A 288,358-nucleotide genomic window follows, 5' to 3' on the forward strand; every position below is an offset into this window, starting at 1 on the left:
CTGAAAGCAACAATAAAGCTAACTTATTTTGAGCTGCTACAGCCAATCATTATTACACTGCTACAATGAATCCTGTTGAAGAGGACTGAGAAAAGAAAGGGAGTGCCAGTTTTTTGCCTTGAGACCTGTGGGCATTTCCAGGAGGCCAGGACAAGATCTCAGCTACTGCTAACAGCAGACCTTGGCAGCGCAGCACACCCTGACCGCTCTCCGCTCTCACTGAAGCTTCCCAGAGCGAACCCTGGAGAAAGCCCTGAATGCACACTGCTTGAAGGCCAGCAGACAGATGTGTAAACAACTGGGCAGATTTTTGAGGCATCTCTTACTGTCATCTTAGAAAACAGCATTTGCGCAAGGACAGGCTACTCGTTACTCAGAAAAAACTAAACTCTGAAAGTAAGAAAAATAGTAGATGAATTAACCTAGATCAATGAAAAACCCAAGAAGCTCTCACTTCCGTTGTCTCGAACTAAAATAGATCAAGTACTTCCTGTTTTATAACATGCTTTCTGTAAAGGATGTTTACTTAAAGACAATGTTGGTGAGAGGACAAGGCTGTTTTAACATACACCGCTAAACCACCTGCAGCTCAAATATAGCTGTATGGCATAAATATGCAATGAAACAAAATTTGTAAAATTTAGTGCTGTGGGTCAGACCTAGTGACAAGCCTAAAGGACAAGCCATTGATGTCACACTTCACAAGCTGAGCTGTAGTACAAGGGGAAATGGGATGCTTCTGAAGGATTGCTGCAGTTCCTGCTCCCAATCCCTCTCTCCTTTAAATTATCTTCTGAAGAAAAAAAAAAAAAAGTGCGTGTCAGTATGGATATGTGCTTCTGTTTTTCATTTGTCATTTCTTTGGCTACTTGGGTTGGTGACAAGTTTTTGTGAATGTCTCTTCTTGGAGCTAATTAGTGTGAAAAGTACTACAAATTTATCACTGTTTTCCTTACCAAAAACTAAACAAGGCGATAAGAGTTCCACAAAACCATTATTAACTTTCCCTTTACAAACAAAAAAGGATGCATTTTTAAAATGTTTTTATTGCCTTCATACTACATGTTACAAAAAATGTCTTCCACAGCAGAACACACTAAGAACAGAGGTGAGTGCTAACCAAACAAATCAGAAAGTAAATTATCTATGAAACCACTTATTTCAATGCAACAGGGAACAGTAATACAAGTTTTGAAACAGCTTTTCCTCCTCTGGAGAATGCAGGACTTTTTTTCTCTATTGGACCTCCTGACACAGGTGAAAGTATTGCACTACACTGAGATTTCAATGCTTTTCCACCCAGAGAGACCTAAACATTGTCTCCCAACAACACGTTGATTTTGTTGGAACAGAAGGAAAACCTAGTCCTGAGAAAGACTGCAACCTACTCTGTCTTGCCAAGGCAATAGCTGTGCAATGTGCTCTCTTCAGATGCTGGACAGAAAGATATGGAGAACTTGGAACATTAAAATGCGGATTCCACACCATGACTGTTTCTCAGATCTCTATTCCAATCAGTTTGTACTGACTTCCAAAAGCGTAACTTCTCCAGGAACACAGGTAACATGAGCACTTTACTCAGATGCTTCAACAAAACTCCACAAATCTTATGTTCTGTCAGGCTTTCTTCTCTTAGCGCCTCTACAGAAAGGGATTCTGAAGCGAAGGGATGAGCAATACCTTTAACTTTTGGTCCACACTGACATGTTAAACAATACCTTCCTGTACCTCTGATGCCAAATGAAACCAAAGTGCAGCTAAATTTACCCAGATTCCTGGATGTGCAGCCATCTCTTTGGCACCACAGTTCATCTGATGTCAGCACTTGTTTTCTTCTGGTTAAGTCATAAATCGTGCATTGTTTTCTCTGAAGTGTTTATAGGCTGGCAAATTCTCATTGTGAGGACCTGTTTACAGGCTAGTGTAGCTTACAAAGTGAAAATAATCCTTTTTCTTCCCTGTGCAGTATTGGTTTTAATGTTATGAGATAATTGACATTTCTTCCCTCTCTCTGCTTTCATTTATGAAGGTGATAATGCTTCTGAAGTATTTCATAAATTCCATCCGAACATCTTCCGGATCATCTTCTAAGTTGGAATGTATTAGTTTTAGCTTGTTCAGCGGGTAAGCTTTGAAGGCAAATAAACAATAATTAGGTATATTCCTTTTATAAAAGAAACATTCACAATCAAGGTCATGGACAGCTCATGCTGAAGTCAGTTGGAATTCAGTAGTATGCAATGTTTGATACCCCACATAACATATAACACATGAAGAAGAAATGCCTCATAGCTCACTAGCATTACAAACAAGTACAACTCACTGCTAGATTTAATTATTCAAACACTATTATTAAGGCTTAAAGTATTTGGTTTAGTCTAACATTCAGTTAGGCAGAATCAAACAATTCAGCACTGAATTGAAATTTTACTATTGAAGTGATAAGACATTCTTTGATTACTTCAAAATTATGGTATAATATTGTTATGTTAAATACATTAAAACATTAATGCTTATAATAAATATGTATTTTTTTAACACTGGAACAGGTTGCCCAGAGGGGTGTTGTGTTCTCATTTGGATAAACAGCCACAAATAATTTTGCAGTATGTAAGGTACCTATTACTAATTTGAAGATTGCTAGCCTTTTATTTCAAAGGGCTCCTATTCTTTTGATCAATAAAATGCAGGCTTAAATGGCCTCAAAGGTGTCAGTTAACAAAAGATAAAATTGAACATAAGAAACAAACTACTAGTGATGATGACATATGGCTACAGAAGTCAGGAGTTCTAATTCCTGTCTAAGCTACATACTCACTGTGTGACCTTAAAGAAGTCACTCAAACTTTTCTTGCCTTTACTTTCTCTTTTCTGAAATAGAAATATTGTTCACCTTCTAGATGACCTTTGAAAGTCATTATTTCTGTTTTTGCAAACCATTCTAGTATTCTTTGGCAGATTTAAATGAAAAATGCAAGCCATAAGGTATGAACAATTTTAAAGATAAATAAATCAATAAAAAACTCTTGAGTTAGAGATTGAGTTTTCCATCTTCTTACCTAAGGACAGATTTTCTGTGTCACTCGCACTGCCTGGCTTGTGATGTGCAACTAGGAGACACTGACTATCAAGCAGTGGCTGCTGTTGCACAAAGCAGGAATACCACATTTCAATTTCTTTCAGGTGACTGGGCAGCTCAGGATTGAAGATTATTATTACGCCATGAGAGTCCTTCATGAGAGCTGGCCAGCATGTTTCAAACCTTGAAAAACAGGTGCATAGAAAATGGTAAGATTGATAGCTGGAAAAAAGAAACACACTCAAACTTCCTCAAGTTTTCTTTTTCCCTCCCCAAGAACACATTTCAGTACTTCTTCTTTATTATAACATCAGTAATCTTGACAGTGATCTATCATATTCCAAATATTTTGACTTACCTATTATATTATTTGGTTCCATGATTTGCTGACAGTGTAGTATTTGGTCAAATGCTTATTTAAACTTTTTCCTAAAAATGGATCTCTCCAGTTCTCAATTGTATCTTTTGGAATTAAGGCCTAAATCATATATATACATTGTTTGAAGTCCACTCACATAATAACTTCAAGGAGATAAAGGCAATTACAGACTGGGCCTCTGTCTCCTGTACCTGTAACTTAATTCTAGGAGCTAGGGACTTTACTGTTATACTTAGTCCTTATCCAAAACAAAGTTCACTGTCAGCTGGGATCATGGCAGAGAGTACCTAGTATCAGATGCTTTATAGCAGAAACTATAAAAAAAAAATATAATGGGGTAAAAACGTGGGAATATTCCTTATCTCAAAAAGATCATTGGTTTTAGGTCTGAAGTAAGAATGTTTTGTCAAACAGAACTATTATGACTTAAGTACCCTGGAGGAGGTAACAACGATGCCGGCTTACTTTTGATCACCACTGCAATCCCACAACTCAAATCGACACCCAGCTCCCTTGCTGCTACCATTCAAGTTTGGCTTCTCATACTCCAGGATCCTGTAAAAATGAGCGGGCATATGATGTGCTATCAGTCTACACACCACCACAACCAGAAAGCAGGACTTTCTGAGGGGCAGACGATTGTCAGAGGGTTGGTTCAGTCAGCACGCCAGGAGGCTTTGCTCACCTTACACCTTGCGTCGGGCTGTAGCTGCCAATCCCTTCTATGCTTTCCGAAACAAAGTTTGCCAACACCGATTTTCCAGACTGGCAGAAAGCGGGAGTGAAAGACACCCATAGGGATTTAATGTGTCGAAGCCACAACGAAGAGCACGGCGTTTACCCAAGCACCCTGCTCTCCCTCCAGCTAAAGCCCCTGTGCATGCAGGCCTGCCCCCTCCTCCCTCCCGCCCCCAGAGATCCCCACAGACAGCCGCATCCTCCGCACGGCGATGCGGCAGGCCGCAGGGACGGCGGCCCTCAGGGGGCAGGCGCGGCCCTTGGGGAGGGCGGTCAAGGGACCGGGGCGGAGGTAAATACGGCCCAGGCGACGGCCGGCGGCGGGCGAGCGGGTCCGACCGGGGGCGGCTCACCTCGCGGGGCCCCACCAGCAGCACCTTCACTTTCAACATGGCGTGAGGAGGCCGCTCCTCTCACCCGCCCGTTGCCCAGCAACGCAGCGGCACTGCCCGCGCGGGCAGGATCGGGGGTGGGGCGGGGCGACGAGGGAAAGGTGCGCTGCGATTGGCCTTGCCGCCGTCACGTGCTGCGGGGCGGTACGCGCGCGGGCCGGGCCGTCCTGAGGCGGCGTCCCGCCTCTCCTCACACACCGCGGGGCGATGGTGGCCGGTAGGGTACCCGGGCGGCGGGTTTTGCCCTGACAGTGTGGCAGCGGTGGGCTCGGGCCCTGTGCGCACCCAGGGCTCCCGTAGGCTCCTCGCAGTGGGGTTTGCAGCACCTGTGTGGCTGTAAACCAGTGTGCCCTGAGGAGACCCCCTGGCTGTTGTGGCTGCAGGTCTTCCCGCCCGCGCTGTTTTTGGGGGGAGGTGTCCCCCTTGGCCTTACTGTCCTCTGGAAAACAAGAGTCAGGCTAACAGGTAATAAACACACTTAAAAAATCACACACTGCTCATGCACTGCTCTGGTGTCCCTCACTGGTTTGAGAAGTGCTGTCCTTGCTTGAAGTTTCATTGCGATTTTAACTGCAGATTCTCCTTGAATGAACGATGAAGCAAGCTCTTGAAGTTTCTTATTAAGGCTTGTTAGGGGAAGCAAGAGGCGTTTTTAAATCGCAGCTTCTAAAAAAAGAAAAAACATCTGGCAGACAGATGTGCTGCTTCAGAGCTGTTTAGTGCCCAGGTACAATAGCAGTTTTAGACAAGCTTTCAAATAGGGCCTCTAGGCACTACAATAATTTAAATGTTTATTACTAGTACTACTAATAAATGTGAACCAGAATTGCTCTGCTCTCATTGAGGAGGTAGAGTCTTTTCTATCACACTGTAGACTTATTTGATGTTTCACTCCTTATATAGGGATAGTTGAGGGTGGTGCAATGTGGCAGAGGCATCACACCACTCACACAGTATTTTAAACCTCGGAAAACCCTTTGTTTTCAGGTTGATGGGATGAAGGCAAAGAAAAAATCAGCAGTTCCACCATCCTGGTTTAATTCTGCTGCAGCAGACTGGATGTGTGTTTTCTGCTTGTGAAGATCCACGTGTGATTCAGGACCAAATTCACAATGAACTAGGACAACTCATAGTTAATCCTTTCTGCAGCTATGTTGTTTTCCACATTTCAGACCTACTAACTTCCAAACAAAAGACAGAAAGGGTTACCCAAGGAAAAGAAATTAGGACAGCCTCTCTTATTAGCTGGCGCATGTTATGAGCTACCACTAGCACATGAAGAGAAATGTGCTATAAAGGGTCCTATTGTGGACAGCAGCACAGAGGAGGGGGAAAAAAAAGAATAAGAGGTAACTGAAACTGGGTAAATCTGGCTGTTTGTGCAGCTGCCCAGAAAGCAATTAGGATTAATTTTTAGATGAAGTGTCAGATAGGGTCTTTGTGTGTTTATATTAGCCACTGAAAAGTAAGGAGAGCACAGCTGACTAAGGCTGCAATTTTTTGATTTATCCACATGATTTAGGGTTTGAAGTCACTTTAGAAAGTGGGAATTAAGCTTCCAAGGCACTTAGGGTGACGTTTTCAAAGGCATCTAAGTCAAGTACATTTGATGTTATCAGCACCTGCCTTAGGCGTGTAGGTACAGTTATGTCAGTTACTGGTATATTGTTTGCTGAGAGTACACGTGTACAAATCAGTAAGGCCATTTTGTTTCACTTATTTAAAACTCTTTGTTAGACTGCAGCAGAGAGAAAACTCCAGCAGTAAGTGAACTGCTTCCAGACAATACTGGTAATGGTCTGTGAGTCTTGCATTTATTAGATGGCCGTTTTTCCACCATAATGTTTTGGTAGCAAGCAACAATGATCATCTCCAGATGATTCTCTGTGGGCAGATCCTCCTTCTTCCTTCAAAAGCCAAAAGGAATTGCAGGTTATCAATAATATTTCAATAAAACTGTTCTTCACTCTAGAAATGTCTATGAGAACTCAAACTATGAGACACGTTGATTGCTGTATGAAGGCATGTGATGCTTGTTGCCTGAATTGGAGATAAGAGGACTTTGCCTCCAAGTTAGAGGCCCACAGGTTTTACTGGAAGCAGCAGTAAAATGTAGTGCCAGTCACCTTTCAGATAATACTTTAGCACTTGCAAATCATTCAGTCTTTTGGGGAACAGTACTTTAAGTTTGCATTACATTTCATTTAATGTGGCATATAAAAATTTTCCTATGAAGACAACTCAAAAAATCTTTCATAAGATTTTGTGGCTCAGTACTGGTACTTTTTTTAATGCACTGTAACAATGTTTCCAAACTTTGGAAAACATACCCTAGAACACTCAAATCAAGTTGTGTGTGAAAATAATGCCTTGGTTTGAAGTACAACCACATGGCAAGGCTTACCATGAGAATGAATGCTCTGCCTGTTTGTTGTGCGTTGCATGACATTTATTGTGTGTGTGCAGAAACAGCTTTCTAGTGGGCACAGGCAGAGACCTGCATTATATCCTCTGTTTATTTATACCAGTTCATTTGGGGCCAAGGCATAAAATACAAGAATTGAAAGGAAGAAACACCTATTTTTGTGCACTGAAGCCTGTTATTAAAAATTAAGGAGAAAATCAATATTGTTGTAAACGTGAAGCTTCTTGCTTAAGAAGCTTGGGGAAGGGATATGTCTCTGAGGTTCAAAGCCTAGTTGATTAAGTAAATGATGAAGGTTTGGATGAAGTGTGGCTGTCCTCTGGATAAAGTTTTGGTAGAGCTATGAAAAAGAACCGAACAGAACCAGGATATTAAGCTGCATTGATAGAGGTGCAGTGGAGCACTGCTTTTTATCATGACTCTGTTTCACTTAAAAGAGGCTGCTAAGGATGGGTAAGCACTCAGTTCAGTCTTTCTCTCTCAGAAAACCTATTCTGGAATCAATATGAAAAGCTCATGCAAAACCTGCTGCTTGGTTCATGCCAACATATTGTCAAGGACTACAGCTCTGATTTATCTGTGGTCTCAAAGTCCTTCCCAGAGGAGATGAGGATCTTTATTTCTATTTTACAGATGGAGAAACAAAAGCAGAGAAAGGTTTAAATGACTTGCCTGAGGAACCTGGCTGACAGCAGATCTTGGATTAATTAAAATGCTTCTAAGTGTCAGTGCAGGCTGTGGCCAGTCACAGAGAAGGCAGGGAGGCAGACAACTCGGCAGCCAATGTATTCTCCTGACCAGTGGACATGAACTCAGTGACACCTTAAGCAGCCCAATTCTCTCTATGTACCTTCATCAAAGTCAGTGGAAGTTCCCAAGGCATGAATTTGACTTGCTCCGCTTAATGCAGTGATGTATAAACAAAACACAAGGAGCAGCAGTCTACCTCCACGAGTCCCCCCAAGAAACCACACCAAAGTGCTCTAACTTTTGAGTCTTAATACGTGAATCCAGAAGTAGGATTTAGTTTCTACATTTTAAAACTTAAGGTGTAGCTGCAGATGATATCTCTGATAGATGTTGTTTTGCTTATTCTAAAGTGGTTGCTCTGATCACATTCTGTGGAGCAATAGTAACACCTAGTGGCTAAACATGCCGGTCCATTGCCTCCTTTCTTTCCTTCCCTTCAAGAGTTGGAGGGGGCATGGTGTGATTGACAGTTTTGACTTGCAAGGCCAACAGTTAGGATCTCCAGGGATTTGCCATTTTCCTTTCAACCCCCCACCATGTTCTGTTTTCTATTAAAAGTGGTAGATGAAATATGAAACTCTTCCTCCCACCTCCCAACCCCCTTTACTTTTCTGGCTCATGGAGGAGGTTGTTCCAGTCCATCTTGATCTGTAGGTGGGTGGGCTGTGAGTGGCCGAGCCTACTGCTTCCAGCTTGGAGCACTCAGATTTCTGTAAGGAATCCAAGCTTTTTTCTTTTTCTTTTTTTTTGTCTGAAAAGGATCAAGCAGATCATCTGATGGAGGTTGGTGACCTCAGTGCATTTGATAATGTGGTGTTAACTTGCTGCGTTAAGGCAGACCAAACCAATCTGTTCCAAGAAGTACCATTTCTTAAGATGTGGTATGCAGGATTGTTTGCCATCATCTACTGGGACTGCTAATTCATCAGAGAGGAACCCCCTAGAAAAATAGCAGTTGAGAGGAAAAAACCCACAGATGTTTATTGTGTTAGCAGGAGAGCCCTTCAGAGGGTCTTCTTTCCCCCTCACAGGGGAAAGTTTCAATTTTTCCATGGAAAAAAACATTAAGCAAAAGTATTTCTGCTAAAGCTCAGATCATTTGCATTTGTAAATAGAGCCTCAGCTCTTTGTGGGAATTACAGTACTGAGACATTACAGTCTCGTCATATTCATGTTGTCTAATTTTAGGCTTCTGTTTTAGGTATGCTGAATTACCTGTTGGAAGCGCCTATTTAGTAGAGTCTTCACTGCCTGTTGACAGAGCCTGAACTCTTAATTTATGCTGTGGATGCATGTTCTTTTACATATGACATAAACTTGTATCACCACCCACTCAAAGAAGTAGTATTGCTTCCATCCACGTCCCCAGCTCTCCATCTAGCTTCCTTCCAATTACCAGCTTAGATGGAATCGATTCAATTGAAAATTAGTCTGAACCTGTTCACTGCATAACTGTGCAAAAACCTGGTGCCAAATGTAATGAGGACCAGTGGGGACATTGCCAAGTGGGACAAGGATGGGACCATTTATCTCGGCTACTGTAGAGATGTACACTGAATTAAAACATGCATATAGTCATACGATTAGTCAGACCTCTTAAATTTGGTGTTCTCAATACCTGTTTGTGAGAGCAGTCAAAGAGAAATACAGCCTGATGGTGAGAAATGAGAAATACTGTGCTGGGATGCATTGGGCACACTTTACTCTTAGAAAAGAACATGGCAGCCTTTTTGGGCTGGGTGAAAAACCTTTCTTTACATTTGGTAAAAACAGTTTCATAGGTAGTAGACTAGAAGGTAATCAAACAAAACAATCAAAGGATACTTGTCTTTTGTGATTCACAAGGGCTCTTGGAACCTTTTCTATTAGACCCGTATGCTTTTTGTTTTGAATATAAAATTTCAAAGTAAGTTTTGTTTCTTACTGACAGCTGTGGTGTCTGCCGCCCCTGTTGGTCTGGAAAGAGCCTGCATTTATTAACATTGTCTGATCTACTTATTCACTCAAGGCCAGACTCTCAATGACTTCATAGAAAGCAAGCAAAAAAGCGTGTATTGTCTTTAGAGGGACTGCCATGTGGTCCTATAGGAGAGGAGATCCTACTAACAGGAAGATTTTGTTTTCTCTCATTTTCATCCTCTGATTTGACTTATGTGTTACTTTGGAGTTTGTGGCCAAACATGGAAGTTCCTTAACCCTGTGGTCCTTCCAGGCATTATGTTTCTGCTAACATCCTGGGCCAAATCATCTGTCTTTTCAGATGTCTCACATTCATTTTCATTTAAGGCTCAATTACCTCTTGGCAGTATGCCATTAGAGACAACAGATTTATACCAGTAATTAGTACATTTTGAGGAGTCTGGAGCAAGATCTCACATCCTTGCTCCTTTCTTTGGATACCTGCATACCGTGATGAATGCTTAAACCTGGGAAAAGTAGTACATTAGTTTCCAATGCTCGACTCACTTGCAGACTCCTCATTTGAAAGATCCTCCTTAATATCTTATGGCTACAAATACATGTATGTGTGACTGGCACTTTGATTGAGAGTGGCCTGCCACTGCGGAAAAGTGGACTTGCTGCAATTGAAGATCCTTGCATTTCTGCAGGTAGGGGTAGAGTTAGAAGCAGCATGTTGTAGTATGTCACCACGAGGAACATCTTGGAAATATAAAAAGCAAAGTAGACTGACTACTATAAAAGAGTTCATATTTAGTACAGATTGTTGTTGATCATGTAGTATTAAGCAGTTTGTCATTTTATTGTTCTTCAATAATTTGAAAACTTAAATCTTCTACTTTTGGCTTGGCTAGTGATGTTATCTTGAGCTGAGTTATAAAAATGCTATGCTTCACCTAAGCACAGATTGTTATAGTTTTCATCTTAATTAGCAGGCTCCAGATTTAGATGGATTAATACAATCACTCTTTCTTTCTTTTTGCCGTAGAAGTTCAGAAGTATAATCTGTTACTTGTGAGAACATAAAGAATTGGACTGGAAGCATTCCAAACTCTTTACTGTAAGTGTTCAAAGATTTAATGGAGTCCTCAGTCATAAAATCTTTAATTTGAACTAGACCTTTATATTCTCCATTCTTAAATTCACTATTTTTACATGCAGGGGATTTCCTGTTATCCAAGTATGTATGGAGGCCCTTTATTTCCCTCTGTGTGTGTTTTTTAATTCAAATCAAATGTAAATGTCAGTGGTTGATTGTACTTAACCTCCTTAGGTTCATATTTCTTATTTAATTGCATTACTTTTTAAGATTTAAGGCTATATATTTACTGCTGTTAATAGCACACCATATTTTAATGAAGCTGTTATCTTCTGCAAATATATACAGAACAATGGAGATTGATTATACAGGATCTTTCGAAGAAACTGTATCTCAAAGCCATTTAAAATGAATAAACACAGTGGGGAGTTTCAGTTAATGTAGTTCTTTACCTAACACCACTTCAAAACTAAGGAAATGAATGGTTGGGTTATCAAGACTGTTTGCTCTCCTGTTCCCCAGCCAGAGAGTGCACCTCAGTAGGTCACTAGCCATAACTGCAGTGTGCCAGGGCATATGTTACAAGCTATGGTTGTTCTCAGAGATGCTCCAGAATTGCAGCACTGCTTTTTCCAAAGTCCACTCACCTCCTCTGTCAGCTGGCCAGACTCCCTCTCTGCCCAACCTACAGCTCAGCTCTGTAAATCTATTGTCAGTCAGTTCAGGGAAGACTCAGAACATGGAAAATAATTATCTAATTTTCTTGAAACATCAAAAAGAGGCAAGTATTACCCAGAGATCATGTACAGAAAATCTGGGACAAATCTACTGTGCTCCTCTAGAAAGTCAGCCAGTTGAACACCTGTTTTCAATGCAAAATAGCGCATCGCCCTACAGTTGGGGCACTGCACTGGGTTTTTCACAACAATCTTAGAGTTAAATACTCAAGATGTGAATTGAGCCAAAAAATGCTTTGCTGTGAGCCACTTCTTTCCAGGCACACAGCGAGGCTAATAGTCTTGTCCTACCATTCCATCACATACCAAAAATCTCCTTAGTCTGGTCAAAAGCTTTTATTTCTTTTTTTAGGCAACAATCAGTTTAAACATTTCATAGTATCTTGCAGACTTTATCATTTCCTTTCTGCCAAAAAAAGAACAATTTATCTCTCTCTTTAGATTATGTCTCATCTTGCTTTTATTTTTTTCTTCTCTTCTTTCATTATTTTTGCTATTTATACCATATAATTTTTATTCTGTTTCTATTATCCTTATAATAGCCATGATATATAACAAAGCAGTAAACCCTTTGTTATGAAGGGAGGCACTGAGAGATTGCCTGATGGCTCTGGTAGGTCAGGGATTTCAACGAGATTCTTTCTGGGTGTAGACTGACAGCCCATGTATCCTTCCTGCCTGAGACCCAGTGGCATACGGGGTTGTGAGCCAGTAGATAATTTGGGGATTGGTTTTGCATCTGTAGAGAGATTGATCTCTCTTAGACAGAAGAGAAAAGAGAGAAAGAGCATTTCTTGTGGGAGGGGAAGATCTGCATTCTATGCGAGGAGCTGGATATTTGCAAAGTACAATTTAGTAGTTCCAGTTTAGGTCATTTAGAAATGGAAGCAAGGAGGGGAAGGAAATCTGCATGCAACTAGTTCAAGAGGGTGCTCAGACTAAACTTGTTTGACAAAACCAGCCAGAGGCCCTGGAAGAGAGGTGGATTTTGAATACCAAGGCCATTAGGTGTGGTATCCATTGGTGAAAATAGAGTATACAGTGGACACCTAAGCTACCATTAGTGTACATGTGCATAGCCAAGAAATACTTGGATCCAGTTGCCTTGCAGTGATTGACTTTAGCCTGTAATGCCTACAATGATTCTTTCATATTTAGCACCTTAGTTGCCTTTTTATTGCTTCGATGGAGGAATTTGTAAGATTCAAGAGAGGAGATTAGGCAGAGAGCCAGCTAAAGAGCAAGACAGTGCCACTGAACAGTGTTGGGGTTTACTTACATGATTGCTCCCCTTAGAATGAACAGAGCAAAATGTTCATAAAGGTAAATTGATAAATCTGGAGAATATTCTCTTTAAATAATCCCCAGAGGTCTCAGCTAACACACAGCTGTAGAAAAAAGACCCCAACAACTGAACGGGATGTTGGGTTGCATTACGGTAAGAACAGAGTATATATCAAAAAAGTGTTACTGTTATTACATGAAACACTGGTGAGTTCTTGTTCAGAGTGCTCTTTTCAGCACTGCTCATTCTACCTAAGAAGGTTATGATTAAGGGGATAAAGCAGGGAAAATGAGAATAATACTGTGCCTTTCAGCTCTGAGTTATAAAGCAAGACTGAAGAGCTTTGGTATTATCTTGTTTAAAAAGAGATCTTGCTGTGATTCAGTCAATGATTTTAAAATAATGAAGGGGATTAATCACATTGAAACAGACAAAGACTATGAAAACAAGGAGACTTAATTTGAAAAATAGGATCTTGGGAAAGGAATGATGACAGAGAAGGGAGAGGCTCATGTGAATGCTTCAAGAAATATGTAATGTCAGTTATCAGTGGGGTCCCGTGAAACTAGCTGTTCAGTGCTTTAGAGCAGAATAAGGTGAAGATAGAACTGTAAAGAAAATACGGGTATGACAGTTGGATTGTGGCTGTAACACAAAGAGATAGTGAAAGCCATATCAGAGCAGGCTCTGGGAAACACCTGCAGCAAGGAGGAAACAGAAGGTCTCACAGCAGCCTGTGTGGTAAGGTCCAACACAGGCAAAGATGGTGCAGGAAGGCACTGACTGGCAAGAAGTTTGCCGTGCGAAGACAGATGACTGGCAGGTAAGGATTTTGTGGAACAAAGTAGAGGAGAGAAGAGGGAGAAAGCATGTGGCTGCTATTAATCCACCTTAACTGCAGACACCTAAGGTGAAAATACTGGAGGCAATTTCAGATCTTAGCTGGGCAGAATCATGCTGCAGAGGTGGTGGTCCCTGTACAATGGCTATAGTGCAGTGATTTTCAGTGTGCAGCCCACAAAGTTTTGAAGGACCATAGCCAACTTCTAGGGGGCCTGTGAAAACCAGCTAAGAAAAGCAGACTATTGTGGTTAGGCCTCATTGTCATGGCCCACAGGGAAAGTTCCTAGGAGATTTGAAAAAAATCAATAAAAGCTGGAAAAATATGGATGGAACATACAAATTTGCTGTGTGGAGGAAAGGGGACTCCAGTCTCCCCACTCGCATCCCCCACAGCTCTTCTGTTCCTTAGCTCCACAGGGTGGGTGGCACAACCTCTGGGGTGTGCAGGAGCTGGGAAGAGGGTGTTTATTTCCATAAATCCTTTCTTATCTGTTTTGTGTGCCTTCACTTGTGTATTTTATCAAGATGGGGGTGAACCCACTTCCTTCTATGCGACTTGCACAATACAGAAAGGGAACTCAGACTGCCATTCATGTTGGGATGCTCAAGTCAGGCAAGCTGTGTCCATGGGGAAATTGAGAGACATAGGAGGATTTCAGGACCAGAGTCCAAGACTGAGACATTCTTTGGTCATGGAAGTCCTTGCTTCTCTGAGATTCAAAGGGAGTCCACGACTCAGGGAATTTTCAAATGAGCTAAGCATTTGAATACCACTGAATCTGGATATCCTATAGTGAGTGACTCCATTGAAAATTACAGCCTGATGTCTGGTAGCTCCTTCCACTGCATATTATAAAGTACTTTGTTTTGTTGTAGAAGTTCAAGACCGTCTGTGGTTTAGAGAGTTTATAAGTTCAGTGTTTATGTCCTGTGCAGCACCAAGCAAGCAGGCAGCCCTCAGTGACTGAATAATGTTTAATGAACAGTTAATGAACAGGAACATAGTTTGAGGATACAGACATGGAGACAGACCTCCCAATGTTTTCTTTAGTGACCTCAGTGATGGAAGCAGTGGGAGCATGCTTATTAAATCTGTAGATGAGGCAAAGCTGGAACTGAATGCAAGAACACTGGAAGGCAGGATTAAAATTTCAAGTGATCTTGACAAATTGGTGATATGATCTGAATAAAATAAGATGAAACTCATTAAGGACAACTGCAGGGCAGTATGCTTTGGCAGGAATAATTTTAACTAGCAAATACAGGATGGGGGAAGGTCAGGCTAGCAGTTCCGCAGAAAAGGTAGAGAATCCCAAACTAAGCATGGATTAACAATGATGTACAGATGTCAAAAAGGCAAATCCTTAGCAGGGCAGAGGTATTGCACAAAAGTATAGGTTGTGGGTACCATACTATGAGACAGATGCAGACTAGCTGAGAATCCAGAGGAGAATACCAAAAACGATCACAACTATGTAACATATGGCCTACAGGCAAAGTCTGATGAAGTTGGGATTGTTTTGCTTCTAGAAGGCAAGCAGAAGTGTTAAAACATTTTTAAAAGTACTTTGAGGGATTAAACGTCTGTTCAAAGAGAGGAGGAATAGTTTTCTACATCCATAATAGAGAAAGTAAGACATTTACATCTTAAATAACAACAAATCAGTCTGAGGTTGGATGTTAAAAAAACCTCCCAGTACAGAGTGCAAAGCATTGGAATACATTTTCAGAAGAGCATGGGGAGTTTGTGTCTTGAGGTCTTTCAGAAGAAGGCAGACATTTTTTTTCCAACAATAATCTATGCATATAGATTCTGCCTTCTAGCAGGGAGAAGCGAGAGGGATTAAATAAGTCTTGCAGTCCTTCCCGGCTACTTCTGAATGCGTTTCAACTCTGGCGGGTTTGGGTGCAATAGACCTGGTGCTATTTGTGCCTTGCCTTTATCACAGCTGTGTGAACCCCTGCTTTATTGCATTCTTGTTGGGTCTGATGGATCAAGGTGTACCCACAAACTCTCTCTGCTTATGCAGATCTGTGCTTCAGTGCATGTTCAGTTGCGAAAATTTTTGCCTGACATCAAAGGTGACATAAATTATTCTTCCCAGGACACAATAGTGCTCAGAGTATGTGTAATTCCACCGGACGTAGTCATTGTCTCGCTGATCTTTTGAAGTCATCACATTTTCCATCTGCTGAACTATGTTTCAGTCTGAGTTATTTTATCCAGTATATTACTTTATAATTCCCACTTAAGTGCTTCACTCAGACAAAGTTCTCATCTAAGGTCAATGAATTTTGCCAAAGTCATGACTTTTGGATCATTTCTTGTGCGTCATCCAGTATCACTGTCTATCATGTTTACTGTATGCTAAACTGCTTGTGTAAGTGTGACCCTTTTTCAAGTTCTTTTCCCTTTTGAGTTTAGCTGCGATTGATTTATTCCAGGTCAAATTCAGGAAATTTTCACACACTAGCTACCTCCTAGCTTAAAAGAAAAACCACCACAGTCCCCTAATATCTTCAGTTTGGCTCAGGTTTGGTTTGACTCCCCAGTAATAGATGTGTTACAATAACCTTAGTAATATTATAATTTAATTTTAATAGAGATCTTGAACTCTTAATGTTACTAAGCTCTTATCCATCTCTTCTAATTTTCCAGGGTTCCTTGACTGCTTTTTTATATCACAATGAAATAATCTAGGCATTTTAGGAAGCTAGAAGGGATTTATCCAAATTATTTTTGGTTTTAGATGGTCTTACCAATGACTTCTTTCTAATTTCAAAAGGTCACTATTCTTTCTAATTTCAAAAGGTCAATAATTTTAAAGCCCCACAGGCTTTAATTAGAGCAAAGCGCAAAGCTGCTTTTCCTTTGGTCTCTTCTTAGTACCCACATGAAAAGTGCACTCACAAAATCCAAGGGATGGGCCTTTCAAAATTTGTTTGCCATGATTCTAACAACGCTGTGACTCTCTTTTTCAGCTAACTGCTGACTTTTGTAATACTGTAAGTGGCACTGAACAGTTGAGATGGCATTGCAGTTCTGGGGCTGGACTCGCTTACAGGTATGACAGTGCTTTTCTACCTTTTTGAGCCACCTTTCAAACTGAAAACATTGTAGGAAAATAAACTCCTCTTTTTCTGTATCATTCCACTGTTTTTTCCTTTGCAACTCAACAAAAATCAGCCAAAACTTTGAATGTTCCTTTTATTGTCTGTATTTGTCCCCACTTCATTTATTGGCTGGCTTGCATGCAGTGTATATGTTTAAAGAAATTATAGATGTTTTCACAGAACAGTTTCTGATGTCTTATATCCCAGGTATGCCCAATGAACTAGGAAGCTGAAAAACACTCCAGACCATGTGAAACTCCTTGTGTCCACACATGTCCAATGGATTAGTCTTTTGACATGACAGTGTAAGGCTGTTACTTGCATGGAAAGTGAGCAGTGTGTGGGAGGAAGGCCCTCCAGGGATAGCTTTTTCATGATAGCAAAGCCAATAGGGTCAGTAAACTGAAAACCTGGCCTTTGCCTCTTTACTGTTTCCCCCTGTGTTTCCATGTGTTGTGGTCTTCCAGTATGCACCCTGCCTCTTCCACCTTGAACTGAGTTAGTTAAACACATCCAAATAATTTATTTAGCTCTGATTGCCTGGGCAAATCTTTAATTAACATGCTTATGCACAAGCATAGAAAGTGTAGCTTTATACTTTGAAATATAGTATGTCTGGTTCATAAGAATAGGCCTGTTCAGATTTCAAGGGTTCTCTTCTCAAAGCCAGTTGATAAATTGAATGAATTATGTTTTTGTTGGCCGTCTTTGTTACCTCCATCACTGTGTTTTCAATTTATCAACATAGTTTTGTGAAATTGTTAGAATATGTTGCACTCGTAAGCACCGTGGGGAGAAAAAATATTCATTTATTACTGCTATCGTGTTTGATTGTATTATGCATATCCAAAAGACTAAAATGAAATGTCATCTTTAATTCTCCCCTTACAGTAGACAATATCACCCTTTCTTCTCTCTTTCCAAAAACAGCTTGGAAGTTAATTCTTCATTTTCATTTTAAATTAGCCATACATAGTAGAAGCAAGTGTGCATTAGGGAGAGGGCAGAAGTAATGGAAGCCTGGAGATCTGAGCTCTATTTCTGGCTCTGTCTTTAGCTCTTCGCAGTCTTGAGCAAAGCCATTTGACCTCTGGTCTCCAGTCTCTCAGTTCATGAAATAGGAAGAATATTAGCTTCCTACAGATGTCTCTAATAATTTGCCAGAATCTTGTCTTGTCTAATCACCTGTGTTTAATATGTCCTAGGGTCTTGCAAAGTCAGTGAAGGCTGAAGCAGCAAATTTTGCATGCAACCAAAAATAAAATGCTCTTGGACAGTTAAGACTTGAAGACTGCAAAGAGCTTCCGAAGGGGCTAACCCAACCCAGGAGAATGGGTCAGAAAGCCACCGAGTGCCATTTAGTGCTGTTAAACACTGATAAATGATCTATCCCAGCTTGTCAAGAGAGGGAACTTAGTGTGTTTGGGACAAGAGGCTGAACCAGGCCCTCAGCACACAGCCTGGAGCTGCCATAAACTGCCAGGGGTGGGGATCCAGCTGCACCCAGTTTGGCTGTGCACACACAGCTGAGGATGATCACTCAGATTAAAGGGCAGGGGAGTTTCAGAGAACTGCACAGTGTTTTGGATGTGTTGCAGTTTCTGGCTGCTTTCTCAGGAGGAGGGTGGATTTGAGGCACTCTGTAGCCCTACCTAGAGGGGACACCAGACAGTAACCCTCTTTTTTTTTGTTGTTGGGTTTTAGGTTTTTTTGTTACCCTGTCAGGCTGAGCAGAGATTTGCTGAGGACTGACTCTGAACAAAGTGACTGAACATCCTAGGGTGAGTTGCTGGGAGCTGTGTGTATTCTTGGGGGTGGGAGATGGGAAGGGAAGAAATTCCTCTTGCTGAAGGTGAGGGGACACTGAAGGGAAAGGTGCTCAGGCTGACCTGAGATAAGGCTAGAGACAGAGGGCCCTGTTATGTCCTAGCTCCAGGCATTGAGGTCTTTTTGTAAATAAATAGTGGCTGTTTCTGAGCAGGCTTAGCAGCTCAGTGCTGCTGGACCAGACTTTCTGAGCTCCTTTTGAGCCCAGAGAGTGCTGATCCATTGCTTGCTCCAGCCATGGGTCCAGGACACCCAGAGGGCAGCTGTGGGGCAACCCCAGGGAGGCTTTGGTGCAGACTGCACCCCTGCCTCCTTGTGTGATTTGCTCCAGTGATTAATGACAGAGGCTGTTTAAAAACCTGGTGCCTCATTTGCAGTCTAAACTTGTCTGGTTACAGGCTCCAGCCAGGGGCTATTTATCTCTGTGTGCAAGCTCTGGAGGTGGGCACTGTGGGGGAAGGGGTAGGTGCTCACCAGAGGGTGGGGGATGAACCCAAAGATACAATTTTCCCAGTATCTTGTAGGATTTGTTTTCCAGCTGCAGAATCTCACAGGCATCATGTCGCCCCTGGGGGGAAGAAGTCTCTGCCCTTGCAGAGCCCCGCAGGGAAACCCCAGGCTCCAAGGGTACCCCAGCAACGTTTGCTTTTGGGGGTAAATGAGGGCTGCCTTTGGATGGCTGCACAAACAGCTAAGTTGCAGAGGGGGTACTGTGAGCTTGCAGGATCTGATGGTAAAAGCTTAGAAATGCAGTTGTGTCATCTTAAAAATTAAATCCCTCCCTGTGGTGTTTGGTTCAGTTGCTTGCCCAGTCAGTGAGCTGCATCAGCCCAGGCTCCTCCAGAGCTGTGAAGGGGACACTGGAGGTCCAGCAAATGGAGTCTGTGGCACTGTCACCAAATGGGGGATGTACAAGGGTTTTAAATTCAAATTCAGCTGCTGTAAAGAGAGGGAGCCTTGCTGCTGGCTTCCTTCTTGGGGTACTGCCTTTGCAAAACACCCACATCGTTCCATGACTGCAAAAAATGTTCCTCTTGTCTATGGCTGGGGTTGATTGTGCAATTCTCCAAGCTCAGGGCCATCCTGGGTGTTTAACATGTGATGCTAAAATGAGCAGGATGCACATACCGAAGTAGGGGTTACTCTTTTCACTGGTTACCTTGTGAATGAAGCATCTTAAAAATTATTTATTTCCTACTCTGTGTAACTTCTACAGTGCAAACACAGCGGCAGGCAGCAGCTTTTTGGGTGTTTGGGGCACGCTGCTGAAGAGCAGTGGGTTCCCCTCGAACTGGCTCTTGGTTAATCGGGCAGACGCGGGGCCTGGTGATCTGTCAGTGGTGTTTCGGGCTCCCCGGGTGTGCTCCCTGCCTGCACCCAGAGCTGCCCCCGGACGGGTTAGCCGAAGCCCAAGCTGCTGCTGAGCCGGGGCTGTCCGCGGTGATGCTGCCAGCTCTGCCTGGCTCTCAGCGTGCTGCTCCGGTGGGTTTCGTGCCCGTGTGGGGCCGCCGCTCACCTCCCCCGGCTCGGCCCTGGGCCCCGGGGTGCCCGGCCGCCTTCACCGACGGGGAGCCCCTTCGCAGCGGGGTCTGCTGAGAGGCCTGGCAAGGGTTAACGCCGAAACCCCACGCCCCCTTTGACGGAGTCGGACCAACCTCGCCAAATTTGAAAAGGCATCCGGGGCTGAGTGTGCGCCCTGGGCGCAAAGAGCCGCGCTGGCCCCGGACCCCCTGCGCGGGCAGCAGCCGCCGCCGCTGGGGCTCGGCTTGCCGGGGGACGGGGCTTCCCTCTGGGAGCCGGAGCAGCGCTCCCTGTGTCCCGGGCACCCCTGTCCCGTGGTCCCCGGTCCCTGGGGCACCTCCGCGCCGTGGGATCCCGCCGTGACCCGGGCCGGGGGAGGCACGGTGGGGCCCCGCGCCTGCCGTGCTGTGTGAGAGGAAAAGGGGGAGGCGGGAGGAAAACCCTGTCCTTGCGAAAATGCAGTTCGCTCTTTTCTTGTCCTGGTGCTGCTGCCTGCATGGATGTGCGCTAGGGACTGGCTTCCTCTATCAATTCCCAGCATCAACCCTCCAGCACAACTACCCAGAGCAGAGCTCGGGCTCGCCGGGCAGCGGCTTCGCCAGTCGCCGGTGAGTAAGACCGGGTCCGCCTCCCCGGCGAGGAGGCTGGGCCCCCGCCGGTGGCTCCCGGGGGAGCAAGGGGCACGGCAAAACCGCGGGCAGCGATTCCCGCGGAGGCTACCCCTCGGGGAGCCGGGCTGGGCTGCCCCCATCGTAAACGGGGTGGGCGAGGCTCCCTACCTGCCCGCAGCAGTGTCCCTCTCTGGGGCAGGGAGCAACTAGAGAATGAAGGAGCTGAGCTTTGGCAAATGAAACCCGCAAACTCACCCCTTCTTGCCTCCCCAGCCCGTCGGGGAGGGGAAGGTGGCTTTGCCGGGTCCGCGGAGCAGCGTGTCCCCGGGCAGCCAGAGCGGTAAAACCTCCTGAACCTGGACACGGGTGATGCCGGCAGAGGGAACTGTTATAGCCCTCGGCTGCGAGGAAAAACTTGTTCAGCTCAACAAAGGAAAGACCTTAATTACAGATGTCTATTCGAGAGCTGCAGCTTTCAAATAGCTCTTTAAAACCAAAGCTCCCACTCTTCTCCCCCTTGCCCCCCAACCAATTTCTTATAAACTTAATGTAAATCAGTTTTGATTTACTGTATCTCGCTACTTTAGTAGAGCAAACAATTTAGGTTTCTCCCCCTCCCCTCTGTTTTCTCTGGGTATTTCTCTAGAGGTGAAACAGCTGTTCAGATGAATGAGCGCAACTGTATAAAGCAAGAGAGTGGCTTAACCTGATTCCAGTTGTTCTTGAATTTCACTATTTTTTTTTTTTTTTCTGCAATTCCCTATAATGGGGACTTTGGAATTAATATTCAGGGCTCGTCCATCCTGTCTCTACCTTCCTTTTCCTCCTCCTCTTGCTAATACATAGTATGCATGAGTTACACTGCTGTGGAGGAGGGCTTAGGTTAGCACCACTTATTTAGGCTAGGAATTGAGATAAGGCATCTACACAGCAGATTTACATCGGCGTGTCACAAGTACAAGAGTGGGCGCTAGCCTTGTGCCTTGCATGGTTCTCACATATGGTGCATATTTTCATCTCCAAGTGGGGTGGTTTTGTTTGCTGGCCTGTCAAACAGGCCTCAGTCTGTAGGGGGTGTGATGTTAAACTACAGTAACTGTCAAAGGGTTTGAAATGGCAGAAAATTATAGGAGAGTAATGGGATAAACCTATCCCAGCTGGATCTGTTCCAAGGTACCCCTTCCCAAAGCATGAGCTGCAATGAGAACCACATGTCATTTGTCTTACATATCTATTAGCCTGCAGATCTTTGTTCAGAGCTACCACACTTACATGAGTGCAGACTGTATCTCTGCTCACCAAAGACCTTCCCCAATTCACACTCTTGCATGATTTTCCCATGCCTCGTTGTTTGGATAGCTGATGCTTTGTCAGGGGAACGTGTCCCTCTCCAAGTCTATAAAGTGTTGTATAAAACCATCTAAAGCTGATTTAAACAATGATGTTGGGAAAGCTGGTAGATTTTTTTTTTTTTATGGAACTTTGCCATGTGAGAATCTCCCATTCTTGTTTAAAGCAGAGGGGGAAATAAAAAAATGAAGGGAAGGAAAAATCACTGGTGGATGTTTTGAAATAAAAATTCAAGTGCTTAGTCAAATATCACACATTGAAGCAATCTTTGTACATTTTAATTTCCTCTTGAGTGGTGGAGTTTTGTTGTTGGCAAATGTCTAACAGCTTCACTTTCTGATGGGAAAATCTGTGTGGGAAAACTTTAACCAGCCACAATGTTGGACCTTTGGGGGGAGCCTCCTGCAGGGTGCAGCTTCAGGTTGGGATAGCTGTGCTTTTCTGGATTTAACATGGGGCTGAGTAAGAATGAGGCTTTTTGCTCTAAAGTCTGAGATTTATCTATATGGGTGTGAAGCTTTTTTTCAAGGGACTAAATCAGACTGGTATAAGCTCTTGTTTATGTTGTTCAGTGTCCCTTTTGCAATCTAAACAGGGGAATCTTAGTAGCACCTGAGTTATGTGAAGCAATTGCAGCTCTGTCGCAGCAAAGCTCGGTGGCCTCTGCCCTGAAGAGGCTGTGGAGGACACAAGATGGTGGGTAGGTGATTACCATTAATGACAATACATGGCCGTTCTCGCTTTCTCTTATGCAACCTTTGCCACAAGTGCTTTATCCAGTGACTTCTGGCACTTTTCCTGGGTATCACCAGCCAAGTGTAAGCAGGCCAGACCCTTGAAAGGTCTGCTGCAGCTCCAGGTTTTGGCACGTTGTAGCACGTGCTGATGCGATGCTCTACAGCCGTTACGTTTCCTTGATACAAGACACACCATATTCCTGCAGTTGTCTTTTTCTGTCCTTCTTCAGCAAGTGAAGACATGATCAAGCTGTTTGGGAATCTGCTATTAATTTTTTTAAATTAGCTTGTCATAAAAGTTGTATTTTTCCAAGAGGGAAAAAAAAAAAAGTTGCTGAAATCTTTTGTCTTCCACCTAGAAAACCATTCAAAACTCAATAGCTGATATAGTCCTCGGTATCTAGGTTGCAGGCTGTCTCTGAGATGGACTTCCGAATGTTTTGGTGTTTTTTTTTTTTTTTTTTCTGCCATAAAATTAAGGCCCTGGGCAGTGTAAAAAGCTTGGGGGTGGGTGGTGGATGGCAATTTGGAGGAAAAAAAAAATTATTCACATCCTCCAAAATGAAATTGTGGAATACTTGTTCTGATGGAATGTTGTTTGCTTTGTTTCCCTCTTTAAAATGTAAATTTGAGCTTCTGGTTGGCTTCAGTTGACAGATCTTGGTTATTAGACCACAGACACTTGCAGTCTATCTTCGCGTGTGCTTGAATTGCTTTGAACTTCTGTAAGATATGTGCAAGTGATATTGACTGAAATCCAAGCAGCAGTGTTTGTTGGCATTGTATGGATTGTAGCAGCCTCGCTATTTTGTTTGAAATTCACATTCAGTGCATGCATTTCTAACTTACTACTATGTCAAGGCAATAAGAATGGGAAGTGGGTCTTACCCAAAGCATAAGAATGGAGGGGGTGTCTGCCTAGCAGAAACTGTTGTCCTCCAGACTTGGACATGAGAAGCTTTGCTAACTGAGTTAAGGGAAGCTTATTCCTATACTGGAAGTAGCTTGGTTCTCAAAGAACGCCTGCATCTGTGTTGGTTGTCTTTGGAATTGGTGTTCTCCCAGCTTAACTCCTCGCCCTATTTTCCTGTAGTTTCAAATTAGTCATGCATCAAGTCCTTGTGAACTCAAGTGTGTGAGTTAAAAACTTCTGAGACTAGATGCAGTGCTTAGACTGGAAACCTCTTTGGATGTGAGGTGGAAATAGTTGAAAGAAAAACCCCCAAACATGAACTGGAAAGCAATGTAGGATGGTAACTCTTTCTTACAGCTATCTTTACAGTACCATCACAAAAGTCAGCTGGGGTGGATGCAAAGTCCAACTGTGATAGATAGACTTTCAAGCCACTTACACTGAAGCCTAAAAACTTCCTGTTTGTGAACGAACATTAGAAACACGATGTTACAAATAACAGGACTGTCCAAGTAGGCTTTCTTACCCAGACTATATTGGTAATTACAAATGAGTTTGGTCACGTAGTAACTCCTAGTGCTTGCTACAGCAGTGATGTTTCTTGAGGATGGATATGGAGTGGAAAGGAATATCAATCAATTGAAATCTGTAAGTGCAGATGTTGATTGCTAGAGGCAGAGGTTTTGATATGGAAGGTCAGGTGGCTTCATCCATTTCATGTTGCCACAAACACGTATGTGCCTCAGAGCACAGCCCAATAGCGAGACCTGTGTTCCAGTTGTGCCTCTACCAATGTTTTACTCTGTGTTGGGGCGCAAATTGCTTTGCCATGGATTCAGTGGAACAGCTAAACATGCTCTGTGTGCTGCTTTGACGTGGGAAAGGTATTTAAACTAGCAGTCTCCTCATAGGTCACTTGAATGGCTGGCTTTCAAGATCGAGGTGTCGGGGTGGACCTGTTATAGATAGATACATTGTTTTCAAGATAGCTGTCTGCATTGTGCCTGGTCCTACAGCTACACAATTGCTAGGATGGAATTTTCCCTCCTCAGCCTCATTTGAAGGACTGTGCACAACTGCACTGTAATGTAAGAACCTCCAGGCTCTTAGGTGAGGTTTTAGTACTTTTAAGTAAGTGTGGGTCTCTTTATGTGATAGAAGCCTGTTCTTGATATTAAAAGGTGATCTATAAATTGGTATTCTGATTTATGTAGCCTGTCAGAGTACTTTCAGAACATATATCTGGAGTTCTCCTGACAGTTGCCTCTTAATTCTCTCTTTATCAGCCAACGATGATTTGAACCTGTTTTCAGTCCCAAATTCTGTACTCTTGTGGTTTTTAAGTGGGTGTGGAGTATAAAACTATACATATTGGAGAAATGTGGTGGTTCTTCCTTTTACTGACAGGATCTTGCCTTCTGAGTCATTCCCTCCATCGCCTAATAGCCTGAGGTCTCTGGTTTTCTATGGTTTGCTAAGGACTGCGTGAGGATGTCAAGCAAACAAACTGGGATTTGTGTCACGCTGAGTCCTCTGCGCTAATTCTCCTTTGAAGTGCCCTACCCAGGTAACCAAGAGGTCAGAAGGTCTTTAAGCTCATCACCAAACCCTTGAACTATCCGGTATTTGTTTCCTGGATTCTGTGGCCATATGATCTTCATCTGACTTGTGGGATTCAGTGCTGTAACTTTGCAATGCAATTAAAACAGTGAAGCTAATGGTAGTGTAAGGACCTAGCAACACTGGAATGGCTTTGAAATACCAGACGTGGCTGTAGTTACTGCAGTAAATTGTATTCGTTTAGGAAATCTCCTACTGTCTTGCCTTTCCCAGTGCTTGTGTGAATAATTTCCTCTCACGTAGGTTTCATTTACCAGCTCTAGGAAGGAAAAGGGAGCAGAGAGGCAAAGCAATGGGTGGCAGTGAACTTGTGCTCCCCTTGGATAAATTAACGAATGTGTCTCTTTCAATAACCCTTATTTGTTCATTTTCTCAAAGCTGAGCTTGTTAGTGTGCTAAAATCCTAGTTGAAACATGTCAGGTTAAAAACTTCACGGCTTTTGCTTGGGGGGAGTGGTTCTGTGACACTTGGATCATAGAATGTTTACTCACATCTTTGTTTTATTGGGCTGTGTATTGATAAAGGGGGGAAAATGAAGAATGACTTTGAGGTAATAATGAAAGACTGAAAGCACAGAGTGCTTTAGGTCTGCTGGATTAGAATAATGGAGCAGCTATTCATGCTCTTCCCTGCATTAGACCTCCATCATGTCTGGAAACATTATTGGTTTGTAAAGCATAGGCTACTACTCCTGTAGGGCAATACTAAAATTTATCCACCCTCACTTCTGCAATATGCTCAAAGCTCTCAACTCGCTTTTAATTAGAGAGATGTAGACAGTGCTTAAATTTACTTTCGCTGAGGCATAATGTTTATTTCAAGGCTTTGAGCATAAAGCTAGCCTGTGCCAGGTTAGCTATCACAAAGAGTCTATTAAGGATCATAGCTGCAAAAGTAAAATAAAAAGCGTAATGGGGCATAACTAATTGGGTTACTGTCCTGCCATTTTCCAACTTTTTATATTGTTGAACAAAACTAAAGCTCCTGCTTAGGGTATTTATGCACAATGTGGCACTGATCTAAATTAGAGTCCTTAATACTACTACAGAAAAGAACAAGGGTAGGAACTGTGACACTGTTCCTTATTGTTTTTGTTGCTTATCTCCTTTTTAGGAAGAAACAGTTGTTTGTTGACTTGCAATTTACTGCATGGAATAACATGGTTTAGATGTTTTGGCAAGTTTAACTTTTTTCCTCCTCTTGGAAATGAACACGTGTGCAAGTGAAGAGCGTGCTTGGGTGGAAGTGTTGCCTGTAATGTTTAGGCCTGGCTATTTGAAAGCAGTTGAATCTTTGAGAGGACCAACAAAAAGGAAACTATTTCAGTTTGAGGCTCCTTTTCAGCTTCCAAAGCAGGGAAATCATAGCTCTGGCAAAGAAAAAAATTATCTGTTTAGAAATGGCTTTCACCCAGAGGCCCACACAATAGATGCCACTGAAAGCAGCTTCATAATGTTTCATGTTTAGGACACATCAGTTTCCTCTTCCATATCTATGTGGTTTATATGGAAAAGAGAATCTGTCACTTAAAATCATAGTAGTTGATTTTGAAACCTCTTTGAAGCTGAGAAGGTATCTGTGAGCTTCTCTTATGTAGGACTCTTTCTTTTACTTCTCTGTGGTCTGCTGTGTGTCTCCTGTCTGTCCTGTGAGAGCCGAGTAAGGCTGTTGTTATCCAGCCACCTTCCTTTGTGCTGAGCAAACAAACCATCTGTCAAAACTTTAAAGCTAATGTGAGGTACCACTACTTAGAAATGCATCTAGTCATGTCCAATCTTGACATCAGGTTATGTAGTCAGATGTCTTTTTAATTGGTTCCAACTTTTTCTGCCTCTAGGAACTGGGTGGAAGTGATATTCTTTGCGATATTTGCACTAGATACAGGCATTTGTTTGCTCAGAGCATCTCAGAAAGGCCAGCGCAATGAAATCATGAAGCAGGGGAACATCCCCCTGGACATGGTAGTGTAACCAAGCTATACTGAGTCCAGTCCTGTTTCTTCTGGGTGTCATCCACCCCTTTTTTTTTTTATGTGGGTGTATGCTCTCTACAGGGGAGTTGTTTTTGACTTTGCAGATGGACAAGGCTCTTGATTGCTGCTTCCCATTTCTCAATGGAATGAAAAGACCAAGTATGTGTGTTGGGAAGAGAGTGTAAAAGGCAGTGTAGACAAAGATGTTTTATGAAAGATACCTGTTTCACGTGAGGACAGTTTTGGGGGTGCACCCTGCAGAAGTGAGGAAGGGGGTGCAGCAAATGCAATTGCAGGACCTGAGTACCGGTACTGACCAGTGCTGAGTACTGATGTTCAGTTCTGTGTGAGAAACTGGAATAGGATGGTCCTGACCCTGTGCGTGCTGGATGTTAGAGCTGTTTAGGCCTAAGAAAAGGCAGCAGTGTAGGTGCTAAATGAGCTAAATATTCCTTTTTGCCCTGTTGTGATGACCTTGTGAGATGGAGTTGCTCAGTTAAGGCACTGCACGAAAACTTCCCTTCTGTCCTTGGCTTGTTTTATGCCCGGGGTCAGTCAACATCTGCTTTTTCCCCACAGGACTTTGCTTATTTAGCCATTCAAAAGTGTGGTGCTGGGAGCTCTCAGCTTGGTTTGAAATGCTTCTTCTCATAGCAAAAAGGCTTGGGGCAGATGGGCTGCTGTGGCTGTTGGGATGACATAACGTCTCTGCGCTGAGTCTCCCATTGGCCTGGTGCTGCGGTGCTTGGTGGGGTGTGGTAGCCCTGAACGGAAGGGCAGACATTTCTTTTTTGCTGTGTGCTGCGTAGCCCTTATTAAACTCAGATGTTTCTAACCCCTTCCTCCAGGCTCTCATTATTGCTGTAAACACAGCAGAGCACAGGGAGCTTTTTCAAATCTTCATTTGAGGCAGCAATGGGTGACAGCTCTACCAACAGCTCTCTAGTGTGCTTATGCGTGAAGGGGGGTTGACATGAATTTAACACTCTAACCCAAGGGAGATTCTGCTTGTGTTTTCCCTAAAGAAAAAGACTTTTTTTTTTTTTCCTTAATCTGATGCTACTTTTCTTCCTCCTGCCTCAGGTTGCTTGGCTTCCTGGCTTTTTTTTTTTTGACCAATTCCCTCTTCTGTTTCTGCAGAACTGGTCTGTTTTCTGCCACTCTGCTCAATGTGGGCTGTCTGGCTGCTTGTCTCATCGCTGTATCTTGTGCAAATTTTAAGTTGTTTGCATGTTCAGGTGGCAGTGAAAGTGATACCAGCTAAAAGAAGGTTTCTGTTGCTGTGCTAGGGTGACTAAAAAAGGCTCTCCTAGAAGAAAACACCTAGATCTGGCTGTCGGCAGCTCCGTATATCAGTTGTACCTGTTCCAGATTTACTGTGTGGCTCTGACAAAAGTTATTTTTCAGCTTTCTGTGAAGGGAGAAGAGAGGAGAGACTGCCATGGTAACAGGATCTTGGATGTTTCTTACCTATGAGCTGCACTTCACACAGTGCAAGCTACCATACCCTCTCCAGCGGAATTTACGAATCCTTGGTATCTCTAAATATAAGCCATTAACTTTGAGGTGTAACCAGGCTATTTATAACCTTCTTGCACACAGTTCTCCAAGGACTATATCCTTTGCAAATCTAATTATGATTCTCAAATATCTGTCCTTTTAATACAATTATTTTTTGAGCTGAAAAATTCTTGGCCCAGCGAAGTATCAGAGCTGCTTTGTGCATGGCATCTGACTTGGTAAAAGCTGTGTTCCAGCAAGATCTCTGTAAGATCATCTGTATGACTTGTTCTCGTGATATTTTTGCATCTGTCTCTAGTCTTGTGTGCTTTGTTGTAAACTGAGCTAAAAATTCTGGTTCTGAACTGTCAGGAGCTGAGTCAGATATTAGGAAGATCATTGCCATTTTGATGCTGTATTTAGTCACTGGATGCTAGATTTCCTTTTGGAAATCGAGGCTATCCTAAGTCATTTGAAGATAAGCTACCCTGTTGCAAGTCTCTCAAAATCTGGTCCCTTGAGTCTCTGGCTTGGTTTAAATTGCCCCTCAAGAGTTTCTGGCACGTGGGAGGTAGAGAGCGCTTTTCTTATTTGGTACTCTACATCCCCAAGAAAACACTGATTTAATTTAATTAATGATCATTGCACCTTTGAGGTGAACTTTTTATGCTACTTTTAATGAACTTAAAGCTAAAATGTCAGTGATCCTGAGAACTGAGTTGTCAGCTTGTGTCTGTCACTGGCACTAGCAGTACAGGACAGAGAAAATCTGATACGCTTAAGCTTCAGTATTTCAACATGGCAAACCCCACTAACCTAAACACTGAGGGGGGAGCTGCATTCTTTGCTATGCCTAATCTCTGTATTTTGTTAAACATGCATTCCTGCCAGAACTTTATTGGACAGAACAATAGTGACCAGCTGGGCAAGTGACCCTGGCTTTTCTGGTCGGCAGAGGAATTCAGCATCTGAGGAGTTCAGATTCTCATGTGCAGCTTAAAGTGATCTGGATTTAGTTGCTCTTAATTATCAGCTAGCTGATTCATAAGGCTTTGTTTTCCACCCTCTTTCCCAAGAAAAAAAGACCATTCCCTTAAATGCTCAGTATATATTCTATAGACCAGCACAGAGTCTGGGAACTGAGACTTGCAAGTTCTCTCTCTCTCTTTTCTTTCCCCTAAATAAAATGGGAATAGTAATACTTCCCTTCATGTAAGCGAAGGCTCTGGGGAGTATTTTGTGAGGGTGTGGTTAGATCTTGGAGGGAAAGCTGTAAAATCCAAAGTATCGTATATGAATATATGAAGAAGTTTATAATAAATCTATGAATGATAATACTTGGCACTTGTAGAAACTTCCACTCTTACAGAATAGAGATCGTTGTGCTCCCTGTTTAATGCACCACTCTGAGCCTGGATGACTGACATTAGTTTTGGGGAGTTAGTCTTTGCCTGACCTTTGCAGAGAAGGATTTAGTTTGGAGGGCAAGCTGAGAGGTGGGAGAGAGAAGTGCTGAGCAGGGCAGGCTGGATTAAACAGCAGCAGAGAGTTGGATAATGGCACAGGCTTTGGTGTTTTCCTTTTCCCAACTGCAGTGAAAGGTTTGTGGGAGGCTGAATGTGTAACATACCAATAGAAGCAGCACTGACCGACGGGGTCAGTGTAAAAATGCCGGCAACAATGGGTGCTACCAAACAGTACCAGCCTTTGAGGAAAGGCAGGTCTGGGCTGTGATGCTGCAAACTTTCTTCATTCCCATGCAGCATCTGATGTATAGCAGAGAGCAAAAAGGCAAATTGGCTCTGTAGGATGTTACAGCACTTGGCTTAATGCTGTTGTAAATCAGCGTAACCTGCAGCAAAATATACAGTCTCCCTGTAGTGTATTTCAGGATACAGCACTGAGCCAAATGGTTTAAACTATCGCACTGTAAAATGCTGTCTCTTGGGCCACTGTTACTGGAAGTCACTAATGTATATCACAAATGATACAAAAATTTTGGACTACAAAGTTGTAGGAATTCTTAGGCTGTAGGCCTGTGGATAAGCTTTGAATGAATGTGCATTGCAAGCAGAAATAATAGGATCTTATTTTGCCAAGCACGAGAAAAATACTTGTGTCCTGATAGTATAATTAAAAGTCTGCTAAAATCCTTTCAGGACCTCTGCAACCAACCCCATTGGAAATGCATTGCAAGGACCACAGCAACATATTCATTTTCTTGGGTAATATCCTTTGAAACAATCAGGCTTTCTAACCACTTGGCAGGGCCTGACAGACATAATTACTGGCTTCTGAACTAGAAGATTTTCAAAGCAGCTTCTACAAATAACTAATAAATTTTTGCTGAAAGTAAACTTTTAGCTCCCAGGTACCTTTTGGAGGAGTTGCTGCATAAGGTTTGGGGAAGGTAAGGGTGAAGCTGTATCTGTCTGCACTGGGTGGGGAGAGGGGGGAGAAGTGGAAATGATAGGAATCATCACAACTTGTCTCTTGAGCTGAATGCAACTAGAAACTAGATTGGTTTGTATCAGGCACTTCAGCTGGTGTCCTGGCTGAGCCTGGAAGTCGCCTTGTCCTACCCATGTCTGGGTTATTGATTTGTTTCTGAGCATCTCTGTGGCCTATGGAGGCAAGGCTCACTTTGCAGGGCACCCCCATGAGCTCTGATGTGTGTGGTTGTGATTTTGTTGGTTTTTTTTTGTTGTTGCAACCCAAACCACAACCAACCAAAAAAAAACCCAACCCACAAAACACATCATCAAACCTCACATAAGCATTTGACTGGAATTGCACACTCCCCACATGGCTTATGGCTCAGATATTGCCAGTAATAATTGAATAAGTGAATATGCTGTTCATATGGACATATTGACAATGAGGGGAAACAGTTCACTAGTTGTTCTGTCACTCCATGCTCTGAGTTCAACCAACCTTTTAGACTTGTGTATGTGAGAGTGGTTTCAACTGAAACTCATACCAAGTTTTCTCTGCTGCAAGAAGTACATGACATGAGTCTGGCACAGCCATTTAATTTGATATTCAGCACGGATGTGTTCAGTGCCTTGGCTGGTGTATGGCATCACGGAATTGGAAGGGACCTCTAGAGATCATCTAGTCCAACTCCCCTGCTAAAGCAGGATTGCCCAGAGCACATTACTCAGGACTGCATCCAGGTGGGTCTTGAAAACCTCCAGAGGACAGGACTCCACAACCTCCCTGTGCCAGTGCTCTGTCACCCTCACCGTAAAGAAGTTTTTCCGTGTATTTGAACGGAACTTCCTATGTTCCAACTTGTGCCGGTTGCCCTTTGTCCTGTCAGGGACTTATAAGAAAGCATGTTGGAATGCTTTCTTATAAGTGGGTCAAGTGAGTGCTGTTGTGATGGTAGCTGCTGTCTTTACTTGCAGGGTTGTATTTGGTGTTATCCTTTGAGATGCTGCATGTAAAAATTTCTCCAAGCTGCACTGAAAGGTATAAAGGAAAACTCTCATGTATGTGTGTATGAGGGAGAAAAAGCACAAGCGAGTTTTAGCTGTGGTGTGTGAAGGCTGTTTGCATACATACTTAGTGTAATAATAAACTGTAGACTGTTGCTGAGCAGCCATGTGCCATTCACAGGCTTACTGGTTTGCCCACAGTAAGTAAAGCAACAATATGCTGTTCTTCCCAAACTACAAAAAAGGTAGCAGAAATACAGAATGTCACCCATCAATAAAATTCAGGTCACAACTGTTTGTTTTAATCAACTTTTATCTTCCACCCTCTTCTTGATATTGCTCTTGGTCCTCTGAATGTTCTGGTTTTGAAGAAATCTGTGTAAATAGGAGAGGGGAAGAAAAAGGTTATCCGTCTTAATGGTTTTGCCTTGAATTTGCCACAAGCCTTTTGCAAGTAGTATGTGTCTAAAATGGGATGTGGGTGTATCTAGTGTCAGTTGCTGCCTCTTTGCACGCATAGACTGAGACTCTTTCACCAATAACTAGACATTCCCATTCCCAGCAGAGCAGTGAGGCATGCCTGTGAAGCCTTTGCTTTAGGAGGCTGGATTATTTGCGTGCATCAGTTTGCACCCTTACCAAATTTGTGGTTAAAATGCTGTTGTGGAGTTTTCCACTCTGCCTTGGTTGAGACAGCTAGGTTGCCCTGCCCTTTTGCATTGGCACGTAATTTTAAACTTCAACAAGACCCCCAAAAACCCTACAAACCCCCATTTAATGGATTTTGCCATACTTATAATTCACCACAGAACAGGGCAGGAATTTTTCTGGCCAAATGTCTGTATATCTCCTTCGGACCTCCTGCTGTCCCCTCTTTCTTGCTCAGTGCTGCTTTCTCCCCATCCGGTTTCCCACGTGTGTACTAAGGAATGTTTCAAGGCAGTGTTATCATTCTGAAGGAATCTACTGTGCGTGCACAGGCTACGGAGGGTTTTTTTGGGCTATTATTACTTGGCCAACTCAAACCCATTTTCCACCTGGATACCGAAATGTAGATCTCCTCCCTTAAGACCATCTCCCTTCCAAATAGAGGCTTCCAAAGCACTGAGGCACTAAAGCGGTTTCTTAGATTGCTCAAGAATTTTTTAATAATAGAGAAAGGTGTTAGTGTTTCTGCTCACAAGAGAAAGGCTTTCTTTTTTTAAGTTTGTTTTTTTTTTTTTCTAATGAGCAAGCTGGATTGCAGCGAAGTTTAAAAGGAGAATAAAAATAATTGTTCTTGGCTACAAATGAGGTATGGAGGCTGTTTCCAAAACCAGTGGAAGCTTAGCAAAATGAGTTAAAAGCAGAAGAACCTTTTAAAATTGAAAATAGGTAGGTAGAACACTTTGTTTCTAGATGTTTTTGTACAGCTTATGTATAGATGGGTATCAGTGCAGGGGGTTCTGTGATTGAAACGTATGCCATCTGCTTAACGGTGAGTTTAAAACTTGATGAGGCAATACAGAGTGTTCACTAGCAGGGGTTTGGGACTACTGTGTGCAGAAGAGCTGATCTACAGCAAATGCTATGTAGTTACTTTTTATGGCATTGGACGGATGCAGTCGTCGGAGTGTAAGAGTGGGAGTCTGGAGAAAGGTGAAGAGGAGGTTGTTGGTACAGCAGATTACTGTGTGCCTGTAACTACCACATCCGAGCTGTGTTATATTCAAGTGGAGCTTTCCCTGACTTTGTGCAGGGAAAGCACTTTGAAAGGGCTTGTGACCGGCAACTGGGAAGTGTTTTAGGGCAATTCATTACTGCATTTAGCTGGGCACTGGGAATGACTGGCTTGAGAAGGAGGCAAGGAAGGGAAAGATGGGATCACCTACCACCCATGGGTGTGGATGTGTGTTTGTAAAGGGTATTTTTAGTTTACTACACGAAAGATGACTTTTGAGAGTTTTAGGCTGTGCAAGTAGGAATTTATTAACCTTAAAGCTATTGAGACATCCTCCTGCCTTAGCTCACCATCTCTGATCTCCCTCCCAACATGCACTTGAATTAGAACTGCCTGTTGTAAAGGGCAAACTCAGTGCTCTGATCCCACAACAGATCTCAGTTTTGATGTTCCTACTTCCCTACACATGAAACTCCCATGGGTGTGACTGGAACAATAGGATTATTTTCCAAATTATTTTTTATTGTAGTAACGCCCAGGACAGCCTTCTGCCAGACATGGCAGACATGGAATAAAAACTTTTCAATTTAAATAGCAAATTAACACACGGGCTTTGGGGTTTGTTTTTCAGAATGATTAACACTTTGAATACCCAGGCAGAGAGGTTTTGCAAGGCTTTGTTTTTGCTGAACTGGGGCCTCGCGTGGCTCATCTTGGGGATCTCTGAGCTGGCCAAGCAAAAGATAGCTTGCTTTATCTACTCTGTGCAAGACAGCCCGGTATTCAGAATGACCTGGCATATCAGTAGAGCAGTTACTAGAGAAAACTGCTTTGCTCTTGGAGTACAGGCATGTTGTTAGGGTACAGCTCTCCTCAAAAAAATCTTCCTGGAGCACCAGCAGTAGTCTTGTCTCAGGCCTAATGCAGTTGCCCCACTGAACGCCAAGTGGCTAAGCTGACAAATCAAAAAGGAAAAAGAGGAATTGTTGCTATCTAAGCAATATAAATAGATGGATTTGTCTAGACTGGCTTATTATTTCTAATCACCTCCTCCAGCATGGAAATACTAGAAAGATGTAGGGTTTTCTTGCATTTGAGGAAAGGCTGTTTCTTTTGCAGTTTCAATAAGGATGTCGTCATGTCTGGCTCTTTGTATAGTAGTCACCTGAAACAGAAGTGATGTGGAATAAAGCTAGGCCTGCACACTTATGACAACTTCACTGTCAAAGGAGCTGCCCTTGGCTCATGAAATCTAGTTCCCTTGGCTCATGAAATCTAGTTCCCAACAACAATGGGCAACCACAAGATAAATAACTATTCTAGAAAGATCTGCTGCATAGTCCCTTGTATGTGTCCACAAACTCCTTTACAAGTTGCTGAACAAATTGAAGAGCTAGGCTGAATGAAAAGATTATAATGTGACACAGGAAAGGAGAAGGAGGGTGGGCAGGTGGAAGAAGTGTTGCTAGAAGAGTTCTGGGTTCTGTTTACCTGACACAGCTGTCTCCAGGTATTTCCAGTTGCATCCTAGCACTTGTGAATCTGAAGCTGATGCTCTCATCTGCTTTTCAGTGTATTTCGGGCCCACAGGACACTGCTCTGAGTGTTGAAATAGCTCAGGAAAACAAATCTTTATTCCCTTAAAGAGAAAAAGCAATGTATTGTCTGTGGGACAATACACTCAATAAATTTTTTTTCTTTTTAGCTATCAAAAGGCTGTACCTGTCTCCAATGACAGTAAAATCTCTACTGTTCAGCTCCAGGAAAAACCTGGAACATGTACGTTACGTGGACAGATTAACATCATACAATTAATAAGAAGCAATGACTTGATCGTGCCATCCTAATTTTTTTCTTTGATATGCTCAGTGCTCTCCTTTTGACACTGCCTTTTGTTCTTGTTGTAATTTGTGGGTTTTGGTGCCAGTATAATGCTAATGAAAAACACTACTTCATTTAGGCAAAGTCCCTGTGTTCCTGTCATGCATGTGGCTTTCATTGCTGCTGGTAAGTGTTTTGAGTTTGGCAACAGAGGGCTGAATGTGAGGCACAAAGATGCACTGTTGTCTGTACAGAGCTCTATAAGCAAAACAATAATTTCAGGAGCGGACCCCGTTCAATCCTTGCAGACTAGCTGTTGATGCATGCAGCTACAGGCCCTGTAGGGCTAAGTACGTGATTTGAAGGAGATGCTGAAAACCAGCAGGAGCCTAATTTGTCTTTTTTGGAGGACTCAAATTGTGCAAAGTCTTGTTTTGTTATGACATAATGTAGCAAGGGAATTAAAGACAGCTATGGGTACCCACTTTATGGATGATGGAGGAGACTCTGTAGGCACAACAGGAGCACTGGTAAAACACAGGATGCTGTTACAGGGTTGCTGACTCCTTATGCCAGTTTTCTTAATGTTTTTCTCTCCGCAGAGGTTCTGCGTACAAGCAGGCATATGTCAGTGTCCTATTTTTCCACTTAAAATTCCCTCGCCACCTCCTGCTAATTCAAAGTTAGAATTTAATTGTGAATGAATTTATATTGGAGTAAATTTAGAGGTACAGGCTTTTATCAAAGTTAGTCTTGCACTTTAATGAAGATCAGGGCCACTGTTCTTAACAAAATGCAGTTCTAGATGAGATCATTGGAGGAGGACGCATAGTCAAGTGCCAAATGTCATCTTTGAACAGAGGGGTATGTTTCAGGCAACTAGTCGGTGTTCCAAATCCCAGCTCTACACTTTCACTTAAGGTCTTAAGGATTATTTTTTTTTTCCCCTGACCTTCCCCCTCCCTTCAAGGTCAGGCTTTTTAGGAATGAACAAACCAGTACTATGGATGTATTGGCAATATGAAGGTAGGAGACCTATCTACAACCAGGTTATCGAGCTGTGCAAAGATGTTTAGACTCAGGTTCTTCTTTTGAAAAGCTCTAATTCAAGGAGCTTTATGTTGCAAAAATGACATACTTGGTTGTAATTGTGCATGATTTCCATGCTGCATGGGTGTCGAATGCCAAATTCTATCAACTCAGTCTAATTTAACAAAGAGATTCCATGGGTATTTTTGTATGTTTCCTCTTTCCTCCCTCTGTGAACACTGGTAACTACTGTCTTCTCATTGATTGTGATAAGCTTGGGGGAGGGAGCAGCAAAACAGTTCAGTGCCTAGAAGAATGCCTGTAAAAGCAAAGCACTTCAAAGGAGTCAAACCCCCCTTTTATTTCCGAGCACTCAGTCATGGGCTAACTTCTTTCATTTTCATGATGAAGGTAATTATGGTTCAGGTCAACCATATTTATTGATTCAGTTGGAACATGCCACTGGCAAACTGAGAGCAGCTGGGTAGTGGGTATAAATCAGAGGGATTTTATCCTAGAGAAATACTCCTTGTGCCTTCTCACCTCTTTCCCCTTATGCATGCATAAATGGATACATAGGCACAGAGATGTATGTACTGAATGTGATTAATTTATTTCTGATACTACCTGCCTTCTCAACCTTTTTTTTAAGTCCTCATCTGCTTCTGTTATATTCTGCATTTGTATTAGTGCTGATGTACAGGGTGGATCTACTGTACAAATGAATCAAGTGTGTGTAATAGATGAGTACTATCATCTTCAGAGCCCCTCCTTCATTAGTTACAGCAGTTGGAAGGTGCCTTGTGAATGAGGTGGGGGATTGGAAGAGAAGAGGAATGGTCTCATGGCTGAAAAAGCTGAATGTTGCTCTAGGGAGCTTGATTCCCTCTTTGTCCCTGAAAAAGAGTTGCACCCGTGGCTCCATACTACTTGGCTATTCTGCTTCTAGGCTGCTTGTAGGTTTTTAATAATTCCAGTAGGGACAGTTTTTTTCCCTTAACCCCTGTAACATCAATGGCTGCAGAAAGATGAGGCAAAACTTTGTGCAGTTTCTTATGAATTGAAGCGAGTTCAGCCCTCGAGGTTATGCTGTTTGGAAGGTCAACCATGCACACAACAAAGCAAGGAAAGCACAGTTAAATGTGCTTGGCTGCAAAACTTGCTGAAGATTCAAGCTGTTGTGCAGACTGAACTGCATTTTCCTCCTAAGGTAAAGATTCCTCTAGGACTAAACTCCCTCCAGCAGTCTCTGATAATCCACTTTGTGTGGGAAAACTTAAGACTGTTATTGGCAACTGAGTATTTGAAGTGTGCTAAGCACAGAACGTATTGCCCCCTGGGGAAGGGTTATGCTATTGGGAGGTACCTAGATAAATTGTCCCATCTTATTCTGCTAGCCAGAGCTTATTTTTATGGCCACTTGTTTCAAACTCTTATGGGGGGGGTGTGTGTGTGTGCAGAAAGATTGGGGTTCCTTCCAATCTTTGTCTGACCAACATAACGGAGTGGGAGACCTGGAACTTGGCTTATTCCTGTTCGTGCCTCTGGCTCTCTGCTGCTTCAAATGGCTGCTGCTGTCTGGCTTCAGAAACACCAACAGTCTTCCAGTTTTATTCGTTTCCCAAAATGAATGGGCTGTTACAAAGATTTTTTTCCCTTTTTCACAGGAGTCAGGGTAACCTCTATTAGTGACTATGAAGTACTCAGTGGGAGTAAGGCATGCGTAAAATATCAATATTGACAGCAAGATTACTGTGGCTTGTCATGTCTTCTGACTTGCAGACCTCTTAAAACTTTGTGATGGAAGAGTAGACTCTGCTTTGAACTGAACCTTGCCGTCATAAGCTTGTATACAGCCACCCCCTCGCCCCTGCCAGGTGGTCTTTCATGGATTCCTTAGCAACGGTCCATCAATCTACAGACCTGAATCAATCCATTAGCTCTGGACATTCTAATATTATGGAGACTGGTGCTCACAACTCAGTTTTGTAGCAGGCTCTTTGCTGGACAAGAAACTGAGTGTCAACCTTGGATCTTAAAACCTAGTTATCTGCAGAGAGCACAAGTATGGTCAAGAACAGGAGAAACTTAAGCCTAGCTTGTTTTTTATCTGACCTTTCCATGTGGTGGGACTGTTTCCTTTTCAGCTCGGTCACAGCAGTAAAGAGTAGTCTGGTCACAGCCAACTGAATTAGCCGGTAAACTTGATCCTGATAAGAGTCAAAGCACGTTCAGGAAGGTGTGTATTTGTGAGTAAGAAGGGAATAATGTAGATATGTAGAACTGGACGGTTCACGAAGAGATACCCCAGAGAGCCTGGCAGCCTTTGAATCTGGATTTCTTGGCATGTAGAGGGCAACTTCTGCTTTTGGCCTCAGTGGAGTATATAAATAACTAACCACTCCTAACGATGGGCTCCAGCACACAACGTATGGATTGCTGTTCTGGCAAAGCAAGTGGGATGCTGTACTATTTATACAGAGAAAAGGGTACAGTTTGCTTTCATTGAGTCAGGATGGCAACTTTTTCCCAGTGAAAGTTAGCGACCTTCTGATTTTATTGAAATTCCTCTCTAGGATTGCAGGGAAACTGATAGCTCCAGTGAAAAATGTTATGAGGAAACTTGGGGAAATCTATCTAGCTATCAAAACACTCCTACTGCTTTCTGTGCCCTAAATGTTGATCTCTGCTAAGTATAATACACAGTGTATTATCCTTATGGAAACAAAAAGATAATTCAGTGCAGTTGTTTACACAGCACAAAGCTTTAGGGCAAATTACAAGCATCAGAAATGCCAACCTTATTGAGAGACTTCTGTAAAATTTATCGGGAGTGGGGAGGGTTAATTCATGCCCAAACACATGCAACAGGTGCTGATGAAAGAATCCTGTATATAAAGTCTTCCCCTGCCTCCCATCAAGCAAAGCAAGACTTTGCTTGCTTCTGTCTTGGCCAGTTAAGTCTGGCAATTTGAGCTTTTCTGTTGTACTGCGTGGCACGTGCTTTCATCAGAATTGCTAAAATCACACTAAATCTCCATTTTACTTAGCTCTACAACAGCATAAATGGTTTTGTTCAGAGTCTAACGGGTAGGATTGTTTCCACTGAAAGCACAGAATTTCATACTGGTAGGAGCATGGTGTGCTATAAGGCTATGGATATTGGGAGTTGTAAACACGTCCTTCACTCCTGCAAACGCATCAGCCGGAAGGTCCTGTGTGTGGTAGGTATTGCCTGCTGTAGGTCTGTCCTTAACAGGGCACAGCAGCAAGTCAGTTTTGTGTGTGGATCTGAACTGTCCTCCTACTGAAAGAAGTGATTAGGCAAGAATGTAGCCGCTTTCATTTTCAAGTTGCATGCTCCTGATTAAACAGTCTACTTGCAGAGTCCTGATCAGTTCAGCCCAGTGGTTTCAGTTTGTCCAGTGAAATGAAGCCTACTAACAACCTGTTGGCTTTTCTCTTGCAACCCCCCTAGAAGGTCCTCCAGGGATCCCCAGGAGTCTAAGAAGCTTGGATACAAGCCAGCAGTTTGGACTAGGAAAGAAGCAAACATTGCTTTTGGGGATGGCTCTGTAAGTTTGATGTGGTGTGAGTCTTTCTAAACATTCACAGTGAGCGAATGGGTGGAGGGATTCCTTACATACCCTTTGAGCAGTGGGCCTAGGAAACAGTACGGTGCAAATCCAAACGGTGAGAAGTGGGGAAGAGGAAGCTTGCTGTCTGTCAATGTCTTCCTGTCTGTGAAATGATTGCTCTAAGCTAATTTGGTCATGGTCGCCAGGCATTAAGCTTTGATATGTGAGTATATGTCTCTTCTGGAACTTAAAGTATTTTGGTTTGAGTATTTGTTACCTTACATTTCTCCACCCTCTGCAGTCCCTTTTCTCTCTCGCTGTAAGATTATAGGCTGTACATACATTCAGAATCTCCAGGGGATGAACTGTGCAACCAAATAAGGCTTCTGATGAGGGGTGCAGCAGGTGCAGAAAGCTGATGGGGTGCAGAATATGGCTTTCTCCCTGGCATCTGCCTACAGAAGCAAAATGCAGCTGAAGCTCTGTGTGTGAGTCCAGCTGCCCTTTGAGGTCCTCTCGGCCTGCTCCATGCATTCCCTGGAAAGACAGGTTTTCTTGCTTCCTCCTGTGTCCAGGTGCCTGAAGCCATGCATCACTGCTATTGCTGAGTCAGCAGAGAGTGGGCAACGCTGTCCAACATCTGCTGAGGGAAGGGTCTGTTTAAGCCTGGAATAGTAGTTTCCGGAGTATCTGCAACGGAAGCAAACTTGAATTTGTTGCTCGAGTTATCCTGAAAGGTCTGCAGTAACCTACACAGGATACCTGCTGGCATCAACACTCGTATTCCCTCTGGAACAACATGTCAGCTATGACATATCAAGACGTGAGATCTTGGTCTGTAGCCCCTGAAACTGTCTGAATCAGTAGCTTGCAGGCCGTAGTCTGCAGATCCTCAGTTTTCCATGAAAGTCTTCCAAGAATTAAATAGGGCGTGAGAGGAGGGTGTCTCTTTGGAAATGGCTGGGGAAAATGGATCAAGTGAGACTTGCCTCTCTAAGCAAAGCAGTGGAAGACCAATTCCATGAGATGCTGCAGGCCATAATGCTAAATATGCTGGTGATGAGCATGCATGACATCTGACAGACCCAGCCCTAAAGGAGCTGCTATTTGGATCATTTTGTTTGCTTGGTTGGAATATTCTTCTTTTGAATAAGCAGCAATATATTCTCTGCCATCCTGGATGCATGCCAGTAAAAGTCCTAAACCTTTCTTGATAGCATCTGTATATAATATAAAGGGTCATTTATAATCTCTGTAAGCCATAATGGGGCCTTTCGTCACGTTGTCTGAAGCCTGCTTGCATTCTGGAGACCGTTCTTGATGACTTTTGGCTTGCAAAGACAAATGTTTGGGGTGGTTTTTTCTGTCTTCTTTCTGTCATGGTCACTGTGCTGTTATATTTACAGTGAGTTCCAAGCTATATATCCTGATGCATTTTATGATCAGCTATGTCCTGTCTTTGTCTCACCTGCTTCTATGCCACAGTATAAAAGAAACACCTAAAAGCTGCATTTGTAAGCAAATCATGCTATTTATGGGAAGCCAAGAGTGTGATGTTTTGCAAATCAGAATGTACCTTTCACTCCTGGGTGGGTACTTTTAACCAAACTCTTCCTTCTGTTGGTACAGAGAGAAGTTAGAAAAATCTGTGTTCATGATGGATTATCTGAGTATCTTTGGGGTCTAACCACTTTTCTTTTTTCTTTTTTTCTTTTTTTAGCCCTCATGATCCACACTATGGTGGTTCTGCTTTGGAGAAGACTCTGAGAGTGCTGAGGTGACAAGTGTCGTGGTACTTTATCACTGTCACTGCACTCTCTGTCCTCCTGCTGCGGAAGGTGGAAGGCTTGTCCTTAGATTTGAGCGAAGGACCTGTTATTTTGCCATGGGCTATCGGTCCTGTTCAGCTTGTCAAATCCAGGGGATGGCTTCAGGCAAGGAAAGCAATGAATGGAAAGCCTCAGGGAAGCTTCTCGCTTCCTGTAATGATTGCTTCTTTTTATAACAGGTCCCTGAGCAGGTCATCTGAAGAAGTGAACTTGGGATAGTGATGGGTTTCTCCCCTACTAATGTGCAGGATTCTGTCCTGTGCGCTGTAGTGTGGGAGCAGCCTTTACCTCCAACCAGCCTCCTAAGGCTCAGTCACTAGATTGTATTGAGGTCTGTCCAGCATGTCTCGCTTCCAAGAAAGGCTTTTCCAAGGCAGAAATGACAACTTGACCTCCAAATTCCTTGGACTTGTGAGGGGATACATGTACCTGAATAGCTGCTTCCTAGGACCAGGTAGAGCAAAGGTGCAAGACACTTACTCAGCAACACCAGTTTTGGACTCGTTTGGAAACAAAATCTCTGTGTGTGTCGGCAGCACCCACTGAACAAAAAGCCCTGGCAAAACCAGCTTTGTAGATAGCTTAAAATAATCAACCTTTCTTGCAGTTTTTGACATAGGTGGCCTACTCAGTGCTACCTGTTTAACTCCAGATCCACAAAAGTAGTGCTAGACTCCCAAGCTGGTTGAAAATAATCCTTGAAGGAGCAAGATGACTTTGCATCTGGGTCTATGTAAGGGAAAGCTAAAGACAGTAATGGTTAGTTTCCAGTTTCTCCTTAGGAGTTATACTTTGGAGCTGCTGTTATACATTAACCAGAGCAGATAGGCTGCCAAATTGCCTCTGGCAATTGCAGAGTCTGCCTCCAACGCCTGCCTTTCTCTTCTGCATTGTGCTGGAGTGTGCGGTGGTGTTCATCTTTGTTCACCTTCCCACCTCATTTGCCTTCAGGAATACGAAGCTCTCTAGTTTCAGCATCAGATATGGAGAGTTTTGCTCAGAGTGTAGTTGAATTCTTTTTGTCTGACACCGAAGTGCTTTGTGTATACCCAAGAAGGCAGGACAGGTTGTCTCAGAAGCTGACCAAAATCAGTATTAGAGTGAAATAATCAGCGTAGGATTATCCAGCTCCACACTGCGGAAACAGTACTTCTTCCCAGATGACTCTGATGAGAGAAGACCAGAGGGACACACATACAAGGACTGTTATGTAGCAGTTCAAGCATAGTATGTGTAAATAAATACTTGATTTATTCGGATTTCATTGACAAGACAGAAAAATGGTCTTAACATGAGGGGAGGCATTCGAGTCCCTGACAACTATGCTCTGGTTTAAAATGTTCAGTAACTTTATTCTGAATTTGTTAGTATTCATGTCCCTTCATGCTCTGTTACATGTTTCTAGCGTGTGTACTACTGCTTTGTTCCTCTCCTGTGGTGGGACCAATTCCTTTCCTCATTGCATGTTAATAAGAAGTTTTGTTTTTCATAATTTTAGGACATATGCTTCTGTCAGGTTCTGTAGATGTGCAGTTTGTTTTGCCTGACATTAAATGCTTTTGCCCTGAGGCTTGTGCAGAAGTACTGTCCTTCTGATGGCTATAAGTAATGTGCTAAAAACATGCTCAACGTAAATCATAGAGCTGTGGCTTCCCCAACCGCTCTCCTACTTGCCCTTTTTCCCGACTGCTTTTCTTTCTATGCTCATACTATGGGAACAGCCAGTTGAGGAGATCTTATCCAGCAATACCCATCCAAACAAACCCTATGACTAAGACTTGTAGGGATGAAATGGCCGACTGCACCATGTGTGCATGTGAAATTAAAAAGAAAACTTTATTTTGAATTATCATGCTTCCAGTCTTTAGCTCCTGTCTTTGTTTCTTCCGGTTTTGCTCCCTAAACTTTGTGCAGAAGTTGTGTTGAGCCTGTTAAAGGATCTGCTGTCATCATGTGATCTGAAGCTTCATTGATCTGATCTTCCCCCCTGTTTTGCCTTTTGGTTCTGTGATGTAGATTTTAGTAGATATTTGGGTAATAGGGTGTCTGATGCCTATATATACACTGCAGATCCTCGATAAATCTGAGAAGTGGTTCTCTCAGACCTCCCCTCCAGCTTGGGGTCACCCGAGATGTGGCTGTGTGAGTGTAGTCCATGCTTCCCGATGAAGAATCGCAAGAGGGTTTACAGTGAGCAGGAGCAGTGTCTGCATAGAAAGCTGCATGGCTCTGCATTGATGCAGCTGATGGGCTCGATGGCGCTGAGTAGAAAGCCACCCTTTCTCTGGGTCCCCCAGCTTAACCATTGTGCTGTAGCCGAAGGTTCGGTGAGCAGCCTGCTGGCCCTCGCCTGCCCATTGTGGTCTGCAGCGCTCAGCTCAGTCGCTGGCATGCGTACCTCCTATTCATGGAGATGAGAGTTATCCAGAGAGCAGGGAGCCTCCTGCGGAGATAGGAGGGGAATCCAAAAAGGAAACAAAATACAACAAATGCTGTAAATGGCAAATACTGGAAAAATTAAACTGCCATGGGGAAGGTGGATTAGGGAAGGAGGCGGGGATGTAGAGGTGCCTGTTCCCACTGGCAAGCAGTTTGATTTTTGGTGTGCAAGGCTGGGGACCCACTGTGGTACTTGAAGAAGAAGGGACCAGCTGCACTGGGGGCTCTTGCTTTAAGATGGATGAGGTGCTAGGACTCTTCTGCGTGTGCAGGAAATGCTTACACAAGTAATTCGTGTGTTTTGGAGCATAAGCTGGTGTCGCCACTTCTCACTAGCAGCCCCAGTTCTGACCCCCAATCAGTAGGAAAGCAGCTCTCAAACCTGTTTACTGTGCTGAGGTACAAAGGCAAAAATATGAGCCAGTGTTTGGCAAATATGAATGATGCTCGCAAGGGGAAAATGAAAGTATCCTTTTTTCCCCTGCCTTCAAGCATGACACTGGAACCTAAAAACATATTTTTCAGAGAAGGCTTTATTGGTCCCAAGTCACAGAGCTGACACTGCTGTTCCTGCCTTCTCATACACCTTACAGTGAGAAGGTCTCTCTTGCTCTTGTTTTCTTATAATACACTAGTCCATCCGTCGCCTGCATTTTCTCTTGTCCGTTTTTAGACTGTAACCTCGCCAGGACAGCAATATGACTTGTTTGGCACCCCGCTTGTTTGAGGTCTGCTGCCAATGAGCTCCACCACACCAAAAAGCAGAATTTTCCAACTTGAACGTTGTTCAGAATGGCAGGAGGCTAAGGAATGATACCATAATGAGCAGGATGAAATTAAGACCAGTACAATGGGAACTGACTATCAGGAGTTTTGAACACTTTTTTTTTTTTTTCTTTCTTTTTTTTTTCCCTAAAGTCCTATTGTTTATGATAACTAACAAAACTAAATTATGTACTATAAAACTCTGGCCTCTGAGGACCAAGCAAGAGGCGTTACTGGATCTCTTGTGGTTCAGGTTGGCAGAAGCAGGGAATCTTTCTGCAGTTATTGGGAGGAGAGGGTGGGGTGAGAAATGAAGACTGCAAGTTAGGCTAGCTCTGGCTGGCAGAAGAAACAACCCCACCCCCAGATACTTGGTCTGTTTTTACTGCAGTCTGATATATGTTGGTTCAGCTTGCTGTCTTACTGGGCCTAACAGTGTCCTTTCTCTCTGCAGGCATTGGTGTCACTATACGGTTACGCGGACAGTTTCCTGCCAAGTGCAGAATGGGTCAGAAACGGTGATCCAGCGAGTTTATCAGAGCTGCCGGTGGCCAGGACCTTGTGCCAACTTAGTGAGGTAAAAATCTTCTTGTCTCATATTGCCCAAATTTTCCCGCATTTCTTATTAAATTTGTTAGCTTTTAAGTATTTCATAGTGGGTTGAGATCAATGGGTCAAATGTGATATCCTGCTTTATGGTGATGTAACTAAAGAATGCCACTGGTGTTAGCTGCACAGTAATTACACATGAAGGTAAGTGTAGTATGAGGAACAAGCTACATGAAACGGTTTAGATTGGGTTGTAATGCCAGTTTGTGCTTTTTCATACAGGAGGCTGCTGCCAGTCAGGCATGAAGCTAAATAAACATAAAGTCCAATGTTGTGCAGTGTGACTGAACAGGGTTAGCAGGGATGCTGGGCCAGTGGCTCTATGTGGCTTGTTGGTATCAAGGCCTCATACTTTATATTGATCACATACACTGGAAAGCTTTGATCAAATTCCTTGCAGCTAGTGATGGATAAAGGTAATATGCCTTGTACCTTTGAGTGGAATTTCCTTACAGCACCTCTTACTCCTTCATCTCAATATCCTTTAGAGACACGCATGAAAGCACAATGTCCCCTCCCCCCAGATGAGAAATGAAACTTAGACAAAGTGACTTGTCAAAAACTTGCCCTGAGCCTGCTTTGCCTTTCAATCATTTACAGTCTTGATCCACCTACATTTAAGAAAAAAAACAAACAAGCGTGTGAAATAGCTATCTCCAGCTACCACCTTCCAGTATGCAAAGTGTCTTTGTATTGTTGCGCTTTGCCTTTTCTGAAAGACATACTCGGAGCAGAATAGTGTTCCCCACCCATCTGGGAATTGGTGCAAAAAAGCCATTGTGCTCTAAATTTACACCTAGCTTCTATAACAATTTCCCATGTAGACAAGCCTATAATTTAGCTCACAAAGCTTAGTCATTTTATTGTTATTGTTAACAATTCACCCGTAGGGCACTGATTGAGATCCTCTTGTACTTGATAACCTAGCCACAATGTGGTGGAACTACCCAGAGATCCACCTTCCCAATCTGTTCTTGCAGCTCTTCATCTGGAATTCGCATTTTCCGTGTGGCAGTTACCACAGTTGGTTCTCTAGTTTCTACTTGGCCACTGGTCAGTCTAAGTTTTTTCACTTGTAATATATCTGCTTTGGTGTCTCTTTGGTCTTGTTTTATGCAAGGCTGTGGTTGAAACACTTAATATTTTACACTGTCGTGGCCAAACTTCTGTTGAAGCTTTTTAATTTCCCAGACTTTTTACGCACATAACTGTCATTAGAAACTTGTGAGCTTTCACCTTGTCTCCTAACCTTGCCAAAAATCTTGCTTATTTTTCCTTGTTAACATAATTGTAGTTTCCTAAGTACCAAACAATTGATCGTGTTACTAGTAAAAATCCTTTTTGTGGGCTCCTGCAGTTACTCATATACATTGATTCTTACATTGTTAACCCAGAGACTTTAGGATTAGTGGGTGCTGTAGTGACATTGTTATTCGTGGAACATTTTCAGTTTCAAATGTAGTTTGGTTCATTTGCCTGACGAGTCCAATTGTTTGGAGACAATGCAGAATAGCAGCAGACTTCTCATTTTTTCTTTCTATATGAAAATATCATGGAAAGAAGCTGGGGTTATTGATATTTAAGATCTCAGCTGGTGAAAGCTTAGCTGACAGGAGCTGTGTTTCTGGAAGATGATCACCATGAAGAAACCTACCAGAAGAGACAGGAGGACACTAATGCTCTGTTCCCTTTGCGAGCGGGAGGAAACGCAAGTGAAAAAAATAGCACCATTCCAAGGAAATGACTATACTGTCTGTCCTCTAATCATGTATTGCATGATATTCTTGCATGAAGTAGAGAAAGACCCTGGACCTCCCTTTCCCAAGGACCTCCAGAAAGCTGCTGATAAATGCTGGAGCCCACCCAGTTATCAACAAAGGTAAAGCAGGAGCAGCATGTGCTGGTTAATGATTGTTTCCTGTACTGCCACTGTAGGAAAGGGAGAGCCCCAAGAACCAGTAGGGATGAAGTTGAAGTCACTGAGGTCCTGAGAGTTGAGTGGGTTGTTGGATAAGTTATCTCCACCCCAGACATCTTTTATAAGTGATTGCTTGTTTTCGGCAGTGCGTCTGACTTCTGATAACAGAATGAAAAACAGCCACTGAAAATGATGGATCTTGTGACATGTTGTCTACAGTAGTTACATTTGGTAACCCTGAGTCATGTTGTATAGTTGAGGTCTTATTTCCTGGGCCTACGCGGCAACCTATCAATGTTACGTTGCCAGCACCTAGGGATGTGTGAATAATTGCCCTTCTCTTGTCTCGGAGTCAAGCTGAGGCTTTAAATTTTTTTTTAACGATGTTTTTCCCCCTCTTTCATCAAAATGAATATTGTCTCTTTAGGAAACACCAGTCTCTCTCCTAATCCAGGTGAATCCCATCTTCTGTTTTAAGATGAAAACTCCCAAGGATAGCAATGAGAAAGACAGTCCCCAAAGTCATAAGGCAGTTGAGTCCCTCTCTATTCAGCACCTCTCTTGCTAGTGCAGTTCCTTGCAAGTTATACTTGTTTTCCTTATTTTTCTACTAAGAAACTGGCTTTGAGGGGGCATGTAAGCTTATACCAGCCACCATGCTGCAAAACATCCTTTGACAGGTTTCTGAAAATTCTTACAGAAGATGAACAGAGCAGAAAACTCAGGTGCTCTACTCTCTCCCCCCTCTCCCCCCTTTCCCCTAACTAGTGGTTTGAGAGTGATTCCGTACCTACTTTTTTTTCAAAAGAAAACAAAAAACCCTCAACCCTCCAAGCTATCTTAGCATGTCTGAAAGCTTTGGGTGACGCTGCTGTTTGCCTGGGAGTCATCCTGGTTTTCTTGGGAATCTGTTTTTTCTTGTGAGGAGCATACTGTCTGTGGTGCAAGGTGAAGACAACCACTCTGTGGTTAGGGTAAATGTTACCTCTTTTGTGTTTCAAACTAACTTCTCCCAAGAGAGAACGATGGATGTGGAATGGCAGAACTTGAGCCCATGGGATTGCCACCGTAGCTATCGCTAACAGCAAAGGATACCTCTACCCATGTTTCATCTAATCCTGCTACTGCAGGACTGAAGTCCAGAAATGCTGCGAGCCCTGATACCTTGTAAGGTCAAGGGATTAATCGCTCAGAGGGACATCTTAAGTAAGGAGATCTTCAGTAGATACCTTCAACAAGGAAAAGCAGTGTGAGTAGTATCAAATCTGATAGTGTCCTGTCCCAGCGCTTTGCAAAACACAGGAGAGGGTTTACACTAGCTTCATGGAAGTGGAAGTAAAGAATCCCTTGTGTCCTTAAATGCATTCTCTAGGTCACCAGTCCTTGAGCATATTCCTATAATATGAGGGAGTTTCTCTGTTTTTGACTATGGTCCTTAATGATTGCCTGCTGGACTGTATCTGCTCTACATGACGGGTCCAGCAAGAATGCTTCACAGGGCCAATGCATCATTCCCATCAAACATTGTTTCTGTTTCCTCCTTACCTTCTCTGTACCAGCACCTCTGTCTTTTCATGTTTTCTGGAACTCTAGCTTCTGGTGATGTCAGGCTTACTCCAGGTCTGGTAGCGGCTAGAAATGATTGCGCGCTCTGTATCACTGTGGTTGTTCAGGTAATATAAATATATTTGCTTTCCTTTTGCCAAAAAGACAAACTTGATGATCTTCTTACCTCCTCTTGTTCTTCTCTTATGAGACTTCTGGTGCCTGAGCTTGAAGGGGGTGTACAGCCAGATTCATATGGTGTAACACTTGACTGTAAGCAAAGCAAAATGTTTGTAAGCCATTGGCGTTATTTTGGCTTTATAGTATTTCTCCCAGCTTAACTCAAAACAAACTGTTTTCATCTCCTTGTTTACAGGGAGTGAACCATATCTGGGAGAGCTTTCATTCTGCCAGCACCCGTTATCAGGCTGCTCACTAGCAAAAGGGATGCTAGCCAAAAAAAAAAAGGCATCTCTCAACCTCGTGGTGACAGCTGAGAGGGGCTCTCTGTTACAGAGACTCTGCGTACAAGCAGACATCAGTGTGGCCAGACAAGGATTTAATCCGTTTCCTGTCTCCCATTAATTCGTGTTATGTTTCTTTTCCTTATTGCACAAACTGCAGCTCAGGGTCAAGCCTTTGACAGAGGAGTATCTGTGAGATCCCCAGCCTCACAGCTTCAGTTGTGCGATGTCCTTCCTGTCTGTTCACTTGCTCTTGGGAAGCTGGCAGCTGTACTTCTTTTGCAGGAGTGTCGTCATCTTGGCTGGGATGGGATGAGCTGCTCTGTTCTTGCCCTCCACCCCAGACTCTTTATTTAGCTTGGGTGCTGAGTTGCTTTGGAGTAGTCTTGGCTGGAGACTTTCCCTCAGCAGATCTATTCTTGAACTCTCTCCATTTGTGTAGTGAAGGCTTCAGCTTCTGCGCGCCATAGGATATGCCTTTGCTTTGTCACGCTACGAAGTGAACGGGCAACTTTCCAGCAGTCTGGCTGAAGCTCTTAGTGTACTTATAAAAATCACATGCCGTTTATCTGTCTGAAAGAAGGGATAAAGCCTGTAGCTTGGTGTTTCAATGGCAACTGAATTGCTGGGTCTCTGCTGCCTGGATGGTTGCACCCAGCTCCCAGTAAACCCAGGCAGCTGAATTGTAACCCTTCTCCTGAACAATCATTTTGCAGCTACAGCCTAATGCACAATCCTGTTATGCTTAGGACGCTAAGCTTCTTGATGCTCAGGGAGAAGGGTGGTCTCATAGGCCAGGCAAGTATTTAAGACATGCATTCCATTGCTGGAGCTTTCATGACTTCCTGTGCCTTTGGTCAAGCGATGCCACTTCACCTATAAGATAAGAACAGTACTACTTTTGTCTTGCTGTGTTTCATGACTTTGAGAGTAAGACACTAATTGGCACAAATCAGTGTAATTTTGATTATGTTATTTGTATATGACTGTTGCGATCAGTAAATCAGTATCTTGGGAGGTAAATGAATGTGGTGAACAGCCTGGCAGACCATGCACTGTTACGGTTTTCAGAAGACAAACATTTTCTGCTTCAAACTGTTGTTGCTGTGAAAATCCCTATGTCAGCTCTGGAACCATGCTGCTTCAGATTGTGTCGGGATAGTCTGATTCCTCTCCTACTTGTTTCATCCTAGAAAAATGAATGTTCCCAGCAAGGTTGCTTGAGTTTTTATCCTGCTGTTTTTTGCTGTACTCAGTGGTCACTTAACTGTTTCACTCTAGCCTTTGAGTATCCTGCCTCTGCAGCACTTTCTGGCTTCAGAGAATCTGGAAATTCTCCTGGAAACCCATACCTGGCTTGTACAGGCACGGGCTTACCTGGCCTCCATACTCTAGCAAGAGCCATTGAAAGTCCAAACATGAAGTTACTCATCTCACTTCAAACATCGCTCAAAGGTGAGAGAGATGGAAGGGGAGAGCATTCTTGCAACACAGCAAATCTGGGCTGTGACGCCCTTTCCAACTGCTGGTCACTGCATCATTTTTTCCTTTCAGTATTCTAGCTGGTTTGGCTTATCACAAACACGTTGTCCTTTCGATGACATTTTTAACATAAGTGGGCTACAGATCTTGCATGGATTATTCTTGCTGTTTGTTGTGTTTGAATATTGTGTTTTATTTTTTGTTGTTTGCATTTAAACTGAGCACATTTCTGCTCCCGGAGGGATTTTACAAGCTAGTTTGCAGAATAACAAAGAAGGAATTCTGTGGGCTCATCCATTTTGGTCTTCTCTGCTTTTGAAGACTCTATTGCTACAGGGTCAGTAAGAGAAGTTGGGGATCTGTCACCCAAGAGATTGGCCTGTAGCTGATGTTTCTCCTCAGTTGCAGAAGCAGTAATGCCACAGGGAAATCCTTCTCTCTTTCTTTCTGTCTTTCAATTGAATAATAAATCCCAGAGCTTATTCCAGTGCATTAGGATTGCTATTTGAAGTTCTGTTACACACAAACTCTTTTATGTGTTTAACTTCCTTATTTCTCTCCAAGATGTAGAGTCACATGCTTGGAAAAAGATGCCTGCTCTCCCATGCATATATGGAATATAAATGTAGGATGAACAGTGACCCTGCAAACAGGATAGAGGCTCTGGGTGTGTAAGGGGATTAGACCTGTAGCACAAGGGTGTGTTCTTAGGTTTGGGAATAATGTGGATGGCTGTGCTTTCAGAAGGGGACCTGTGTGCTGCTGGCTGGGCACGGGTGGAGGGCCATCTGCTTTGTGGATTGTGCACAGGTGCAGGTGTCCTCAGGCTTCTAATTGAAGGCCTTTTGATCTTGCCTGGACATGCTGTCTGGGCACTCTTCCTCCTTGCTCGTAGGGAAGTGCAGCGCCGCTCTGCGGTAACACTGAGATCTAATTGCTAATAAAGACAGGAGCTGATGATTACTCTGGTGGCATTGAAACATCTGTCTGTGTCCTTTGTCTTTATTTTTTCTTAGGACTGAGAGATTGTAAAGTATTGCTCTGTACAGCTTGGGATGGGAGGTGTAAAAGTTTGTTTTCTGGGTTTTAGGCTGTGATAAGTTGTGCAAACCAGACATGCTCAGAGTTAAGCAGAGTCCTCTTTCTCCCCTTTGGCAAAGGCAGGACACACACAATGACCTCCAATACTCCTGCAGCTGCAGTTTGCAGCTATGACAGTAGTAGGTAGAAGAAAGCTTGGATTCCTTGGTTTCCAGATTCTTTGCCAGTCAAAAAGGCAAGTTCATTCCTCTTGTTGTCCTGAAACCCACTAGTAAGTGATGTTGACACTTTTCAACCTGGAACTTGAATAAAAATGAGTAGAAGCCTCTGAAGGTCACCAAGGTCTCCTCAGGCACCAATTGCAATGGCTGAATGAATCACACTAACAAAACCGTCTCTTGTGACATGGAAATGAGTTTCACGCCTTCCCTCTCATGTGGCTTCATGTACAAACAACTTTGTAAGTGTCAAAGGGCAGGGAAATCCATAAAGGGGAGAGAAGGTATTTCCTGTTTGTGACAGGCTGTCCTGCCTGGGTCATGGCGGAGATCACGCCTTTCTCTTTGACCTGACTTTTGAGGCTCTGATCCAAGAATGTGACACTCTTTCCATTTCTTGTGTCATGTCTGGCTGCTGTGTTCAGTGACACTTCCTTGAGAGCAAGGGGAATATACCCTTGTTGGCTGGGGTGTGACACTTGTTGGCTGCCTCCCCTCAATGCGTCCTGACCTCCCTCCAGTATTTCTAGCTTCGTATACCCACGTGAGTTAATCAGTCATCTCGTGCTCCCTCCCCAAATTACTACTTTCTGGGCAGTCGCTTAGAGACACAAGCAAGAGACTCTCTTTCCCAAATGATGATTGCATGTGCATGAGCTCCTGTAGTTTGTCTGACACCGATTAGGCAGTCTCCAAGGTGAGATGGGTGTTTGAGCTGATCTAGTAACAGCAGTGGCCACTAGTTGAGTTTTTTTCTGGGTTCTTCCCTCAGTGTTGCTCCACTCCCTAGGACCTTGCTGTGAGCCTTGGCAAATGTGTTGGTAAAGGATGCTCGTCTCTTGCAGTAGAGTGGCAGGTCCTGGTAGTTTGCTTCTCTGTGAAGTGCTTGGAAGCCTTCTGCTGAAGGGAGCTCTGTACGCTGAGCACATCCTTTGGCTGTCTGGGAAATAAAGAGGTGCAGGTTGTAGCTCATCCTAACCTCTTCTCTTACTGTGGTTTTGCAGATATCTGTGACAGTGTTTGTGGCCTGGGTGACATCCAAGGGAAAGCTTTCCTATTCTGCTACCAAGCCCTTTTTCTGCCTGTTGTGTTTTCCACACGTTTTCTTTCTGAGTCTTCTGATCATTAACAGGTATCTTCTCTTCCTCTCCTTTTCCCATGTTTTTTCCTCTCCTTAAATTGCAGTGCTTCAGGTATTGGGCAGTGGTGATGCTTTGCTAAAGGAGTTCTCTTTGTTCCCCTGCTGGAATAGCAGTCAGAAATCTGCATGATGTGACGTGATGATACATGTGACAACAGACCTTGGTGCCATGTCATATGATTTAGGGAAAAGATAATATGAAGAACAGAGCAAATTTGAGCTAGCAAGTTGGGACCGCTTTGCATGCCTGACTGCACAATGCTGAACAGAGCTGCAAACGTCGGGACTCTTCCAGGAAATTCAGGGTGGGTGGTAGGCTGTGGCAGCTGAGCTCCACGTTTGTCATGCCCTGAGAAGTCCTCGCTTGTTTGAGGATTAAACTATAGCTACTTCCCCGACACAGAACTGCTGCCAAGATTCCAGTCTGGCTCAAGCCGCTCTCCACACTTCATAATGAAGTTTGAGAGAGCTTTAACATCTTGGTGTTGGCAGAAACATGGTTTTAAAATCACGGTGTGGTTGGAGACTAGCTGGCTCCGGACACTGGTAACAGGGCTGGAGACTTTCATTTCAAGGTCAAATCCAGCTGTGGTGTTAGTGACAAAGTCATGAACTTCTGACTGATGGTTTGGGGCTTACGTGTGGAAAGATGTCTCGAGTCCAACGCCAGGACTGGGAGTAGGGAGACTTGGGTTCAGTTCCTGAACTTTGCCAGAGCTGTTCCAAGAGACCCTCAGCAAGACACTGAAAGTCTTCATGCCATAGGTCTCTCTGTGAAAAAGCACTGAAGGTCTACCTACATCAGTGTGGTGCCAAGTCCTCAAACTCACTTGTAACTGTGAACACCTGAATACCACTGGAAACAGAAGTGCAAAGAACTAGGTGGGATGAGCTGGCTCTGTCCAGCCCGTATTAGACAAGTGGCTGGATTGCAGTTGTCAGTATTAGCAGTAACTGGTGTGCTTTTTGGCAACTCGGAGGGTGAGGACGTAATGTTCTCAGGAGACAGCGCTGCTCTCCCATTGCTGCGTGATGCCGTTCCAAGTGCAGGCAGCCATGTGCTCAGGAGGAAGCTTGTGCGGTCCTCCTCTGCAGTGGCTATAGGAGAAGTTGGTTTCTGTGTTTGGCAGCTGGCATAAATAATCAGCAACAGTTTACTGAGAAATTAGTTTCTCAAGACTGCATTAACAACGCCTGAGCTGCTGCTGCCTTTCCAAGTCATACATGGGCAGCCTCTCCTGGCAAGGTTTTGTTACTGCTCCTCAGAGTAACCGAACCAATGTCACTGCAGTGCCGGTCTGGATGTACACCTGTGCGTGCTGCCCCTTGGAGGGGTTTTGGATGAGATTCATGCAATTTTTAGCTCCCTTTTGGCCTTGTGCCCAGCCGAACCCGGGGCAGTGCTGCAAGTGGAGCAGGCTGGGGCAGCGCTCCGTCTCCTGGCGGCTCTCGGCACTGCGGGAGGAGTCTCTTCGGAGGAGACCCGGGTGCTCCCGGCTGGTGTCTGACTGGCCTTGCGAGAGAAGCATAAAGCTGTAGCCTGTAACACGGTAATCCCAAAGCTTCAGCCTCTCCCTGTGCGTGCCAAATTCCTTTGGCTGTTAAAAAGGGTAGGAATTTTGAGGGGAGCTTATAGAATATGACTTCTGTGTTTGCTTTTGGCTTCATGAATAGCAGCAGTGACTTGTCTGGCTGTATACTGGGAAAACTCTGATTTGCCAGCTTTGAAGAGCTGCTGTTTTAAAGGAAAAACTGGCATTTATGCAACTGTTTTGCGTTGACTTCAGAATTGCTGCTGCCTTGCACAGGTCTGCTTGTGTCTGCAGGTAGCCCTCTAGTTTCCAATAGGGTATGGCAGTACTTGTGCTTGAGTCGGAACCCTGAGGGTGCTGCGTGCTGTACACAAAGCTAATGAATGTGCCCTGTAGAACCTCAGCTGTGGTGAGGAAGAGTGTAACCCTAATTCAGATGGAGAACACTGAGGCACAGGTCAGCTAGCTGGAAAAAGTGTTCATGCAGATCACTGGTGTAAGTGTTGTGTCGTGATGATCTTTGTCACGCTGATGTGTTGATACACCTCAGGTCTGAGTGGTGGGGGTGGGAGAAGGGCAGACGCCCAAGAGATTTATGCAGTTTTTGTGAGAGTAATGTTTTGGAAACACTATTAGTACTGAGTGAGGAAAGGCTAATGCCAGCCTTTTTGATGTCAGAGAAATCCACACAGAGGTAGAGTGAGGGGAGCCAGAGTCATCATCTCTGCTACTTGCAAAGACTTGGTAGCAATCAGACCTCCACAAAGGATACTGGTATTATTTGGGGGAGAGGTGTGGGGAAGACCCAGAAGAGTATGAGGGCTTAAATTGGATCAATGCTGTGGTAAACCCTTGCTCTGTTACTTTGTGTGTCTCCTTTTTTGCAGCCAGGGGTGGCTGGGTGCTCTGGGGATATATCCCAGGCAGAAAGAAGTGCTATGAATTAGTAGCAGTACCGCTCTTAAGTAGGTAAGTGCATTCTGCTGACTTCTTGTTTGTGTTAGTTACAGGACTCTCATCAGGCCCACATACAAAATGTCCTACCGAACTGTGACCACGCTGGAGTGGAGGTGCTGTCCTGGCTTCACAGGGAGCAACTGTGAAGAGGGTAAGTTATCCAGCAATACACCTGTCCTTACAGAGCAGCAAGGGGATGTGTGGATGGAGTGGCTGGGTTGAGTTGCGTTTTGTTCCTCAATTTGCTCTACACCTCTCAAACACAGGAACAAATCACCTGTTCTCTTCGCTCCCTGTCATTGTCTGAATACTCACACACAAGCTCCAAAAGGTGGTCTTGGAAAATAGACTAGACTACCTGCAAAGAAGCCTGAACAAGGAGGGGGAAAGAAATGAGGAAATGGTTACTCAGGGATGACCTCTTTATAGATGTACTCGTGTTTGGCATCCTCATTGCACAGTCCTTCAGAAAATGCGCTTTCTCCATGTCACTGTGTTATCTTCTTCACATCCCACTGTCATCACCATCAGTTGCTGTAGCTGATGAAAGCTGATCCCTGAATGGCTGCTTGTAAGAGTAATGCCTGTAAGGTCTGGATACAAATAATATCTGTTTTCCTGAGAGCTTTGAATTAAACTGAGCACCTTTTGGTTTCCTTTCCCACATACCCCCTGACTTATTGGTGCAACATTCAGGTTGCACAGTGCATGTGAAAACATAGTTCTGGGTTTGGCATCTGATCTTTCACCGGGGAAAACACGGGGCACTTTCTAGAGCTGGAAGAAAGTAAAGTCTTTTCCCTTTCTCATCATGATGGACAAAAAAGGCATGTTTTGCATTTTCCTTCCTGATGTTTTCTGCTTCAACTGTTGCTTCTGGGGCTTTGAAACTAGTCTTGCTTCTCCATCGAATTTCAGGTTTAGGCACTAAGGCATCTGCTGAATCTCTGCCGTGAGTGTTCAAGGCTTATGAATGGGAGAGAAACTAAGCATTGTGTTTTCTGTCCATTTGCATCAGGTCAACACAGTCTGCCTCTGCTGGCTGGGGAAGGGTCATTGCGCGTGCCTAACATCTCTAAGACTCTCTTGTTTCTAGCTATACCTTGTTTTCTTTGTGCTGTGATATCTTGGTGCTAATCACACAATTTGGGGAAAATCTCTACCTAGGAAGTTGTCTCATTACAGTCAGAGTGATGGTTGCAGACAGCAGCTCACTTCAGGCTGCTGAGGAAACAATAGCTTCCCAGAAGCTCAAGAAAGTCTTAAAAAGTGGCAAAGTTATCTTAAATTGCATTCTGCAGGAAGGAGCTTTGCATTTTAGCATGCTGCTAAAAGAAGTGAACCTGGGAAAGAGAAGCTGCTGTGTGCAGCTTGGATTTTTACCTGTCACTGCAGGGGAGAGGGATGCTAAGGATTGGGGCAGAACTGTTATTTCTAAAGTAGCTGCAGCTCCGCCTGGCTGAGGATCTGACTGGGGACCCTAGAAGCCCGTGTGTGCAGCCTGTTCGTGCCTGTAGGTTTGGACAGGTGTGAGTAATTACAGCTTAGTGGTGCTGCTGGTGTAAAAGAGAGAATCCAGCTCCCTCCCGCAGTGCCAGATCTGTCTCAGCAGAGTTCAGTGGAAATAAAAAGCCAACATAAGCTTGTTTGAGAAAGTCAGCAGCGATCTCACAGGAGCAGGTCTGTGGAACGAGGTGACAATTTTATGCAGTCAGTTTTCAAGGTGGAACTGTTCTTTGGGGCTTGGATATGGTCTGTGGAGTGTGAGCAGAAAGCCGGTAGCAAGCCGTCACTTTCATGTGTGAGATTCTTTTTACCTTTTTTTTTTTTCTCCCTCCTCAAAACTGGCACTACTGACACTCCCATATTCTTGAACGAAAGAGGAAAACAACAACAACAAAAAGACCCCTTTCTAGTAGAGCAGTGTTGTGCCACTTCATTTCTAGCAGTGGTATTGACACTAATGGTATGCACAGCACCTCAAGCTGTCCAGAGGGATTCATTTTAAAATTGAAGTATTTACCTGCTCATTATGTTAGTCTTTAATGTTAGTGTCACTTGGAAGTAAAAGAGGCTGAAAAGAGTTTTTTTAGGACTTTTTGGCAGTCTGATATACAGCCTTTCGTACCCTTTCTTTTCTGCACTCTCTCCTACAAATTCAGTTCCTCTGAGAGGGTAGGATGCTTACATCTGTGTAGGTCCTTTCTGGAAACAGCAGACAAGAAAACAGAAAACTAAACTGAAACAAAACAAAAACAGTGCAATTATGAGGCCACAGCAAATTAGCAGGGTAGAACCTCAAAATGCTTTCATCTTTTTTTTTTTTATTAGTTAGATTTCACCTCAATATTTCATTTCACTTGTATGTGCAGCTGGTGCTTTTGAAGTTGACGTGAGGTAGGTATGATTGAAGGCAGATTGACCTGCACTATTTTTAACTTGCTTCCTTGCTGTGCTGCAAGTTAAATACTAATTCTCTGACGGTCACTATTCTCCACTGACAGCAGAATGACAACTGCAGCGGCGCTGACTCTAAGATGTCTCCTGTTTCCAGAGACTGAAGGAAAAAGTTTTCTTTCCCACTGGGCCTTGGAATAATAAGGTTGCATTTTCATGAGTAGGACAGACTAAGCCAGGAGATAATGAATTGATCAAGCACCTAGAGCACTTCTGAGAGGTGTGTGCATTGTTGCAGGGTCCCTTCTTCAGACCAATGATGTTTTTTGCATCTTCAGGCTTGAGAAGTCCTATCTATTGATTGCTTCTTTAATCCCCAGTGACCAGGGTTGATACTTGTTCTTTTTTTGTGCTGTTCTGGAACAATGTCTTTGGGGATCCACTGTAGCCTATCTGGAGGATGGATTATTTTTACTAGCTGTCCTTTTATGAGGCCTTCCTTGCCCTTTTTCAATTTGTTTTATTTCTTTTAGCATTTTATGGGGGAAGATAAGATGGTGGGAGGATGAACCAAGGAAACCAAGTCAAAGAACTTGCAATCAGTCAAAGGCTGCAATACAGCTATTTCCAAAATACATACTTTTGTGTTGTCTCCCAAATGCCAGGTCAACTTTTCTTATGTAAAGGAAACAGTCCAGCATGGATCTCTAGCCCCAAAATATGGCAGAGTCCTGATTAGACTGGCTTGCTGTAACACACCCTCGGTGAGAAAACTCCCTTCTTGCAGTAACATACTGTGCAAGATAGAGCAAGCTGTTAAATGCAATTCGATTATTACAAAATGTCTTGACCCTTAGCTAATAAGTATAGCTTGAGAAAGTAACCACTTAACTGTCACCAGCTGGCAGGCACCTACATTAGTGCTGAAGGCTGCACATTGTTTAGATTTAAATGATCTTGGGAACTTAACTCTTGCATTGTAGCTGATAAAGAGCAGCATCGTTTGGAGGAAGCCCAGCTTTAAAAGTGGGTGGAGATTTTGCTACTCAGTGGGCTATTAATTTACTGAGGTAGGGATGGCTGCTTCCAATCTGTTTCCTTTTTTAAGCTGACACTGGTTGGGGCTCTCCCCTCTTCCCTTCATTGCTTTCCCCTCACTCGGAGGTATGTCAACATTTGAAAGGTCTCTAATTCCTTTATTATTTTTTTTTTTGGTGTGTGTGTAGAACTGTGATCAGCTAGTTGACTAGATAGTTAAAAATCACCAGTTGTACCAGGGCTTCCTGAGGGGTTTCTTCCAACTTTCTTGGATGGAGAAGGAGACTTGATGCAAACAAGTCTGGTGAATTTAACTGTCAGTAGATGCTAATTTTTATTTTTCAGTTTCAGGATTTTTTTTGTTTTGTTTAAACTGGAGCCCAAGCCTAGGACAGGAAATGAATCCACTGAGCCACCCAGTCTGCTGACTGCTGATATAAAGAACATATGGATGAGGGCAGTGCAGAGGTGAAGTGGTTTAGCTATTGCAATCATGCATCAAGCTGATTGATTTGAATCCAAGATGATGCTGACATTTCAACTCAGCCTTTTTTCTATATGGCTGAAAGTTCAAAGGCAAGTGCAATCTCTTGGGAGAGGAAAAGTGTCCCTAGCAAGTTCAGGGGCTCAGCATTGCGCTAGATCTCTCTAGCTAGGCAAAGTCTTATTTCACTTTACGAATCTAACATAGATTTCTTTCTTGTTTGTTTTGTGTTGCTTAAATTGGGACAGCAGCCAATATCGTATTTGCCCCAGAAGCAGATTGATGCTAGACAGCCTAGCTGTTTGGGCAAGAAGCAGCTCCAAGAGTAACTTCGGCACCTCTAAAGTGATACCATTGTGATTCCAAGCTTACCTTTCTTTTTTTTTTTTCTTTCTTTCCATAAGAATGCAAGTAGGATGGGAAATTTGAGCAGCCTTGTTCAAGCAATGGCTGAATTTGAGAACTTCTCCTCCACCCCACCCCCCAGTTCTTGGAATGTTTTTATCAACTTCTAATAACTATTGCTTGCATCTTGTCATCCTGGTATTTTTCAAACCTTTTAGATTCCCATCTGTTTACAGTTTTCAAAGTAGCATAAGAAAATAAGGACTTTCCTTGGTATGCAAGTGCAAAACCCCTCTCCTTCTTTACTGTTGATTCACGGTTTCTTGGTCTCAGGAGGAGAGATGCAGGACAACACTGCCAGGAAAGTCTTAAACTAGCAAATGCAATCATGATATGATATTTGATGAGGCCATGAGAATGAACATCAAAACTAGAGACCTGAAAGTTTGAAAGCCAATTAAAAGTGCTCTACAAGAAAGGGTATTCAAAGTGCTGTTGATGGGACCGCACTTCTCCAGGTTTGCTCCCCTGTGAACATAGAACTGTCAATCTATGGGAAAATACAATGCTAAGATTATGGAGTAACATTTCCCATAATATCACAGCAGTTCTTTTCAGGAATTGAGCTTGTGTGAGTTTTCTTCCTTTTGTCAGGTACTTCAGTTCCTTCTTGTTTCTTACTCTTTCTTGTAGCCTTTGGAAGCAAGGGAGTTAAGTCTGTGTATCACATACATAAAGTAGCAGAGCTCTCTGCTGCCACTGAGCATTCTTCATCTTGCCCTTAGAAACCGAGAAAATGTAAGAGAAGGCAGTGGGGTCCAAGAGAGGCATTGCACTATCTGTTCCTATTGCTGTTAAATCCTGGTACAGTGATGTTTTCCCGCTTCAGCAGTCTGACTCCTACCATAATCAAAGCAAAAGCATCCATTTGAACAGTGAAATTCTCCCAGAGCTGTTTCTCTCGGTGCTCTCTGGTTAGCCGGGCAGTTCTACACTGTGAATGTGTTGCAGACTGAGGTACCTTCCTTTTTAGGTTTGGATCTAGCACAGATCCTTGCATGTATCTAGTTCTCTTCTAAAGACTGGCTCAGTAATTCCTTTAGTGAAAGGTGAGTTTGCTCTCATATTGAGACCTTTGAATCAAAAGTCCAACACTTGGTTCCACATAGCAAACTTCTAAAAAAAATCTTCTCATTCCAAAATTTAATGTTTATTAGATGTAAGTGAATTATGTGAACACATGTTCTAGACTATTAAGGACAACCTGAATTTCCTAATAATTATTTAGTTAGTAAAGCAATTAGTAGGTAGTAAAATGTGGAAACTAACTCTGTAAACCTACCTTCAAAAATTTTTCATGAAAAAACATCAAAGCATGTTGATAACCCTTGATGGAGCTGCTGATGCATGAAAGTGGCTTTCAGAGTAACGATGTTTGTGTACCAATAGTACATAGGTGTTGCACAGTATCTACTCTGATACTTTCTTCCATAGCATATGCCTCTTGCTCCTCCACTCCATGTGTTATACCACCTTGTGTTTCTGGTGGCCTCTTCAATATAAGGCAGAAGGTCCACCAGAAGTTTCCCAAACAAGACTATGATGTGTCACCCAATTCCTTTCCACTCCCATCACCATCCTGACCATTCAGCAACCTCTGACTTCAGGCATAGCATGTGTGTAACCCTTGATCAAATTTTCTGAGGAGTTCCTGGAGTGTGTGGTCACTGTTGGAAGAATATGCAGCCTGCTGAGAGCGCTTTCTGGCATCGGTGCTGTGTGACTACTTGAACAATTTCTAAATGTTCATCTTCTCTTTCGATACACAGTCAAAAAAAAAAAAGTCCCTGTCAGATTTCCAAAGACTTTGACACTGTATTCCAGTATCTGAGTAGTTTCACTTTTTTTGGATGTTTTTAATCTGAACAGGATTTTTCTGAATTTTATTCAGCACCTAATGTCAAAATATTTGGAGTGCTAAATATCTGCAGATGTTATCTTAACATAATTAGAAAAGCTGTACGCTGTACTGTTACATTGTCCCAATTTTTTTAGCTCCCATCAAATTACTGTTGTATGTAGAGAATCTTTTTCTATTTTGATAAGCTGTTTGTTTGCTTTCCCAAATGTAGTGGATGCTTTCTGTTTCTCTTAGCTGTGTATTTCTTAATTCACAAGTGACAGACCCACCTGTTTATAGTGAATGGCTTTCCTATTAATTTGTTTTATTTCTAATCAGGGGTGAATATAACCTTACTGTGGGTAGGGCTAACACAGGACCAGGCTGTGAGGCTCTGCGTGCATCTACTCTGCCTGGATAGTTCTTACCAGGCTGGCAGGATTCTGCCAATTGCTGTCAAAAGAGACAAGCATGTGAGGCTTCTTTAACAACTTCTGCCTGTCCGTAGGTGCTGGTATAACTAATTGATAGGCATGTTTTCTGGGAAGTGGTGCGGTGCAGCAGGAGAAGGTTAGAGTTGAGAAGGAAGTCCTTGGTAGTTGACTTGAACTTCTGAGCTCCTCCTGCTGTAGTAAAGCAGGTTCTGCCATTACAAAGAATGGATGCCAGTGGCAAGGTATGGCTCTTCCACATGTCTGCCAGTGTTGCTGCTTCCTAAAGAAGTTTTACTTTCATATTCCATGGGACTGTCTTTAATGTATGAAAACAAGTAGAGTAGCAATTGTGATCCTGGAGTTGCTGGAAAGACCAAAAATGGTGAATTACTAGAATAGATGGTCTATGAAATTGGGCAGGGTCTTCACTTTTGCCTGTTAGAGATGGTATGGGATGGTTCTGCCTTGAAGCTGGGAGTCTCTTGAGGTTCTTCCTTGCTTCAGTGACAGAGCAGGTAAGTGCTGACAAGCTGGGCTACACTAGAGGCAACTGTTGTCAAAAATCTTGTCAGTTGGTGACTGGACCTGCTATTGGCTACGCTGGTTTCATTGAATCCTGCTCTGAGTACTTGTGATCCTGTAAAGAACATAAAGGGTAGTAATCTTGAAGCACTCAGCAAAGCAGATAAACAACTAGGAAGAGGTCTACAGAAAGAAATTGCTTTCATTAGGGAGTTATAATGTGTTGATCACAGGAATAGATGAGTGACATTTTCAGGATGCTGCTGGTATGGAAGTCAGCCAAGGGGATACAGTGCTCTCTCTGAACTCTGCTGTGACCCTGTAAAGAGAGTTTGAGAAAGAGTGGAAAAGATAGACCTTTGACATCAGTAGTTGGTTATGGAATGCCAAATGCTGCCAATTCTTATTCATCTGTGGTGCCAGTGTGTTTTTAGCAGGTTAGGATTTCCTAAAGGGATCAGTTTGATCAGCCAGGAGAATGGAAGCACAGAAATTTTGGGCACTGCATATCTCTCTCTTGACCAAAGATTCAGTGATGGTGGACCTGAGAGCCTTTAAGAAGTATTTTCTATTAGATTTCTACAAGCCCTCTTAGACACATCTCTGGTGGTTGATTAGTTAGATATTGAAACTTTTGCACCCAGATGAGCTCTTGAATTACTTGGAAATAGAACTTGAGAGGCATGGGTTCTGAAGAGCCCATACAACATCTTGACAATGTCTTCTTTCATAATCCTTACAGCCTCCTTCAACCCTATGCTTTTAACTTGCTACTTTCTCATGTAGATGTTCCCTTTAGAGACCCTGTCTTCCCCCAAAATTATCACTTATTTCCCATTCATCCTCACAATGATGAACCTTTTATTTGCTTGAGGCCATTAGAAGGGAGTTGTGTTTTCCCATTATTACAGCACCTGGGATAATAAATCTACATTGTGGACTTCTAAATCTGCTTAGGAATGGGAGGGGATTTCAGAAGACAGTTGACTTCTCTAGTCTTCCTCCCCCTCATGCCTCCCCCCCCCCCCCCTTTTCGTGTTTTTTTTTTGTTTTTTTTTTTTAAACTCCTTGGGGGCCATATTCTTCAATAGGTTTGGAGTTAATGTTTGGTTTGGGGTTTTTTTTTGTTGTTTTGCAGTGGTTAGTGGCTGTGTGTTTTTAAAATATATTTGGTCTTATCAAACTTCACAATCTGTGAAGAAATCTTGCAACAGAACGATCGCTTAAGAAATACAGAGATCACTTTGTTTTCATCAGCATTAGAAATGCTTCTGACATAGAAACAATTCTGCTTCTACTGCAGGGAGTTGGAATAATTGTCATTAATCTACACTAAACTCTAATCCTGAGGTGGACAATTGTCAGCCCAGAGGGCAGTGAATCAACAAGATGGACATGACACTTTTTTTCTTTTAAATATCTATTTTGGTAAGCCATAGGTTGCAGGATGATCTCCCTGACAATCAGTTCACAGAAGCTGTCCTAATATGCGTTGTGCAAAACACACTCTGCCCTTTTGGAGAAGTCTGAGAAGTGTATAAAGATGAGATAGCTGGGTGTTCATGACTTGGAGGTGTCCCATGAGGCATATTTGCTTCTTTCACAGGTGGTTGGGCTCTGTGAGAAGGTGGGTTCCTTTGATTTCCAGTATCCAAATCTGGAGACATCTTCTGATGGCTGGTATTTTTTCCCACCTGCCTTCCTAACCTTTGTGGGATGAGTAGATGTTGCTGGTCTGTTAAGGCTAGAGGAGGGATGACCTTGAGGAAGCAATTTTGTGTAAACAGATCAGAATGTTGGTATTGTTAAGATGTGAAAACAGCCAGAAGGTTGGAGGACTTCACTAAGTCATCAGTTCTGTCCAGGATAAGGACTTTGGACTGAATGCAGAGCATGCTAAAAAGTTCATGCAGCTGCTGCCAGTGTTGTGTCCTCTTCTGTTAAAAGGAGGATGTGACACCTTGTGCTGCGAGTCCTGCAAATGTAGTTAGTACCAAAACAATGAAAAACATTCTCCTGAAAACTCCACCTTATTTCTCTTTTCTACAGATTCCTGTCAGAGGTGGTAGAGGAAGGGTGGGGTTGTGTTTATAACAGAAGTCAGCAAGTTTTGGAGTGCACACCACACCACCAGTTGCATATGGAAGTGCTAAATGAGAGAAATGGTTTCTAATTGGTGTCCACTGTTTGTTTTGCCTATCAAGTGAATTACAGATAACAATGGAAGAAGAATTAAAACCACCTGCTTGCTGCTGCAATAACTTATTTGATTTTTTAAAATCAGGAATAGGAAATGAGGCTTAGGCCTTTAATACGAAATGCCTACAGTTGGAAGGGGTGGCAATAAAGAGGAGTATCTTCTTTCCTTCACTGAATTTGCAAGGCTATTGCCAATTTAACAAGGTGGTTTGTGTTTAATTTTTGAGCATAACGCTTCTGAAATTACAACTCCCTCCCCCTCACTTTTCAAGGGCTTAGTTATGAAATGTTTGGACTTAATGTTGCTGTCAAACAGTGTTGAATGGGATGGTTCCTTGAGGAAGAACTTGTTGAATTTCTTCCAGCAGAATACTTGAGTGGCCAAGTAATGCCTGGTATGCAGAGTGCCATCTCTTTTCTTATGATTGTAGTAATTTATTTACTTTTAATTACCCTGCATATCTGGCTCTAGCAGCAGTGGAGACTTGTGCGATGTGAATGTTGGTGAGGATAAAGGAAAGATGAGGGGAAAATTCCTGGTTTGCATCCCTAGATAAAACCTTCACCTCTCGGTGTGACTCTGGGTTCAGAGTCCTGCTGCCATCTCTTATTTCTGTCTTGTCACACACTGGAAGAGAGATGAGAACATACTTTGTACCACATGAGTTCTAAGATTCCTCTGTCTGTACAGGATCCTGCTGTTCTGATAATGATTTGTCACTTTGTGTGACTGATGGAGGAGTATCTCGTACTGTTGAGGTTTAAAGACATGAAAGTAAAGGAAATTCCTTAAGATGGGAGACTTCATTGCCAGCTTTCCACAGACGGCAGATGGACAGGCCAATGTATTCTTTTTGCAAAGAGTTTTCTAATAATTTTAAACAAAGCTGTTGACAGTGCAAGCTGTTCGCATGTGTAAGTGGCAAGAATGGTATAAGGTGTTGCGAGACAAGCGGGAAAGGCTGAAGAAGGCTGTAGAGTATACAGGGAGCGGTGCAGTTGGTAGCAAGCTGAACTGGAGCCAAGCTTTGGGATGAGGCAGATGGAGATCTTTCTGTTCCTACCTTAGGAACTCTTGCTTTTTGTTTTGTTTTTCAATGTAGGTTTTTCATTAGATGAGTTAATGCAATTGGTACAACACCACTTGTATTTTCTGTGATAACTAATTCCTGTTGTGGGCTGCTCAAAAACATCAACATAATGGAGAGTTCATGCATGTGCACGATGCAGGCTAAGCCTCATCCCCACAAAAGCTTTCTTCAGGCAGAAGAGATTTACTGGGGACCCAAGTCCCCAGTACAACTGTTACAACTATTCTGGGATGTTTTGCCATGTGGTAATGGGATTGCAAGGGATTGGGATGCAGGTGGAATTGGGATTGCAAACCCTGGAGTAGGAACAGAGATGGATTTGCCAGATAAGTTTGAGACTGGTTTCATGTTTTGTAGAAGACTTCAAGGTGAAATCAAGAGTTAGATGTCAAATTTGCATGTTGCTGAATCCTAGACTTATTTGTGCCCAATTCCTTGTTATTAAAAGGGGAACCAAAAGTGTTCCTCCAAATAATAGTTTCTAGGGGAGCTGAATTTTAGTTTAACATGGAGAAGTGCTAGACAAAAGCACATTCAATGCATTTTCTTCCAACATGGTGTCTTCTCTCTGTGAGCTAGTTAGCAGGATAAAGGCAGCAAAGTTAGTACAGCTCCATTTGGAAAGCTACAGGAATATGCGTTATACAGAGCAAGTTGGAAAAACACAGTTCACTCAAAAGAAACCCTCTCTGTCCAGTAGGGCTTTATGTTTCATTTTAAAGTTGGTGTCAGGAATGGTGAGAGCCCTCTAATCAGGGGCATGTGTGTTAGAGGCTGAGCAGTACTGGGAATACATGGTAGACTAGGATTAAAATGCAGTGAAATCTTGATTAAATCGTAGAGTTGGGCAGAAATCCATCAAGTGAGATTTAGTCAAGGTCATTCACCGAGGCAGGAATAATCAAATACACAAATTTTGAATGGAAGGAGACTCTGAAGGTAGCAGGATCCTGGGGTGAGGAATGGAATTTGTGGAAGACACTAGAATGAAGCTCTGCTCTAAACTCAGGAGAACATGTGCCATCCTGGAGTCTGGTGCTACAAACACTCTAAGCAGGTGTAATGTTTACTACTAATGCATCCATGAGACTGCCTGACACAAAACACAATCTTATGTATGTTTATGGATATGGGTGCCTGCATGTGTATGTGTCAGTGTTTCTCAGGTCAAGTTGCAGCCCTTACTGTAACTTCAGCATTGTTACTACTTAATTCATGTGAAATCTAGTCCTAATTGGTGTTGCACATCTGAGCACCAAGATCTTGAATATTGTAAGGGGTGTGTTGCGTCTGTGAAGGAAAGTGTTTGGCTGGGAAAGGAATATGCCTTTTGTAGTTGATGGGATTTGAATATGCTGTACTGTTAGATAATTTAGATTGGTTAAACTTGATTACTAGCTAGCCTAGTTAGTAGGTCCAAATTATATATGCAACTGGAAATAGCCTCAGCACAAACGAGCTTTTCTAAAAAAATAACATAATTAGTATTCATTAAGGGCTAATTCATTTTTTAAAAACTGGACAAGAAGTAGGTATAGACTCATTCTAATGACTACATGCATGTGATTACAAAGAGTAGGAAACATTTAATCAGTTCCTTAAACCAGCGCAGCATTGCAAGAGATCCTGGTTGTCACTGCAGTGTAAAGAACACTTGTTGGATAGGTCTTTAGCAACTTTACATTTCCTAAATAGTTGAAGGCTGGGAAAAACTTGCTGGTGAACTTTCTGAAGAAATCAGCTATGATTCTATGTACTATGAGCTAGATTTTGAATAACATTTAATGAAGGACTTCAAAACATGTGAGAGAGTGAAGCATCACCGTTTAAACAGGTTTCACTAGGTCCCTCAACCACCAAAGCAGGAAAGATGTTACAGAATGGCTCTGTGAAAATCCCTTATCATGAAGTTCGTTAAAGACTGATAAATTTTATTCTGGACTCATAACATATGCTTCTTGCTCAGGCTCCTGATTTGTCTCCTCCTTGGATAATGCATCCAAATCCACAAGTAACATGCAAGTTTGCATTTCATTTTGAGCCCAGCAGGCATACGGCAATGAGGTTACAAGGCCTTTCCAAGTGAGCCTGGAGGGACTTGTTGGCTAGAGTTTGGATTTCTGGCAAGCAGCTTACTCCAGATCTTTTCTGTAATAAACTCAGGGTTCAGTCCCCGGCCTCTTATAGATACTGAGCACTGTTGCGTGTCTCTGGATAATCAGTCACTAAAAGGCACAGATGTTTCAAGATGCATAGCAATGGGTGCAGCATATAAGAAAGGCAACATCAGGGTCATACTACAGATGCAACCACATCTTACGTGTGTTCTTTCTTCACAGGAAAACTCTTGTAACATTTGCAGTTTTCTGGTTGCTAAAACCATCAAATGAATAACGCAAAACCCAATAATGCTTGCAACTTTCATTTGCTGTTCATTAAGCTTTGCAACGCCAGGGAGGGCTGATGCCTCTACTGCAGGCAGATCCAATAGAAGAACGTTGTAGTAATGAACAGAGTGGGGTACAGGATTGCCCAAGGCGGTGGTTTAAATTAATTTGGGCAGCAATTCTATCAAAGTCAGAAGGATTATAGAAATATGGGACTAGAAGATGCTCTAGTCCTTACCTGGTTGTGGAGATTGTAAGAGATGGTTGAAGAAATTCTTGTATTTTTTTTTCTTTTTTTTTTTTTTTGTTGTACAGGAAATACAAAAAATAAGAGAAGAATAAGGCCCAGTGAGGAGTCAGAATCTGATGTTTAATTTGTTTGTAAATGATGACTTTAGCAGTGATACTAAAAAAGTCTTAGGTGTGTATCCACCATGGAAAATGCAGGGGTTTATGTTGATTGCGATGTGGTCCTTCATTTTAAAAACCTTGAGGAACATTCATGGCAGACGGACTTTAGTTAGACTACTTCCTGCTGCCAGGGACTATGTCAAATGTGAGTCCACAGATCAAGTGCTAGAGGCTTCTGTTGAAGGTGTCAGGTGTTTTTGTGATTGAAAGAGAGTGTTTTCTACAGCACAAGCTGTAGAAATTGCTGTGGTACCATTGAGACACTAACAGAAACTGTGAGGTATCTTGGTTAATTAGTTCTTCTCCAATGGCCAATTTAGGCGACAGATGCAAAACTACTGCTGTTGGCAGCCAGTGTTTTTTAACTTCGATGGTAGAGGGCTGTGCTTAAGTAACAAAGGTTCTGGTTTTCTCTTTACTGGTGGTGAGAGTTGTTAAATCCATATGGCTCATAGTACTTGCGTAGTGATTGCTCCAAATGCTGCAGCTAGTAGTAGTGCTGCAGGGCTTTGCACTGTAAAATATTATAGCCCATTAAATTAGGGGAACAAGCTACTCCTAAACTTGTCTTATTTGATCTTTTCAAACTTACCCTCAAGTGATTAAGCAAACAGTGGCTTTTCAAGCATTGTCCAGTTGTATTATCTGCTAAACACATCTCCCAGTGTGATCTGCCAAGGATGTCTTGAACACTGTCCTTCTGCTGTGTACTTGCTAGTCCTTGTAGAAACATAAATAAGCAGTTATTTCTGTTACATCTAGGCTGTCTGGGAGGGATGCAGAGGATGGGTGTTGGTTTATGTTTAATGTAACATAAACTTGAAGATTCTTGCATTTGTCTTAACATTAGCACTCACAGCAAGACAGGAACTTTTAGTTGGCTACACAGGAAAAAAACCCCATTCTCTGTGCTATGTGAGTAGTTCAAGTTCATTTATAGTATGTGTCTGTACAAAGGTATCATTCTTGCCCTGTCCATGTCTTAGAGAAGCAGAATGACTACTAGAAGTGCTAGTTAGGATGCTAACCATAAAACTGTAAGCTCTTTACAGAAGAATGTAAGTAACAAGATCCTTCCTACACTTGATGGGGAAGGTGAATGAGCATTTAGATGACTCTGTTAATACATAGTGGAGACTTTTTTCCTAGAATGAGTGTCCTTTGACACTCAGCACTGGTATCCTAGACCTGGGCAATTGTGAATACTATAAACTCTGGAGTATAAACCTTGACCCTGGAATCTGTTTTTGCTACAAGTTCGGCTGTAAAGTTTTAGTCTTTCTTGACTCAAGCAGGAAAGACAGAGTAAAAGTAAGTTTAACTCTTCAAACTCATTAAAAGCTGGCAGGAGAGAGGACTGTTTTCCTGAAGTATATCAAAAGCTAATTAGTTATCAGTCCTTTGTCCTTGGAGTTGTGGTGATTCCAAAGCGAGTATCCTTTTTCCAATTCACATGGTTTTGTACCTCGTCAAATCAGCGGAAACTCTGATCTTCACCTGGCTTTTTATGGCCGATTGTAGAACTGTAAATGTGAGTATGCTCTGACAGCAAACCTTAAATCAGCCTTTGGTCACTGCAAGCTGGAATGATTTGAAAACCTGTGTAACCTTTTGACCAAACCTGGGCCGATGTTCAACGTTTTTAACAAGAACTGAAGCCAGAACAGCCCTGATGACTTCAGATTTTCATTATAAGCCAGCTGTAGACCCTAATGTACATTCAGGTTGGGACAGAGGATATAATGGGTCAGCTGCACCATTTGGGCAAGAATGTGCTGGTTCCCTTGGGATCCTGTAAGCAATGGTGTTCTCACTGCTGCTTTTTGCTTATCTGGCACTGAAAAGCAGTGGCTGCTTACTCCTCCTTTTCACCACCACTCATGAGCATCAGCTATCTTAGGGCAGTCTTTGACAGCATCTGTTATGGTTTTCCTTTGCTCTTCAGCTCTCACAATGGTGCTGAATGACGTGACACTGGGCTGCTCCCTGTGAATAATCAGTGTAGTTCTGCACAAACCCCGCATTATAATGGTGTGCTGGGTTTGCTGGTCCAGGTTTGAGTCCCTGGTGTGCAAGTGATTTGAAATGTTGTATGTTAAATCCCTTGTTCTGGCACAGATCCCTGTGTGACTTGATGTTACATCAATGTGGATTGATCCAGGCATGGATGCAATAGCTCTGTGTCTGCCTTAACCAGGTGAATAGAATCTAGCTTCAATTTGGGTGCAATAATCAGCCTCTTATCTAGCCCTATTAGTGCAGTAGTATGGGCTGTCTCCCATTTGCTATTAGCTGAAATGGTTCCCTGTTTCTGAGTGATTGTTGGAAGAGTCAAGAAGTAATCATCATGTTTTTTCTGACTAATACAGGTGACAGAGGGAAGAGTTGGACCACTTAACGTTTATATGTGTAGGAAAGGTAGTATAACAAAACTCTGTGGGACCTGTATGGAAAGGAAAGGGGATTTTATTTTAAAATGCATAAATACGTTGATTCTGCCCACTCGCATTGTTGTAACTGTGAGCACTTGCGTGGTCTGCATCAGATCACTTGTGTGACATGGAGAAAAAGGGACAGCGTTGTCAAGTCCAGTGTCTTTTGAGTCTTTCCTGGCTGGTGATGACAGCTGGATTTTGGACAGTCTCTTATGCCTTTTAGATGTCAACAATAGTTATGATGTATTCTTTTGACTTAGAATTTTGCTTACTTCATCCTCTAACTCTTATCCAGGGCTGCTGCCCATTGTCTTTGACCTTATTTGGGATATCTTTGGGGCTATCATTTGTCTTCCCATTGAGATAACGGGAAGAGGCACGGTGTGTGCTGTGTGGCATAACCTTCACGTGCATTTCATTCTTACCAATGTTAATGTTTCTGTCAAAAAAAAAAAAAAAAAAAGTTGGCAGTTGGACTAGATAATTGCTGTAGGTCCCTTCCAACTGGGTCTACTCTATTCTAAAAAAAAAAAAAAACTTCCCTAGGTGTGACGTAACTGTGCCTTTTGAGATGCATGTTATGGACTATGAGTTCCACCCAATGTACCTGTAGATCCAGGTTTCTCTTTAGGATCTTTGGGTTGTTGGGTTGGAACTAGATGATCTTTAAGGTCCCTTCCAACCTAAACCATTCTATGATTCTCTGTGCTTACTGCCATAAAGACAGTTTTGATGTGTACTGCAGCATCCTCCTGTGTGCTCTGATCCTAGCTCCTGCTCCTCCTTGGCATCCAGCATGCCCACACTTACAATGCCAGTAAAAAACCAACCAACCAACCAAAACCAACACCAAAACCAAAACGTCATTTAGTGTTCAGGTTGCAGTTTTTTGTTCCCCCATTCCAATGTCTAAATTCCACTTTGTTGACGCAATAGGATGCTTCAGGCCACGCTCTCCAGGGCAGTGATTGCAACTTCTTATGTGATTAAAGTCACTTGGCCAGCAGCCCTTATCACCACGGGGTTCATTCCTCTAGTAAGAGTGGCTGGTGCATGTTAACCACACTGTGGTTCCAGCTTTTGTAGCCTCAGGATTTACGTCTCAATAGTAAGAATATGCTGGTATTTGTTGTTATCCCACTGGAGACCCACAGGCTTATTTTACTGTATTTGGATAACTGGTTTATCGTGGGGGCATACAGCAGGGTCTAGTGTGTCTGTAGCTGTCAATCTCTGTAGGCATACAGTAGATGGTTTTTATTGCCTTTGCTTATCTGGCTGTCCCTCACTGTTTTAATATGAACCATACCAAATAAAGCTGCCTGAGAAATGAAGATTATCTATGGTATTCGTCACTTTTAGGAAGGGGAGTTGGTTTAATGTTGGCTTTTAGCATTTGCTAGGCCTTGTCTCCTTGACAGAAAACAACAGACTAAAACGATTACCAAGAACAGCTGCTTAGAAGGGGCTTTGGGTATTTTTTCCGCTTTTGCTGACCTGAACCACAGCAATTATAAGTTCTGGTTATTGTAAACTCACCACAGAACACAAGGCATACCTTAAAATGATGTCATGTCTAGACACACAATTCAGGTATAAATTATGGAGAGAAAGTAGCTTGTTCAGTGGTTAAACTGTAAAAATTTAACAAGATATTTCTGTGTCTCTAGCCTTCACTCTTGCATACGTATTTCTTTACCTCTTACCAGGAGAATTCTGTGACTGCCTCTTAATTTTTTTGTGTTGGGAGATGGAATTTCCTCCCTGTTCTCCATTTCATTTCCTACTTCTGCCTCTCTGGGTCTCGAGGGAAGCAGTGTAGCCATCTACTTAAAGCCTAGAACTAGAGAGGAAGACTCCTGGGTCCAGTCATGACTCAGGCAAGGTCACACACAGGGTGATACACAGCAACCTTTTCAAAAACTGGCGTGCTATTTTGGGTTACTTTGTTTTATGGGGTGGTACGGGAAAGAGGAGAACTCCATTGTGGTGCCCAGATACTTGATTTTCAGAGGTATTCACAATTTACAGTCTCAGCAACATCCCCGGAGTCCCTAGTGGGGTTGCATGGGCCTTACACTTAAGGGAAGGTTGGGCCCTATTTACAGCAGGCTTGTCCATTTGATTATGCTCGTTGAATTTCTGTCCAGAGCCTCTGCTGCCGCTCTGTGTGTGATTGGTGGAGTGTAGCTACGATGTTAGGGGCAATCTCATACCTGGGGACTTAAACCTTGTAAGCTCAGAGGACAGTTCTCGCAGCTGCTGCACAGAACAGGTCACGCAGACATCACTTGCGTCCTGTCCACCATCAGTTATTTGGACATAACTCCACTGCTTCATAGGGGAGTGTTCCTCTGCTAATGAGGGCCTAGTTAGTCTACTGACTTGTATTAAAATACACACTTCTCCACAGTTGGCCTAGGCTTAATTTCATGATGAGATTGGAATTGTTGGCTTACCACCTGGTGTAATCTATACCCTTCAGGTATCTGCTATGAAACACAGCCTTTGGAGATGGAAGAGGCCTGCTGGGTTAACAAGCCGGTGCAGGACTATTCTCTATAGCATATTCTGTTGTGCTTTTCCTGGCCTAATTGCACAGTCCTCAAGTGAAGGAATTTGGCAAGAATATTCTTCTGTTTTAACTGGTATTTGTTCTCAAGTTCCCTTAGCTTTTTCAGCCATCTCCATTATAGCATGCTGCTATCTAAGATTTCTTTTTTCTGTCTCTGTAGGTACCTATTGCAGACTCTTCTTCCAGGTCGAGATATGGTGCCTCTTCTCACCTGAAGAGCACCTTGCTCTCCCCAGATACCTGCTCTGCCATCTGTGTGTCCTCTTGAGGGCAATGCTTCCGCTTCAGGCCAATAACTGTCTGGATCTAACTCTTATCGTATCTGGGCCTCTCATGATATTTTTTAACCCATAATCACATTAGTCTGTTTCCTGGAAGCTGTCTACACTGCAGGTCACTAGAGACACCTTTTAATGCTTGGCAAGCAGAGATGGCAGTTGATGGTATAGAAGTTGTTCTGCTCTTGTTGCTGTAGAGACAATTTTGAAATATGCTGAAGAACTATTTCACTCTGATTTCAGTGCATGCAGCAATGCTCTTGTTTCCAAAGGGGCCCATGTGTCTGCAGTCTCATTAGCTTGAAGTGTCCACAATGGCAGTTAGTGTGCTGGGAAGAGAAGACTTTTTTCTGGTACCCGCAAACTCAGGTGGACAAGCCCTAAGCCTTGATTTACTCCTACGTACCTGGCTTTTTGACAATACAGCAATCAAGTCAACTTTCCTGTATGCCATATAGGCGTCAGATCTGTTCTGGAACTGTGACTTTCCTGTCCTGACCTGATGTTTGTGATCAGAAAGTCCCACTTTGCCAAGGCCCTTGTTGCTGTCCTGTTTCTCAGGATCATAGCAAGACTATGTTTTCATTTGGATGCATTTGTATCAATTGTTTCTCCTGGCCCCTTTGTCCCTGTCAGCAGGGAATGACCTTTATGCTGCATTGTTTTTCTGCATTTGCACCCTGCTACACTGCTGTTTGCAAAGCGTTACATGGAAGGTGAATATAGTGTGTAACTTTGCCAGGTGGCCTGTGTCCTTAGAGTGGTTAATGCACTGCGCAGGCTGTGGTGAGGTGACAAGCCTTGTGATACTTATGCATGAACTGCACCACAAATTGTTTTAACACCTTCAGAGATCAATAAACAAAATGATTGAGTGCAGCAAGGCCATGAAGCAGATGCTTCCACTGGAATACTTTGTTGTATTAAGAGTACTCGAGCAATTAAAACTCCCACTGCACCCTTCCAATCCATTGCACAAGCTGAGGTGGCCTTAGGGCCCATTTTCAACTTTTGATTGAGTGATTGTTTTTGTACACAGATGTCTGTCTCTTTCTTTTTTTTAATGGCTATTCAACATAGGAGGAGAGTGTTATTACAGCTCTAAATGCTTTGTCAGCCAAAGTTTGCCCTCCCTCCTGCTTCTAGGATATCCACTTGCAGTGTCCCAGTTTTCCCCTGTTCGTGGCTTTTTAGAGGTACTTTTTCTTTCATGAGACTCTTGACCAGTTCAAGTACAAACAGATGGAGAGCAGCAGAGATCCAGCTCCATAGCAGCACCCTGGCCAGGGTCTTAACTCATCTGAAGTGTTTGGTGCTCAGGGACACAGGCTACAGTCAGGAATTGTGTAGCCCGGGGCAGGATGCTGTAGATTCCTTCATGTGTTGTCCCTCACTATCCCTATGTCTTTTCTTCTCACCCCACCTCCCCTTTCATCCCATCTGTCCAAGTCTGCAGCCTGGTTTCATGTTCTTATTTGCCCAGGTGGAGCTTGCTTCCTTTCCTGCAATACAGAGATGTCCCTCTCCTGGGCTGGTTCAATAGCAGGAAGCTACAGGCTCAGCTGGCACTTGTCCCCTCCCTGGGCTGACCGGGACAGGGAGTGGAGGCTGGTGGGGTGTGGGAGCTGGAAGAGAGTTATGGAGGAAGGGTTGGTGCTTCAGGCAAGAGTATTCTTGGCACCCTGTTCTGTTTTATGGCTTTTAGGAAATGCTCTGCAGCGGAGGAGCAGTTTCTTTGGATATTGGATTCTGGTCCTGCTGTTGAGTGTGTGTTGTAAAAGCCATCTTCTGTTATTCCTGGAGTCTCTACTTCAAATGCTCACAAGACAAAAGCAAACCTTTTGAGCCCTAATTAGCATAGGACACAGCCCATTATCGACGAACCTGCCTACTGGGGCTGGTTTTGAGCCCATGGGTCAATCCATTGACTCAGGAGTAAGGCTGCCAGCAGAGACTTGCCCTTGTCCTGACTATGTACCAACAAGGAGAATTCTCCAATGATACCACTGTGTGTGTTTTTCATGTAGAATTAGCACAAAACTTTGTCTGGGTCAATGCAAGCCTCCTTCAAACAACTGTCATATGGAAGTTTGCAAATCCCATTGTCCCAGGGAAAACAAACTTGCTCCAAAGTGCTGAAGTGATGCAGGAAGCAAAACTTCAGACTGTTCTGGAATATTGAACTGCGTGGAAGTTGGAGAGTTCCCACTTCTACTCCAGGTGGAGTAACTTAGCTTTTTCAGCACCTTAAGGGCATTGACATATATCCAGGGAAGGGAAAAGAGGAGAAATGCAAGAAACAAGAATGTGAACCAGAGCTGCTCAGGCAGAGACCACAGCCTGGATATGAGATTCCCTTTTTGCTTCAGGTTTTATAGGATTTTTATGGGAAAGGGAAGGGATATGATCTCTGGGGAGAACACCTATTCTGCAGCTTTCTACTCGGAGATGGCCTTTACTAAGTGTGTGTGTGTAGATAAAATAAAATTCTTAAACTTCTTAAAATAAGAAGTTTTGCTTCACATGAAGTTCTTAGCTGCATCTCTTTAAGCATCATCGCTAGGAGTTCTGCAGTGAGGGTTTTGTTTAATTTTAGTAGAAATAGTCTCTCTGGAAAGTTTAAAAAAATAAAAGTCTGGGTAGCTATGGGACTAGCTGCTTCTCATACATTGTAGTTGGGCCCATGCTGAGTCGTGAACTACACATGCATGGTGGAAGTAAAGCAGTGGATGGAGTGTAGTGTAAAACCTCTCATGATGCTGATCTTTAATAGATGGTTGTGTTGCCTAACACACTGACAATTTCTCTTGATACAAGGTTGTAAATACACATGGAGAAATATATGTGGCATCTGTGGATACGCTTCTTTTTGTTGCACCTTTGCTGGCAGATTTTCACGTTCCATGTTTGTGCGATGACTGACAACCCACTTTGGCATTTTGTGTCATGTAATTGCATGACTTTATAGGGCTATCCTACTGTTTTTCAGTAGTGCTCTTAGCCATACCAATAAGACAGGCTATGAACATTGTGAAGACAGACCATATCGCGGTGGGTTTTTTTTGGTTTTTTTTTTAATCTCTGCTAGTTCCTGAACTGGAGCTTTGAGTGACTGGTGACAGATCTGCACTAAGTTTGGAAGCAAATGCAAATTATTTCAGAGAAAATCTTTTTCACAGAGCAAGCCTCTGCAGGCTGGGGAGGATCAGATAATCAGATATATTCACCTAGGTTTTCTCATTTAGCCAACTTCACATTCCTTTGTTTCCCCCCTCTCTTATGCTTCTGTTTCTTTTCTTTGTGGTGTGTGTTTTTTTTTTTTTTTTTTTTTTTTTTATTCCACTAAGACTCATTGTTCCTGTTCTTTTACGGTGGTTAAGGCACAGCATGGGTCAGGAACAGGCAAAGCATACGGTTTTGGGGTGGTGGGCTGATGTGGTCTCCTGATTCCCAGCCTTGGCTGCTGTTCTATGCCCAGTCTTTGGTGGCTCACAGCAGCTCCCACCAGTGCCATCATTCACAACTGCTTCTGGGTCCCAGTAAGATGTCCTTGTCCCATGGGGTCAGGTATTCCAAGCTCCTCTGCTGGTACTCTACACTTGTTTGCCCCCTTCTTCTGCATTGTTAACAGGGAATAATCATATTGCATCACATCCTAGGCTTCTCTAGGAACTGGGAGAAGGAATGGGATGTAATTGTTTCCTCTCCTCTCGGGCACGTGACACCACAAACCTCAGATGTTGTGGACAGACTCTTGTTCTGTTGGTGCTATAGGAGAGCAGCAATACCTGGAAAAGGCTGGTACTAAACTGAATTTCACCTATTCTGCCAAGATGGTTGGCAAAGGATTGTCTCCACCTTGTCTGCCACCTTCCTCCAGGTTTCCTAAATTGCAAAGGCTGCTCTCCCTGTGCTTGCTCTTTCGGTTTGAAGGAAGGTGAGTGAACTGTCATAGCTATCAAACTGGGACTGCACAGTGGTCTGGAGGCTCTGCCTCTAACTATTCTCCAGCTGCTCCTCATGGAAAGGAACTAGAGGGTAAATCCAGCAGTATCTTCTCTCCTATCCCTCAACCACCTGAGGAAGGCATCTTTTGTGCATGCTTTCTGCAGCTGCCTTCCCTGGAGGGCTTTATGTAAATGCAGGAGGCCTGTTGGCTTGTGAGAAGGAAAGTGATACTTTGAAAATTGCTAGGCTCCAGGATTTAACCCTTTAACTTCTGGAGTTCAAAAGCACTGACTGCTTCAACATGCTGAGTAGTCCAGACTTCTCAAGTGTTCCGCAACTGAGCTGCGGGCTTATGAGCTTGTGCAAGGCAGCCCCTTTCCTTCCCTGGGTCCTTAGGATCCCAGCTGTGCAGATGAGAAATCAGCAAGGAACAACCTAGCAAGAAAAGGAGGTGAGAGCAAGGGCCCAAACACTGAAAAGGGAAACTCTGGGAGTGGCTCATGGCCCTCTCCACCTTTTCTAAACCTCAGCAGCACTCATGGAGCTGGAATGGGGGCTGCATTTATCAAATTCTTGTCTGCAACAGCAATGCAGTTGTTTTAGATTAGTGTACAAATAGACATTAGTGTAATACATCTGTTGTTAATCCACATCTTGGTAGAAAAAGATGCCAACACATCATTTATTAGCCATGTCGATCCTATAATGTCCTTTCTTTTGTCTTTTGAGTATGTAATAGGTTCCAGGATGTCTTTTATTTCATTGTATACCACATTTCCTCTTGTCTAACATAGCAGGACGTAACGTGTTCCAGGATGTAATTTATGCCATTTTGGAACTGGACACCATACAATGTATCCTGAACTTTTCTGAAAATCTTCAGTGTTAGTTGTGCTCTGCTCACAGGTTAGTCTTTGCAGAATTGATGGGTAGAAAGAGCAGGAAAACTAGTACAAAGAAAAGCAATTTATTCTTAGTCCAAGGAAAGAAAAACAATTTATTCTTAGTCCAGAGTGAGCTAAAGGATCATCAGCAACTCTGGAAGCTGGTATGGCTGACTAACTCTTACACCCTTGGTTTGTTTAGGAAGTCAGACAGGGAAGTGGTAGTCCACCTTAAGAGCCTGTCCTTGACTGCTCTTATATATATGAGCACCCTGATAATCTCAGAGGAAGTCCACTTTGAAAGGGAAACAGATGTGATGGATAAATCTCTCAATTTTTGTGGAAATTGAGGGCTGCTGCTGGAGTCTGTTTATCTGATTGTATCAAAACTCTGTGCCAGGCCTAGGTGAAAGAATGAAACCCCCCTAACTGGCTTTTTCCCTGTTTAGTGATGTTAATGAGTTTTGAGGAGCAGATGACATTCACAGGTGATGAGGGAAGAAGGGACACAAGGCATGCTGCAAGGGGGAGGCTGGCAGTAACTTGCTTGTGGTATGATCATGTGGGGAAGAATTGGCAGTGGCCACTTGTGTGATAGCTTCCGCAGGAGTCCATTCCTTTTGCTTTTCTTTGTCTTAATCGTGAATTAAAATCCCACCCAGAATAATGGAAGCCCAGTCCCACATACCCTCACCACTGCATTATCCACATGTCAGCTTTGGCCTGTGCCAGTGGAGTTCACAATGTGGTGGAGTAGGATACTGGAGCAATAGACTGGTCCAGGGGGACAGCGCAGGGCTCCAAATTAGCTTCTTGAGGGAGGAAGAAACACCATGAGCCAGGACCTTTGAGCTTTAGGTTAGACCAACAGTTGTTCTAAACCATGGAAAGGTTTTGAAGAAAAAATGTTTTGGCAAAATAAAATGTTTTCCTTTTTTTTGTTGTTGTTGTGTTTTTTGTTGTTGTTTTTTTTGTTGTTCTTTTCTTTCTTTCATCATAGGATCTCACAGGAGAGGATTTACCTTGCACTGTCCCAGCTTCCCTGCTTTGTACCCCATTCTGTCTGGTATGTGTCTGGCTTCTGATGCATCAGTCTTGAGGACTGTAGGGGAATAACGACAATATTAACTGCAGCCCTGAGTTCTTGCTTTATCAGAATTTTTTCTTTAGTATGTGCTGGTTTTAAGCACATGAACAGTACAGGGAGTTTGTGAATAGGTTGCTAGGGGTAACCAAGACATAAGACCGGAGGGAATAATGTTAATAAAATAAATTGCTGACTCGGAGCAGCCTGATAACTCAGATGGGTGAGTTCTTAGCCTTGACATCATGTTTTTCTCCTTTACTCTCTCTCTGCCCCACATCAGCTGCCTCTCACTTGCAGGCACTTTCATTCATAGAGCCATACTTTAGTTCAAATCCAATACGGTGTCATGCCATTAGCACACAAGTCTCCTGTGCCAGGATCTCTTGTTTCTGGGTCTCTAGAGAACTGAATGTTAAAACTTTTTAAAAGCCAAACTGTTGTAGAAATGACAAGCTCTTATCCCTCTCCAAACAGCTCAGCAGCATTCGTCTGTAAGAGGAGATAGGGCAGAATATGAAATGGCAAACAGCACAGACGCCAGTCAAGCAATTAATTTTCTTGTCAAGACATAGGAATACTGGAGGATAGGAAGGAGGGGAGAATGCAGAGTTATTTGTGTTGCGAATAACTGCCTTTGGTCTGTATTGTGCTATAAATACAGAGCAGAGTCCCCAACCCAAAGACCTTACTGTCTGCTTTAAGTAAAAGATCACAAAATTAAGGCAGCTGTGAGATTATGTTTTTGCATATGAACAATCACAGGATCTCAGTGTCACAAGACATGAACACAGCCAAAATTTCTGTGTGGTTCTAAAGATGTTCAGAACGTTTTACTACTATTGAGGCCAGCTCTGGTTGTGTCAGAGCAGGTAAACCTACCAGAGCTTAGCCCAGCAGATAGATCGTGGAGCTTGAAAATAACCTTGTTTAAGAATAAGCTTTTTTGTTAACTGTCTGATGTATGGAGGTTTACACTTTCCTTTTGAAGCATCTGATCCCAGCCCTTTTCAAAAACTCATTCTTCCTGGTGCTTCCTTTGGCAGTTATCTTGTCGGCTGGTACCCGAGGCTGGTAGTTGCTGTTGAGGGCCTAGATGGCCACACTTTGTCCTTCTACCGTAAAATTTGAGATCTTTAAGAGGAATGGCGTATGCCTGTATACAGAGGAGGTAGGAGAAGCATGATTTGGACGCTGTACAGGTTGGGATGCTGAGGGGGATACCATGCCTCAAGTGACTTCCTTGTGGTTAACAGGTGATCTGTAGAAGATACTGGTGCTTTTCAGCTCTGTGCTTTAATCCAGTTTGTATTTTCTTTCCCCAGAACAAAAGGGGCAAATATCTGAGTGATGGAAGCTGCTTTGTTTACTTAAAATTATCCCCCTGTCCTTCTCCTAGACCAAGATAACTTTGTGTCGTACTGCTGGTAGTCCAGTGAAATACACCTGGCCTGGACTGGCATGCCCCTGAGCACTACCTGTTGGGACACGTGTTGCCCCAAACACTTGGCCTCTGAGCTAATTGGCTTTCCTGGGGTCCAGGTAAAAATGGCTTATGGTTCACATCCAGTCCTTGGTCCACCAGTTGGCCGTCCTTGCTCTAAAATCATCTTTAGAGAAGCATGCTCTGCAGTGACTTTTAACAGCCAAGAGGGCCACTTCCTAGGCTGTGTGTGCTCCTGTCTGGTCCCTGCAGCCAGAAGGTTGCAATTATTTCCTTGCCCTTTCAGAGAGTTCATTATGTAGTTGCACATGCCTTCATATGGTAAAGGACGCTGTAGTTCTAACAAGCTTGGCTGGAATAATCATTCCTTCTTGGCAAATACTTCCCCTGACTTGAAGCTGTGCAGCGAGACCAAGGAGTCATCTTTGTCTTTTGCTGTGGGGTGGCAGCAGTGGGTGCAGGTCACTCAGCTCTCTTCCTCTGTGGCACCGCTGAAGCAGGTGTCCATGCACATGTGAAGAAAAGGGAAGAGAGGAAAATACTTTTATTTTTGCTATGCAGCCAGTGTCCCCTGTTCAACAAACGCTAGGAACATGCTGTTCCCATGGTGATTTCTGGGCTGGTCAGTGCCCATGTGGCTGGTGACATGACTTCCAAGACCACTTTAGTACTGGGTAATGGGTTAAGAAGGGTGTGTGTAATTAAGCATAGCAAGCATCAGTTGGTACAGAGTTGTATAGGCGAATGCAGCATCCAATGTGTCTGTGGGGAAGTGCAGGCAAAGCAGTCAAGACTGGAGACTCTTAAAATGCCTTAAAGGTTGATTTTCTTCTTGTACTTTCTCAGATCAAGCCAATGCATTTTCAGGTACTCTTTTACTTGTACATCCCATGGTCCAGCGAGTTAAATTTGGTTCAGTTCCTTCCTACCCATGAAGCCCCTGGAACTACTCTGAATTTACACCAGCAGAGCTGAGGTCAGGCTTAAAGTAGATATAAAACTTGGCGAGCTGTGCACGCAGGAATTGGCTTTGTGGAGGCCGGGCGCGACTGCAGATCAGTGTGCTTCTGCTGTTCTGTGTATCTAGTCAGAGAGGAGGCTTAAAGAGGGGTTAGGGGAAAAAAAAAAAAAAGAAGTCATGGTGTGATGCATTGTTTTGGCACCACTGAGTTATTTTGCTTAATAGTTTGGAGATTATTTAATCTCTGAGATAATTAAATTGAAGGTGTCATTTCAAAAGATAACAATGTCTGTATGAGCTCTGTTAGGTTTGGCATAAGCTTCAGCTTGTTTTGTAGGGATTGAGGGATTTTCTTGTATGGAATATGGGGGAGGAAAGGCAGGGCTTGTTTGAGGGTATTTATTTCCACCCTTTCTTGCTATAACATAAAGTGACATAATGCAGAGCAAGAAAGCAGCCCCTGTGACCTCAAGGGGGTGAGAGTAAAATACTCCCCTGGATTCTAATGTAGCTTCTGACAACGAAACCTCTTAGATGAAGTCCCATCTTCATGTGTCTACTCCTGTGACCTGCTAAAGGAGAGAAACTGGTCTGTGAAACAGCCCAGGGGGTCAGCAGGAGGCACAGAGTATTGCAAGATCTTCAGGAACAGTTCTTGTGAGTGTGCGGTCCCAGTGTCCAGCACCACTCTGCAGGAGCTGCTGGGCTCCCAGAAGGGTGCTCTCGTCTCACTACCACTTATTTCAGCTGGAAAGTCTTTATACCTGTAGCTGACATCGTTTGTGACTTGCCCTGTGCCTCTCCTAAAAGGAGAACCAGCTGTGTCTCACTGGCATCTCTGCTAACCCCAAAAGAGAAAGCTCCCTGCCCGGTGTTGGATAGAACTCAGTTTGTCTTCCCTGCAGGGATATGTTAATTCTTGTGCTTTGGGTACCCCTCCCGCCCCCAGAGCTACGTGGGATGTGGTGGATTTATCCAGCCAAAGCTTAACATTTAGCCTTCTGGTATGTGACCTACAGGTGGCTGGAACGTGTATTCGGAAATTAGGTACCAGCCTGCTCCTATAGACCCTGTTGCATGGTGAGAGGGAGCCAGCCTGCAGTTTTCTTGGCCAAAACCTCTGTGAGTTGGCAGGGAGCCCTCAGTTACACGCATCGGTGCTCTGCTCCATCCCTGCTGTGCCCCAAAACCTCCCTGTTACAGGAGGTGGAGTGGGGAGGAGCTGGGCTGGCAGGGAGTGGACACCTGCTGGCAGAGCGCCTGCCTTAGTCAGCATCTTCCCCAACTGTCCTTAAAGATGCTCCCTCAGCCCGTGCTCCGCTCAGCAGTGCGCTCGCTCGTGCAGTCATAGCTTGGTAGCAGATTTCCTGCTCTTTGAACATTCTATTGTTAGTAATATTTTACCTGGATGCTGCATTAAGTTCTCTTGATCTTGATGCTCTGCTACCATCAGTTTATCACCAGCTGTGTGACCCTCAAAGAAGAAAGGCTATTTTACTTTAGCTCTGATGTGAAAAGCAAAGTCATGTCTGGGCATTTGAGTGGTGTGGCTTGTGATATACACCAGTTTATGTAGAAGTTGGCACTGAATTTTTTTTCCTTACTAGCAGGAGAAGCAAGGGGACTTGGGACCCCCTTCTGGTGAATTACTTAGACAAACAGCCAACATTTAAAATTACAGGTCTGGAATTGAACTATAAATTCCAGTGAAGTAAAAGATCCATGAATAATATGTCTTTAGGCTGAAATATAATTTGTTTGTATGTTTTAAGCAGTAGAAAGGAAACAGGATATAATTCCTATTAGTAAGGTATATATTTTCCCCAAGCAAGGAACCAGCTGTCTAATGGAAAGTTTGTGTTTGCTCCATAAACGTTTTTAACTGTTTGGTTGTTTTGGGTTCTTCTTCCAATGCTACATAGAGCTTCAATCTCCCTTTGTTCAGCTGATTTGATATGTTGCTTTCAGTTTGGGATTGTGTATGCTTTGCAGTGTAGCTCATCTTTTCAGTGTGAGCACGTCATCAGTTGCAACAGATTTAACACCAGATCCAGAAATCAAGTGCAAATTTGTCTATTTGCTCTGATTGGCATCTTGAGAATGATCAAATCAGACTTAAAAAAGCTTCTCCTGTCTTTGCTAACAGCTCATATCTGACCAAACTGTTCTGTGATTTGGAAAAGTCTAACAAAACATGAGGAGCTATTTTTACAAGGGCCTTTTTGCATTTCTCACACTGTGTTGGACTCAGTGTAATTGTGTTGTGTTTGTTTTGTTTTTGCAGGGGGTGCACGTGATTTTGTTCATGCCAATAGAATTCTGGGTGACCTGGATTGAAGTTGGGTTTGCTTCTGTTTGAGACAGAAATTGCTACAGATCCCTTCCACAGAGAGGTTTAAGACACTTGTGGTGCCCTTTGCTGTTTGCCCTTACAGCAAGCAGGGGTGGACACCAGCTGAGGCATTTGGAGATTATCCGATTTTTATCATAGTCTGTCTCCTCACTGAGATGATGATGACATTGTGGCTGTACCTGCGTATCTCACAGCAGGTAACTGTGGAAGGCAAAGGATTGCAGAAAACCATTTTCTTTAGAATTACACCAGTATAACATGTGTGGGGTTATCTTTTGTGTTTAAAGTCACTTTGTGTCTGGTTTTGGGGCTAAATGTATGTGACTTGATATCAAAGAAGTTATGCTGGCTCCGAACTGGTGCATCTCACAGCTGAATCAGGGCTTGCTTGCTTACAAAGAGTTCTTGTGGAAACAGGTCCTGAAAGAGCCTGAGCTTCCTGCAAATCTTAATGACCTCGCTAAGGACTTGGTTGCTCGCTCTGAATTCAGCCTTAGAGAGATTCAGAGCTTAGTCTGAATGAAAAAGATGAGAGCTAGGGACTGGCAGTGGTCACACAAAGAAAAGCACCTTTTCAAGCACTGCTAATTTTTTTTTTTTTTTTTTTTTTTTAGGTATGTGTCCAAAAGCTGAAGTGAAGCCTTGCATAGATCTTGCAGAAAGAGAAGTTAGAAAGCAATTTGTTTTCCCTAATACAGATAAGCAACGCCAATTTTAGATGCCCTGGTGTATCTGAGACAGATGTTGAGGGGTGGTGGATATGATCCTATGGCTGATTGATATAATCGAGGGTCCTCATGCCTTTCTGGAGCAGGTGGAGGCCAGGTAGGGTGCTCAATGGTATATAAAGTGGCATGAGATGCCTGTGTTTAGGTGGCTCGATGGCACCCTTGGGTGTGTGTTTTGTGATTGGATATAAATGCTGAAATGACAGTGAATTTGTGAACAGTATTGGTAATATAAGCTGAGTTGGCTTGGTGGAGGGTGATACTTTCCAGGTGTCTGTGTCCCACTCAGCAGACCCCATGTGCTGCATCTGGTGATGGAGGACAGGGTTCCTTTTGGGGACTGTGACCTCCAGCTCCATGCCTCAGAAACACTGAGGTTAGACAATGCGGAGAGGGCACAGTGCTGCAAATTGGTGAGGGTTGGCAGTGAGCTGGAGATCATGGTGCGATACCAAATGGTCAGGAGGAGAGGTATGATGAAGCTGCCAGGCACCTCCGCTAAGCTTCTAGAAATGCCTGCTGGTGGACGGAAGCCCTAAGGACAATGATTTAGCAGTGTTGTTTTGGGAGTAGGACAGGGAGAGGATTGAAAGGAAATTTCAAACCATGCTAACAATTTTTGGGGTGGGGAAGAAAGCTCACTTCTTTTATTGCAAGCCATTTTCACCAAAGAAAGTGGTATCTGGTTTAAAACCTCAATATAGACAGTTTTTAATTTTAACTCAGATTTCATGTTTAATACCTTCATGCGTGTACAAGAGTTGAGGATTGTTACACATCTTTGGGCCACTGATAGTCTTTTGGTTTAGCCTGAAATCTTTTGGGTTAATGTGATTTCACACCCCACTCCTAGGACTAAAAAAACCCAATACTGATGTATTTGAAATTTGGACTGTTGAATCTTGTATGAAGCCTTGTCTAGATAATATGTGTTAATTAAAGGTGTTAATTTGAAGAGAATCAATTAAACTGCATTAGGTCATCATATGAACACTCTTATTCAGAATTGAATCGACCTTAATTTGATATTGTTTGGAAATGACTAAAACTGAATGATGGCCACTTACAATGAAAAGAAAGCCTGCATAGGGTTCAGTGTGGCTGACCAAATTCCTTTTTTAAGGTCAGACTTCATAGATCGCCTATCTGAGTTTCTCAGGGTTGGATGAGCCCTTTTCTTTTAAATATAGCGTTAATTTATTTCTTCTGAGTAGGATCAAGTTGTTCAAACATGCCCTGTATTGATACCTGGCACTGCATAAAAAATGAAAGTACAGTGTCTGTCCAACAAACGCGTGTACAGTAAATATAGGAATGTCCTGGTATGTTCTCACTGCTCTGAATCAGAAGCAACTTGGCCAAAGGCAGTGGGAGACCATCAGTGTAAAGCTGTGATAAATAGGAATGTGGAGGGGACCCGTAGCAACCCTGTGAATCCTGGGCTAAGGCAGAAAGAGTTAAAGAGCTCCTGTCCAGCGGAGTAAGCGCGGGAGCTGCCATTTGGTGCTGACAGACAGGGAGTCGCTGCCTGCAGCTTCTATCAATTTCCACTCTGTTGTCAGCAGGTTGTAAATAAAATAGCTGCTGTGCTGCTCTTTCCGCTGGCGCTGGGACTGCGGCTATCTCTGAATGAGCGTACAGGTCTGATTGATAACGAGGAGGCCTGATTGCGCCTCCAGCTCTATCGGTCAGGGCAAGGGAGATGTCCGGCTCTCGCCCAGTGGTGGCCTGAATGGCTTTGAGAGGTGGGAGAAGGCAGAGGGTAGAAAGTGTTTTGATTGGGTTGCTGGTTCACCCCAAGGGAATAAACTGATGTGAACGGGGTTTGATTTTTTTTTTTTTTGGCAGCTCCAAGAGAAATAGGATTAAAAATAAATGGAGGAATTCATCTTTTAGAAAAAGAAAAAAAAAGGGGGGGGGGGGAAGAAGAGGGCAAGGGTCCAGCTAGGCATTAAAACTTGAACTCAAGCTTCGAATTGCTGCCTGCTCTCAGAGTTCCTCAGAAGACATCTGAAGAGCCAGCTTACATATTTTTGAATATACCGTGGCCCAGAACTGCTAGCAAGCTATGAGTTCTGCTTTGTGGCTCTGCAACCAGCTCCTGGGTGTGATGTGGACCAATTTACTCGGGCCAGCTCTTCAAAAGCATTCAGTAACACTTGGGATGTCTGGTTTGGAAGTTGCCAAATCCAAGCAGCTTCTACTGGCTTCTGTTGGTGTTTTGGGGTAGGGAGAGCCATAAACAACCACCCACCCACCACCCCCCTGCTGCCACTGCTGCTCAGACATCCTCAGTGAGGACACCCCAAGTGTGCAGTTCCTGAGTTCATTTTCCACACTACAAGACGTTGATGTTCATATTTGTCTGTCTGTTTCTTCATCTGTAAAATAGCAGTGTTGCAAACAATTGCTTATCCCTGATAGCTGATGTAAGGATAAATGATGTTTGCAAAGTTAGTTTCCTCAAAGGAAACTTAGCTGTGAAGCAGACTTTATAACTGGCGCCAGGACTTTAATGATGGCCCTTTCTCAATGGGAGGCAAAGATGCCACGTAACTATCTGTTTTGAACTTATTTAGAGCATTTCTTGTCAGGCTCCTGTGAGTCTTGTCCTCTCTGAACATGGGTGTTCCCATTCTCCAGTTTGTTTTTCACATCCGTGCAGTCATCTGGAACAGCCCTGTTCCCCGGGGCAGGCTGTATAGGGAGTATTGAATTTGAGCAGTATGGTGTTCATCCTGAGGAAATGGTAATTCGAGGTTACTCCAAAGCAATAACCCCAGGAGGATGTTGGCAAAGCTACAGCAGGGACTACGGGTTTGAATGGCAACCGTGAACCCAAGTCCCTGAAGCAAGGCAGAAACCTTTAGTTTATGTTGAATGGGCATTTTTATTTGCATTTGCTGCAGTGATAAATGCACGGGCTGTTCTTGTCTCCTCCTGCCTGGAGGACAGAGTATTTGGTTCTGTAACTTTAGCTGTTCAGCGTCTGGTTTGTTACACCCCTGCTTGAGAAGGGAGCTCAGCAGTAAACTTTCCAGGTCTGTCTGCAGTTGATCTGCTTCAGTCCTACTGGCATTTTTGATGGGAATTTTATGACTTCTTTCTTGTAAGTTTGGTACACATTTTGTTTTCTTTGGAGCCAGTATTGGCTCCTCTTGCCTTTCTTTTGGAAGCTCCTGTGATCAATGCCTTCGGTTGTGGGAACTCTTGCAGAGAAGAGAGTTCTGTCATCATTTATGGGGGTACAGGAAAAACAGATGAAGCAGTGTAATATATGCCAAATATTATCCTCAGAACTGCTCTTATCTGATATCTACAGCTGTACTTGCTTAATGTTAATATTATTTTGCTTAGCTTGACCTTTCTTTAGAGAAAAGTTTTTAAAAAAGTGGTGTCGTCTGCAATCAGGCATCTTTGTTCAGCAAACAGAATTATCGGTGTTGATATCTGTATGTATGATTCACTTTTATTGCATCAGGATCGGGTCTTTAATACTCATTGTCTGTATTTTCCAAAGTCACCTTCTGCTAAAAGCTGTCAGATGGGAAAGAGCTGTTATGGTTTTGGAAGTTAATTGGATGCTCTTTGCTGGTCAGCTTTATAAGATACAACACCTTTATTTTTAATCTGGCACCGCTCTGCCATCTAGACTGGCAGCTTAGGTAGGCTCTTGAAAAAGATGGTAATTCCTGGATAGCATGAGCCAGAGGGACAGACTCTTCATTTGTGTAATTGTCACACCTTTCATGACGTTTGTGCTGCCTCAAGCTAGGTGACCATCTGCTCTTGAGCCTGTTAAGTCATCTGAGCAATTAGTCCAAGGCTGATTCATCAACCATTGAATATCTATGCTTACTTTTGGATCTCTTTCATAATAGTGCCTGGACCTCATGAAGGGAGTGCAATATAAATGCCAAGGCAGGTAAATGAAATAATCAACAGTAAAAGTTTTTATATCCCCCCCCCAGTAACTTCTGTAATCAAATAAGTTTATTTTGGAGACAGTGTATGTGCACTTAGCCTTTTAAGGGAATCGATTGTTCTGTCTGGTAATGCAGACTAACACTTCATCTTTAATTTCTACTGCAGCACTGTTATGACCCAAGGCAAGACAGCCATCCCTCTTGCAAAAGCACTGTAATCCAAGCCCTGACCATTCGCGATAGTGATGATAATACCGGAGCTAATAAAGAGCTTACTGCATGAAGCCAACAGTTGCAAGAAAGTTTTTAATAGGTGTAAAGTGCCTTGTTATATTACCTGCCCGCACAAATAAGTTTAAATTGGAGTAAGGAGTAGGGTCTTTTAAACATACCAGCCTAAGATTCAAAAAAACATTTTTTTTAAGTGAAAAGCCTAAATAATTTCCCCAGAAAGCCAGTTTGTAACATAAGTCTTCCCAGGGAATGATCCAATGTGCAGTCTAATCATTTTATGTGACTATTTAATCTACTGTTTAACAAACAAAAATACTTGCAGTACCATAGCAACTACTGCACAGTTTGATGCCCTTGGGACAGAGATCAGCTGCTTGATCCAAAGCAAACCTGCCTACTCTTTACTTTAAGATAATACTTTAAGGCAACCTTGTGGAATCATACAGAAGACTTTTCAAATTCAGGCAAAAATGGACTCTTTTTTTGGATGTGGATGTTTCATTCACTGGCCCAGATATGCTTAAATATGTTTCTTGCTTTGGGATAAATAGGCGTTCATAATTCTGCGAGACTTCGAGGACATGAAGGGTTCTAGTCTCTTTCCTGGCTGCAGGTGTATTATAGATAGAAATCACTTTATTATTTGTGTATAAAATGTGCGTATCGAGTTTCAGAGAAATGCCCAGCTATTGATTCCATATTTAAGGTGTTAAAGTGCGTTGTCAGCAGGGAAATCTCTAGTAGGCTTCCCTTTCTATGCTGTAAAAAGATCTTGGTGTAGAGCATAGTGTCTTTCGGTGTTGAAACAGGAACTTCTCGTACTCTGATTATGGCTGAAAAGCTTTAAGAAACTCTGCAGAAATACTCTTCATAAAAGGTTCTGTCCTGGGTCTAAATACCAATGCTCCTGATTTCCCTTTTCTCTTCTGGATGTTTATTCTCTGCAGCTGAGAGTTTTCTGTCCCAACCTATCATACACTTTGCTTTGATGCTAGTGAATCTGCAGCATGGGAGGAAACTGTCCTGACCCACGGCACAACTCAAAAATGCAACTTAATCATGGCCACATTTCATTTTGTTGCATTTGTGCTGCCTGATGAATGTGTCTTGGATCTATGGCTGTCATGGTGGATAGCATCTGGCCTTTTTTCTGGAGAGTATAGTTTTACCCTTAAGCTAGAAATACTTCTGAGCCTTCCGTAAGTTGTCTTGCATCTAGAGCGGGTCAGGATTTTCCCAACAGAACTGTTTTCTGTAAGAAAATGCTGACTCCGTGGGATCTCCTTTTTGTTGTTGTTGTGGGAGACCTGTCAAAACTGCTGACAGGAACCAGACAGGCGAGAGTGATGTTGGTGACCAGCCTCCCGGGCTGCCTGATCTCCTGGTGGGCTCTGTGGCTGCCCGGCTGATGGGTGGTACGCGATCAAACCAGGGGCGCGCTGGGCAGCTGGTCGCCTGGATGCCCAATTCATCAGCTGCCTGGGGAGCTGTGGGGCAGGCAAGGCCAGGCAGGCTGGAGGCATCCCTCTGGATGCATCCATGTCACTGTAAACACCACAATATTGGTGTTTGCCTTTCTCCTGTGGCACAACCAACCAAATATTGGTAATTTGGTGTTGGTTTTGAAACCCAAATCCTTCTCTGGCCTTGTTAGCAAGGGAGGTCTAAGTACGGTGAATGGGCTAATTACTGCCACTACTTGCTATTTACTGCACGGGACTGTTCTTGTGATGTGTTTCTTGTTCTCTGGTTGGGCGCCTGAATCCTTTTATGGCATTACAGCATGGTTTGTGGGCAGGAAAGAAGGGAGACACTTTGGGATTTGTTAATGTTCTCATGGATGTTAATGTTCTCATGGGTGTACGTTGCCATAAAAGTTTTTAGGTAGTGACGATGTGATCTTCTACATGGTAAATATTTTTCTTTTCCCTCTTTTGCCCCTCTTTTCTGCTTTTCTGTTCTCCTCCTGTTATTATGTGAACTTCTGTTTCCACAGTTTCCTCTTCTGGGTTCACAGCACCAAAAAAGCTGTTAGTAAGCTTGCCTAAGAGAAGTGCATTTCTCAGATACGTATGTGTAAAGTTTGAGAACCTCTCTGGTTCAAAAACGTAAGTAAAATGTTAAGTTACCACAGTCCTAAAACAATATACTGTACTTCATCTAAAAAGAATCTGTTCCACATTGCAAGATCTCTGGGCACTCTATGTAAAATGATACCCTACTAAGAAATATAACTTATTAATGGAAGTTTTGACAGAAAAGATTTCATTTTGAAAATAATGTTCCCCAATGCTTTTATAATAATTAGGTTTGAAACAAGGCCGTGCAGACACAATAATTTCTAGGCTGGGTGATCAGATATGCCTCTCTTCTATCTATTTTCTTTTTTATTCTTTCCCCTCAAAAGCCCCCCTCACAATTGGGCGTGCCATAGGTTTTTATATTGGAAAGTCCCAATATGGTATAACAGGCAAAAAAGGAAGGAAAAAGCAGGGGAAAGCTCCCTCCAAGCTTCCTTTGACTTCTCAAAGTCAAGTTGCACCAGGGGAAGTTTAGGTTAGACATTAGGAAAAACTCCTACACTGGAAGGGTTATCAAAGACTGGAACAGGCTGCCCAGGGAAGGGGTTGAATCGCCATCCTTGGATGTATTTAAAAACCATCAAGATATGGTGCTCAGGGACATGGTTTAGAAGTGGGCCTGGTAGAGTTCAATAATGGTTGGACTTGATGATCTTAAAGTTCTTTTCCAGCCATAACAATTCAATGATTCTTCTCAAATTATCCTTGTATGTAAAACAACTTAAAATCAAAACGGTACTCTCCTTTTCAACCTGAATAAATTGAGAGGCGAGCCCTTTCTCTGTGCAGCTCTGGCTTACCCTTCTGTCTAATCAGTGCCTTTATACTGCACATAGCTAGTTAACAATGCTACCTGATGAACGTGCCCTGGATCCAGGGCAGTCCCAGTGGATAGCATCTGGCCTCTTTTTCTGGAGAGTATAGTTTTATCCTTAAGCTAGAAAAACTTTTGAGCCTTCTGTAATTTGTCTGTAAAAAAAAAAAAAAAAATCTTTCATTGCATAGTTCTGGCCTGCATTTGTCTTGTACTTAGTTTTCTTCATTGGATTAATTACTTTGACCGAGCTGAGAGTTGATGTTTTCCCTTTTATCCCTTAGGACGTGGTGGGAAAGGTTGCTTTTAGTGATATGCTGTGGCATTTCAGTGGACTGGCCTCTTCTGCTATAGAAGGTCCCCATCCATCTCCCTTCCTGCTACAGCAAAGCTGCTGGTGAAGCTTGCAAGGCAGCTGTTAAAACTAATGGGGGGTCAACAAAATGAAACCTTAAACCAGTAGAGACCTGGGTGAGATCCTCTGGCCTTTGATTTGAGATTGTGTGTTGACTTTTAGTGTGACAGAAGAGTGGTGTATCTAGGTGTATACCAGTTTAAGATCACTGGAAGAGTTTGCAGACTTCCCCCCCCCCCCCCTTCCCCCCTTATGCGTTGGTCAGAGACAACAGTTCTTCCCTTGCTTACACTGCTTTGGGGGATGTGGCTGTTGAAACCACTTAAAGAGATTCTATAAGAAATACTCTGAGAAATCTAATAATTGGTACAGGTAACTTTGCAAGTTTTGCTGCTTGGGCAAATCGGCTTACGTTGATAAAAAGCATCATTCTGGCAGGGGGAAGGAGCTGCCTGACCCCTCACAGATTTAGATATTATCCACTTGCAGATATTGAACTTGAAATGGCTTTGATTGTCTCTTCATTTATCGAGTGTAAATCCTATGTAGACATGCTTAATTTGGGTTACATTAAGAGAATGGATGGGTATCTGTTATTCTCAGTACAGCTTAATGAGTCATCAGGTTAGCAGGCTAGGTGACTTTTTGTACCATCTCTGCATATTGTGAACACAAAGTACAATCTGTTGATAAAACAGTTGATAAAAGAGTGATGACAAACGGTTAGCCTGACTTCAGGTGCTGAGTAAGCAATTTATTAAATTGCAGTGAATTAATCTTTTGCCACTTCCCATCCAGACCGCCAGTGAATTACTGGCCTAAACTGCGATGGGGGCATCCACACAGTTTCCATACCCGCTTTAAATTTTGGCGAGTGCTAGCTTTTTTGGAAGATAACACTAACACTGACATAGCTTGATGCTGTCCTGCTGGAAAGGTGGGTTTGTGCCCATGGGATTTGGCAGTGACATCCTGAAAAAGGATGAATGTTTTTCCATTGCAGTACCATGAAGTGAAAACTCTGCATGGGTGTGTTGTAGTTAATATACTTATGTGCTTTCTGCATGAATTAGTTGTAGATATACTGAAGGCCATCTCATTTTTAAAATGGTTTGTTGGCATAATGCTTTCTCTTCAGGCCTTTGACATTAGGATTTATCCCGTGCTTTGATATGGAGTAGCATTATCTTAATTGTTCTTGGCACAGTCCAAGATAGATGCAGCATTTCAGGCTTTGGGTGGGAGGAGTGAGAGCCTCTGTGGAGAACAGGGGTGTTTTTCTGTTGTCTGGCTAGTTGATTTAATTGCCTGGAGTTCAGCTGCTTGAGCGGCTGAGTTTTATTGCGTGATTTGTGTTTTGAGGTTTGTCAAGAGGCCTAGATCCTTGAAATCGGCATGCTTTCTTTTCTTTTCTTCTTTTTGTTTTTAATTTTGAAAAAAAAAAATCAAGCTAAATTTTATATTGAAAATTTCTGGTATTTTATCGGTCTCAAAGCTTCTCCAAATATTAAGCCTGCTAACATCCCAGACAGCTAGGTAAAAAACGTGACTTTCAATCTGTCTGTCTTTTCAATGAGTAAGACAGATAAATAAAGAGACTTTTTTATGGTCTGCCAAAGATATTGGTCGCAGAGTTGGCAATAGAAACTGAGACCTTTGCTGTAGTCATCAGACCACCCTTCCAACCATATGCTTATGTTTCAGTGCTCGGCCTCCTTGCAAACACTCACAATTAGTGATCTGCACTGTGCTGTTCATGCTATCAGAGACATCTCCATTTAATTTATTATCCTGCAAAAGATCTAAGCTTTTACATAGTTATACCCTGGCTGTGTTCCTCTGTGAATTATTTACGGTAGTATTTTTGGTCTTCAGTCATCCAGTTTTGGCTAAAACTGTTCTTCCTCCAGTTTCCTGCCATTTATCCTTCATGTACTAAGCCAAACTTCTAGATTGTCCGATTACCACATTTCAGACATTGTCATTAACCTCTACCTTGGAAGGAGCACCTTTGTCAAGCAGACATTACTGAAGCTGTAGGTTTGCATATAGGTAGCAGATGAGAATTTTTTGCCTTTTTTAAAGGGATGGTGTGAGAAGCTATGTATTAAAAAAGAAAAAAAATAATATCTGCTTTTAATAATCCAAGGTTATTTTGTAACACAGGGAGGAGACTTGTTTTTTAAACAATTGCATTTTTTGCTATTGATTTTGCTTGCTGCCACTTGAGTTTGTCAGTTGGACAATGAAAAATAATTCTGTTTTAGCCAGATCTTACAGTAAGCACTGCTTTTCATTTCCATCAAGAAAAGTTATGTGTGGGAAGGCTGCAAGGGATCAGATATTTTCTTTATTTACGTTGTTTCCTTTTCAATTCTCATGCTCCAGGACAGTCCTATGATCTTTGAATTGGCAAGCAAATATTGCTGATTTCATAAAACCCAGTGGAACATTTCAGCAAGAGTTACAGCTTCTGAACTTCAGAGTAACAGTAAAAGCTTACCTGTGGAAAACTCATGTTTGAAGACGAACTGTGCTATCTTCCCTCTAATTATAGTGGTGACTGAAGAGCTGCTGGAGACATAAAAGACTAATGCATTGCCTGTAGTTGCTGTATAACCAATGCAGCTATAGAAAATAACCTGGTTTCTTACTGAAGGCGAAGAGGCAGAGAATTGACTCTTCTGATACCTGAGAGATGCTTTGTGAGTGCAAAAGATAGAGTCCTTGCTAAAAGGGATTTTATGAGTGTTTTTGACTCTGAATGCAGATATGATTATATAGGCAGGATATGAGTGAGTGGATGATAAGATTTCAGTAAGAGAAAAAGGAATTAGACTCTGAAGGGTTTGTTTTATGGCAAAAGGGCACCAGAGGGGGAGAGTAAGGAAAAATCTGTGTATATATATGTGTGCCTGTGTCTGCCTTCACTTTTGCCCAATACCATACAAATTAAACTGCTTTAACCTTCCTTGCAGCATTTTACAGGCTGTGCGTGGGTTCACATATTACCTCTAGTTTGTCTTTGGCATAATAGCATTACAGATGATGGACTGTCATGCATGTCTTCGTTCATTTTAATGGAGAATGCAAACCTTCTTCCTGCAGGTTAGTTCTCATTTCTCTCTCTGCTTTCTCCATTGCGAAGGAAGAGGTTGTCTGTTTGACAACTAGATCTTTGTTTCATGCGAGTTTATCTGCTCCTGCTGTTTATTCTGCACCTGGAGTCAACATATGTGATTTGTGACATTGTGTAACTCCATTCACAACAACCCACTGGGACAACAGTGTGGTGGAGCTCCAGGCGGGAAGGACACAGAACAGGGAGGATCTTGGAAAAACAGGAGAATCCTCTCCTGTAAATACCCTGCAAAACAGAGAAATGTGAGGACGGCCCCATGGCATCAGTCCTGTGGGTTTGGCTCCTAAGACTTTCATAAGCAGTGCCTATAATAATAGTGAAGAACGTGTTTTGAGAAAATGTTTGACTACCTCTAAATGCCCAGGGTTGTCTAGAGTTTCTCTTTGTAGTATGGTTTTACCTTGAACTATCCTTTTGGGAATAGCTCTTCCTCCCCTTCCCATGCATTTAGCTTCTTATCTCTTTCATGCAAAACTGTAGGGCTTGGTTGCATTAAAGTAACAGTGGAGATTATGAAGAAGCCTGAACAAAAAAGACTCTTAGTGAAGTGGCTATGGCTCCTTGATTACTTCCATTCTATTTTGTCTTTGGGCTGTTTATTTTTGCTTTCTTGGGTTAGATGTTTTGTGGATGTTAGTATAAATTTTCATCTTAGAGACTTGAATATTTCGGTACCAAATAGTGCTAAACTTCCATTAACATCAAAAGAAATTTTGCTCATCTAATAACCAAGGAAATCTGGCTCAGTTGCCTTTTGTAATATCTGCAGGTCACTCTGCAGTTCACTTTGTCTTTCTCAGTTTTTATTGCCCTGGGTGTCCTCTGCAAACTTGTTTGTAGTTGAGTTTATACCAATGATACACCCAAAGAAGGAAGAGGCTATTTAAAACTTGATGCGCAATAATCCAACTAACCAGATGTGTGGAGAGAAGCTCAACCCTTAAAACGAGACACTTGAAACTCTCAAGGTCAGTGGAATAAAACCTATTGTTTAAATTGTGCATTCTTCGCTGCTTTAGCAGAAACAGCTCTGTGGACCTCTAGTGGTCTAAGGATCAGACTTTTAACCACTGCTTTTATGTAGGGTATAGCCTTAAAAAATTTCAGAAGTTGTTATAAATTTGTAAGCCTGGTCACTACATGTAGAACTGCTTTACTGAGGAATTGCCGGATTCTGCTTTGGCATTTAAATGTCAAAAGCTGAGCAACATTTGAAAAGCCAACTAAAAAAGTGCTACCCAGCAAAATGGGAAAAATAGTCCACCCAGTCAAAATAAAATGCAGACATGAAGGAACAATCTAAGGTCAGATTTCACCCCAAAGTTAGGACCCGTGTTCTCAAAAAAACATCACGCAACATTTCTCGCAGACTTGGATTTAATAGAACGTTTTTTTTTTCTCTGAAAAATGTTCTACCAAGAGAAATGTTTTTCCTCAACCAAGACGTGTGTGTGTGTAATACAAAACATGGTATCCTTTATGTCCTGAGCGCTCCCACATTTTGCTAGTACATTAAGAACCAGTTCAGTGAAACAGGCTGGGAGCTGTCAAGTAGAACAAGCCACCTTTCAGAGGGAAGCAAAATCTGAAACCATACAGTGTAGGAAAAAAAAAGTGGGAAAAGAAACGCTTTCTCAAATTTAATAATAGGAGTGGATCTAAATTATTGCTTGAAGTATTACTTTTTTGCTGTCAAAATGATGTTATCTATGTTACGAGACAGTTAGTGAGTCCAGCCAGGTTGTGGGGGGGAGTGTGGAGGCTGCGCACCATGCAGGTTGCACCTGGCCCCCGTTCTCTGCTTTAATACAGACACGATGCTATGAAGACGCTAGGGAAAAGGGGAGCCAATCCTAGTCGATGGTACACTGTCCCAAGCAGTTCATAAAACAGTGTAGTTTTTTTTTAAAATTGCAAGTTAGTCTTCACAAAAGAGCATTGTATGACCACTTAGTGTATGTATTGTCTCCTGCATTTGGTTGTCTGCTTGTCTAAAACCAGATTTTATTGCAATGGTAACTACGGAATACCCAGAGCATCAGAAATTAGATACCTGAAAGAGACAGATTTTTATTTTTTAATATGCGATTAGGCTGTGATGATCCCCACAACAAACCAGAAGGGCGAAAATCTGGGTCATCCTGTGCTTACCCACCTGCAGCAGATACAGACAGCAGATAGAGAAAATGTAGCAGAAACACACACTGGCCGCGCCATTCCTAATGTGGAGTCATGGCACAGGAGAGGACTGTGGAATTGGCCCAAGACCATTGTTTCATTTGGGAATGTGTTCATAGTAGTTACTGTAATTTTTCATAGACCTGATCGTGAATTTTCCAGCAGTTCTTTAAAATGAAGCTGCTGTTGGAAATAAAGGTGCAAGTTGTTCAATGTCAAGTCATGCTTCAGAGGATTTGGAAGCAGCACTTGTATTCAGGTTGCCAGTGTTATTTCTTACAGGTACCAGTTGTTCCATAGAAAATCTTATTAAAATAGGATAGGAAGGGTGAAGGCACTGAACTCGGCGTCAGGATCTCTTTCAAATTTTTAACATTGTCCAAGTGTTTGTGTGTTTTTTGGTTGTTTTTTTTTTTTTTTCTTTCTAATTTCAAGTTTTCTGATGGATTTGATTATTTTTGAAATCACTTGGAATTGATGGGAGGTGTTTGAAATAAAGATGGTCGATCAGCCTTGCTGATGTCCATGGGCATGGCTGTCTTTGCAGTTCTTACCTTTCAGTGTTTTTTGGGCTCAGCTCTTGGGACAGGGGGAATGAAGCAAAGCAGTGCTGCTTGAGGGTCATTTCAATGTGAATCTCTAGATCACTGCTTGTACAAAGAGCCCCAGACACCAGATTTTTCTAACAATCATATGTCATTCTGGCTAGGGCTGCTGCTGGCCTTTGAAGCCAGCTGTGATGGTTGTCTTGCTCTTGCATTTTGCCTTGCAATTCGAAGAGTTCACCCTCACCTTTACAGGCAGCGGCTTGATTCTTTCCATCCTGAAGTGCCTGACTTTCCTGTGTAGCTGTGACCGTGGCTTTTGGACATGGAATTTGGATCTTGGCCCATTTCTAGCTGACTAATTCGGTGTTTGTGATGCGAGGAGGCCACAGTTAGTAGGCGAGAGATTGGCATGAAGAAGATGAGAGATGGAAGCTGAATGATAGGATGCCGCTCTGCAATGTCTAAAATGGCAGACAGAGACCTAGTGTGCGAGCTGCAGTCTTTTCCAACAGGAAAATGGGCCTTTGTCTTATGGGACAATGTTACGGCAGAAAGCCATTCTATATGCTTTGAGCAGGGAGCTTAACAAATGATCTCATTTCTACTGAAACTCTAGTACTCTGAGCATATTACTACTATGGATTAATGTAATTTATTTTTGTCACTGACTGATTCATAGGGTGTTCTCCTGCAATTTGCAAAAGCACCTCGTGAATCATTTAAGCAGGAATTATAAAATTAAATGCTTCTTTCCTTTTCTGACGCTAGCCCTTGGAGCCAGGCTATCTGGGGGAGGTGCAAGAGAAGGGTGTGTGACTGTGCACAAAGAGTCGTGTCAGCAGTTTCTCCTCTGTGCTTATTTCAGATCAGAGCTTGGGGGACATTAGGATGTCAAGGAACCCACTAGTTCAGCTTAGTACACTCATGTTGCAGAGAGGGTTGACTTTGAGTTGGTTATAGTGGATACCGCGCTACATCCATTTTATGGGGCCGTCTCTGTTTTGTGTTTATGATCCATTGCTACTCGTTGGGTTACAGTGCTCTCCTGCCAAACTGAAGACAGCTTGCGGCCAAATTTCCCAAACAGGTTAGGTGATGTGCTGAGTATCCCCGGCTACTGCTTGACAGACACACATGGGGTTGTCCCAACCCCGAAAAGTCCTTGTTCTACCATCCATGTTTTGAAAGGTAGATATTTTGTTGAATTAAGAGAGACCCAAAAGGATGGATACCTTCTAGCAAATGGGCAGATGAACATTGTGAACTTAGAAGAGAGCCAGAAGCCTTCAACAATATGATGTCAAAAATACAGTCTGAGAGAACTTGATTCACCGGCCAGAAACAGTGAATCTGTTTTACCTTTAGTGTACCTTTTCCAAAGGGGCTTAGGAATGTGAAAACATCAGCTGTTGTTTAATTAGAACATTCCTCTATTTACAGGATTTTCTTTCTTTTTTTTTTTTAAATGACTATACTGTAGCTTTAAAACCCCAGAATATTATAAACATATTGCAAGCATATGCTCTCTATGCAGAAAACCACAAAACAATAAACCTAATGTTGAAAACCACATTAAAACAAGGAAAAATCACTTCGCTAATGTTTTGTTTCATACAATTTTTTAAGACTTGGAATGGAGTCGAGTCCGTTGTCTTGGCTGCTAATCAAAGAGCTGGCATGCTTCACATAGGAAAAATGTAAACTTTGGAGAGCCAAGGTTTTTACTTTCAATGCCCCTTTCAGACAGTGGGTTTTTATGGGTTAATAAATGTTAGCCAATACTTCTCTGACAGGGACAATCAGTACATGGGTATCTGAGAGTAGCTGACTCCCCTTTGGGGGACCTGGAATCATTTAGGTCTTGTTAGCTCAGTGATTAGGGTTGTTGAGTTTTCAGTGTGTCACCATTTTTGTAACCTGTAAAGGAAATAAACAATATTTACAAAGGGAAATAAATGAATGTGGATTCCTCAGTTAATTGCATTCATGTCTTCCTAAATCGAGATGCTTTATTTGGATTTGCTGGAGGGCTACAATTCTTGTCAAAGGCTGATTGATTTGGACTTTTCTGTGCCTTCATCTGGGTCTGATTCCCTCTTGGAAAGTCGACTAACAACAAAAACATCTGATAAAAGGGCTTTTCACTTGGAGCCCTTTACAACTGTAATTGCAAATTATCAGCCTGAATTAAGATAGGGAAAAATTATTAGTAAAAAGGTACTTGGCTGAACGAGCTCCATACATGGTGATTTTTATCTAAGAATCTCCTGACTGCTTTCACATTACATCCTCTGGTAGTTCAGAAGCATACCAGTTGGTCTCACACTCAATTAGATGATCCCCTTTGTTCATGTGATCATCTCTGGTTTTAGCGTGTATAAAAACCTTTTGAAGGTTTATAGAACTTCAAGAGGCCCGGGTGCAGTGCTGATCACACGTGCTATGCACTGGGCTCTCTTTTCCCCACTGCAGATAACCCAGTCAGTGAACTTGTTTGAGTGCACAAGGGGCGAGGAAAGGCCACGGGTGAGTTACCTGCACAGTTAATGCAAGACAATGGTATCACAAATGCTGTATTGGAACAAACCAGTGGTCCCTTTGGCACTTCTCAGTGCCTGATGAAGAATCACCCGCATACCCAGAAATGTAAGAATATGAAGCAGGGATTCATAGTGTTGTACACAGTTGCTGATGAAGAAGCCACTGGCTTCTTGCCTGGGAATAGAATAAGAAAACAAAAGCAAGTCGGAAAGACTCATGCTGCTGAAGGTGCTACCAAAGAGTGCTCTGATGCCATGAGGATATATGCAGTGTGAGAACAGAGGTTGTTTTAGCTCTTCAGTTTCTTGTGTTAAGAGTTTTCCCGGGGGCTGGGCACCTGATGATAGCTGCATTGCTGGATTTCTGTACCAAGGATCCTTCTTTGAAGGCGTCAAGTCATTTGCTTCATGTGAGATGTGATCCAGAGACTGTGAGAACCTTGAACCGAGCAGTCAGTAGATGTCAGTAGAAACTGAGCCATTTCTCACCCTGTGGGACTGGGCTCTTCCTGGGAATTCACCAGAGCTGGTAGTGTATTTGCCAGCACTGGATGTTTCACGTATTTTTGTAACTACTTGGTGATTCTTCTCCCAGTCAATATCTTTTCTTGTGTGTGCACTCCTAAGCAAACTGTATAAGCATAGTCTTCAGTTTCCTGGGCACTAAACTTCTGTCTAGCTCTGCAGCTGAGCTCTGACCCTTTTGTTGACTGGCTTTTCTCCACAGGGTCTGCTGCAGCAAGACCTGAAGTACAAGCCGTTCAGTGTTCTGGGCTATAGCCTTTGTTCTCAGGTATTGCTGTCCTTCTCTTAGATCTCTCATTTGCTCCTATGGTGAGCCTGGATGTAGATACCCTTAATAAGGTGAATATGTGTAATCTTTATAAACACGTACTATTCCTCTGCAGCCGTGCTGGTCTGGTGGAATTCTGCCTTCCTGTTTTGATTCCTAAACCTGCCTGGGTTGCAGTTTTTGTCATTCTAGCTGTTCCTTAAGTATTTCCACTCTTCTGTGGTTAATTTCCAAGACATGCTATGATATCCTCATTGATACTCTCTAAGGCTGTAAAGGGGGGAAAAAAATCTGTACGCCCCTTTCTCAAGTGCGTCTCCTCAAGAGCTCCTCAGATCTACTGATAAGATCAGAATGCTCCTAAACATCTGATGTATGTAGCTATGCCTAGCGTGATTTTGAAGATTAGGAACACCACAGTACTTGCTCATGTTGACTGTTCAGCAAGTCACACTAGGGAGTTCCTCTTCTCCTGACACATGTTCACCCCTGCCTTGCCGTGCCATTAGTGTCATCTCAACCAGTGACTGAGTAATTGGAATTTTGGAACGATCAGACTCCTGGCTTCCACTTCTGGGTTGGTTTTAGTTGTGTTTTTTAAACTTTTTAAATTTTGTTTAAAATGTGTAGCAACATCCCTAATCCACAGCCCAAATTTAGTATTCTGAATCTCTGCCCAGAAATTTGTCAGATGAAAAGTCTTTAAGCCGTTTCCTTTCCTCTGTGGGTTCTGTTCTCCCATCTGTGTCTCCAGCAATAGCCATGTGCTGTCCCTCCTTCAGGGAGCGGAGCCTCTGCAGTTGTAAAGTGGGACTGCAGGAGGAGATGACGTGTTGTTGCCACCTTCTTAGAGGATGGAGCCAGGCCCCTGGCATGCTGGTGCCTCTCATCTGCTATCTCACACTGAAAGCATTTGCTTTTTGTCAAAAATTCCAGAAAATGTTTAGTTGCTTTGCTTGAAGATACTGTCAAACAGTGTAACCAAGGCAGAAGAATCTAGTTGCTTCTTCAGGGAACTGTGAGCAGGTGCTTGGGTGGGAGGACAGGCTGAACTGTGTCGCTGAGCACAGTCCAGGGAAGTTGTCTAACCACAAACAAACCACTGCAGACTGGGAGGGTTTCCAGTGCAAGTATTGCTACGTGTTTCTCCTCTTATACACTTTGAGAGGCGGCAGCTATTGGCTGCTGTTGAAATTGGGATCCTAGGAAAGCTCTGACATGGGTCTGACCATATTCTTACAGTGATATTTTGTATATTAAGTTCCTTGTGCGGAAGAGAGGTAATTCTGTTATTTATTGTGACTGGCATCTCATTTAGCACATGGCAATTTGAGCTATTGCTTATTCCCTCCTTATTTCCTCCCTTATTCCACTCGGTCAATCTAAGCAGCCTTAGCACAATTCCCAGGGTTTGTTTGAACCCCTCTTTCTTTCTTCACAAGGTAAACCAAACCAAGGGATTGCTGGCACTCAGTTATCCCTTCCCGAGTATGTTATTTTAATAACTTTTCAGGCAGGACTGCAGGACTTCTTTGTGGGTGATACTTTGACAATGATTGCCTCCTTTTCTGCATTTAAACTCTTTCTCTTCACTGTGAACCAGTTTCTTTACTTAACCCCATTATAACAAGATTGTCATATTCTTATGCAGCAGGATAATTTGTGTAACCTCAGGTAACTCAACATCCTAAATTTTGGGCCTTACCAGTATTGCTCATATACTTCTGTTCAAAATAGTGCTGGTTTAAGTGTTGTGTGATGAAAGACAGAAATTGTGGGTTGGAGGAGCGGTTGAGTGGCAGCTGCCTGATGAAAATGTCATGATTCCTGAATGTACTGGTTGTGATTTGAGGTAGACCCAGATCAAATTTACCAAGCCAACTCAAGTACCTTGAACTACGAGGATATTCAAAGCTTAATCCAGAAGATGTAGTTCAGGTTTGTCTCAAAGTGTATCTTGTGCACCAGATATATAGTGTGGTGGATTTTTTTCCTGTACAGTAAATTTTCCCTACTATCGCAGTTTTGGATTGGATCTGTGGTTTGTTTTTTTTTTTTTGTTTTGTTTTGGGTTTTTTTTTTTTTGGGAGGGGTGGGGGGGTGGTTTTTTGGAGCACCTTTCTTTCCAAACTGTCTTTGACCTGTATCCAAATGTACATCCCACAGTCCAGATGTCTAAAACAAATACAGCCTATGTGCAAATTGGGCAGGAGGACTGTGTTCTGCCAGTTCTCCCTTCTGCTTCCCCAAGGACAAGGAAGTCCCTTGTGCGAGTCTGGACAGTATATTGCTCCTTTTTCTTATTCCACATTGACTCAGCAGGTTTCAGAGGAAGCCTAGATTTTCATCTGGCATGGAAGGAAAAAGAGTTACCTTCTCATCACAGTTCTTTGTAGAAAGGATCTAAATTACCATCACAGCTGTGTATAATGTCCACAGAAGAACAGGATACATCCTGCCACTGTGCCAGCTCCCCTGCTGGCTGCCCTCAATTCCCATGCAGATGAATAGGAAGTGAGTAAGTAAGTGACAGCCTGTTGCATGCCATCACAGATGCTGGAAGCAGCTGTAAGTGCAATATACCATGTAACGGGATTGCATGGGAGAACAGCCATCACTTCTTCCCTTTTGTATAGTCTACTTGGGTCACTGTTTGATGTGCAGTACCTCTTTCATCTGAGACTTGGCAGTCTGTGGTTTCCTGGTTCACTTAGCTCTTTTTCTGAGATAGAGACAAAGATTTTTTTTTTTTTTAATTTTTTTTTTCTTTAAGGGGGCGTGGAAGAGAAGTCATTTGCAATCCATAATTTGGTTCTCAACTGAGAACAGCAACACTTTCTAGGAAAGGATGAGTCTCCCTTTGCCATGAAAATCAGTGGATTTCATTGTTTCTGGTTTGTTGCTGACTTTTCAGAGATTGCTGACTGTATGCATCTCTTAGCAAATTCACTGGGATACAGAAAGACTGAGAACTCCTGAAAATCACACCTTTCTTGTCTAACTTAAGCTTATTTTACTGGATCACTGGAGGAACTAAACTTTGATAAGTGGCAGATCTATGTCACCCTTAAAGTGACTTGTACCTCACACTGCACTTCCTTTTGATTAATACCAGACAGTGATTTAATCAACGCTTTCAGTAAAAGCACACTTCATTCCTGGCTGGAAGTTGTAAATCAGAAACCTCTATGAAAGGATGCAAATAGAAACCTACAGAATTAATTTGTCAGCCAAGAGGTTCTAGTTTGTCACAACTGTTACTCAACCATGAGAACGTGTTTTTACAATTAGAAAGAAATTCTTACTCCAAATGGTGTATTACATTAAATAGAAAAAATATGCTGTCAGATTGGAACTCAACCTGGGGTTATGGTGAAAGTAACTAAATAAACCAATGAAGGAGAAACCAAAAAAGGATTTTTCTGTGTAAATCGATTTAATGAGAGAGTTACCTAAAATATACTGCATGTGTAAGTGAATATAAAACAAATACAAGGTAAACCAAATAAAATAAAAACAACCATAATCAAGGTGGTAAGGAATAATATTAAAGTAAATTGCCAAATATATTGAGAATTTGGGGGGAAAAAAAAACCAAAACAAAAAAAACCAGCTGATAAAAAGTGCTTTCTAGGGGGTGCCTACAACTTCTGACATGGTGAGTCTGGCAGCGCTTCCTGTAACTTCATTTTTTTGTGTTGGTTTTAATTATGTGCTCTTTTTTTAGACCAAATGTGTGAAAGAGAGCAAATTATAAGCTTGAAATAAAATTGATTAAATTTAATTAAAGAAGAGACTGACAGAAAGGAAGAGTTTGAGTTAGACAGAAACAGTAGCTAATAAATAATTTGGAGAAAAATGGCCAAAAATGGATACTAGTATAACCCTCTTTAAAAACAAAAGAGAGCTTATAGCAGCTCAGAGTTGAGGAGGAAGGGCTCAGGGTCCAGCGGAGTTCTCCAAGGCTCACTGGAGATGGGAGCAGTGGGGCTGCAGCCCTGCTGCTGCTGGGCGAGCCGGCACGGGGACCTGCAGAGCCACAGGGACTAAACTAAAGTGATCAAAAGAACGAATGATAAGAAACAGAGTAGGTCGCTGCCTTGTCAGTGACTTGATTCAGTTAAGTGATAACTTGATAACTGGAAATAGTGGAAAAGTAACTGATGAACTGCACGGATAAAGTAATGGCACTTTTTTAAGGATCTGGTTAAACAGATGTATGAATCCCAGTGTAAAGCAAGCAGATGAAATCTTTGCAAGATCCCAGCTCAAACTGCAGAGTATAATTTATGTTCCCAGTGTGGTAAAAATGTGAGCATTTATTTCGAATGAGCTAAAACCTTGGGGAAAAGTTGGGATCCCACCAAATTTTGTGGTCCACAGTGCAGTAGGCTCATCAGCTGAGAGGAAATTGCTGTATAATTGTAGCTTTGAGTGATTAAACCCCTGAATAGTTTGTAATCATGAACTTACACAGGTTTATTGAAAGCACGTTTATCTGCCTGGTCTGCAAACTTCTTGGGGTCCTTTAGCTCAGTTCGTTGGTTTGCAACAGTGGGTGCAAACGTGTGTGCATTCCTTGGGGGTGCTGAGAACTGTGGCTAGGAGCACAGCAGCGTAGGTGGTGGGCATTTACGTACATGTGCTCTCCAAACTTTCAACATTTGTATGCATGTTTTAAACATTTTTATTGGACCTAAGTGAGCAAAATTAAATGTAGCATTCAATTTGAGATGAGCCGCTGATTTATATAAAACACACACAGATTGCCTGAAGTGGTTGTGAAGCCTCCAGTGTTGGAAATCTTTAAGAACCACTTAGGCAAACATGTCAGGAATGATAAGAGCTGAGCTGATCCTGCTTTGGGACGAGAGGCTGGGCAGATGGCCTCCGGAGGTCCTGGCCCCGTGGCTGGAGGTCAGGGAGGCGTTTCAGAATGAAATAAAAAAAAAATATAAAAAAAAATCAGACCTCTGCAGATCAGTTATGGCCAAGAAACACGCCCATTATTAGCAAGTACAAAAGAGGAATTTGAGCCACTTGCATTTCATGAGCCTTAAAAAAAAAAAAAAAAAAAAATGTCCTGAAACAGCATCCAATTGTTTAAGTGACTCAGATTTTTGCTTTGACAGTGTGCTTGGTAAGCTACATCGTTTTGAATGATTTGCTGCTCAGTTCTGTGACATTTATTGCTTTTTGGATGAAAAGGAGAAAACTCCCCTAGGTCTGTTTAGAATTTGTTCATCTGTAATTTCCACGTTGTTTCCTTATTTAGTGGTTGGAGTTGGAAATGTGTGTTGGCATTCCCTCCCTTCAAATTTATTGAGTTACACTCAGAAGAGCCTCTATTCCTCTCTGTTGGGCAATGTGTACAAAAAGGCTTATTCAGCAGTTGCTAAATAGGTGATAGGTATGTGTGGTTTCCTTCCCTTTAGCTCTGTCTTGTCCCCAGCCTTGCTTACAGTTGCATTTCGGATTCACCTCACTGCACGTTGGGAATGAAGAACTTGCTTGGACAAGTTGCCCCAGAAGGACTGTGCCTGATGCCAAGGTGCAGCCTGCTCGTGCCATTCGAGCCTCATGTGGCACAAACCCTGTGGAAGTGGCTGGTGGAGCCATGGGACTGGCAATGGGGTGTGCTGGGGAGGGAGCTGCTGGCGAGCCTGAGCTCCCAGCTGCGGGGAACAGAGCCAGCAGGGGCTGGAGAAGTTGATGTCATTGGGTTGACCTGGGAACCACCCACACACATGCCCAGCCCCACCATGGACATGTGGGAGATGACTGTCATCTCCCACTTGTGCACCATTCCTGGAGCACCACCTCCCTTTTGCTCTCGGAGGTATTGTGGCCCGTGACTTGCTGCTTTCAGCTGTGGGAAGGATTTGGGATGAGGCTCATAGGTTCAGGAAGGTCAGCATCTTCTGGTATAATGATCCCACTCTTGTTGCTGTTTTTCCTTAGTATTTTGTTGTCCAGACAATCCTCTTCTCTCTGATGCGTTTGTGTTAATATTGAGGGGCTGTTTGTGTCTCGTGGCACCCGCGATGGAGGTAGGGCAAGTGGCACACCTGGGTTGGTTCCTGGGGGTGTCGGGGGTGACGCCGCCTTTGCAGCAAGGCTTTTTACTGCAGGTATTTTTCAGTCAATTTTGATTTCTAGCTCTGGCTGTTAGTGGGCTGCATCACTCACACCACAAAAGTAAAGCTACCTGTGGCTTCGCAGACACACAGTTTGAGACCCTTTTTTTGCTCGGTTTTGGTTGTTTGGTTGTTTTTTTTCCCCCTTAGTTAAAGGTTCTTATAAAGGAAGAGTTCGGAAGTAAGATCAATGTCAGCACAGGAGGGATGTTGATTAGATCAGCTATTAGCGTTCACTCTAAGTGCTTTGTCCCATTGATAAGAAGTGAGAGCAGCTGAAACTATGCTGATCCCTGTAACAAGACTTTCTCTTGCAGAGAGAGAAACATAGGTAAATAATTCAACGGTAAGGTGCAGTCGGTTCAGATTAAGAGTGTGGGCGTACGTGCCCACCTTCCAGCTGGCTTGCTGGTTGAGGAAACATCAAAGACCACATAAGCAATAAGTTCCAGATAGAGCCCATGGGCTCCAGAAACCTCTACCAGAATCGTGAGCAGAGGTATAAAAGTGCCAACATTCAAGTAATTCTTTCCAAAATGCTGCCAGAAATGATTTAATAATGTTCCACTCCTAGCAGTTCTTCCTCATAGCTGTTCATTTCTGGAGAAAGTCCTAGTGGTGTTTTCCGGACTATACACACATCGATTAAGATCAGGCTTGAATTTCATCTCTTGCCTTGTGTGTTATTCCAGTCCATTGCGAATCCTCATTCCCCACCCTCTGCAGACTAGTGAAAATTTCCATTCTGACCATAGCGGCGTTAGCAACTTGGGTGTTGGTAACTCATTTAAGGTCTTGTAATTTCCTCTGACCACTGTCTGTCAGAGCAAAAAGCTGCAGCGGGAGGCTGTGGCCCTTTTTCCATGGAATTTGGCAGTGTGTTTTTTCTCCTAGGTGAGGCCACTGCATGGGTCAGCCAGGAGGATCTGGTACTGCTGGAGGTTGCATGAGATTTTAAGCTACTTTGTGTCTATGTTTGTAGGTAGGTCACTTCTGACTCTCTACAGAGGTTATTTGAACAAATCCACTGTATAGCTTAACCTTTTTGGTTGAGCTGCGATGTGGTGACTCAGAAGAGCCAGTGTTTAATCTCAGGCTTTGCTGCTTGCTTCCGAAATGACCCTCTGTGACACTCTCTGGTCTGTGACAATGAATATTGGAGACATCCCCCGTCTCGTGTAAAAACTTATCTGCTCTGTTTAGACACCTAGTTCCTGGGTCCGACTTTATTTAGCCATTGCACATGGCAAGGTTAGAGCCAGCTGGTCAGTGAGCGGTAGGTGCTCATTATAAATGAACAGAAAAATGCATAAGTAAGAATATGTAGTCGATGTATGAAAGTACAGCTTCTCTGCAATAGTTTGAAGACGCTGTAATTCGGTCATTCTCAAGATCCTACCTGAATTATGGTAGGATACCTGCAAAGTTTTGAAATTGAAGCTTAAAGAGTTTAGTCAGTTGGCCCCAATGTGTGTGGACAATCTCATTGCACCCACACAAGCTTAGGTTCCTCCCTTTTCTTTTAGTGTAGCTCATAAAATTACAGTAATAGTGTTTTTAGCTTACAGGAATTCAAAAATCCTACTACAAACAAGAAAAATGCTTTGATTTCCCTGCATGAAGTGTACTGGACACTGTAGGAGTGCAGATCCAGGAAGGATCCTTGTCTGCATGTTCCCAGCAGGGATCCTTGTTTTCAGGAGTGTGTTGTTCTTAGGATCAAGGAGCTCAAAGCTCTCAACTGTCTCAATTGTGCTGAACCTCAGAAATTATGGACGCTTGTTCTGAATGAGCATTAGCATTGCCTGTGCTGATGGCTGTGATTGCCAACTTCGTGCTCTTCTTTTTGACACTGGCGCTTTGGGGTCCTCAAATCAAAGACTGGACAAAACCATCAGCAGATGTAACGCTTGTGGACAAATACTGACCTTGTGGAAGTGTGTGGGCTGTATGCCCCAGCCTTTCATCCTCTGGGCAGGAGGGACTCATGGCCCCTCTCTTCAGGAGCATCAGCAGGTTTTGTGAGCACCGAGACTTGTCTAGAAAGACTACCTTTCTAATCAGAGCAGGAGTAAAGGTTTCCCCAAGAGTCTGTTCAGAACAGGAGCTGATAAAGATCCAGAAGGTGATTTCACTTGTCTGTCCATTGATCACAGGCAACCTAGGGAGACCAGACCAAACACAGACATGTAGGCTGTGTCCCAAGGTTATGTGATACAAATACTCTTGCTTAGAAGGAGGTGGATTTTTTAAACTCCTTGATTATGTGGTCAGTGTGTTTAATTCCTTTCTCTGATGCATTATGAAGTGGGATAGAATCTCAGGCTGCCTTGCTTTCAAGGGTATTTCCTGCGTATCCCTTCCTCCCAAATGCCCCATTTCTTCTTGCCTTATGGTTTGAATATGTTGGAATAGGACTGGGGTGGTGTGTGAAACCACTAATACGCAGCAGCGTTTAGGAGGATCAGGGATCTGTGGTCCAGAATGCAAATATATGCTTTAAAAATGTTCCACGGAGTAGGAAAGGAGAGAGGATTAAAGCTTCACTTCCTTTTTATTTTTATGAGCTGAAGTTATTTGTCAGTTGGAAACATGATAAATTAGACAAACATTATTCTTTCCCTCCTCCAGGTTGGATGTTCTGCTTTGCATTTTACAGTGCAATGAATAACTAAGCTTCATTATCACCAAGCTGTCAGCACTGGAAAGCTATTGCAAAGCTTTTTGCCTGGTTAATTGAATTGAGTGTGCTGTGCGCCTAATTCATCGTTCTGTGCATTTGTCATTCACTGTGTGAATAGCAACAAAAGATGACTTTGGTTGGAACATTGCTGTTGCCCGGTGTTCACAGTTCTCTTTTCAAAGCTTTACCAGCATTGGGTATCTGCGTTGTACAGTCTTGACAATGGTATCATGAAATAAGTACACCGGGGACCATTTCATCATCTCAATTACGTGATTGAAAGATGCGGGGAGATGCAAAGCCACTGAGGTTAAGAATGCCATGATGTATAAATAGCCTTGGATAAGTGTAAGCATCAAATTGAATGCAGATGGGTTTGTGGACTTTGCAAGCGGCTTGCTTAAGAACGTCTACGCCATACACCCAATCACGCATCTGTCATGGTAAAACTTCAGTGTTTGTCAGCAGGTCTGAATTATAATAAAAATACCTAATTCGTACTTAATCTTTTGCATGAATCACTGATGTGCTTTACTGCAAAGGATGGCATTGTTATTCCTGTCTTAAATCTAGAAAAACTGTGGCACCAAAAGCCCTGGTTGTAAAGCAGGTCAGATGGGAGCTGGAGAGAAAACCTGCTTTTGAGGCAGCTCTCTTCCCATGCCTGGGCAAGGATGAAGGTGCTCGATTTTTCTAAGGAGCGTTGTGGCTGGAGCTTCATTTATGGAGCTTCTCCCTACAGTAGCTGGTATAGAACATAAGCCTTTGGACAGAGGCAGTGAGATCTGCTCAGGGACTTTCCTTGCCTTGGGAATTGGTGCAGGGTCCTTCCCCACAGCCTGCCCCTCTGAAGTCGGGTGTGGAAGCCCTCCCTGGCATTTCTGCGTGCTTGGAGACTCCCTGGAACTGCTGCTTCATGCTCTCTGCATTAGCCATTACCGGGATCACTGAGTTATGGGTGTGCAAGCGAAGGCTGGGGGGTGTAAAGGCACAGCAATGCCGGGCTCTCCGCCTGGCACAAGCAGCATTCCCAGCCTGGCGACAGGGTAACGTTCCTGTCAGCCGCACCAGGGAGAAATGGGCTGGGGTGGAGACAACTTTTGGTTGAAGTCTGGATCTGGACTTGTGCTGTGCTGAGGTCTTATTTCTCACCTCAAGATTAAATCTGAGATTGAATCTTTATTTTTGCAGTGATTTAGTCTTCCCAGTGCTTTTGGCAAAATGGTTAGCTTTGATGTTGGTCTTAGCCAGACGCTCTCATGACATGAAATGCTGCCCATCCCAAACTTCCCCTGTGGTTCCATTTAGCAAAGGAATTTTTGAGTAGGGTCTTTGAGCTGCCACTTTAAAGTGGTGAGTGTAACCCTGAATTTATAAAACCTCTAAGTCACCATCAGTCACGCGTTCTTTTAGTACATGACCGCCTTTTCTCAGACTGGAGAAGCAAAACAGGGGAGGATGGAGTCAGCCTTTGAAATCTTTATAAATGGGCCATGGCCATCTCCAACTTAGATTTGGGATGAGAGTCACAGCTGTAGAGGGACAGGTTTGGACTAGACTTTACCAGGAGATGCTGCTTCGAGACTGAAGACTGCAAAGATGCCGTCTTGTTTTCAAAGACATTGGGGCAACGCAGCAAGAGGAAGGTCTTTTCACAGGGCTCCAATCCATCTGAATAGCAGCAAAATTGCTCTTGTTGGTGTTTTAATTTGGCTTATGAAGAAAGGGATGTGCTCCAGTAGCTGAGGTTGAATATAGAAACATGAAATTTTGAGTTACAGCTCTGAAGGTTTAGGGTAATAGCTCTGATGCTTCTCTAAAATGTGTTATTTTTAAGGGTCCGTAGCAAGACATGATATGAGCAAAAGGAGCTTGTTGATATGTAGGCAGTATAGACTGCATAGATACACAACAGGAGGAGAAGGGCCAAAAAAAAAGTGTAAAAGGAAATGATAGGAAACCAGTAGAGTAGCACTTGGTGAGTGGTTGTTCAGTAATTTAGGGAAAGTTATACCTGTTCTAACTCAGCATTAAAATAAAAATCATTGGGTAAGTTCTGAGTTGTAACGTTTTCCTGTGGTTAGCAGCAAAGTTTATTCCAACAAGCTAATGTTTTGGATTATTACTTTTTTTTTTTTTTAAAAGATACCTATCTTTGGTCTCCAAAGTCAAACTCGAGGCTGGTCTAAAGTTTTATAGCTGTCTGAGGTACCAATTTTCATTTTCAGTATATTTCCATACTGTGTAATTTTTATGGCTACACTAGAATTACTGATGTTTGTGCATACTTACCGAGTTATTTAAATATCCTGGTGACTCTTAGCCCAAATCACACACACGCTCTCCTGGGAAGTGCCTGCTACTCACACACAGTTGACTCATGTGGTATATATTGCAGAAGAGATTTGAAGTACAAGCTGAGAACAGAGGCCCTATGCTGAGTGACTAAGATAAATTATGAAAGTTATGTTATTTCTTAGCCTACATACAGGAAATTCTGAAGTCAGTGAACCTTAGGAAAAGATCAACAAATGCAAGATGCTCTTTGTAATTTTCTTTGTGTGTTGTTTTCAGTGTTTTGTTTCCTTATTTCTTCAGGGTTTGGTTTTTTGCTTTATGTCCTCACTCCGTGTTATAGCCTCAGGACCTCCACCAAGCTACCTTGGTGAAAGGCAGTGGGAGAAGATAAAAGCTGGGGACACTTCCTTCATCTTTGTCTTACTGTGCTCTGTTGGGATGTAGAAGAGTCTCCTCTAAACTCAGGAAACAGCCACCTATGACGAGAGGAATAATGAAGCATTCAGCTGGGGCAAGGACAACATCATAGTGGGAGGCCTAATGAAAAGCTTTTGCTTTCAGAAAGGAGCCTGCAGAAGTGGGAGGGGGGTGCCCCCTCAGAGCCCGGTGTGCTGCAAGCCCCGCTCCGCAGCCCAGCTCTCAAACTGAGAATTGGGACGGGGACAATTTCTTCTGCAGAGAGAGGCCTCCTGTGATGATTGCTGAGCTCCCGGTCTGGTAGAAAATCCCATATAAAGGATTCTGGTCCGCTCTGCCTTCTGTGGTTATGAGAGAGCCTGCATGTCAAGTCCTCAAAGCGCGGCTGCCTGCTCTGCTTTCCTCTGATCAGGCAAGGGATTCCTCCTAGAGCGGTGCCTTTGGAGAAAGGCCCCTTTAAATGGCTTTTCTTTTTCTTTCAAGGTCCACATTTAGAAAAAGTAAAAGGAAATGCTTGAATGTGTTGTGTTTTTAAAGTTTAATTTAAAATAAATGACCACTAGTTCTTTTGTGTAATTGGTGAACTTGACATCTCTTGTATGACTTAGGTAGGTATTTACTAATATTGGAGTGTTTCTGTCAAATAGGTCGTAACAGTGAATGTGGCAGGGGAATCCTTGTTCCTTTATTTAATCATCATATTTAAAAAAAAACAAACTCCAAATTAGTCTGTCTAGCAATGCTAATTAAAAAGCAGGATGAATTTTCATGCTCATTTTCATGAAAAAGTTCATTTCCTGGACAAATTTCTAAATCTGGACCTTTCCAAAGAAATAGTTATGAATATCTCAATGAAAGCAATGAGCTGGTGTCTAAGTAATGACTTCAATGCGTCAGAGAACATAGTTCATTATTTTTAATTTTATATGATGTCAGCAACCTCTTATGGGGGCAGGCAGTGACCGATACCTGCCACATATTGTGGGTGCGCCCGGAACACATCAGAGACCAGCTAGGATTTTCAAAAGAGCTGTAAGAGTTTTGACTCCTGGGTACTAAGGAAAAAAATGTGCTTTATGAATTAAGCCCATCCACAGTGGTGGTTTCCCAGGCTGCCTCGTTTGTTCAATAATTTGAGACAGTCTTGGATTAAATTTCCAAGCCCTGTCTGCTGAAGCTACTCGCCAGCACTGTCATTTATCAAAGCGCTGCATGCTGTCCTCGTTTTGATTGCTGCTTCTCTGGAAACCACTGGGGGGGGGGGGGGGGGGGGCGGGAGAAAAAAAAAAGGAAGGAATCCCGTCATTTCTTGGAGGCAAGGGAGTCTCTGTATAATCTGCTGAGCCTTTCAGTCCCCCAAAGCCGACCCATAACCCGGACTCCTGTCAAAAATGAGTTCTTTCCTAATGAAATGCTGAGGGAGGAGTAAATTTACAGCTTGCTCAGGGAAAACAAGAAGCCTTTCTGTGATCGCCTATGCTGGATCTGCGCTCTCTTTCTGATTTTTTTTTTTTTTTGTTTTGGATGCATCTCCAAACAATAATTTAAGATAAACAACATGAGCAGAAGAGCTTAGCCAAGTGGCTGAAATTACTGAACCTTTGAAGACTAAACACATGCAGGATCAATCTCCCCTGTAGCTGCAGCCTTTCCTACTGAAACTGGATTGTTTCTTGCTGCTACAGTAAAATTTTCTGGAAATCCCACAAGGCCTCCCTGAAAGACTGGTAATCCCTTACCTGCAGCAGACTGTAATGTGTTTTCCCTCAAACAAACTTTCAAGCCTTCCTTGTTGGACTGCATTTCTTTTTCTTACCAGTTTAGGAAGGGGTATGGATTAACCTAATAACTCATGGGGTAATTCAGAAGTTGTTAAAGCTACTGATGTCTTTGAAAGCCTTGTTGTCTAAAGCAGCCACAGTTTGTGTGCGACTTGGCTGGTAGATGGCTCCCCTGTTACTACCCGTAACTTTAGTAACCGCACAAGGAATCTTCCTTTAGTGACCTTCATCTGCACTTGCCCAGATAATTTTCAGATTCCTAAGGAGACTCCTTTTAGCCAGGTCACATACATACATTTGCCAGCCCCTGCGCACCTGGTTTGGGAAGTTTTGCTGCTGTGGCACGTGTGTATTATGGTAATGGCATGGGAAGAGCTGAGCATTTATTTCCAGCATCGGCTTTGTACAGAGGATTCACCGCCACGCTCCACAGTGGCTCCTGCAATACTGTGCAGTGGTGCTTGTAAATCAGCGTGTCACTAATGACTGAAACTGAGTTGAACTGGATGCTGCTACTGCCTGGTGAGCCGAGGTCTAGCAGGGAAAACAGGTGCAGGAAGTAGAAACACAGGGGGTTCTCACCCGGCACAGGCGCCGGCGTGTGGCTGTGAGCGACCTGCTTCAGATCCTTCTGCTCCACTTCCCTCTTAGGGGGAGGGTGCCACCAATGTCCAAAGTAGTTGTGATTGCGACTTCAGTCAGCAAAGTCCTTGGCTGTGTCTTACTGGGGATGCTGCGATTCCACTGTTGCTGCCTGCAGTTTCCTTTTCTGAGACAATGTGAGAAGGGGCAAGGCTCCACAACAGTGCTGCATTCCAGCCCAGAAACTAGAATCAGAGGTTTGTTAGTGGTGTCTTCCTCTAAATGCCACACATTCAAACTCATATTAAAAAGCATATTTATGTTAGGTGAACCTACATGTGTTTGTCCATCCTGATTCTGCAGTTGGTGATGCATCCCTGCTGTATTAGGAGTTGTTGCAGCACGAGTGTGCTTTTTACCATCCACAAACTGTTTTATTCAGCTGAACTGCAGTTTTCTTACTCTCAGCATTATTCAGCATTACTGTGCCTGAGATTGACTTTCTGCAGCAGCTAAAAGATTTCAGCCAGCCATGCTTCACCTTTACTGGTCAGACAGGTGTTGGTCTGACCCTTCTCCCTGCAGTTGCTCTCCCTTTGTTCAGGAGATACTGTCCTTATTCACCGAGGGCACTCTCTGCCCCTTGAGGCACTGTTCTTCCTCCAGTAACTTGTCTGGGGTGTTTTCACATTTCCTTCCTGAGCAGGTTCTTCCCTCAGCCTTACAGCAAGTGTTTTTTTTTTGCTGGATGCTAAATCCTGTGTGTCTCCCCCTCAGTCTGAATTGCTGCAGAACATATGTATAAATTTTGAGATTTGGTCACTTTAGACAGTGCTTTCTAGACAGAAGATGATGCCTGGAACAGACCTCTCTTTGCCTATGCATAAACAGATCAAAGGAAGCATTGCAATGTTAAGACTTGGCCACAGCCCCAATCCATTATGGTCTTCAAGCCCATCCTCCTGGAGCAGCTGCTTGTGGAGCTTCCACCAGGTGTCTACTACGAGGATTTGACACGATGCCACTTGGCACTCAGCCCCCAGTGTTAGGGGCTAGAGAAAGCAGCAGAGGCTTACTCCTGCTAGAGCAGACACTTTCCAGGTACTCCTTCCTTGATCCCTCTGTCTGTCTTCTTTATCCCAAAGAGCAGGAAAATCATGATAGAATTAAAATGGGATTTGCTTGCTGCAAAATCCTCAGCAGCTGTCTCCTCGAAAGCTGCGTGTTTTAGCAACCCTCCTATCAGGGTCCAAGAGGTCGGTGGTGAGGTACAATGGTTGCTTTTTGACAAGATAAGGACTCGTCGTATCACCCTCTCCTTTTTCTTTATGCTGGCAACTTCCATGTTCTGATTTCTGTAAGAGAATCCAAGGTGGGTTAAACAAGAACCACATCAAGTATTTCTGTTTTTCATAAGTTTGTGATAAAGAACATAAATTTCTTATCAGTTATCCTTATCTTGGAAGGATAGCAGATGGGGAATGAAGACACGGGGATCGTATTGGTCACATTGGATCAGATGAAATATCCATCTAGCCCCAGTTCTTGTCTCTGACAGTGGCCGGGAGCTGATGCCTATGGAAAAGTGTGAGTAAAAAGGCAAGTGTGTAGTAATAATTCTGACTACTCTGCCAGCCTGCATCCGGCAAACTGTCTCAGGCATGTCCTTAGCTGTGAGCTGATTTCTTTCCATTTTGTTGCCTTCAATGGATTTTTCTGTGACTTGGTCAAGCCCTTTTTGAATCTGTGAAAAATTTGATCAAGTACCAAACCCTTGGCACAGCGTTGCAGTGCAACATCTGTACACGCTGTACAAAAGAGCAGTTCTCTGCCACTGACTCTGTGATCTTGGTCAAGGCATTTTGTTTCCCTGTATATAAAATGGGGCTTACATGTTTCTGTTTCACAGGGAATTGGGAGGATAATATTTATAGGTTGTTCAGATACTAGGGCTGCAAGATTCATAGAAACATGCATAATAAATTAAGCGATTTGTTCTTAATCTGGTTCCTTTCTGGCTTCCAATAGACTAAGCCATAAAACCATGGTGCCTTTCTTTTATTTCTTCCTAATCAAGTTTTTCTTTATCATAAGAAAAGAAAAAAGCCTAGGTGGATCTTTTGTCTTTATTGTATCTAACGTTTGTGCTGGACTGTCTCTTAGCGTGGGTTTTCCAGTGTCTGACTCTCAGATACAGGATGCTATTGTATCTTTCATGGGATATCATTAATAAAAACTGCAGTGGAATAGGAAATGTCAGCTTTGTGAGCAGGGTGCTTGACAGCTGCTAACTAACCCAGCAGATGATACTTCTGCTTGAAGAGTTCATCTTCATGTAATGTGAACTTTTAGCTCTGAGTCAAAGAGCACTTGAGACTCTAATAAAAAGCACGGGCCACCTGAGAGTTCCCAGGTTCAGCAAGAATACACAGTCCTTGTCACATTCAAACACAAGACTCCTCCATAACAGAGTTTTAAAAAGGTCTGGTGTTTCACTGATTAAAGAGTCTGAATGTCTCTCCTTCCCGTGGCCAGCTCAGCCTGTAATGCTTATCTCCAGAAAGAAGAAAAGAAAGAGGAGGAGAAAAATGAATGCCTTCTTGGTGTTGAGTCTGTCCTGGTAGATGGAACATTCTTCAGGGTGGGTGACACTTGGTGAACCGTTTTCAAAATGATTGAGTGCGTTTCTGTGTTTCAGTGGGTTTTTTAATTAATGTTAAAAAAAGCTACAAGTATTTGTGCTATGAAGTGTGAAGCTGTTGCCCTTGCCTGATGTGTTCATGCAGGGCAGAAACTCTGAAAGGGCTGATTTATCCATTTCTTCAGTTTTGTCTAAAAAGGAGAGGGCATTCCTGCACCTCTTCATTTGTAACTTTATGGCACTCCGTGTTTTGGGGAGAAATTAGATCATCTAATTGATTTATAGTCAATCAGTGACTGTAAATCCTTTGCATTCCTCATGAGCAATTTATAGAGGTCTGAGATTTAACCCCCTGAGCTGCGGTGTAGGCTTCAGCCTGGCCCAGAGACTCATTGGCTACAAAGTGGTATTAAAACTGGTTAAAACCACTGCACTTGCTATCCTCTAGTGTTTCAGATCGCAGGAGGGTGTGTGTTAGCTCTTTAGTGGAAATGGGTGGCTGATGAGAGCAGTTTCCAAACAGAAACGAATGCCTGCAGGTTGTGAAATCTGAAATGGAGAGCTCCGATATTGCAGGTGATGGACCAGTTCTGGTCAGGGCTGCGAGCTGGATCGATGGGAGGCATCAGTCTACAAGTGATAGTAACACTTCATTTTAGCGCTGCGTTTATTTAGCCAAATCTATAATGATAACAGGAGGTGGAGGTTTCACCCTGGCTCCTCTTGTTCCTGTTTGAGATGATGATTGAGAACGTGGATATAAAGGTGATATGAATTGTTTGTTTGTCTGTTGCTATTAGTGCATATAATTACATTATTTGAAGCCCTTGTTATCTTTTCAGTTTTGATCACTCAAACAACTAACAATTCGGTTAGGATTAGGTATAGTCTCTGCTTCTTCCCAGGTCTGCTGTTGGAAAATATCCTAAGAAGCAAATTACACCCCCAACGAACTTCAAACTCATTTCTTTCTGGAAAAAGAAACACATATGCACTGGTGTACCAGCGAGCATCAGTTTTGGATCCAGCCACACAGATGGGTTTGGTTGCTTCATGTTCATTCCCCATTACCAGTTATATCTTGTGAATTTCCAAGTGAAGCCCAGTTATCATCATCCACACACAAAACCCCATAACCCTTAGTTATTAATTCCCTCTTCCCACTGACCTGGCTCTCCATAAATCTTAGGCCTGGAATCTTTCTTCCTTTCTTCTCCCCCTGCTCCCACCTCTTTCCCTCTTTTTCTCTTTTAAATTAAACACATTCCAGGGAGAGGCCAGGAGCTGTCAGGAAGCTCTGCATTGATGGGGCTTCCTTTGGGACGTGCAGGCTGATGAGACGCCTGCCCATGCTTCTCCACCCTGCAGCAGCGAGTCAGTGGAGACATCAACCTACAGCATCTAGCACTCTCCGCTCCAGAACCACTTTTGCATTCCCAGTTCACTAGCAGAAAGGCAGTAAGTAGTTGAGAGTCCATGCAGAGAACAGGCAAGAATAGGGTTGCTGGAGGTCTAAAGGACAAATATATCAGTAGGTTTCAGGGTAAGGTACACAACGCTGCCGGGGTCCCTGGGCTGTGATCGGACAACTTGCCATTACCGTGTTTGCTGTTGCTGCAGTGGCATCTCTCTAGACAGATGCTAAATTGAATTATTTTCTGGTTCACACAAAACTAAAGGGGATTGATTTTACATGGAATGAAATATCTGAAGCTGTGTGTAGCTGAGGCTTTATCTGTGCCGAGGACAGCAGAGCACTTGTTTCTGTTGTCTGTGTGCCCATCATCCAGCTCCATGGGAGGCTTGCCATGGTCGCCACAGTGTGGTTTCAGAGTCTAAATTTTAACTCGTCATCCTCTATAACGTAAGGACCTTTTCTTCAGAACAAGTGCTTATCCAGGCACTCTTCATCCTGTGAAGATACAATTGCTCTAACTTGTGATTCTTGCTCATTTTGAAAGTCACTCTCTTCATTCAGGCAACTTCTCCGATTTAAAAATCTGCATTTTTGTCTCAGATTATGCTATGGATTTTTCTTACCGTATTGTTTTGTTCAATACAAACATTGATGTTTGCTCATTGCCATGTTATTAATTATTCTATAAGTTTTCCATTTTTAATTAGAGCTTGTTCTTCATTTTCACTGTTCCTAAAACACAGAGCAGAACCTGAACTGAGGTGGAGCCCTCTGGAGCCTCATTCAGTTCATCCTTTCCCTTTGACAGGGAAACTTTGGTAGCTGCTGCATGATTCTGGGATCAGTTTGCCAGCGTCCCCTGTAGCAGACTTGTGCAGACTCTGCATCCTTAGTTGCCTTTTGAAAATATCACGAAAAGCTAGGACTAAAGCCATACCAAAATCAAGATACGTGCAAACTATTATTTTGACTCTGTCCTCAAGGGGCCTGGTGTTTCATCAGAGAAAGAAATTAGATTAGGTTGACATGATTTGTTCTCGACAGGTGTATGTTGGCTGTTAAGTGATTTGATTGTTATCTTCCAGGTGCTTATAAACAGTCTGATTACTTGCTGCTGCATTTTCCTGGGTATTGGTATAAAAGTGGCTGGCTTCTGTTTTCCCCCTTTAAAGATAAGCATCATACTTCCCCTCTGCCCAGACTCCTGGTCTCGTGTTGTCCTCCAAAACTTCTTGACCATGTTCACCAGTAGCTCACCAGAAGACTCTCTAAGGGCTCTCAAAATAATGTGGCTCAGGTAATCAGAAACTTAGAAATCACCTTGGTAAGTGAATAATTAACAAGATTTTGTCCTTTGGTATGTTTGTGAGCGACACATCATAAAATCTCTCAGAAAATAGGGAAACCTTTTCATTTTTTAACTTACAGCACTACCTTGATCATCTCCAGAAACTCAACCTGCCAGCTGGGGGAGTCTGTACCACTGTGGATTCCCCCCCACCCCCCCGAAGGAAAGTATAAAAGAACCTGGGAAACTGGAAAAAAGATCTTAAGGACACTGGTTGAAGTCAACCCAAGTATGGCAAGAGAAGGCTCCGGGGTTGTATGTACTGGAGGCTCAGCTAAGAAATCACGTAGTGAATCAGCGGATGTCCTCCCTATTAATTTTGCACTTTGTGTTTGGGTTTACTGGATTCTTTTTACTGTAGTGCTTTAACACAATAACTGGTGTAAAACATTTTAACTTTTTCTCAAAGGAGTCCAAATACTTTTAACAGATGACTTGATCTTTCGTGCCAATTTCACTGCAATTTCCCTTTGAAAGGGTGCCCAGTCCTGCATGATAACAGCTGAAGGCACCAAGTAATTTGATCAAAATTTTCAGACATCTTGAAGGTTTGTCCCACCAAGAAGAACCCTGTTCACCTTTCCCTCACTTCTGCCTCTTAAAAATCTGTAAGGAAGAAGAAAAAAAAATCCCCAACCCTTAATTTATATTTAGAAGCTGACTTTTCTCTTTGAATCCCTTTCTGGCTCAGCCAAACTCGGAGCCCAGGCTGACAGCTGTGAGGTTGTACCATCGATTTCCATGTAAATGTTCCTCAGATAATTACCTGAGGGACCACGTTTCAAACCGCAACGTGTGGCCCGCAGCCAAGGCGATAGAGATCTGGCATTGTGTGGGAAGAAGGGTCAGTGCAAATCAAACACCAGCCCCGTTCCCACATGAAAAGGAAATAAAGCCTCCACGTGCAGCCATGTGGCGAAGCTTCGCGTTAGTCCCTTAACTAAACATAACCAAGCAGGAAAAATAATGCTGGCAAGAAAATGCAACTGTGTTTATTAGCTGTTTGGTGCCCAGCAGGTCTCAAACACTTCCGCACTGTGTTTTTCATGACTGCCGCCTTGGAAACCCTAGCTGCCTGCTCGTTTTAAGAGCTGAAAATCTTTTATATGCTGGAGGCACGAATAAAAAAGTTGGTAGCAAGGAACATAAAAAGCAAAGGTTAACGTATATCATGTATGGCTGTGAGCTCCAAAAGCTGGAGTTACGCTATGCTCCCCACACAGTCGACGCAGGAAAATAAGTTCCCTCAGACTGTATGAGCTAGCCCGGAGGTCTGTCTCGGAGTCACCCAAGTCACCCTCTCTTTGCCTTTCGGTGTGAAGAGAGGCTGGGGTGACTAGCTGGGACTTAAACATCTAACTTTCAGGTGCCTAAATTAGGGCAGGGAAATCCTACCCTTGCAATGAAGGCAGGCGCTGATGTCTTGCAGATGGCAGTGCTTTAGAGGAAACGTGTCTGTCTGGGGGGAATAGGATGGCAGTATATGCCATTGTGTCCTCCCAAGTGGGTAAAATCAAAACTGTCAGGAACACTTTTGTGCCCGGGGGGCTGGGCATGTTCTCTCTGTCCAGGACATAAATGCCATTGCCTGTTTCTTTTCCACCAACGAGAACAAAGGGGGAAACCGAGTTTTCATAGCCAAATTGTTTCAGTAGTGTGTTCAACAAGTGAATCCTGTGGTCTCAGCTGTAACCTTCCTCAGTGTCACTCTGTCAAGAAATTGTTGAATTTTGGTGTGTGTGGACTGGCTTGTCACCATGACGGGACCTGCAGGTGTGTGCTTAGAGGTGTGCTTGTGTTCCATGGGCTGCGGCAGGCAAAAAAAAAAAGCTCCAGGAGCACAGCGTTACTTGGCCTGACTCTCAGGTTTACTCACCATACGGTGTCGCATGTTCCACCCAGGAAAGTCACAGACCCCAAACTTGGTGAAACGTCCTGTGAGTTGGCTGCGAATCCGCTCGGGGCTCGGGAGGCAGGAATTCTTCCCATATAAAAAATTTAGGCAATGTAATCTAAATGGCTGTACTTAAGCATTTAAACCACAACTAACTGAGTGCCCCCAGTGTAACAGAGCAAAAGGAGTGCGAGGAAGTAGCAAAGTATTTGTCCCGCATAAAGACTAAATATGTTATCAGCGATCTCTTTGGCCTGCTTCCTCTGTTGTTTCTTTCCCTCTGGAGATTTGGCAATTGGATTGATTTGCTGCCTGACTCACTGTCTTAGATTGAGATACTGAGAATTGCTGACAGTATTAATAAAATTAGCATTAGGGAGGATGTTTGAATGTTTGCCTTTGACGTTTTTAAGGGAGAGAGCTGACATTTAGTCTAAATTAAAAAGTTACTGAATTGCTCCCCCCGACCAAAGTCTTTTAATCTGAAAACTTAGTCTGGAATTAAGAATTTTGAATTGCAAGTTTCGGTTGGTCTTTTTGCTGAGAACCTCTGGTTAGTTAAGAAAGCACTAGATATTGAACAGAGTTCTTGGGAGAAGTATTTTCACAAAACTGTAAGATAAATGTAATGCAAGTGTCTGTAGCAGTATTGTTTTATGATGGTGAGGATTTTTTTTTCTATCTTAGGTGACATAGAGGTCAAACTGAAATAATGGTCTTAATGTCAAAATCTAAGGACAGGCAAAGATCTATTCTTTATTTTTCAAGAATGGTTTGCATCATTACTTTTAAATGCAGTTGCCTGGTCTTTAGGTTATGTGATTAACTTTTACTCCCCGTGGGAAATGACTGAATTCAGGAGACATTTGTTTCATGTCATAACTGCTCTTTGTCTATACATGCTGCACTCCGTTTTATTGTGGTAGGGTTTATCCCCAGGTAAAAGCAGCAAGCTTAACTTTGGGTTTGCTCTGGTCTGCAAGAAGATAGCTTTCCAATTGTCATATTAGAAGCCATTTTCAGTAGCCCTTAAAATTTTCGTTCAGGTGTTTGTGGCTTTGAGATGTTTACCTAACAAGCATAGCTGCCTAATGTTGCTGCAAGCCTTCCTTAACGTTCCCTTTCCGTAACCCTTGCCGCAAGCCTTGGAGCCACAGCTACCGGTCAGTAAAATGTGAAAGCATTTGAAAGATGTTCCAGGCATTAATGCTTGTTTGAAAGTTGCATCCTTTCAAAGGAGAGGGGAAACAACTGCAGTTTAAAAAAGTCCAGCTCTACTGCGGAGCAAGTGCACTTGGCTGGTGGGAATATAAGCTTTTGGGGTTGGAGCTGGCATTGCTTTGTGCATGTATTGGTTTGAGACCATATAGGCAGGCTGTGCGCTGTTATTAGCAGAACTAGTTACTCTTCAGTGGATTTTTATGTAGGGGAATCGCTGGTTGTGCTCAAACAGAAAGCGTGCACCAGTCATAGCTGTATGTGTACGCGGTTGAATTCCTGCTACCTTTGATGAAGGGTGAGCGCAAGAATCTAAAGAACTTTTCCTGCTCACCTATAAGACAGTATTGCTTGTTCTATCCGACAAAAGGTTGATATTCTTTTATGCATTTTTTCCCTTTCTCTTTCTCTGACTGCAAAAAGTATAAATTATTTTAGTGCAGAATTTTTGGAAGGTTTTCTCCCCCTCCCCCATTTCCTGAAAAGCTTGCATACAGAGTGAGACACTCATAAGCTTTTCCGAGATAAGAATTTAATTTATTTACACTTGATTGTTTTAGGCATGGCTACAGACTGGTTTGGAAATTTGCTGTTCCAACTTTAACAGGTCACTGCATGGAAAGGAGCAGCTGGCTTTTCCTCCAGAGCAGCCGTCAGCTGTTGGAAATCTCTTGATACTTCCCTGGCTTCTCCAGATTCAGCATTACCTTCTCCTTCCTGTAACAGGAATTATGCTACGTGCTGTAGACTCTTTAGCTAGCAAAAGGAGTAAAGCATAGGAAAGGCATACGGCATTGATAGCAGTTTCTGGTGGGGCTGGCAGAGGCCACGCCATTGCTCTGATTCCCTTTCACCTTCTTAAGGATGAAGGGTAAGAGAAAAACACTCTCCAACTCCAGTATGTCAGTCGCAATGTTTCTGAAGTAACTTCTGTGGCTCGAGCAAGCATGACTTCAAAGTCAGGAAACACAAACTCTTCTGCATGCTATTACACTGCTTTTCCTTCTCACCTCTTCCCCTCTTAAAAAGAGCCTCTTCCATTACGTAGTCCAATGTTCCAGTCAGATAGCTGAGGTATGAAGGCAGCAGCCCCATTTCTCATCTCACACTGACTAAATGGCAATTTATTTAATTCTGCTGGCTTTGATGAAGTTAGTCCCGATTTACGCAGTTAGAATGACCCATATGTTAAATCTGCATGATGACATCTGTAGGATGTGTAATATAGCCAAGTAATTTTACCATGAGAACAGTATTTCAGTGTTGCTTGACTTTCTTTAGAATACAATGGTGAAAACATCATCTTGCATTAAGTAGTACTTAATTAACATAAGCCACCGAGAGAGAGAAATTCAAGCAACTTGCTCCTTTGATCTGCATGTTTTACTGAGGACTAAGTCAGAGTGGCATAACTGGGGACTTTTTTGAGAAGTTGAGCTGTTGGTTGCCTCTCTTCTAGACTCGATGGTGCTTCCTGAGATTTGTCCTTCAACACCAGCTAAAGAAATTTGAAAACAGGTTTTCTGCTTGATCTTTCACATTATTTTTACCAGAGCCCTCATCAGAGTGCTTCTTGCTTTGAACTTTGCACTGTAACTTGTCGGTCTAGAATGTCTCGGAAGGCTGTGGGCAGAGCTGTGATACGGAAACTGCAACATGCGAGCAGTGCTGTAGGCTACTGTCGGCTTATGGTTTTTAAACTTCGCAGGGATTTGATTGATTGACATTTTGCATATAGTCACAATCAATATAATTTTTTTTCATATAACTAAAACTTGTTAAGGGAAGAGAATAAAGTGAGAATGGGAAAGAAAAGGGAAAAAACCCATACGGTTACCACTGCTGGTTAGCAGAACTTGTAATTTATGACCTGTGAAAAACATGGGAAATAACTGAAAGTCAGGAGGGAAGAGTTACTAGCCATGACATCATTAACGCAGTTAATATAAAGCTTTATATTTATATGCTGACAATGGGAGACTTGTCTGTTGAGCTGAGGGTAAAAAGGGGTGGATCCTGCCTTGGTGGAAACTGGTATGGTTCTGCCTTGGACATGTCAAAATATTTGCTGGCCTTTTGTGCGGTTTTGTCTGGGCCAGGAGATCCTCGGTTCGGCGTGGTAAGAGTGACCTTTCCTCTTAGCCTTTCAGGTTAAGACGTGAGAGAGAGGATGTAAAATCTGTTGTTAGCCAGATAGGTTGCAAGTAGCTTGAAGAAACTCAAGATGAAGTTTCCAGACTCTTTTGATGCATTGTTGACTGTTTTCAGGCACTTTTGTCTCTTTCCTATACTCTGAACTCTGAGCTGCTCATTAAAAGGGAAGAAAAGAGAAGTAGTTTCCTCTAGTTAAGGCACTTAATCATATTTCTAAGACCCACAGATGCAACCCCCCGAATGGCCGGTTGAATTTGAGACTCTCAGCTCTCCCGGGAGGATATTAGGGGATCATCGTTCACACATCTAGCTTCTGTAATGATGAATGGGATTATTAGAGAAAATCCCCTTGTGCATCGGTGAATCTAAATTCATGTGGTTCTTTTGCCTATGCATTTAGACTCCAATTCACAAAATAAAACAGCTGGACTAGCATAGGCAAGGCCAAGTTGTCTGGGGGAGGGGTACATTATATTTTGCTAGCAAAGCGGTGATAGCTCGGGCAACGTTTTGTGGTTTGTCCGAATCTGATGTTGTCTTGGTTTATGGGGGGGAAGGTCGTCATTAAAAATGTTCTGAATAATAATTGTTTTCAAAGTTCGTGTCAATGTTCTCATATGAGGTGTGACTTTGTGGTACAACTTTCCTGCAGCAATTGTTCACTGTGTGCTCAGAACACCCTATGTCCGTGTCCTGGCCAATGCTAAACATAATCGCTTGTTAATTGAAAAATGATGAGGGAAATTAGTAGCCCTCTATAGAATAAAATATTCCATGGACATCTGGTGTTAGATGCATGCATCCAAGGGGTGTGAAATAAGAAAGCAATTGTCTGTGTCCCCAGGGAACTGTAACCCTGTCAGTAATGCTTTTTGTTCAGGGGGCAGAGCAGGGAAGGGTGACTTCGCTTCTGAAAAGTATGGACAGTGTTAGTATTGAGGTAGAGGATTCTCACACGCTGTGGTGAGCCAGAGTTGAGGACACATTGTCTTATGCAAAGGCAGATGTAAATGGAGCAATCTCTCCCGTCCAAATGTAAACAGGAGGTGGCTGGGCAGATATTTCAGCCACTGACTAGCTGTAATATCAGCCGACCTTCAGAGATTAAAAAAAATGTAATTTACCCTCCTATAAGCAGAATGAGAATTCCATATGCATTCCCATCCCATGATTTCGAGTTAATCTTCCACTGGCTTGTGATTTCTGAGGAGCTATAGATTGAATCCAGGCACACTAGCTAGCTAAGTCTCATTTCCGAGTGGGGGGTATTTTTTGTTTGGTGTTTTTTTTTTTAATATTTTTTTTCCTTTCAAATTCCTTCAATACCAAAGGACAAATAGATTCTTGGGCACTAATTTTAAAATACTAGTACTAATAATAACAAGCTAACATGTGTGCTATTTGCCAAAAGTTGAGAATCAGCAATGATGAAAGATGAAACTGCCCCAAGTTTCTTGGCAAATGTGATGTAGGCAAATATTTCAAAGGTCATTTCAATTTTGAAATTTGCTTCCTTGGAGATTGTGCTGTGGTAATGTTTGCCTTCTAGATGTTATCAGAGAAGCACTGGAATCTCATAGTAACTGAAATTAAAGAATTTTAGGATGTAGAGTCTGGCTGTTAAAGATATCCCCTGTCCTGCTGTTCTCATCAGCCTTGCTGGTCTTACAAGCATTTGCTGGTCAGTCCAGTTCTAGCGTTTCTCAGTCAACGTGTTGTGTTGCAAGCTCAAAATGATTTGGTTGTCCCCGTTGACTGATAGCACACACTTGATGCTTGTCCTATTAGTTATCTGTTGGCCCTTCAATAAGCTTTTGTGTTTTAAATGAAAAAAAAAAAAAAAAAAAGGCAAACATAAACCCACCTTTGCTTGTGTACTAATTGCCTTTGCAAGTTAAATAGTGCTCTGTTATTTAACAGCAATGCTTCAGGAGCACCGAGAGACCACTTGGAGCATGGCCCTGTGTAAGCGTTGAGCAAACAGATACAGCAGGACCTGCCAGATGGCAGCTTCTGCAGCCCAAAACATTCCCCTTTCTGCACGGGAATAGTGGACACCTTGAAGAAGTGCTGCATTGATAGATTTGGCGAAATGTGTCTTATGTAAGCAACAGTTACTAACAGTTGAAAACTTTTCTCTGCCAGCCTTATTTCTTCTCTCTGTAGCAGGGTGACCCAACTGGTGTTTTCTGAGATGAGCTGAGTATTTACCTTGAGGTCTGCTTATTTTTACCATGCTCCATTGGGTACGCTTCCTGCCAAATGCGCTTCCCCCGGCACCGTGTGCCACTGTCACTGACAGCATCGCAGCTGCTGTCCCAAAAGACTGGAAAAGTGGGCTGCAATATTGGAATGAGGGATTTGTGATGTGAGCAGAGCTGGTGTGGCTGTTCCAGACTGTGATTGCCCTGTTCTGGTTGGGACTGGAAAGGACTTGCTTGTTTGACTGCAGCGCTGGGTTCTAGAGAGCTTTCTTAATAGGAGGTTGTACACTGCCTGATTGCTTCCCCAGGTTCTGTGCAATGTGTTTCTTTTTCATGACGGAAGCAGCTTGTAAAGCCTTTGAGTCTGCTATAGCTCAAGGGTAGCAATGTAGGAAAACAAGTATCTTCTTCTAAGTTTTCTGTGCATCTTTTGATGCTACCCTAATTTTAGCGTTGCGTGATACTAGGTGCAAAGCGTAAAACTCCTGTTGCTTTTGGTTATTAGATGAGTTCAGCAATTCCAACTTTATCCACTGTTTCTAGTCTTGCATTCTGTCCTGTAGCTTACTGGGTGAGCAGGAAGGCTGTGACCCAAGCACTAGTAGGAAATTTATTTGTGCTTTTTCACATGTAGCTACCGTGAATCTCACTTCCACTCTTGGGAGCAGCATCACGAGGGCGACTCTTGGTGTGTTGTGCTCTTGCAGTTGGCTGCCTCTCCTTGGGATATCTTGTACCTCAGTGAGGGGAAAGTGAAATCTCTTTTCACTGGGAAAAGAGGGCTTGTGTGAAAGCTTTAACTTGGAGAATGGCCTTTTGTTAGAGGCCATGAAAGGAGATGGCTGCAAGTTGACCTGTTCTCCTAGAAGTCATCACGTGGCTACTCTGATCTCCGAATCAGAAATGGAGTGCCTCTTTCTCTGAGCAGATGACAATACCCCAGGGTATGGTCAGATTTCTAAGAAGTTTCAACACCTGCTTACCGTGTTTCTTTCCTTATCTCCCTCCAGCAATCAGAGGTCATGTGGAACACCTTTTTTCATGGAGTCAAGCTGCAGATTGAAAAACCCACTGCAGTAGATTGTGAGCAGGTTTCTGTTTTGACTTTTCAATTTATATCACTGAAGACAAATTTTATTAGTAAAAACTTGGGCAACTCAGCAGTGGATTTTTAGGCTCTGACTGGGTGCCTGGAGCTGTATTTCTTTGAACTGTCTTTTAGAGGAACTGCAGCTGTATAAATGGATGAAGACTGTGGAAAGAAACTATAAATATGACTTTATTAAGGTGGGTTTTTAAATCAAAGTGACTTTTTGAAATATTTTAATGAACCTTAAAAACTATTTTCCAGTTCTTTCCAACAGCTATGTTACTTTTCAGCAATGGGGAGAGAGAGAGGGATGTTATCAAGGGAACTGTGGCCATATGGCAGTGGATGGGGCAGTGCCTTTTCCATGAGCCTCTTTAACCTTGACTGGACAGACAACTTAAAATGAGGGCTAGCATGCCTCTTCTGCTACTAATTTTCATGCCGCAAAATGTAGCTAGGTTTTACAGGGCTAGACAGATACTGTTGGGGTGGTGTTGGGGGTTGAGGAGTGAGGAATTTGTGGGCATTTGCAGACGTTTCCTGTTGCCCTGCAGCTTTTTTCAATGGGCAGCGATGGATTGTGCCTTACCAGGAATGTGACAGACTCACTCAATATATGTTTTCTTGCTAGAAGTTAATTGAAAACAATGATTTAGCACATAAAAAATGTGCTAGCATAGCTAGATGATGGTTTAGTGACTTATATTCCCCTTATGTTCTTGTCACAGATGGTTTAGACTCTTTTTGCGTAAGTACGTGTGGCAGGTATCTGAAGTCCACAAGCCAACTGGTACTTGGAGTTGGCTGTCCTGGGAGTTAAACGTGGGTTCAGTAAGCACTGCTGAACTCTTGTTTCCTTAGCAGCTGGGAGCTAATGAAACTGTAGAAGAAGCTAGGGCTGTGCATCACAAAAGATACATCCATTCCAGCTTAAACACAGCGCTATCTCTCTGTGTCTCGATGACTCCAAAGTTGGCTTTGGTGAAAACCAGAGAGACTTAGACTGAAACAGGGCAGCCGAGCAAGTGGAGCTGGGGATAGGTGGAGGGATATGGGTGGTCATCGGAAAGTCAGGGCTAAACCACTCGCAGTTCTGTTTTGCCTATTCTCTGCAGTAAGGGCATGCCTTTGAGGAGAACACTGGACAAGATTCTTCACTGAAGCCCAAGGCCATAGCATGAAAGAAATCGTTCAGAAAGCTTCTCAGTAGTAGTCCAAAGAGAGTAAAAATAGCTGTAATGGAAGCAGTTTTCCTCTCGGCACAGACACAAGGGTATGTGCACGTGTATAATCATCTGTGTAAATGAATGTGTAAAAGAAAAGGCACTGGAGTACATCATCCAGAGGTGGTCTGAGCTAGGATTTCCATTCAGCAGAGCCTGACATGAAGAGGCTTTGTAGCAACCACAGTGTTCTGTTTCAGGAGGCAGAGGTGTTCCAGATACACTGTACCATCATGGTAAAAATGCCTTTGTTTTTGGCACAAATGTAACTACCCCCTTTTTTATTCAAGTGTCACATTTTACCCGCCTGCAGTTTCCTGCTTGTATGTTTTGGCTTTTCACCAGGGCCTCGGGCTATGTGTGCTCATCTGGTTTTGATAAAACATTGAACTTAGACAATACATCTTCTTGGACATTTCTTCCTGTTAGATTCAAGTGTGATGCAAAGCAACCAGTACTTGATCAGTAGCAGACACTGTTTTTATCAAGCATTGTTGGATGTTCATTAGCTATGAAAGGATCATAGAGTAAACTTGCCACAGCACAGACCAGTACAGGTAGGTGCTTCCTCTTCTGAGCCGTTCTTTTAGCCACTTTCGCAAAGCGCTAAGCTGTAAAGTATGGTGCCCTTTTGAAGTCCATATTCATGTACTAGGCTGTAACATCTTAGTTTCTTGGCTGGCATTTATCTTGCTTCTTTTACAGTCCTGTTAGTCTGCTAAGAGAGATAAGATTCTTGTGAGATGTTGAACAGTGGCAGATGAATGGGAGTAGCAGCCTCATTAAAACCCTTCTCTTACCAACATTTAGGTAGCATTTAATGAACACAAGAATTTGCAATGCAGTAATATATTGGGTAAAAAAAATGAGTAAAAGTAGCATTTTTCATGGTCTGCCCAATGAGCATATGTGAACTCGGTTGCTATAGTACGTCTGTCAGCCTCCATAATAGACTTGATATCCCTAATATATGCAAGGAAAAGATGTACCACATCCACAGTGATCTAAAACATGAAGAAAGGTATTCATTTCACTAAAGTTCATCTGTCCGCCTGTGCATCTACAGCTCATTTACGCCAGTCATCTTGGCTTCCCCTCAGAGGAGAGGAAGGTGGAGTAGGAAGAGAAACAGGGATATCACCAGAGGGTTGCCCATCCCTGCCTGATTTGCATGTCTGGCTTGGGCTACGGTGTGTTTCCACCGTCACTGCACGGTGCAGCACTCTGTTAGCGATGCTGAGTGAGCTTGAGATGGCTGTTGTGTTTGTGCGTTAGCACCATCCCACAATTGCTTTAAATCTGGTACCGGTGTAGTTCTGCCTGCCAGCACAGCAGTGTCCGTAGCCTCGTCTGCTGATGTGGGCACAACGAACTGCTGGTGGGATTGCCTGCCTCTTATCTCAGGACAGCAGCCTGCCCGTAGCCGTTCCTAGCATGCTGTATTTTCACTGCTGTCATACTGGTAGGCATATGGTGTCCAGCCCGCGGAACTCTTATACCAGGAGTGGTTTGTATGTGGGAGCACGCGAGTGAAATGGGTGATGGGTGAAAGTCCGTGGAAGCTATCCAATTAAGTTGTTTCTTGTGCTATTGGAAAGGCTGTGTTGCACAGGAAGATAAAAGATACTCAGACTTACAGACCGCCATTGTCGGAGGTTGTAGCCTGACCTCAGGATCTGACAGACATGTTTATCCAGCATGAGAGAGGCTGGGAGGCACTGCGCAGACCTCTTTGTTCTCAGCTTTTTTATCTCTTCGTGTCTCATCTCTCTTCCTTCATCTGGTGGACTGAGATGAAAGTTGTGTGCACCCCTCTGCAAGCTTCCTGATAGATCCAATTAAAATACCTCGTTCTTGTAGCATATGTGAGGGTTGAGCCATTGAACCTATTCAGCTGGAGGGCTACAATCCTGCAGCTTTTTTTCTGTCCTGGTTCTGGGTTTATGGGTATTCAAAACTGAGATTGAACACTTAAATTCTATCAGCCTTTCCCATAAAAGTTTAACATGCTGTTTGGTTTTCAGCAAATTTTTGCTCAACGTGGAATTGAATCTTACAATCTTAAATACTACACTCCAGCAAATAAACGTGGTAGTAGAATCCCATTTAATTTGTATGAGTTGCACCCCCTAAAATCCTCTAGGCTATTTGAGCACATTACAAGCCAAAAAACCAGAGCTTTTTTCCTAGTTTTCCAGCTGTGCAAATCCATCCTTGGATATTAAAAGACCAAGAGTTGTTATACGCTTTCTGTCTCCTGTATCTTGACCAATTGCTAGAATTATCAAAGATCTGTTTTTCAGAGTGTTGTAACTAACAAGAGGTTTTTTTCATCATATCTTAATCCTCAAAGGCAAGAGATAACTCTCAAAGTAGGAGTTGACTACAGTTTTCTCAGTGACACTGAAACATTTGATCCGTCTCTAGGTCCTGAGATTAGGAGGCAGCTGACAATGTTCATTAATGATACATAGGATGAGGGGGCAATCCCGCTTATACTCCCGTATTGATTCTTCCACTGATTATAATGAGATTTTATTTTTGCTGGTACCATATGCATACGGAACAAGAAGAAATACACAATAGAGGTTCCATTTTTTTGAAGCGTCACTCACTTAAGCCATCTCTGATTTAAAAAATGAAGTTGCTTTTACAGAAACCATATAAAACCGTTGTCAAGACTTATATGAAATACTGTTGTGTCCTAATAATAACTTCTTGCTGAAAAATCTTGGCATCCTGCAGTTTAGGAAAGGGTTTTAAAATTCACCTTCAGTTTTTGGGCAACAGGCAAAACATGTGGCTCTGTTTAGGAGCTATTTTCGTTAAAGCTTGACAATACAGGATGATAAAATACAGCTGCATTGTTTAAACTTTCAATTTAATTTCTGGTTTGTGTCCAAGTTGTTTCATCAATATGGCGCCATTCATTTCAAAACAAAGCTCTTGGAAGGGTCTCCATTACCCCACCATTGATCAAGAGGGTGTTAAAATGTAGAGCCTAATTATGTTCCTGGCCTGTTTGGAATTCCAAAATTGGATTTTTATAACTGTCAAATTTGCAATCAGGGTAACTTTCCATGACAATTAGTCAGAATTATTAGAGGTTTTGTTGCCAGGGAGTTATAACTAATGGTGGTGGTTCACTTTTCAAGGCTCTGTAAGTGTCAAAAGCAACATATATCTTATAGAATAGCCATTTGACTACAACATTGTCTCTACTTAACTGCACCCAAATGTCTACTACTGTTACAGTCATTTTTATCCATCCTCCAGGGCTGAGTTGTTGCCACAAGCTCTACTGCATGCTCTGCAGATCCAGTTAACTACCGGGGTCTGCCTTGTTGCAAAATGGGACTTGTGAAATTGTGACATGAGAAAGTTCACCCTTAGAAGGTTTCACTCAAGCTTAGCTGGCAAGGGCCGGTGCTGAAAAGGCTATTAATGCTGCTGGTCTTGGTCAATTATTGCTTTGAATCTTTAAAATGAGCTAAACATAAATATCTATACACCCTGTCTGGATGAACGCTACCTCTTCTCAGTCTGACTGATACCTTACTCGCAGTTCAAGCACCTGCCTGTGTGTGTAATGTTGAGTGTGTGCTGAACTTGAGACGTTTGCCCAGTCAGGACTTTCTTCTTGAGACAGCTCTAAAAAAAGTAAACAAATAAAATAAAATTAAAGGAGGAAAAGAAAAAAGAAAAGAAAACAGTTACAACAACAAACAAAAACAAAGACATATGAAAGCTGAGATAGCTACTCTGTGCTGTCTTTTTCACTGTAGACCAGGATTTTGCAGACACGTGGTGCTTTAGCCTGGATGCTGATGCATCAGCATATGTGCTCACAGAAGAGCACACACTTACAGAAAAGCTTCCCTTGCCTGGTGTGCAACATCTATTCTGTAGGCATCTGTTCAAGATGTAGATGACCTTTTCTCAGCCTGTTGATGTCAACAGATTGTTGTCATCAACTTCAGGCTTTAGATCAAGCACTGAGTGCTGTCTGATACTGGCAGGCAATGACCCTGTGTTCATCTTTGCATTTAGCTAAATGAACGGCTTTCCAGTGGCAGTTAAAATTTGCCCTCTTGGCCTTGCCTGCTGTTCCTCCCACCCCTGCACTGCCCCTTCTGTCCCACTGACTCAGGTGTCTCGGCAGCCACAGAGTTTAAGCAATTGATCTCCCTGAAAAATAATAAAGTAGGTTTTTTTTCAGATTGGGTTACTTTTCAGCTCTCTCTTTCCTATCTGGTATACTGTCCATCTGGGAGGTGCAGACGCACTCATTCTAAAAACAAAAGCAGCAACTTCTTAAACCAGTTAAGCTTAAGTGGTCGTGCTACCTGTCAAACTGTCACCTCTGTTTTCAACCAGAAAGCCAGAGCCTGCCTTTTGTTTTTTAACGCCTACCTAGAACATCTGTGTCCGCTGACACATATTTACCTGAATTGTCATGTGATTGTTTTTGTCAAAAAAAGATCTGGTATATAGCTTTATTGATACAGGGCCCAAGTTTTTCAAACTCCTAGTCCTGCAGAAAGTTTGCCCTCGAAGAAAGAAGAGGAATTGTAATCAATTTTGTTTAATTAAATCAACCTAAACTAATTGTCAGCTAATAAAATAGTGTTGGTCAGCTCATAAAACAGAAATGAAGATTAAAAGAGTAGTTGCCATGAACAGGTGGTAACTCTGTTTCCAAGTTAGACCACATTACTCTCTGGCACAGGATCTCTGAGAATACCTCATATTCTAGTTTTTTTAAAAAAAAACGTTTATGAAACTTATAAAATATAGGGCTCATTTTATAACCAATTTTCTATCTCACCTGCCAAGAGCAGTGGGGGTTGAGCCAGCACAAGGCGGATGCAGAGTTTCAGGCAGCTGTCCAGAAATGGATTCCCTGCGCGGGGCTGTGGAATACATTTCTACCTTTGACTGGCCTTTCTTTTGCAATGTTTGTGATTTAGTTTTTTCTTTCTTGTTGCTGTTATGGAAAAGACCTTGTAAACATTTTTTTGATGTCATTGATCTCGACCTGGCACTGATGTGCAAAGGGAGAAACTTCCTATGCCGCTCTGTGGATGCTGTTTAACTCTGGAGGATCTTGAGCTAGTAACAGGGTCCCTCTGGATTTGGCCTTCGGTATTTCTGTTGACTCTGCAGTTCTTGCAGAAGGCATAAAACATTTATCTAATTTTAACTGGAAAGGACTAAACTGGAATCTTTATCTGCTCCTCAAAGTAGAAGCAGAACTTGGTGGTTTGTAGTTGCTGTTAATGGTGGAATAATTCATTTGGTGGAAAATTCATTTCATAGTGGTTATTACATTGTTTGGTTCATAGTGCAAAACTATGTGGTTCTGAGAATTTTGTTATGGCTTGCAGTTAGTTTGAACGCTCTATAGTGATGCGAGGCTTTTGGAACCAAAGTGACATGTTGCACTGTCTGTGACATATCCGTTTTCTGTGACCACCCATACCCAGAAATCACATATAAAATGCTCTTGGTTGCTCTTATGTTAAGTCCTCAAACCTGGTAAGACACTGGAAGACTAGATGAATTCTCTTCCACATCAGTCCACCTCTTCCAGAGAGTACAGTCACAAAACAGTGTGCTGCGTTGATACAGCTCTTTGGGATTCTGGTCGAAATGACAATCTCAGTTAGAAGGGGATGCTTTAGGAGAACGACCCGTCTGAGTGTTGCTGTTGCAAGTGCACAAGACATACCTTGTATGGCCTTGTAGCCTCCAGCATCTTGTCTGGGGGCTTGACCTGGCTTTAATTTTCTGTCACATATTGCTTTGGGACCTCAGGTTGGCTAGACTTGGCATAAGGGTTTTAAAAAGTGAAGATCAGCTCTTGCTTCTCAGCACTCCTCTTACATCTGGTGTGTCCAACCCTGACATGGAGGGTGGCTGCTGGGGTCCAAGGTAACTCATTGCTAGGCTCTTTGAGTCTTCCCTGGGATTCTTTCTTTGGGTGGTAGCTGATCTGGGTAACTGAGCTTCACCCTGCTTCCTCTCGGGGGGCGAAGGATAGGAGTTCCCCTAGCTGGATGTCTCAGGGAGGTGAAGAAGGTGCTGGAGCTGCATCCCAGTCCTCACTTGCAATTGTGTCTGCTGTAACAAAGACAGGGAGCAGAGTGTTTTTGACCTCCTTCTGTGAATCAGGGCACTACTGTGGCTTAAGACAAGCCTACAGTAAGAGATATGAGAGTTAGAAACCCATCACGTTTGAAAGGGTCAGGAGCTGGAGTGTCTGGAGAGAGGTTTCTGTGGGAGGCCGGGACTCACCTGTGTGGCTCCTGCTGAGTTTATCTGGGAGGTTGCAGCTGCTGCTCACATAGAAGCAAAACTGGTCCTGGCCACACAACAGGAAAGTCTCACTTAATAAGTACCGTGTTTTCTGTCTTTGCACTTACACAGTAACACTTTGATCCAGCCAGGTTGCTGCCCTGGCTTAGGATGTGTCCCACATCCCTGCTTGCCTGCTCTCTTCTCTGCAGCCAGAGATGAGGTTGCAGGACGTGCTGACATGGCTTGGAGCTGATAACGCAGCTGATAACAGGTAACGCTTGTAGGAAAGGCTGCAGCATGGCCATCGCCTTCTCCGTATGGGATTTCCTAACGGCAGGCGTTGTCGCCCAGCTCCCACTGCTGGAGTTGGTAAGGCTAGAAGCAGTGTGAGTGGTGCAGCACATGCTGTGGTTGCTCATCTAAACAAAGCCATAGTGGGACTTTATGGGAACATCCCCTTGGGTCCCTGATCTGATTTACCATGTCCTTGCCGAATGAGCATCACTTGAACCCCAAATCTTGGATTAAACCAGCTGAAAAGATTCCTCACATTGACAATCCTGTGAGAGACTTGGGGGCAGGTTCCTCTGAGACAGAATTTCTTTAAGAAAAAGGGGTAAGACAGGGTTGGCGTCCATTCATGGCAGGATTCTATTCATCCACATGTCCCACGCTTGCCCAACGCTACGGAAACAGCTGCTGGGCGTCACACCAGCAGCCAAGTCTCTATTTACTTCCCTCAAAGGATGGCTTTAGGAGGAATGTAACACTGACTGCGGGACTGGACTTGGCCCATTATCACTGCTTGTGCGCTTTAAAGCTTGAGGTGACACAGAAGAACTGGAGGAGTATTAAAGCATCAGTCCTCCAAATAAATCTGTGTGGGTTTTAGTGAGTGTTTGAGGATCTTAAGGGACTCCAGGCTTCGTCCAGATTTGCATTGGTGTAGTTGCACCAACATCTCACGTTCCTCCCAGTGAAGATGAGTAGGAGGACAATAAGCAAGCCTGCTGCTCAGCTTTCTAGGCATGTGTGCAAAACCATCTAGGACCCCAAACTAACAAAAACCATATTCAAAGCAATTATCTGATCTTGTTTGTTTGTTTTTAATGTGATGTTTCTAGACACTGGTACAACAAACACACTCTTGTAAAATCTTGTAACAGTTGTTTGTAGTTAGTATCTTCAAAATGGTTTTATGTGTGCTGATCATGACTAATATACATCACTTCAGTGTGACCGTCATCCTCCAGTGCTGTGGGAATTTTTTGGTACTAAGACAATTATTTCCTCAGCTTGCTTAGCATTTTTCTTTTTCCTTTTTTACCCTTCTGTGCAAGAAAACACAGACACTGATTTTCTCATATATTGTGCTTCCCAGATGAAAGTGCTTTGTGGTTCAGAGACCTAAATAATTAGGTTTTTACAGACCTCAGACTGGTTTACAAAGGCAGTTGGAGTCATCATCTCTGGTTTTACACTTGGAGATAGAAAAAACTCTAGAAGTGGGGTAACTGGCCCAGCTCACAAGGTAGCCCCGGCAGAGCTGGGGGCAGACATCCCCTCTATAGTGTACTCTGATTTCCTAAATGTTAGGAGATGCTGATGTGCCCATACTGCTAAAGGCCTTCCCACCCGTCTTGATTCCTTCTCTTCTTGTTGTCACAAACTTGTTTTTTGGCATACACACCAGTCACTGGGAACATGCCTGGTTCTTCTTCCCATGGCTCAGCCAGAATGACAGCAGCTGCCTTCCCTCTTTGAACCCAGGACCATTTTTCCCCCATAGCGTGCAATTGAGGCAGCGGCTGCCATTATCCAAAAAAAAAACCCAAACCAAAAAAACCCCAAACCAACCCCAAGTCCCTTTTACGTTCAACCAGAGTGGATTGCTGCAGCCTGTTTCATTCAGTAGGTTTTTCTGTGGTTGTATTTCTTGGAAGCATCATCTCCAATAGAGGCACGGGGCTCTTTTACAGGCTTATTTCAGCACTTTGAGAGCACGAGCGTGTGCGTCTGTGCATGCATGTCTTGCTGTGGGTGGGAAGGGGGGAAGTGCTGGCAAGAGCGCAAACGAGCTGAGCGGGGAGAGCGAAGGCTCTTTCATTCCTTACCAAGTTTTGCTCCGCAAGCTGAGTAAACTTTTTCTCTGCTGAACCAATGCTGTGCAGGGCGAGGGTTTGACACGTTCCCAGTGATAATTGCCTTGTCTCCCCCCCGCAGGTTCATCTGGCCGCCAGTATGGTTACTTTTCCAACCAGGACCGTAAGTGGGCAACACGAACATCACGGAAAAGCAGAGCCTAAGAGCGAAGTGGGGTGCACTCCTGGGTGGGGGCTGTGGCAGCTAGGGATGCCCTTTGCTTGGCGGGGGAAGCATATGGGAGGGGGTCTGCAAGTCTTTGCCTGCTTTTTGCCTCAGTTTCCCTTAGGTATCTGGAGGGCAAGGAAAAGGGGAGCTGGAAATGCCCTGCTCCTCTCAGATTCAGGGAATTGCCCAGGCAGCACCTGAGGAGCAGCTGGGGGGCTGTCCTGCTTGTGCTTTTCCTTGGGTCAGTGTCTGAGAGGGGATACCGGGTTCCACAGACCCTGTGGCTGTCCCAGGGTGCCTGTTGTGCTCTCTTCTTTGCAATTAAAACTCATCCCCCTGTTTTCCCTAACTTGTTCGTGCTCCTCATCAATCTTTGCGGGTGGTATGTGGAGAAGAGCCAGAAGGGGGGTCGGCTCAATGAGGTGTGTGCTGCAGAGCACTCAAAGGGAAGGTGGCTGTGACCTTGGTGACAATTGCAGGCTCTCCCGTGAGGAGAGAGGTTTGTCAGCCATTGGCATCCAGCAGCCTGGTGTCTCCTCGTGCCCGAGTGTTTCTGTGACACTTGTGTTGGAGTCTCTGAACAGCCTCCCCTGAGAAAAATGAAATGGTTCTAAAAGTTGAAAATGAATGAGAGCTTATTTGCTGCTTGCCAGTGCATGAACTGTGTGTCTCCAAACTGGTGGTAAAAATGGCTAGAAAGTGCTCTGGTGCATGTGCAGAAGCCCAACCAAGGTTTTAAATTTGATCCTGTATCCCTAATGATTGTTAATCAATAAGAAGCAGGAATTTACATGGGAGCCTTTGTACCTGACGGCCATGTGCAGGTTTTGTGGAAGATGAAAATCATAGGACCTTTGAAGCAGCACATATGCTAAGCAGACGAGTTACTCCAAAAGGCCAGTTTTGTGAAAGCAGCGGTATGCAAGGGCATGAAGAGCTCACGCTGACCTGCCTCTGCTGTCCTTGCTGAACACACACTCGGCAGGAAAATAAGCATCCCATAACCCAAAAGCTCCTAGGAAGCCTTAAATTAGGACGGGCATCTGTCTTTCTGCCCCTACCTCAGTTGGAGATGTGCTTCATGCTCTAGCTGCAGTTCCTCTCTCTTTGTGTGCTCTGCCCATGGATGTTACAGAACATGCCTCTGATTCCTCATTAGCCACGGTTGTTCAGCGTAGAATTGGTCGTTCATCCCAGGCACGGCTGGAGCGGGCAGTAGCCAAGCAGGGCAGAGATGGCAACCTGGGAAGGATCTGCCTCAAATGTGCAGCACTGCATTTCTTGGGTGGGACCCTGAAACTGAAGATGCCCAACACCTATTCCCAGTGCTTACTGTGGAGACCAGAGGGCATTTGGAGTGCCTAATGACTTCAGGTCCTTCCTTGAAGTTCTTAGTTCTCATTGTATCAGGAAAAAAATCAGTGTCCGAATAGAGAAGTCAGTCCTAGCTCTTCTAGGGGAGAAGGATCCTTCAGTTTCCATCCTTGTTCTCTTTCATGTCCTCTTCCATGCTTGGGAATGCTATTGCTTACTGCTTCTCTGTTACCTGAGCATGTCCTGGCACACGAATGTGCTTATCCCATTGACCCTCGTATTGGAACTGCCATGCAGAGGAACTAAGTGACATGTCCAGGGACACGTGGGAAAGTATTGTAACAGCAGGAATTACATTTAAATCTTCTGCAACCTTTATTATCGGTCCTGCCACAGGCCAGTCTTGTTTCTGGATTGTCATCTTAAAGTGGCAATTTGTTTCCTTGGTGTCTCTCCACTTTGTGCTTCAGGTTCTCCCTTGATGCCTGTGCCCTTTTCAACATCTTTCCTGTTCTGTGTTCGTAGAAGTCAAGAATAGTCCTGTCCTCTGCACATTATGGCCCTCTGAGGAGACCAGATATTAAATTGTTTTAAACTGTGGCTTACTCCATTGCGCACTTCCGTGCATCCTCAAGGTTTCATCCAGGCAAAATCTAACTGATGCTCTTATTGTTCTGCTAATCTGCCAGTGGGGGTTAGAGGATATTGGCTGGGTTTTTATAGGGTCTTTTTTTGACTGTGCAAGGAATCCTCCTTATCAGGAATTTGGCCTGGGATTCCTCTAGTTGTCCTGTGTTTGAAGATGTTTCCTTCTATGGTTTGCTCTTAGTCATTTAGCTTCCAAATAATACACTGAAATTTAGGATGTAGGTGAAACTCTTTGGAAGTATGGGGCCAGACAGCAGGGCAGAGATGTGTTGCCCCTAGTGTGGTCGGGCCTTGCGCTCTGTGGTCTGGGGAGGGGAGATGACTATTCTGAAATGAACAATGAAACGTGCAGGAGGGATTCCACAACTTCCCTGGAGACTAGATAACAAAATCTTTGCAGTGTAAGGTGTACGTGGCACCATATGACACGAGGATTTACTCTTCTCCATTTTAGAGGGAAACATGCCAGATAAGTAGAGAATGAGTAGACCAAGGGAAGGACGACTGTAAAATCAGCTCCTTCCAACTGCAGAGTTCATTAACTTTGATATAGGCAGGACTAAGAGGGAATAATGGAGAGCTAAGAATTCGGTCTGTTTTACATTGCAATAGAAATCTGGCTGCAGATGCTTTTCTATCTTTTCAAGCTAAAAAAGTTGAAAATTTTCTAATATAAGTGCCTGGATTGCTTGAATTTTGTCATGGGCTTTTTCTACCCCTTGGGGATCTGGATCCCAATACCTTGGGAGTGTCGCTCCTGGCATCTGTCTTGGGCAAGGTGGGCAGGTAGTACAGTGTTACGCTTACATACTGGAGGTGCTTCAGGAGTGGGAGTTGCCGCTGTATTTCTTGAAGGTATAGAAAGGGCTGTCTGTTTTTGGTAAGACACTAATGTTCCTCGTAGGCTCATAAGCACTACACTGTGGAGAGATGTGCAGATGCTTCTGGCCGCACTCAGCCACTTTCAACCCTACCCAAGGTGGGTGTCTCTGCCTGGTTTTTCCTATTGGCTGTTTCTGAGTATTCAGCCCATCAGAAACTTTAGTTTCAGGGACTAAAGTGGAATTTAAACTATCTGAATATAGTCCTTTGTGTCAAATCAAATGATTTGTTAAAGCGAGGCCAGATTTGCGGGGAGAATCAATCTTTTTTATTGGATCAACTGATGTGGAAAAAGCAGACAAACTTTCAGGCATATTAACCCTTCTTCTGGTCTGCGTTTGTATTGCAGGAATGGAGGGACCTGTCTATGCGGGGAGGCTCTGCTTTAGGGTACGCGTTCACACTGACTGTTCCTCAATGGTCTTGGTCTGAACGCAGACGTGGGTGGCATTTTTGGGCATGCGTGTACATTTTAGGGGGGGAAAGACTTGTCTCCCTCTGTGTTTGGACACTAGATGTTACTACACAACAAATAATGGTCTCTGCTCTGCAGCTGACGCATTGTGCAAGTCTGGGGCTAATTACTGAATCCCTCCGTGCCTCAATTTCCATCTGTAAAATGTCACAGATGCCCACCATTCATAAATCGCTTTCAGATTTCCAGACGAGGTGCTGTGTAAGTGTAGAATAGCGTTAGTTTATACATATTGTGCTAGAATATAATACAAAACACATGCAGCAGAAGAGCCTCACAGATGTGTCTCTTTCAACTGCAAAAGGCAAGGCCTGGGCTGATGATTTAGCACAGCACTAATTGGGCTAAAATAGGAGATTGCTTTTGTACTGATGCAATTGTCACCATTAAAGTCCTCATTTACCAACAGTTTTTGGAGATAGCCCAGTTATTTCCTATTGAGGAAAACCGTAGCGTCTTGGGTCTTGAAGCACAGCAATTTATAGCAAATGTCGACGTTTTTATAGCGTCCCCCACGCTGGCTGTCCTCACACTTCTGGAAGGGGACTGTTCCATTGTTTATTTTGAATGTGCATCTTGCTCGGCCTGTAGCTGCACTTAGCGCTTTTATGCTGCCTGCAACCTTTTGAGCATATCCTAATCTTGAAGCAGAGGCATTTGACTGAGTCGTTTCCATTGCCATTACTGGGTGTTGCATACACAGGAATCCCCGTTTATCGATAAGAAAGCTCTTCCTGTGGCTGCAAGCGAACGAGTGCCTGGCAGCTGTTCAACATTAAGTCAGTTCTCAAAGTTTAAAGGATTTGTGGGCTGTGAGGGTTTGGGTTCGGGCAATTAACTTTGGTGAAGTGCTTGAGAGTGTCTTCCAGACACATTTCATGGAGAAGGGTGAACTTAAACAGTTAAGAGATTTGATTTCTTTAAGTGCCCTCAGGTTTCCTGATGGTGCGGTTTGGGCTAAACTCTGTGTGTATGAAACCTGGGAGCTCCTTTGCAGGAGAATGATGATTGTTCCTTCCAGTTGCAATCTGACGCTGTGCTTGTTTGAAAGTGCCAACCTCATCCCTGTTGCCAGCGGCATCATGTGGCAGCAGGCACCGGTGACTGAGCATTGAGCCTCTGGAGCTATCCTCTAGCTGTTTAATTTTAAAGCCCTGGACTGGGTTTATTTGCCAGTGTATTGTTGCCTGGTGCTCAGAGGTGCTTATTGATGCTGAGCTGTCGTGAGAAGAAGGTGTGGGGTTGGGAGGAATGAAGGTGTCTCTGGAGATATTTGGTTCCTTCTTGGTGCATTGCAGACAAATTGCGCCATTCTGCATTTGTCCATTTTGGACTCACTGCCTGTTCTCCCCGTTTGTTCCTCATCAGTGCTCACAGGGAGGGTCAAAATTCATTGTCAAATCCTCCACAGCTGTAAGAGTAACATAATATTGGGACTGAGTGCGTGGGGTGACAGGCGTGGGAGAGAAGATTGGCTGACGCCCAGCCTTACCCAATGCTTGCCACGTTCCAGGAGAAATCTCGCCAGATGCTGGGCTTTCAGTCGTGGCTCTAAACTTGCCATTTAAGGCATTTTTTAGGAGAGTTTCAAGGTGGAGGCAGCTAGAACCAAAAAATGGAGCTCCTCAAACTACCAACAGCATGATGTCTCTTAGGAGACACTTACACTATGGTGCTCATTGTTGTGTAGATATCATAAATCAGAGAAAGCACAAATAAGCAAACTGTGAAGAAGGAGGGCTCGGTCCCACCGGAAGGTAAAGGGATCCCCAGATCCCTTTGAGTTCTGGGTTAAAGTAACAGGATGCAGGAATTCTGGAAAACATTTTGATTATGGCTATCCTCTGATTTTTCATTCTAAAACGAGTTAGAGAAGTAGTCTGGTGTAGCTATTTTGAAGAGTTAAAAATCTAAAACTGAAAATGAAACGTCCCTGGCTAACCCCAAGTGGATATTTCTTCTACTCATTTTTCTTCATCCAGAAGTTAATAAGGGAATCACAAAAAAGAACAAACAAAAAGAAGTCATTTGCACAGCCTTGTCCTAGCCACTAATCTGATGCAAGGGTTACCTTGTTCTTCACATTATGGGGACCACATAGATGAGACGAGGGATGCGCTGGGTCTCCTGACTCGCCGGTGTCCCTTGTGTCTCAGAGAACAAAATTGAAGCTGCAGAGAAATGTGGAAGGGATTCCTCTTTCTGCTGCTCAGATCTCTCTGAGCCATTGCAAGGCTCAGAGGGATTTAGATAAAAGGCCAACAAAGGGTAATTAGCAGAATTAGGTGGAGTAATGATTCTCAAGAGACTATCTTGCAGCCTTGAACCATTTTGCTCCAGCTCTCAAGTGCTGGGTGACAGTCATTAGCCTTGTGTAGAGCAGTGGTGTGTTGAACGAGGGCTGTGGGGTGCCCCGGGGAGGAGTGAAGTGTGGGAGAACAGACAAACCACGGTGGGTTGAACCTGAAGCTGAAATATTGACCTGAGAAATCAAAGCTTTGCAAAAGTGCCCCTGGCACTAATAATACTAATACATAGTATTTTGATGTTAAGGGAGGCAAATTCTTTCTGAATTCAGACCATCCTTTTCAGTTGGTTAAACTATTGTTTTCAATATTGGTCTTTCAGCTAATTTTTTTGTCTTGGCTAAAGGAAGCCAGTGCTAAATGTTCTGGATGAGGAACCACTAGTGCTTGACTGAACATCTGAAATGTAACATGTTTATGGGTTATAGGGACTTTGTGGGGAGAGAAGGCATCTAACCCTAGAAGGCGTCTTTAGTCCTTGCAGACTGAAGTGTAATAAAACTCAAAGCAGGGGTAGAATTTAATGTCAGAAATCCAAACTGGAAACAAGATGCATATTTTTTTATACAATGGCTAACTTTGGATGCAGTTCACTAAAGCAACCTAGGTTGTCTGGCTCTAGAGTGTCTTTCTGAAAGACATACTCCAGTTAAGCACACGTTGTTTGGCTCGAGACTGTGAGAGATTCTCTGACCTGTGATACACAGGTGCAGAACCAGTATTATAAGAGTCCCTCCAGACTTTATGGTAAGCCTTGATTCAAATGTTTCCTTTTGTCCTGTCTGCTTCCTTATTTCATGTTACATTACGCCATATTTTGACTGCATTTTTCCCCTGATTGCTTCTCCCAGCACGGAAAAGCAGTCTCTTCTATAAGGGATGTGAGACTACCTCAATTGGAGATGAACTTTCAAGTGTAGTGGGGTTCCCGTGCGTGCTTGGACTGGGGTCAGAAGAGTTAGCCAGGTCCCACTGAGTATCACTTCACATCATAGATCAGGGACTGATAGAGAAATGAGTCTGCTTCAATGGTGGTGGGTATCAGATGCTGGATTTTGGCATAGTGAGGACTTGACCAGCTATGGGAGGAGGTGGTTTTGCCCTGGGAAGGAGCCCCAGTCCCGGTGGGGGCTTGGGGGAAGGAAGGCACGTGGGCTCCCTCCTTTTAGTCTAGAGACTCTTAATCTAGCTTGCACGTAGCCCTGTCTTGCTGTGAAAGGTTTGTGGATACATATTGTTCATACTACCTGTGTGTCTTTATTTTCTGGCTTTTTATTTGCTTCGGTGCGCTTTACAGCCATGCTGTGGTACAGTGGCGAAGCAGGGGAGTAAAGGGCTCACGGGAGGGTTGTTTTGTACAATATCAGATGTACTGAGCACCCACAGTACCACCGGCATTGCTTGGGCGCACCATGTTCAGCAGCTCCATACACAGCAGAGCTTTAACAGACTCATGCTGGATAGGTAAAACCTTCCTTATCAGGGTCATTTCAGTCTTCAGGCAACTATGCTGGGCTACGTCCTCGGTAAAACGTCCTCGGTGTTTCTAAAAATAATAGGTAATACATTTCTAGCAAAACCCGTTGCATCAAAATCCAGCCATTCCCTGCTAAATCTTACTCTGACAGATGAAGATGGATTGAACATGGATCTCGCAACTCGCGGTTGCCTGTGAATAAATGATCATGATCTAATTCCATATGCTAACAGAGCACAGGCCTAACCAGCAAATAGATCTCTGGCGCTGTGAAAGAGCCCAAATCCCCAGGCTGAGAGCAATTATGTATAAAATTAGTTAGTGGTGTGGGAGTGTGCATGTGTGAAATTTTAAATAAAACAATGTGAGTGATGTGAGCTGTTTAAGAATAGACCTGGGTGAAGAATGGAGGGGGCTTTTGGGTCCATTTGCCAAACCAAAAAATTGGAAAGAAAAATTATTTGGGAGAAACTGAAATGGAAATTTGTAGGGTTTTGACACAACTTAATGACTAAAATATGGGTTTGGGTCAACCCAAATTATTTCAATTGACCCGAAGCGAATGTTTCACTTAAGGCTATTTAATTAGTTCATTTCATTTTTAATTTAGGTGAGTTTTGAAATAAATGCTATTTCAAAACTTAAGACTGAAACACATCATTAAGAAACTATGAAAATTATTTTAAAAAACATCTGGAGAAAATATTGCAAAAATTTTAAAAATTCCACCCATTTTTTTCACTTGAAACTACATACCAAATTCTATGTGGGTTCTCGAATAGTAGTTGTTACTCCAAAAGTGCATTGTGTGGTAAACTTTTTCACTCAGTTTTCCTCATGTTTTTTTACAGACACTTCAAAATCACAGAATATCTTGATAATGAAAAAATATTTATTGCCTATTCAGGGGAAAAAAACCCTTTTCCTGTTAAAGAAGGTAGAAGAAAGTAGATGTGAAAATGAAGTATGAATATTTTACAAGCAGAAAAAGATCAGATGGCAGTTCTCGTAAGAAAGGAAATTTGAGCTGCTTCTTAAAGATAGCCAGCAAAGTTAAGGGTGAGGGTTATTGTAATAGAGATATAAGAGAGAGAGATTACAAATGGAGAAATTTTGGCCGTGATACTCTGTAGGTGTTCTGTTTCCTGTTGATAGGCAGCCTAATAACTCACAATTTACAGGTGAAAATAAAACATTCCATCCTGCAAAATCCTGATGTGAAAACTGTGGGAGAGAACAAACCATCTTTGGTCAATGAGACCATCTTTAAATTTCTTTGAGCCACCAGTTCCTTATCTGTGAGATACTTTACGCTAACGGTCACGCTGAGCGGAAATGTTGTGGGGCTTTGTCAGTGCTGGTTTTGACCTTGGGGTTAGAGGAACTGTGTGTTGAAAGCGAGTAGCCTACGGTTTTTGGTAGTTATTGGACCCAGAAAAGGGGCAAAAAGAAAGATGCTTTACCTCCTTCCTCTCTCTTTCCTTCCACGTTTGCTCGTGGGCGAGACCCAGCCTCGCTCAGCCCTCTCTGTACTGCCGAAACAGAAGGGCCGCTGTAGGGTGGTGTGTTCTGTGCGCATCCAGTCCTCATGCCCTTAGGTTAGAGCATGCTGTGTTTGCAATTCAGCGAGGGTACAGATTTCCCCTGCAGCTGAACGTGCTGATGTGTTGGGGAGAAGAGGGACCTAACGAGCTCTTCTTTTTTCGGTCACGTGCCTTGGGCTGTCTATCCCCGCATCAGTGCTGGGAGAGACCACGGCCGTCTGGGGCTCTTCCCTCGCCACTGTCTTTGCCAAAAGGTGAAAATTTGGAATGCACACGACAAGTAAATATCATGGTAGTAAACTGAGAGGCTCTTGCAGCTGAGTCTTAATGATCCTATACTAAACAAAACTCGGAGAGCTTCCCCTACGGAGAAACAGTTCTTACTCCAGCTGACTGGGTCCTGAGCTGTGGCCAGGGCGTGCGATATGCCAGTAGGAGTCCTTCCCTCCCACGGCTCTCCAGACCTTTGATTCCCGTTTGCTCTTCAGACCAGAGGCTACCGGGCGACACACGTGTTCCTCCTCTCCATGGTTGCTGTCAGCCCGTTGCCTTTCACATGCTCAAACCCCGTTACAGAGCTACAGACATGACTGATTCTAAACAAGTACAATTAATAAAGTCTATCTAGCCAACATCTGACTCTCATTAGAGGAAACGTGTTGAAAAAACAGATCCCAGGTTGGCTGTGATTTATGGCTCGGGCCTGCTATCCTTCACAAGCACTGGCGAAAGCTTTTGCAAAGGGCCAGAACATAAACTACTTAGGGAAACTCAGTATCCATGTAAAAAGGCTGGAAGGGTCAAATCAGACAAATTAAAGAGGGGTGGAGATGCAAGCCCAGGCTGGCTGTCCCCTGCTGAGGGCCACCTAGGTAGGCACAGGAGATCTGTGTTCGTATTTCTACTGTGGAGTTTGTCTTGAAATTTCTCCTGTGCTGGAGTCTGAAAGCATCACTGGTTTTTGGTTTGGTTTTGTTTGTTTTGTTTTTTTTTCTGGCTACCCTGCATGTATGTGTGTGGCAACAAGTGGATGGAGGGGTTAGTGGTCGGTGGTTTCTCTTGCTAGTGGCCAAATATAACATCTCTGGTGCATAACATCTCAGGTGCTCCCCGAGTTGACAGTGGAAGTTAGCTGTGCTTCCTACTTCCCTCAGGAGTTTTAAGCTTCATCCTTTTCTCCTTACAAAGAAACGTGGTTGCCTGGACTAATTTAGCTGACTTGACTTATGCTTTTCCAGATTTGTTCAGACTACTCTGAACGTGTCCTGGAGAAAGGTGTCAACTAACTGAGAAAAGCGGGTCTCCTGCTTCCTTTGAAAGACAAAATTTTCTTCAGACTGGACCTACTCAAGTTGTATATTACTGCTTTGTAAGACAGTGCACTCTGAACCGTGACAGTGTGGTGCGTGGAGACCTGCTCTGAGTAGTCCTGATTGCGCAGCCGCTGGTGTGGAGTGAAAGCTGTTGTGTTCCCCGTGCTGTAAACGTGGGCTGTTGGCATGGCCTTGACGCGGCTCTGCTTCCCTCCCCCTGCCTTAGGGATAACTGAGTTTGTCCTCTCTGTGCACGTCCATCTCTGAAAGGTGCAATGGAAGCGGTGGACTTTATTAGATGGAAAGAAGAGCTGCCAGGCAGGTTTTATCACAGAAATAAATATACTCATTTATTTCTCTGTGTGTACGTAACATTTGGTCATTTTTCATCCTCTGACCTCGGGTCCTTTACAGAAGAAACATTACGCTAAAAATGGATGAAAGGAAAGCAAGACTTGGAGGAGGAAAGTGCATTGTTTAGAGTCCCGAGCAGGTTGAAGCATGAGCTGCAAATGCAATTCTTATGTCCCGAAACCTGACTGGGTGCTACGCCCCATTGCATTGCATGGTTGAAATTTCTTGTAATGGCAAAATACAATCTTCAAAAAAACGGCTGCAAAGATTGTATTTATTTAAACAAAGGCTTTGTGATTCCAGAATTCTCTCCCCTTTCATATGCTATAAACCACCTCCTTCGCCGCCCCTCTGAAATATGAATTTTGGAGTAATCCATCAAGAAAAAGAGAGACAGAGCCTTGATCCCTTGACTTCAGTTGAGCTGTGCAATTTATATCTACAGAGCATCTGGCTGTAGGGAAACCAAAAGCCCTTTTAATATTCTGCAGAGACTCTGGGTATACAAACGAGCGTGGGCTGTCAGAGCTGAGAAATGGGGCAGAGATGCCAAGAGGTTTCTTTGCCGTTTTGCACAAAACTCTGACCTGCGACCCCATGGTGAAAGTTGGCCTGTTTTTTTTAACTCCCCTCAGTGCCACGGTGATAATTGTGCTGAAATCATTAGAGCCCCATTGGTATAAAGCCGTTATCATGCCTTTCTTGTTTAGAGTAAGCAGTTTGCAGACTTGTGGGGCTTTCAGCCTTGAGCAATTGAATTGTACAACTATTTAATCATGAAATTATGCAAACGCTGCTCAAGCCCTGCGAAGCAGGAATGCCAAGTTAGCAAGGCACCCACAGTCAGTCATTCGCCACTATGAGTTGTTTTTTGTAGGAGTGTAGCCAGAGTGGAAGCCAGAGGCTGACAGCCCATAGCCCCTTTGCAGCGCTGCAGCGCTGGAGGCACCACCTCAGCCTTTAATTGAAAATCAATCAAATATACCAACCTTTGGATCAGGCTTAAGTGGGTCGCTGCTGGCGCAGGGTACGTGACTTGTTATTTTCCAGCATGCCGAGTCTACTGCATCTCTGATATGTTACACTTCTCTTTTCCTCCAGTTGCATTGCTTTACCCATGCAGCCGGAGAGGGGGAATGGGAGGATGGGAAGGGAGAGGTGTGCTAGGACAGTAACAGCGAGACATTATGGAGACAGACTGGGTGTCATGCGATATGCTGGTACAGTATCATGTTCATTATCTCAATTATTTATTCTCCCTGCTGGAATATTTCTAAAACAAATCCTACCATGTGTTTTGAGGTTGGGCTTCACAGAGTGAAATCACAACTCCTTTCTTGGAGTTTAGTTGGAAAAATACAAATCTGCCAAATAAGAATATGAGGGAAATAAACTGTGGTTCTGTGTAGCAACAAGTGATGGATTTCTGCAGATATGGAAAGCGTCTGCTCTGGAGTTCCAGGTCAGAGAGTATGTGTATTTGCCCCAATGTTATATTTGTTGCATGTGAAATAATGATGTGAGATTCTCGAGCTCATTTTAATAAAGCAGATTGCTTTTACCCTGATCAAAAAATTCAACTTTACAGTCCCAGGCCTTGAAACCACCAGCCATCAGGATTAGACACCAAATACTTCAGTGCATAGTCGTCAGTGAAGATACTTATTGGCTTGATTTGTCACCATCGTCCTTGGGCTTTCTGCAAGGACAGATAATGACCCCAGACCTTGGAGCAGCCTGGTCCCCGGTGTGTTGGGAGCAAGCTTTGAACGAAGTTTCTGTAACTGCAGTACCGAGCATCCATCTTACTTTGTGTTTGAAAGCATAGTCCGTCTGTTGGTTAGCTAGAGAAATGTCACACAGACTTGTTGGTTGGACAACTTGCCTTAGTAAGAAGATCTTTTGCATTATTAGGACGTGCGCTTTCTGGATTAGTTAAATGTCTTTTGGGTCCAGGCTAAGTACCTTGGGTGTGGATCTGGGTTTCCAGGCGTTTCACGAAGGGAAGGATCAGAGTTCAAATCTGACCTGGGTTTAAGTAGTTCCCTTGCTGACCTGGGCTGTGTGTTCCATATGTTTCATCAGGCATCACTGACGCAAAGGTGATATTAGTACAAACCTCACCATGCCGTGGCACTGCTGCTTCCTCTCTCCTTCTGTCATTTTGTTAATGTAAATCTAACTTTTGTGTGCTACAAATGCACCTGAGAGGGCTCTTTGAACCAGTCTTCCAGAGCAGAGAGGGCTGCTGGACTGGTGCCGTTTGTACGCTCTGTCTGGCAGAGACGATCAGAATATCCTTCCCCCTGGATGCTGGTTGACTCACCCCTGTGCAGAGGGGTAGTACAAGCCCTTTTTTATGAGTGGAGCTCTCTAAAGAGACCTTAAATGATCAATCCATCTCAAATTTTGCACAGAGATGGTTTTCAGACAGTTCAAGCCAGTCTCTCTGAAACCTATGGGAGTTATTAATATGTGCAAGCCAGCAGAAGGGAGAATAGGACTCCATATTTTATTTGTTCTGTAACACATCTGGTACGCCTTTTGGCTCTTGGGACCGCTGGATTTATTCAGTTTTATCTTTCTGTGGGGATGAGCAAGATCAAAAGCATGAAGCCAGTTACATGCAGAACATAATTCCCTGGTTTACACACCACAGGCAGATCCAGACCAAACAAACCTCACCCGTTTTCATCCCTGTGGGACAATCCACTTATGGCGCTTGTGTATTCACGGGCCACTTCAAGCCAAAAAATGTTGCCCAAGATCTATTGCAGAGAATAAAAATAAACAAATGTTATTTCCTGTTGGGTAAAAGAAAGTCCATGCCAGTATTGACCTGTTAGGAAATCCCTCAATCTAAGTGTTCCTGAACCATCAGATGCTTTGTTTGCAAAACGTTGGGTATGGTGAGGTGGAAGCTCTATGTATGTCTAGCTCCTTTAGGAAGCTATACAGCTCCTCATAGAGGGTCATTGAGAGAATTTCTTTGGAAGGTTTATGCAATGGGTGATTGGTTGCCATTAGCACTCAAGCAATCTTCTTAGACTGTAAATCACTAACGTGGAACAGCCAAGCTTCCTGGCCCTCCAAGCCATGCGCTAAAGTCTTTGCATGGCTGAGAGCCATCAGTGCATACCATGTGCTTCATAAAACTGGAAAGTGTTTGTGCGTGAAGATTGGAGAGATTCCATGGGGCTCCTTATGCAAAAGGGGACAAAGCTTGTTAGGGGGGGACAACTGAGTCCTGGGGGCTAGGGTGATGTTTAGTCAGGCCAAAACCTACGTTCACGCATTCCTTGGCATAGCTAGGCACTGGGTTTACTCAACATCCGTTGCATTAGTACAACCTCAGCCTGAGCTGCACCTGAATAGTCTGTTAAGGGGCTCAAGAATTACAGCCCCAGCCCTATGGAAATACCAGGACTAAATGCTTCTTCCGTGGCCAGTGAATGAAAACTGGCTCTGGCCCTTAAGGAGCCCAGAAACGGACAGAGATGTATTTCTCCTCTGTGGGACATGAGATGGCAGTGATTCATCACCTGAATATGGATAGTTTATTCTCTGAAATACTTCATGCTGCAAGTCATTTTCCCTTTCTAAAAACTGCTGCGCTCCAGAAGTCACGATAGGTGAGCGGTCCAGTCTGGAAAGCTTCTCTGAGAGCTGGGAACGGGCAGTTCAACACTGCTGCAAAGCGCTGGGAAAGCTCCTTGTTGATTAAATCTCCGTTCAGGGCTTTATCCTCCTTCACTCACTTTAAAATTGTTGAAATGAAAACAGAGGCAAAGCAGCAGGCCTTCTGTTTAGATAAGCGATGTCCTTTGTATCAAGCAATCATTTTAAACTGCACTCAGAGCCCATTATGTTAACGTTTGTTCTTGCTAAGGCATCCCGTCAAGGCCCCTTTGGTGGTTGCTGCCTATCTGGTGCTTCTATGCAGCAAAGTGAGATGGAAACCACTTCGCGCTGCAGCTCCGGTCTGCATCAGCCCTGAGGTCCGCCTTGGATTTCCTTGCTGTCACTGAGACAGATAATTTGTTGTGGGAGCGGTAGCAGGGCCTGGGAGCCCAGGCATGGAGCAGGACTCCACAGAGATGGGCATTTTGTATATTCCTTGATTTTCTCGGTATTTGACTAGGACATATTGCGGGAGAAGGTACAGCACAGACTAAATGGAGGTAGTGGCTGCACAGCCTGATGTCCTGTGAGATGGCAGCATGTGACACCCCACCTTGCACCAGTGGCAGATCAAGTGTCTCTGCTGGTGGCAACAGGTTGTGCTGGTTGACACCATGAAAAGTCTTACAACTAATTTTTTTTTCACCTGCCTTCTACCTATAGGGAACTTGGTTTCACACTCTGCTCTCCTAAACATCCCCAAACAAGGTCCACCTAATGTGGCTGTGGCTGTTTACCTGTGCAATGGATTTGAATACTTATTTTCCCCCCGTAACTGAACTTGTATCGCTTTTCTGTGTGCCTTGGATCAAAAAAGGACCAGGGTCTACAGACTGAAAACTGTGGATTAAAATGCTAAGTATGTAGAATTTTTACATCATTTTGTTTTGTTCTTTCTAGAATGCATGAACTGCACAAGACTAGCGGATATGACCGAGAGGCTAAACACGCTTGAGGCCAAGGTAAGGACCTGTCTTTATTCTCCTGTTTGGCAAAAATTTCCAAGAGTTGCTGCTGAAAAAAGCGTTGAGTTGGCAGCCCTGGGGAGATCAGGTGCCTGTCCTTCTGTCCACAGCGAGGAGCACGCTGGGGTGGTGGTCCTGCCCCAGGGAACGAGAGCAGTGCTGCTGTGCACATGGGCATCGCTCACCTCTGGCATCCTCTTCGGCTTCACTCTGCTATGCAGCTGCATCTCTGTCTCCCTTCTTCCATGCTGTCACAAACGTGCAGCTGCTAATAAATAATAAATAGCTCGTTGCTCTCAACTGGAACACGTTGGCTCCGGTTTTGGCCCAGAAAAAGAGGGCAGACGGAGCTGTGTGAAAAATCTCTTGCCTTCAGCTGGTTGATAATGTGGGGATGTAAAGCAGTGATTCCCCTGGCTCAGGAAAGAAGTGGAATCTGATTCTGGTCTCTCTCACTAAAAATGCCTTGTTAGAAATCTTACCAACGCAGAGTGCAAAACAGAGGAGTAGCAGCAGCATGTAGATTTTTCTAAGAACAGTTGTTTATCAGCCTTCTCTTCAAGTGCGATCCAGTCCTGCTTTTTTTTATTCCTTTTCTGAAAGATGGGAGACTTTCATGCAGGGTTTAGTGGAAACAAATGTTAAGGGGAGACCTTCATGTTGTGGTTTTTTTTTTCTGCGAATTGTTTTAATTTCTACCTACTGGGATTCGGATCCAGTCTAGCAACAAAGCAGCTGAATCAGTTGGTCCTCTTTGATCTGTGGTGCCTCCTGTGACAGCCCAAGCCTGGCTGTTAGATATAGTGCTTTGGTTCCTTTAAGGCATTGTGCTGCTGTTATTATTCATCAACTGATGGTTATCAATGACATAAAAGAATTTGCGGAGGAACCTTTGTGGAGGGGGTTGGTGGATATGCGGTGTTTTTGAGGCCAGTGGATGATATTATGGTAATTTGGGAATTGTCTGTGCTGAAAAGGAGTGAGCAATGTTGTCTGGAACTTCCTCAAAGCCTTCGCAGTTTTATTTCACTACAGGAAAATGAAAGGGTGGAGGGAATCAAATTCTGGGGAGCAGAATTGTTCGAGTGAAAACAACTGTTGTAGTGCAAAGGTACAAAGATGAGCTGGATCATTTTTCCAAGCAGCGGGACCTGGCAGGTGGGTGTTCTTTGGCAGCGAGGAGCTGGAGGCGTCTGGAGACGAGAGAGGGGCTGGTGACTGACCTCTGCGTGTGCAGTCCCGAATCCAAGTAAGACACGGGACCAGCCTCAGAGAGACGTAAATCAGCCTGTAGCCTGTACCTTCCTTCGCTTTCCAGGAGTTTCTATATTTGGCTCACTGGAAAATGATAGCCTGACATCAGAGCGTCCGTGCTCTGCTGGCTGCTCAGCACTTGTGTCGAGTAACAAAGCGTAAGAGGCTAATTGCAAGCTCAGCTGGGGCCTTGGCAGGACTTCATGGAGGAGGAAAGAGGTCCTACCTAGCCAAATCCCCTTGAGAACTCTTAGCCCAAGAGTGAAACTGCAATCCAGGTCAGGGGGTGTTGTCTTACAGATATGAAGCTGGTTTCAATCGGATGACGTTTGCATCACCTGAAAGCAATCTGCTTTCTGGTTTTGGCACCAGATGCCACCTGCCCGTGGTATTTGGTGCCTGTCTGCCTTCTGCATGGGAGCTCTACAGAAGGCAGGAGCATGTTATCTCCTACTCTAACCTAGGACACTTGTGCAGCAACTGGCATTTGTCTTCTGACTGGCAAACCTGACATGCTGTCCTTAGGAAATGCTTCCTGTGTTGGCAACCATCTGGCTGCAACCTGCTCTTTGTTCAGGAGGGAGCACTGAGTCATCACCAACAAACGTGGAGTTGATGGCTGAAGACTTTGTAGTCTTGCTGACCTTCTGCCAGGAGGAACAGCGAGACAGATGCCTGTTAAGTTCAGTGCCAAGATGTAGCCAGCCAGACCCTGCAGATGACACTCGAAGGATTTTGGGACTCCCTCAGTTCCAGCCATAGCCAAGACCACACTACCTCCTCTTTGCCTTCTTGAGAGTGGGGCTTTGGGTAACTTGATTCTTGTCAGCTCTTGACCTTGGGCATAGTGCGTCGTGTCTCTATTTTAGTACTGCAAGTGAGGCAATCGGTGTCGTTGCTGTGATGGTTTCCTTCTGACTTACTATGCTCCCATAAAGACGCAAATTGGGAGCAAAGCTCATCAAAGAGTTTACTTTTAAGGAGGGAAATGAGTTATTTCTTTCTACTGTGAAGTCTCTGTCTCTGCAAGGTTGCCTTCTGCAGCACAGCCCAGCAATGTCATTATCAATCTTTTGGCTTCTGCTTTGTTTGAAAAGCTGTAGGTGCTGTGCAAAAATCGACTGTAGCAATTAAATGGAGAGTGAAGCAACATTACACGAATGCTAGTGCTGTTCACAAGAGAAATATGCTGATTCACCCTTTTTCAAGGTTAATTTAAGTTCAGTTTGATCTATGTAGCAATGTAATGACCTCAGTTGTTGTTTAATAATAGCTAGTGCCATTAAAAAGACACTTGAATTTGTTTAGGATTGTCTGTATTCCTGCTGGTTGGAGAAAGGTCCCTATTTTGCCGGATGATCCGGATGTAAAGTTGTCTCTCAGCTCTCCAAACTGTTGTCTTGTAATGTCTCATTTTACCACAACAACAGCCTGAAGCTGTTCAGAGGAAGACAGGAGTCATCCTTCCTCCAGGGATGGGTACACACATCCCCTACCAGTGTTGGAGAATGATTCCCCCTGATTTTTGCTGTCTTGTTCTGCGAAGGCAGATGTGGAAGTTCATCCTTCCTATGAGCAGAGATGGATTTTCCTGCCCCAGTCCTGCTCCGTCTGGAGACAGCTGAAGTTGAGGAGCTTTGCTGCCTTTGCTCTTTTGAGTTTCCAGCCCAGCATGACCATGGTGAGCTCAGGGAATAGCAGTGGGTGAGATCAGCCACCTCAGTGTAGCCAGCCAGCTGCGAGCAGGTCGGGCCATTGGCACCTGCTATAGGGTGAGGCATGTGAAGCCTGTGCAGACCTGTTATAAATACTGCGAGGTGCAAGGGTGAAAGCAAACGCGTGGAAGGCTACCGCTGAAGGCACTGTGGACCCGGGCAGATCGGTGCTGGGTGAGAAGATTTGCTTCAATAGAATAGGTTCGGGACAGGTGGAAAATAATCTCTTCCTCACACCTCTGCAATGGGGACGAGGAGCCAAGAGCCTTTCTTGGTTATGAGTGAGGATATGTAAAATGCATGTTTGTCCTCTAGTGGCTGTGAAGGGCAAGTTAAGGAAATGTAAACTCAGTTGTGGAAGAAGAAGCTACAGGACTGTGATTTCTTCTTTCCCCACTCCTGCAGGCTTTTATAGCTGTCCCCCTAAAAAATGGGGATATAAGCAGAAATGGTCTCATCTTTCTTATTACAAGGATGCGGTGGTTCCTCCAACTTGTAAGATCAGCATCCAAATGAGGTAACAAAAGTAACCGTCTGATTTTTGTAATATGAGAGTTGGATCAGAAAGCGAGAAGCGAGAATAAACACAGAGCAAATGTAATGAAAAATGACTCATTAGAGATTGGTGCTTATATAGCCCTTGGGAAGGAGAGAGACTTCAAGACATGGCTGAACTGCGTGGCAGAACAAACTCTTCACATGTCTTATGCTTTCCTTAATGCTGCTTGCTCTAGGTTGTCCTTGTAGCTGTGGATGTTTCTGCAGGAAAGGAGGTGAAGGGAGATGGAATCAGGTTCCATCCTCGTCTCCCCTGTTTCGAATTACCCTGGAGTAACTCGGAGTTGGCTTGTTCCATTTGCTTGATGCTGGACCCATTTGGGTGCCTGAGATTTGAAAGCTTCATTGATGGTGTTGAGCTTGAAATCTATAGGCCATGGGGCTCGATGTCAGGGAGGATGGCGTTGGGCCTGGGGTCAAGGACAAGAAAGTGTGCGGGGCAGGAAGAAAACTACCCCCTCCCCAACCCCCGACATGCCAAACCTTACTTCTTACCCATGACATCTTTCTTTCTTGGGAAGAGTGTACAGCCCTTCCTTCGGAGTTTCCCAAGCCTGATGCTGCCCTCCTGTGTCACGGGACTGAGCCCCGACAAACTCCACTGAAGCTCAAGAGAGCTGCAATGGCAGGAGAGCGCGGCACCGCTGCCCACGGCCGGCAGTGCTAGCAGGAAAGCAGGCAGCTGCGTAAAAATTTCTGCTCATTTTGTTCTCCCAGTTTCTTTTAATAAGCTCCACCGCAGTGCTACAGGCAGTGCGATATTAATCCCAGCTTTTGGTTGGAGCTTGAGTGCAGCATTTGATCTGAGTTGATATAACCCAGTCTTATCTCTTGACACCGCTTTTGAGAAGTTCGTGGCATTTCGCTTACAGCTTTAATGCAGGGAGATAACATTACATATCTAGTGTCTGATTGATTCATTGTGTGATTGATAAATGACGTGCATATTTTTTGCATGACAACAGTCCTTGTAATGTGATTACCCACGCAGAAGATTCTGAAAGGTTTTAAAGAAAATCTTTGTACTGTGCACAGAGTTTGATCAATACATTGCGATTTATATGAAATCACCCCATTTATTTAGAACAGATTACCCCACAGCACCCTCACTGCCCTGTGTCTTTTGGTTATGAAGCACCATTACTTGGAGTTTTAATGTACTCATTGTATGAAATGTTTCTATATCTCCCCCTTCTTCCGAGCAGCTGCATGAAGTACTGGCAGCTGTCTGGGATGTTTTATGGGGTTTGTCTTTCCTGTCTCTGATAGACAATAAACCAGTTTCCTGCTGTAGTGGAGAAGTATTTGGAAACTAGAAAATGTTTCATGGTACTGTGACATGGCTGAGAGATTGGGAGGGAAACCCCAGTTGCTTGGCTGTGAGGCTCCTGCTGGTCCTATAGAGTGGACATTAGCAGTTGCTTGATGGACTTTCATGGATTTTCCGTGTTGAGTATGTGATTGACACTTGCAGTTATTTATTTTCTTTCTGTTCTGAACAGGAAGGTGATTAACCTAATCTCTGTGGTTTCCTAATGACCCTGTGCAGAATCTGCTTCTCCAGCTCCCGTAATGTATTGAATTTAAGGAGTATTTGGGCTATTTCATAGGTAGTTGTATAATAACTGACTGGTTTCTGGTAGCAATAACAAACTTAAATCAATCCCCGTAAAATTTTTAGTTTGGTGCTGAGTTTCTGTAGGTCAGTTGATATAACAAATGTCCTTAAGAATACAATGCAGCTTCCTAACTGATTTTTACAAGGGGGAACCATGAACCAAAACTGGGTGGGCAAACTGAATTTTGTGTCAATGTTCATATCTGAACTTTCCATCTGTCCCATTGGCCTTTTTCTTACCAGCAGTAATCATGTTTATGTTTAGGACACTCGAGGCAGTTTGGGTACTGGCCTTTCTCTCGTTTGGGCAGGCGTCCGTCTTTCAGAATGACAGTTAAAATCCTTTCGTTCTCCAGTCTAGTAATTGTTGGATCTTATTTCTTATCACTGTTGGATTGAAGGAGCGATCTGTCCCCTAAGACTGTTCCATGTGTTTGGCAAATGCTGTAAATCATTTGCCAGAACCACAAAAAGGCTTTAAAGACCTCCTCCTCCACCATCCCCTCCTGCAAAGTCTTTTAGTTACAAGTTTGGCATTTTTAGTCAAATAGATTTAATATTTTCATAAAATAACTTTGAAAAAATGTGTTTTTCCTATGACATGCAACTTAATTGCCAAGCAAATCCTATGTCTGCATTAGGAAATGCTTTTGGTGTGTTTAATACCCCCGAACATTGTTTACAAGCTTTGTTTTTTTGAAGAGAAATATTTTTGTGGACAAAAAGTAGGTTTCAGCATGGGAGGTATGTGAGGAGCCTAAGACATGTAAGTGCTCTCATCCTTTGGTAATCCTGTCCCCAAATATGCAAACTTTCACTTGATTCTCAATCAGAAATTCTAGCGGAGCTTCATAAGGAAAGTATGATCATCAGAGAAAAATGACTTTGAGTCCCTTTTTTTCAGCTTGCACCAAGGCGAGCCAGGAAAGGACCAAGCTCCTTATCTTTTCCAGTTGCACCGCTCTCTTCTTGCAGCTTTTCATTTAGAGTCCAGCGGAGGAGGAGAGCACACGCAGTGTCTCAGCCTGTTTGAGCCAGCTCATGTGAATCTCTCAGCCAGAGTTGAGGGCTCCTCACCTGGTGAGAAGCAGAGAGCTGATCTCAAAGCCGTTGCTGAGAACAGATGTTACTTTGTCAAGACTGAGTTCATCCCAGGCTGGCCTGGCTCCACGTCCGTAACAATGCTACATCCCCAGCAGGTGACAAGCAGTGAATTGGGCAGAGAAGAATGATGTGATTTTGAGGGTGGAAGGTTATAGCTCCGATGTATTTTTATCAGGTGTTTTAAAGTAGTGGTGGGGAATCTGATTTCACTCTGAGTTCCTTTGTGTAGTTCACTCTGCAGTGAGCTCTTAGCACAGCATTGAAGGATTGCTGGATCCTTTCCACATCTAGCTTCTTCCCCTGGCCCTAACCCTTTGGGGTGCCAGTGATGGCAGGCTGCATGGGCTCACAGCAGCAGAGGTAAATCTCCAGTGTGCAGCAATATCAGAGAAGTCCCCCAGGTGTCTCAGAGGGCAGTGAACCCAGTAAAACCACTGCCTGTCCTTCCCTCAATGCTGCGCTCTCAAGCAAAGCCTTGATGGTCTGATGATCTGCTGAATGCTGCCTGCGTTTCATCTAAACTTAGTAGGCTAGCCTGTGCTTTTGTGTCTTCTCTGCTCTGATTCCCCCCCAGAAGATACCTGCTGATGAAACAGTCACTTTTTGCATCCTCTTTTTTTGGAAATCCTCTAAAATTGTACAAAAAACCAAATACCTTCGCAGAAAGCCATGAACTATGCTACTTGTGGATTGGCAGAAGACTTTGGTCCGCATTTATGTCTTCCATACAATAGCTGATGACATAAACCTTACCTTTTGGTCTACATTGGATCACTACAATCACATCAGCTATTGCTCCTCACATAATTTATCAATATAACAAAAACTCCTCTGGGCACTAATTATCTTGTCCCCTTTGGCCAAAGCCTCTAAGATGTGATAAGGATGAAGTCACCCAGGTTCTCTCTGGGCACACAGTTCATCACATTTTAGTGGACACTTACTGAACGTCTTTTGGCTTTTGAAACCAAGCAATCGAGTCTGCATTGGAGCCTTGCATCCACAGGTTTCATATTGCTACAAGAGAGATACCATTCTCCATCAGATTTTGTAAAATTCCCTGTTTAGCTCTGTGTCTTGATGAATGATTAAAAAACTCTTACATTTTGCCAAATGATTTGCTATAAAGAAAGATATGTCCAACAAGTTATGCAGTTACCATTATTAATCAGCTTGCATCTTTACAAGATCAAGGGAATCTTATTTTACACTGGAATTTTTAGCTGATGAGCTGGATTCATGCAGTTTCTTTCCCTCCTCTTTAGAGAGGGATGGAGGGGAGTTAATTCCGCCAATGCTTCAAGAGACCAAATATCCCCTGTTTGTTAATTAATAATATCCATCTGGATTATGTCAAATGATTCCCCCTGCATTTCCGTGGATTTTTATCCAAAGAAAAAGCATTCTGAGCCCTGTTGTATCAACTTTGAAATCTTTGGAAGCCCGGCTGTTCTTTCCTTGTTTCTAGCACCTACTAGTTACAGGACATCAGGAATGCGAGCGGAGGACAGATGATGGGAGGAGGCTGTGTTTGTGAAATCTTCTTTTGATGTGTGGGAACAACCAAAATAGGGTTCTTGAAAGCCACTACAAGCCAAAAAACGTCCTCTGACACAGAACATCTCAAGAAGATGAAAACCTTCCTCCCGTTTCCATTGTCCCTGGCCTGAGCTTTTGATCTGACGCAAGAAATGTGGTATGTGTCTGAAGTTTAGAAAGTTTATGCTGGCAAATAGAAAAGGGGGAGGTGGGCTGAGTAAGCTGGGACTGAGCTTCAGGCATATAGCACTAATGTCCCTGCTGAGGGCAATACGTGTGCGCGGGCCCCGCAGTGAAGAGCCAGGCTGTGAGCCACAGAAGAGTGAGCGCCAGATCTTGTACAGAGGTGAGCCCGGTGGCTCTGTGGGACTCGAAAGGCTCAGGGGTGAGTTTTGCAGGCAATAACCTCTGCCGCTGGCACTGGCCTGCGAGCTCCGTGGCCAGTGCAGTGCGTCATCCCTCCTGCATTCCCTTCGTGTTCACATGCCGTCTCCTACCTCGGGCCCATCTCCTGCTGCGGTGTTGGCAGGAGACACGGCCCCTTTCAGCTCTTCCCAGCTTTCTGACCCAGTTCAGCTGCGCCTGAGAGGTGGGGTCTGGAAACCAGAGACAAGCCCTCATGCTGGTGGGACCTCTGTTGCCAGAGGCTCCAGTTCAGCGTGTCCGCTTAGGCTCAGATGTGACTTTTGCTTCCATACATGCAAAAAGACAAAAGCCCAAGTGTTTTGTTGAGTCGAGGCCATCCTTCACCTTGTGCAACGCAGCACAAACTGGGGAGGAAAGGCCTTCATGTCTCCTGCAGGGATCTGCCCTGCTGACACCAAAAGCACTGCCCTTCAGCTAGTCTCTGTACCTGCTCTAGGTGGTTGGGTGACTAATGTTACCCGTGGCATCAAGACATACTTCATTTACATGGTGGCATTAGGATGTTTTCTGCCTCTATTCTCCATTTTTTTTCCTAACAATTTTTGCCTTGGAAGTAGTAATAGTAACAGAAGTGGGCACTGCTTGCCAGGAGGATTTCCCATCAAAGCCACATGTTCTTCAGTTGGTGTTAGCCCCCTTTCTACCTCAACCTGATTGACTAGAAAATACCAAGACTTTAATACTGAGACTTTAATACGTTGCACGTTTTGCTAATTTGCTTTCTGGCTGTGAGCCTCTGTGGTATCATTTTCCAGCAGTTTACTCAGAGGGTTAGAAACTTTCTTTTTTTGTTTAATGAAAGTGGGAATTCTCGTCGAGTCCCTTGACTAAGGCAATGGCAGCCTTAAGAAAAACAGAACGTGACAGAAAATAGATGAATGGCTCCAGCGCTATTGCAATAATGTATAAGGACCCTGTTTGCGCTATGTGCTGTGCTAGCTTATGAGAGGACACTCCTTGTTGAAAGAACCGTGTATAGTTTGAGATTTTGAGTGTGACTAAATCCCTCGTGCTTTTCCTTCTTTAGTTTGGCTCTGTGGATCTCACGGATGTGAGAGTTCTCTTTTTTCTACTTTATTTCTTTTGGGCACTTCTTCAGTCCTAATCATAAAAACTAGAATTTCTCAGCAATTTCAAGCCTGGAGACTTCCTGACCTCTATCATTTTGTGCCCAGGGAAAATAAACTTGTTACCATGGTTCGAGCCTTAATGACTGCTAAGTATATATAGTAAATTTATAAAAGAGCATACGGGATTATTCTGTGCATGCCTTTAAATTTTTTACAGCGTTTATCAGCAGAGCACTCATTTAAAACATGTTGTTTTAATGAAAAGGATACCGTTGCCACTGTTTTGTGTTGATTATGTGGTAACACATTTTTATTACCACCCATAAAAATGATTTGGAGCTGTTCCACTCCAGATGCAACCTTCGGCAGAGCTGTGCTAGTGCCGCTTGCGCAGCCCGGGAGGGCCCTGGACCCCTGCGGTTTGCTGGTCTCTGACCATCGCTGCTATTGATTTAATATTACCTTTTCCCACCGCACTGCTGGGCTGCGGCAAAACACCGTCCAAGACAGCCCTTGTCGGCCCTTTCCTCCCAGCAGGAGCATCCTGACCCTGCCCTGGCTGTAGCCCCTCTCATTTGCTGCCTCCAGGAGTAGTTTTGCCTCTGTTGCTGAGTTCGCTTTGGCAATGTCCAGGTGTTTTGCTGGGGAAGTAAGAAGATAATAGAATAGTATAAAGTGATTCAGAAAAGATCTTCAGTGCGCACTTGAGTCCCACGTCAATGGGAATTAAGCACGATTATGGTAGGGCACATGCTTAAGCGTTTGTTGAACTGACAGTGTATGTCCTTGAAAGTCTGACGAGTCATTGGGTAAAAGAACAGACGTGCATGAGACAGGCTGAACCGATTCCTTCCTTGCCTGGCATCAGAGAAGCCTGTTGAATAAAAGCATTGTGACCTGATTCCTTTTTGCTTTCTTATTACTCAGAAAGCAAGATTCTGGATCCATGAATAAAGATCCTTGCAACAAAGGAAGAATTTTGCTCATTTGCAACAGCCGAGGTTCAGTTCCCTTGCACTTAACCTAGCTCCCAGTTCAATTATTTTCTGATTCACCCCTGTCAGGCCAGTGCATTCTGCAGGAAGTTCATCATTCCTGGCGCTGCTGCAATACTGGCTCTCACCGTGCCTTGCAATAAATAAGTGATAAACCTTGTAATAATTGCAAGTTAAAAACAAACAAGCGGAGCCAAGTCACTCTCATTTATAATTGCAGTGTGACTTCATTATGTAAAGACAACGCCACATTTAAAAGCTGAAACTTCTAGGGATTAAGTGGAAAGTTTGAGCCTTATTCTCTTTTATTTCCCTTATCCCTAAATCAGTATTTGCTTGCGTGGTTTCCAAACGAGGAGAGACAGTGCTGTTACAAACCACAGTGTCATACCCCCCAAACAATTTTCCTGTGTAGCTTTATGCTTAGAAAGCAGACTTTGCTGGAGATGCTTGGATCAGAACTCTTGTTCTGGAAACCTCAGCCCTGCTTCTGCCTGATGGGCATCCCGCGTCCATCCTGTGCAGGCAGCTCTGCCAGGGATCGATCCAGCTGCCGGGTGAGTGGCGGGGTTGCTTCTGCATCCCAGGCACGGCTAATGCAGGGGCTGCCGACCCTTTGGCTGCCCCACCGGGAAGGTGAGCACTGCCCTTGGCCTCTGTTCAGCTTCTGTCTAGCAATTGGGGTAAAATTTACTTGCAGCAGAGCATGTGGGCTTGGCACTCCAGGTCGGTGCTCCCAAAGGGTTAGGCTTTTTCAAAAGAAATCCATAAACTACTTTGTTATGCCACCCTTGCTTAGTGCCTGGGAAGGCAGGAGGGATGAAGTATTTAGATTAAAACAGAAAATTTATTTTTTTTAAATCCCAATTTGGTAAAAACTTTAATTAAAAATCTTGATTGTAAAGTGCAATGAATGTTCCCCGGGCTTCACTTTAATGGAGTTTGTCAGTGGGCAGAGTCCATCTGCGTCCTCCATCCCTCTATTTCTTGTGGGCGTTTAGGTTTTTTGCAGCCACGTTAGAGACTAACTTCCAGTTTCATACGGGACACCAGTGGCCAAGGGAGCGCAGCATGATGAACAGCAGCCTAAGTCATACAGGGAAAACGGGGTCACTTTGCCAAGGAGTTTAGGTTGTAAATGGCCCAAACAGCTCAGGGATACACATTGGGATGTGGATTTACTTGAAGGTAGAGTGTTTACAAGGTATAGAAACAGTTGTGAGTTTTAATAATATCCTATTACTTTTAAGTAGAGCTCTTGGAGGAAATTGCCTGCCTTTTTTTATTTGCTCCAAAATTAAAGTGCTTCAGCTCTTTCAAAGCTTCATATTCTCCATCATCTTTAATTTGATCGGCATTTGTGCTTTGACTTACAACCAGTACCAGTCCTGAGGCGCCTCAGTTTGCTGCCCTGGGCATCCTAGGTATGACCCTTTGCCTCATACCAGCTCTCAGTAATTTCTGACCTTACGACTCTGGATTTGGACATGTAACCTAGCACTGAAATGCTGTGTCCCCTAACACCAGCTCTGGTCCCTGATTTCATGTTTCTCACCAGGGAGACAATCCCATGCAGGGTTGAGTCTCTCTGGAAGCAGTGAAGCCCTCTCCAAGGAGGGCATGTGCAACTTAACGCAGCACCTTCCTACACTAATTACTGCCATGTTCCAGAAAACTAAAAGAGCTTTAACACCAAAACCCTGCAGTCTGCGATGCAGAGTTATTCACAGCTGCTGCTGGCAAGGAGAGGCGTTTCAAGAACCCTTCAGGATTGAGACCATGTATGAAACCACGCCGCTGACCTTGTTTGCCTTCCCCATGTCCTCTGTCTTAGATCCTTCTCCTTGAGGCTGCAGAGCGAAGCCCACCGCTGGAAAACAACCTGCCAATCACTGGGACGACAGCCACATGGTACGATGATTTGCTACCAGACGCATTTCCCCTGCTGAATCCCGGGACTGTCCTGAGAAAAACAGTGGGATCTGTTGGTAAGCCTGGCCTGCTCGACCAAATTGCCAACCCTATGTACATGATTCCTGTAGGGTAGCTAAAAAGGAGGCCCTATCAGTCTGCTGTAGTATTGGAAACTGCAGGGGAGAGGTGATGGAGGGAAACACTGGCAGCTCCTTCCCTCTGCTCTGTAAAGGAGAATCATAGAATACTTTAGGTTTGAAGGGACCTTGAAGATCATCTTGTTCCACCCCCCTGCCGTGGGCAGGGACACCTCCCTCCAGCCCAGGTTGCTCCAAGCCCCGTCCAACCTGGCCTTGAACACCTCCAGGGATGGGGCAGCCACAGCTTCTCTGAGCAACCTGCGCCAGGGGCTCACCACCCTCAGAGTGAAAAAAGAGGGTTAAGATTTTCAGATGGGCAATTCCTGTCTTTTTTTGTGGGCACGTTTGCTGCCCTGTGTTTGATCCAGCAGGGAACCATCGATGGGAGCGGCCGCACGGTGCTGCCTGATGAGCGCAGGGCAGGCAGCCTTGCTGGCACAAGTGGTTCTGTGTCTACACTTTGCTTTGCACCCTCAGCAGGGACACCACAGCTTTGGTAGCGAGCAAATGCTCTCTGCAAGATGGGATTGTGCTCAACAGGAAAACCACCCTGCGGAGAGGCATTTTGAGAGCTTTCAGCCTCTCTTTTAGGGTCAGAAACAGTATTATTTAGCTCTAGAGACAGGATTCCTCCAAACCAGGGGCTGTTCACTCTAAAGGTTTAATGTTGCCTCTTATCCCTCCCTCTCTGCCGAGCTGTGAACACAGAGGTGGTCACGCACCAATGTACATGTGGACTCACAGATGAGGAAGGACTTAAATCTTTTCTGATCCCGCCTCAAACCATCCTTTCAGCTGCAGCAAGCCGGGCACGATTTCCTCAGGGCCCCTTCCCACTGCCCTTGCGGGGATGAGGGTCACCCCTTCACAAAGAGAGGGACTTTTGGCTTTTCTCTCCATGTCTCTGCCCCTCCTTGAGTTAAGCCAGTGCAGAGCAGGCGTATTCCTGGAAGAAAGCAGCTAAGCTCAGAAACTAACATAATTAAGCTCCATTTTGCCAGCCTTAATGGCCCGTTACTAGCCTCGATTTCTGTTGGCACAAGCATCTACTGAGAGCTCAATTCTGGTCTCGGTAAAGTTAGATTTCTGTTGATCTCAATAGGGCCAATATGCCTGCCTGTGTGTATCAGTGTACGTGTTTTAAGTCCAAAGATTGTGGATTTTGAGGCCTGAATAGATTGAAACATTCCTGAGGAAACTCCAGAGAGTCATCAGGATCACAGAGGGACAATTCATACTTGCCTACTGAGCGCCGAACGCAGTGTTTCCCTGTCTGGGAGCAGTGCAGGGAGGTAGAGGACTGGGGTAGGGGTAATTCTTGGTTTTATTAGGAGGAAAAACTTTCCCATGAATAGCAACATCAGTTGTACTCTGCGTTATATTTTTTAAATTTACCGTAAACACAATGGGCTGTTTTATGATCCCTCTTGTGGCATGAAAAAAAAATACACTTATAAGAAAATCTCCCTCTGAGCCCACTTGGCTAGACAGATCCCCACGCATTGAATTTCCTTGACCTTGGGATTCTCATTTCAAGATCCCTGCGCTCTGCTTCCAAAGCCCTGTCTGTCAATTGCTTTGTTTGCTCCCAGAGCAGTTCTTTAGTTCTTTATCCTCTATAGGGCCTACTTTGCTTTTTTCTTCTTCTTTTTTTTTTTTTTTTTGGTCAGAGCAGTTTATTATGGCAGCCCTTCATGACTGCAGCAGACTTGGAGCAACCAACATAGACCAGATGTCGTCCATGTTTATAATTTGACAGGATGCCACAACATGGAGGGAGGTTCTCTAACAATATGTTCCGTAAAGTATTTTCAGAACCACAGTTACGGCTGCCAGGAACTGAATTAAAGCGGTTTCCCCAGTGTCCATTATATGCTCATTCTGCCTTCTCCATGTCATTTATTTTTGCTGTTGCAGTATCTCTGCACCTGCACTTCATTGTACTAAAGTCAATCCAGCAAAAGTACTGATGACACTGTCCCTTCCACTTAAAGTCCTCTCTGCTCAGAGCCTCCATAAACATATGATAATCTCCTCTTTCTCAGCAAGGAGGTGCGAATGCCACTCTCCCAGGTTTTTGGCAGCGCTGCAAAACAGAACAGATCTCCCATAGCACTTGCATCAGACTGACTCCATGGTCCAGTACCCACACAATCCGCCCCTGCAGCAAATCCAGGAGGTAGCTAGTGATCACCTCCAAAAAGCAGGTGGTGGTGTTGTCTGACCTGTATGTGAGTCTGTCTTGTCAACCAGACTTCCAGGCCGTGTGCGATGTGTTACAGCCCTGCATGCCTGCTACCGGGTGTAGTCCTGGCTCACTGTTACCCTTTATTTTTCTAGCCTTGGTTTATTTAACCTAGTTATTAATCTAGTGTAGTAACTAGGAATCAGGTATGGACTGGACCGTTTCAGGTCAGGACAGTGTCTTTCAGCAATTAGAGGTAATCAGTTAAGTTGCTTGTTGACGTGTGATTGCCTGCTCAAGCCCCTACCAGAGCTCTGTGGGCTTCAGGTGCTTGCTTCGCTAAGGAGCTCTGGGAATGTTTCATGGATTTGGGTCCACATTTGGCTTCCTTCCCTCCCTACACCAGTTTCTATCTACGATTCAAAACCCCTCACATTTTGTTGAAATGTAGGGAATTTCCCACTGTTGGTTGAGGATGGGGGGACACTGCCCATTTTGCGCGATTTCAACACTCTGCTGCGACTTGTTGCTCAAAGCTGGCCCCAGGTTACCTTACAGAGATTGCAGACCTCGGGAGGTCTTTCAACAAACGTGATATTAGAGTAGGTGGAAGTCAAACCTGAGTGTCCTGAAAGATTTGGGGTTGTGGAAAGCCCAGTCACTGTCCCCCAGAGGTTTTTTTGTGAAATATTACCTACTCTGCTGCGCTTCTAGTCTTTCAGCCAAGGCAAATCCAAATCCTAGCTTGTGTGCCACCAAGTTTCTAAAGCGGATGGACAAAGGGCGGGATGTTGATGCCTAACACAAAGATGGTTGATATGGACTAGATGCTTTCAATGGTGGGAGTGTTCCTGGATGACCTTACAGCTCTGTGTTGGCTGACGCCTCTCCAGGCTGAGGTCCAGGAAAACTTGCTACTGTTTATTAGGGTAGTTATTTCTTCTGTGAGTGACAGGGCTGAGAATAGACAATCATTTAAAAGCAATCAGAGCTGTTGAGACAGCTGCACCGCTGGCCTTTCTGATCAGCTTGTTAATCAACAGGATACATTTTACTGAGTATTAAGAAAATATATATACTCTGGCTGAGCCAGTTGGCAGCAAGAGACCTAATTTTTCATATCTCCCCCCCCACCCCCCCCTTTTTTTTTTAACCCTGACCTTAACTAGAGCCTAAAGGACACAGAGGTGCAGAGGAGCAGCTAATACCACAGGGTAAGTCAATTGTTTCTGCCGTTATCTCTTTCAAAGCACAAAACGTTGCTATGCCCAGTGCTGTACATGATATGGCCAGAAAGCAGAAGGGTCCTGTCGCCAGGAGTCCTCAGTGATTCGGAGCCTCAGATACAGAGAGGCTGGGTTACGTTCTTGGGTTTTATCTGATTATGGGCTGCTCTGGTTAGGAAGGTGGAACGCCAGCTTTATCATCTTTGAGACACTCGATTCCCCCAGCACACAAAGGACAGAAAGCGCTGCCCGACGGAGAGGCAGTTCACTGGAGGACACGTGGATCAAGCGAGCAGGATGTGTGCCGAGTGATGGGAGAAAACACCGTTGTTATCTTACTGGTATTGCCTGCCAGGGGCACCGAGAGCTGCTGGTGGGAGTCAGGGCACCGTTTCACTAAGCTCCATACAAATGGAGAATACCCTGCTCCTGTGCAAAGACCGTGGGGAAGGAAAGGGAGCGGATGGCGTGTTGCAGGTTAACGACAGGGCCAGGAAGAAAATTCAGGCCTCTGCACGTCTGATTTGGTCTCCAGCAGTAGAATACTCACCCTCTGCCTTTTTTTTTTTCCCCAATGGCTTTACATATATATATATTTTTATTTTTTTTTTTATTTTTTTTTTTTGGAGGATAAATACTTGCCATGGACTTCCGCTCTCTGAAAGCAATGCCACTGCAGCAGAGCTGATTTATGCCAGTTGAAGATTTGGCCTATTCATTTCCCTCCCCCTTCTTCCCTGAATCCTTCCCTCTTTCTTCTCCCTTTTGCACTTGTCTCTTTTATGCTGGTAACACCATTTGTCACCAGTATTAGCATTTGCCTGACACATTACTCAGTGCTGCTTCTCCTAGTCTTTCCTTTAGCGCTTTCCGCCTTCAGGGAAATAAGTGCCAGTTTCTTTAAAGCTCCGCTGCAGCAGCATGATTGAGGATGCTAGCAGCAAAGGATTGCTCTTGGTCTGCAGAAGTTCACAGGATTGAGTTATAAAGATTGAACTGAAGGATCGAGGCTGATTTATACAAGTGAGGAGATGTTTTGACCCACACTGAGCAGCAGTGTGTTGTGCTTGCAGAAGAGTGTTTCTGCTGTTCTTCCCCCTGTGCTGGTAAGAATTTGCTGCAGTAAAGTTTCAGGTGTGATGGGGGTTTTTGGTAGGGGGAAGAAGCTGCTTGCAATGGTGTGAACAAGTGCTCTTGCTCTCTTAAATGGGCTCCCGATCACCCCCCTTGAGCTTGCCAAGTACAGCATCCACTGTCAGGTAGAGATTTTAGCCCAGATCCATTGAAGGAGCCCCTCTATTCACGGAAAAGTCTGCAGTTTGTGTCCCGTAGGTAAGCAAATTGATGCAAATTAAAACCTTCCCTTAATTACTTTTTCAATACTCAAATCAGATCTTTATTGATGACTGAATAAAACAAAAGTACAGGCACACACTTCCACACAAAGCCTTTGAAAAATCTCATTTATTCAGTCTGTCCAGTTTCATCATGGGTTAGAGAGGAATAGATTTCATTTTTGTAAGAAAAAAATAATTTGTACATCTCTCCAGAATGGCAAAAAAAAAAAAAAGGGAGGAAGGGGAAGCTTTCAAGGGGGTCTAATACTGGGGGATTATTGCTTTTTTGTGAGAAATGCAGACAAGGTTTTGTGCCCCAGGTGGGATGTCCCACACCTAGAGTGGGAACTGGATCCAATGTGGGAGCCTTGGTTTTTATTATGTGGCCCTGCTCCCTTTGGTACCAGCTGTGAAGGTGTTAGTTGGCCAATTTGTTTCCCTTTTCCTTCTCTCCCACCATTCCCATCCGTTCTTCCCCATGCCCTACATGCAGCAGGTTCTCCTGGCACTGCTCTTGGAGGGTCCAGCACCTCTTCTGACACCAGGGCAAGGGAAGCACACTGCTGAAGAGTTTATCAAAGTTTAACTTGCACTGTGCTGGGATATGGTCATACGTAATATACAGACTAAAACTTGAAATCTGAGTGCGCTGGACTTTGGACACAGATTTTCTCTGGCTTTGTAGCTGACATCTGCCACTGCTTTCACATACTCAAAGCCCTTCGGTAGCCCAGAAACCAGGAACCTCTGACTCTCTTGGCTCTGACAGTTAATGCCTTTATTGTAACCATTAACCACTTAATCTGGGTAGACAGACGAACTCACCCACCTCTCTAAGGTATTAAAGGCTTCACTGATGTTCACGCAGTATTTAAGTTTATTTTTCAAAGCAGCTACTCCTTTTGTGAGCCAAAGACGCACAGTGTTTTTTTCTGAAAACCTCTATATGATTGCCAATTGTTGTTATTGTTTTGATAGGCTAAAGAAAACAACATTAAGATTTTTTTTTCGTGTCATCAGAAGTAGTCACTTTGAGATTGCAAACACTGCCTGCACCTTTGGGAGGCTCATGGGGGGGTCTGAGTGGACTTGCCAAGAAGCTGAGCTGTAATTATGGTGTTACTGGTATTTCCAGACAGGTTTGCTGGGCAGCCTGTTCATTGATACAAATTAGTAACATCTAGTTACTTCAGAAGTGTGGGTGCATTCATGTCAGTTTGGATGACAAATGCTCTTGCACAGCGTGGCACACTTGTTAGATGAACGAAAACAGGAGAAAACAGGAAAATGACTTTGATGCAGAATCTCTGGGTGGTATATAAAGATCAGCCAGAGCAAGTGGGAGACAGGGTTGGATTTGCTTTTACAAATATATTTTGTGTATTTTGATACATTGGGACTACCGCAGGGCCGACTCGTGTGTCTGGACGAAACTAGCGAAGGAGTGCTTGAGGGACCAGCCAGATCCTGCCCAGAGCCATGCACACTTACGGAAGGGGACAGCACGGGCTCAGTTTAGCTTTGACCAGTACATCCCAGCTGTAGCTGCACATCCTGCTGACCTTTTGGGGTGGGCCTCGTGTGTGGGGTTGTGCTTGTTTCTTTAAAGATTGGAGGAAGAAGAGGAGAAGCAAGGTCCAGCCTGAATCTTCTGCCCTACATACCAGCCAGCTCTTGCTACCAGTACCACCCTGTCTGTGCAAGGCCGCATTTCTTCCCTTTGCACCTTTGAGTCCCTCTCTTCTGGTTTCTAGGTTGCTAAAGACCTCAATTCAACAGTGTCCTAATCTCCAGCTAATTTCCTTTCTGAATGGTTTCAGGGCTGCCAGGACAGGTTGGTCCTCCAGGCCCTGTTGGACCAACTGGTCTTCCAGGACCACCAGGCCCAAAAGGAGAGAAGGGACAACCCGGTGAGAGGGGCCCAGCAGGGCCACCAGGTAAGTCCTGGAGGAGGGTAGTGCTACTGTGATAGGAGTTATTTCACTTTATACAAATTATCTGTGACAACAGATCATAAAAGGCCGGACACACAAGGTGTTGAGCATCTTCAGTTGGTATTGAATCCATTCCAGCGAGGCCCCTGGGCACTGAAATCAGCCAGCAGCGCTCAGAGCAGGCAACCACCTGCACGAACAGTGACAGTGCCTGGGATTTCCTGTGGAGCTGGAGAGAGCTTATCCTAGAAAACTGCAGAGCAGGATCATGTTTTCCCATCCTGCTCAGGAGCTGTAAAAAAACAGTCTCTGATCTGTTGGCCTTTGGAGAAGAGCGTTCCCTGTTTAACCCTCTCGCTGTGTCCCTGTTTTAACTCCCTTTGTTCTCTACCATTTGTGTCAAGCTGTCAGATGCCAGGATGTCAAACTAATGATGCTTTTGTATGTTAAAGGAAAGGTTATGAGGCCATTCTTTCAGACTGCACTTCATTCCTGAGCTAGGAGAGTTTCTTCATCCCCAAAATGTTCCTAAATCTTTTGATGAAGGCAATACTACACAGTAGGTGCCAGACTTCAGGCTCTGTGCTTTCTACGTGTCTAAAAGGCTGTGCCTTGTCAATCTGAGCTCAGCAAAGATTTGAAACCTGGAGCGTGCTTTAAACACGAGAGTGGCCCTGAAAGCTTTTTGGCATTTTCTGGCAACCTGTCAATGGCTAAAGTCTGGCCAAGGATGTGTCTGCCTTTTGGTTTCTCAGTTTGCAACGAGAGCCTTCCAGCCCCACAGGAAGTGGAATTGATCTCCTACTGGACTGACCAGGCTTCCATTGTTCTATCCCTGCTTTCCTGGCAGTAAGGTGACAGACAGGTGTGCGTGGAGGGGAAGAGAAAGCGCAGTGCTTGATTTTGCACCTTGCTGCCTTTAGTTTCTTGCTCAGCCTCAGGGAGGGGGCAGATTTTACTCTGCAGGAATTAAGCTTCATAGCACCTTTGAGCCAAGTAAGGCTGTCTGCTTTGCCAAGAAAGGTGCTAAAAACAAATAATGGAAAATTGGGAAGCTGTTCCTATTTCCCCCGACACCCCTAATTCCCACAATTACAGTTCAGGACAGATCCTTTGTCTTCTTACTGCCTTTTTATGTGGTAGCATTATTAGCATATCTTCAAATGCACTAACACATCCTCTCTTGCCTCTGCACAGGGCTGCTGGGACCTCAAGGACCGAGAGGACTTCCAGGAGAAACCGGGATCCCAGGGCCACCAGGTCCTCCAGGGCCACCAGCCACCCCAAGCCTCCCTCTTACCTTCCAACAAGGCGTTCTCTACTCACTCCAGCCCACAGCTGAAAAAGAAAGTAAGTTTCCTCCTCGGTTCCCATGTTTTTTCTGGTAGATCAGCAGAGCGGGCAGGCACGGAGCAGCTCAGCTCTTCCTCCCACCTCCCTGCCAGGGCCCTGCCTTCCCTGGGAGCAGGTAGGCAATCTGCCTCCATTGCGTGGGTCTCTTGGAAGTTCCTGTTCAAGATGAAACACGTAAGACTTAGAAGCTAGAAGGGTTCACCTCTCCAAAATGAGGAACTAAGTCACTGCTCTCATCAGTGAGAACAGGGTTTGGGGGATTTGTGGTTGTTCCCTGTGCCTGGTTTTCTGGGTTCATCATAGCTTTGAGGAGGCAACTTGATGTCCTTTTAAGGTCCCATCATGAGTAGCTGCTGTGAAGAGGGTCTCTAGTGAAATGCCAGAGCTCAGATAGCATCACGAGAGACAAGTGGGTAGAGAAATACAGCAGTCTTGGCAGATTAGGTGCTGGTGCAATGAAACTGTGCTGTTGAGAGGCCTCTTGGTGCCGCTGTTGCAGTGTTACAGCGCTCAGGGCTGCTCAGAAATGAGTAAGTACCAAAGGTTTGCAACTCTGAAATTATATAACATAACAAGGACATCTGTTAAATGCGTCTCTTTTCCTGCCCCCACAGATGCATCTTCCACGTGTATTTCTGGTGCATCAAAATTACCCACATCCACGCAAAACACGCAATTACGGACTTGAAACCCCAGACCAAGACAGTGATTTATCCCTTTCTCTGTAACTGGAGGGAAATGGCGATTTAAAAAATATATTTGATTTTTCCTGTGCGTGGCATGAAAAAGCTTTCTAGGAAAGGCACATCATGCACTTTTATCTGAGTGCACTCAGATTTGGGCTTGATTCTTCTGGACCAGTCTTGTTTAGCTGGCATCTAATAATGCTAAAGCAGAGCTCCGCTGTATCTCCACTTGGCTGGTACACTCCTGGAGCGCCAGCTCTGTTGTGTCCCCCATCTCCACTCCCCAGACTTCAGCTGTGCCTCCTGCCCAGCTCTTCTGCGCACATCCAGCTTCAAAGTTCAGTTGTATTAGTTACAGCCAAGGATTAGTAAGTCTCCCTGTGTCTGACAGTTTTCTAAAACTCTCCCTTCCCTTCCACCCACTCCACTCTCCAGACTCCTTTTCGCAAAAGCACACAGATGTATTTTTAATTTGGGAAGGATTTTAACAGCTCAATTTCATATTCAGTTCCTTAGAGCGTAAGGGCAGGATGAAATTAATTGTGGTTCAATACTAAGATTTTCACAAAATGTAGATTAAGCTGCTGCATTCACGAGCCTTATAACAAGAAAGTTTTGCATTACAGTCACCTCACTGCCTTACAGGATCACACCAAATGGTGCCATTCTGCATCCAGCTTTTTATTCCAAGGGTCTTTACGGATGGTTTGGGTACTGCTGCTGCCCCCTCCCTCCAACCACCCTTTAAATCAAACTCTTTCTTGCAAAGTAGTGGATAAATTAAAAAGTATATAAAGGTGTTGATTACGTGGCCTTCCCAGCTGATGTGTGAGAAGGGTGAACTCTGTATTGTCCCAAAATGGGAAGAGGATGAATGAGTGGATAAATAGCTCTATTAACTCTGCCAACGCTGGGCAGCAACAGGCTCCCACATGGACTTGAGGCCCGTGAGTAAATGGTGACTGTTACATCCCCGGGGCAGCCCTGTACCTCTCCCCCACATCTGTGACAGATTTCTTGGTTTGCAGAAAGAGTAGCCCAAAACTTTATGACAATTTTTCTCATTTTAAAAATTTTTATTTATACGAGTCTCACTGCAAGTATAAGGTATCTATGTGGTCATGATAAAGTTACGGCAACATTGAGACCATTTTCTTACAAAACTTACCATTTTGCGTAAGTGTTGGCTGATTTTGCCTACCACAGGTTGGTGGAAAGTTGATCCTCTACAACCAACAAATAAAACTTAGCCTTGTAAATTCTGGATAGATTTTTTTGAAAAATAATTTATTTATTTTGAATGGAGCACATCTGAAAACTATAAACACAAGATTCCAGCTGCTGACAGCAGAGGGAAGCATATTCCTGGTAATGGGCATGTGCACCCACGGAGATGTGAGGAAGCTGTGTCAGATTATTATTAGTAGTACAGCGTTTGGTTCCGCCTGAACATGGTTAATGCATGTGCCTTTATTAATCGCAACAAGTTCCTGTTGGCAATGTTTATCAGCAGGCAGAAGCCAAAAACGGGGAGACAAGTATTTTCTCACAGTTTCACTCTGCTGTGGTAAAGAAATTGATCCCAGTTGTCTCCCTCCAGATCAGGTAGCAGAAAGAAATTAAGTCAGGATTACTTCATTTCCATCCTGTCTCAACAAATCAAGCCTGTAATGGGGGAATTTATCCCTTGGAAACATTAGATGTAGGCCAGAAGCTAAACTGCCATACCCCACTGCTGAGGCTACACGGATCGCTTGCTCTCTCTGCCACTGAGAAATGAGTGGATCGGGTATGTGGTCTAGACTCAGCTCAGTCCTCTCTCTTGTGCTAAAGCTAAGACAATTTTTAGGGAAAGGAGAAAAGAACACAACTTTCACTCTGTTGAGGGGTGTGTTTTCTTACATCTCAAAGATTTCAGTTTGCAAAGGGCACATGAGAGAACATTAACCTATTTTGCAGGGAGAGCAGGGGGAAGTGAGGCACAGCAGGCTTGCCTGTGTGCCCGGCATGTCGCTGGCAAAAAAGAGCGTAGAACAGAGATTTGCAAAGTGATATCCCAGCGCCTTCTGCCATGCGTAGCCGTTCCTGAGGTAGGGAGAACAGAGCAGAGGAAGCGAAGGGGAAGAGGAGGGAAACAGCAGTTGATTTAGAAAACCATACCGATTGCTATCAAAGCCATTTGTGCCTGTGCCTCTGAGATGCCTTGCCACTCTGGCTGGGCAAATGTCACTGCCTCATTTGGGGCACTTCTGTGCCGTTTCAGGTTTCCCCTTTGCAGGTTGTTTGTGCTCTCTTCAGAGAACATCCGTGCTTGTATCTGCCCAGGTCAGACTGGAAGAGTGCTCTTCCTCTTGGCTTGGCTAAGAGTTGGAAAGCTCCCGGAGAAAACTGTGTATCGAGGTCTTCTCAAATGAGGCAGACATCTGTCTGCCTTCTGCTTTGGTATATCCAGAAGCACTGAAACAAAATCCAGCCCTTGAGCCCAGCAGAGCCTGGGTCAGTGCAGGAGATCGCTGAGAACGGAAGATTCCTGCTACCATTTGTTGCTGGAGCTATTTTGTGGCTGCTATAACAACCTCCAGCTGCAGTGAGCCCCAGAATGTCCCCCTGTTTATAAGAAGAAGGGAGTCTATAAGGAGATCAGAGTTCTTCCTGCTGCTTTATGGGAATATGGAGAGAGTCCCTTAAAAAGTGTGAGGGCTGTGGTTTAACACACTTCAATCCCATTTCATTCAGAGCTCATCCTGGAAGGAAACCTTGATCTGAGTGAGTTTTGCCTGGCCAGGCAGCTGAGCCAGGAGCCACTCTAGATTTCCTGCGTGTCCACGCTCCTGTGCTGCAGAGGCCAAATCAGGAGCTGCTGAGCTCAAGGGCTGTTGAGCAGAGCTCTCTTCTGTGTCACAATTATGGAATCACCTTTCATAAATAACTTTGAGTCCAATGTCAGGATTTGTGGGAGTAACTCTGTCATCATAATAACGTACCATTTAGCTGGAATGTTTTGTAACCCTAATCTTTATCCCTGGCTTACCTCCAGCAGTAATTAAATCCTGGTTGTTTGCAGCCCATCCTCTCCCCCTCTCAGTGGATGTGCATTTGATTTTGTTGACCACTTGTTCTTTAAAACAAAAGGCTCTGCAATTGTTAATGCCTTCACTGCTGTTCAATGCTCATTTCCCAATTTCATCTTACTCCCAAACAGTGATGGATTTTGACATGGTCAAATAAAACTCAAATTAATTGGATTACACACTTCACTTGGGTACCTTTCCCTCTGAACATGAAAACAGTCTCAGTTGTTTTGTTTCAGGGCTGTGAAGAAGGGAAGATGGATGGGCATTAGAAACAATAGTCAAAGAAATACCTGTTTGCATTCAGGCTTTAGGTACGAAATTTGGTTCTCGGAGGGATCTGGGTTAGATCTTGTGCTGTTCTGCTGCCAGGAAGGCATCACAGAGATATACTGTCATCCTTGGCAGTTAAAGAGATTTCACAGTTTTCCCTAGGAACCACTTTCAAACTAGCTTGAAAGTCCTCTCTGTCATTCCCAACACTCCAGAAGCTGAAAAGGCTTCATATTGTGTCTGCTAACATTTCTGGAGATTTCACCTTATGTCCTTTGGGCTGGAGTCTGCGGAGTAAACAAACACCCTTCAGATCTTCCTGGTGTCATTTGATATTTACATCAATATAGCAGTGAGACGTTTGCAGTCTTTTACACTTGCAAAGGGTTCCCCTGAATTTGAATTCTACTGTGATGAGTTAAAGGGGTGGGTGAAAGGAAACATGAGTAAGTTTGAGGTCATGGGCAGGAGTAGATGGACATTATTCCTGCACGGTGGCCTCCAGCTATGGAAAATGTGGACTTTTCAGAGGGTTTACTGTCACAATGACTAGGAGCCAACGTCTTCATCCAGGCTCAGTGCAACAGGAAATATGCAGTTGGTCCTATAGCACTGGTCAGGACATGGGGGTTCCCTTCCTTGCTCTGTGACCTTGGTGTCTTGGTCAGTCGTGGAATTTTCCCCCTAGGTTTCCACAGCTGTCAAATAGCATTGTGGGATGCTCAGATGAAAGATTCTGCCATAGAGATACCTGCCCAGACTGCTGGTATGCTACAGTACAGGTCCATAGGGAATAGGGCTGTTGAATATGGTTTTGAAATTGCAAAAAATAATGTGAGTTGCTTTTTTATATGTAGTTCTGTTTTTTCTATTCAGCCACCAGCTGAAGTGGTGAGCCTATTGGTTCAAGTAAGAGGGAGGACGGGAGCACCTACAGGCTGCTGATTTTTATTCCTAACAGGAGAGGACCGAGAAAGACATGCAAAAGCACAAAATTCCTCCAAGTCCTGCTGATGCCTTTCCCCTCCCTGCTCCACTCCCATTTCCAGCCACTTCCCAGAACTCAGTGGATCTGCCCAAGCTGGCCAGTTGAACACCTAAAATAATCCTAAATGGCAAGTGAATTTCTTGAGTACGTGGAGGGGGCAGAGCACACCATCTCCCCAGGCTTTCCTGCATCCTCAGACCTCAGGATATCTCCCACCAGCACCTCGATGGCAGGGTGAGCTTGCTGGGTTGGTGGGGATAGCCTTGACTGCCAGATTGGCTCGGCCGTTCACCGATGCCAGACAGGAGGGAGCTCCACATCCAGGTTTGATTTCTCAGGGAGCCAGAAGCCAGATGTGTCTTGGAGATCGCAAATTTTGGGTCAGTTATTGCTGTACAGTGCAGAGATACTCTTAATCTACTTTGGCATTCAAAGGTAGGATTATATAGGTGTGCGGGAACACCAATTTTTTGACAGAAAGGACAACTTTTCTGGGGTTATCAGAGGTGAGATGAGTCTGGGGGATGCAGCCTGTGCCCTTAGAGAGCAAAGGGCAATTGCTCCAAGAGTCCAAATTTTGCATCCTGAAGCACTGCCTGCCCTTGGCCAGCAACGGGCACCAAAGGATTTTGGAGAGAAGTCCTGCCTGCTGGGACTGGGCAGCTCTTGCTGCGGAGACACTAACTGCTCTGCTCTAACACAGATGGAGAACCCCAGCTGGCCTCCACCGTCGTAGACACCATCATGGCTGGGCTGCCAGGACCACGGGGAGCCCCGGGCCCTGTTGGGCCACCAGGTAATAAACTCAGTTAAGCTGCAAACCTGTAGTGATGGGGAAGATCTGTTGGGGACTGGAGTGGTCTATGGGATGCCTGCAGGGAAAACAAGTGGTCCTCACTGGAAGGGCAGCAGAGCAGTGGGTCCAGGAGTGGGAAGGGTGGCAAGAAGTAACCAGGTTTCTTATGTGTTGATAGTGGCAGATTGTTTTACCTTTGGCAGGACACATCTTGAGAAGGCAATAATTAAAGACTGTCTTTAAGAATGGCTGGTCCAGTGAATTCCTTTATGAGAGCAGAGTTATTCTCACTGCCGCTGTGATCCTGTCCTGTTGCTGTAAAGCTCCACTGAGCAGGATCTGGCCAACTGCTCTGTGATGTATATGCAGACTTTGCACATTCTGGAGCTGGTTTGGGCCATTCCAGATTTTTACCAGTATAACTGAAAACAGAATCTGGGATGAAAATTCAGTGTCAAGTATTTTTCTGCGTGCTGATGGGTGGCTTAAATGATAGTATCGCTGCAAACATCAGCACTTCCCTGGATGATGCATACTTAGGAGTGCACTCCCATTAGTTGCAGAAGAGGCTTTTCCTTTCATTATGAGGGCCTTTCATTTATCCTTCAATTCCTTTATTCTTTGACTTAAACATTTGTATGGTGCATTAATGATTGAGGCTGATTCAGCTGTACTTTATGTATAATGTCCACATTGTTTCATGCCAAGGGTTGTGACAACTAAAGCAGGAGTATTGCTAAGTTCAGACTAAGCAAATATCCTGTCTCCCATTTGAGGGTATAATTTAACAGCTACTATTGAAATATAATTATTTTTCCAAAAGGAATGAATCTACGAAGTGACTGTGTAAAACAAGTTGGCCTGTTTGGACAGTGTTTGACTCGTCCTGGAAGCAGGCTCTTCTGTGGCACACACTTGAAAAGAATTTCTTGCCACTGGAGCGAGCAAAGAACAAAAGAGCGCTTTGCTTTGCCACAGTCAGCCTCTCATGCTGGCTATGTCCAAACCCTGTCTCCTTCATGTTCATCATCAGCTTTCTCACAAAACGCTAGCGAGACAGACCGTAGCAGGCTTGTGGCCTTCCCTTGCCACCTCCGGGACACTCTCTGCTTCAGAAACAGCGACTGTAGTATCTGCTGTGACGGAGCTGTTCCACAGATCCAGTTTAAGTTTTCTCAAAAGTTGTAATTTTAAACAATGGAAATGCAGCATGTTCCTGACATCCTTCCTGCCTATTTTCACACCTTTTTTTTTCTTCCCAGAGCTCTAATGTCTTCCCTAGGGAACAGGGGTATCTTATATCAAGATGTGGGTAGCCAATACTCCCGTGTGTGACAAAGCGCTTGTGCTGTAGGCCTGTGATGGATAAACGGCTCTTACCCCTTGAGAGACTAAGCAGAACAATGAAAGGAAGTGTGTATGTTTGGAATTTAGGGTCCTTCCTTCTAAGACTCCTAAAAATTGTCTCAAATGATGATTCCCACCAGGGCCACCAGGCGCATCAGGACCCAAAGGGCCCCCAGGACCTGTCGGAGCCCCTGGATTACAAGTAAGGCGCTTTGGGGCTGAGGGACAGAGGGGGGGGTCAGGTGCGCAACATCTTCTCATTGCGCAATGGGGGAGAGTACTTTATAAGTTGTAGATCTGATGTTTTGTTCCCCATGAAATTCTGTGCTTTTAATACCTTTTTTTCCTTCTGAATTGTGTTGAGAGGTTGAAATGTTTGTGCTTTCCAGATTTTCCCGTAATTGTAACAACATATCTTGCTGTTGCTGTGTCAAAACATTTCACTGTGACCTCAGTTGATGCAAAGGATCTGACATGGGCTTTACTAACACAGTGATAGAAAAATAGTGTTTCCTGTGGAAGACATAAAAAGAATAAAAATGCATCAATGGGAATTCACCAATTCACCAAAGTGAATTTCTTAAGCCTACTTTTTCAGAAATAGCACTTTCTATTCAAGAAAAATATCACCAATTCCCATTAGTTTGATTATTTATCAATACAAAAATTGTGGAGGGGGGAGATAATAATGGAGCGTCATAAACTCACTCAAAAGAATTTATGGTAGAAGAAGGGCAAAGTACTCATGCGGATGGACAAAGCTGGTTAAATGGAAAGAAGTGAAGTCATGATGAATAGTGAACTGCCAAATTACTCAAAATAGTTGCTGGCTGATACAAAGGGACTCCAGTTTTCGGAAGAGTATTACTCAATGTGGCGGTAAACCAGTAACATCAAATATTTCAAAGGAATCTAACATGACTAAAGAGAGAAAAGTGACTGAAGAGCACAGAGAGAGAGAAAGGTTAAGTAGCTTAACAGAGGGATGTGACTTCAAACCTGATAAGAAGTGGTTTGGAATTGCTAGAAATTAGGGAAAGGAGATTTTTACTATGTATTTATTAATCACTTTGAAGAAGCAATGGACAGCAGGTTAGTGAAAGTTTGCCAGTGTAGCAGAATCATTTCAATTAGTGAATGCTCTGGAGAACAATGAGAAACTCCAGATAGATATGAACACAGTGGGAAATTTGGCAGCAAAACGACAGATGCAGTTTAATGTGATTAAATATAAGGTAATTCACAATTCCTAAATAAGTTCTGCAGTAGAGTCTGGCTTTTTCACATGCAGCACACACTATAAATCTCTTACTTTTTAACCACAGATTTGTGGAATTCCGTGTTCTTGAGCGTCCTGATGTAATCACGCACCGAAAGTCATTGTTGAGAGCTGTCAAGAGCAAAGGATGCTTATGGACACTTAAGTTTGTTCATGCTGCGTGTTTGACACAGGGCCAAGTCTGGTTTGTGCCCTACCTCATTTGGCAGCCCTAGTTAACCTCCTAAACCAGGCCTGAGTTTCTGAGTCTTTTGTGGGCCCAGGGGGGAAGTAGCTAAGGCGGAGGCCAGGTCACTGTGCAGCTTGGTGGTGAGCTGGTAGGGCTGACTGCAGGCAAGGAGCAACTTGTTAATGGTGAGCGTTGCTGCCTCCCAGCTGAAACTGGGAGAGAGCTCCTCTTTTAGACCCTTAAAACACTTATGTCCAATCTTGTTGGGCCACTTAACCAGAAGTTGAGTCTCTTTGCAGCTAGGCCTAGAAAGCCCATTTCTGTGGACGCTGAGAGGTGGGGCTTTCTGGGGGCTGCTGTTAAGCAGGTTGGCTTAAATCACCAGCGGTCTGGAGTGAAGCAGTAGTCTCATTTGTTGCAGTCTCCAAGGTGATGTGCAAGTCACCTGAGGTGGAAAAAACGCATCTTGCATATGGTCATGGGGAGCTGGAGCATGTTGGATATAAACAAACAATATTGGTCTTTCCTTGTCTGGTTTATAGCTGTGGCTTCGCTGGGTGGATAAGTTAAGAATTTGGATCGATTTCTGCAAAGCAGTTCAATTAGTAGAAATCTGGAGACTATGCCCTTCTTATCCATTGGTGACTGGTTTATAGATTTATTCAACCCAGGGAGCAAAATTATTAGTAGAGATTGGGCTTAATTTGAAAATTGTTTATTAGGGTGAGTGAATAGCTTCAAAATAATTTCCACTGCACAATCCAATTAATTTTCAGGTATGTCTGCTTACTCGTGCCACCCACTGAGGCAATTACAAAGAGGGGGAAAGTAGTGGGGATTTTTAAGCTAACCATACTATCTGTGTATTAATTTCTTCTTGGAAACTGAGAACAAGAACTATCCTGTCATACTGACCCCTTAAAAGTGTTACATCAGTAGCCTGCAGTGCATTAAAGGATCCAAATAGGGGGATATGCAGAAACTCTGGGACTCGGGATATCTGTGAACAGAGCTTCCATTGTTGTTGCTTGAGGGTAAAAGAGAATCCAGCCCAAGTGCTTAATGGGTGTATGAGGTTTTCAGGAGTTGAGGATCGCTGGGAGATGTATTCACTACACCTACACAAAAGATGCACAGAAAAATGAATTCCTTCTTGTTTTCCTTCTTTTTCAGGGCTTACCGGGCTCTCCAGGACAACCTGGGCCAAAAGGCTCCAAAGGGGACCGAGGAGAGAGAGTAAGGTTTTACATACACAGCAACACCTGGGGTGATGCGTCAGAAATTATATACAGCATAGGTCTTTCAAATTCTGTGGGACTACAGCCATAAACAATTTTAAATTCCAGGTGTTCTGCAAGAACCAAGATGATGGTTTACTGTACAGATAAAGGGTTGGATTGCTTGCAAAGTCTGGTGTTCCCTAAAGAGATTCAGGTAGCAAATACATGGTATATAAAGGCTTGGGGAGACCAACTTTCTTCCGCCAACCAAAGCTCTTTAGCGTTGAGTATTTTGAGTGGTCTAACTGAACTATTCCTTCTGTGGCAATAAGGCAGTAAAAGCTCATCAGACTTTTCCTGAACCAAAGCCATTCCCCAGGTCAAATGATGTTCTCAATATATTTGGAATATTGACATCGTGTTCTTGATATGTTTATGTGCTATACCTCAGTCCTTGATGGGTTGTGAAGTGCTAATAACTAAGCATAGAAAGAAGGGCTGTTTGAATGTTATTTCCAAACTGGTGAAGTTTAGGAAGTACCAGAGAAAAATCTAACAAGGATATAAATGTATCGGATTCCCAGACCAGCATTCAAGCACCAGGAAGGGTTTCGAAGTTGCATTTGGGCCTTCAGCTGCTTCTGTTCAGCTTACTCTCCAAAAGGCTGTGGTCTTTGAAATCTGTGAGAGACACTAGGAGTGCAAAAGCATTTGAGAATGTAGTATGTGGTGGAGGATCATTCAGCAATTAGATCTGCAAAATGTAGAAGTAGTGCCCAGATGGACTGTGGACAATCACTAAAACCCCAATGTAGAGCAGAGTCAAAGAAAGGAACAAAGATAAGGAGAAAAATATTGGTTGGTACCTCTAAAACAATGGACGTCTGCAGTGGTGGCTGCATTGACAACAGCCTTGTGCCACGGCTGTAGGAAACAAGTTCCCTTTTCTTCCAAGTGCCACTTTTACTGTCACATAGATGGAGGTGAACGTGGAGGTCGCCACCTGTAAATGGGTGGCTGTAGGGGACGTGCTGCTTCTTCATTTTGGCTCACTCTTCCAATCCAAAAGACAGAGGGATGGCTGAAAGAGCTAAGAAAGACAAATGCAAAATAGTTAACTCCAATCTGATGACTTCCCAAATTCATGGGAATAACCAGCAACTGACTTAAACTATGAGAACAGACGACTCCGGGAAGACCTTATAGCAGCTTTCCAGTATCTGAAGGGGGCCTACAAGAAATCAGGAGAGGGACTTTTTACAAGGGTACGTAGTGATGGGATGAGGGCTAATGGGAAAGGGTAGATTTAGATTAGTTATTAGGAAGAAATTTTTCACTGCGAGGGTGGTGAGCCCCTGGTGCAGGTTGCCCAGAGAAGCTGTGGCTGCCCCATCCCTGGAGGTGTTCAAGGCCAGGTTGGACGGGGCTTGGAGCAACCTGGGCTGGAGGGAGGTGTCCCTGCCCATGGCAGGGGGGTGGAACTGGATGATCTTCAAGGTCCCTTCAAACCTAAACCATTCTATGATTCTGGGTTCCTCTGTCCAGACTGTGTGCAAGGAGAGCAAGTCCAGGTGGCTGTTTCATTCCCTCCTGAGGAATTTGATGCCAAGGAGCGGAGCATAGCTGAGCATGGAGCACATGTGCTTTTAAAATGCTCTGTTTTGTTGGAGTATCTTTGCATGTTGTTTTGGATGCTTGGGCGCTGTTCTTATATAAGAAATCACTTGCAACTCCCTGAAAGCTGGAGACCATTTTAAGTGACTGTTAGAATTCTTTTTAATAACAGTTTCCTTGTGCGCATCAGCTACTTTGAGCATGTATTGGCTTCACTAATAGATTAGAGACTGACGTATTTCTGGGCCTAGACTTTAAGATTCTGATAGAGAGCAAAACATTAACTGATGATGAGATTTTAGCACAGGTTATCGACTACAGCTCATCGCCATTGAATGTTAATTTTCAGTTAAAAAAAAAAGGCATGGTATATGGTAAAGTGTCAAGTTTCCATCCAGGAAACTGATAAGAGCCCTTCCTCACTGATTCATTTAACATTTCCCTTTAGTTTGTGGTTGACCGTATCACTAAGACTAGACTTATTTTGAAACAAAAGCTTTGTTGCACTGTGTCCCTTCATTACAGACAAATCCTTTAGACTTCAATTTTGTTCCCTTCTTGTTAGATATGCAGAACTGTAACTCTCCTTCTGGGTTTGGGACAAATGAGATTTTCAAATATCAGAATGTCTTGCTAAATAGAAAATATGCATTCTGTTTCCCCGGCCTTCCTCTGTTAGCGTGGAAAGTGAAGCCAATTGCTTTTTCTGGCAGAATTTCTGTAGGATGTTCTGTGTGCTTTTTCTCTTTTGTGAGTGTGGATTTGAATGCTGGTTTTGACAACTACATGCTGCAATTTTGGGTTTGGTGGATACAAATTAGAGCTAGCTTTACATGGAGCGGAGGAGCTGTGCAGCTGCAAAGAAAAGCAGAGGAGGGTTTACAATGTCTATTGAGATTTGAGAAAATGTTATTATACATTCTTCCTGCTTAATCTCCGAGAGAACAGACGTAGAAGAGACCTGAAGCAGTCTGAGCACATCCCCTGGATGGCACATCTATATGTGTGCTGCTCACAATCAGCCTCTCTTCATCTTATTCTTAAGCAGTGCCAGGGAGGGAGACACCACACCAGGCAGTCTTCAGAGGTACAGCTAGTGAGGGCCTGGGATAAAAGATATTTCTAACATCCAGCCTAAATATCCTTTGATCCCCTTTAAGCTGATAACATCCTTTCCTGTTCCCCTGGACATAGAGAACAGTCTGTTTATGTATTTTGAGTGCGTTGTTATGTCTCCTCGCTGTGATTTGCTGCTTGCCTGTGCTTTTTCACAGGCCTTACTCCCTCCAGTGCAGAATCCAAGTATTTCCCTTTGAAGATGCTCAGAGCGCCTGACAAATTGGGCCTTCCTCCCAGCACTCTTCGTGTCGACAGGGGCCTTTGCCCAGTGCTGGCTAGCTGCTCACCGAGCACTGTGCAGCTCGACGTAGTACCGTTTTTGCCGATGCCCAAGGCCCGTTGGTTTTATACGAAGCAGCAGTTTGAGGGACACAAAACCAAAGCAGCTCTCCCTCTCTGGAAAATACTACAAAAGTAGTAGCTTTTTCCAGCTATTTCTGGAAAATACTAGCAAAAGTAGTAGTAGTAGTAGCTGCTGCTGCCAGCTAGATAGCTTTTTTGGACGAAAAAAAGGATGGGTTTGTTTCTGCGTATGTCTAGGGAAGAAGAGCCAGGTTAAATATGTGGCTGTTTCATCAGCGGACTTCTAAAGATGCTTTTAAATTTTGCCTCCTCTTCCCAAGCTCCGGCTTTCTCATTAAATAATCCATAACTGCTCTCCTAGTCGGGGATTCTGCCCTGCCCCAACGTGCTGCAGGGTGGGAAACCAACGCTGCGGAGGAAAACATGCGAAAAAAGATGCTCAGTTTGATGGCGTTTCATTCTGCCCCAAAGCAACACGTATCATTTCAAAATGTTTCTGTTAAAAAAAAGAACAAAAAAACACCCCACTGAGAACAATGTGAAAATTAGCACAGCAGGAAAAAGAAACAAACCAACCAAAATATTGTACGCATGTTTTGATCAGTAGCTGTTGGGGTTAACGCAGGGATGTGTGTGTGGAGCAGGAGGCAGATTAAATCAGTGCTCTGTGGGAGTCCTGGGCTCTGTTTGCTGTCTGGGGCAGCATCAGGCCATCAGTTTTACTAGAGAGGAGAATGTGGTATCTTTGTAAGAAACAAATCTCCAGCCAAATTCCTTCCTAGTATAATGTAACTGACTGCTGTAAAGTTCAAAAAATTGCTAATCATCTTACTGAGAGGGTACAGAGCTGAGGAGCTCTCTATTGAACCCAATTTCTCCAAAGTGTGATGGGATTTGGAGCTGATACGTGACAGAAAACCATGACCCCCTTTTGCTGTCTCTAAGTGATAATGTCAAGGGAGAGGAATTTTTTACATATTATCCCAAGTGTAAGGTTTTTCATTAAGCCATCTTAATTCCACGAGTAAAAATTACACTATGTTCTTGTCAAATGGAAAAATATCTCCTAATGACACTTACTTTATTTCCAACAGGGGCAAGCAGGTCTGACTGGAGAGAGGGGCATTAAGGGATTTCCTGTAAGTGATGTACTTGCGGGTGTGTGCAAGACTGAGATGGGCTTGGTGCCTGCCTGGCACCATAAATACCACCTAGCTGGACTGCAGCTGGTTCAACCAGCTCTCCCAGATGCACTGCTTAGGTCAACCATCTCCAGCTTCGACAGCTGTTCAGTAGGCAACCTTACCTTAACGTATTCCCCTGCAAATGAAGTGTAGTCTTCCTGCATGTTAACGACCGTGCTGAAATGCCGTAAGCAGGAAGGTGTCACGCCAACAGAGGAGATGCGTTTTGCTTGCAGATCCCCTCTAGCCAAACCTTGGCAGCTAGAAGCCTGCTCCATGCCTGGTGAGGTTCCTGGCTTTACCAGAACCCAAAGGTGGACACTGTTAAACAACCTGAAGCACATCAGCTGCTCTCAACTCCCTCTTGCACCTTAGTCTGCCAAACTGAGCTGGAAACCCTTTAATGAGATTAAGAGTTGTCTCCAAATGATTTCTTGGCAATACCTGAACGGAGGCGCACAGGAGATGTCTCCACTGGCACGTATGGCTAGAGTGCAAACAAACTGGTGGAGATGAAGGTTGGCCGAAAGTGATCTAGTGGAGCAAGTTGGGGGTTTTTTGGCTGGCAGCATCCAGAGAGGTCCTAGGTCCTCTGGGAGGTTTCTCTACTCTCTTCCTTAATTCTACCTCATAGTTTTGTACAATTCACATACCTTTTCTTCAGTCCTTCCTCCCATACCTACCCCGCTTTGCAAGTATCTCAGGGATGTCCAACAAGTTTGAGGAGCACAGGCATTTCCACTCTATTTTATTCACCAGTTTGTTAGCCTTGCTTTATGTTTAGCTTGTGGTTTAATCTCGCCGTATCATCTGTTCTTTGGGAAATGCATGAACTTTCTGGTTAGAGGGGAACATCAGACCAATGTTCACAGCACATAGGGATCTTTGTTCAAGAAAAGCTTAATGAGCATCTTCAGAGGCAGAAGCTGATGTGACTAATTAGTGAAAGCAGAAGGGAGGATTTTATGTTCTATATCAAAGATGAACACATGCATGTTTGGGGGAGGGGAGCAATATTTTTATGTCAGTGTTTTAGCCTAAAGCTTTGTTCATCGAGGCTTTCATGAGATTTACTCAATCTTGTTCCGGGCCCAGGCCATGGCAGTCAGCCCTTCCTGTGGCTTGGTCACTCCTGGCCAAGTTCAGTGTTAGAAATGGTGCTGCCCTCCTGGGAAGCTGGTGGGAGCCAGGACAGAGCGCTTTGGCCCTTGGCATGAAGTGCCAGAGAGGCGGTTTGTTTTCTGATGGTGAAACGCTTCTGCCTTTAATTTGTTCCTTTGGAGGGAAGGGATGCAGGTGATCCTGGACAGGGTCCTCAGTCACACGACAACAAATTTGTTTCTTGTCTGTTTTAGGGTGAACCAGGCAAGAAGGGTGAGGAAGGTGATAAAGGAGCTGATGTGAGCATGTATTTCTACTGTTTTTACTTTCCTTTTTGTCTCTTTACTGTGCTTCAATCTTACTCCCTTTGGCCGGCCGGTCTGTGGAGGGCAAGGGTTCTGTGCGCAGTTAGAAGTGCAGAGCAAGAGATTATGTGAACCTTGGGTTTGAACTTAATCCATGCCAGAAATCCTGGGCTTTGAGGTTTCCTTGGCCACGCTGTCAGCTTGCCTTCTCGCCACGCTCACTCAACACCTCAGTCCCCAGTGGTTTTTCTGCCACACAGAGCTGCTACAAGGTAGGGAGTTACTCCCCCACCACCCCTCCCATATGCTCAGGAGTAGACTCCCAGAAGAGCTCAAACTGTGGGTGCAGAGAGTTGGAGTTCTCACATCTCTGCTTTCCCACCCTAAAATACTTCCCAACATCTATCTGCCCTGTCCAGCCCATATCGAAGGCAATGGGGACAAAAAACTACAGCTTAAACGTATGTGAAAATATGTGGACAGGATGTGGCCCAGCTAGGAGCTCTGTGAGAAGCAGTGTGAAGCCCGTGGGGATGGGCTTGCATGACACTCTTCCAGTTTATAAGGGCGCAACAAGATGGTGCTAGCAACCCGTCCCAGTTTCCTCGTGCACCGACAATGAGGAAGCCCAGGTAACTCACGGATGTTCAGAGTAAATGTCAGATGAGAGCAAAACCCGTTCTCCAGGTAATTCAGCATAGTTGTTAACATAAGCCGCACATTACAAAGGTTTGACAGGAATATACACCCTGGGTTTGCCCCACTCCAGAAGCATGAACCAAACTCAAAGGCTTTGGGTCAGAGGCTCTGCAAACACAGGATATAACTGAGGAGTTTTTCTTTAAATAGGAATTTCTTCTGCATTCCTACTTAACCCTTGCAGCTTATCTCCCGTTTTACATCTTTCCTTTTTCAAACGTTCACACTGCATACTTCGGCACGATGGAGGCAACGTTATGAACAGGAAGCCTGATCTGCAATGTATACCAATATTCATTTTCTTTTCCTTCTTGCAGGGGGAAGGTGTTCAACAACTTCGAGAAGCCCTGAAGATTTTAGCTGAGAGGGTATTAATTCTTGAGCACATGATAGGAATTCATGGTAAGCGTTGCAAAGGTGTTCTTTTCTAGACAACTGGGGGCTCTGTCCGGGCAGCTGCTTGATGGTTAAACATCCTCCCAGTCTCCCAAGCGCTCTCCCGTATCGATTAAAGCCAGGTTTTCAAAACTAGGCACCCAACATGACTTAAAGTATGTTCAGACCTGTTGATGACCTAGAGCTTCCACCAACAGTACTAGTTACTCTGGCTTTACAGTAGCAGGCGAAACGACCCCCACAGTAATTTTCACTACAATTCAGAAAGCCAAGTCACGAGCCGCAGCTCACGCCGTGCGGCACAGATCATCTGCCAGCTTCCCAGGGAGCTGCTCGTTCAAGTCTTCAGGCCAGATCGTTTAATCCTGTTAATAGTGTCTTCCGAGGGACTTTAACACCACGGAGGCCCTTGCCTTGTGTAGCACTGTGTTTTACAGACAGCCCAAACGGTGCTACCCTGAAAACCAGTGATCCCTGAGCATCTTGTGATTAAAACTTACATAAAACCTATTTTCACCATCAGTTTTAAAGAAAGTCTCATGTGTTCTTTGTTCAGATAGATTTTTTCTGTTGAAGATATTTGTCATCACTGATACAGCGTGGGGCATCGTCCCTTAACGAATGTTTTCTTCCCTTAAGCAGAGTATGGGCTCGTGCAATTGTCACAGGTCAGACTTCTCCCTTTGGGGTACTTGAGGATCAATTCTCTCACAGCCTCCAAAAGTTGCTGTGCCAATTGCTCCCCTTTCAGAAACACAGTAGAGGCAAAGCGTTGTTTGGATCTACTGTCAGCCTGTGAGAAACAAGCCTGTTCCTTGGCACTGACCAAGTCCCATCGCACTGTTATTTCTGATACTCTCCCTGACACATGGAACCGCATTCTTGGCCTCACTTGTAGATCAAGCTGCTCTCACCTTCCTTCAAACCGACATCCGCTTTTATTATGAAGTGGCCTTTGGATATTGATTTAGCCTATGAAAATACTAAATAGCTAAAATGTCCAGCAGTTCCTAAGCAACTGACTTAAAGCGTATCTATTACTGTGCAGTAAGGCAGCATGCTTGGAGAGCCCACGGGCCCCTTCTGGAGCCCGCACAGTGCTAAAATCAAAATGCTTTTGGGCACTTCAACGCCAGAACAGTGTCAATGGGTGGAGCTATGTTGTATGGCTGAACCGGTGCGGGTGTCTGTGCTGCTCTCCATTATTCACTGCCCACGTGTCTTTTAGAGGCCCAAAGTACTATTTCCAAAGGCAATAGGCAGCAACAGCTTAAGCTTTTTGGGAAATCATGAATCACGAACCCATGATTTAACCACAGTCACTCTGATCTTACCTCTGCATTAATCCTAGTTTGCTTCGTATTTTCATTGGATTTTATAGACCGAGGGCAGGAAAAGATCTTTTTTATGCTGCTTTGCTTTGAGATGGTGGTGGTACCAGGAAGATGCCCGCTAGATTACCTAGGCAGCAAGCCGTGCCCAGCTGGTACGTCCTCCGGGTATGAGGGGAAGAGGAACCCCGTCCATCAGCACAGTGCAGTGTATTTACGGGACCCAAGGCCTGGCCCTCCATCGGCTTTTACTTTGCACCTTCATTTATGTTAGTATAAAGCAAAAAATCAGCTCTTCAGGAAGCTTGTATAGACACTGGGGCTTGGACTGAGGGACTCACACAACTTTATCCCCGCGGAACTGCCTACTTTACCTATTTTTTTTACATTGTCTCTTTGGCAAAACAGCAGCAACAAGGCATGCACTGCTGTTATTTTGAAATAGGCATTTCAGCAAACCATTTTTACTGACGTAAATATATTTTCGGTTATTGCTTGGGACGGAAACGAGTTATTTTGACCCATGTATACTTCTACACCAGTGTAACTGCATCAGCAAAATGGAAGTTTTTCAATTGAACAGTGTAGTTAAGGCCATATTTAAACACCTATATTGTATGACTTTAAATGGTTCCTTTTTTATCCAATAACTATAGATAATTATATTTTTACTCTGTGCTTTTGAGATAGTTGCATTCTTTAAGACATACTTTAGGCCCTACAAAAATACTCTTTAGAAAGAGAACTTGGAAAGTAAGGCATTTTTTCCTTGTGCAGTTATGTTCATCTCTGTATGTGTATATGGTTAAAAACAGAAAAAACAACAGAAAAAGACATGAAATAACAAAACCAGAATTTCCTTGAGCACAGACCTCCCTGCACTGAAAGGCACCACACAGGTTTAAATCGCCCAGCACCAACTATCTGGTCACGTCCCCACCGTAGGTGTTAAGGATTTGACCGCAGGTTCCTGGGCAGCCCAACTCGGCCCAGCTTTAAAGACCCACGCAGAAATGCCAATTGCATGCTCTCATTTTCCAAAGAAACTTCACAATCAGTGTGGTTTCCAAAACCACAGCCACCCAAGCAACAAGGCAAAACATACCAGCAAACAAACCGCTTCTCTGCAGTGGGAGGGCAGTTTGAGATTATCTGGCCCAGCAAACTGCGGAGAGCAGCCCAGCAGAACACACGAAAGCCCAAATTGTTTGGCAGCGTTCACTTCCAGTGAACACAGCACAAATCCTCCGGCAGCTAAATGCTTGCTTGGACCAGAAATGCTGCCTCGTGGGATCAAACCAAGGCTGGGTGTCTGGCATGTGAGGTTGGGCTCTTGGCAAGGAAACAAACAAATGTCCATCTCTGAAGGCAAAAGGAAGAAGAAACTGGGGCATTAAAAATGATGAGGCAGCATTGAGTTATCAGCATCTGTTGCTGACTGCTGGGAAAATAGAAGAGTGGCCGTAGTCAAATGTATATTTAGCTTCATGAGGCAGGACACTGTAGGAAGAGGAGGCGTGTGTTAACATGAGGCATGCTGGGAGAATGGACAGCTAATATTTATTCCCAGCTTTATTGCTAATTTGGCTGTAGCCTAGGGTGGATCAGTCCTTTCGTTCAATCTTTTCAGTGCTACAAGGTGTGAAATGGTACTTAAACCCTCAGGAGCATCGCTTCCCAGTGACCACTTGGCCTCATCCCTCAAAATAACAGGAATCTGTAGGTGATGCTGAATAGCAGCTATAGCCCGGGCAAATTTATAATCAATAAAAGAATAGCACTTTATAAATGGAATGGGAACCAGAGCTGGTGGGCCACGTGCAGCAAGAGTACTTACCCCAAAGAGTTTAGAGCAGAGGGAAAAGACCTGATATTGGAGTAGTGTGATGGCAGCAAACACGTAGCTCCACAATTGCTTGCTGGATGGAAAGACAACAGGAGGGACGACACTTCTTCCGGAAGAGGTATCATTCAGAAGGGCCCATTTACTCTTTCCTTAGCCTCCCCTTTTAAATAGCGCTCTCCCGTGACTTTCTCTCCTTACAGACTCTTTATCTTCCATTGAGCCAGGCTCTGGACAAGACGTGATCCCGGGCTCCCCTCTGCGAACCAGCATCAAGATCAAACGTGGAGGACCCCAGCAGCCGCAGGCCTACCAGATCCTCTCCTCACTGCTGGATGACAGTGAAGCCAAAAGGAGAAGCAATCGGATGAAGTAGGAGCATCTGTGTGTTCTCTGTGCCTGTTCACCAGTTAAAGATACAGTATCCCAGTGCTTAATTGCAGAGTGCAAATGAAGTGGGTAGGAGGCTGCAGTGTTGGCAACTGGGTTTCCTTATCTGGCCAATACTACGTCCTTATTGCAGGGAATGGCTCATCCATAGCTCAAGAGAGGGTCTTAGGAACATTTTTCTTGATTTTTTTGTTTTGCCTTTGGAATACCAGATGGCAGGTATCCTCAGAAGCTGTCTACAGAAATGACACCTCCTGACTGTGTCTCAAGAGTTTAATCCTCTCCTTATTTCCTCACTGACCTTAAAAGTTACTCAGTTAAAGTGCAGCTTAACTGCCTGAGACAATCGATCCCACCTAGACTCAAAGCCAAGCCTTAGCCTTGTCTGTTGGTATAGTTGGTGGCATCATGCTGGCTTCCAGGTGAAGATACCATTTCCCTAGGCCGTTAAAGCATGACCTGCAAGGATTTCTTCTAAGCAAAGAACAAATTGGAAAATTCAAAGAATATTTAAAACTGTTGCTCTGAAACTTCAGGTTACTCTTTGGACTTTAGCATCAAAATCTTGGCTTTTCATGTTGCTATTTGCATGAGTGGCATTATTTCTATTCGCGGTTGGCTAAGCAAGAACTTTTGATGCAAATATTCATGGCAACATTGACTTTATCTTCAGTGAGATTAGACTGTTTCTGTGAAAATATAGAGCAGTTTGTATGAAATACGATGGAATGGTGCAATTTTCCCATATTGTGCTCAGCTTGTGCATACATCCAGAGATAATTAATTTAAGGAGCAGCAATAACTGTTCACAGAAAAGGATATTTTGCAATAGTTTCTTAATCCTACATCAAGAAGGAAAAATGTTTTCACACTGTTTCATTTTTATCTTGTGAGTAAATCCTTGCCATTTGAATCTGGAGACAGTGTAGTAGCACACCACAGCCTAAGGAATTAGAGTCTTGTCAAGAGCTTATCTTGCACTGGGAGTTAAATATAAAGTCATTTTACTTTTTGCAATAACTTGTTATTTTGGGGAAAGTCCCAGCTCCAGGGTTAAGAAGTTGAACCTGCCCTTCAGTGACAGATGAATCACTACACCTGCTGTGCAAACCAAATCAGACAAGTTGATGTCATTCACGGAGGCAGTGAGTTTTGTTAGAAAGGGTGAGAGGAATCAACAGAACCAATATTTTAATTCCCCTTCCCTCCTCCCCCTTGTTATGACAGTTTTCAAATTCAGCCAGGAAGAAGGTAAGCAAATTGAGTTTGTGTTTGTGATTTTATGGCACAAGTCAGGTAAATTGGTTGCATTCTATCGTTGCTAGTGCAAGATACAGCTGGTTGAAAAAGGCAAATGGTACTGCTACAATATTTCTGTCAAAAGCTGTTCCAAAGACTTGTGTGGTCCATGTATTCAGCAACCATTGTCGCCCAAAGTGATCTTCCTAAGGCATGTGGTACACTGGAAATGAGGCTTAAAATGAAGGAGCCCTGCCAGCCCAACATTAGCCACACATTAAATTAACTTTCCATGTACATAGTAAACATTGTAGACCTACAGAGATAACCAAACATCCAAATGTTTCCTCTGCAGAGCATTCTGTTTTCAGAAATGAACAGGCTATAGGCTGCTTCAGGATGACTGAATTCACTATATGTCTTTATTTGGCCCTGTTCTTTAGAAATCCAACGGTCCCTCTCAAAACAGGTGAACTGGCGTAAGTTGATGCTGAGCAACCACCAGAAACCTGGCCTCCTACAGAGGCTTTTTACTGCTGTACAGCTAAGTAATAAAGAGCCTTGGTTTGAGCTGGCTTGGAGGCTGCAGTAACTGCATTTACTTGCCCGGCTTTTGAATCCTCGCGCTGCTTGGCTAATGCCAGTGGTGGAGCTCATTCAGCAGTCAGCCCATGTCGTTCAGGTTGTACTTCCATACGCTCAAGTTTTTCTTTGGACATTTCAAAGAAACAAGCCCAAAGTGTTACAAAATTTTGGGGAGTTGAAGGCAGGGCAAAATCAGGTGCTCTCTTTCCCCCACCATTTGAAGTGAACGCAGAGTGTTGCCAAGAGCTGATGCTTCAGGCTCCAGCATCCCTTTGCCTGCCTGTACTCTGAATTACAGCTGGAGCGCGATATAGGCAGAAGACAAGAAAACAAGTAAAACTGCCCAAGTCAATAAGGTTACTGACCTCAAGCAGTCATCCTGTATTCGTAATCCTTTGGGGAGAATGAAATAAAATCTCCTGAATGCATCTTAGTTTTAAACCCAGCACTAACTCTTAATCCAGTGCTAACTCTAATGACAGTATGTATATAAAAGATGCTGAATTAAATCAGTGTCTGAAAGAAGGCTGGCAACCAGCTCTCAGCCTAAACCCAGTCACAAATACAAACAGCTCAGCTTTTCAACATGTAGCGCATCACTCAAGTGCTGTACAGCAGCCCATGTCCCTCTGTTCTGATACAGTCTTGGAAAAATCTTCCCATTTAAGAATTAAACGCACAAAACCACATGTTTTCCCATTTACAGGGTGATTACTATGTAGGAATTGAGAAGTACTTGATTATCTCTTTGTTGAATAGGGACCATCTTGGTCTTGATCACATGGACATGACAAGACAGAGCTGGTGGCTTCCAGGAGAGAGCCCCGGGTGCCTCCCAGCGGGTGTTGGACAACCAGGCCCTGAAGGCTGAGGAGAAATCTCAGCTCAGTCTAAACGTGTGCACTGGGCAGGTTGGTGCTAGCTGTAGTCGCGTGCCACATTAAGAAAGTTGCCTCATGGCAGTTTCAGGAACTAAACTAAACCAAAGCAATCTTTAAAAAGGGAAATGGCAAAATTTGGTTTCACTGGTCCTGTAGCTACAGGGTTGAATTTGGAGAAGAGGGAGTACAATAGGGCTATTTTCACTTCCCTGATGTTATGGAGCCTTCACACTGAATTGAAAGAGAAATTTTTCTTCCTCCAACTTTGTCTTCCTGAGTTCAAAGCTGTTGCATTAGCTTGAGGAGTACTCTCTTCAAGTCACTCATATTGACTAAGATTTTGGACTTAAAATTATTTAAAACAAATTACTGGCAAGATGAAAGGAAATTTAATGGAAGTTGTTTGCAATGAATCCTGCCAAGTCAATTGTCAAAAGACTGGTTAGGTTTGGGTTGCAACAGTTTTAATTATTGACTTTTCCAGATTTCTGTATGAGCTATGTAATTTTTCTCTCCCCGCACTTCTTGCTTTATTTAGCTACATCTCTTTCTTATGCGGTACTGTATCTTTAATTTGGGTGACAGTAGGAGTATACCAAATGGACTTTCTCTCTCAGCTGGGGTTTCATTCCTCTCTACTTACACAAGGGTTGGACCACACTGTTGTGCAGTCCCAGTTTAATTATATTGTAAAGGTGAACACAGCCTCACACGCTGACATTAGCAATATTCATGATGAAGCAAACCACTCCAACCACGTTTTCCATCTTAGGCAGGATACTAAGATTCATTTTAGCCAGGGCATAGAATGCATCCTGCCATGCCTGTGTAACTTAGAGAGTGGATTTATTTTGAATGCGTGCTCATTTAGAAATATATTTTAATTGAAATGTTTAGTGCTTTATCTTACATGCATACTGTGCAATACCATAGTGTGTTCTTTTCCTTTTCTTCCTAAGACTTTTTTAAAATTCTTAATGTTTCTTTGAGCTCCAATGTGTTTTTGACTTGGATCGGTTCTGGTAGCAGTAACGCATTTTCCTTGCCTTGAGCTAACCAGAAGCAGCAGCGCATTGCACAACCGAAAATCTTTGCAATTCGTGCACCCTCACGTTCACCAGCAACCCGGTACTCCTGGGAGGTGGAGAATGCCTCTCTCCAGAGTATCTAATTTGCACTTACTGTAAAGAATTGGTAGCAGCCCAGGGAAATGGGAATAAACTAGAGAGAAGAGCCCTCACCTGTTCCCACCAAACTCCACAGTCATTTTGCTGTCAACTCTCACAGGAATGGGCCATAAAAACCTGAGCCAGCGCTTCAGCTGGCGCGGACAGTGCTGCTTTCAGGCGAGCAGAGCGCATGGCTCACAGGCGGCTTTCCGAGAGTTTGGCTCTGGGACTGGGGTTCAGTCCCAGTTTCTGCAATGAACTATTTTAATGTAGGAACCTGACCACTGTGACAAAGGCTTCTAAAAGACAATCAGCTTCTGGAATTACTGCTTGATACAATTTATTGGAAATCCATTGTCCACGTTTACAGCCTCTGTGTTATTCGAGATTACATTCCATTCTGGTGTTTGGTGGAATAGGAGTTTAAACTACTCGCAGTTTCTGTGATTGTGTTGAAACCAAGCAATTCAAAGGTGCTATAATTGTCCACAAAGCACATTCCCATCCATAGAAGGAAATGTTAACTTTTTCATCAGTTATTTTACACAGTATTTTTTTTTTTATTTATATCAGTTTGTTTCGTATGTGTGCAAATGGTCCCGGCTCCTCTCATTGTAATAAGCTTTACAACCATTTGGTCTTTTATAGGGCAGCCATACGCAGTATCTTGCAATCATGTAATTTCTTAACTTAGAGCAAGAATAAATCTCATCTGACATGATGAACTCATTTATGGCAGGCTCTAATGTTTGTTGTAAACACAACCTGTTTGTTCCACCTCTTGCATGGTTACTTATCTGTTTTCATATTGCTATGTTATTGTTCAAAATATCTATTTCTCTTTATTTGCTATGGGGTTTGTTACTGTATATGGAATGTTTTGTATTCAGCATTTTCTTACAGAGCAGAGTGGGAACAGTATTCAAGAACCCACAAATACCAAAGACCTTTCATGTAATGCACTGAGAAATAAACATACTGTAAATGAATATGATGTCAGGTGTCCTGTATTTACAAAGTTCAGAGCAAGTTCAAGCAAACTGCATCCTGACATTAGGGCATCTCTTTTTCTTTCTTGCCGTCTCAACTTTCTCTGACTAGGTGTTTGCAGGTCTCTTAAAAAACAAGACTGTGCATGAAGACCCTGCTTGTGGTCCTCGTCTGTGGGGTGGAGGGGCCAAAAGGGCCTTCGTTAACTGAAGTCAAATCTGACAGTTTCCTTGTTCTTTGCCCATGGTGGTACTGGCTCTTCTGCAGATATTGCCAGACTGCTTCAGCAAGCGGGACCACCACCTCAGAGGTTTGAGATGTGTCTCTAGGACACACTTAGTCACCACTCTGCATTTCCAACCACACGAACCAAACACAGGGGCACATCCTGCCTCTGTGGTGAGCCACGAAATTCCTAAAGCAGCCTGGGTAAGCCTTCAAGCAGTGTCACCTTTGAGCATCTTGCTTTGCATTGCGGAGCGAGGCACTACCTAGATAGGGCAGACTCGTCCTGCAGGAACAGCCCTCCTGTTCCTGCAGGAGTTTTACAGCAGCGCAGGATCACAGCTTTCCCTCCACTGAGCAGGCGCTGGCTGCAGCAGACCGCCTGATGGGGAACTAGCCAGAGAGAGGTCTGCAGTGCTTAAAAATGTAAATTTAGAGCACAAGTTCTATGAGGAGAGGCTGAGGGAACTGGGGGTGTTCCGCCTGGAGAAAAGGAGGCTGAGGGGAGACCTTATCGCTCTCTACAGCTCCCTGAAGGAGGGGGTAGCCAGGTGAGTGCTGGTCTCTTCTCCCAAGGAACAGGTGATGGGACAAGAGGAAATGGCTTCAAGTTGCACCAGGGGAGGTTTAGGATTGATATTAGGGAAAATGTCTTCACTGAAAGGGTTGTCAAGCACTGGAACAGGCTGCCCAGGGAAGTGGTTGAGTCGCCTCAAATAAATACCCTGGAGGTATTTAAAAGATGTGTAGAAGTGGTGCTGAGGGACATGGTTTAGTGATACCTTGGCAGCACTGGGTTAACAGTTGGACTTGGTGATCTTACAGGTCTCTTCCAACCAAAATGATCCTATGATTCTAAATTAAAATCTGTTGTTATTTGCAACTTGCCTCACTTCCTCAGAAGTTTCTTTACAGTTCTAGGAAGCCGAGTTGGCTAATCTAAGGCAGCAACGGCTGCCCGGGCCCCCTCCCCGCCATCCCCTGGTGCCTCCTGGGCATCTGCCTCCTCCAGAACCCACTGCCTTTGCCCACTTGCGCTGTCTCTGACTTTGCCTCTGGGCTTATGTAGACCCCCCGACTCGTTACCTCATGTGACAATTCAAACGGGTAGCAGAGGATGTGGTTAGGGACTTTTTTTTTAAAAAAAATAAACCTTCCTACTCTGGCAACCGCTCCCCATTCAGATGCGAGTACCTGTTTGCAAAGGGAGCGCCTGAGCCGTGGCTGTAGGAGAGGGCCTGGGCTGCTTCTGTCAGAGACGTGACAGTTCTGGTTTCTGAACTTGTTTTTTTATATGCTAACGAAAACAAGAGATATGTAAATCCCAGCCAATTTTTTTCCCCTGCTGATCAGATTATACTGCAGATATGCAGATACCAATGTTGTAGCAAAGTCTGAGTCTTGTAAACACTGAGAAATGTCCACGGTGTCAAGGCCTCTGCTTCATACAGCTTTTTGCATCACTGATGAGGACGTACTCAAGGTTACTTGATGCCAAACATTCCCATGCAGCACTTCTCTGGGTCTCTCAGGGTGTATTTATCTCGGGTTTTGTGTCCTAACACCTCCGACTCTGATATATTTATCCTTGCAAAAAGTCCTCTGAGGGAAGGCAGTTCTGTTAATCACTACTGTACAGATTGGGAGTTGCTGGATAAAAGGCTAAATTAATTTCTCGGGACGTTTGTGGCTGCGCTGGCCTGCCAAGCACCAAATTAGCATCAGGCCCATGTTGGTCTCTGGGCCATTATGGCCACTGATTGTAATCACAGCAAGGGGAACCGGCGCTTTTCCTAACGCTTAACACAGCACAAGAAAAATCAATGGTACAGTTGAACAGATTGAACTTCTAGCAGGAGCTGATTAAAAATATATATATACACGCACACAAACCAAACACGGTTACTCCTTGAATACACTGTGTTAACTCTTCATAACCACATGCTCAGCAGAGTAGCAGGTTGCTATACAGCCTGCTTTCTTAAACAGAGATAAACATTAGCACTATAGTAAAAATGACTCCAACACTATAGCGCTCCACATTTCAGCCTGTTGTACACAACCAGGGAAGGGCACCAGGAGTACCCCCACCCCAACTCAGCCTGAGGCAGCATCTGCAACCCATGCACACAGACCATGACACCGGGGACAGGGAAACAGCAATCCTGATATGGGAACGAACTGTTCCTAAGCTTCCCCAAGCAACACTATGGCCAGAAAGGCAGCTACGGCTATGTACTTATTATAAAGAAAAAAGTAAGCAGGGAAATTACATTACCCTGTTTGTCACTGATACCTCTTTTAGGGCAGTGTGTCTACAGTTCACAAAAAACAGCGACAAGTTGGTCCAAAGATGGATTGGAAAATATTTGACTACTCCAGACTTAAGGCAATAAAAAAAGAGCCTGGTAGCTGATCGGGCCCAACTTAGTTATCTTTCAGACTCTTTATGAGAGGCAGAGAGAGAAACAGCCGTGCCACAGGGCCCCCACCCCTTTGGACAGGATTAAGCACCCTTAGCCAAAGCCAATCCCTTTCTTTAAATAAAATTCATATGACAACTGGATAGCACACAGCCTTTGCAGCCTAGCAAGGAAAAAGTGTATTAGCCACTATCTGGCAAATAAAAAACAACAGTCCACTCTTCTAAAGATGATGATAATTAACCATTGTAACAATTTGCCAAAAGATGCGGTAGAGCTTTTACTACTAGACATTTTTCAAATTAAGAGAGGACTTTGTGTACGTATGCATGCAAATATTCCAACTGAAAGATGAACTCATTCAGCAGAGCCATACTACATAATCAAACTGACAGAGACAGTGATGGTAAAGTTGCAGATAACCCTTCCTGACCCTGCCTGTGTTGTGGACAATACAGCTCAGGGCAAATCTGCTGCTGTACACCATCGGTACGAATTCACTAGTGCACGGGAACAAGAGCTGTGTAGCTGCACGCTAAAGGATGGCGGCCCTAAGTACACCTGTAGGACGCGCCATCTTTGTGCAGCACCCGGGGAGGTCCAGGCTACAACAGCTAACAATTCGGCCCGTGGGAAAGGGCTGTCCAGGATGGAAAACTGCTGGCATCAAAATTTTGGACTGAGACTGGCCACATACCAAGGCAAGCTGGAGGTGCCCCGCTGATCACGGGCTACTGTGGCAGAAGGGAAAGGCTGAGTCAGAGAGCCCCGAACTGGCCCGTACACAGCACTGGTATGTCTGTGGCAGCGCTTGTGTGACTGTGCCAATGAAAACCTGATTTATATATAACTGGATGGAGTTAATGTTCAGCCAGTAACTTTATATGACCGTTAAACTTTAGACTTAGTTCAGAAAACATTGTCTGAGAGATTAACGGTGCACGATAGGATCTTGGCAGCAACCTTCTCTCTACTCCTCAACCACAAAAACAACTTCAGAAATGGATAGAGCCTGGGTCTACCTGGTGACAGGAGGATGTGGTTTTATAGGGGAGAAGATCGTAGAGCTCCTGTCTCAGCAAGACTACATCAAAGAAGTCAGAGTTTTTGATTCAGTAGCAAGAGAAGAAGTAGAAAAATTCACCACAGGTAAGAAAAGGGCATCAGCTTCTATTTAGCGGCCATAACCCTCCCTTTCAAGACAGTTGATGTTATGTTGGAGATGCCACAGTTATAGGCATGGGGTAGGAACCTGGATTAAACACACTGCATGAAGAATAGCTTCCAGCTCAGAGAGATTTTTCAGCACAGGACTAAATCAAAGCAAAAGGTCCATAGTGTGTAACCCCAGCAGATCTGTCACAGGGAGGATCTAAGCCCCCTCTCAGGGATCAGCTGTAAGGTGCGACACGCACACCGGGTACCTGGCACGGGAACTTGGCTCACCCGGTTGCCTCTGCTCAACCAGTCTGACTAACAGCAAAGGGACAAAATAACATGCTCCTGAACTGCTCCAACCAGTTACCAATTCTGAGAAAAACAACCAAAACACCCTGACAATAATAGTATCAAGCTCAGCATCTGCTGCAGATATTGTGAAATAAATTACAGAAATAATTGTGAGAAACCTATAACAGCCTTACTGTGCTGTGCATAAAAAAGGAAGAGGTGAGTCTCAGTAAACACTCTCAAAGATATTAAATTAATCCATTTGCTCACATTCTGAGAGCTGCCTTCTGATGTTTCACCAGGGTTGATTACAGTGAAGTATGTTGGGGAAAAGCAACCCGGTTTACTGGATTTGAGAATACCCCCCCCAAACAAGCCAGCACAGCTCACACTGCTCTGCACAGTTCATGGTGGGCTGCGACTCCCTCTCTCCGACTGCCCAAACCTCCAGCCTGCTTCGAATGAGGGAGGAAAAAATGATAGGGGAGAGTCTATCTGTTAGGAGATATCAATAGAAAAGAGATAGGCTTAAAGCAAGCTAGAAGACTCCCAGGGAAATATCGCAATCAGAAATCCTCCATCAGCAGACGAACTCACCAGACTGGTTTCCCCAGGCTTCAGGTAGCCAATTGCCTGAAAAGCACCCATAATTGAAGAAAAATCAAACCCAAACCTGTTTAAACCTTAAGGAGCTGCCATAACCCATGCTCCAGGAGAGGTCTGTGGCCTAACACCACAGCAAATGACAGAAAAATGAGGCAGGAGCAGCTCTGAGGACCATCCCAACCTCTTGTTGCTTTCGCCCTAAGGCAGAATCAGCTCCGCATGACCTTCCTGACAGATGTTCTTCTATCCTGACCCCAGGCCACCTCGGGCACCCAATTTCTGCACCGTCAGACCGTTACTGTTGGTACGGTCTAATCTGCAATTTAAGTGCCTGATTTCTCATCTAACCTTACAGGTAGAATAGGTTAATACTGTCGTTTTTTACAACAATCTTCATGATGTGAAAACCACCTTGTTTGTATGTTTGAATGTGTCCCTCCCTTCCCACTCCATGCTGTTTTCTCCTTTAGGCTAAACCAGCTCTCGGGCGCTCCTCTCCCCTCCGCAGCTCACACTTTCTGTGTCTCTGGGCATTGGCATTGCTCTCTTCTGGAAAAGCTGCACCGAGGTTAGGACAGAATAAAGCTGATGGATTTATTTCTTCTGTCCTGCAAACTATTCTCCTATTTGTACCTGCCAGTACAATTATGCCTTTTTCAGAGTTGCAAGACTCCGCGGACAGGCAATAGCTCCTGAGCTGCCCTGGACCAATTTAATTCTCTTGTGAAGACCTGCTGCCTCTTCCCTACTCAGCCAAACAACTTCTCTTTGTCCCTATCAAATTTCACCTTTTTTTTTTTTTTTCCAGACTCTATTACTTACATTCAGCTTATACTCTAATCCTCCAGCCTACTTCCAGTCCCTCCCAGTCTGATGTTATCTGCTGATTTAATGAACAAATCTGCCAGATTCTTGATGAGATAAAAAAGACTCAAATACAGCAATAAGCCCTGGAGAGCCCCAGGGCAGCCACCTACCACAGCTGGCAATTCCCTGGGAACTGTAATTCAGCCAGCTCTGTGCTCACCCTAATTTGGCTTACTTAGACCATGTTTTACCAATTCACTTACGAGAAAGACACAGAGTTTCCAAAGCCCTTCTAAAATCAAGATAGATGACATCGACCTGTTCCACAATATCCGTACAGCCTGTTAACTTGTCATAAGAACAAAGGAGATTCATCTGACTTGATTTGTTCTTGACAAATCCATGTCAGCAGCTTCTATTCTCCTTATTATCCCACAGGTGCTCACACACATGTTGTTTAAGTGTGTGTTCCTGAATTTCCTAGGGTTGAAATCAAGCTGTTCTGTAATTTCCTGGCTCCTTCTTTACATCCTTTCTAAGCACAGGTGTTTCATTTGCTCTACTGCAGTCTTCCAGTGCCTCCTCCAAAAGTCCTCCAAAGTAGCTGATGATGCAGCAAAGCTGCAGTGATGCCCATCACCTCTTTAGTAGGCCTGGATAAAGCTCACCGAACCTTATCAATCTGAAAATTTCTCCTGGTTGCCGTGTATCCTCCCTGGGTTTGGCTGAGCTCTCATCATTCTCTTGCTGGTCTTAATTGCACCAGCTGCCTTAAGACAGCTGATGCAAAAGAGACTATTTGATACTTCAACCTGAGTGCTTATGGGCTTTTCCTCACCACTAAGGAGCAGCAAAATCCCCCCCGTGGGTTTGCTGACACCCTGCTCCACCTTTCTGCACTGGTAGAGACTTTCAGCATCAGCATCCTCCCCTGCCCTCTGCTCCTCCAGGCAAGTGTATTACCTCTACTATGTAGGCAATGCCTTCTTTCTTGTTCTGCTCTAGTCTTGCTGAATCAACTCTGCGCTTCAATATTTAAAAAATTTAATATTAAAAATCCTATGAGCTAGTTCACTAAATCTTGGTTACGCTAATTAAGAAATCAATTTGACCTTTTTGTAAAACTTCTGCCTCTTCCTACATGCCACGCTTCTTAGCAAATGCTCAGCCAGCTGACCTACTGTCTTGAATGTTGTCTCTCCTTTGAGTTCATGAGGGATAATCCTGTTCTTTTATCCCCTTGTCCTTGTAGTTGTTCATTGTGGGTTTATGTATCATAACACTTCCACGGCTGGAGTCACAGACTCTCCCCTGAGCTGCTCATGTGCATGATCCTTCAGAAATCGCCACCCGGATCCCTGGCTGCATGGGGCTCTGCAGGGAGCCACCAGCCCCAGGGCAGAGGAGGCATCTCCTTCCCAAAGCAGTCCCGTGACTGCCACTGCTCTCTGGCTTATTACAAAAGCCCTGAGGAGCACAGCTTCCTAACCCCAGCTTCTTGCTGGCCTATTCCCAACTACAGAAAAGGAAAACATCCCAATTAGACATTACAACGCTGTCTCAGAGCAAGAAAACTAGCAGTAAATGCCAACAGTAGCCATGTATGGAACAGCTATTTTGAGGGAGAAGGAGAGGGGCAAAAGGAGACAGGGAAACCAAAGTGAAGAATTTCCTACAAAACTTTTCAGCCTGTTACATTACTTTCCCTTCCCATCTATAGTATTTGCAATTTAAATAAGGCTCTATGCAATGTCCCTTGAATTCCCCCAGTATTATCCCCAGTAAGCTCTAAAAAATCCTCTGTCCTATGGAAATTGTTCAGCACAGCTTCACTCATTCACGTGTGCTGGAGCAAACCCTGTAACAGCGGCAGCTCTGGGCCAACGGCCTCCTGTTCACGCTCAGCTCTATCCGTGCACAAGAGACAGCCACAGTTACACTGACCCACAGGCGGTGCAAACTGGAAAAGTGCTGTGCTGAATTACACCCCATACAGATCTGCTGAATTACACCACATACAGATCTGGCTTCTTGGGGTTCAAAATTGGGCATGTATCTTCCTCTGGTGCAATGTATTCAAGTGGCAAAGCCGTTCGAGTGTGCTGCAGCTTGCCCTGCAGAGGAGCAAGCTTCCCAAGCAGGATCCTCATGCTGCATGAAGGTGAGGGTGCTGATTTGTACTATTTTTTCCCCCGCGTCTATGGTTATATTCTTTTTCTCCAGCTACCACTCATGTGACAGTGATGAAAGGAGACATTCAAGACTACAATCTGCTCCTTGCTGCCATGCGGGGAGTTCACGTGGTTATTCACACAGCTGCTGTCGTGGACTACAAAAACACTGTGCCCTTTTGGGAAATGAGAGCTGTCAACGTTGGGGGTAAGCTCTTTAAAACAAGCAATTAACTACAGCCTGAAATTTGCACGCTTTGGTGTAGTCATACAAGAGGCTACAACAAACATATCCGCTCTGATTGAGTGCTCCCTTGCCCCCTGGATTTCACACACACACCACTCTGCTATGAGATGAGAGCGGTGCCCAGGACCTCTCCTCCCCAGCAGGGAAGTTTCTGCCTTTGCCCCGCTGCCCTTGCTCAGGGCAGGCGGTGCTGCTCCTCTCCACTGCCAAAGCTTCAGCTTAGGAAGTCAAATCTGGACCCATATATATAGTTAATCTGGTCAGGGGTATAACTTTCGCTAATAGTACTGAGGTGATTCAGAACACGCCTCTATAACAGTAAGAAACTGTTTAGTATGTGAGAAGGACAGCAATTAAAAGTCAACTCTTATTCTAGATACCTTATAGCTTTCCCAGGGAGAAAAATCTACCCTATATACCAGTGCAAGACTATTCCAGTCGAACTGCATCCATGCTATTAAGGGGGAGGTGTTATTTTAATTATAGTCAGAGTTCACAGCTATTACATGTCTACAAGCCACGCATAACTGAGAGCTCCACAACACTCTCTTCCTATCACCAAGAGCTGATTTCATGTTAGGTGCAAGATCTGCTTAAAGAAAATTTGTTCATAAATCTAGGAAATAAGCACAGGCTATAAAAATAATGAAATCCCTATTACAGCAGCAATTCCAATGGCACCTCAGGCTGTTAGCTACTAAAATAGTTGTTAACCACAAGGAAGGCATTTTATATATATTTTATATATATCTCAAACTCGATTACTGCTTAGGGCTCCTACTATTTGCTGATGCATTCAGGGGCAACATTTAAATTCCATCCTTCTTTTCATTGCTGTAGTTGTTTTCAAAACCAGATGCTTTTAAGAGCCTGCACTGTGCATGCGTACTGAGAATATTCAGAGCCCGAGGGTTACCACTGCCTTTTAATGGCTTTGTGAGATCTTCCTCTTCATTGTCTGTCTGCTATGAGCAAGGTACTTTGGTGCAGTGGGGTCTGTACAGACAGCAGTGAACATTGGGCAACCCCCCTATTCAGCAAACCAAACCTCTTGCAGATGTTTGCGACATTCCCAGAAAAACACACAGGCAAAGTTTTTTCCAATGTGACTGGTGACTGAGCGCCTCTTTGAGAAGCACAGTTTGAGATGTCTTAACAGGAGCCTTATTGTCAGAGACAAACTATTCTCCATTTCTGCCTCCCCTCGGGTGGCTCCACGTAGATCTCCCTGACATGGGGCTGCTGCCCTCACTGGGACTTCTCAAAATCTTGAATCGAGAGATTAGTCTGAAGTTTTCTCCTAAAATCATACCAGGTAAAAGAATAAAAATGAACTGTATTTGATACCTGCTGCAGCCTTCATGCTACAAAAAAAAAAAATAGGGTCATGACAGGTCAACTATACAATCCTCTGGCGGGCTCCTCTGCGTAACTCAGGCCACAGAGATGCACCCAGTTACCGCCTTAAGCCCAACAATTTGTGGCTAAATTGGACTATGCCTTTTCAAAAGACTTTTCACCTAGAATTAAGGACTGCAAGTTAATGGGCTCTCTATCATGTCTTTCAGCAAGCCATAACAATGCTGCAGAGTAATAGTGTGGCTATGGTTAATTACCATTTCTGGCAAAAATTTACATCTATCTTCTGCTTTGATTCTCTCCTCTGTTTCAACCTCTGGCTGCCGAATCCTGTCATAGTCTTGTTGACTAAATTGAAGAGCCCTCTTCTACAAGAATTATTTTTTCCATCTAGTCGCTTAAAGACTTTTTAATCTGCTTTTTGTTAAGCTGAATGGATTTTAACTCAGCTGTTTCCAGTGATGTTTCTCAACAGGGGTTCTCAGTTAACTTCACATTTTGTGATAGGCTCATGGAGAAGTAAATTGATTCTTTTCCACCAGGTCTTCATATTGATTCACACCCTCTGAAATTATCCTAAACTCAGGATTTCCTTGATAATTTCAGATTATGCCCTTAACAACAAAGAGAACAGAGGAGTCACAAGCCCTCCCCACGCAAGATCGGCATCAAGGCTCAAGGGCAGAGCCTGATTAGCCTGGTATAAATAGCACGGAGATTTCCAGATACCAACCCCACGGGTGGCTTCCTTTAAGACCTGCTTTATCAGATTTGAAGGCCCTCAGTATGCGACCATGGTTGTGCTGTTGTCATTGAGGTTCTCGTAGAAACAACTTGAATCAAAATCATGATGAATGCAAAAACCATCCCTGGAAGAGTCATAAATCATTTAAACCCACCCCGCCCCCCCAACCCCCAAAACCAGCGAAACAAAAACCACACATGCTGATCCACAAGTTCAGCTAGAGCAACCTTGCTTAAACCAAACCATGCTTCAGATTCTTCTGGATTTCACATGGACGTGTAAGCTGCCCCCACTATTTTATTTAAAAACCTGCAGCTATCTAGAGCCTGTTGCAATGATCTTCACCCCATAGTCATCCTGCAGAACTTGTATAGAGCGATGCATGCAACTAAAACACCAATCCTTTTGCCAGAAGGCTGCAATTCACCATTTGACAGTCTGCCCATGAATCAAAAAAAGATGGAAAACATGGAGTTTTGCCCTGCTGAGCTGTCAGCTTCCTTTTTGTTAGCAACTGTTGACGCCAAGTTAAGTCAGTCATCAATAGCCGTAGAGGTTAAGCCACATTATAGTTGTAGATGTAACTGCTACTCTCACGTTATAAACCATCCATCCCTGTGCAAACGCACCTGAGGAACTGCAGCCCTGACCTGTAGCTTTACATCTTCTCAGCCATAAAAAAGATGGATCTGTTCCAAGTTAGAATCCCAAGTCTGGAAATCTCTTTTGATTTGCATGACAGGAATCAAGGCAAGGTGGTTAACGTTTGCCCTTCCCAACCTGCCCCCAGGTACTGAGAATGTGTTAAGGGCCTGCTGTGTCCTGAATGTCCCGTACGTTGTCTACACAAGCTCCATTGCTGCAGTGGGACCCAATACCTCCCATGAGCCCATGTTCAGGTAAGGCTAAGCAGATCTTCTCCGTTAGTCTGGATTTCTGGTTAAACAGCAATGAAACTGCAACCAGATGGAGATTTTTGCTGTGGCTACAAAGGAGAAGATGGGTCTTCCCCTTCCTGTCTATTCCTCATCTTTCTTGAAAACCCTCCTTTGCTGTTCTTTGCTTTCAGGAATGACACTTCTTCCCAACCTAAACTTGAGCAGTAGTGGATACCACTGATTGAAAGAGTTGATTGAGAGATGTGTGACCCAACTGCACCTCCAGGCTGTCCCCTGTATGTACACCGCTGCTCCTCTAAGCCCTAAAAGGGCTTAGATAAGGGTTTCAGATGAGGTCTCGGATGCTTAAGGCTTGTGATACGGTCAAGTTGTATCCTGCTGTTGGGTCAGAGCTTTTGCTCTCCCCTCACACTGAGTCAATCCAAAGGGCAGGTGGTGCTCTACTGTTATCCCCCCCCCCCCTCCCTCTTCTTTTCAGCTCCAGGGTGAATCGATAGCAAGCCTGTACCCAGCTCCTATTATCAAATGCGGTCGAATGCATACAGACTATTTTAGCACTATCTCTGAGAAAAGCTAGTTGGCCACATAGTCTTAGGGAACAGATGCATTTGGTGTGAAGTTGCCTTGCAGAGTTCATGTGTAATTACACTCTTCTGTGACCCGGATCTGACCTGTAAATTGCACCCTTCTGTCCCTCAAAATCCTTCTTCCTGGCAACATGCTTACGAGGGCTAACTCCTAGACTTTACACTTTTGGGCATTATGTTCAACCTCTCTCTTCTGTATGTGGTTCCTATGAGACTGACCACAGACCCAGAAGAAGAAGCAGAGCTTTAGAAAACCTCCTACAGCAAAAGTGGGATTTGGAGTAATACAAAGACAGTGGTCAAAATTATGATTTGAAGGGGGGTTTTGCTTATAGATCTTTGATATCCAGAGCTGACTTTCACAATCAGCTGATACTCCTGCTCAGGACTCAGCACCTGGATACCTTTTGTATTCATGGGGCAACAGTACTTGCACCTTGGGAACTGGGCTGATATTTCTGAAGACCAGGAGCCGAAGTTTTAGGTTAAATTTGAAGTCAAGTAGAGATAGCTGCAGTCTGATACGTACCATTGTAAGGCTCCTTGCTGATTTCAAGCATGGTTGTACCCATACAGACCGTTCAAACCATGGAAACTTGTGGGCAAAGGGGAACTGGCTCAAAGTCAAGTTTTGTCTCTATAGGCAGCCAGTCTGGACACAGCTTCAGTCATTTGGCTCTAGAAATTTGAGCCCAGCTAGAAAAGACTGCTTGAGCCGTAACTTCAAATGACCTGCAAGCCTAAATTTCATAATCACAAGTAAGCTAAGGCATAACCCAGTTGTTCCTGAAAAATGTTTAAGCACCCAAATCTGTAGAATAAATGTCTGGCTTATGAAAACCATCCATGAGAGCAAAAAATCTCAATCCACTTGGGACCATGAGCACTAGAGGCTCTGTGTCACTGAAAAACTATGGAATTTGGTCATTAGCGTATCTAAATAATTTCTAGAAATGAATGTAGATACAGGCACATCCTTGTCAGTATTTTAGTCCTGTGACTTAAGAGAGATGTGAATAGATGTCTGAAAAATCTACCCACAATCTTGCCTTTGGCTTGTAATGGCGGTACCAGTGGGTGCAAGCAAAAACCCATCTGGGCTGACGCTCATAGACCTACACATGAGCACCCTCTGTCCACCAACTCCAATCTTTCCCCAGCACAAATGCAAATAAAACCACCGCCTAGAGCCTTTAACTTGTTTTGCAGAACACAGTCAGGTTCTCCCATGATGCTAGGAGAAAGCCCGAGAGTGGTCCTCGTTCTGAAATGACTTTGATTTTAAACTAAGGGAATTACAGACTACAAAATGAGAGAAGGGTCAGACCCTCAGTAAAAAATTACACCACTTGCCTCAATAGGGAGCCCAGTGAAGACTGGAAGGCAACGTCATACGGTTCCATTTTCCACACTGAAAGCACAGGTGATGCGTCTTCCCCCTTCCTCCTCTTCTCATCTCCCCTGTCCCCACCCAATCTGTTCTGCTCTTCTCCCTCACAGTCCATGATCCCGCCTGCCTTCCTTTTTCTTTTTCTCTGTCCCCTTTCTCCATCATTCCTTGTACAATTTTATTTAACTCACTTTTACGTGCTTGGGAATTGACACAGACAAAGCATGATTAGTCTCCGGACGGGGTGATGGGTGCAGGGATAATGCTCACACCTCAGCATCCGACAATAATAGAAAATGCCTCTGTCAGTCTCAATCCCTCTGAGAGAGCCACTGCTGAGATACCTTCTGACAATGCTGCTCCAGTCTTATTAGCGTTCAGTTATCTGTGATCGTTTTGAAAAGCAAGAGCATTATGCTGAGCTCTTTGTTACTACCAGGCTTCAAAAGGGGTGGGGGGAGGCAAACACGAGCAGAGCTCTGCAGCCGGGGAACGGCAGGCAGGTTTGCCCCTTTGTGAAGCTGCTGCTTTTCAAAAGCTTTGCAAGGTGAAAAAAAAATTTGTATTAAAAAAAAAAAGAAAGCAATTAAAACTAGAACTTCTAGATAACCCCCCTAATTGTTTGGGGCCTCTCCCGGGCTTGCAACAAACCACACACAATCAATCTTTTGTCTTGCTTGTTTTCTGGTTTGTCTCTCGCTCATCACCCTCAAACACAGGGAAGGGGAGGAGGGCTTTGTGAGAAAAGCCTTGGGTACGCGGGGAGGCCGTACTTCTGATGCTCCGAATTTATTTCTGTTGCCGTAGCACAAGAAGGCCCTGATCTCAGCTGGGATATCTGACACACAAGATAGTAGACTGCCGAATAGACAAGAGAAAGGCAACAGCATTATCCATGTTTTACACATGGAGATCTGAGCACAGAAGAGAGTAAGCAAGTTGCCCAAGGTCAAACATGGAGCCCAAGGCAGAGCTTGCTCTCCCGAGACCCAGTGTTTGACAAAAAGACCTCTGCTGCAGATTTGCTGCAGGAACTTGTCACAGGCCACTTAACCCTTCCAAGGGGTGCATCGAGCCCCATCTGCAAAAGGAGCGTGATAATTCTCCGTTGCCCTGGGTGGGGGTACCACATGCCTGGCAAAGTCTGCTGTTTGCGTCAGGTGAATTTCTCTACAAGCGCAAAACATAGAGCAAATTAATTTAAAAATGTGAAGGAAATCTCTTGCAGCACACAGAGGGCAAGAGAGCTTATCCATGCTAGTCATGGCGACAGGGGGGCAAGTGGCCACTATGGTATTCATGGATGGTCCTTCCCAAAGCTTCAAACAAGGTTTCTTCACTCCCCAGCTCCCCCAGAGCCCACTTGAATCTGCTTAACCGAATCCTGCAATGGACTAGTATTGATCTAGGACCACTGAGACAAAACATCAGCGCACTGGTGGGGAACAGAGCTGCTTTCTTGGTTCTCCTTAGACTTACTTCAGGGCCTGTGAGGCCAGTTACATGTTAGATCCCATGGGCTTTCCTCCTTGCAGATGTAAGTTAGGAGGCTGAGGAGCATGTTGTTTTCCATAGTGACAACCAAGTGCCCCCAGCATGGCTGCAAGCCCTGCTTGCCTGTAATCATGGGTCCCCTTCTTTGCTCTTTCCCTCGAGCTTAATTTGCTAGGGGAGATGAAGGAATAATTCCAGCGCAAAGCCACTGCTTGCAAGTTGTCCCATTGATCACTAGCAGCTCTATCACGTCACTGGTAAACGTCTCTGAACTCCAATCAACTCCGTGAGAAAATTAAGCAGCAGCTTCTCCTTTTGGTTTATGGCTCATGAGAGACTTTTCTCTACCTCTAATGAAAAAATGAAGTAGGATTGCTCTCATTTTCCTGCCCTCCATCTTCTTGTGCTCTTTCCACCTCGTTCAGCCACTTGTGAGTTGCTTAAAAAGCTAACTGCACTGCCTTCTAATTTGCCTGCCAGAATATTGTTTACTTCAATCACACTATTAGACAAAAACAAATACAGCCCTCAGAAATCAAACCACCGCCCTCATGCAAACCAGCCTGTGAACACCTAGAACCATCTGGTATTTCTTGAGGCCTTCTTTCTCCCAAACTGCAGCAAGAACCTCAGATTCATATAACTCGCAGCCGGCGGTAAGACCCCGGAGAGCAGGGATTGCAGAGTAAATCATGCTGTGACAAATGTCTCTAAGCCCTGTGTTCTATTCCATGCTCACTCACCATCTCTCACAATCTATTTCAGAGGAAATGAGGACACCAAATACAGTGGGGAAGTGGAGATGCCTTATGGGAAGACAAAGGCCATGGCAGAAAAACTTGTATTTGAAGCCAATGGAAAAAAGGTACAAAAGTCAATGGTAGCAACCCCGGCACAGGCAGAGAGGAAGGAGAAGGATGGTTAGAAAGACCCCACAACTCATATCTAAGTGTGTACCCAACTGTTGCCTTGACTTGCCTCATTGCCAGAGCCTGATATTCCCTCTTCAGGAAGCGGCCAAACTCTCGCAAGATCAAAGGGTGCTGCCCTTTGAGCCTGTGCTTTAACTCCACCAGAAGGAGTGTAACTTTGGAAAGAGCTGTGTTAAATTAGGGCCTAAAAAACCAGGTTCACCTAGTTCATACTGCATAAAGGGGTAATTTAAGAGTAATTTAAGAATCAAAAAGACTAGTGTACCCGGAGTCAGTCATCTACCTTAGTTAGCTGGCTAGTGGTTTTAGACTGCCAGTACGTCAGCAGACAGATGAGTTCTTCCAGAGGATGAAGCAGAATGTAAAAATGAGACCTGTGTCCTAAATCACTGCCTGGAGCATTTCTCTCTCCTGGTTTCAGTTTGAGGCCAGCCAGCTTAGCTGGCTTCCTCTGGTACCTGATTTAGATTGTTGCAAATACTCATTTATACCTCACAACTGCAGAAGAATTAACACCCCTCCAATCCAACATGTCTCAGTGAGCACCACATGAGTGCAGGTGTGCTATGGAAAAAAAAAAAAAAAAATCATCAAACCGGTCACCTCCTTGCATTTTTAGGGACCCAAGCCAGGTCCTAAGTGTCCAGAGCATCTCTGGAAATGTCAGCTCCTCTAGCCCAATATTCCCATGTTTTGGTTTTATCTGGCAAACCTAACATCACTGTGGAAGATTTCATCTCCGAATCCGTCACTCACTAACATGCCCCCCTGATTTTACAGCTGAGCAACGGTGGTAAACTCACAACCTGCATCATCCGTGCAAACACAGTGTATGGGGAAAAAGCAACGTTTCTTCAAGAGCTGTATTTGTTTGCCAAAGCCAGGAATGGTGTGTTGAACTACCTGGAGCCTGAAAACACAGAGCGCAATCACACATACGTAGGTGAGTGAACGATTGATCTCTTTGCATGCGGCGCTACCAGGCTGTTTTAGTCACAGGGGATTTTACAAGTCAGCTTAACCATAATCTTCCAAGACAGAGAGATGCGTATGGTAAATAAGCACTGATATTTTTATAACCACAGAACTTAGACTGGCTAAAAGCATTTTTAAAACAGTTGTTTACATTCTCTCATTTTTCCTAGGAAGGGTTTTCTTTTTTTTCTTCCTCTCAATATAGGGAGAATGCTGTTTAGAAAACTGGAAAAAGTCAGGGGAAAAAAGGATAGAGATCCAATCTTTCTTTTTCTAGGTAAATGTTTCAAGGGATACGGGGGGGGGAGGAGGGAGGGAGAGAGAGAAATTCAGGCAACATTTTTAAAATGTGTTTGGTTTGAAAAGATACTTAATTTCTGCTTTATTAGAAGGAAAATTAATTCACGCTACTTGTAAAATTCCTTGGAAAAAAGGCTGTACTACATAACTGATTTTAGCAAGCACGAGAAACCACTCAAAAAACCTATAGAAACAGTTTGTTGTGGTGTTGAATGCATTTCAGGGGAGTATAACTCACCATTAAATCATGCAGAGTTTTAGTTATTTCTGTGCAGCACACTTATATGTCTTTTTCCAAAAGTGCAGATAACAGTAGTTTGAAAATGCTGCTAGAGAAGAATCAGGCCTAGATAAATCAAGTGACTTCTTCAAAGGCTCACAGCAGAGCCAGGAATAAAACCCATGAGCACTGCCTCCCATTCATCCTGCTCTCACTGCAAAACACTGCCCTTTCGCTTCACGTGAACCAGTATCACAAGGCACATTAATTGTCCAGCTCAAAGGGGACACCAAAGGTTTAAAGGATCTCGGAGGTCTGGATTAACTACTCAGTCTCTCTGCAGTACAGCAGAGTAACACGATGAGTGCTTTCCCTACTTCGCAGCACTGAAGCCAGCAGATCCCGTGTACTCATTCTACAGTAAACAGGAAAATTTAGCTCCTCCTGAATACTTGTTTCTCTCCCCTCTTATTTCTCCAGGGAACGTTGCATGGATGCACGTTCTTGCAGCAAGGAACTTGCAGCTGAAACCAGATTTACTTGCAGGACAAGTGTATTATTCTTACGACGACACTCCATCAAGAAAAGGTTTTCTGATAAGGTATCAGCTGCTGTCCTCTATGGACCCCTCAGTGAGACTAGGCTCACACATCCCTTACTGGAAGATGTGGTTAATGATACAATTGCACAGGATAATCAAGGTCATCTTGTACCCTTTCTGGAAGCCACAGCCTTTTCTAAACTTGCCTTTACTGAACACGATAGTCACCACCTTCTCCTATGAGACAGACAAAGCCTCCAGGCATTTTGGGTACAAACCGCTCTTCACCTGGAAAGAGAGCAAGCACAGAACTGTACAGTGGTTGAAAGCAGCTGCAGGGAACCTGGAACACCCCCAATTTCATGAAAAGAAGAACTAAGCAGCATGTTTGGGGTAAGGAGAGAGCTTATCACACCAGCAAGCTTCATCTGAACTTCACAACATGCACAGCTTTCTGGCAGAAATTTTGCAAACACTGAGAAATCCTGGTACAGAGAAAGAGCAAAACTCTCTGGCTGCAAGTATATACCCATGCCATGCCAACAACTCAGCTATTTCAAGTGTCATATGAAACACCAGGGTGCATTTGAAAGCATCCTCTTGCAGGTACGTGCCCACAGATGCCGGGCTTGCTGGCCTCGCTCATTCCCACGGTGCCACCACTGCACGGGGACCACTCATGGGAACAGGAGGGACAGGTTCAGATGAGAGATGGTGCACAGTGAACACCTTTTTGATAAAATTAGTTAACCAGTTTTGTTCTACAGCCTGCTTAGCCTCCATCTCTTTCTGTGCTCAGCAAACGGACCTCTCCCTTGCCCTGGTCTCAGGCAGTTGGTGGAACGGCTGTACCCGGCTCATACGCTCAAGGGATCTTCAGCGATAATTTTGGTGAAGACAAGGAAAACCCAGCAAATTCTTGCTCTGTTTTGGTGATTAATAAAAAGAAAAAAGAATTCCCTTTTCCAGAGCTACCTTCTTCAAGATGCTTCCTGTTACTCTTAACATGTGGAACGGGATATCTGTTTTGAAATAACCCTGTAAAAAGAAACTTCCAATCTCTCGCACTAACAAGGTGTAGGCTGACTTGCTTTCTAATCGTATGGATGGATAACTGATGCCTACAAGCTTAGAGGTAGAATTCGTACAGTTTGTAACTCAAATTCTCTTACCTCACAGCACTCTAGCAGCAAAGCAAAACAAATTAAAGCCCATGTTCAGGTGCCGCACTGGCAGACAGAAACTTCAGTGAAGGCCTTAAGGGCTGCGTTTATGCTAAATAATGTCTGAACTTCAGGAGGAAGAGGTCATTTCAACTCATTCCATGGCACTGGAACTACACAGTCCATCCAGGAGCAGTATTTCACAGGTAATATTTTCCTAACACAGATGGGGCAGGTGCTTCCAGAAGATTCACAACAAAAACTGTGGTTTGTGTCAGTTTATCAGCTCCTCCATTTCTAAGACATACACAGAGACTGGTAAACTTATTAAGCATGACAGAGATTTCAGTTTTCACGTCAGCTTGGAGGAATGGGACATTTTTATAATACTTGTTCTAATCTAAAATTAACTCTATTGGTATCACACTTCTGTGTTCTGTGAATACATAGCCATCTCTTGAATTTTCCTACAGTAAAAGCGTACACATGCACAAATAAAAGCCTCTTTTAATTACAAGTACCCTAATCCTCCTGGAAAAAGCAAGTTTCAGTATGGCATCCTTGATAGAAATGATCAAAATTTGCTTCTTTTTAGTCACAGTAATTACCCAGGAAGGAAAGCAAAGCAATACTGTGTGAGTTGCCAGGATAACTTTGCTGAAATTCACACTCACAAGAGAATTCTTTGCAAAATGAGATTACAAGTCAAAAGACATTTGCTCTGCTAATTCATTAATAGTTTCATATAGCAAATAAATTTGGGGGAAACTATTGCAACCTGCTTATAGAGAATTTGGGGAGGTGAAGTGTGTAAGCTATCAGTTCCCTACTTTTTTTTCTTTCTCCTATCATTTGTGCTGGGAGGTTTTCCTGCGTTTTCTATTTCACTAAAAATTCTCTTTGCGTTTTTTTCTGTTTGTTTGGGTTTGTTTTTTTTTTTATTTTTTTCCCATTATTCAAATGGTAGATGACACCTTGCTAAGAATTTGACAAAGAAATATACACCTAATTCCTCAAGCGCATTGCCGGAGCGCCGCCGCAGTACGACAGCTTTGACCTCAACAGGTTTTCGTGCTTCGAAACCTCGGGTTTCTCTTGCCAAAAAAGAGCCACTGGGTGGAGCTGCAAGTCTGCGAGACAGGTACCTTCCCCTCAGGAGTTCAAGTGTTGCAACCGCTTTTGCTGGAGCTGTTTTTTAAAAGAACCCGGAGAGCTGCCAGCGAGCGGGGCTGGTGGCTGCGGGACCGCCCGGGGGTGTCCGACCGCCCGGGGCTGCGCTCCGCCGCCGGCGTTGGGAGCTTTGGCCTTCCCTCGCCCGGCTGCACGCAGTCATCGGTTTATCTCCACATCGTCACGTCATCAGAGAGAGTGAGGAAATTATTTTTCCACTCAGGAGTCATTAGAAAAGAATAAAAGTTTGCCTTCTATTTTTAAAAATAGAATTAAATATGGCCCTCTGGCCTTTGAGAAAACTTCCCGAGTATAAGAGCTGATGCTTTCAGTCCCGTTCAGAGCCCTCGTGGGCTTTGTGGGATTTGGAGCTGCTGAAGGTATCAGATGGGACAGTTGTCAAGGCCCTATACTGTCCCAGAGATCAATGCTTTACAAGCTTTCCTGCTTTCAGAAACCTTGCTGGGAACCTCATCATGCTTTTGTTCCTGTCCTGCTCATCATCGTCTTTGATTTTGATGCTTATCAGGGGGCAGATGACACGCAGGATAAGGAGCAGGGATTTTTAAAGGTAGTTAGGTGCAGGATGTTTCAAAAGGATCTGAGTTAGTTGGCTGCTTAGCTTATTTTGTACCCATCCCACCTCAAAAGCAAGTAGAGGATTCCCTTTCCCTGCTCAGGGTAGAAGTGGGGGAAAAAGTTAGACAGCAAAGCCTCTGTGCTCTTTTCCAAAAAGATGAGTAAGCTTCCTTTGGCAGCCCTGCATTTTGGCTCCTCCAAGCTAATGCTGCTGCAGACTTCCTGTTAGATCCTTGATTTTATCAGATTATAACTTGTTTTCTCCTGGCAATGCTCTAATTCTTTCTACTGCACTGGGCTGTCATTGGCTTTTCTTTTCAGGGTCTCAGCCCTATTATGTAACAGCAGCAGCAAAAAAGGAGAAAAAAAATATTTCAGATCTGTTTCTACTTCTGGAGAGGAGCCTTTGTGCACAATTACTCATCCAAGAGATTCAGCAGGTATAACTGCTTCCCCCAGGGGCTCCATTATATAATTGGATTTCAGCCATACAAATTAAATCCTATCTTACCCCTTAGTTAAGCCAGGCAGTAAGTATTTAATGCTAATATCCCTGACAACTATTGCAGGGAGCAGCAGAGATGAAGCACAGAGGAGACAGATGCATGCGTTCTCTACCGGAGGAGCAGGGAGGACGAGCAAGGAGTGCATTGACAGAAAGACACCTGCTATATTTTAAACAGGGCTAAACTTCCCCAGCACGAGCCACGGTGCCTGCTGGAGTTGCTGGCTGAGCTGGAACGTGGTTCTCCCTTCGTTTTCCATCCTCCAGTGTTCCCATGTGTGCACTGAGCATTCACCCCCCCCCCCCAACACACACACACACACTTCAAAGAGCCACATGCCTAACCCTGTTTGAGTTTCTGTGGAAGTCTCTGTTCTTGTGCAATGTCTGAAGGAAGCAAGTTTAGTAATATTAAAACTCAAGCCAAGCACACAAACAAGCAAAGAATCCCCAAATTAAAAAGAAAATCTCAACTGAGTTACTCATTCATCTGCATTTTCTGTTATGTTCTGCCTTCTCCTGGCATGTTTCTTTTAGACAAAGCCCTCTGGGCAGAGACCATCTCTTTTGGTGTCTGGTACATCAGTCACATAGTTAGTACATAGTAATAAAGGAAAATAGATTCATGGTAGGAGTTAAACCAGTCAGTCTGGTACTGTAATTGGAACATAATCTCATATTGACAGTATTTAACACAGGATGCGCAGGGAACAGATGGCAGCACGCCAGGCCCCAATCGTTCTGCAAATATTGGAAAGATATTTTCCAAGTCCAGCTCCTGAACCTCATCTCCGACGTCGGAAGCTTTGCTTCCCCAAATGGGCCTAGATCCACTCACTAATCCTGGCTGAAGCCCAACACGCCCATGTGCTCCTGACTTTGCAGACAAGCTGGCTAGCAGCGCTTCTATTGCTAACCATCCTAGAGATGTTTAAGGAGAGATGTGAAAAAGCATCAAGGGCAAAAGCGCTCCCAAAGCTCTCGAGACACTCATGAGCCTTCCCCTTACGGATAGAGATCTTGCCCGCGACACAAGACATGAACCCATGTGCACTTTCAGGGTCAGGGATGTCCACCAGCAGACCAGTCTGCTGCTCCTTTCATCTCTGAAATCTTCAGTCGTACAATTAACTCAACGGGGGCATATTGGCCATAAAGAGTTGTTCCTTTCTCTAAGCCTAAAACACTGAGCTAAAGCAGGTAAAAGAAGAGGAAGCACGTTTATGTCCAAGATGCATCTTATGGTATGGAGTGCAACCGTGTCAGTGCAGACACAAACTCAGCTTTCCAAGGCTACGGGAGAAGTATACCACGCTTCTTATGTCTGCTACAGGAAGTTTAAATTGATTTTTCTCTATTTCAGCAATTAATTCCCATTAATCAACTTACTGTACAACGCTGCACTATAATTCACAAGTTTTATGTATTATATGAATAAAATTGCACATATATTTTTATGTGATTTTCATTTAATTGAATTCCAAGGAGATTTATCTGCTGGGTTATTAATAAATCTTAATATGGCCTATAACACTCAATTGATATTTAATTAACCTGCAATAACTGCCTTGTAAAATGTAAATTAAATGCTTTATTTTTCCAGGCATATAACCTTAAATCAAATTCTTCATTCTACCAGCAAAGCAAAAAGAGGAGTGGGGAAAAAACAAGATTGCAGGCAACCAAACCTTAGACTTGAAAATATTTGATGTTTAAAGAAGTTCAAAATGGAAACCGGATCCACACTTTGTAATCAGTTCTTCTCCCAAGGAAGTACTTTTCCACTGTCTCCCCACCTTAAAGATCACAAGAATCTGGATGGATTTAGATGAAACATCAAAATCTCAGGAGACTTGAAGAGAAATGAGAGGCGCCCATTATTAATAATAAGGTTGCAAATTCCCATAAGTATTGTGGTATTTGGCATTTTTCTTAAAGTCTTGGCTCCTAGAGTCACATTATCAAACAAGAATGTCAATTTTCATTTAAAAATAAAAAAAGGAAAGATGTTAAAGCCCTTTGATAGGGGAAGAAGTTTGCAAACCTGAATGTCAAAGGCATGAGAACTAAGAGACAAAAATACATAAAATTTGATCCTTATCTTTAAAAGTATCAGAACTTTTTGAGACTTGAGATGTTTGAAAACTGGGAGGTGGCAACAAATGATCAAAACAGCCTTTACGAGAAAAGATGAGAACAGTCCAAATTACATTTTAAGATCAAACTGTTCCCTCTCCCTCCCCAGCAATTTACATAGATCTACATTAAATACCGCAAACTGCATCAACAACTATTTCTGATTTCAAAACTCGGATAGCGAGCTACCTTTGCAAGGTGATTTGAAAACTTCAGGACCGTATGTCTGTCTAAAATTGATAGGCCTATAAAGTTTTACTGCCATAGCATCTAAACTTAGTATATCTTTCTTTTTTTAATGCATGGAGCGACCAATCTGTCTTAAAATATTTCATTTAATAGGGTATTTCCACCAAAGGACAGTAACCCATACTGTCTGTAATCTGTCTGCATTAGATCACTTTAAAAGGTATTAAATGAAAATCAAAAGTTAAATGTACCATGGATTTTAAAGGTGTCACAGCATGGAAGAATAAAAATGAAGAGAATGGATTCTGACTTGCAATGAATGAACGGAAATAAATCCAGATCTTCTGTAATGGAAAGCCTGTCCTCCCTCACTGTTCAGCCTCTCCAGTCACTCCCTCGCCACCCTGCTCGCATCAACTACAGCCAGGGAACCCCGCTCAGCCTAACCACGTGCCGGAACTCTGCCCAAGAGCTCATGGGACTGGGGGATTTCTCAAACGGCTCCGGCGTGCCGTGTAGCAGGAGGGTATGTGATCCTGCCATCCCGCAGTTACTCAAGGGCTCGCATGAACTGCGTTGCTTAGAAAAGCATTGCTGACTAGCCCAAATTTTGCCACTCTCACACTTTGCAAGCAGCTTTGCTGCTGCAGAAGAGGAGTACCCGGAGCGGGGAGTCAGCAGATGCAAGTGGCCTCATGCTCGCCGTAATTGACTGGAATTTTGCAGACCTGGGTTTAATCCCCAGCTCCAGCACGGACTCACGGGGTAATTTACAGCAGGTTTCTTCCTTTCTCTCTCTCTGCATTTTATGCTTTTGGCAATTGATCAGAATTAGCCTCCTCCCCTTACCTTTCATCTTTTTAATGGAGGAGAACATATCCTGCGAATGTGCTGCGTCGGATCTGTCAGCGATGGCTTGCGGGGAGCTGAGCGCAGCCTGAGTCTGCAGACCACAGCTCCTTCCCAGGACAGTTGCATTTTACTGTACTGGATAAACATTGACATGGTGGATTTTTTTTTTTACCCCTCAAAGCGGGTTTCTAATTGAGCTGAATCTAGTACAGCTCTCATTAAGGACTGACCATGACTGACAGTTTACATTTACTTGGGTAGCACTTTTTATCAGGCAAAGTCACCTGGGAGCTGCACCAGGAAAAGACACAAGAGTCCCATCTACCCACAGACTATTGCTAGCGATGCTCCTGGGAATTAAACCACAACACAAGGAACAAATGTAATAGTTTAAAAACTGGGGGTCTGCAAGTTCTCAGAAGTGCTTGGGACCTAGGACCTGACAGGTTCCCCACAGAAATTTTACCACTGAGTTTAATAGAAGCAGAAGTGAGCCAAGTGTAGGTCTGCTGGTGGCCCCTTAGTGAACAGTCTCTCTCTCTCGGGGGTGTAAGAGCAGACCCACCATCACCTGAATTACTTCTCTCTGCTCTGCCCACTGAACAACAATCCACATGAGTATCCTATAGTGACACCCATGTCTAGCCCTAGTCCTAAATCCCTTTATGACCATACCACCCTCCTGTTAAACCCCAACTCGGATCTCCTTTCCTTTGAGAAACGCAGCAGGCTAAATATTTCTGACTTCTCCACGATGCTCAAAGTCACCTTTTGTACAGGGCTCTCGCAGCAACAGCCTCAGTGGGAATGGAGGACATTCACCTGCCTGGCAGATACAGCTGATAGCAAACCTGTTTCACAGCAAGTAACCAAGAATCAAAGCATCTACAGTCCTGCTGCTGCTGGTACCGCTGGGAGTAATCCCAATTGCTTATACAGAGATAGGTACCGACTACGTGGGATCCTTAACAGAAGACAGACACAGCACTTGCAAGCTCTGCCTTTCTCAAAATTCACATCTGGAAATGAGCAATTGAGCAAGAACCAGCCCCACGAGACACATCTAAATCAGCCCATCTTAATATTGGGCACATGCTCTTAACTCGCACATTGCCATGCATTCAAATGATTAATGGTTCAATATAAAACTCACATAGCATTGTACAGTGGTACTGTAGCGCATCACCCAGATCGATACACACGCCTTGCCCCAGGAGAAGAACTGGGATTTTTAAACCAAAGAGAATTAGGTCCCTGATTTCTGTTAGATTTCAAAGGGATTTAGAAGCTCTGCTCTCTTTCAGAAACCTCACCAGACTACCTTAGAGACTGTGCACATGCTTGACATGACACCAGATAATGTTTGTGGGCTACAGCATAAACAGGGATTACCGCCTCTGAAAAGGAGGACTTGCTGAAGTGGCTGTGGTTTAAGGAAGGATTTGAAAGGGGAGAGAAGTACAGAGGGAAGCTGTTCTAGACAGTAAGTCATATAAGAGAAGGCTTAAAAACCAAGAGCAGGAGGAAATGAAGGAATCTGAAAAGGAAGGGATTTGGGATAAATGAGAGGAGGAGGAGGAGAAATGTCAGCTAGCAGCAAGATTACACGGAGCAACGTGTGAGCTCCTTCAGCCCTTCTTCATGGGGCGACTGGAGTGATGGGAAAGGAAAGATGCACCAGTGAGCTTCTGGGCCAGCTGCAGAAGGAAAACAGGCAACCACGCAGTCATGGTGGGACTAGAGGGAATTTGGTGAAATTACAACCCAGCTCGCTCAGATGAGAGTTCCCAATCATGGTAACTTGTTACAGGCAACTCCAGCAGACATTAGGGATCAAAATACAGCCAGTGGGCATCTGAGCAGAGAGTGAGCACTGCAGCGCAGAGAGGAGAGGAATGGCGTGGGGAGGAGCAGGAAGCTGAGAGATGGTTCAGCTACACCCTGAAGCGGCGCTGGTGGAGGATAATGGTGTAATGTTCAGTCACCAGACTGAATTAAACAGGACTGGCTCTGTTCGTGGATTTTCCTGCACTAGTTTGCACTGGTTATCACAGATAAGCCACATTAATGCAACTCTGTTACAATGTTGGGAAACCTCAATAATGGAAATTAACTGCTCTGTATGGACAGATGAATGGAAGTTACACAACTGCCGCCCTATTTCCGAGACGCACAGCAATGTTGAGTGGGTGCAATCAAATTTAATAGCTGTTATCAAAATCAAGGAAAGGACCTCCATTCAAAAGGTAACTGGGAGAAAAGCAAGGACTTGGTAGTATTGCACAACCACAACTCTGGACTCACACCAACAACAGTAACTCCAACGCTGGAACAATGTACCATCTTAGTGATTTGACATGCGGCCAAGGGGCTTACAAAATGCCTCCAAACGGTTAATGCAAATCCATATTGCTGGGTCTATTAATGGCCTGTCATTGCCTGTCTACAGATCACTATTTTGTGCCAGTATACTCTAGATTTCCTTAATCAGTTATCCTTAACTGATGTTTCTGGCGCTGGTGGGATTCCATAAGGTCCTACAACAGGAGGACCAATCTCTTTTCTACCCGTTGAATCACCATAATAATGGACTCACCATTCCCGCACCCTCTGGCCTCAGTTTCCTCTGTCATATAACGGGGACAAGGTCTTGTACCTTCACTGTAGCCACAGGACATTTGTGTCAACTGTTTTCAGACCTGGACATGAGTTGATTAACTCAAGCAGAGCTGTTATTTTGATTTTCTTATTGCCTCGATTAAGATTTTAAACTGAATCTTACTATATTTCATGCACATGACAAAATGATCAAAAGCCATTTGCAGCTGGGTTTAAACATGCACTAGACTTTACTGAAACCTGGTGTTTCTGCCCCATTTGCAGAGGTCTTGGCAGGGAGGATAGGAGGAGGACTGCATTTCCCTCGTCTCAGTTCCCTTGTCTGTTAAAGTGAAACTTAAAATACTCCCCTCCATTTTGGATCAATGTCACATAACCTCATTTCCTCAGCTTAAGAAAAAGCCTTAGATTTTATATGTTGCACTAAAATATGTCAGCACCGTTAGGTTAATAAACAGTGCTAAATCAAAACCAGGCCCCAGTTCGTAGATCATGTGAGCTATGTCAAACACGGGGAGTGATACCATAGAAGAGATGTAATGGACAGCCTCCTTAGCCTGGTTTTTATGGCTGTGAAAGAGAAAAACCTGGTGTTCAGTCACTTTTCATTCACCAGAGGCTGTCACACAATCTCTCACAGCTTTTTGGGTTATGTTTATTTTTCCTGGGGTTCCCAAGAGCCCTACCTTCTGATCCCCTTGCAAAACCTCCTGTGTGACTACCTAAAGGACTAACCCCTGAGTTACAGCCAAAACTTGAAGCTTTTACTGCACATTAGACCAGATCCTTACCTGATAAATCAGAATATCCCCCATCAATTTACACCCACAGAGGAAATAATTTTCACAATTCAGAGGAACAAAGGTTTGATTTTCTTCTCCGTGTTGACTTTTCCTATGTGGCGACTCTGTTAAAGCCAAGAAATGTCTCTCCCTCTCATTTGTCAGTAGGACATCCCAGCAGCTTTTAGGGCCATAATTCAGCACCTACGGCCACCCTGGCCTGGCAGCAGCCCCCCCACGCCCGCTGCAACCAGGAGGCCGCACTGCGATTCCTATGGGGCTCCGGGTGAAATTAAAGGAATGAATCCCATCAGGCAATTGCCTCTTCAGAGACCGTCCTCGTTAGCAGTACCTCCTAACCAGCATCCCCAGTTTTGAGGGAAACCAATCAGGAACATACCTTAGAGACTATCACACGTACTCATTCATTCAGAACCCCCGTGCTCCTGATAACCAGCATGAGCAGACATGCACCGAGACCCTCAAGCAGACATATACTGTCCCTCATACCTGAAACATGACTGATTACTGTGTACCTTTAGAGCTCAATAGTGAAAACGCTCCTCTCTCACCCACTGCTGGAAAGAAAGTGTTTTTGGAAAGCTGTTCCTGTCATTTGATAGTGTCCAGTTTTTCCACTGAGAAAAGCAAAAGCTGAAACCCACAAAATGGCTCAGTTTTTCCCTTAGCAAAACCCAGCAAAAGGCTGCTCAGCATATATATATATACACCTAGTGCTGCTGCTTCTGAAATCTCTCACGGATTAACGCAGTGATGCCAGGAAGTGGCCAGAGCAAGGTGCAATCCAAGGCCACCTGAGTGTGGTTTGCAGGGGAATCCTGAGGCCATGGCAGATATCACACACAAGTTTTGATCCAGTTATAAATATTTGCAGTGTTGCAGCATGTCGAGATCCCACCCCATCTCTGGCAGGGAGAGAGGGAGTGCCACTACATTGCAAGGAGTCTTCCCTGTCACTCACAACTGAAAAATAGCCACATAAAAGTTAGTTTAAGTTCGAGCCTTCGGCCTCCACTGTAGTCAATGGAGAGAGAAATCGGCGCCAACGGAGGGCTATTCCTCCCATCCCAAGGCAGCTGTCTGAGACGGGCAGGGTGAATTGATGCTGGAGGTGCCAGTATCTTTCGACAGGGACTATAAAAGGAGCCTAGATGATTATCTTGGACTAGACACCTAAATTTTAGGCAGAGTCAGTTAAGGTGAATCTTTGTTGAATCGAAATCAGTGGTGGTTTCGCCTTTAGTGGGGCCAGGTTTTCACCATGGCAATCTGAGTAAATTAGAAAAGAAAAACAGAAAAGGGAAACACATCTATAAGGGAATGAAATATTTATTTCCCCCTATTCACAGAGAGCAATTAAGATATAAAGAGATTAGGGGAATTCTTCACAGACATGAAGTGGGCTTGTATTGAACAAGAAAGGAGGCTTTGGAGTCTGCATGCACAACTTGAGCTATCAGCCACCCTGCCTCGCTCCCAGGAAAAGCATCATGCAAATTTTAGGAGGAAGGAATTGCGGTAGACATGCCATCTGGGAGGATGATGGACAACAAGCTGACTAGGAATAAATAGCAAAATATAATAAATTCCAAACCATGCCAACAGCAACTGTTGTGCTATGAATTAACAGTGCTATTAAATGTTTACGCACACACTTCTGTCAGCACCTGTCAGCATTTATGCAATACATACGTTGGCAAATCTGTATTACGTTATTTCTTGCAACTGATCTGCATTAATACTGCCCGTGCACATGTTCAAGCAAATTGCTACACTTCTTTTTGACCTATCCATGTGCAAAAGGTGCAGCAGTTCACAGTATTTTATGCCTATGCAGCAAATTAGGGATTTATGTGCTAGGCAGCAGAGCAAGGCTGGGGGATAGGGGGCAGCAGAGGAAAAAGAAAGAGGAGCAGCGAAGAACAAGGGACCTGGAAAGCCCCGGGCCGGGGCAGGAGGATGCCCAAGGAGATGGTGGTGGGCTTAGGGCAAAGCTGGGTTCATCCCAAACCAGGCCAGAAAAGGGGAGTCACACAAAAAGCCGTCCTGACTTGGAAGAAAAGGCTGGGGGGGGCGAGGGGGGAAATCCCCAAAATACAGCCCTAAGCTGCAGCCTCAATAGAGAGGAACAATCATCTGGCCGGGGCTCCTGCTAAAATCGTGCCGCAGAGAACAGAGTTACGCTGCAGCCAGTAAGATGGGCTGCAGTGCGCCCTGCGCCCGGGTACTTAAATTAACTTTTCCCTTTGATTCCTCCTTGTTGCTCTTTCCTCCCTTCCCCCAGCCCGGAGTGCAGTAGCTGGGGTGGAGGAGATAAAAATGTATAATTAAGGGAGTTGCCACTTGCTAAAGCTGCAGACCGCTCGAGCAAAAGACAGGGTTTGTGGTGACAGAGCTAAATCTGGGACCCACCAATTGCTGCTAATGATGAGAGCCTGTGGTTACTGTGCCACCCAGGCAGAATCGATGGAAAGACAAGCTTGTTATTGCAAAAGGAGTGTTTGTGCCCCACCTCTCCTCAGTGCAAGCGGATTTCGGAGGCTTGCAAACACAGAGTGTTTGCAGGGCTTTGGGACAACTGCACAGATGCAGGCAGAGCGATGGGAACCGAAACAAGGTCCAGCATTGCGAGCTGGTGCTTGATCTGACCACTGCCCATGGATATCCTAGCTCCTCGGCCAGGTCTAATCTAAGCACGGGTCTTAGGCCGGGGGACACGTGCTGCAGAGGAGGAGGGAGGCATACAGTGCCTTCCGGGGCTGCTGCAGGACTTGGGAACTGTTCCTGTTCTCTCACTCCCTGTGTTTGTGCATAGAGACCATGAACTTTTGTCTTTTTACCCTCAAATTATTTGAAGTATCAAAAGAAGCAGCCAAAAAAGAGCAGACTTTCAGAGTTGCTCCTCCTGGCCTGATCGAGAGAAATTTTTGTTGAAACTGAAGCCACAGAAGAATCCAAACCCTGGTGTGAGCTGCAGCAAGACGCAGGACATAGGCAGCGTTAGCCGATGCTCCTGGCAGCTGTGTGCCATGTAACATCCCATCAAGCTCACCTTGAACTCTCCAGCTGCAAAGGCCATTTGCACTTAGCACAATCAGAAGGCCCACGGAAATCCAAAAGTGCGTAAGGATGTCATATTGTGATTTTTCTTTGTGAATTAAACAGGATCCAAAGAGAGCAGGGAGTGAAAGGACTTACCCTGGCCATATTTACTGTCAATCACATTCATTCATCAACTATATTCCTATGTCTTTAAAACACGATTTTGATTCAAACTGAAGAAGGGGTTTTATACGTTACATTGGAATTAACATGACAAATGAGTAGCAGGTCATCAAGAATTAGACTTCTCTTAATAACACTAATAAAAAGGGAGATATTTTTAATGCAGTTCCTAGGATTAATAATTGCTGTTCTGATAGAGTCAGAATTTCCAGCGTGAGCCATTCCCTCCATAGCCATAGGTGCAGATGGATGAAACAGCTCAGACAAGCTGAAGTTGATCACATTTTCCATGTAAAAGGGTACAGTAATTACAACTGATGAGGGTGCTGGAGCCAAAACTCTGGGTCTTCATAGGGAAAAAAAACAGATTCATAATCAACAGGGGTAGCCACAGGAGAAGTTTTAAAAACCTAATTTAAAAACACTTAGCAGTAGCATGCTATGCTCCTACAATTACTGAGTACTAGGACATTAGAGGAGAGGTAATAAGTGTCCCTGGAAAGTGCTGCTATACAGGGCGACTCTTCAGCTTTACTGGGATTTCCAGTGCTCACATATCTAAAACTCATGTATTTTCTTCTATTTAAGGAAGGGACAGAGTATTTTAGTGCATCTCCAAGATTAAGTGGAAGAGTGAAGAGGTTGCTGTTTAAGATTCAGTTTTGAGCACTGAAGTCAGCCTGTAGGGGTAACAGCTCTATACCCTATCATGGAGTTAGAACACCCTTGCAAAATAGAAACATTAAGTTTAATAATATGAGTGTGCATTTGTGTCTTTAAATAGCATTTGCTTTGCTGAAAAGGATGCAAAGATCTCGTCTTGCTGAATAGTAAATGGACGGCACTTAAAAGCTGAAATTCCAAGCCCTGTTTGCAGAGCAGCTTTGTACCACAGACTGATTTTTGTTTGTCTAAATGAGTGCTAAGATCCTTGGAAATCTTTATTCCTGGTTGTGAGTTCTGCATGCTTTAAAATATGCCCTTGGTCTCTTCTAACACACTGAAGCCTGAGGAGAAATACCAGTAGGGTTAGAAACCACCACCAGATATATTTTGAGCTTGATTGCCTTGTATTATCTTAACACCCTATTGCTCCAAAACCTCTGAAAACTACATATCTCATCTTTCTATTGTTATTACACCCAAAGGATATGTCTACACCGCAGCGTGGAGGTGCCCATGCCAGCTTTCAACAAGCTCGCTCTGGTAGTGGAAGCGGGCTAGCTGCAGCAGCACCGAGCAGATCTCCTCGGCAGGCCAATTCACCCAGCTCCTCCAGCCCTGGCTGAAGGTGGCTGCAAAAGAAAACAACGTGATCTTGGCTTGACTCTTCCGGCAAGACACAAATGCAACAGGGCAACCACTCCTGATTAGCTTGCTCCCACACCATCTGTTTTCCAGGGCTACAAGGACTTTCTGGCACAGAGATTCCTGTTTGAGGATACGAGCTTGTGTACAACAGTTTACCATAACCAGCAAAGCCGAGCTGACACTCCCTCCCTCAGACACAGCAACAGTTTTGTTTTTTTTTTTTTCCTAGTAACCCTTTGCCTGTTTTGCACGACCGGGTCCACGCCGGGATCACATCGCAGTGGGGCAACTGCTGAGATCTCTGCGTTTGGGGCAAGTTCATTGGCAGAGAGTGGATCATCTCATGGGTGCGAGATGCTCATGGCCAAGCTGACACGGGAAGGAAAAGCTGGTCCCCGAAATCCCAGCAGGTTTCAGGCCACTCTGCGACAGCCCCTGTTCGCTCGACAGTGAGAGGCAGCACTGAAGCCTCCCCAGGCTGCATGGCGAGGGGAGTGAGGAACGGCAGAGCCCGCAGTGCTGCCCAGCCCAAGGCAGGAGGGCTGCACGGCCCCTCTCCGCACTCCTTCCTCCATCTGGCAGCGACGGAGCAGCCCTAACACAATGCAGAAGCCAGGCCAAACCCCATAGCCACTCTGTCTGTCTAACTCTGTCTGGCAGTGGTGCAGTACATTATTACCTTCTGTAATTCCCCCAAGTTATTTAGGGCTGTCTCCTTATTATCTCGATATCTTGGCTCCCATAATAATTACAGACCCAGTTTTACAAGGGCAATTTTTTTTTCTTGATTAGTTTCCAGGATTCTGTTGTTGCATCAAAGCTGTGCTAGTTTTTGTGTATTCCTGACAGATGTCTACTGGGGGAATTACAGAACGGGCATGCAAAGAGGAAACCATCTACGGTGAGATTAAGGAAACAAAGAACAGTCCTGTGAATTAAAAAAAAAAAAAAAGGCATAAAGGCAATTCTCACACACGTGAGCATATGCACACACGGCTGGCCAGATGAACGCACACACACTCTGGCACTTAAATTTCTGTTGTTTCTTCCAGCTTTTGCCCATCCAGAGCATAGCACATCACAGAAGGGCTGTAAGAACATCTTCTCGTCAATGCAAGCGTAAGGAAGAAGAAAACAAAATTTGCCGTATCTAATTTCTTACTATTTCTGCTGAAACTTATTGTCTGTAGCCAAAGCTCTCAAAGCTCTTTATAAAGGAGCTGGTCATTAATTACTCTTTTCACAGAAGGGAAACTTTGGTGAAAAGTAATGAGGTGGCTAGAGCTAACAGCAACTTGGGAACCAGCCGCTGAGCTGTGAATAAAGCAGAGGTCTGCAGAGTCCTTCCGCCTTCACCACAAGCTCACATGAGTATTTGCTCCTCTCTAAACTCAGCCTGTGCCACGAAGTCCGCTGTGCGTCTGCTGCTCCTTCGCTTGCTGCGTGCCTTCAGCTCGCAAGCATTATTTGGCCAAGAATAAACAACAACAACAAAACACCCTGGTTATTTGTACTACAGTGTGTGCCTAAAAAAAAATACTAATTATCTATAACAGAGCAGCGCCTGCAGGCCTCAGGTGAGACTGGCACCCCATTGTGCTAGGTGTTACACAAAACAGATTATAAAACGATGGTCCCTGCCCTGAAGAGCTTGCAGTCTAATTATGCAAGAGAAGTGGGTGGAAACAAGTTCAGAGAGATAGAGTAACTGATTCAATATCTCCCAGAGCAGAGGTAGCTAACAGTTTCCTGGCCTCTGAACTAGTGCCTAAACCACACCAATTCCCTCAAAACACGAGGGTCTTCGTAGTGTCTGCTGGCTTCTGCCTTGAGGCTCCCAAGCAGTTGACAAAGGCAACAGCTTCGTGGCTCTGAAGCAGCCTTGGAAAGCGCCTCTGGTCTCTGTTGCGTACACAGAGAGGTCAGGCACCAAGAGGAGGTGTCCAAGGCTTGACGGTGAGAACAGCCGCGGTGCCACCAGGAGCCATGCCTGCAATCACCACTTTCAGCAGCGAGCGACCCCGCTGCCTGCTCGTCTGCTTCAGCAGAGGGTGCTTGCATGAAAGCATGTTTTTAGCCACTACCAATGGCAGAGGATTGGACTTGTTGGACAAAGAGCTCTGTCTGGAATGGCAAATCCTGTCTACTAAGGGCTGGCGATGAGTAGATCAAACTGTGTGTCAAATAAATCACCCACTCAGTCCAGAACCATACATGAAAATACAATTAGAGATTAGCCCATAGAGTGCATAACTGGCAATACGTCAGCCACAAATCATTTTAAAAGCATGTAGCTGATCTAGCCTCCTTAATTCCTTGAGTTGTTGATTCCAATTATCAGCAGCCAAGTAGCAAAAGGTTTTTTATCCCAGAAGATTTCTTACTTTTGGATACAATAAAAGTCAATTTATTCGATGATTACTAGGACATGGGCAGTTAATAGGTTGCGTCTGTTCTTTCTCCCCTCAGATACTTCAGAGTGGATCCATTAACACATTTACAGACTAGACTTAAACAATAATAGTGCTTCTCCTTCTCTGGGGGTAACCAAACCAACCCACTTTTTGTACAGGGCTCTGGGATGTTTTTTACTATTACAGCTCCAGAGGAATTTACATAATTGGTTATGAATAATTCGTAACTTGTCTAAGAGTCTCCATGTAGCTATCTGATTTACTACAGCTTCCCACTCCAGAACCAGCAGAAGATTTTAATACAGTTTTTAATTGCAAGATCATAATTTAAGCATATCAGTGCCGCCTAATGTAGATGGGACGTGAGACGCGCTCCTCTCCAGGGCCTCCCACTGTACCTGGTATCTAGCTCTGGGAGGACTCGCAAGACCCTGGAAAAGCTGCTGAGATCACCCGCAGGGCAGGGAGCAAACACTACTGTCTTCAGCGCAGACCTCTCTTCCCCTCCTTTACGTGCTTGCCTCCAAATTATTTGCTTTTTTCTGGGAGGAAGGGATGAAAAGCCCTCGTGGTTCAAGCATTAGCCTTCTGCTAGGGATGTCCGAGTTCAGTTGATATCTCTGTGCAGCTTTGTTCACTCCTTTAGTCTGACCATAAGAGCAATAATACATCCCTCTCCTTGGGCAAGGCTGCTGGAACACAGGAAGGGATGGTTGGATACTCTGGGAGCAGTTTATAGGGCAAACAAGTTACCTTTATCAGGGCTGGAGTGCTACTGGGAAGTGACACGCAATGCCAAAGACTTGGATTTTGAAAAAGCAATCTGTGGACTTAAACTGCTTGATGGCAAGTGTTGCTTCTAAGCACTCTCTTTTGGGAATTTGTCCCTGTCATGCAAGCAGGGACAGACATAATAATCTGATTTTGCATAGGTACAAATAAGTCTCTTGCCTGTACAAAAATCAGAGGTCAATGCCAGTGACTGAGACGGCGTTTAGGAGAGTCAGCTTGAAAGCCAGTGAAATAAACCGGGAGAACCCCTGCACGAAAGAGAACTATGGCCTCTGGGTGCGTGCCTTGGCTGGAGTGCTAGTTCCCACCAGGGTTTTACCGTGGTCCAAGTATCCCTCTGGTCTGTGCCCCTCTGGATGTTCTGGTGCCTCGCTGTTGAGGTTCCCGTGGGAGACCTTGATCTGGGTCTGGGCAGGTGCCTTTGCCCAGGAACCTCAACTCGCAGAACTTGCAGGAACTAGCTGTCTTCCAAAACCTCCATCCAGTTTGGAAGAAATCAGCCACCAGATCCAAAGTCACTGAGCACCACAGACTGACTGCACTGGCTCTGTTTCCTAAGAAAACGGCACTAAAAAAAGATTCCACGTTTTCACTCAGTTGGAAGAAAGTATAAAGCACAGGACTGCAACAAACTTTCTCTCATTTTTTCTCCTATATGTTGTTTTTGCTCCAGCAAATGGAATTTAGGTCTGGGTCACTGAATCAAATTGTTTGCTCCCACAGGAAACCTCTTCATGTAGCCAATTTAATTATTAATATTTCTGCTCCCCTCTCCCCCCACCCCCCCCAGTTCAACACAATCATGGGAACACTCCTAAATTTGTTTAACTTAAAGCAACTGCTGATTTTCAGCTAACTCCAACTAGCATTTCATAAGACAAAGGACATGTTGATGTGTCTTACAGAACATTAGTTTAATAAAAGCTGCTATATCTCTTTCTACAAATTTCACTATGCAAAGGGTAAATAATTGCTTAAACTCAATCTTTAGTCAAGAGAGCATAAGCTTCATCAAGGCAAGTCCCCAGTGAGACTTATGCATATGCCTAAATGCTTCCTCTGAATTGGGAACTGAACAACTAATTTGCGTTTGCTATGATAGGTCCTTTACTATATTTTTTTCTCCAGTTACACGTTCTTTTAAAAAAATTAATCCCATCAAACTACTAAAAGAGCCACCTCACTTCCTTCAAGTTTCTTCCCAGCATTTATAAAAAAAATGGTTTATTGTCCTGAAACCAAAACCATTATAGCCTGTCAAAACCTTTCTGTAAGGCGGCAGCTAGCTGAATAATACATTTCACATTAAATTACACAACTGTGTCATCGGGCTAACATTAAAGGTAAGTCATTAATAAAAAGAGAAAATAAAGTGGTCCTTAATTATACAAGACATTAAAAGGCTGAGTGTTTTGCTTCTGCGGCACACTCACTTTGTGAGAATAAACGTTTTAAGACCAGTGTGAACTTTTCTCTGTGGAAATTACAGCTCAAAGATAATCCCTTACACCCGCTAATGCAGCTCATTGCTGTGAGACGTGTCCTTATGCACCTTCTGACTTTTTGGTGCTAGCCCTACAGATGAAGCCAGTTTGCAAACCCTTGGCTCGCACACACAGCTTTTGCTTTTGTTTCGTTATTTATGGGGGACATTTTCAAAAGACTCAGGTGAAAGCACTTAATAACTAAACCCCATTGATTTTCTGTAAAAATAGGGCATCTTGGTGCTTTTGACAAACATCTGAATACACTTTGGAAATCAGAGCCTAACAGTATAAAGCCAAAGGAGCATAGAGGGAATCCAGGCAACAAAACCTCAGTGCTCGGGGCCAGCCGGAGCCGTCACAAGGCCGGTGGCAGGGGGAGAGGGACGCTTGCAAGCCCATGGCCACTTCTGCATCAGCAGAGGCCGAGAGGCACGCTGCCCCTCCTGCGCCCCGGTAAATCCACACCTGGAAATCCCTGCAGCCCTGCTTCAGTAACTGAAATCACACAGGGACAGTGCGTCTTCTGCAAATCTCCATGTGTAATACTTTCTTTACCTTGGAACTAAAAGCAGAAACTCCTTGGAGCCTGAACTCCTATAGGAAAACCACAGAATTAAAGCTTTTGGGGACTGTCACCATTTTTGCCTGCAAAGTACCTTTTCCCAGCAGAACAGCAATCCTCTCTTTTCTTTACATTACTCCCTGGCTCCTCCTTTACCCTCCAGCTTCCAGAAACACAAAGCTACCTTTTGGAGAATATGAATCCTCTAGCATTCCTCATCAACTGAGCCAGCCTTGCCTTGCGGCACGGGACTGAGAGAGGCACTTTTTTCGGTGGCTGGCTGGGAACCCCCGAGGTACACCTGCAAGCCGGAGCTAACTAAGGAGCGAGCTTTCTAGCGGGAGCCATAACATAATTCTGTCCATGGTTTGATGCAGAGCAAGCCATGCACAGCACTCATCGGATGTCCAGTCACAATCTGGTAGCTGTGGAGCGATAACAAGGAGTGTGCTAAAGTAAAAGCTTACAAAGAGAAGGGTTAAGGGTGCACAGGAATATCCGTAACACGTCTGTACTAACAATAACTCTTCTCTGCCCACAGACCCAGGGTTAAGTGGAGCAACTTTGTATTAGCCTGCTCTTGAGGACTTGAGTCAGGTAGGCTGTGGATCCTTCCCCTGGGAGGGGGTGGAGTCAGAGTTCTCCAACAGAAACAAATTAGAAGGAAAATTTCCAAAGAAACATGAGAGGCTGTGAAAAGTGTTGGTTTGAGTGGAAAATTTTTGCCCTATTTTTCCTGAAAAACTAAATGCCTAAAACCAGCAGTATTTTGGCTAAACCCCTGAGTTTTTCAGTATTTGAATTTCTGAACTGTGAAGAAAGAACTTTTCTTGGGAACTGTAGATCAAAAAAAATCCCCCCGAAATGAATTTCCTTTTAGTTTTCATTTAAATTGTCTGCTTAATTATGGTACTAATTCTAGCTTTTTTCTTTTTTTAAAGAAACAAACTATTCAGCACTGCAGTTATACAAAGATTCAGAAGACCTCTGTGTTGTGGATACAGCCTTTCATCAAGTAGACTAAAGTTTTCCACAAAGCTTCAATGCTGGGGAGCCATCATCTAAGGCTTTGCCTCACGTAGCCAAATTGGCCAGGAATTAGTTTGTAAAGAAAACATCAGGGATTTAACCATATGCATGTCCCAAATCACGCATCTACAATCTAATCAACTGGGTTTCTTTCTGAAAATGCCAATAGAATATTTGCTACATATTAAAGGCTGCTAATAAAATTTACAAGATAAAATGAGATTCTTCCCATGGAGCACAGTATCTGCCCCCACTTTGCACTTTCCTTGCGTCAGCAGTGCGGTAGAACAAGACGCACAGGGTATATTGAAATTAGTTTGCAAACTGGACGGGTGTTTTAGTGATTTCCTCGTGCAAAGGCACCCTCTCTCTAGTGCCTACTAAATCATCCTTGCCAAACATTATTTACCCCTGAAGCTAACACAAATACTTTGAAGAGCAAGTCTTAGCATACCAAGTGTTAAATATTTCACATATGCAGGGGTAGCCTTCACATTAAAAGATGTCTACTTTACCTCGGGGTAATTAACACATTTGAACTGTCCTGGGGTTAAAAAAAAGGCATAAAACCAAACCAAAACAGAAAAAAACCCTCAACACCCAGTAAAGAGCAGACACCTGAAGTTAACCATTAAGTACATTCATCAGTGTTAACCCCAGGAGAAGATAAAGGGCTGGTTCTGGTGGATGGATGTCCCTCACGGTAAAAGTCTGGGGTTCCTCTTATTGTGTATGAGCATTGCTGAAGTCAGAAACGGGCACCCTTACGTAAAGAGCAGAAAGAAAAAAAGAAGAATAAAAGTAAGAACCTTAAGGGGTGCGGTCCCCTTCCCCGTCCCCCCCTGTACAAAACAGGAACAGACGCACACCCTAACGGGGTGAGGAGCGATGAGCAGGACCCGCCACAGCGGGGGGACAACAGAGCAGCACCTTCATCCGTTCCTTTTCCAGTGGCATGCCGTGAAAACTAGCTTGTGCCAACTCATCTCACGTGCTGAGTTATTTCGCCTGCCCGCCTCCCTCGGCAGCACGCTTCCTGTTTCTCAGGAGCAATCCACTGGGTGAAAGGAGCACATTTTTTAGGGAGTCCCCTGCTAAAATACCAACAGCATGTTCTGGCTGCCTTTCAGATCAACTTCCTTTCCACTCCTCACCCCCAGCCTTTGAAACATTAAGGAATGATTCACTTGCAGACACATTTGTATTTCCATTACTATTAAACATGTATTCCTGTCTGTCCGTGGAGCAGTACGGGAATTGCTGCAAGTGCACACACACCCCAAGACACCCACACACCTTTTCTAGGAGGCACATGGACTGGATGGGGAGCAGAGGGTTGAGGACTGCGGCAATTACTCAGAATAACAAGCTGTGAGCCTTGGGCTTTCAAGTGGAGCAACTCTGCATTGGCACAGCATTTTCCATCCTGGCTGAGAAGGAAATCAGTTGAGAAACCAAATAAGTCATTGAGGTCCTGTCCGTACAGCCGGAACATGGCTCTCAGGGCAGGACTTCCTCCAGGTAGATGAGGATCTCCTAGAGTCTCCCATGCTGCTGGGTCTGCCAAGCAGCTTTGGAGCCCACAGTGGTGCCGAGCGATCGGCGGGGCATCGCTGGAGCCTCGGTGACAAGCGGCTGATCAATGGAGCAGCACTACCGCCTGTATCGCTGCCAGGCAATTACTGGAGCTGCACTCGGCAGTATTACTGCAAGCTGCTCTATGGAGCGGCGCTGGTATTTGTATTGCTGCCATTTCATCAGCGAAGTGGCACTGGAGTCTGTCTCCCTGACAGCTGATCAATGAGAAGGAATATAATAATCATAATGTGGTGTTTTACAGGATATGGGCCTTTAACCCAAGGACCTCAAATTCCTTTTCAAATGTTCATTAAGCCACAAATTCCACACGCATGGAGACGGTCACAAATACCCAGATCACCAAGGTACTGCAAACTCATCTTTGTTCTTGTTGTATAGATGAGTGATCTGAGATACCATGGACAGGTTAAGTGTCCTGGTTTAATTCCCAGTGATAATAAAGGTAGGTTGAAAGTAGGTCCTCAATACAGAAAGGCTAAAACAGAATGGGTTCTCCAAAAAGCTTTCCAGAAAACCCAGCTAGAAATATCACAATGAAAGCCAAGACATGCTGAAAACAAAAACACACCTGACACCAGGCTTGCAGGTCACTGTTCTTAAGTCCTGAGAAATCAATGACAGACTTCAGCATACAAAACAGAAATGTGGAATGCCTTGGTGAATGCCAGCACCACCACGGTCTCACCTTCTCTCTGTTCCCTCACCACAAAAGTATCCTTCAACTTCAAAAGTGGAATGACATTCAGGTGTCTATACTCCCCATGCTCTCATCTAATCTCAAATCCCACACATGGATTCAGGGTTAGCCTCAGCACATTGAGATGGCGCTGCACCCCCCAAATCTTTCATGGTGCTTTTTCCAGCAAGTCTGTCGAAGAGCTCGGCTAAGCTATTATTTTCCTGAGCTTCCAATTCAGTATCACCCTGCCTAAGCAAGCTGCTCAGCTCAACAATCCTTGTTTCAAAGTTATAGAGGCCAAGCCTAGCTAATCTTTCTTTATAATTCATTCCCCAAATCCCTGAATAACTTCAGTTGCCCTACACTGCCCCTTCTGCATTCTCAAACGTGCAGCACGCTTCCCATAATAAGGTAACTAAAACCGCACACAATAGCCTACGTGTTTTATTTCACGTTCCCCACTGATTAATGCTGAATGCTTCCATACAGTATATCCACATGCTTTACACTTAATGCTTCAATATATATAGTGCAATAACCTCGTTGCTTTTATTTTACAGCTGCCAATTTGCGCAGATGGCCATAGTGTGTTAGTCACCACCAACACTCCCCTCCTCCTCCTCCTCCCAACAGCCCTGTTCTCGGTCAGCATTTCACATGGCATTTCCTTTCAAGGTAGCTATGGCTATTTTTGGCCCGAGAGTTCCTGGTATATTAAACGCAATGAGCCACATCCTCACCTGGTGTAAATCTGCACAGCCCTAATTCGGTCAGTGGAGCTGTGCCAATTCACATGAGTGGAAAGAGTCCCATAAATCAGTTATCAGAGCAATACATTAAGGCAGCTTATTTAAACTGCTTCTGCTTTGTTTTTTATTTATTTATAGACAACTCACAGCATGTAAGGATGATGGTCCTGCACCGCAAAGCATCAGCTGAGAGTAACAGACACACAGACAGTTCAGCTCACTTCACGATCACACTACCACAGTCAAGCACTACTCGGATATTAGTGAAAAAACTTCTCTGTGAGGTCTCCTTTTGCCTGAACAGCAATTTGTTTCAAGCCCAGAATGGGCAAAGACCATTTTTATGTGTAAGCAAAACAAAAGTGTAGCTAAAATTGACCATTGCCACACCTCCCCATCCTGAACCGTTTCCTGGCTGTGACATCCTCTATTTTCTGTCCAAAAGCCAATTTTTAACCAGTCTTTACCCTGACTTTTCAGGGCAGCCTGTTTCATACAAAGTCTTCCCAAATGCTTGCTCATCTGGCTCAGCAGCAGCTCCACATACAGGGGCGACAGCCCAGAGACACTGGAGAGGAGCAAGGCACAAGGGAAAAAAACCAACCCATTAGACTCTTGCCTCAGTTCCTTAATGTTTTGAGGTGAATGATTTAGGCTGTAAGAAAAAGCCTCCTGACAACAAGATCTATTAGTGTACGGAATAATCTTCCAAGGGAAGTGATGGAAACATTGCCGCTTGGCACACAGCTAGTGTTTGTCCAGACTAGTTTTTAAATATACAATCCTGAGTTGGCAGAGGAAAAGTCTAGTCGAGGTAGTTGCTCTTATCTATCTCCATATTCCAGGATAAATCAGGTCATCTCCTTTGTTCTAGTCTAAAAATTGAGGAATGCACTTAAAACAATTCATGCAGTTTTAATCAGCTATGATCTCCCTTTTATGATCCACATGGGTTGTATCTTATTAAATTAGATATATCTAGCTGTTTCTTTTTAATCATCAAGTTTTTCTAATATAAGGCAGCGGCACTGTCTAGCACAGCTGGCACGAACTGGGGCTGTGAACACCTTCAGCTCTCTCTTTGGCTATGCCCCAGGCTCACAGACAAGTAAATAAACCTCTCACTTAAATAAAATAAAATATAATAAAATAAAATAATTTCCTAATTTGTTTTTGTCACTCAGCCTGGGACCGACTTTCAGAGGTCAGGAGCGTTCACAGCTCTGGTCAGAGTCACTAGTTGAGGGGAGCTGGGGTAAATTTGTGAAAGAGAAGGGCTCAGAGGTATTTAGATAGCACAGTGCTTTGGGTGTTATAAAAACATGAAAATGCACCCATACTGCAGGATGAATTAAGACTGAAAAGCACTGCATCCTGAAACAGAGATTGGGAATTTCAACCTTAGTGTTATTCTGCAAGGGTAAATAATAGCTATAATGCTCAAAACCAGACAGCTAGACCAAGTCCTGCAGTCCCCTGATTGACAGCTAGAGAATTTTGCTTTCAGAAAGACCAGCAGTGTCATGTTGTGTCATCCCCCATTCCCCCCCACCCCGCCTCCCCCCCAAGAAAATAAAAATAAAAAGGAACATGTGATATTAGCAAATTCCTCTCTGCTGGAATGTGAGGTCTTCCTTCCGGTACTCCCAGTCCAGCATCCCTCCCTCCCTCCCTCCGCTCAGGGATCACACACACGATGTCAGTAAAGGCAATGACTGGAGGTCCCTTCAATGTGTTCGTGCATCAGCCTGCCGGATAGAAAATGGCAGATTTCTGCTCTTTTCCCTCCCAAGGACTTTGCATGTGATCCTAGGCACGACAAATGACCATAAGACCAAAAAAAGATGCTGACGTGTGCATAGATATGATTTTCTTTGTTTTGTACAGCAACCAGCACTGCTCCTGAACAAGGCTTCTCGGGAAGGATTTGTACCCATCAGTACAAACAAACCTCAATATAATAGATCACCAACTCTTTTGGCTGCCCTTAAAAAATTTGCCCCCAACAGAGGAAACTTCAGGTAGGAGGCTCTACGAGATTTTGTCCATTTCTTATACTCTTTAAATTATTCCTTGAATTCACTGGAAAGAACTTTTTCAGCAACACAAAATTGTTTGAGAAGCAATAAATACACATTCAGATGAATGTAAAAAATGATGTATAAGATACAGAGCAGCCACTCCAGCAAGCATAAATTTAGCCGTATTTTTCTTTCCGAGGCCTCTGTATCAGATCTTATCTCCTGCAGGAGACTAGTTCTCTTTCCCTCAACTCCCAAACACTCATCTATTGTTCTGAAAATTAAAAGCCTGACAGCAGAACAGGATGTCCTTTTAAGAACGTCTGATACTAGAAAGTCACAGTAACTCTGGTATTGCTTAAGATTCAAACTACTGTTAGTTCAGAGTCTGCACCGTTACTCAGCATGTTGTACAGAACAGAGTAAGTGTGCTAAGTTTGGTCAAATTGTGACTACAGAGGGTGTAGCAGGTTGGAATACAGGCAAGATGCAATGGACTTAGTAGAGGGCACAGACGCATTTGGGGCCACTGAATAGTCTCCTCAAGCAGGAATGAAGAATCGACAATTACAAAATAACTACTCAAGAAAACATGTGTTATCTACTCCTAATGTTGGTATGGCTTTGTGAGCTTCTTATAGATATGATAGCAATGGACTTCAAACATATTAAAGCAGATGAAAGTCTTTTGGTTATTATTGATTCTACTCCATAGCTGCTTCTTTGCAAAATAACTTAATTCCTAACATGACATTCAAAAGCACAAATCTACTGCTCTCACTACTGAAGAAGTACTCAGTGGTGTTTGCAAGCATTGCCTAGTCATATTTTTGTATCTGGAGCACTATTACATTTAGCAAAGTAGATTTACCCCTAAAGGTATACATATGGATCTTAAAGTTCTCTGGAAAGCCAAAGCTATTGGGGGCTTCCTGAACTACTTGTTATCGCTTTGAAGCATCTGGCTCGTGGTCAGCTGTTTCATGTTACTAACTTCTACATTTGTTTCTGAAGAAATTAGCACAGCTTCCTTCAGTGCTACATTCTGCAGCGGTTTTGGTTTTGATTGTAACATCTCGTTGTTCATCTTGAAATCAAAGTCATTTATGGAAGCTGCAGAATTTTAATGTTCCTCAGACTCAAAAGCATTTGTTTAACCACCACCAGACAAGGAGATGAATAAGAGAGACTGTCTGCTCTTGATTTAGTGGGACCAGATTTTTAGAAGAGCTCAGCAACCAGTGTATGTCTTCAATACATTAACTTCTTTGGACAGCCTGGGTATTTATTACAGTGCTTAAACAAGAACAACTCTCGTGAAAACCATGACCTTAGTGAACTGGACAGTTAATACACACTATACTTTCCTATATTTCCATCTGAAAGAGAGGATTTATTCATAACTTCAACCTGCAATTTAAAAGGAGCTTTTGATTCTCATTATTTCTGCATCTGTTTTACTGTTCACCCAAAAGGCCTGTCTACACGATTATTGAGCTATGAACTGCGTTTAAGAATCACCGCCTAGTACAAAATGATATGCAGGACAAAAACAAAGAGACAGTATCTTCTTAGGTTACTTTTGTTTAAGCCCTACACAGAGAACGGAATAGATTAAAGCAGTGGGAAAATAAGAGATCGAGTCTTGTGATGTGGCATAGGGTGCTCCTTCCAGCCAACCGCACTTCATTTTTCTCCACTGATGCTTCCAAGTGGTTTTCTAGGATACCCCTGAGCAGAACTCATTGTAATAACTGGAGGAAATAAATTAATGGAGAATTACCGCAAGGTTCATCTAAGAGAAGTTTTGATAAACAACACTTCCAGGCTGAGATATTCAGTGCAGCCTGAGGAATGTGGACTTTCCCACTGCCGTTGAACTGAATGGGAATCTGTACCTCTGAGTCAAGCTGGGAAGCGGCTGCCACAACCACCAAAAGCAATTTTGGATTTCAGGTGCAACCAGAGATCAAGAAGTACCCTTAAACTGAAAAATTCTGACAAGGAAAAAGGTGAAACAAAAAGTGACCTATCCAGCTGGCATCACTGCCAGACTTAGTCTCAGCAAACTCTCAACTGAGTTGCAATCTCTGTGGTCCCAGTTTCAGTCAAGAAAATTGCACAATCTTCAGATGGAGGAGGCAGAAAAACAAACAGTGGAATCACAGCCCAAATGCTGCCACAGACAGAGAGATGTCATACACGCATGCAAGCCAGAATGGAAGTTTATAAGAATGTGGGCAAATTAAATATTATCGTATTGCTTCTGCCTAGATTCTCCCCAGGCAGAGTCCCCCCCTTAGCAAAGAAACAATGCTCAGGGGTGAGCTATCCAAGTCCTTTCCAGACCAAGATTTAGGCAAACCTTAATCGGTGCATGGGCTTTAGGCTAGCTCTCTGTATGGACAAAGTGTTTTCCACTTGAAATGGTTTTGAAACCACTGCCGGCACCTGTGCAGCCACAGGTACATCAGGTACTTCTGTACCTTTAAAAAGCAACACACACACCTGGCACTCTAAACCCAGATTCTACCTCATTTGTACCCATGGGATGCTGGTGAAGTCATCTTGATTGCATAGGATAAACGAAGGTTGAAGTTGGCCTGTTTAAGTTAGGATCTTTTTTTTTTTTTTTTTTTTTAAACCTGTATATTCTTCCTATTGCTAAATCTTTTACAGAGGCTACTAAGGCAGAGTGCTGCTGAGCTAATCCTCTTTGACTCCCTGCCATCCTGGCAGGTACAGCAAAGCCTAAGGTAAAGTGGAGCATCAAAAGGAAAATTAATGTCTTCTAACAGCAATTAGAGGAAATTATTTAGATATAAATCTTGTTTTATATCTTCTCATACTTGTTTTTCAATCTTTCCCCTTTGATTTTTTTTTCCTTTCAGGCTTTTCAGAAAGAAACATTTAAAATCCCTCCTGTAAACCAGTGGCATAATTAGCTGCATGTTACACCTGGTATTTTACTCTTCTACAGAGTAATTCCTTTGAGCTTTCTTTTTTACTAAGCCCCGAGGTCTCCTGAAACTGAATCTACTTGTTCTCTCATCTGCTGGCTGACAGGAGTTTGAGGGGAACCAAAACCCGGGCAGGGACTGCAGGGTGCCCTCCCACCGCCTGCCAGACCCTCCCCCCCGGCCACCGCAGCAGGTGACCAGCGGTGCCAGGCGTGCCCAGGGCCTCCGATGGCAGGCAAACGCACCTCCCGGTCGCCCGCACTTGGCCTGCGCCATGAAGCAATGCATGTAACCTAATTGTACTCTGATAACATCAAACAAAGTCTCTCTGATCCAGCACCTGGCAAGCCGCCATCCTATCTGGGGTCCAATCTGACAAGCTCGCCGATTGATCAAATCATTATCTGGTAGTGTAGGTGTATCGTCTAACACGAGCCAAATTCCTTCAGCCACTTCTTCTCTTGTCTAGAGAGGATACAAGGCTCCAGCAGGCTCCTTCCCCCCCCGGTACACGACTGATGGCTTCAGCAGCACCTTTTACAGACGTAGAGAGTGGCTCACGTTCACCCAAGGGAGGCTATGCTTTTTGCTTCCCAAGCGCAGAAGAGTTACTTTGCCCATACTGTTATCATAGAAAACTTGCAAAAACAAGAAAGAAAAAGTTAGCTCTTCTCACTGGCACAGCACAACAATCCATTTCCAGAGACAGCGAGGCACATCTAAAACTGCTGAGCCTTCCAGTTTTGCCATGTCCTCTAAGCTGAACTCGAGTTGCACAAAAAGTGGCACTAAAACTTTTGGGCTCCCTTTCCACCTCCTTGTTAGTTGTCGTGGCATGACCTGCTGGTAAAAATCTCAATTTTTGCACCTCTGCAAAACTGACGTCCACATGCAGCCTCTCCCCTGACCTAGGCAAAAGGATGTGCCTTCTCCTGAAAACATATCCCTCTCACCGCTCACAAAGGACTAGACCTCACCTTCACTCTTCCCTCATATAGCATCAGGCTTTTTAAACTCTTTGCAGACAATTTGGGGACAAGTTGTCCCTCTCAGCAGGAAGACCCAGTTGCTACCATTTTTGAGAAGGCTGAATTAGCCATTTGTCTGGAGCTGAACACCACCACCTAAATCCAGCAAGACCAGAAGACCAAAAGATACCCAAGTTATACAGGAGCAAGGCGCACACAGACTGCAGATCCTAGCAGGCAACCCTTCATTTTGAGCAGCTTTGCTTTTGTTCCCATCCCAAGAGGCTGAGTAGAGCGTGATGGGGTCCAAAGTCTCAGACGGGCATTTCTCAGACAAAAAAGGGTGGCAGTCAGCCACACTGCAAAACTCTACAGGCACCGCTTGTCATTAAGCTCACGGTGAAGCCATTCAGTTTCTGGCATATCCCTCTCATCTAATCAGTCCCAAAGGAATGAAGATGACATAGGTGGATGTTTTTCCTAACAGCCCTTTTCCTCCTGTTGTAATCTTCAATCTCCGAGTTAAAGAAAAGGCCTGGCAGGGGCAGGAGACTGTATCCTCATTTTAGCACCACCAATTCGGGTCAGCATTTCATCTGGCCACCTCATGGCACTTCCCGGAGTCCTATTTCAAAGTAAGCTATCCAAGGTAATTTATTTGGTTTATATGCTTTATTTTAGCCACATAAATCATAAAACAAAGTCCATAGGGAACAGGCACTCTATACTTATCATAATATGTAACTTAGTTCCCCAGAGACTGAGTATGTACAGAACAGCTAATAAATGGTTCAAAAAAAAACTGGGTCATTAAATCTTGTTTTATATCTTCTTGTTTCCATCAAAGTATGCAGGAGTGGAAATTCTCTTTCTAAGACAAGCTCCTACTTTTCAGCCAACTGGGAATAGAGCCAGCTGAAAAGAGAGAACCCCACATACAGCACTGACAGCTGTGCACAAAATTCATGAGCTCAAGAGACAGACTGCTGCAGAGACAGGTGTCCGAGATCTAAGTTTAGCTTGAAAGATTAAAACAGCATCTACAAAGAATGCATTTATTCTAATCCTCTCTGTGCTAGAAACTACACATGCATCACTGATGTACGCATCCTGGAAACATTTGAGATATGTCTTTCTTCTGCAGGATTTCATCCTATTGTGTTCAGGGATAAAATAGGTTAGTGTTAAGACCACAGAAATGCACAAACCCAGCAGAGAGAGATGTTCCTGCTGTTTGAGGAAGGGTTGCAAGCGGTCAGGGTCTACGGTTACAGAGGAGGTAGGATTCAGGCTTGCGCGGCAATGCCCACCCTGGCAGCAAGCAACCCCACCCCAGATGTTCTCAACACAATGAGGATGTCTTATGTAAATAAGAGCTGGGAGGCAGATCAGGTGTGGTTCCTGCGAGACAAATGCGCTTGGGAATTATGTATGATTCCATGTTTAGCTACCCTGGTCTAAATCCAGAGTAATTCTTTTGATCTTAAAGCAGCACTCCTCTAAATATACATTAAATGGAAGAACGTATCCACTATTCCTCAGAAGAGCCAAAGGTACAGGAGGACTCTGCCTTTGCACCTCCCCAATGTAGCTATAGGTTTGAGAGAGGCTCTCATCCCCTCACTGGTGTAACTGGGTGAAGAATCAATTTCCTTGTAACAAACCACAGATACAGCAGAGCAGATTTTGATGCCTTAAGCTTTTAGTCTCTAAATTAGAGACAGTCTGGGAAAGCAGGAGACCCAGTTTTTAGATTCACAAGGAACAAAGGATGAATCACGCAGTTATTTAGTATCATGTGATATAGGGAGTTGCATGTATAATTGTCTATCAATACAGGTAGAAATTATCATATGTTAATACAAAGAGAATTTGATAATCTGGAGGACATCAAAGGGATGAAGTCAACAAGACAGGCTTAATAAACTTTACCTCCTTCTCACAATAAAACAAGGGGCGGGTGCTCACCTTTGGAAAGCTGCAGAGCAAAATTCCTGGGTTGATAACAAAAGATTTACAGATTCTTTCCCCTCTGTGATACAGAACATATTGAACCATAATACTGGAATTTCTAGAACAATTCTCACTCCCACAGAAACAAAAATAACAGGGCAGGATATTTTAAGAGGGCAGAGTCACTGTTTAACCACAGAAATGCTCTATATATCTAATTTCCACAGATTCAATAAAATTCCCCGGTTTTGTTCAGGGAATGGAATTTTAGTGTCATGAAAATTTGCAAATACTTGTTTAATTCAGCACTTTCACAGGGTGGCAACGTATCATTTCTAAGATCTCATGGCAAAGCTGCTCCTAAGGCTATCACAGAGATTACTTAGTTGGCGCCAACCGGCACAAAATTATAATACGTGGCTGGAACTGCCACGCAATTCTTGCAAGCAGAAGTAATCTCTGTCCTTGCATCATCAGCTCTACCAAGCAGGAGGTCATGTGATGGGTGCTCCAGACAACGTGGGGGAGGACAGAAGTAGGGAGGATGTTTTTAATTTATGTATTTAACATACCTGTAATGGGCACCTGAGAACCGAAGCCGCAGCGTAAGTTTTCTGCAGCCTCTGGGAAAACCTCTTTGGGGAATTGGCTGGATGGAGAGGGGATGCAGAGGAGAGGAACGGGGTTCAACTGCAGCCAGTAGACAAACCTACCTATGGCTGGTCACAACCACACACAACCGCCAAGTTTATAATTTTGAACATTCCCACGGAATGCAGAAAGACCTCTTCTCACTGAGAAAACCTCTTCTCATCACTTGAGATTTGGTCACGTTCTCCCACCACTCCAGCATCCCAGACAGCCAGTAAACAATAACAAGTATTGCCCCTGCAAAACACCTGTGGTAGGGGAGCACCGGCTGTCCCAGCTGTGCAGAGAGGGACACAGGGTGCACACACTAAGCATCTTGCCTCAGACTTCGCCAGTACAAGTGTGGCAGACTTCCAGCATGCAGTGCTTTCACAGCAGGATCAGCTTTCCATGCTGAAGAATGGTTTGGAGGGGGGAACTCCATGGGCTGTACGTCAAAGCTTCCTCCTAGGGCTTTCCCACAAGCAGATGGCAAACTGACTCCCAGTTAGCAACTCATCACAAAATGAAAAACATCTTCCCCTTCCCTTCTCATTTGGGGCAGGCTCATGTGTTAACTGTTTAGCTTTGTTTACAGGCTCATTGGGGTTGGGCCTTTGGTTTTTTTCAGATTCTTGCCCTCATACAATAGCAGACACCAAGAAAAAAAGAATAATAATGATAAAAAAAAAAAAACCCAAACAAAAAAAACCAGTCCAACACTGAAAATCACAATCATTGCTTGGGTTTCTGACAACCCAAGCATTTTGGCTTTGTTGAGATTCCTCAGTAATTCACAGCTGCTTCTTCCCTCTCCCCGGCGCCCCTGGGATCCCAGGCGCTCACAGCCCCACCACAGCTTCAGGACATAACAGACCCAGGAGGGGTCCCACACCTCAAAGCAGTAAGGCCCTCCAAGAAGTGGTTTCCTCAGAAGTACGAGATTAAAACTTAAGGGGAAGGAGCACTAACATTTATTTGAAAGGGAGACAACCAGCCCGGGTAGCGAATCTAACAACTTTGTCCCAGAGTTCAACTCCAAGAGTGGCTCCACATCAAGAACAAATGGTTGTTTCTTCCTTCCAGGGCTGAGGACACCATTACCACCCTGCTCCACCCATCCCATGTCAACACAGGAAACGCAGACCCAATCCAGCCACCAGACTCATTCTTTTCCCCTCCTACTCAGTAGCATATTACAAGGCCACGAAATTAAAAGGAATGCTCTTTAATTCTTCAGCTTTCAACCCTTCCCTTCCCAAGCACTGCTTCTTTATAGATTTCAAACCAGTTCGACAATAAACGGTTCTTTTGGTGTATGTGTGGGTTTTTGAGCAATATTTAACAACTAAATTAGATGTACGCGTAAAATATACACAAGGGTGTCCAGATATTAGGTGGGGTGTTATTATATAAAGGTAAGAACAAAGGCCATTTATATTACAGTAGGCAAAACCAGCATACAGATTTGTGCACAGGTATACTGTTTATAAGTGAACTAATAGCTCAGGCATTTTATGCAGCATTATTCATGACTTTCATATTAAGCCATCCGTATTCTTTTAAATTCCATTTTATGTTACCCATATTATTTTTAATCCATGCCATTTACGAGGCCTTAGTGGAAGAGGTCTGCAGTTATGTTGTGGTGAAACCTCTGTAGCGTGGCCACAGCCGTGTGTGGTGCAGGACTGCTCCATTATGCTAAGCAGCCAGCCGTAAGCGTATGCTCTAAGTACGAGATCATCATCGCTTCAGACAAAGCATAGTGCAGCGTTAGCTCAGTGTCCTCATTGTTTGTCTATGCTCCTTGCAAGTAAGAAGTCGCTCACTGGCCAGAGGCCAGCGCTCTTCAAACCAATCTGCAAATGGCCTAATCAGAGCTGCGATCTGTTCTGTATACTCAATTTGTTGAGTCACATCAATTTGTTGCGTTTCCTCTCCCATTAGAAATACATGCAAGTGCCATTCTCTAAACATATTAACTCTCTTCAGGCTATTTTGTTGTGTAAACAGGAAGACAAGTGGCTAGGCATTGCAGTCAAGAAACTGATGTTCACTGTGGCCTAAATTCTGTACAACTTCACTGGTTTTGTTGCACTAATTTTATGTATCTTTTGTTTGATGATACCATTTTGTGAATTATGCTGTGCCCTTTTTCCTAGGCGACTGCAGCTTAATTGCAGTTAGAAAATAAAACAGTACACTGTGCAGGGGAAGGACGCGCTTCAGTTAAGTAGAAAAAGTTGCACTTTTTTCAGCCATGTTCAAAGACCCACCCAATACCTAGAACGCCAATGGGATTAACCTTGAGGTTGCCAAAGCCCCAATTTACCAGTGGTCCCACCACGATCCTGGGATCTTTATTCAGTTAGATTCAAGATTTTCCCATCACTGCCAGTTCTCCAACCCTGTGCTGCCCATTTCTGGAGCCAGCACAGGCTCAGGGTACAGAAGCCAAGCCACAACAACCCACCATTCCCACTTCTCACCACTCCTCCCCAGCCCTGCTTTTCTCTACTGCCCACGGGGAGAGGCAAGCTGGCCTCCAAACAAGCCCTAGGAGGGCCCAACTTGCAAATTAGGAGGGCAATATAACTGGTTTTGCTGCAGGCTGCCAGAAACAACACAGACTGGTTAAGGTAACTTCAAGGTCAACATGAAGTACTGCTGTAGACATACCGTTTCTCCTGAATTTCCTACCAGTATCTTCTGTCAGCCTCTCCCCATCACTTCTGTGAAGTACAGTCATCTTGATTGCTGTTGTCCATCCCAGAACTGGCTCGTTTTGGATAAGGCTCTGTACACTGTTTGTGAAGCAAACCATAAAATAGGATTATTCATAGGCTGCTGCTTTGCAGGATGTTTTCCATGCCACCATGCACAGCTTGTACAAAGGTAAAGATTTTCAGCTTTCTTCCCTCTGTATGGTAAAAACCGAAGGCCAATATTTGTTCCTTTTTGTGTTACAAGATCACACCCAGGCTGCCAATCATCTGGCCAAGAGGGTTATGCAAGAGTCAGGTTTACTGTAAAGTTGTACAAATTTTATAGCACCACAAACACTTTAACTACCATGATGCTTAAAACTCAAGAGCGTTTGGAGAACAAGGAGAGTTATTCAAGCTCCACACCATTTTGGCTGCATGTTTTCCAGGTGTATGATTTCACCACATGGAAAAACACGGCCATTGCCAAAGTGAACTCATAAAAAGCTTTGATGAGTAAAGTTTGGATAAGCACAAATCATTTGAACCGACAGTTGGTCCAATTCTCAAAGGGGTTTGGCAGACATAATATAATTCGTGGTTTCACACACAGGCCATTTTTCCCCTCCCTCTCCCCCCCCTTCCCCAGTCTTCACAAATTCGGAAGACGTTGTTCTAGAAGGTGCACTGGGTTGGGTTTGCTGTGTTTTTCTTTTCCCCCGAAGGGTTAGGCACCACACTATTGCAACTCAAAGCCATTTGGGACTGTGAGTAAGCTAGCAAACAGGTTTTCCAGAACTGTGTTTAGATAGTTGCATGATCTGCCTAATAGACATTTAAAAAAAAAAAAGAAAAGAAAAAAAGAAAAGAAAAAATTAAACTCTAGGTCTCTCACCACCCATTTGCTAGCAGGCAGGTAATATAAGGCAAACGCTTTAACAATCTCTTCCTCTGACACATTTGGACATGTTATTTCAAGATGCGTGGCGTCATTTCAGTCTGTGCCATGAGATAACACAGTATTTACATCTCTGGGCTGGGAGCAATACAGCTTTTAGACATTATTGACATAATATTTTCTTTGATAAACAATCTATCAGGAAATTGTCAGATTCATAACTGAGGTAATGCTAGGGACTAAGCAATCCTACACAGTCCAAGTGGCAACTAGAAATAACATGAGAGCATAAACACGATGAAGATGACTCCTGTTCCAAAGGGCTTTTGTTAAGCCCTGCTATAGAAAAAAACGTTCATTTACAGCTCATGCAGTCTCTTCTCTATCCAAATGGGTAGATCAGACAGACAGCGGAGGTCTTCCTGATTAACCTCTCCATAAGCAAGAACAAAACTTGCTTGCTCCTCCACAACGGGAGCACAACTCTCATTCCTTTAAAGAGAAAATTTCAAATTTACCAGTTATTAGTAAGCTTTGGATACTTGGATGTATTTGAGCTGTAAGAATCCTGTGTTTTGCACTCCACAATGCAAATGAGGAATGGGTAGAGATCAGACATTTAATTTCTATAGCATGATTTATAGTTCGCAGTAGACTATATGCATTTCATCTTCAACAAGTTGCTATGTCGTCTGACACTTGGGTGAACGGACTTACAGCAAATAAGTAGGACTTTTTACCCATTTTTCATTGTATGAAAATTTTCACAGTTCCGAATAATTTGTGAACTGATGCGTGCCATTTGTAACTTCCTAACATACACACCAAACCTAAAATACTCAAATTGCCTAAGAAGAGCGGTCACATGAGGTGCCTCTGTCCCTTGCTCAGACATATAAAAGAGAATCAGCTGCAGCTCCACAGCACAGATTTTTGATATTCACTCTCCATGCAAGCTTTGCCATATTTCCTTATAAGCTCTTCCAATGAATGCTCCTGAAAATTCAGGCCTGCAAATTCACTGGATGAAACAATCAGTGTAAGCACTTGCAAAGTGAGATGCAAGCTGAATCACCTTTTTGTTTGCTTTTTAAAAATTTTTAGTATTTGCACAATTTGTCATAACCCTCCCCTTCTTTACCCTTATATATAAGTCACATTTCCTTCTACAGGAACTCCATAGATGTGACAGAATTTGAAGTACGCACAACAATCTCAAAACATCACCATCTTCTCACATCTGCCTACAGCGAGGGCGAGTTTTCCAAGGCAACCATATATATATTGGTGTTACAACTGCCCTTCTCTTTCCAAACGCCCATATCACTTGGGCAGTTCGGGGCCTCAATCGTGCACGTTAACCCCGTGCCACAGCTGGCAAGGTTGCAAATGAACCAGGCCTTCCCCTCCTTTCCATCGGGCTTAACACTGACATACTCCCCTTGACTTCAATCAAGCCCCTAAGTCGTAACATGCTTCCATGTTCAGCTTCTTGGTTTGTTTTTAAGTGATCAAGCTCACACAAGCCTAACGATTCCCTTCAGTTTTACAAGCATATTCATGTTTGCTGTCAAACGCATGAGTTAGTTTTCTGCAGGCTATTGCAAGAGAGCAACCATTAATTACTGCAACTGCACAAAATGCCTTTTTATTTAGAAACGTATTTCAAAATGTTTTCAGTGATTATACCATCACTCTCCCGAACTAGGTAGTCGCTGGTAAACAGTTTATCTACTCTGAATTTGTAGAAGGTTGGTGTTTTCCTACAGAATATTTCCTCTGCCCTTCCCTTTCCCCTACGTGTGAACTGATTTTTACCTTTTTTTTTTTTATTCTTCTGTGCCTTTAGGGGCTTAATGGAAGATTTCCAAACACACGGAAGTGTCTTAAAGGGTAACAGAAATGCACATTTGCTCATTACTGAAGCTTTACAACACAATTTGTTGCAGCGGCGAGAAGCTCAAAAATATGGCTTCCAGTGAGAGCCCTTGGGAAAGGCGCTTCCCTTCATGGACTCATGATGGCACCAGAGCTGATTGCTCAGAAGTTTGGTTTGCAGTCAGATACCTCACGGCTGCAGCTCCAGAAAAGTCTCAACGTTATTAAATGCTACTTAACATGATGCACGTTTTTGATAGTCCAACTTTTATTTAGCCGTCTAAATTGAGTTTTGAACTCCTTCCACAAGAGGTTCTACCTCTCTCAGAGGAGACCCCAACCCTCCAGCTTTTGAACAAAAGAAAAAGTATTTCAGGGAACAGAAATGCAAGTTGCAGATTCCTTTATAAAGTGAAATTAATATATATTATTATATGTAATATCTATTTTTAAAATTGCATTCAAATATAATATATAAATACACGTTATATAATATTTTAATATATATTAGAGAAAAATTCTACAGTCCCTCAGGAAGTTATCCTTTCCAATGAGTCCCATGCTCACACTCACGCCAGCTATTTCTTTGGACATCAGTGAGGACTGTCAATAGGACTTTTCCCAACATGGTAAACAATTGCAGGCCGAATCCTTGAATGACACCAGATTTCAGATTTAGAAACTACATAAAATGGTATTTCTATAATTAGCTATTAATCAAGCACCAGCAAGTAAACATTTAAACAGCTGAGACCAGATCCCCTTTTTAGAAAATTGCTTCCAGTGACAATTAGTATTGTAAACTTTTCCTATTGTCCTTTTGCAAGAAAATATTGCTCTTATTGACAACAACTAAAGAAAATTTCACCTTTTCATCCCCTGGTTATTCACAGGCAATAAAGGACCCTTTATTTTAGTAAAAAAACAAACAAACAAACAAAAACACCAAAAAAACCCACAACCAAAAAAGAGGCTCAAAACTCTCCTGTTTTGAGTTCAAAGACTGGTTGCTGGGCAACTGGGACCCCATTCCCACCACCGCTTAGAAGATGAAGATTGAAGACAGCCTGGAAATGGTGGCTTTGGCATGTCAGGTCTCCTAGGTACTCTGCTGCCCCAGGTATTTCTAAACACACACTACTTCATTTATGCAAATGTCTCGCTCCAGTAACTTACAGAAGTTCACGGCTTTTATGGACACCTCAAAGATGTACTACCACCACAGAAGTCATAACAACACCTTACGTAGCAACAGGCTAAGCAAAACAGCTAACTCCATTCAACACATGCTATCGCTAACACTCTCTATGAAAATAACCCTCTACCTTTGGCTCACCAAAGGGTTTGAAGCAACATCACACTGTACGGTTTCTTTATTTAACTTTTTGTTGGTTTGTGTGAAATCCTCAACCCTTACAGTGCACGTACTGGCTTCCTGGGTTTCCTTTCCATCCAGTTATTTGTCTTTTTATTTGTGAATGAAAGTATCCTCAGGCAGAAGGTGTTGTCCAGATTAGAAGCAGGCAGTTTCTCAGCTGAAACTTTTATCCCTGCCCAAAGAAAACAGGCATACTTGGGTCAACAAAAACATTGCAAATTTACGTTGGATTTGTCACTTCAGCTGAAAAAACAAAAGTCATCAGCCTGAAAGTGCTTACACATTTTCAAACTGAAATTCATAAATTAATTTCAATTAACAAGAAAAGATTACGGGCACTTTAATGAAAGGAAGCATTATGTATCGAGTCAAACAAAATATTTTATTCAACCTGAACCGATTCCTTTCTTTGGTCCTTTGACCATCATCCTCTCCTGAATCTGGGGGGCTTTTTTGTTTTTTAAGAAATATTCTCCTTGCAGCTTTTTGGAGCAGACTGTTCAGCTCGTTTTGTTCCCTGTGGCATTTCAACTCCTTCCTGCTTCTTCCCGGACAAGTTATACCTACCAGTATCGAGACCTACTGTTACTTAGAAACCAGAGGAATTCTTGCTGGTGAGAAAACTCTCCGCTTTGCTCGTAAGATCAGGGACAATCCAACAGGTTTTAAGTCTGGGTAATACAGCGCTGCTGTGGAAGGTGGATTTTGCCCTGTCCTGTCAGGACAGGAACCTGTGATCATGCACCCTCCTCGGCCAAGAACTTTTTGACTCATTGCATCCAAGGAAGTGTTCCTTCACTTTAAAAAAAAAAAAAAAGAAAAAAAAGAAAAAAAAAAAAAGAAAGGGTCAGATCCCCCTTAGCCACTGTCACCCAAGGGTCAGAAACTACTTAAAATATATAGATGGATCTGAAGGAGTGTAATGGTCTGTAATGACAGATACAGAGACCCTCCAGCCGGATGTCACAAAAATTAGAGCAGGCACTGTATAAGGAGATGTGGGAAGAGGGATCCCTTCACTGATTCTTCAACCAGATATCTAGCTAATTACCTGCCAGATGGATGCTAACGTGCTCAGAGGAGCTTGTTGCATTGAGAGGGGGTGTTTAACATACCCTCCCCAAATACCCGGGACTGATTAGTTGCTGTCCCCTGCCAAGGCTTCACCTTTGATTGCACATGAATGCTCAGGCTGAAGATGCCCAGCTGTCAGCTAAGACGTGATACAGATCCATTGGCCATTTCAGCAACGCTCAGGGATGTTTCTGCTCAGTGATTTGCTCTCTTCGCAGCAAGGGACCGGCCAGTCTGCTCAGCTGGGCTCTCTGGCTTAGTCAGGGCCCTCTCACAACTGCAGCCCTTGCATACTGAACCTTCGCATTCTCCTGCACAACCATAAAACCCAGGCTCTCCTGGTTGGCAGAGACTCCAGACTTGGATACACAACAGAGCAGGACATGTGCTTGAGGAGGTTTGGCGCACAATGAGTCAAGGAGGGAGAGGGTAGATTGCTAATGTCCATTCACAAGCCTTTTCAGCTTGTAACCCATGAGAAAAACACAGGGCATTGTTTCCTCCCAATGCTTCTCCCTACCTCCCCACGTAGCTACTGCCTCTCCAGCAGAACAGGTTGGGATGGCTTCCTTGGAAAGAGCTGGGAGATGCAAGTCCCCTTTCTGCATACTGTGGCGACTATCTTTGAAAGAAAACAAGCCCCATTTCTGAACCATTAAATACACAGACTTTTAAAGATGTTCAGAACCAGATGAACAGTTTCTTTAAGGTTTGTGATCTTAGGGGTGTATGTCCCAGAAACAGACACTACAACAGAGACTTCGCAGTGTGGAAGGTGTGATCAGACCAGCCACGGTGTAATGACCCAGGTGGGAGCATAACAGGAGGACAAAGGAATGTTTGCATGTCCAGCACAGTTTGGAACAAGATAACTTGCAAATCTCACCTGTGTAGCCCTACTCAAGAAAGCATCTTCATCAGGGAGGGAAAAAAAAAACCAAACACAAAACCAAAAAACCCAAGACAGAGAGAAATCCTTATACAAGAAATATCTCTGGGGCTCATTCTTACCACTTCCTCTGGTCCTCCTTCTAACCAACCCATTATCTCACAGCCACTGCTGCCGTGCGAGGCTGCATTACACCCCGGCTTGTGGGACTACAAGAGACCACACGTGGACAAGAAAACAAAGCCTCCTCATCTTAATAAGCACCTCACCCTCTCACCAAGACATGGTTTGGACTGGCAAATTTTGTCCTGTTAAACTGAGCAACATCACAAATTACAGTGTGCAAGCACTAATTGAGACCACACCCTGGAAGAGTGACGGCAGTTGATGTGCAGCAGCGTGACAGAGCCGGACAGTGGCAACACCACAGCAATTCCCATCACACAAAAGCTGCAGATCGGAGTTTAACTCGTCTAACCAGCCCCTCTACATCGCATCAAGGACAAATCTACCACCACCCTGGAATTTGTGCTCTCTGGTCTGCGTTCCCGGGTTGCCAGCATTTAGTGTGTCTCTCGGGCAGAGCCAGCAAAAGCTCTTGTAAAATTGGTATTGGTCTGCACGCGTAGGCCTAAGGTGGTAATTCACCTGGATAGTCTGCAAACGGGAGGTTTGAGGACTGGTGTGGTGGAATGAAATTCACTTCATTGGAATCTGCAGGTGATCAAATTCAGATTCCTGCGCAGAGTCTGCATGGACCTGGGGAAATCAGTGGAATCACTGAGGAATCAGGACAGAATTTGATTGAAGATGATAAATATCATTATTTCTGGAAGCAGCAAGTTTTCCTGGAATTCTAGGTAAAGTCTAACCTTACAAATGGGTGTTGTGGGACACAGAAGACACAGGAAAAGCAACATGGAAAAACTAGCTTGGACTCTCTCTCTTAGGGATACGATACAATACCCAGAAATACACAGGTGGGTAATAGCCCTACTACAGGACAAAAACTATTCCAGCCACACCTCATCGTTCACCCTCCTTTAACAACATATTGCTGACTAAACAGAGAAATTTAAACACCAGCGACCTGTGTAGGGGCCACTCTGGCTCAGTGGCTCCTGATGTACTGTTGACCCAGAGGTAAACTAATTAACCCCTTTCCTTTTAAAGTGTTCTCAAATGCCACTTGGCCACGTCACTCTGCACCGAGGAACTCTGAAGCGGACTAATTACACTGGCAAATCTTTGATTGAAAATTAAACTAAAATGACGTAGACTGCAAGAGGTTACCTCCCTCCTGATACCAGAGGCCGGATTCAGGACTCTGGGGCAGCTCCCCTTTAAAGTCAGTATAATTCTGCAAGTCCAGGAAGTAAGGTAATGAGGACAAAATAAGCTTATTTTTGGCACACGGGCTAGATTCATGTTGCTAGCAGTCCCCCTCCGATGCTGATGCAGCCCAAACGTGGCTGATGAGCCTGTTACAGCCTTGACTAGCTCAGATGTGGGCAGGAGGGGGGAAGATGCCAGCGTTATTCTCCATTGGCGACAACAGCCCAGAGGCACAGCTCAGTGAGAATTTTAAGTAGCTAAAATGCTAAGCATCGAAGTGAGATTCTGTCCCAAAACTTCCTGTGGGTTACATTTGCACCTCAGTTTCTCTACCTGTAAAATAATAATTACCCAACACACCAGTTCTTGTAGGACTTAATTAGCACTTGTCAACCTCTTAGAGCTCCTCAAGGGAAGAGGAGCTATGCACCACAAAGTACTAATTAATGGAAGAATCCTTTGGAACAAAGTATACGATTCTGTTGTTGTCAGATCTAATAGAGTCATAAAAAAACAGGGCTGGAAGGGATATCAAGAAGTAACCTAGGCTGCTCCCCTGCCCTGAGGCATGATCAAGTATATCTAAATCACTCTTGATAGATGAATACCCCTAAATCTTGGGATGCTCAAGCTGCGGATTAAAATAGATAAAGATGGACTCATATTACATGTACATTGTACTTTTTGGCTCTCCTGAATGCGGACAAACATTCCCTCACGTGTGGCACACGGGGCCTCTCAAGTGCTCTCTGCACTGGCCTGAAAGAGACTTCACTGCACCCGCAGTGAAAGTGCATGCCGAGAGCTACCGATCTTTCCAACTCATTATTATTACAGCTCATGCAATAAAAGGCCCCATTGTAGTATACAATCCCCAAATCTCAAAATTGGAATTAATGAGACACACAAAACATGAAAAAGACCTCCAAATCAGGAATGAAGCAGAGAGGTGTTAAAGGATATGCTCACGGTTATGCAGGGCTTCAACGAGAATCAGAAATTTGGTGCAGATCACCCAAGTCTCACACATGACAGAATTGCAAGACTTCCCTTCCATAATACCTTCGTATCATTTTTGTTATGTTTTTCCCCACTTCTCTCCTTCCTTTCCAACCCCAAGGGTCCAAAGCACAGTTTGGCCTAACATATAATTCAGATGTGGCTACTGATGCATTGCACAGACTTCAGTTAAAAAAAAAAAAAAGGAAATTTTAAACTTAAGTTAGACAGGTCAGGCCTGGAATATTAGCTACACAAAGATTTTCAGAGGTTTTTTTTTTTTAAATGCTTTAATTGTAAAAATGTGTCAGTTCAAGTAGTCTTTCCAAGACATACATGCAAAGTACAGTAGGAGATACCTTTTATTTGATTAACTTCATACAGGAAAGCTTTTGAAACTTATACTTTCTTCATCAGACTAGTGGATAAAAGCTAAGCCAGGCAACTGATACAGCACTTCAGAAGTTTATTAAATTAACCAATTAAACTGAGGCAGTATACAATATACAGAGGCCAAGGCAAACAATAGAAGGTGGAACGCACTCCTGGGGCTGAGATGATAGTGTTGTGTCAGCATTTCCATTATGAAGCTACTTCAGAGTTACTGTGGGAGGTGTGCAATAAAAAAAAAAAAAAAAAAAAAAAAGCTTAAACCACTGAATTCAGTCATTCTAAGGGATTCCCAAACATGCCCAGGCGGATGGAAGAACAAGGCACAAACCAGTTTTTCACTAATTTTGTCACTTGAATTAGAAAGCAGGTTTGGCCTGGAGAAACAGGTTGGCACATTAGACGGGAGGCAAAGAGAGGCTGGTTCTGCGGAGCTGCACAGCGCCCAGCATAAGGGAGCCCTGTTCTTGGTTGCCTCAACATTTGACTGTAAGGAAGATGATTAATCAAGTACAGCGTGTTTGCACGTTTGTGCGGGCTGAGACACAGAGCTTACTCAGTAACAGAAGGTCTTTGCGGTAATGGCTGACATCTTGTATAGCATCTTACCCTCGATTACAGCATCCCTACATGGCAATGTAACACAAATTGGAAAACCAGACAAATCTCAAATACAGCAAAGCTGTTTGTAGGCAAAGGCAGAGTTGAACCACAGAAGCGTACCCGACTTAAAAGATTTGTCATCTCCTCAGTGCTAAAACAAGAATCAATGTGAATACTTTTCACAATAGGGAGAAATCAAGTGTGAGCTGAACTCCCCCAAAATTTTGGGTGCTCAGCATCAGATTCAGATCCAAATTTTGAAGATTGCTCCTTCCGTGTACAAACAGTGCAGATTCTTTGGTTAACAGAGATTCAGTGGTTTCACGTTACATTTTGCAGCACATAAAAACCTTTTCATGAGGTGCAAACCTTTTCACGCAGCCCCAGAACAACTTATTGAAGGGAAGGGGGGGGGGGGGGGGGGGAGAGACCAATAATGGAAACAGTGACACAACATTTACTGTAACAGCACAATCAGCAGCAACTATAATTCTCCTTCAGAAAGTTACACCCAAGATGCTTTCTTTGGCCTGTATACCTTGCGTATTGCCTCGGTCTAACTGGTTAATTTAATAAGGTTCAGAAATATTTAGTTGCCTGGCTCAAAAATTTGGACACGATTTAAAACCGGGTAGCCTGGTTTGTGACCACAAGTTGTTCTTGGGATGGCCTGTCCACAGTTCAGTATAGCATCCCAGCTCTGCTCCGTGCTAAGGGCCGTTCTGCTGTGCTCCATTTCCTCTCTGGAAACCTCACAAATCCAGCTCAGTTCCCAGCATCGCAGAGCAGCCACATGGCTCTGGATATGAAAGCAGCTGGACAAATGAAGGTTAAATTGAATTAGCTGAACCCACGTAGCATTCCAGCTCTGCGACAGAGGTTAAGAGAGGCTGGGCAGTGCTGGGAAAGCACATGGGTGTTTTAGGAGAGAGAGGATGCCATGGAGGGTAAGGACTAGCCTGGGACCTGGGAGACCACCGCTATTCCTGCCTTTGCCAGTGACGTACCGCATGACCCTGAAGATGCCGCTCCACTTCATGTGTTTTTCTTTCCCCTCTTGCCCTTTTTCTGCTTTGATTATAAAGTTTTCCAAGTGCTTGCATCATCCTGTTTGTAAAAAAATATGCATTTGCATAACATCTTGCACAGCAAGGCCCTGATCACAGCTGGGGCTTCTAGACACAAGAGTTATAAAGAAAAATATTACCCGCAATGGACATTTAAACACATTGAATTTGCTATTTTGTAACCAATATTTCTTCATTAAAGATTCTACTCTGTTGTTTTGCCAAACAACAGAGGATAGAGGAAGGTCCTGTGCGGAAAATGTTGGCTGATGCTATTCCTTGCAGGGAGAACCCGAGGGGCATCTTGGAGATGGAAAAGGGATGGACTATTTTGTAGGCTAACAGTGAAAATCTAGAACAGCTGCATAGCTCTGACAACCTGCAAAGACAGTTTTCTAACCCAAGCTCCAGTATCACTAGCTGTCTTCACAAGATGTTGGTGCCTTCAAATGCAAATTCCTTGGTTCAGCCTCACGTGGACACACAACTCAGTCCTATTCTAATAAAAGACCGTGATCAAGAAAACGCCTTTTGGACCATTCCTAGAGTTAACATACGTAGTATGTCTCCCTTTATACTCATCTCCAAAATGGTGATTAGCAAATGAAGAGAAAGAAGAGAAAAGAAATTAAGACAAGTAGTGACCAATTGTCCACACCCCAGGTTTGCAGCTAACAACTGTCTAACCAGAAAGCTTCAAAAGAGGCATCCGAGCCAGCAATAGCATTAGCAGGAGCTGAGCTGGAGCCTCAAGTTCTGGCAGTAGCAGTGGCAGTGCCCCAAGAACAATACTTAGAAGGAGTAAGGCCAGTGGCAGCAGCCCCTCGGGCTGTCCAACAGCGAGGATCCCCATCTCTCTCACTGGGGAAAGCGCAATACTTCTGGGTGCACCCAGAAGTCTGGCGTTGCAAACTGGAGGAGGGAGGAAAACTGGAGGAGGGATCAAGCTGTAACCTTGATCCCCTTCCAAAGCACCACAGATCTCCTAAAAAGCAGAGGCAGGAGAACGAGAGCGGCACTACATGCTGTTTAACAGCAGGAAAGAAACAGCATCAGCAAAGATGTTGCTTTCCCACACCCATTCCCAAAACTTGGGTTTTTGACATTTGTCTTGTAAACTTAACATGCAAACTGGGTTTGAACAAGGTGATTTCACCCAGCCCAAGAAACAGCAATAGTTATGCAAGTTATCATCATCTACCTTGTAATTCCTGTGGGTCTTGAAGAATCCTTCTGCAAAGCTCCCACTTGTACTGTGCCAAGAATCCTAACAAAGTGCCAGGAATAATCCAAAGAGAACGAGATGGGCAAGTGCAAAGCAACTTGGCTTGTTCAAGAGTTCATTAAGCCAGTGACAGACTTGGGTTTTCTTAATCTTCACCTGGTGTCCTACATCCCCACCTTTGATCATCAGTACACCCTGTGGAACACTGCCAGACAGCACAATTCAGCCAAGAGAGTTGGTACTGACCAGCCCCCACAGAGCTCAATGGAAATTCTGCCACAATTTCTGCAAATCTTGCCATTTAGGTTCTTGCCAGCCAAAGCTGTCACAGTTCCTACACAAATGCCATAGCACAACCGCAGCATTAATAGCACTGACTCTTTGGAGAGCTGGAGTTATAACACATAATGCTGTGTACAACATTATACAGGTACTCCAGCCGTCTGGAATAAACCCTTTCATGCTGAACATTCCTTCTCTACTTGCTCCAGCTGAAGTTGAATGGTCTCTTCTTGATCTCAGTACCTGGGTTTGTTTTGTTGTTTGTTTGTTTGGTTTTTTTTTTTTCCTTTTTCTGTTTTGAAATTCTTAAAATTTGGGACAGGCTTGAGAGGTGGGCCTGTGCAAGCCTCATGAAGCTCAACAACACCAAGTGCAAGGTCCTGCATGTGGGCCAGGACAATCCCATGCACAAATACAGGCTGGATGGAGAATGGATTGAGAGCAGCCCTGAGAAGGACTTGGGAGTGTTGGTTGATGAGAAACTCAACATGAGCCCACAACGTGCACTCGCAGCCCAGAAGGCCAACCGTATCCTGGGCTGCATCAAAAGAAACGTGTCCAGCAGGGCAAGGGAGGCGATTCTGCCCCTCTGCTCCACTCTCGTGAGACCCCACCTAGAATATTGTGTCCAGCTCTGGAGCCCTCAACATAAGAGGAACATGAACATTTTGGAGCAGGTCCAGAGGAAGCCACAAAGATGATCAGAGTGCTGGAGCACCTCTCCTGTAGAGGACAGGCTGAGAGAGTCGGGGGTGTTCAGCCTGGAGAAGAGAAGACTCCAGGGAGACCTTACAGCAGCCTTCCAGTATCTGAAGGCAGCCTACAAAAAGGCTGGAGAAGGACTTTTTACAAGGGCATGTAGTGATAGAACGAGGGAGAATGGCTTCAAACTGGAAGAGAGTAGATTTAGATTGGGTATTAGGAAAAAAAAAAAAAAAAAAAAAAAAAATCACTCCGAGGGTGGTGAGACACTGGAACAAATTGCCCAGGGAAGTTGTGGAAGCTCTATCCCTGGAGGTGTTCAAGGCCAGGCTGGACGGGGCTTTGAGCAACCTGGACTAGTAGGAGGTGTCCCTGCCCATAGCTGGGGGATTGAAAGGAGATGATCTTTAAGGTCCCTTCCAACTTAAACCATTCTATGATTCTGTGAAAATTAAAATGCAAGGGTTTGCCCTTTTAAAGGGGAGAAGAGACTGGAATGAGTAAAATACCCTTTCCTTCTAATGATCTGCTGTACAGCCAGCTGGGTCAGAGTCGGATATGATGTCAGATTCCTGGTGCTTTAACACAACAGAGCTGTTTCTCCTAAGTATTTCTCTAACTAAGCAGAACTCAAAGGTTTCCTTCTCCAGCAAACACCTGAGCAGAAATGACTCACCCACTGTGTTGGCAACTGGCACAGATCTCTCAGCTCTAGTGCCAAGCGTACTTATATTGTTGAAATACCAAGAGGGGAATTTTCCTTCTGAGGCTTCCAAAAAGGTTTGTCCATCTACATTTTGCATAAAAAGTAGCCTTATGCCTAGTAGTCGGGGTAAAGTGTGTTTGTAAGACCAGTCATACAGTAATTTTTTCAAGCTCATGAAACATTATAATGCATCTATCTCTAATCAAATCACTTTTTATTTTTTCTGCCTGACTTCCTTCAAAAATAATGCATATATGATCACGGTGTGCATGAGCATGCATCTCTAATAACTTTTGAATGAGTTGCTGCTTTCAGCTCAATTTGATAGAGAGACAGGAGTTTCAGAGCTGTCACATTGCTACAAGTTTCATGAAAATAAGCAACTGGATAAAAAAGAGAGTTCTAGAGACTGGAAAGCTGCAGCATGAGTTCACCCAATGCTGGGCACCAGAAAATGACATTGTAAAGGCACTGACACGTGGAATAGCCTCCATGGAAGGTTACAATCAGCTAAGAGAGAGACAGCCATGGTACACCAAGTACTACCTGAATATTTATTTTGAAGGACATTGTAACAAAAGTCACCAGTCAAAAAATGAATGGCCTTCAAGATACAGCACTCAGAAGAGCAGGCAAGACAGCTAAATACTTTAAAGGGATCCTACAAGCAAAAGTAGTATTCATTTTAACTAAATCCTGGGTTGGACACTCCTCTTACACCCATATAATCATTAATTTCAGAAGAGTGACTTCTGATATACCCCACGGTAAGCCCTAGATCATACAAATCCACCCTTTATTGCCTGAGTAGTGCCATTTAAAATCAATAGGATTACTCATAGTGGTAAAGTTAAGCACCTGTGAAAGTGTTTGCAAGATTGAGGCCTAAGGCCTGGTCTAGGCACAGCTTTTGTACTTGAAGAACTGGTTCACTTAAAGGTTTGTTTTGTTTTTGGTTTTATTTTTAAAGAAAACAACAGAATAATTAAAGCCATACAACCACTTTAAAGTGGACACGTTTTTATTACTATAACGGGAACTTCCAACAGCACAGCCATTCCCAGGTCAGCTACGCTGCTCTGGCTACCCTCACGCTGTGGGGAGTTGTGCCAATGCTGTTAAGGGCAGCCCCAACTTTTGCACCTTGAGCAGCAAAATGAGGAGATGCCAGCCCACAAAGTCTACTCAAAGCTCTGCAGGTAATTCACCCACTGAAAGCACTGGATGGAACAAGCCACGTGGGCAAACCCATGTTCGGAGAACGTTTGGTCTGGAGTGTGTTAAAAAGTAGGATTATCCTCCCCTACCCCCCCAATAATTTTCTTCCTATACCGTGCATGTGCACTAACATTGGGGGGAGGGAAACAAACAAACAAACGAACCCCCCCCAAAACAACACACACCTAAAAAACTTTCAGAGCTCAGAATTTCATGTGTACAGAATTAAGGAAGGTGGAAAAGGACAGGATCACCTCACAAGGCAAAAGGAGTGGCCATTCGAAGGAAAACACCCCAGATTTTAGGAGATGCTAGGAGGAAGAGGGGGTGGAACAGTGAACTAACATGCTTGGATTGCTAAGAGGTTAAAAAAATTGTCACACTTTCAAAGAAGAAGAAAAAGACAAAAGACATTAAGAGTAAACAGGAAATTTGGGAAATCTATTTCACTCAAAGTAGCAAACATCTGGAACAAATTGTCAAGAACTGAAGACCATCAAAGCAAAGTATTAATGAGGTTAAGAGGCAGCTAGACTGGAGGAGGAGACTGAAGAATACAGTGACAAAGGAGAGAGGTGGAGCCGAGATAAACCTAGAGGCAACAGACTCATTAGCCTAAAGGGCTTTGTTTCTCTCTCTGTCCAACACTTCCTTATCTTCCCATTGCTCCAGGGATAAAATGGTTTGGTTTTTTTTCTGCTACTTTTTGGGTTATGGAAAGGAAAGGGTACTTTTTTTTTTCCCCTAGGAATTCCACGCTGAGAATCTGTGACATAGTGCTTCATTGTTGAGCCTTCAGATTTCTAAGTTTAACTCAGAAAAGTACAAAAAACCTGAATACACACTACTCCTTCCACCAGGCTGAGCTTTCTGGAGTCCTCATTCCTCCCTTTCACACTTCAAATTAAGAATAATTCTTACTTTTGTTACAGAATGTTTCTTAAAGAAGAAAAACCTCATCCCTTTAATCAAAAGGATTTAGTAAACATCTCCGTGGATTCAAGAGCCGTTTTTTAAAAAGACTCATTTGTTTAAAAGTAATTCAAACCAGGCTAAACAACACCTTTAAAGATGACAAAAAACAGTAGACATAAACGAATAAGGAGTCTAAGAAGGAAATACTTAGCATGACTTATCCCTTAATATCCAGATCCCTCTCTAGAAGGGATAATCAGAAAGCTATGTTGGCCCTTATTCAAAAGAAGAGAACGGTCTTCCATCTCTGCCTGCAGTGTTATTAACTATATTGGTTACATTCATGGTCATTAACATCCTTTAAAAGATGATCTTGTGATTTCATTTTCCACCTCCCATTATTGAGCAATGGAATATTCATAAAACAGTAGACAGAAACAACTCAGAAGAAAAAGAAAAGAAAGCCTCCAAGTTCCCCTCTCTGCCAGTTAAATTAAACTAAACTGAGGATTCAACATGAAATTGATTCAGGAGTGGCAGTATATATGCACACACACTAAAAAGCACACTGGGGGGGATACAGAATAATAAAACATGCGCTTGCCTGTCCTCTGCTCTAATAACTGCATGCAACTTCAGCCAAGCCTGACAGAGTGGGAGAGGTTTCAAAGATATGAAGTTCCTGTGGGTTTCACAGTATAGGCAGCTGGGGAAAGGATGAAGATGCGCTAAAGAGCCCCACTGAAGTAAAGTGCTTATTAGACATAAGAGAATCCACACCAGCCTTCATTACTGGTCTAATAGCACAGGGCCCGCTTGTGCTGTTTGTTATCAGCCCAGCACCCACATCTAAGGAGTCAGAGCTTTATTGGGAACATCTGCTCTTGTCTTTGCAAAAGGCAGCTGAAGTTCTGCTTCAACCTCAACCGCTTCTCCACTAGCTGTTCCCAAATCCCTCTCTGCACCCTTCTGGCCCAAGAGGAGCCATCGGGGCTATCATGGGCTACCCTGCGCTGGTGGGGGCACAAGGAGGGCTGACGGGCACTGGCTCACAGAGCCCCACAGCACTGGGGGTTTCTTTTTAACCCAAAGTAGAAGAAAATTACTTGCAAGGAACAATGAGTTAGACCAGAAGAGTTTTGAATGACTGGATGCATTCAAGTTACCCAAATCCATCGGTGTATTTAGCTCCCAACTCAAGGAGTGGTCATGAGAGGAGGGTTGTCTCCTTCAGGAGCCAGTTCAGACCTAGGTTCTCCCCCCAGAGGTCTGAAGTGTCCTCTGGGCCATCCCTCACTAGGCTGACTATAAAGAAAGCACCAAAACCCCCTATTCCTCACTTCAGCTCTTCAACCAGATGCCATGAATACCCCCAGCAGTTAAACTGGCCACAGCCTCGTGTTTTTCTCTCCATTCTAACATGGAGGACCACTGACAGAGAGGCTTCGAGGCACTCCGCTCTATTTTTCTCCACCGTTTTTACCTTGCCATTAAAACATAACTAGTGGGAGCCATCTGGAAAAAACAGGATTAGAAGTTTTCTCTGTCGGCCAGGTATGCAGACAGGCAAGTGGGCCGGACCCTGCCGGTGAGCGCACACTGCCCAGCGCCTCCGTCCCCGGGCCTTAACCGACACGGGCCTGATGCGTGCAGGCACAAAACACAGCAGATCTTTAATACTAAAAGCAGGAGATTGTTTTCTCAGTGACTGAGGGGTGCTTTAATGAGCACACTGTGTTGTAGTGGCTGGAAAAAGGTGATAAGCTTTATATGTTATATGAAAAGCCAGGGGGTTACTTTATATAATCAAACACAGCTGACTAAACAGGGCACTGAAAGTCATTCACAGCCAAGGTGAGACAAAACAAAACAAGAAAAGCCCCACAACCTTCCCCTCCCGCCTCCCCCAAAGAACCGGTTCCCCAGGCACAAACCCAGGGTTGATATGAGGCCTCAAACACCCTCATTAATATGCTGCTCGGAAAAAAACAGACTTACCTTGGTGTGCCGAGGCCTCGCCTCCATGCTGGCTGTGCCGGAGCCAGGACGGGAAAGCCAGGGCTGCGGAGACACAGAGCAGCACCCAAGGCTGAGCCCAGCAGGCTCTCCTCCTGCCCTTCCTCAGGAGGTGGATCATGGGGGCAGAGTGGAGCCCGTTAGCATTAATCCCCCACACCTGTGGGGCTGGAGGAGCTCTCAGGGCCGCCCTCCCAGCCCCACACAGGTGTGGGAAGGTTCCAGGTGTCAGCCATGCTCGGGGGAAGGGCCCTGATGAGCAGACCCCAGCCCATGGGGAAGGCAAAACCCCGCTGGTGTTTGCAGCGTGGGGCCACCACTTTCCACCAGTATAGCCATGGCTGAGGGAAAGCTTGGCTGCTGGTGCCCAGCCGCCTGCACGGCCAGCAGCCATGCTGCGAGGGGCTCGGGCGTTTGGCCACTCCAGCTAACGCGCTTGTGTGTTTGACCCAGGAACAAAACTGAACTCCATCTTTTCCAGGAAAAATAAGGCAGTGTTTCAGTGTTACCTGCATGCTGCTGTTTGTGCTGACTTGGGTAATACCAATTTAAAAAGAAATCACTAATATTTCCTTAAGGCTTTTCGCAATTCCAGACAAAATATGAATACTTATACTGCTTCAGCACTTGATTCACATCAGTATTATTTTTCCAAGCATTAAATTCTGTCACAGCCTTTACACCCTCAGCCTGGTTGGGAGTGCAGAGATCCCTGCTGAAACTAGCTAATTCCTGTTCTACAAATAACTTTCTGGCTGCTATTTAAACTGCATCCTTTTTACATGCGATAGCTTAAAGGCAGTAGCTTACCAGTAAATTCATAGAGATTTATCTTTTTCTGGCCTGTTAAAGGAAACCCCCAACTCCACTTGCACTGTTAATGAGCTTTATACTCACAGCTGTGGTTGTACTTGCAGCTTCCAAAACTTAAAGGGACAAGGCAGGAGAAGTGAGGTTACCTGCCATCCTCTCCAGTTTTCTGCAAAGCAACTTCTTTTTGAACCATGTGAGCCTGTGACAGCCTGAGCAACACTGTTTTTTTGGTGTGGGTAGGTCCATGCAGGAGGCCAAACCCCATATACAGCAGGAATCAAAAGGCTTTCAGCAGCACCCTGCAGGTCAGCGAGAGGAGAACCAGCTTCGCCCCTTCCCCAGCGCCCAGTGGGATGTGGTTTATCTGTGTGGTGCAGGTATAGGCAAACTGGCTGCTGCTTGGTGAGCAGCACTCACAGCTATCCAAATAACCTTGCTTCGTCTCCAGAGGTGACTTTTTTTAATGCTTTCCAGTAATAAAAAAGAGAAGTTGTAACAGCGTAGCAAATACCTGACCAAGACTATCAGGACATTTGCTAGGAGTCAGCTTGCAGGATCAGCATCGGGAACAGCGATGTAGCCAAGGCTACTGGCCAACAGAAGATATGGCTTATCCCAACTCTGTACCTACTTGCTCTGTGACTTCAGCCAAGATGGTTCTTACCTCACTTTTTTCTTTCAGTCCTCTGGCTGTTTGAATCTCCCTTCACTTGCGTATGTAAGGTCTCTTACCCTGTGAAAGGGCAGCTACTGTCTTCTAATCATTGAAACGAGAAATTCCTGCCTGGCCTAGCATCTGAGCTCTGTATTCCTGCTGAAGCAGCTGACCAAACACTGAGATTGCTAGTATATTTTGAAAAAAAAAATTATGTTCCTTAGGTCAAAAGACACATTAAGCAATCATTTAAACTGAAAGGGACAGTAACAAATGGCAACATTTCCCCAGGTGAGGACTCAAGGAGGTATTGCCCTGCTTGACCTTAAATACCTGAGTTAGCATTTCTAGGCCCCTGCACTATAATCAGCAGATGCTTGCAGAGGCAGAATCAGAGGAGAGGTGATCTTAAGAGCCCTGAAATGCCTATTCAAGGACCTCTCTCCCTTCAATCACTGAAGAGAAGTCCTGCAGAGATAAGCCTCCTTGAATATACACTAGATTTAAGTGGCCAAAGTTAAGTCAATACACATGAGAATCCCCCAAGTTATCTAACTCTAACAAAAAATTCCAGGTTTGCGTGTCAGAAAGCTATTATTTCAAATACTATGCCCCCATGTGCTTCAAGGATCCTAAGTCTGGCTCCTTTAACACGAAACCCCTCCTATGTCTTCTGAAGTCTTGAGTTTGGAAAAGGGCACAATAGCATGTTGAAAGACAAGGGACATCAGACACTGCAGCTGTACAGAGGGTTCTGCCCAGCATCAACATGCCCAGAAGCGTTCATTCGCAAGTGGTGAACCCCAGCCATGTAATCAGAGCTGTGGGAGTTGGAGTCTTTTCTGGTGCAAGCCATGGGCATGCCTTTAGGAATCCAAGTGGATTTGCTCTCGTGTATAAACCAGCTTTGCTGAAGTTGGTTTTCCCCTATTCGTAGTGGGAAATCCATTCTCATTGGGTATAAGCACTATCACAGAATGACTTAGAGAGATACGGCTGGCTGTGGTTCATGGATAACATCTTGCTGATGGCCACATGAATTTAAACAGACTGATGGGGAAATGAAGCAAGGCCCACAGGTGAGAAACTTTTTCTGTGTAATTGTCTACAGGCAGGTTAAAGACCAGTGAACTAGCGTACAGTTAAAAAACATGTCCAACATGAATTATCACTGCTAAAGTCAGAAAGCATTTCAAGGATGACAAGGGAGAAGGAAGAGGAGGAGGAGAAGACTATCTTAGGGTCAGATATTGTTCAACATTAACAATTTGAAGGGCAAAACAGAACACACAAAATCTGTGGGTTATGGAGAGTAAGCTAAAGCAACTTATGTGGAGTTTGGAGGACAGGGATAGAATTCAGAACGGCTTTAAATGGAAGGGGAGATAGAAAATCAATGAGAAGGAATTAAAGATCAGTTCAGATCATTACATGTTAGAAGAAAGGCACCAGTAAAATTCGGAGAGTAAATGGTTAGGCTGTAGTTCCTCAGGAAAGGATCTGAGGTTCAAAGTGCAGCACAAGTTGATCATATGTCAACCCAGTAAAAGACAAGTGTCATTGAGGCTGTACTAACAACGCTGCTGTATGTAATGTCACAGCATCACAGATTTATTGAAGCTGGAAGGCACCTCTGGAGATAGTCGAGACCAAACCTCCCGCTCAGAGCAGCATTGGCTAGAGCAAGTTTCCCAGAACCATATCCAGTTGGGTTTGGGGTATCTCCAGTGATGGAAACTCCACGACCTATCTGGGCAACCCCTTCCAATATTTGACCACCATCACAGTGAAAAAGTTTAAATGTAATTTCCTGCGTCTCAATTTGTGCCCATGGCCTTTCATCCTGTCAATGGACATCACTGAGAAGAATATGGATTTGTTGTACTCAGTCCCATCATCCAGGTCATTTGTCAAAATGTTAAACAGTATTGGTATTGTATTTTCACACAGAAAACTCATACTTCAGACAATCTGCACTGTTTTAACATCAGGGAAAATCCAAGGTCTGTCCTTAGATAACTCATGCTGGCACATTACCAAGGTAACAGAGGCAGAGGGGAATCAGAGCTCAGGAAGTTTCTGGGATAGATTGAGCAGGCTACAGGGGGATCAGAAGCAAGCAGTTAGTAAGAGAGAGGACTGGAATAAACTTTTACCCACATTGCCTAGAAACATGCATAACCTTCACTGCTGCTGAATCACGGGGGTTTTTTGCTTTGTTTGTTTTTTTACAGATAACCAACCCCTGCAATAATTATTCCATTCTGGCTGGTGCTGGAATTTTGCGTCCAAGTTGGCATACCATGTTTTAAGAAAAATATGCACAAATTTAAGGTAATCGTAAAGAGAGCAAGAAGAAATAGAAGTGTAGAAAAGATTGCTGAGAGGAAAAGTTGGAAAAAGAATGTTGAAAAAAAGAAAACTAAACAGTCTTCCAGTGTGCTAATGTTCATTACAAAGAGGATGCAAAGGATGAAATTGGCTTAATTTGCAGACAGAAAGATTTAGGTTAGATGGTGGGGGGAAAAAATGCATAAAAGTAAGGCTAGCTTTGGACTTGAGACTACCTCGAAAGTTTAGACAGGTCAAAAAAACATTTCTAACAACGACCCTGCCTCCAAGCAGAACAACAAGCTGGGGGAAGCTCATGAGAACCCTCCTCTGCCTTTTCTGACAGTGTGTTTCAAAGGCTGCTCTATCCATTCACAAGGTTTCAGAAAGGTTTACAGGATTAAATGTTTAAGAGTTAATAAAGCACATTATCAATTCTACATTGTTTCTTTCTTTCTTTTTCCATCCAAATAGTAATTGTTTGTGAAAGAGCTGACACTAAAGAGCAACTGCCAGGGTTCATCTAAGTTCAGTTCCCATCTGATCATTTTAATGATGCTTGGTGAGAATCTGTTTTTGTGGAATTAACCTCATCTCTTTGTTGCCTTCAGTTATTTGGATCTGCATCCAAAACCCATAAGCACAGCTCTACGTCCCCAAATGAAAAAGGAGATTGAAATGAAATTGGGATTGATAAAGAGTCTTAAAACAAGCCTATAATATTTTCATTATATTTATCTGAATATTTGTCCTTCCCCTTATAGAAGTGGAGGGTTACAGCTCCGAATTCTCTTGCATGATGGTCCAAGAGCCCAAGGTGCAGAAGTCCAAATGAACAACAAGCTTGGTGGTGTAGCCCAACCCAAAGATATCTTCAAGCAGTCTGTAATAGGCACGTCTGCTGCACTGCCCTTCAAGTGCAGTAATTCTGGGGCAAGAGACAGGAAAAAGGGGAGAATGGATTTTGAACAAAGAGAAAAGTACACCAATGAGGAAGGAGCAGCAGAACTGCAAAAAAACTGAAAGCAAATAGGTAGGGTCACGTGGAACTTGGGGATTTATATAGCCCACAAACCACTTCTGAGAGTCCTGAGAGTTCTGGGTGTTTGAGAGCACTCAGGTGGTGCATGAACGGTTGGCAGCTGCTGGAGGACCTCACAGCCTGCACCCTGGTTTGGTCCCCATCAGGAACTGGAGGGAATCTGGACTGAATTTCAAGCAGAGCTTCTGGTTCAGCTTCCTCCAAAAAAGCTACCTAGGTTGCTTAAGGCAAGTAGGGGCAATCAAGTGATTTGCTTCTAAAATGCACTGCTCCAAAACAAATTGCTCATCTAGACAAAGCCTAGCTCAACCTAATCTGCACTAGGGTGGTCCTATTTTGCATCCTCCACACAACTCCATGCTCCTGCCCCATCTGCAACTGTTAGGGAGCTGCTACTCCTTAAGGAATGGGGAGCCTGCAGCAGGGCATGGTAACATGGCCAGCAGAAAAGTGGCCTCACCAATATCCAAACAAGGCAAGCCCAAAGACGGCAGTCAGGTTCAAGAGCCCAGATCATCAGGCAAGTCTGTCATGATGAGGCAGGTCCAAGATCAAGCTGAAAAGTCAAGCTGCAGGTCAGGGTTACATCCAGTGGCAGTTCCTAGAGTCAGCGATTGCTAGGCAGGTCCATACTGAGAGGGAAGGCCCAAGGAGTAGCATAGGTCCAGGAGTGTAGCTCAAGAAAGGTTTGAAGGCCCCGAGCTGAGCTTAAATGGGCCTCTTGGGCCCATAAACAGCAGACGTGGGTAGATGTTCCAGGTAAGACTTGTCAAGGCCATTAAAGCCCATTAGGGCCCTCACAGTTGCAGACAGGCAAGAAAAGTTAGAGAGCTGATGTGGCTGAAGAGCAGGGAGGTTTCTTCTTAGTCAGTACCTGATGCGTGTGTATGAGCTCTAGTGCTGACCTGAGGGAAGAAGGGAGGGTGTGCAGCTAGGGGAAGAGGAGAATGTGGAACTGCTCAGACTAGACTTCCATCAGCCTAAGATGCCACAGAGCTGCCCTTGAAGAAGTCATGTAACTAGGCAGTAACAGATGAAAAAGGACCCATCAAAGTGTGTGTGCTTTGATGGAAAAATGTGACCTCATCTTTCAAGAGCATTATCCTCAAAGTTTTTGCCTACCAGGTTGCATGAGGAAAAATAAACCTCTCTAAATTGAAGGCTAAAGGTAAGCCTGTATGCCATTTTATCTAGTCTTCAGTCTCATTCTGAAATCTTTAAACAGTGCAAAAACCATAAGCAATGTCTGACATCTGATGCCTGAGTGACTTCAGCTCATATTAATGGAACAATCAGTACTCCTTTGGTTGGGTATCCAATTTTGTGGAGCTCATACAAAGTAGTATTAGACTTTGCACGTGTGTTTGCACCATACAAGAGTATTTTCCAGACCCACCACTCAAGCAATTTCCAATTGAAGTCTGTAAATGAAACATCCGTTTTGCAGCCCTCTCCCATAAGCAGCTCCATTCTTTGCTGAGAAGTGCTGTCACTTGTTTGCGTCTGCATAAAAGCCTAAAGCAGAAGCTCATAAATCATCTTTTCTACTGTGCCACCAAAAATCTTCTACCTCCATGACCTCCCATTGCCTGTCTACAACCCCATCCCATAAGCAGTGGTCATACACCTATGAAGAAAAGCACATTCTGGGAAGAAAAAAGCCGTTGTATAAGAACTGTGCTTGTACAGGAAAGCTCAGCTTCTGGAGAATAAGCCATGAGGTGGAAAAAGAGATCGTGTGGACTCTTGCATTGCATGAAATTTTACTAGTCCCCAAAGCCCAGTTAAGCTGCACGCCTTGTTGGGAGGGACGGGTCTGGGTGACCATGTGATTGTTCCAAATGTTACAGGAACATATGGCAAGAAGTGCTAAAGCCCTCTCCACATCTTCAGCACGATTCATGCAAGAAAGGGCTGAATTTTGCTTTTAGCTGTGTCTACTAATATTTTTAAGAGAGATAATTACTGGTAGATACAATTGGGAATCGCCTACTTACACTAGAAGAACATTGCTGTTACAGGAATATGCTCAGTGCTTCTGGACATAGCAGCACAGGGTGAGATTAATTATATCAACTTTGTGTCTGCTAAGAGCCTTCTCATTCCAGTTGTTCTATATTACTGAAGTGCACTGAGTGCAGGGTTTTGCTGGAACAACAAAAAATGCAGGTGGGGATGCATGTCACATCCCCAAGGCATGCAGACGCTAAAGCTTTGTAATGTAATTTCTGCCCCTCCTGATGAGGGCAGGATTTGACACCTTGCCCTCAAGTTCTTTTTCTACAAAGACTAAGATGGAAACAGAAAAGTGGCTTGTTACTTCTTCTCAATGTCTGTGGGACTGTGGTGCCAACAACACTGATGCAAAAGGAAACCATTTTCATTAGTTGTTAAAACAGCAGAAGCTTGTTTTACTTTGGCTGCAACATCCTTCTGACTCCCACGCAGGAAGCATTCATGCAATATTCCACATAGGCAGAATAAGTCCAATTCCTAGAAGTCCAAATACGAGAAACTGTAGCCCATTTTAGAAACTATGCTGATCTTGGATTATAAAAGTGAGAAGTAGTCTGCTTTCATGTGTAACCTTGGGCTACAGTTTCTGAGTTCTTTTCTTGCCTTTGTCCCTAGACTTTCAACGATCTTTGGCAAAACACATCCTTCCACTGTGTGCCTCACCTGTAAAATAAGGCTACTGATCACTGGGTGCAAGACTAGGTGTTATTGTTATTTCATGGACAACCTCCTACACGTAATAAAGGCACTTCTGAAAGGGGAAATTCGTTATTACTGGTTTCTAAGCATGCCTAGGTAAATTTTACTATGAGAAAAATAGCCACTATTCCACTATTTCTGTGCTTTTGCACCAAAGCAAATGAGTCAAGTGGCTTATGAAACTGGCCACATCACTGAGATGGAGAGGGCATATTGCATATTCACAAGAGGTTAAGATTGTTTTATTTACACTTTCATTGCTAGGGGCTGTGAAATGGAACAGAATTCTATTTACCAAATACTCTTCCTGGTGCAATAAGTTAGAGGATTTCTCAATTAACACATGGAGCTTATGTATAAAACACAAGAGGTTAAGCAACACTGCAGTGCCCAATGGACCATCTGGTGAACATTAGGATTGTCAATAAATCACGAAAGCACCAGTTCATCAAGAAAATTCCATTTCAAACCACTGACAGAAAAGAAAAGGATGGGAAAAAACTCACAAAATTGGTATTTTCATCTTTTATAAAAACAGGAGCATTAAATAACTTTAATCTAATTTCAATTGTTTTATTGGTTCTCTTCTGATGACCACATGGCTTCACATACTGAATGTTTAGCTCTTTGTCTCACACACAAAACCATTATGAAATAACTTGGTGCTCCATGACAGGAGAAGCTCATCTCTCCTCTTAGTCTTTCTCCTCACCATGGGTGATAACGTAACAGAGGTTCTTATAGTCAAGATTACCAGAGACATCTGGAGGGAAAGCAGCAAACATCTGGTTGATCTGCCAAGCAAACAGGAGATAAGTGTTACAAACATAGGACTGTGGGACAGCAACATGTACTGCTTTTCATTTCCAACCCAGTTCAGCTCCATTCTGCTTTGATCCATTAACCACTATGGAAAATATTTCCTTAGCTTCAGTAAAATTGAAAGAGGAATTAGGACACAACTAATTAATACAGTCCTGCTAGAATCCCAAGAAGTTCCCTGTCAAAAAGAGCTCCAGATAAGCCCTGGCCAAATAATGTACTACAGTCTGCACTCCATTCTGTTCATGCCATGAACTGATTCCACTCAATCTCCTCTTCTGAAAATAAAGTCCCTCTAAATTCCTCCCAGCCAGCAGAATCCATGTTCAGTCTCACACAAACCACAAAGTCAGTACCTCATTTCAGAACTCATTTCAGATTTCAAACAAAATAACTTCCACAGAAATGGAAAACAGATCACGGTCCCCACCCAAACCCACTTGAACTCTAGTAAATTCATTGCCCAGCTCACCATAGGAAATAACAGCAAGAGATAGGCCACGCTTACACTTGGATGGAAGTCCAAAGAATCTGTTTGACTTTGATTTAGCCATGGAGCTATTCAGAAGAGATGCTTTGAATTGTTCCTAATTGCTAGAGCTGGCATCAACCTTCTCTAAGTCAGGATTTCAGCTGAATTCATGTATTTAAAGAGGGGCAAATACTTATTGCTGAATAGTAGCTGGAGATAGATTCCTATTTTGAGTAAAGAAGAAGGACCTTACCTCTTCTTGACTGAACCGGTCTGCCTGTGTCATAAGCATTTCTTTGATGCTGTTCAAATAAAACGAAATAACGTGATTAAAAGGTGATAATGGCACATGACAATTCAGATGGCAAGGTCCCTCCTGAAGTTGCATGAAAGAAAATCTGTGTGACCGCATATATTAGAGCTGTTAATCCTTACATGATATTGCAAGAGATTTTCTGTGGGCACCCATCAGTGTCAATGCCTCGCTCTGCCAACTTATTTTGCTTTTGCGACATTTTATAGAGGTTTAAAATTGTTTAAGGTTATTAATCTAATTGAAATACAGCAATTTTGTATGCTTATCTTAACCTAAAATGGTAGGTTTTCTCACTTGCTGTTTAAAGTTTGGATCACTTAACAAAACCAAAAGAGAATATTTTCTGTAAAATCTGAGGATGAAAGGAACAGAGCATGAAATGAGAAAGAGGACTTGAAAGAGGACTCCAACAGCTCTCCCGAATCATCATCTGAGAATCCCTTTATTTGCATGCAGTCATTCCCAGAGGAGACTGTGAAACTGCATGAGACCTGTTGTATTTCACGGTACAATGTCTTGATCTGGAGTTACAGCACTGTAACAAGGAGCTTATCCCACACACAATCTGCATCCTATGCAATTACATCAAAGAGAATATTTTGGGGACAGACTCTCAGCTGATTTACCCTCTGTTTTCAAACCTATTGTGGGAAGTCAGTTGAGCATGTAATTTTTTTACCTAAGTGTATAGGTGACTAGAACTGCTGTTGCTAGTCTAACCCCTTTAGATAAAATGTCATTATGTTTCACCCAGTTACTCATGTGCTGAGGTCAGTACATGCACAATTTGCTAGAACATCCACCAGTATGAACTCAGTTATATCACATAAACATCCCTTTCACTTGCACTAATAATGTCCCCTTCCTGTAGAATTCCTGTATTAATCTCAAAGAGTTTGCATTCACACTGAAGAGGCAGAGTTGTCTCCTTTTGTTACTACCAAAGGTATTTATACATTGTCAGGATTCTTTATAGATCGGTAAAACAGACTATGAACCTGTGATAACAGCTGAGCAGTCTGTTGTACAAAAACAAAAGTTGAAACAAGTATAGACATCTGTTTTAGTTTGTAGATTTTTTAAAAAATGCTGCTTTTTTGAAGAATTTGTTGTGGGGAGAGCAATAGCTCTTCTGGAAACAGCCCTTTCTGCTTTTTAAAGTGAATATTTAAAACTAACTATTTATAATAGCAGTCATGGCTGCACAGGAACACTTCTATGTGAGCAAAATTCACCTACTGTGGATGCAGATGTTCAGGCAAAATAGTAAAACTTCCCTTTCTCCTCCCATACACTGTGCATCTCAAGTGAAAAAAGTGTAGTTTTGATGGCAAAGCTACAACTGTACTTCGTCATATCTCTGACACACATCTTTTTTTCCAGTAAAAGGCTACAACAAAGACATGTCCCAATTTGCATAAGAGGCATATACGCTTCTGAATCTCTTTCTTGTTGATGTGAAGTGCTCACTTGGAAGGACAGAAAGGGAAAACCGAAAAAAGAAGTTTCTGGGTAATGAATAATGATCTTACCCACAAGAACAAGAGTGAAAATATCCATGCAAGTTTTGGGAAACACTCTGAAGTCACAGACAGAGCTTAAGCTATTGTATATATTTTTCCTGCATTACTTTACCATTCTCCTTACTTAGCAAAGTCTTTCTTCATCTCTTTCATATTGCTGTTTCTGTTTTCTTACCCTGTCTGTTTGTTATGTGACTGCATTTTTTGAAGTGGAATTCTCAAGTGAGCAGTGGGTGCAAGACTAGAGAGATCATTCTCATCAGTATAAATTGATTATTGGATATGTGTGCACTGGGGCAAACGGCATTAACAGATGTAAATAGGAAGTGTGATACAGGAAGGAGCTTGGTGAATGGAAGGAAGCACTTACAGCAATTTTCTCAGATGTCACAAATAAACTTCATCACAAACAGGTCTGAATTAAAAAGAGATCTGGGCACTGTGTGTCTTCTATTCACATGCTTAAAGTATTTAGGGGAAAATAAAAGATCAAATATCTAATTATAATCTTCTGATGCACAGCCCAGTAGGCTCTGGCATACTCATAAGGAAGAAGGACCGAGTTAAGGATCTATGCACATTTTCCATTATTTATTTTATAAGGAAATGAACACTCACAATTTCCAAAGCTAAAGATTATGCACTTTTTTCTTTGTGTATCTTGTTTTCTTTTTCAAAGACTATTTGTGTCTCAAAAAAAAAAAAAAATCAAAAAGAATATCCATTTGCCTTGACGTAGGAGTCTAAATGTTATCTCTTATCCTGGCTGACATCAGTTCCTTCTACAGTTACAAATGCTTTGTGCATTCTTACATTTTCAAAACCTTTTTTAAAATTGTCTGTTAAATCTCTGGGACATTTTCATTTTCCATTGGGATTGCCCTTTCTATAGTGCTCTCTCGGAGAAAACCAGGTGAGTCGAAATGAGCAGTGCTCTACAACTATGATGAGAAACATCACTAGCTCGGCCAAACTAACCTCCAAGGGTCCAGAATGCACGTAAACTCCCTGGGTCCATTTTCATCTGGTACAAATCTGAAAAGTTTTGTTGGCATCAGCATTAGACACAGTTGATTTTGGCCTGACTCACTTTGTCCAATGAATGGCATTTAAGGCTGAATCATCTAACCTTTCCAAAAGCTATGCCAATTTACACCAGCTGAGAATCTGACCTAAAGCATTTTCCCTTTTCGACATCATGCTATAGGAAGGGTTTTATGTGTGGTATAATGATGCAGACAAACAAAGTCTGTCATTGAATTTGGAAGTAAGTTATAAACTCCTGGAGCTTCTGGAAAGGTTAGAAGACTCCATCCCAGCTACCATCAGATGGACTAAGTGAGTCATTTCCAGACTAGAGGTGAAAACACGCAGAGGGTAGAGACATAAAAATCCCCAGAAGGATGTTAACTCCATGAACATAAAAAGAAGTTCTGATTAAAAGGTCAACATGGCTGGCTTTGGAGGGAAACATTCCAGGATTTTTTTAATATGGAGAAATATTATTTATTAACATTAACTGTCATATTGAAATGGCTGTATGAGCCAACATAAAAATTATTTCAAAACCTTCAAATGTCTAAATTTTGGAAGCATATGAATAGAAGTTAAACCTCAAAGACATTCACGGAATTGATTTAATGGTTTGTTCTGTAATGATCAACATTACCCTCGGGTCTAATAAGTAAACATTATGCTCTGTTGTGGTGATGAACTAAAACAATTGTCTAATGTTAGCAGTGCAGTGGGGGTGGGGATAAGGTTGACCTTTTCCATCAAGGAAAAATAAAAGTATTTCTCTCTCATCTTAATCTTGGAGTGTGATACTGCATTCCTAATTTGCCCCAAACTCCAACTGCCTTCCAGCATCCAAGGAATGTAGAGCTGGAAACAGGGTGGCAAGCTGCAGATTTTGTATGCAGTATATTGTTACAGATAGTGGTGGGAAATATAACGTTTCACGGGTTTTGTATTATCAGAAGGTTGTATTTCATGGTTGTGATTTCACTACCGTGTGATCTGGCCTATTTGGCAACAGGCTACATTTTATTCTGATTGTTTGAGTCCCTTCTGATGTATCTCTCTGACTGTTCTTCCCAAGCTGTTTGGATAATGTTAACCCCAAAACAATCAGGATGACTGCTAACCCTCTGTTCCTTCTGATTGATTGCGACACCCCCTTGTGTTTTAATAAATTTAGAAGTTCTTTAGTGAAAAGACTGTCTCTCTGCTTTTATTTTGCATATTGCTTACCATAATAGGACTCTCATGCCCACTGGGCATTACCACTGTCACAGAAAAGCATGTTGGTAACGGAAGGAAATATTGTACGTGAATTTTGTATTTTCAAGTATCTTTCATGATACATCAATAATGTCATAGAAAACTTCACCTCAGATGTTCTGGTAACAGGTTTAGTTTTCATTTATCATATCACAATATTAGCAGAATTCCTTGATGCAAATAAAATTTTGTAACTCACAATTCCTTAAAAAACTTCCTATACATTTTTTGCTTTATAATTTCTACCTGAAATGGCTGCGGCAGTAAAAGTATAGACCCCAAATTTACCAAGGAATCGAAGCATATGCATAAATCTAGGCACATAAAGCATTTCACTGGAGCCATAGATCAGACCTCCTCATCCACTGCCCTGATTTGACATCATTTATCTTATTTACCTGAAGACCTGCTTATGCCATTCTGGCAGTGCAATGAGGATTCACATTTGTGCAATTAGCACTTAAAGTCCTTTTACCCTGCTTTGTTAGTGTAACAGGTTATGAATACAAATTAGATACTGCCTCCTTATTTAAAAAATAGCTATATTGGCAATATTTGCCATATTATAAATAGTATTATTTGGTTTGTCTCCCACCATATCTAGTGGAAATTTATAGCAAATTGTTGTCTATAAGCAGAAGGTTCAAACAGTAAACACATAACAAGGAAAATGTCCTCACTAAAACCATGTCCCGGAGTTAATTAAATTGATCACTTTTTTAAAAAGGGGACTAGCTTTCCCATTCAGTCAAGCACTCTGAGAATTAGGCACCAGACGTTCATTTTAATTTTACATATGGAGTTAATCTACAAAGAGTCATGTGTTGATTTATATCCAGACCTTCAAAAAAGGCTATCTAATGGCCTACATGTGATTCTATTTCCATTGCCTCTTGCAATGTCTGAAGACAATAACATCTCTTTTTGGTATACAAACACATTCATACAATAGTCCAGACTTTTAACTCTGGCTTACAAAGCTAAATGTTTCTCTGCCTGACAGTTCCTCTGTCTCTTAAAATACTGTGAAAAATATAGCTTTTAAGCAGTTCTTTAAACCTGTGCAATTATTATTATTATTGTTATTATTATTATTTTTTCTAAAAGATTTGAAATAAACTTACTAGTCTGCCTTTATGTGGCCTTTTCCTTCTGGGTCGAAAATCTTAAAAGCATTCAGAATGGTTTCTTCTGGGTCCGTGCCTAAAATTAATGAAATATAATTTAGAAGCCTGGATGTATTTCTATAGCTGCCGAATACTTGCTAAGTAATTGTATTGACTTGAAAACAGTGCAAAATGGAGAATTCTGCAGTTGTACGTTTGAAGACAAAGGTTCCTTAAGTCGGCAGCATTTGTCATGTCAGATAAACAATAGAGGTGAATAGTTCAATGCTCAGAAGCTTAAAAATAATAACTCATATCTATTCTATGTCTGCAGGAGAGAAAACTTCCAGGAACTGGTCTCCAATATCAGTACCCAGAGGATTAGTGGCTTTCAGAAATGAAAATATAACAAACTGTTTCCATCACTGGCTTCCTTTAATCTTGTACTGTACGTTCCTTGTAAAAACACTTCTTGATGTTACTTGTTCTTCACTATATAGAGAAGAGGTTATTTCCCTCACTAAAGGAAATGAAGCTCATCATAAAATCAGAATGTCAATGGAATGCAATGGAAACAGGATGATCAATGTAATATGGTGATTTGCACTTATGTTCTGTAGTGCACTTCCACTTAAGTATCTCTTCATTAAGTGTTACTTATAGAAACAGGATGGTTTAAAGCACTAGACTGTGGCTCCAAGATTTTGCTTCTGCTCTTAGCTGGGCCACAGACTTTTGGTATGACTTTAATTTCCTTGCTCCTCTGTTCCCAGCAGTAAAATGATAGTAATAGTCTTCCTTTTCTTCCATCCTTTATCTATCCCATCTATTTAGACTGGAAAAAATTTGGGTCAGGGACTAGCTTTCACAGTGCCTTAATCTTGGCTGGGGTTTCTGACTGTACTGTAATACTGCAGATTCTGAGGGTACTCACTTACAGTCAGTTTCAACCCACACCAAAGGATACGCTATATACTCTGACTATTCTCCAGTATTTCAAAATATTACAGTAGTCTATATAATATAAATTATTATTAATAACTGTAGGAAACCAGATTTACCAGCAGGTGGACTGACCCACGGACAAATGAAGTTACTTGGGATGCTGAAATGTTGAAAGTGTGATTAAAAAAAGGTAATAACATGAAGAATTGCAGTTTCAAAGTTTGTTTCGCAGTTTGGCAGAGAGAGAACCAGAATAGAACCCAGTCACGGTTCCCTGCTCTAATGACTGCATACACTACTGATGCCTACTTAGTTTTCTTTGTTTAAAAGGTTTCACAAGGATTAGTAGTAGTATCCTAGTGGATATAACAGTGAATAAATCTAAGGCTATATGGCCTCCTTCTTGCCACACACCGGTCGTGTATTTTTTTGCCAAGCTGAAGGCAATGCATTCAAACTGCAGTTAATATATGATCAATACAAAGAGCAGTGGTATTTAATGAGTGTTTTGATTGTCCCATGAAGAGAAACATCTTCCAGCTCCAAGGAAAGGTCTGCATTTTAAGTAGTCACCACTGTGTGGGGGATTTTGTTTCCTTACTGTGTTTTACATCTTCTACTCTGTCATACCCTTGGACTTTGGCTTTGAAGAGAAGCAATGCAGCAGGCATTCTTTATTGATTAGCTGGTAAATAAAGTGGTTTCTTTGATGTGCGGCATCTCTGTTTTCTGTACAAATTGTATTATTCTGACTCCCTGTAGAAACAGCTCCATGTGGTTGGCATTAACATAAACCGAGTTTTGTTAGCTGTTCATCTGGCATCATAATCTCAATATACAAAGCTAAAGCTCGTCCCGAAAATCCCAGCTTCCCCTTTATGACAGAAATCAATTATAGCACAACAAATTTTACTTAGAAAGCACCTTTCACCAAATTCTCTGAGTGGTACTTAGCTAATAAAGAGTGTTGCAAAATTGCCATATCCACTTCCTCTAGCCCTTTCTCCCTTTCTAATTGCACTACAAAGGCTCTTCATCCCAATTAGTTTTGATTGGGAATGTGCAGTCTTTTGGCTCTGCTTCCTTTGCATGACAAACCCAACCAGAAGGGCATGACAAGCACAGCTGTGATTTTCCCTTCACCAAATGGAAATTAAAAAAACCCTCCTCCTCTGCTAGTAGCCAACAGGAAACCTGCAGACAAGAGGGGTATGCTTTACCATTCACCTTCCTGTGCTGGCTCTGGTTTTAGGCCACACAATCGGCAGGGCCAGACTCTTTGCCAGCTTCAGCAATCGTAAGAGACAAAAGGGAGGAGGGGGAAGGAAGAAGAGCTCATTTCCATGCTCTGTGTGATCATAAGCATCACAAATAGACAGGAATGGGTAGCTGGGCACCCCACAAGAAATAGTCACGTATCCCAGAAGGAAGATTATGGAGAAGGGCACTATCTACTCTGCAAGATGACATCTGGAATGTAAAAGTGTAGGTACCACTGTCATCAAGACAGATCAATGCCTGGGTGATAAAATCCCCTCTTCAGTGTCAGTCTACAGCCTTCTCCATCACCTCTTACGCTTTCCAGACGTGCTGTGCTCGTTAGCAATGCTGTATTTCTTTGAAGACTAGCTACATTAATACTTTCTTTCAGACCTCTCTATTTTCTACTCCAAGCGTAGCAAGCCATTCACTGAAATTGTGCTTAGCAATATAAAGCCAGAGTCCAGCAGCAATACAATAAATGTTTTTAACAAGATGTGATCAGATTTTTCCATTTTTCTCTTCATTAGTTATTATAACAAACTTCTGGAATGTGCTTGGCTAAGACCATCATTGCTGTGAAGGTCAAGGCTTTCACCTATCTCTAATGCATATAGGAAGATGACCAGAGGTTTCTCTTGGCCTCATACTCCCCCTCGTGCAGTTTCTAGCCATTAACAGTGTAAGAGATATGACTAAACTCCTAGCTCCCACAACAAATTTAGTACCCACATTTTCTGAACTCCCTACAGTGATCCCTATATATTCTGTGGCAATGGGAAAAATCCCTCCCCTTTATCATTGTAACTCCACTGAGATTAAATTGTTTCAATTTATTCACTCCATGAAGAGTTATTCAGCAAAATCTTCATCCAATGGCAAAATCACTATTAACCTCAAGCGAAAACAAGGCTGGGCCACTGCGTTACAACTGATACAGAAAATGAGGGAAGGCCATGTTGCTCCTTCATGCCCTATTACTGCAAGAATGATGCAGATGTCATGTTTGCATAATGAGCCAAAGGAGTGCAGAAAGTTTTTTTGTAGAAATACTGAAAATCCTTTAAAACCAGCTACCACTGGGAGCGATACCACTATAGCACGAGCAACAAACTTCAGCCTAGGAACCTACTGCCAGTGAGTAACTCGTCTGCACTGCGCTCCAGGCTGCTGTGATTTCATTACTTTCTGGACCTCAGCTTACCACTTTCATGTTAGCTTATGTAAGCTGAAATCACACCTTTGAATTGTCCTCT

At 43.6% G+C, this 288,358-nt stretch overlaps 4 protein-coding genes across 4 annotated transcripts in view; 2 read left to right on the forward strand and 2 right to left on the reverse strand.

The window, feature by feature from the left end:
- Window positions 1-1,126: 1,126 nt before the first annotated feature.
- IFT22 (intraflagellar transport 22) lies at window positions 1,127-4,588 on the reverse strand (the record flags this gene model as incomplete). Its single annotated transcript, XM_082492908.1, has 5 exons — window positions 1,127-2,129; window positions 3,060-3,262; window positions 3,924-4,013; window positions 4,144-4,223; window positions 4,388-4,588. The coding sequence occupies 5 exons, from the start codon at window positions 4,586-4,588 to the stop codon at window positions 1,981-1,983; spliced, it is 723 nt and encodes a 240-aa protein (XP_082349034.1). The 3' UTR covers window positions 1,127-1,980.
- Window positions 4,589-20,544: 15,956 nt separating this feature from the next.
- Window positions 20,545-195,893, forward strand: COL26A1 (collagen type XXVI alpha 1 chain; the record flags this gene model as incomplete). The annotated part of the gene is made up of 16 exons (XM_082493295.1): window positions 20,545-20,696; window positions 45,808-45,930; window positions 56,308-56,411; window positions 140,380-140,421; window positions 155,361-155,422; window positions 167,539-167,692; window positions 171,113-171,157; window positions 174,327-174,443; window positions 175,638-175,790; window positions 181,515-181,607; window positions 183,095-183,156; window positions 185,576-185,638; window positions 189,753-189,797; window positions 191,198-191,242; window positions 192,265-192,349; window positions 195,721-195,893. The coding sequence occupies 16 exons, from the start codon at window positions 20,545-20,547 to the stop codon at window positions 195,891-195,893; spliced, it is 1,518 nt and encodes a 505-aa protein (XP_082349421.1).
- An 8,476-nt stretch (window positions 195,894-204,369) lies between these two features.
- On the forward strand, window positions 204,370-218,520 carry LOC309679837 (3 beta-hydroxysteroid dehydrogenase type 7-like; the record flags this gene model as incomplete). Its single annotated transcript, XM_082493261.1, has 6 exons — window positions 204,370-204,568; window positions 208,505-208,660; window positions 211,594-211,702; window positions 215,939-216,038; window positions 216,886-217,048; window positions 218,081-218,520. Exons 1-6 carry the CDS (start codon window positions 204,421-204,423, stop codon window positions 218,518-218,520), a joined length of 1,116 nt encoding a protein of 371 aa, XP_082349387.1. The 5' UTR covers window positions 204,370-204,420.
- Window positions 218,521-278,982: 60,462 nt separating this feature from the next.
- The window catches only part of MYL10 (myosin light chain 10), a 22,351-nt gene continuing 12,975 nt past the window's right edge, over window positions 278,983-288,358 (reverse strand). The window contains exons 5-7 of the mRNA XM_082493056.1: window positions 284,916-284,994; window positions 279,923-279,971; window positions 278,983-279,169 (exon numbers count right to left, since the gene is read on the reverse strand). Coding sequence (XP_082349182.1) covers window positions 279,071-279,169; window positions 279,923-279,971; window positions 284,916-284,994 — 227 coding nt within the window. The 3' untranslated portion in view covers window positions 278,983-279,070. The remainder of the gene's footprint in view (window positions 279,170-279,922; window positions 279,972-284,915; window positions 284,995-288,358) is intronic.

This window comes from Vanellus vanellus, assembly GCF_965231255.1.
Source record: "Vanellus vanellus genome assembly, chromosome: 19".
In the NCBI taxonomy this organism is placed as follows: Eukaryota; Metazoa; Chordata; class Aves; order Charadriiformes; family Charadriidae; genus Vanellus; species Vanellus vanellus.